Source organism: Cupressus sempervirens, chromosome 3 (assembly GCF_028749045.1).
Source record: "Cupressus sempervirens isolate cs-2001-9-10 chromosome 3, ASM2874904v1, whole genome shotgun sequence".
Taxonomy (NCBI): Eukaryota; Viridiplantae; Streptophyta; class Pinopsida; order Cupressales; family Cupressaceae; genus Cupressus; species Cupressus sempervirens.
In genome coordinates, this window is record NC_143120.1 from 688,740,506 (window position 1) to 689,028,863 (window position 288,358).

The window sequence follows — 288,358 nt, forward strand, 5'->3', positions numbered from 1 at the left end:
GGTCGGGATAAGACCATTGCCATTCTTAGAGAACATTATTTTTGGCCTCAAATTACACAGGATGTGAAGAAGTTTGTACAGAGTTGCCAGGTTTGTCAAGTTGCCAAGGGGTTTAGTCACAATACAGGCCTATATCAGCCATTTCCTGTTCCATCAAGGCCCTGGGAGGACATAAGTATGGATTTTGTTCTTAGATTGCCAAGGGCACAAAGGGGTAATGACTCAGTATTCGTGGTGGTTGATAGGTTCTCCAAAATGGCACATTTCATTCAATGCCACAAAACTCATGATGCTGTCCATATTGCAGACTTGTTTCTCAAAGAGGTGGTAAGACGACATGGTCTTCCAAGGAGTATAGTTTCTGACCGAGATACTAAATTTGTGGGGTATTTCTGGAGGACATTGTGGAAGAAGTTGAGAACAAACTTGAAATTCAGTTCCACGCATCACCCACAGACTGATGGCCAAACAGAAGTGGTAAATAGAAGTTTGGGCAATTTGCTGATTATTTAGTTGGAGATAAACCCAAGGGATGGGATTTGATTCTACCACAGGCAGAGTTTTCTTATAATAACTCTGTAAATAGGAGTACTGGAAAATCACCATTTCAAATTGTATATGGAAATAGCCCAAGGACTGCACTAGAATTGAGGAAGATAGAACAAGGGGAGAGAACAAGTGCTGAAGCTGAGGAATTTGCTGAACACATCAAGCATCTACATGAGGAGGTTCAAGCACACATTATCAAGATGAATCAAGAGTATAAAGCTAGGGCTGATGCAAGGAGAAGACATAAGGAATTCCAAGTAGGGGATCTAGTCATGGTGCACTTACGAAAAGAAAGATTTCCAGTTGGTACTTACAACAAGCTGAAAATGAAGAAATTTGGCCCCTGCAAAATTTTGAAGAAACATAACTCAGGAAATGCATATGAGGTGGAGCTGCCAGATGGTATTCACATTTCTCCCATTTTCAACATTGCAGATTTAATAGAGTATCATGATGATGGTGCAAATGAAGAGTTGGTTTTAAAGCCATGTCCAATGCCTGCTTCTAAGAAGGAGGAGATAGAAGACATTCTAGATCATCGTGTGGGTAGGAGTACCAGAAACAGGCAGTATGAAGAGTATTTGGTCACATGGAAAGGACGACCGATCGAAGGCTCAACTTGGATTTCAGCAGCTGAGGTTTCCCATTTGGGATTTCCTCTACCATCCATAAAGTGACAGGGTCACTTTTTAATCTACCCTGGGTGTCTGATGCAGGAGCATCCAGAGGTATAAGGGCAATCCTGTGTCATCCAAAAAAATGTACTTTGACTTAGTTTCTGTTTCATGTCTTTACATTTTTGGATACCCATTTGGCTCAAATAAAGGATCCAACTCTCATAGTTCAACTATCAGTGCATTTGAAAATCCCGAAAAAATAGGAGCATGCAATTTGGCCATTATTTTAGTGACCTAGAAAGTGTGACTTGGCGAGATGAATGTAATTGAGATTTATAGCATTCCAAAAAAAGAATCAGGCCAAAAGGCCCCACGGTTTGAAAGTTATTGCAGTTTTTTGAGTTTTGGAGACCTCCTAAGAATGCTTCAAAGTCAGGTTTGGGGCATTAAATGATCTCGAAAAGGGTCAAAAAATGGGGGACAAGCAAAGCTGGTGCATAGGGCTATAGAGCGCTTCGAGATCTTTTTGAAAATGTAAACAGTTCGTCAATCAGAGCTACGGTTCAAAAGTTATGCCTCCCAAAAGTTCGGCTACCATTTCTGGATTCTTCTAGATTTGCACCAACTTCTAACACGGCTTCTAGAACCTTCTATTTTGTCGGTGGATGCCTACTAGTACTTTCTAGAATGTACTCCTAGTCCTTAACCCTTCGGGGTCTATTTAAGGAGATTTTTGGCATTGTAAAAGGCAGTTCGGATTGGAGCTTGAGAGGAGGTGCTAAAAGGAGAAATATTCTCCAGATTTATGCTATTGTAAGCCCGTAGGGCATTTTTTGAATTTTATTTTCTCTGCACTGTTTGTACTAGCTTATTTTCTCAGTTAATATAATTCCCCCTTTCTATTGTGTCTATTCTATTGTTGGGTTGTGTCCCCATCAGATCAATATCAAAAAATGTTGCACATCTAAGGAAAAGGAATCTATTAGACAACCTTTTGTAGAATATCAAGATGTATTCACATGGAGTAATGAGTACCTAAAAAGTTATAGAGCCAAGAAAAAGAAACTTTTGAACGTGCCTAACACCATATTTTGATAGGTTGACAAGATGCTGAATGCAAGAATCATTTACCCTATTCATCACACTACCTAGATAGAAAATATAGTATCAATAAGAAAGAAGAATGGAGAAATAAGGATCTGCATAGATTTTAGAAATCTAAACCAGACATCTTTGAAAGATAATTATACCTTCCCCAACATGAACTACCTACTACAAAAAATTAGTTAGAGAAGAAATGATGTCCATACTCAATGGCTTCTTAGGGTACAAGCAAATAGAAGTGGAGGAGAAAGATCAACACAAGATAGTCTTTACCACTCTGTGGGGTACATTCACATGTCATAGAATTTTGTTTGGCCTTATTAATGTTTGTGCTACTTTTTAGAGGTGTATGAATAAATCTTTTGCTAACTTGAAGGATAAAATCATTTTTATATACCTGGATAACCTTACTGTATTCTCAAAGAAGAGAAAAAATCACATAGAATATTTGAGGAAAGTGTTGCAAAGATGTCGAGAGCACAAAATATCTTTAAATCCTAAGAAATTTATTTTTTTGTGTGATTGAAGGAAAGTTTCTCAGTCACATAGTATCACAACAAGGCATAACAATTGATCCTAAACAAATTAAAGCCATCCAAAGACTAAGTCTACCTGTAAGAAAGATAAGAGTTAAATCGTCTTTTGGACAAATGAATTTCCTTAGAAGGATCATACTTGGCCTTTAGGAGACTACTAAATATATTTTAGATATGATGAAAGAGAATTCAAGCTTTAAATGGAATGACTTCAGAAAACAAGATTTCCAAAATATAAAGACTATCATTGCTAATGCCCCAGTTTTATGTCATCCTAATTATAAAATAGATTTTATGACCTATTATTATGCTTCTAAGCACACTTTGTTAGCTATCGTTATGTAGGATAACAAAGAAGGAGTAAAAGCTCCTATCACCTTCATAAGTATACCCTTAAAGAGTCATGAGTTGAAATATTCTTAGATTGAAAATATGCCTTTTTCATGGTTAAAGCTTTGAAAAATATTAGATTCTATATTCTACACTCTCATTCCATGGTTCATGTACCTGATGTGGTAGTAAAAAGCATGTTAACTCAACAAATGTACAATTTAATACCAGAGGAATATGGGTAGCCAAAATGCAGCAATATGACATCAAAATCAAGCCTACCAAGCTAGTGAGAGGTAATGTGTTATGTAAAGCCATAGCAGGAAATGGAAATGCTGAAGAGTTAGAAGAAAAAGAATTGGTTTCGGTTGTGATTCTATAGGATCCTTGGTTTAAAAATATTACATACCTCTTAACATATGGTGAATGCCCTAAAGGGAAGACAAAAAAACAAAGAAGAGATCTCAAGCTAAAAGCATTAAGTATGTGATTTGGGATGAAAAACTTTTCAAAAGATCCTTAGATGGAACTTTCCTCAGGTGCGTAGATAAACAACAAGAAATATTATTGAAAACATTTCATAATGAAGCACGTGGTGGACATTTCTCATCTTCAGTCACTACTTTTAAGACATTGCAATAATGTTATTATTGGCCTAGAATGTTTAAAGGTGCCTACTTATGGGTGTCAAAATGCGAAAAAAGAAAAAAATTTGCAGGTAGGCCCCAGTTAGCCACACTAATCCTTAGACCTATGGTAATTGAATGTCCTCTCCGATAATGGGGTCTCGATTGCATTGGCTCTATTAATCTGGCATCTAGCTCTAATCACACCTACATCATCACTACAACTATTTCACATAATAGGTGGATGCGAAGGAAAAAAAGAGAACCACTTCTAAGTAGTTTGTGAATTCATAAAGGAAAATATAATAGTTAGGTTTGGTGTACCCATTAAACTAGTAATGGATAACACAACATATTTCTCTTTAGCTAAAATAACTAGGTTTTGTTTTTAATATGGTATAATAGTTAGTCACTTATCTAACTATTTTCTAAAAGGGAATGGTCAAGATGAGTCTAGTAATAAGAACATGGTGAACATTATGAAAAATATGGTATCATATAATCGAAAGTCTTGGCACAAGAATATTTATAAGCAAATTTGGGTAGATAGAGTGACCCCAAAGAGGGCGATTGAAATTCTCCCTTTTAAACTAGTCTACAAAACATAAGCTAGCCTTCCCTTACCTCTATAATTGGCTACAAGAAGATTAAAGACAAATATTGAAGATGGTATCTATAAATATGGACTAGAAAAGAGAATCCTATATCTAAGCAAGCTCTAGAAAGAAAGAGAAGAAATTGTAAATCATATTATACAACATCAAATGCATGTGAAAAGATTGTTTGATAAGAAGACCAAGCCATGAAACATTATGATAGGGGATGTTGTACTACAATGTGATAAATGAAGGACACCAAAAGGAATGCATGGAAACTTCAATACTCTATGGAAAGCACCATTCACCACTAATCAAGATTTTAAAAATAAGTCATTTAAATTGTCATATCCAGATGGTGAACTACTGTCTCTAACCTACAATGATGATGACTTGAAGCTAAATTAAATTTCAAATATTGTATCATAGTTACATTTAGTTCCTATTTCTATTTTTCCTTAGTTTAGCTTACTTGATTTTTTTTGGCTTTAGTTTTTGTTGTGTAGCCACTTTTCCCTTTTTTGAAACTAGAGATATTGGACTCCTTGCTTGGACATGGATTGCCCAAGTCCCCAAATAGAGCCAACTATTGCCCCACTTTTTCTTTTCTAACTAATTGTTAAAAGCAAGTTTTTTTAGTAGGAGAAATGATTCTAGTCCTTAGTTGTGTTAGAGTCTAGATCTAAGTACCTAAGGCTAGGTGATATCTATCAGATTTTCCCATTTCAACTTCTCTTTTCTTAGAGCCAAATGTGTGTTTGTTTAACCTTTTGATTAATTAGGTAAGTTAGTACCTAGTTTGATAGAGATAAAATTTTATCATTTGAGGATTAGTCCTGTTTCATATTCACTCATCCCATACCACTTGTTGATAAGTAGACATTTCCAAAAATTTGAAAATCATCTTCTCTTTGACGAGTTTTTGACCCATCAAGGGGATTTCACATAAAAACCACTTGAAGACATGTATGGATTAAAAAAATGCAAAGGGTGAAGGAATCTATAATAAATTGATGTTTGAACCTAAAATAAGACTTACAAGCATTGTTTAGATTCATTGCTACTCAAATATTAGCCCCCAACAAAAAACCTAAAATTGTCTTCTCCTTGGTGGGTTTCTAACCCATGAAGACATTTTTTTGCAAAATATCTTGAGATGAAAAATAAGATGCTTAATTATCCTCAAATAGGTTTTCACACCTTAACCAAGCATTCCCAACTTTTAGAAATGCAATTGTCAAAGATTCAACCTAGAAGGAAGCATTGGCAAAAAATTGGAAACCGTCTTCTCCTCAGCTAGTTTGCAATCCATGAAGATAGTTTTCTAATTTTTCAAGAAAAAATAAGTTAATGATTAAGTTTGACCCCGATACTAGATTTAGTGTATGTAAAAATGATATTAGAATGGATCAAATTATTAAAGAAGAAGAATTATAGCAAGAATCTCATTTAGCAGATTTTCCTCAATCGGGTACCCCAATGGTAACTTTTTGAAACTTAATGGGAAAATGGAAAAGTAAGTAATGGGCATATAGAAATTTACCATTGAGCTCAATAGAATAGTGAAAAAACCCCTAGATTTTCATTGAGCTCTTTCATTTACTATCTAATGGGCATTTCCTTAAATTTCATCCATGTGGCATGAGTTCTGAAGAATAATTAATGAATTGAGGCTCTCATATAAAGATACACAAGCAGTTGAATAAGTGACCACTTTTTCTTTGGTTTTTTTGTTTTACCAATATGCATAGTTTTTGAGAAGCTTTTAATTATTGTACTTGTGGTCTCATTCACTGCCTTGATTCAAATTCTTGTTCAAAAACTCATGGCAACTAAGTTCATGCATTTTGATGGGTTAATAGGGATCAACTCCCAATTGCATAATTTCATGGACACATCCCTTGCTTCTATGACAAGGAATATTTCCAAAGGAGAGTGAAATCTGATTGAATTCACCCCATTACTAAAATACTCTAAGGATCTAGTTTAGTCAAGGCTATTGGATTTTTGGTTGTAGTCCAATCCCCAAAACTAATTTGTACATGTATACATCCCTACAACCTGGAAGCTAGGCAAATTTTTCAACCTAATGATATGATATTGATTTCAATTGATAGGCAAACATTGGTTAACTATTACATGTTCCTTAGTGAGAAGAGTTATCTAACTTGACTATTGGTCAACCACTAGCGATCCTATAGAAATAGAGATTCAAGATATCATCTCCCAACTATAAGAAGACATGTACTTTGGGAAAATTGGTAGGGATTAGAGTGTAAAACTCAAGTCTGATGGACTTGCAATTATAGAACTACTAAAAAATACTGTCTTGAGGCTCGAAATGGAAAAAGATAACATCTTTGTTAATTGAGCTACCTTGTCAATAGAAAAGGCCAAGAGTGAGGATTGTATCTCATTATTGAAGATGATCATCCAAATGAAAGCTAAAGAAGTAGAGGAGGCAAAGACTCTACCAAAGGGAGATGAGCCCTTATTTGAATCACAATAGAGTATGCAATTTAGGTTTGGAATGATTTTAGTAGCCAAAGAAGGACTAAAAGAAATAGAGAACAAGGTTAGGGAGGAATAGGACAAAAATTATAAATTGTTACGAGGCCTACACACTGACTCCTAGACTAGTGGACAAGGGAAGGGGATAGTAGGAGTTTTTGTCATGCAAAATAATTTCTCTAGTTATCTAGATAATCTAACAAAGAAATCAACCAATCATTAGGATAGAGTGTTGGATCTCCAATGGCCTAGTGGATGTATACACAAGGCAATGGAGGAATCACAAGAATGGTTGAATGCTATTAAAGGCTTGGCCCAAGAACATTCTAATCATCATCTTTACCAAGGCCTATAAGGAAAAGTCAAAAAAGGGGAAGAAGGTGCAATGACATCTCTTTGGCTCTTTCATATTTTGATGAGAAATTGCAACTGATAACTGGCTCATTTCTATTTGTTGTTTTTGAGGAGATGAACTAATTTAATTCCTTTTTGTAAAAGTCATCTCAGAATCCTCTTTGTACCTAATCAAAAGATTATTGAAAGGTTACCTAAGTTTTTGTATGAGATACTTATGTTGTAGAGACAAGTTGAATGTGTTTTATATCAATTATTTATTTTTCTATTATTTTAGATGGTTTATGAAATCTCTTTTAGTTGAATTGAATTAAGGAATAAAAAGAGCTTTGTTCACCTATTCAATTTAGTGAATTGAAAATAAAAATAGTGCTATTAAAGGTTGAAAGAGATAATGTCTTGCATAATCCCTAAAGTTAGTTCCTTGCATGTTAGAATCAAAAGTATTTTGTTAAATAGATAATTCTTAGATGGAATTCATTACTATATCGTCAAATTTTGTAGGTTTGTAAGATGTATGTGTTCATAGATTTGATTAGCATTAACACCTAAATCTTTTCTTGAGTTAGTTCCCATTTAGGCCTAATTTGAATTACCTCTTCTCTTCTTGGGTCAAGAGCAAACCCCCTTTTAGGATTAGAGATAAATAGATTCATTGAAAATCATAACCATAAGGGAGTTGTACCTATAAAACTCAAAGGGAAATCAGTTGCTTGGTTATGATTTTTGAACTATTGCAATCAACAATTATTTATAAGTTTTGGGCATTCAAAGAGTTAACAAAAGTGAATAATGTTTTTATGAACACATCATACATTGGAAATTGAAAATCACATTAATGAAGCTATCCATGCTTGGCAGTAGAAACTGTTGGAAATGATTGAAAAGATCACGAGGGAAATTGTATATGGAATAGGTTAAAGAATGTTCTCAATCATTGTTTTGTCATTGATGTCAAACTTGCTACTTGCAGGAATGAAAATTGATTTAATGAGCCAAATACTACCAATTAGTTGATTGACAAGGAGGAGGCAATCAATAAGATGTAACTAGAACACCTAGAGAAAGGTTGAAGTTATGATGTTGTAATGAAGTCCAAGGATCAGCTAAGTCATTGATGAAATAGTTTACTGGTGACATACTCTAAGACATAGAGAAAGGGCACATTGAAACATATCAAAGATGTAAGGTTTTAGCTAAGTCTTTTGTAAAGCCCAACTAAGTTCATTAGAGAGAGGGAGCTGAGCAAGCTACTAGGTGCTGAGTAGATACAAGTGCTGAGCAGATACAAGTGCTGAGAAAATACAAGTGCCAAGAAAATACAAGTGTCGAGCAGAACCAAGTGCCGAGTAACATAGAGGTGTTGAGCATCAATAAACCAATAGTGCCTAGTTGTTGCATTATTTCAAAAATCAAAGATTTGCCAGACCTAAGCCTACAAGGTCTTTATCTAGAAGTTTGTGAATTAAATGGAAGATAAGAATGATGAGCTAGTGGCATAGAAAACCATGTAGAATGTTTTTGAAGATATAACTGGACTCTAGACGAAGTTTTTAGATAAGAGCAAGATATGGGGTAGATACATTCTATCCAACCTAATCCATTTTAAACCCTAAAATTGGAGAGGAAGAATTGAGAAGAAAAGGAAAACCAGATTTCTATTTAAGGAGTCATAAGGTCATGAAGCATATAGAAGGAAAAGGTGGTCAAGCATAAAAGCATGAAGTGCTGAAGAAGGTGCTAAGGAGAAGAAAGCACATAAACTCTATTTGGATAGATGACCACAAGGATGATTGCATTGGCATGATGAGTGAGAAGACTCAAGGAGAAAAAGCTTGAGAGGAAGACAAGTTGTTAGAGCTGAAGTGATTAAAAGCCAAGCATAAGGATTGACCTGAAGTGTGATATGAAATCTACAAGATATGTTGTAAGTTGTATTAGATCAAAAAGCCATTATCGTTACTCTCTAGCAATTGTAACAGTTAGTTTAAATCCTATGGACTTAAGTTGGTTTAATAGCCATTAGGTAAATCCTTTAATAAGGTGACATTCCAAGTGAATGTTTGAAAGTCCTTTGACCAGGCCCATTCCTAATAGTTTGGTGAAATCCTCTAACAAGGTCACATTTAATAGTGTGTTGTAAGCCTTTAACAGGGCATCACTTTAGAAGAGTGAGAATCAAGTAGCATGTTACTTGTGGTTTTTCCCAAATTGGGTTTCCACGTAAATCATTGTGTCATGTGTTGATCTTGCATGTTTTATTGTTGTATGGTTATTTATTGTAATTTGCTAAGGATGATTGTTTTAAGCTTGGATGGATGAAAATTTTATGGGCTGACTATAATTTAAGAATAAGTATTAGGGCATTTGGACCTTGAATAACTGATTCACCACACCCCCCCCCCTTCTTAGTTATTCTAAAGAATTCTAATAGAAACTTTATGGGAGATAATTAGTGCATGGAAAGCATAATCATCCATACACAAGATATTCATGGGAAATTATCAACGATTTGGTGATAGATGTAGAGAAGAGAGAATTTCTTGGAGATAGAGCTAAAAGGATTTTGTTAAGTCTAAATTATGGATTTGTAAGGACTGTCATAGACAATCTTGAACATGAGGAAGATTCAAAGTAATTAGGATATTGGTCAATCTATTTTGGAGATCTATTCAAAGGTGTTGGAGAGCTTGTCTTACAATATTATTGCTGATATTGATGATTTTCTTTATGTCACTTGACAAAGCACTCTAAACCTTATAAATTTTTACCTATCCTCCCTCTATAATTAGTAAAGGTGTTGTTTCCAAGAGGGTTTGCTCACCATTTTTTTCTCCTCTAACCTCAACTACACCATATGGTGCACATTTGCAACACTAGTTTTTCTCCAACACTAAAGTCCTTGCAAGATTGTGGAATCCCCATTAGTTATAAAAAAAACTACTTCCAATAATTTTACTCCTATAAGAGTTCTCTTTGAATACCCTAGTGATGAAAATACTATAGATGGAAATAGAAAAGAGCCTTTTGTAATAGCTATACCAATGTCAAAATAAAAGGGTCAATATTTGTCTTAAACTAAATGGTTGGACAACATGAATGATTTGATTAGTCCTCCTACATGTGACTAATGGAGGTCAAAGAGCTAGGGTAACAAAGAGTTCATTTTAAAAGTACAACATACCCAAGTCTGGTAGGTATGCTTCTTAGCTCGCCATATTAACATACTAATGTTCCCTTCTACTACTATTATTTGTATCTACTGATTAATCTCTTCAAGGGTTATATTTTATCATTCTTGTATGGTAGAGTAAGCATCTTCTTAGAAATAGGTTTCTTCCATTTGAAGATTGTCATGAAAATATTATTTCATCTTAAATAAGATGCAGTGAGAAATCTATAGAAGTGTGGGTTATTAGAGGTTATATATGAAAGAAAAATATATGACAATCTCCTCCAGGAGATAGCTCTATTTTAAGATTCTTTGTTGTGTAGAAGTCAAGAATTTAATAAAATTATTGATATCATGTATTTTCTCTTGGTTCCTATGGTATGTAACCTAAAATGGTCACCTAGACTATGGGCCCCCATTATTCAATTTATCAAATTTCCTAAATCAATTGTTTGCAATATTTTAATAATTAAATTCAAACTAATTTCTTTGACCAAATTTTAATTAATTCAATTATTTTAAAATTTCCTAAGGTTTGATCATTTTATCCTAAGACTTATTTAATTAAAAGAAAACCTCTCTTTTAATTATATAATTAATACACATTTAATTAATTAAGAGAAAAACTCCTCTTTTAATTCAATTATATATTTCCTATTGAAATAAAAGAACTTGATCCCTTTTAATTAAATAAAATGCCACTTGAAAAAAGAAAAAAGAAAAATTAAAATTAATTTAAATCTTTTTTCCTCTACACTTAAAGGCGCATATTTCTAAGTGAGATTCCAATTAATTTTCCTCCTCTTTTCACATTGGTGGAATTTTGTCTCACATGGATCATTCTTTCTTCACCCTTGCTTAAATCTTAATCATCCATTCTTCTTTATAAGAGAGAGCCCTCTCCTCAGTTTTGACATCCATGTTTATGCTATTGTTATGTTGCAGGTTTGGAGAGCAATTTTTGGAGGAGTTTGAGCATTAAAGCTTTTTGTGGAGAACTTATATCTTTTTGTCTTCTTCTCTCATGCATCCACAGCTTCCATTATCATAATCCATCCTTGCATTTTCATATTATCTTAGATCCATATTTTCATTCATAGATTAATATTGCATTGTTATTTCCTTTCATAGATTATATTTCCTTTCTTGCATTGCTTTGTATTATTATCATTTAGATTAGCTTGCATCTTCATTTGCATACATATTTTGATCATTGAACCTCTTATTTGATATTATACTTGCATGGGCACAAACTAGGTCAAACTGAGGTCCTCCATTACAAACCCTTGCACTCTATGAATAGAAAGCTATGATCCACCATTCAATTTCTCATTCTTCAAAAATCTTATATATAATGACTCATAGAAGTGTGTCAACATTTTAGAACACATCTTTGGCACCCACTATGGGGTAACCCACCTTTACTTCCTAGTTTTAGATATCTTTGGAGCTAACCCCCTTATGTAGATTTGTTTGGAGACAAACACCCTAGATCTTCAAGATTTAATTATATCTCCCAAATGACTTGGTGTTTTGGTTTTGCGGTTGGTAGCATATCAGAGAAGTTTCAGTGAAATTTTTTGATTTTTCTAAGATATTTTCTATTTTTTTAAAAAATTTTCTTGATTTTTCATGAAAAATTATTTTAGGGTGGAAATTAGCAATTCTTTTACAAAAGTGTACATTTTTGGAAAAGTCTTTGAATTCTAAATAGGGTTGGTTCTTTGTGCTTTGATTTTAGAGATTATATTAAGGCTCTATAATATGATTTGCAAAAACTGGTATGTTAAAAAAAAATGGTTCCCTATGGCACAAATGAAAAGATCTTTTCAAAATTCTTATATTTTTGGAAATATCTCTATTTTTTATAGGGATCTTTTTTTTGCATTTAGGGTTTTGGACCCAAATTCATATCATATAGTTCTAATCTTATTGACTAGGTCAAAAATCAATTTTAGAAAAAGGGCATTTATTGAATACCTTGCATTTTGTTTTCACATGGATCAATTCATGATGTGAGATTTCATTTGGGTTATTTGTTGGCTATTATCACTCTTAAAATTAGATTTTTAGATCTAACCCTAGTTTCGCATAAGTTGGATATATACTGCATATCTTGTGTTTTCTTATTTTGCTTGTTGCTTTATTTGTTGCGAGCAAGTGTTCAAGCATAAACAAAAGGTACAATAGAGAAAGGACACATTCCAAGGATTAATAGGTATTTTGTTAGATCTTTATATAACATTTGGATTTGGAAATGAAATTAACCTTCTCATATGTTTGGCTTGAGTACTTTTATATGCTTTCATGGATTCACACTTCATTTGGTGCTCTAAAATTGGATCTAGATTTACTTTCATGCATAAGTGTTTCACATAGTAATTAGGCCCTATAAACACTATTTGTGGAGTTCTTGAGAGAATGTGCTTCATTCACTTTCCTTACATGCAAATCTCTTCTAGATGATAGATCCCCTTGTAGGTAGGGAAGGATATTTTTTCTTATCTCACTATTCTTCTTGGGTTTGTCGTCAACATCCATTGGTACTTTATCTTTTGAGATTAGTGGTGTTTTCTATTGAATTTTCCAAACATTTGGTGAGGTGGTTTCAAATTACTATGTTAAAGAATCTTGTTTATTATATTTTGGTAAAGTGAAGAGGTCAGAGGAGTATGCTCTGTTCACTTTTGGGCACATCAAAAACTTGGAACTCTTGAATCCAAACCAAGTCCCCATGTGGTATAACTTTGTGAGTCTTCCTTGATTAGAGAGGGTTAACCATAGTGGAGATTTATTTTATTGGGTTAACCACGTGGATAGAACCTCAAGCAGGAATAGCCATTTTTGATGTGGTAGTAGCATCCACTATATAAATGTCCTTATGGGGGAAATCCTCATGGCTATTGTCTTTTTTTGGGTTGTCAGACCTCCTCATTATCACTATCTGATTAAATTCTTAGAATACATCAAAACCATGGTGCACTGGGATTGGATTTCACTCACTCTAGATTAAAAAAGCTACAGAGTTGAACATTAGTGAGAATCATAGTGCTACCAAATTTTCTTTTCTAGGACTACTATGTGTGATTTGGAAACATTTTGAGAATATACATAGGGTTGGTTCTAGGGACTAGACTAATACTTTTTTGTGTTGCATGTTGCTTTGTCCCTTGCTCATTGTTTGAAGATGTTTTCTTAAAATTTCTAATTGCCATCTTGCATGCTTAGTTCACGATTCAAAATTTATTACACCTAGTTGGATTTTTAAAATAAACAAAATATGAGCTCCTGAGTCGAGACTTTATGATCAAACTACTTTATTATCCTCTTATTTCTAGTCTCCCTGGGTTTATTTGGTTCAGATTAGGATACTTACCCTATTGTTAGAAGCTTCTTTTCACCTTGGATTATTGTGCTTTGACCCATTGAATTAGTGATCTTTGATTTCACAAGAGACCTTGTTTGGAATCAATGAGTTAGAGACCATCCTTGTTGAGAAAGATATACCTTTGGATTCTTTGATATTATGCTTGGAGAGTCTTAGTAATCTCTTGTCCATTCACTTTCATAAAAATTAAATATTAATTATTTATAATTTGGGTAAATCATCCTCCTTCTCCATATGTGCTAGGTTGTTCACCCAAATTTTTGGGCACCTCTGTGGTAGTGTTGGTTCATGCCAATTGCAAAACTTTATCTTATCACATCTCTTTTGGACAAGTAAATGTTTTCACTATCCTAGTTTGGTTCCAATTTTTCTTAGGGTTATCTTATCATCTAGTACCTTTTATTTCATGTTGGTTATAACAAGATATCAAGTAGATCAAGGAAAGAGACCTCAAGTTATGTTTAAAAAATTACCTTTAGTTCAAACTCATCAAAGTCAGAAGGGAAAAGAAGCTATGTTTTTTCAATCACTTGAGAATATTGTAGAAGATTTGTTTGACCCTTAGTGACCTTATTTTGTTGAATATACCCTTAGCATCACCTCACTTTGATATGGATACTCCATGAATTTTACAATGGCTCCACAAAGAAGAATCAAAGTGGTGAATACTATATTGACCTTTTGAGTGGTGGTCCTAGTCATGAAGATAGATCGACCTCACCCCATATTGAGGATAGATTTTGGATGCACACTAAAGGGATGAGAAAGGTAAGAATTATACCTATCAAGAAGAGAAAACCCAATATGATGATCAAATTAGTGAGCCTTCTAGCACTTGTGTGAATACAACATCTACTGATAACCATTTTAGATAGTCAAGACCATGTTTACTGCTCATGGCACCTTTAGGTTATGCAAGTAATAGACTCAAAGTACTTAAGCATGAGAGAAAATCCTCTCTAGAGGAACAAGCTAAGAAGGAAGAACAATTTAGATGCCTAGAGGAAGAAAGGAAAGTTATGATTGAGATAGAAAGGAAAGTCCACCAAAATGCATAAGAACTTCTCATGGCTCTGCAACTTGACAATAAATTTAGCAAGATGCACATTGGTGGTGGAAACAACTCTCCTCCATTCATTCCTCTAGTAACTCCACAAAATGGAAAACATTGGAGAATACCTTCACCATCTCCTAGTCCTAGAGGAAGGAGAGCTTCAAGAGATGATGATTATAGAAGACCAACACTTCCTAGAGTTTCAAAACAAGCTTCAAAACATGCTCATCATGGTTCACAATATGGAGGTGGTAGCTCAAACTTTGACTACAATTCTTATAATTTCATGGCTATGCAACAAGACCCACATATTCAGCAAAATATGGAAGCATATATGGAATAAAACAAAGATGCATGCTTTCAACATTTAATCAACAAGAGTTCTAAGGTCCTTGCAACTTTGATGTCTACAAAAAGATTCAAAAGCATGATCCCTATATGAAAGAAGAAATTGACCAATTGAAGAAAAATATGAAGAAAATATCAGCACCCAAGAGTTAATTTTCACTTGATTCAATTTTTCCTAATCCTTTTGATAAGAGTGTTGACATGAAAGATTTTCCTAGAAAAATTGAGATCCCCCAATATGAAAAATATGATAGAATTTGGGATCTAAATGATCATGTGTGTTAGTTCTATACTATGAGTTTTGAGTTTCATCATGAGGACTCATACCTTATGAGATTATTTCCAAGGAGTTTTAATGGTCAAGCAATGGAATGGTTTACCAATAAAACTCCTCCTATTAAGACATTCCTTGAGTTAATTAAGATATTTTTTCAACACTTTGGATATAATCTTTCACGATCTATCTCGATATTGGACTTATGTCACACAAAGAAAAATCAAGGAGAATCCTTTCTTACTTTCTTTCAAAGATGGAAATGATAGTGCTCTTGCTATTCTAAGACTATTCCTAAGAAAGAAAAGATTGAAATCCTCATTAGTAACATGGCTCATGAGATGAAGTACATAGTTAAGAAGATGATTTTTGAGTCCTTTGATACCATGGTTAAAGTCACATTTAGAATTGAGGATGTTTTGAGAGAGCAAGGTATTTTGACAAAAAATGGAATCAAAATAAAAAATGGTTAGAATAAAGACAACAATAATAAGGATAAAGGAAAGAATGTACATATTGGAATAAGAACAAATAAGTGGTTAATAATGGAGTTGTGGATTCCTCCAAGCCTAAAGACCAAGCTATTCTCCATTTGGCTAGTGCCAATCAACAAAGTAACAAACCAAGGGATCAAGAGTGGCTTAAAGGAGAGAAATATAAATTTACACAATTGGGTGAGTCCTATGAAGAGATATTCATGAAGCTCCTTTCTTGGAATCTTGTGCACCCTTATGATGCTACAAAGTTCCACATGCTTAAAATTAAGCCATGGTGGTGGGATGAGAAGGCTTATTTCAAACTTCACAATGCTGTTGTACATGATATTGAAAACTATGGGAGATTTAAACATATTGTTCAAAGTATTGTTGATAATGGAAAACTTGAAATAGATGGATTAATTACCAATTCTGATCACACAATGTTCAAATAGCCTTTTCCCAAGTATGAGAAATGGGAAGCTTCCTAAACTAAGAATGGCAAGGGTGCAATCAATTACACATATGAAAATGCAAAAAATGTTGTCAATATTCTTGAGGTTGTAGAAGAAAGTGTCAACATGATGAAAGATAAAGATCCTAGTGGTTATGATTTAAATTTGAGCTCTCCCATCCTTGGTGAAAAACCTATTTTGGTGCTAAGGGGTGCTCACTCTAGAGAGTCATCTCATGGTCCCCTTGTCATTAGAGGACCCAATTAAAACCATTCAATTAGACCTAAGAAAGTGTCTTCCCAAAGTCTCAATGTTGTTAGGCGAAGTCAAGGTCTCTTTGTCATAAAAGGACATAGTTCAAATGGACCAAGTAAGCCAAAACAAGTGCAATCCAAGTATGGTCCTTCAAAATTAGTGGTTAATCCTAGGTCAAATTATAATATTATTGATCAATTGCAAAGAACCCCCACTCAAATTTTGATCTTTCAACTTTTAGAGTGGCCTTCAAGATACAAACAAGTCCTTGAGGATGCTTTATGCATGGAAAATGTCCCCAAAAATTTAGATATAAATAAATTATACAACATGGTTAACCATATTTCTAGCCCTCATTACCTTTCCTTTTTGAAGGAAGATAATAAATCTTTCAGTCATCTACACAATCTTGCTCTTCATATTGAGGTCATGGTCCATATGACCCATGTTAGGTGCATGTTGATACATGGGGGTGCTAGGCTTAATATTTTTTCTTTGAGTATTTTAAAGACATTAGGTTAGTCCAAACAAGTTATTGATACTAGAAGGAAGATTACTATCAATACCTATGATGAGGTAGCTCGAGAAGTTCAAAGGGGTTGGCCATCCTTCTCATTAGGATTTGTCTTATTGAAAAGGATATTTTATTTTGAATAGTTGATGCTAGACCCCTTGCATAAAATATTTTACATGGTATACCATGGATTCATGATATACAAGTAGTGTCATCTACCTATCATTAGTGTGTTAAGTTCCCTTAAAAAGGAATAGAGATTTGTATACCTCAAGATAATACTTTGTCTATTAACTCAATTTTAGAAAGTACTCATGTCCCCCTAAATAGAGAAGCTAGTGATTTGATGCAACTTTAGTTGAATGTAAAGTTAAGTTCAAATCCATAGAACTTGGCATGGGGGGATATCAATTCAAATCCCTTGTAGTATTACCAATTTCACCTAGGTCTTATGGTAAACCTTCACAAGAGATGAAACTATCCTCTCCACCTATGACATTATTTGACACATTTGTATATTCATCAATGCTTATTCAAGATGAGAAAGATGTGGCTATTAGGGATTGGATTTATAGAGAAGAGAAGTATATGCACAATAAGAACTTCACTTCCTCTCCTAAATATTATGGAAAAGGGTATACTTTTATCAAGAAGATGAGCTATCCTAGGCATGGCCCTATTTGTAATAGATTGGATGCTAGAGCCGAAACCATTGATAATAGTCTTTTTAGACACAAGTCTAAGGAGCTAGTTGGCATAAGATATGTCAATCACAATAATAATGTTTCTCCTATCCTTGATAAGTTTTATAGTGAAGAAAAACAAGGGTACCTACCTAATTTGGAAAATTAGCAAGATATGTGTGAAGATTGGGTCCCTTCTACTAATCTCCTTTTGGGATATTCAAATAGTCTAGTATCTCATGAGATAGTTACAATTTTAGAACAGGAGAGTGTGACCCTTGATGATATTGAGGCTTCCACATATAGGTGTCCCAAGCCTTCATGGTATAAGCATCGTAGTTGAGATTCAAAAGTACATTCCAATGAGTATGAATAGGAATCCCTCTCGGAGCCTTCTACAGTTGATATGGATATTGATGATGTTTATACATATAGCTCTCAACTTGAGTTGGTCAATGATTCATGTGTAGGATTATATGACTTGAACTCACATGTTACCTTAGTGGACAATTCTTTACTTGTTAGGATGAATCCTAATTTGGGTAGTTTAGGAAGTCACTTGATAGACTTAGAGTCTTCAGTCACCAAAGATATTATTCATATTCATAACCTTGAACTAGTCATTGATTTACCCCTTGTTCATCCTGATTTGATTGATTGGTCTAATGCAATCATGAACCTAAGCTTTTAATGCTTCAAAATGACTATGAGATATCTTGATATTTGAATGCCATTGAGCTTGTAGTGTCTTCTACTACTGAACTAGCTATCAACATGATAGAGGTAGACATCAAGTACCTTAATCAAAAAGAAAAAAAAAAAAAAAAAAGGAGTTCAAATTGTAAAAACCATTATGTGGCAGTGTTAGAACCAAAAAAAGTAAAAAGAAAGGATGTATCCGAGGGTGAAAACCTCTCTAAGGTGTCTAAGGATGATATAGTTAATCATCTCCCTAGTTATTTTCAAGATAGATCTTCAATCCTTATTGATCCACTCAAGTATTTACTAGGAAAAACTGGTAGACTTGCTAAATGGATGATGATCCTTTTAGAGTTTTCCATAGAGTATGTTGAGCATAAAGCAATCAAAGGGCAAGCCGTAGTAGATTAGTAGGTTGATTTCCCACTACAAGATGATGCACCTATTCAAGTTGATTTCCTATATGAGCACCTCATGAATATGACTAAAAGAACATGAAAGATGTTCTTTGATGGATCCTTTATGCAAAATGGTTCTGGAGCTAGTGTGTTATTTGTTTCTCCTCATGGGTACACAATTCCTAAATCCTAGAAGTAATTATTTCCATGTACAAATAACATTGCTGAGTATGAAGCTTTAATAAATGTACTTAAAATGTATATATAATGGAGAATTGTAGAGTTACACATCTAAGGAGGTTCACATCTAACAATCAAGCAAGTTAATGATGATTATTTAACAAAAAATGAGAAATTGGTACATTAAAAGAAAATGATTGATTCCTTGAGGCATTGATTCACATTTGTCTCATTTCAGCAAATCCCTAGAGAGGAAAAAAAAAAGTTAATGATATGGCTACACTTGCTTCACTTCTTCAATTAGAGCAACATGAATCAAGATTTGAATTCCTAGTGGAAGAGCTACATCATTGTATCTATGATTCCCAAGAAAGTCATGCTATTTGTACCCTTATTGGTCATGAGACATCCTTTTATGGTTCCATTTATTCATACATTTGTGATGGAATTATACCTAGAACCTTTGACCAATCTAAACATAGAAACCTTATCTAAAATGCCTCTCTCCATTCTCTTATCTTTGGTGATTTGTATAGAAAGTTTCTAGATGGAACACTTCTTAGATGCTTAGAAAAGGAAGAATTTGATCAAGCATTAGTTGACATCCATGAGGGCATCTATTGGGGAAATTCTAATAGTGTTTCCATGGCTTGAAGGTTTCTTAGGGAGGGGTAGCATTAGCCCACGATGCAGATTGATATAGTAGCTTTTGCAAAGTCATGCGAAATGTGTCAAAAACATGGTAACCTGATACATGCTCTAGGAAAGGAACTCATTCCTTCTATCTCTTATTGGTTGTTTTAGCATTGGGCCTTTGATCTTGTTGGGGAGATTCATCCCAAATCATCATGTGGACACAATTTTATTATCACTACTACTGATTACTTCACTAAATGGGTAGAAGTTGTCCCACTTTCTATTGCCTCAAGTAAGACAATTTCTCTATTTATGCTGAATCATATTATCTGTAGATATAGAGTTCCTTCTAAGATTATCACTAAAAAATGGAGGCCAATTTAAAAATAAGGAACATAAATAACTCTTGAAGAAGTTCAAGATAAAACAAAATTGGTCCTCCATTTACTTGCTCCAAAGAAATGGTAAAGTAGAAGCATCAAATAAAACCATTCTCAAAATCTTACATAGATTAGTTCATAAGAATGGTAGAGATTGGCACTTATAGATAAATTTGGCTTTGTGGGCGTGTAGAATGAGTACTCATACTCCTACTTGGGCTACTCCTTTTGCCCTTACATATGGTGTTGAAGTATTGTTACCTTTAGAGGTTGAGATTCTTTCACTGAGAGTTTCCCTCAAAGGTCTAGTTATAGATGAAGACTACTATGTCATGAGACTTCAAGAGTTAGAGCTTCTAGATGAGAAATGCCAAGCATCATTTGAACATATGATGGTCTATCAAAAGTGCCTATCAAAAAAATACAAAAAAAATGTTCATCCTAGAGAAATCTAGGTGGGAGATCTTGTCCTACATGAAAATCCTAAGAATCACATTTTTTGAACCTAATTGGCTTCGACCTTACATTATCAAAACTACTTTAGGGTCTGGTGCCTAGTCACAATCTACAACAAATGGAGAGTAGCTCTATGATCCTATCAATGTCTTGCACCTTAAGATGTTCTATCCATGATGCATGTTTTTATCTAGGGGCATCTTTGTACAGATTTATTGAACTTAAAAAATACAAAAAATGATATATTTCAAAAATCCAAAAAAATGATATACTATGAAAATTCTAAAAATTTGAAAATGTTTTGAAAAAATGATCATCTTAGTAATAAGTGCTTTGATGTATCTCCAAAATAATTATATGTTCCAAAAAAAACAAAACAATAAAACAATAATAATCCAAGTGGTGAAAATATGGAAATGGATGCTACTTGAGGCCTTTGCACCCCTATTTCTTAGCATGTGTCCTTGACACTTGGTCTTTCTCCATCATGCCTTGTCCTTGTTGCCTTGGTTTGGAATCGGTCTTTGTCTAGCGGTCATAACTATGTTAGCTTTGGTCTCTTGGCTATTTTAGTCTTTAAGACAACTTGCAAATGGTGTTTTCAACACCACCCCAATTATACATTTCAATACAACCCTTGACATTTTGTTTTTCAATACTTATTAGTTTGGTCTTACCCAGTTTTGTCATGTGATCTTACCTCTTGAAAGCATTCAATCCTTATCCTTAGAACCCATTATCAGTTAACACACTTAAATTTTTATACATAAACACTTAATACTTGTCCTATGTCATGACCTTTTCTTTATGTGCTGATTGTTATTGATTTTCGTTGAGTGTCCTTATCTGATAAGTCTCTGTAGGAGGCATAGATAGAGGACTTTGGGCATGGGGCATGTTTTTATTTTCTTTCTACTTGTGGGTGTGGTATTGAAACTCTAGAGTATCGCTTGTTGTCCCCTTGAAACACTTAGGAGATTTGAGGCATCATCCTTTTCTATTTTTGCACAACCATTCTTATGGTCATCCCAACATTTATGCCTTGATGTGAGCATGGTTTCGCTACATTAAATTGGGTAAGCTAACATCGGAGTCATCTTAACCTTTATGTCTTTGATGCTCATGTTAGAATCTTTCCACATTTCAATCCAATATAGATCACATTTATATCTTTATAGTTGCGCTTATAACTAGTTATGATTGCATGATTTTTTGATGTCCATTAATAATGGCCCAACGATGAAAAGAAGTTTTTTTACATTCTCTAATGAATTATGAACACAAAATCCTATGTTATAGTTTCTCTATTGCAAGTACACTTTTTCATTTTCATGTAGCTTTCATTATTAGACTTCATCATTAGTTTGCATTTTTAGGCTGCATTATGAGTTTGAAAGGGTTTTCCCTTCATCTTTCTTGTGGACTTTTAATCAAATATGGTCATGTTTTGATCTTTATTTCTTTATCTTCTTTCATGATCTCAATCAAAATTTCTATCTTAAACAGTTGATTGATTTTGGGGCATTCTATCTCTTATGTAAAATTTTATTTTCTTCTTTTTGTTTCTTTCCATATCTTTGAAATTTCTACCTTCCATTCACTTTGACCTCACTTTTTTTCTTCTAATTCAACTTTGGGGGATAATATTTCATTCTTGATGATATACCTTAGTACTGTGACTCTTATATCTTTCATCTTACATCAAGAACTTTATCTTTTGTTCAATTTGATAGAATTTATAAATTTGTTATTTCTCCTCTATCTCATTTCAATTTTGATCACAAGGGGGTAGTACCCATCAAATTCAATTGTTGAATAAATTTTATGAATTTTATCATCAAATTTTTTAAGTCAAATTATTTTTATTCTTTGTCCTGATGTGTTCCCGAATCAACCACACAACTAGGTTATTTTTTGATCCCAATTTGATCTCACAAATCAATTTCTTTCTTTGACTATAGGTGTTCCCAAATCAACCACACATTATTCAAAGAAGGACAAATGTATGCACCCTAAAATGGTTGCCTACACTATGGTCCCCCATTATTCAATTTATCAAATTTCATGAATCAATGGTTTGCAATATTTTATTAAACCAATTGAAATCAATTTCTTTGATCAAATTGTAATTAATTCAATTATTTCAACATTTTTAAATATTTGATCATTTTACCCTAAGTCTTATTTAATTAAAATAATACATCTTTTCTAATTAATAATTAATCCACATTTAATGAGTTAAGAGAAAAACCTCTCTCTTAATTTAATTAAATATTTCCTATTTTATTAAAAGAACTTGCTCCCTTTTGATTAAATAAAATCCCACTTGAAAAAGGAAATTAAATAAATAAAAATTTAACAATTTTTTTCTCTACACTTAAAGGCACATGTTTCTAAGTCAGATTCCATTTAATTTTCCTCCTCTTTTCTCATTGGTGGAATTTTGTCTCATGCGGATCATTCTTTATCCACCCTTGATTAAATCTCATTGCCTCTTAATCTTAATCATCCATTCTTCCTTATAAGAGAGAGACCTCTACTCATATTTGACATCCATGATTATGCTATTGCTATGTTGTAGGTTTAGAGGGAGATTTTTTGGAGGAGTTTGAGCATTAAAGCTTTTTGTGGAGAACTTCCATCTTCTTGTCTTCTTCTCTCACGCATCCATGGCTTTCATAATCATGATCCATCTTTTCATTTTCATGTTAGCTTAGATCTATATTTGCTTTCATAGATTAATATTGCATTGTTATTTCCTTTTATAGATTTGATTTCCTTTCTTGCATTGCTTTGCATTGTTATCATTTAGATTAGCTTGCATCTTCATTTGCATGCATATTTTGATCTTTGAATCTCTCATTTTATGGTGTACTTGCATGGGCACAAACTAGGTCAAACTAAGGGCCACCGTTACAAACCCTTGCACTCCATAAATAGATAGCTATGAGCCACCATTTTAGACCTCATTCTTGAGCAATCTTGGATATAATGACTCATAAAAGTGTGTCAAAATTTTTGCACACATCTATCTATTAATTTCTAAATGCAAAATCTTACTCTAGAGAGTTGAAGTTATAGTTCTTTTTTGTCTTTGAAGAAAAAATTTATTTTGGTGCAAATGCAATAACACTCATATGACTTAAGTGTAGTAGAGTGAATTTAATGCACTTGTATATTGTACTAGTGATCAATCTAGAGACATTATGCTTGCTCAAGTCAAATATTCATCTACTAGTATCATATTTTGTCATATATGAATTCTCTTAAAATAACTTTAATTAACCAAACTTATACATAGATTCATGAGGAATTTATGCCATGTATGAGATTCTTGATAGTCTTTGAATATGAGACTTCTATTCAGATTTAACTATGTATTTTTTGAGTCAAACTCTCTAACCCATGTTTCATAAGTGATTCACGCATGAATCCATCTCACATGAGATTAAGTGGAATAATTAGCACTCAATGGATCGAGGAGATGCTCACAAAGGTGAGCACCGAGGCTTCCTACTAGGTCACCCATCCCAGTACTATTCCATACTCCATATAATGAGATCTACAAATCTGGACACCAAAAATGTTGAAGTGGAAAATTTGCATTCATCCCAACTCTGGTACAACAAATGTATTTGAAGGAAGAGCATAATTTGATGAAAAATCACCATTTTATTAGCTCTATAACATCATACAAATAAATTATGTAGTGTTTTAGGATTTACAACAAAGGGTTGTCCAATATTTTGGTGCTACTCACTGTTGGACTCCAAATATGCTGATGCCTCACCCTCCTAATGTCAATTTTCCACCAATGATTCACATCCTAGTTGGTAAAAAGGTATTTCCTACTAATGATCTTTCTCACCCACTAGTCTTCCTTTATCATAGATCTACAAAAAACACCCAATACTCATTTCCAAGCTCTACAAAAACTTGAACAATGAATTGTGGTTTTTCTATCCTAATTTTCAATTTAAGGAAATTCTCAGTAATTCACCATTAGAATATTTGATATCCTCCAAATGATGCCTAGACCATCTTAAATATCTCATTTTAGATTTATCTCCTAAGGCCCTAAACTGGGTGCCAAGTTATTTTTATTTCAATTTTTTTGGTTTCTTATTTAATTAAAATTCACTTTTTCGATTATATATATATATATATATATAAAATATATATATATATATATATATATATATATATATATATATATATATATATAATATATATATATATATATAAATATAATATATATATATATATATATATATATATATATATATATATATATATATATATATATATATATATATGTTTTAAAAATCAGTAATTAGTTAGTTAATTATAATCAATAAAATCATGAGGTTGATCTCAATGTGTGTCTAAGAGAGAGAGTGGTGTGAGTGAGTGAGTGAGTGTGTGTGTATGGGTGGGGCAGCTTATATGCATTTTTGTCAACTAAATTGCCATCACTATTAGCACCAAAGAAGAATGCAAAATGGATGATATGTACATATTCTTGGGCTATCAACAAGGTCAAAATCAAGTAAAATATTCATTATCAAGGACAAATGATATTATTTATACTTTAACTTGAGTTATGTCTTTTATAAAGATAGATTAGAAGAAAGGATATCATCTTATTCATATTAGAGAAGGATAAATGGAAGGCTTCTTTCAAGACAAGGGAAGAATTATATAATAGGTTATTCATGACCTATAGGCTAACCAATGAGCTCAAAACATTCATACAACTCTTGAATGAGATATTAATGAAATCTTTCGGTAAGTTTGACATTAATTACCTAGATAATAGTATTTTTTTTAGTGAGATATATAAGGTTCTTATCATGCATTTTCATAACATGTTTGAGAATTTAAGAAAAGATAATTTGTTGACTAATTTGATGAAGTGTAGTCTTGTAAAGAATGATTTAGTGTGTATGGGATATGTAGTTTCAATAGAAGGCCTAAATATTGACCTTCAAAAAGTGAAGGATTTCGTTGAATGAACTACTCCAAGAGGTTCTATAGAGGTAAGATCTTTTCATAATTTGACTAGTTTTTATAGAAACTTTATCAGACATTTTAGCAATTTTTGTGGACCCTTGACTAAAATAATGTGAATTGATAGGAAGGAGTTTAGATGGACTATAAAATAAAATAATATTTCTAATTTTTTGAAGAAAGAAGTTATAAAACTTCCTATTTTAGCACTTCTAAATTTTAAAAAGTGTTTATTGAAAAGGAGCTATTTTTGGCCAAAAAGGTAGACCTATTAGTTATTTGAGTGAGAAGATGAATGATGTGAAAATAAAATATTATGTATATGAAGAGGAATTTAATACTATATTCAATCCATTAAAGAGGTAGAGATACTACCTTCTTTATAAGGAGTTAGTTTTATATAGTGATCATCAAGCATTCCAATATTTCAATGGTCAAGGAAAATACAACCATAGGCATTTGAAGTAGGTTGAGTTTCTCTAGAGTTGCACATTTTTTTGAAACATAGGTGTAAGAAGTCTAAAATGGTTGGAAATTATCCTAGAAGAAGCAAGCTTTTTCTGATAGAGAAGAAGATTGAGTTTGTTGGGCTCAAGGAACTAACAAGTTTATATCGAGAGAATCCTGATTTTGGTGAAGGTTGGAATGTTTCTACAAAGCCTATTACTCTTGATAAGAGAAAGTGGTTGGATTTCATAATACAATATGGTATGTTATTTAGGGGATGTAATATATATATTCCAAGAAGTTTAATGAGGAATAATCTCATCAAGGAGAAACATAGTGGAGGATTGGTTGGACATTTTGTTAGAGATTAAACTATTTCTTGAGTTAATCATAATTATTAATTACCACATATGTAAAAATATGTCAGGAAGTTTGTAAAGAGTTGGAGAGTATGTCAAATGGAAAATGAGTGAATAAAAATACATTTTTATTAGCCATTACCGATACCCAAGAAGCAATGTGATGATATCATATCATTCTTGGTTTACCAAGGACTCATCTAGGGCATGATTTGATTTTTGAGGTGGTTGAGAGGTTTTAAAAAATGATACATTTCATTCCTTGAAACAAGAATAGTGATCCTATTTATGTGGCAAAGTTATTTTTTAGAGAAGTGGTGAATCTACATGGTCTACCAAAGAGTATAGTTTTATATCCATAAATTATGTTTGTTAGGTATTCTTGACACAAATTATGGGAGAATTAGAAGAAAAATTCAAGAAGTTGAGATAAACACATCAGCCATATACTAATGGGAAAATAAAGTTTGTGAATAGGATTTTGGGGAGCTATCTAAGATGTTTTCTTGGAGATAAGTGAAAATAATGTGATTTACTTTTACCAAAGGTAGAAAGTACATATAATGATTTTATAAATAGGAGTACTAGTAATCACAATTTCAAATTTTATATGGGAGAAATCCCAAAAATATTTCTCAATTGGGGAAGTTGGATAAAGATAGGTAAGTAATGTTGAAGTTAAGAATTTTGTAGAGAATTTAAAGAACATTCATTAGAAAGTGAGAAAGAACATCACAAAGATGAACACAGAATACAAGGCTAATAAAGAAAAGAAAAAAAGGTATTATGAATTTTTGGTTGGGGATGAAACCATGGCTTGATTGACGAATGAGTATTTTCTAGTGGGGACATACAATAACTTGAAATGGAAGAAATATGGAGCATGTAAGATATTAAAGGAGAATGGTTGAGGAAATACTTATAAAGTTTAGTTTCCTACTCAATTGAATATTTTACTAGCATTTAGTATTTTAGATCTGACAATGTACCATTAAGAAGGTATTATAAATAAGGTCACAATAGTACAATGGAGTATTTAGAAACTACTTTAGCTAGAAAGAATATTTGGGAGATAGTAGATAGTCATGTTGGAACAAGTAAAAGCTACATAACCTATGAATAATATTTTCTCAAATGGAAGGGTGACCAATAGAGGATTCATTATGGATAATAATGGATCAGGTCAATCATCTTGGTTTTCCTCTAAACACCTAATATGTGAGAGGCTATCTTCTTAAATTACTTCAGGTGTCCAATGCAGAAGAATCTTGTGTTTAATGATAATATAAATTACCTTATAATATATCTATTTATGTTTATGTCTATCAATAAGGGTTATTTTAGTGTAGAAAATACAAGTTTATGTCTATCAATAAGGGTTATAATGATAATAAGCACAAAAGTCACTAATAAATTCTTTCATAGTCAACCATTATAAAATACAAGTTTCCATTTACAAAAAGAGTTTATAATAGCCAATCAGATCAACAATTCATAAGCTAAGGTATCTAAACTTACACCATCAAAAAATTAAAGTTGCAAGATATCCTGATTCATTTCTATATAATAAAATATAATAAATTATATAATATGAGATTGGTCAGCTTCAAAAGTTAGGGATAAGTGTCAAGAACCTTACCAAGAAGGGGAAACTACCTATATAAGGAAGCTATGTTGGTTATCTAGGGAAGCTCTATCTTGTAGATTGGTGTAAGAAAAATGCCCATGTTGGTTTTCATATTGTATTTTAAAATTCTATAATTCAACACTTGTGGAGATAATAAGAGGTGCATATTGTATTCTTTCAAATTGTTGTTATTTTTTATATTTTTGTTCTATGTTTGTGGTATTAAGGGGAGCATCACTCATCATTTACTATTACAATTCATCGAGGTAGAGGGGTTATTTGACAGGGGATCTTATCCCATTTCTTCAATTCTAGTAGAGGGACTGGCCATAGTAGTAGAATCTTTATTAAAACTTAAGTATCTCCCAAACCCTAATTAGTTAGAGAAAACATGCTTATACCAAATGAAAATAATCCCCTAGTGGAGTAGGAAGTTTTCTCCATTTAAAATGTTGTTTTTCAAGGAAGAAAATAGGAAAAATAGAACATTAATCTTATTCATGTGTCTAAGAAGGTTAAGTAGAGGGGAATGGTACCAATGATAAGTGGTAAAATTTTCATGTGACCCTAAATGAACTTTTGTATTTTAGTACAAGAATTATTTTAAGGGAGATAGGAAATATATGGTTACATTACAATGCACATTTCTTTGTCAACTTAGAAAGTTGGTTTTAGAAAGTGGAAAAGGAGTTTGAAATGAAAGAATGAGTAAAATTGAAGGAATAAAATTTAATATAATAGCACATTATGAGGAAGTGGTAGAATAGTCTACAGAAAACCTTTGAATATTATCTCTTTTACACTAAACCCCCCTCCCTATTAGTTTGTAGTTATTAATCAGGAAAGTACTATATATACTTCATAAATTCTTTGGCTAAAATATGTCTAACATGTTGTAACCCTAAAGCGGCATAAAATTACTTGTATAAAAGGGCTTAGGGTTAGCTATTTTTATTAAGTTGTGATGTGAAAATTGGTTCTTGTGGTAGTATTGAGTTGTAAGGGATTACAAATTGTAATCAAGTTGTAATTGTTGTCACTTAGGTTTGTACCCTTGTCCAAGGCCTATGCGTGAGGACAACCTAGTGAAAAATGGAAACAACCTCCAAGCTGTGGGACTTGAACTACGAGGTTGAGTTTTCGGAGAAGACCGGCTTCCTCTTACTATCAGGGTGCACCTAACTACTTGGAGAGGAAAGGGAGAAGAAGAGCACGAAAGCAAATCTACCTTTTCTAATCTAAGGAGGTGATGCACTAGAATAGAGTATTCAGACTCATTTCTGCCCATATATGCACTACAAAACCAAGATAACATTCAAAAGACATACACACCCAGACTTATGTCAATCAATAAACGCATACAGATCAGGAAAACAAACTGAATAACAAAAGGAAAAGGATTTCACTTATATATTATCCAATAGGCCAAAAATGGATATAGTATGCAAGCCATAGATCTCAACAATACACCAATGAGGGGCAAGTTGGATGCACATACACATCGATGGCTGAAGGAGATGATACAGAATGTTATACAGCTTAGAGACAAAGGGAATTTTACACTGCAGACCTGCGAGCAGTAGCAGAGAAATCAGAAAAGAGTCCCTTAAGAAAAGATCACAAAATTTCCTTTATAGCTTAGGCACAACTGAAGATTTTTTGCATTACATTTACTTCTCAACTACTAGCATTAACTTCTCACCCTGAAAATCCAATCAAAGATCTGGTGGTTTTAAGTACCAAAATCTGATATTCCTTTAAGAATGAGCCTAGAGAAGATAGAACGGCACCAAAAAACATCCCCTGACATAGTAGATAGATCTGTAATGGTGGTAGAATGTCCTTGCACTTTGCATTCACTTCTGAGTCAGTGGCATTGATCACAGGATCAAAATCTGGTGGTAAAAAACTTGATTCATTATTTCTGGCTCATGAATCCATGAGGTCAAAGCAAGTCAAACAATTCCTTATGCACCAACTGGGCCACACAGGCCAATTGCCTCTTTTCATTCTGCCACCTAGGAAGTCCTCTGTGGTTGACCTTCCATTATTGAACTAACCGCGCCACCCTTGAACTGTTATCATTAACTGCGGCAATTACAAACCTAACTGCGACATTAACTACCACCTGCTAATCGTCAACACTGGTCTGCCAGTGAGACACGTGTCAGCAAGACCCTATGTCGCTATGGTAAAGATCGTACGACTTCACCATAGCGAGACAATACCTTTCATTGATCTACCTTGATCTAACGGTCGTGAAGACTCGTCATGCTTCGCGCTATCCTTACCCCAGGCCCATCATATCTGGTGCCACCTCAGCAACTGGACCACACCTGAATGACACTTGGCAATACATGATAGACATACCTTGGTGCAACTTGGCCCTGCTGACATATGGCAAAAGGGCACTATGTCGCTATGGTAAAGATCGTGCAACTTCACCATGTTGACATGGTGCCTTTCATCAATTTTTCTTGATTCGACATTAGGCAAGATAGATACTACCCCTGTCCCTTAGTGTATCAATCAATGGGAACCAGCCACGTGCCAACCATTTGTATTTCCTGCACCTACAAACTTGGACCCATCAGAAACGTGTCATCAGGGTGCCATCTTGCTAACGTAAATCTCATGTGGCTTATCCATAGCGTGATGGCACCTGCCGTTGATCTCTGCAGATCCAACAGTGGAGAAGTTAACCTTTTACTGCACTGGCCGCGTTGAAGATCTGGTCCCATGCACTGACTGTATTCTGACCTGGCATACGTGGTTGTTCCCCATTGGACTAACGAAGCACCACCTAGCAGACTCAAGACTTTGACCCCATAGAGTGGCCATGTGTCAACAAGGCACTATGTCGCTATGAGGAAATCGAGGCCAATTCCCCATAGCGCCATAGTGCCCAACTGATGACATGTCTTCTGATTTGCACGTGTCTTCCAATGATTCACCACCATGGCATCGAACTCTGCCAACTGGGTAGATGAGGTACAAAGTAGGACCCAATCACCTTCCTAAAGATCTTGCTATTGATCTCTTCCGTTACCGCGAACCTTGCTGCTGACACTGGGACTCACCATAGAAATAAACTCCGGCCGATCGGGCACTATGTCGCTATGAAAATTTTTCAGCCAAGACATGATAGCGACATAGCACCCACGGTCTTGTGGAACTTTTTCGACCCACCAAAACATGTCTGCCCAGCCCATTGGACCCACCAGACAGGTGGCGAAAGGGTGCCATGTTGCTAACATAAATCTCGTGCATCTTCCAATGGCGAGATAGCGCCAACCGTATATCTTCCTCGGATCCGATGAAGGAGAACTTGTGGGCCACAAAAAATATGTTATAAGGTTTGAAGCTCGGGCATTAAAATAATACTAACTTTGGGAATTAGCCATTGGACAAGTTGAACGTTTGAAATTTGAATCTTTGGCGGGTGAACAAATGATAACATTTATGGTGACTCACTAGGGGCATGAGCCTGCTCGATGCATGACCAGTGCCTGTAACAATCCATTGGGTCATGGAGTCAAAAAGGTATAATCTAAGAACTGAAAAACCCTATCTCATCTGTGAGGAGATCAAAACATTGAAAACCCTAGCTCTGCAACTGCAACTGGAAACAAAAAAAAAACTTCCTCTACAACTTTAGACACCTCAAAATCTGCTACCTCACAAGGAGACGGTTGTGCCCACGCACTTCTTGAAAAGTAGGAAACAATAGAAAAGAAACTAAACTACTTATGTACATGGATCCACAAATTTCCAGAAATAGGGCTTCACATAGATCCCATTGACTAGAATGGGCAAAATCTCTCCATTTGGCCTGCTTAGCTGGAATGCGTTAGCCTGTTTGCAATTGGAAATCAGATAGGGGCCACTCCATAGTGCATCAAATTTGGAATGTCTTCTTGGTTTTACCCTATCTGCATCTAACTTTAGAACTAAATCTCCTTCTTTGAAGGTTCTGACCCTAGTTTTCTTATCAAAACTCCTTTTCATCTGCTGGTGATGTATCTCTAGGGTTTGCATAGCCTTATTTATCTTTTCTTCTAGTTCAATCAACTCTGCCATTCTTATTGACATGGCATTATCTTCAATCAATTCCAGCTGATGAGCCAATTCCAAGGATGGGAATTCCAATGAAATTGGGAGTCTAGCCTCCCTACCATATACCAGCACAAGAGGTGAATTCCCAACAGATCTCTTGGGTGTTATCCTATCAGCCCACAGAGCAGTTCTTAATTTCTTATGCCAGACCCTCTGATTGTCTTCTATTGTCCTCTTCATGATTCTGATTAGATTCTTGTTGAAAGACTCAGCCAAAACATTACCTTGGGGATAGTAATTTGATGATGTGCTCAGGTAAATATTGTGATTCATTGCCCATGCACAAATCTGGGTTCCAACAAAAGACTTAGCATTGTCCAAGATGATAGTAGAAGGAGCACCAAACCTAAATACAATCCCATCAAGGAATTCAACAACTGATGGTTTTGTGGCATCCTTCAAGGCAACTACCTCTGTCCATCTAGTGAAATAATCAGTAGCAGCCAAAATCCATTTATGACCTGCACTAGATGGAGGACTAATGAGGCCTATAAAATCCAACCCCCATTGGGTAAAGGGCTGATCCAGCTGAATAGGATGAAGGGGGAGAGATGCAAGCCTCTATTTTCCTAAGAAGAAAGCACATTTCTCACATTTTCTCACATATCCATAACAATCATGGAATAGATATGGCCAATAATAACTAGCCCTCATGATCTTCATGGTAGTTGTTCTCATAGAGAAATGGCCACCATCAGGGCCATCATGAAGTTCCTTAATCATCCTCTCTGCCTGATCCTCTTTAATGCATCTTAGCAGGGTCCCATTAAAATCCCTCCTAAATAGGATACCATCAATCACAACATAGGGAATGGACTGCAATCTATATTGTCTTTTTTTAGCTCTGTCCAATCCCTAAGGGTATCCATTCCCCGATAAGAAGTTCTTCATGTCATTTATCTAGCTCCTTGGACCATTAACATTTCCTTCCTCCTGCTGCTCTGTTATTACCATAGCAGCCACTTCATCTGAATCCTGGCCTGATAACATTTCTTGCACAACCCTCTCCCTCTTACCAGCTTGGTAATCTGAATATCAACATCATACTCCATTACCTTAGTGATCCATCTAGCTCTCTTTTCACTAATATCTTTGCTTAATAGGAAGTCTTTTACATTGGCATGGGGCACCAAAAAATAGATTTTATTGTGGGATAAGAGGTGCTTGAACTTCTTCAAGGCTCTGATGACCACAAGGGCCTGCTTCTCCACAAAGCTGTACTTAACTTCATATTCCTTAAGCCCTTCACTGAAGAAAGCTATGGGTTGCTCGTCATCCTTGTCATTTGTTTGAGTCAAGATAGAAAAGGTACTTGATTCACCACCTACAGTGTAGAGGATGAAATCTTTTTCAAAATTTGGGTTCATGAGATTAGGGGTTGAGGCTATGGCTGCCTTGATCTCTTCAAAACTCTCCTTCCCTTCCTTGGTCCATGAGAAGATCATGCCTTTCTTAAGCATATTTGTAAGAGGTTTCACCATGGTAGCAAGATTAGGAATAAACCTTCTTACAAAATTTATCCTACCAAAGAAACTTTGCAGCCCCTTCTTGTGTTTAGGAAGAGGAAGGGAAAGTATTGCCTTTGTTCTTTCTGGATAAATGATCAGCCCCTCCTTAGATACAATGTGTCCTAATAATTTTCCTTGGTTTGTAGCAAAGACACACTTGGCTGGGTTAAGGGAAACCCCAAACTCTCTACATATTAGAAATACCTATCTTAGATGATCAAAATGATCTTCTACATTTTTTGAATATACAGTTATGTCATCAAGGTATACTAAGACAAATTTGTCAATTAATTTTTTAAAGGCCATCTCCATTGCCTTCTGAAATGTGGCACCTGCATTTGTTAGTCCAAATTGCATCTTGCAATAAGCATAGGTGCCCCATTTAGTACTGAATACTATCTTATATCTATCATATTATTTAACCAACACTTGGTTATAACCAAAGAATCCATCAAGAAAAGAGAATCTCCTTGACCCGCTAACTCTGGACAGGATTTTCTAAATGGAAGGGAGAGGATGGTGATCTTTAAGAGAAGCTTGATTGAGGTCTCTAAAGTCCACACACAATCTGATTTCTCCATTTTTCTTCCTTACAAGGACAAGGTTAGCTACCCATGATGGGTGTTTGATAGGAAATATTATATTAGCTTCTATCAACTTGGATAGCTCTTTTCAAATTAGAGGTTCAATCTTAGGATTCACTGGCCTCTATTTTTTCCTAACTGGTTCGGCCCTATCAATTAAATCTATGGTATGCTCAAACAAACTAGGGTCAAACCCTTTTAAATAATCATATGTCCAAGCAAATAAATCATTAAATTCTTGACATAACTGAATGAAGTTTTCTTGCTCAGTTTCAGAACATACCTTCCCCATATTCAGAGATTTTCCATCAGCAATTATAACTGGGGTATGATCATCCTTTTCTGCAGCTAGATTCATTCCTTTGCCTCTTGTTTGATCATCAGGATTAAATACACTCTCCAAGGTAATGAGACCCTTGGGAAACTTGTTAGAACTGAGATGAATGATCTAATCACCATACTAGTCTTGTAGTCTTGACTGGTTACTATCTGAGAATTCTACCTCATTCTGCAAGAAACTCAAATTTGCTCATTAGAATCAAAAAATGGCCAATGAGTGTTGTTTTCAAGGATAGAAGGCCTCACTACCACCTTTATTTGTTGCTTCTTTTCTTCCTCAAGATTCCTTGGTACATCATAAGCTGCACCCACTGCTGCAAGTCTATTAGCATGTTTATTTTCTTTCCTTGGAATGCTCTGAATATTAAATGCATTGAAGCCCTCAAGAAAATCCTAGACTCTGTGTTTGTAAGACTTGAGTAGGCCATTTTTGGTCATATTCCGGTTTCTCACTTGGTTAACTACTAACTCACTATGCCCATATACTCTCAAGGCTTGAATTGCTCTCTTTTGGGCAAGTAAGAGACCTTGAATCAAAGATTCGTACTCGGCCACATTATTGGTGCAACTGAATTGGAGCCTAAAGGAGAAGTAGTATCTTATTTGTGCAGGAGAGATCGACATAACACTAGCCCCTGATCCATTTCTATTCCTTGAGCCATCAAAGTACATACTCCATATCCCACTTATATCATCATTAGTCCCAACAAGATCAAGAACTTAAGCATCTTTCTCTATTATGCAATATGTACTAAGGCCTATCTCAAGAGTCTCTAACATAGGTTCAAAGTGATATGCATTTGCCCACTCATCCAAGAAGAAATCACGAATCTCTATTATGGAAGTGACAGGCTCATTTACTATGTCATTTTCATCCATCTCTAGAATAGGACAATTTATATTGATGAAGTTGGGGGCGTAAGATTCAGTGTGATGGAGGGCTTGAGGTTCTTCTCTAATTGAGGCATTGGCTCCATATCTGGTCTTAAATGACATATATGACCAATCAACAGATATGAATCCACCAATTTGAGCAGTGAAGTCTTTTGAAAGACAGATAGCGAAATAGGGCTTGACTTTAGCAATAGATATGTCTTGAATCACAGTGCAACCAGGGCATGCATGTAGGGCCATCTCCACATTCCTAAGGATACCCACAGTTTTGATGGTACTACCATCTAATTGTAATACATCCCTAAAAATGGGCTCATATTTCATTCCTAAAGCATTAGCAACACACCTAGGAATTACTGAGCTACTAGCCCTTGAATCTATCATGCAATTGTGGACTAATTTGCCCCCTATAATAAGAGAAACATAGAATGGAGGAGGTCTAACCATTTTTATTTGTCTCCACATCCCCTGCTGGTTGTACTAGACTTGTGGCACTCTCCATGGTAGATGGCTGATCCTTGGGTTCAATCTTCTCTAACTCTTGCTGCATCATCCTCTTCTGCATTGGTATGGTAGCAACAACATCCCACATAGAAATATTCACATTGGTCTTCTTCATTTTCTCTACCACACTGAATGGTGTATTAGGAACTTTGGTAGAAACTTTGGGAGCTACACTTATAAGAGGTTGAGATGGGGCAACATAAGGATCACTTGCATCTTTCTTTCTAAAATCTTTCTTTTGTTGTTGTGAAGCACTTGTTTTTTCATTTGTTGCTTGTATATGAGGTGTAGCACTTGAAGTTGAGGCCTGCTTTGGAGAAGGAGGGGCAGCATGTTCCATTGCTCTCCTCTTACTTCTTGTGTTATGAGCAACAGAATCCTGGTTTACATTATAATGCTCCCCAATCTGATGATTCATGAAAGAGAAATCATCATGTCCTTGAATATATGAGGCCTCATTGGGATGATCCTCCTTGTATGATTGCTTTGCTGCAGGTTCTTGGTCAGTTAAGGCCAAATAAGATTTTTCCTTCTAGCACACTCAATAGGTATAAGAATAGTTGCAAGAAGGATAGAAGTCTTGATCTTGCACCAAGTTATTTTGAGGGACTATAGCTCTGTTATGATTTGAGCTTGAAGCAGAAGCATGACTATTTTGCCTACCCAGGTGATCAAAAGAGCTATTCCATTGGTTAGGAGGCCTACCACCATTTGGAGCTTGATATTGCAATTGGGGAGGCTTGCCACTTTGAGCTTGCTACCTTTCCAGGGCCACCACCTTGTTACTCATTTTTTGTGATATAGAGAAACTATCCTCTAATCTCTTTCCTTGGTCCTTCAACTCCCTCCCCTGCTCTTGCAAATTTTTATCCAGGGTCTTCTCTCTTTTATCTGTATTTAGTACTAGACCTTGGAGCATCTCTTTGAGTTCATCTATCCCATTTGAGGATGTGGAAGCTTCGGGAACTAGAGTAAGGGCCTGTGATGTAGAAGTTGTAGGAAGAGGGGCCATTGCTAGTTGGTGGTTGGGAACATTAGGAAAGAATGGCATAGGGGGCCTTGGAGCCAACTTTCCTCCTTGTATCAAGATGTTCTCAGCTTTTATGGCTATCTTATAAGCATTAGGCAAGGTATCTCCTCCCATAGTTTGGATTGTAGTGGCAATATCACTGTTAAAAGCTCTAAGGTAATGCAAGAAGGCATTATCGAGGGTAGGTTTCACTGTAGTAGGTATTCTATCCCATGTCTTTTGAAACTTATAATTAAAATCAGTCATACATTCATGGGGGGCCCTATTAATAGCAGTCAACTGCTCTAAAAGTGACAGATGGTCACTCCTATCCTCAAAATGTTTGCATAACCCTACTCCTAGTCCATCCCAATTAGTTATAGAACCATGAGCTAAGCCTCTATACCACTATAATGTTTTTCCTTTTAAAGATGAGGCTAGAAGTCTGACAACAACATCATCCTCTGTGATACCATGAATATTACAGACATTTGCTACTTCTTAGATGTGCTCTAAAGGGGAGATGGAAGTTTCACCAGTAAAATCAAGTATACTTTTTAGTGTAGATACTGGTATATCATATCTTTGGGCTAACAATAGAGGACTTCCACCATCAAAGGTGGCAAAAGCATGAATTCTTGGCTGTGCCATGTAAACAAGTGTTCTATTGATGAGTGTTGATGGTAATCTAGGCTGAGTTCAAGCAACAGGAGGAGTAGAGATAGAACTTACAGGTATATTAACTATTATTTCACCCCTAACTGGTGTTAATGAAGTTCTAGTCCTCCTTCTTCTAAGATTTGAAGAGAAAGCTCTTGATATTGAAATTTACCTCTAGAAGATGCCCTTGTTTCATTTTTGGGCATGAATTGCTGCAACTTTGGCATGGAACTAGATTTGTTGATGTTCAGAGTCGCCAAGTACTTTGAAGGATCAGCCTCTTAAAGGCTTAAATACTGAAGCACACACTATGTCTTCAACATTAATCTCTGGAAATCCTTCTTCTTGACACTAGTAGACTTTAAATCTTTAAAGGATGAGTCCCACCGAACGTGCCAGAAACTGTTGTCACTTAGGTTTGTACCCTTGTCCAAGGCCTATGCGCAAGGACAACCTAGTGAAACATGGAAACAACCTCCAAGCTATGGGACTTGAACTGCGAGGTTGAGTCTCTAGAGAAGGCCGACTTCCTTTTACTATCAGGGTGCACCTAACTACTTCTTGGAGAGGAAAGGGAGAAGAAGAGCATGAAAGCAAATCTACCTAGTCTAATCTAAGGAGGTGATGCACCAGAATAGAGTATTTAGACTCATTTCAGCCCATATATGCACTACAAAACCAAGATAACATTCAAAAGACATATACATCCAGACTTATGTCAATCAATAACCACATACAAATTAGGAAACCAAACTGAATAACACAAGGAAAAGGATTTCATTTATATATTATCCAATAGGCCAAAAATAGATACAGTATGCAAGCCACAGATCTCAACAATACACCAATGAGGGGCAAGCTAGATGCACATACACATCGATGGCTAAAGGAGATGATAAAGAATGTTATACAGCTTAGAGACAAAGGGAATTTTACACTGTAGACGTACGAGCAGTAGTAGAGAAATCAGAAAAGAGTCCCTTAAGAAAAGATCACAAAATTGCCTTTATAGCTCAGGCATAACTGAAGATTTTTTGCATTACATTTACTTCTCAACTACTGGCATTAACTTCTCACCCTGAAAATCCAATCAAAGATCTGGTGGTTTTTAGTACCAAAATCTGATATTCCTCTGAGAAAGAGCTTGGAGAAGACAAAACGGTGCCAGAAAACATCCCCTGACATAATAGATAGATCTGTAATGGTGGTAGAATGTCCTTGCACTTTGCATTCACTTCTGAGTCAGTGGCATTGATCACAGGATCAAAATCTCATGGCAAAAAACTTGATTCATTGTTTCTGGCTCATGAATTCATGAGGTCAAAGCAAGTCAAACTATTCCTTATGCACCAACTGGGCCACGCGGGCCAATCGCCTCTTTTCGTTCTACAACCTGGGAAGTCCTCTGTTGTCGACTTTTCATTATTGAACTAACCACGCCACCCTCGAACTGTTATCATTAACTGCTGTGATTACAAACCTGACTGTGACATTAACTGCCAGCCACTAATCGTCAACCCTAGTCTACCAGTGAGACACATGTTAGCAAGATGCTATGTCGCTATGGTAAAGATCACACAACTTCACCATAGTGAGACAACACCTTCCATTGATCTACCTTGATCTAAAAATTATGAAGACTCGTCATGCTCTACACTATCCTTACCCTGGGCTCATCATATCTGGGGCCACCTCAGCAACCACACCATACCCAAATGACACTTAGCAATACTTGATAGACGTACCTTGGTGCAACTTGGCCCCGCTGACATGTGGTGAAAGGGCGCCATGTCGCTATGGCAAAGATTGCACAACTTCACCATGGTGACATGGTGCCTTCCGTCGATTTTCCTTGACTTGACAGCAAGCAAGATAGATACTGCCCCTTGCCCCTTAGTGTATCAATCAATGGGAACTGACCACGTGCCAACCATCTATATTTCTTGCGCCTCCAAACTTGGACCCACTAGACACGTGTCATCAAGGCACCATCTCGCTAACATAAATCTCATGTGGCTTATCCATAGCGCAATGGCGCCTACCGTTGATCTTTGTAGATCTGATGATGGAGAATTTAACCTTTTACTACACTGGCTGCATTAAAGATCTAGTCCCATGTACTGACTATATTTTGACCTGGCATATGTGGCTATTCCCCATTGGACTAACAAAGCACCACCTGGCAGACTCAAGACTTTGACCCCACAGAGCGGCCACGTGTCAACAAGGCACTATGTCGCTATGAGGAAATCAAGGCCAATTCCCCATAGCGCCATAGCGCCCAACTGATGACATGTATTCTGATTTGCATGTTTCTTCCAATGATTCACCACCACGGCACCAGACTCTGCCAACTGGGCAGATGAGGTACAAAATGGGACCCAACCACCTGCCTAAAGCTCTTGTCGTTGATCTCTTTTGTTATCGTGAACCTTGCCACCGACACTGGGACTCACCGTAGAAACAACCTCTGGCCGGCCGGGCGCTATGTCGCTATGAAGATTTTTCGGCCAACACACGATAGCGACATAGCACCCATGGTGCTGTGGAAATTTTTTGACCCGCTGAAACATGTCTGCCCAACCCGTTGGACCCACCAGACACATGGCAAAAGGGCACCATGTCACTAACATAAATCTCATGCAACTTTCGATGTTAAGATAGCGCCAACCATAGATATTCCTCGGATCTAACGAAGGAGAACTTGCAGGCTGCAAAAAATATGTTATAAGGTTCGCAGCTTGGGCATTAAAATAATACTAACTTTGGGAGTTAGTCGTTGGATGAGCCGAACATTTGAAATTTGAATCTTTGACGGGTGAACAAATGATAATAGTAATCATTGGATCATAATAATATCAGACTTTTTATTTGGTGGATGTAGCCTAGGGATTCGATGAACCATGTTAAATCTTGGTGCCTTGTGTTCTTTTCTGTGCGATCTATTATTTTCTGTTATTGGTTATATTTGCATATAATTCTTATTTATGTTCATGATTTAATCCTAAAAAGTGGTATTAAATCGAGGTTATTTTTTTAGTTATCCTCTGTAGGAAAGTCTCATTGTTGAGTGGGAGTCTCACAGTCAAGTGGGAGCAATGGCAGATGAGGGTAAGCTAAGGGTTGATAGGTTTAATGGGCAGAACTTTCAATTATGGAAGATGCAAATGGAAGACTATCTTTATACGGAGGATTCATGGAAGCCATTGAAAGGAAAAACCAAGAATCAGGGATCTACTTCAAATGATGAATGGGAACTTTTAGACAGAAAGGCACTTGGACGTATGTGATTATGCTTGGCACCATTGGTGGCATTTAATATTACAAAAGTGAAGATGACAGAAGAGTTGATGCATACCCTAGTGAAACTGTATGTAAAGCCCTCTACCTCAAACAAGGTATTGCTAATGAAGCATTTATTTAATATGAAAATGGCAAAAGATGGATCTATTGCAGATCATTTAAATGAGTTTAATACTATTACTAGTCAATTATCTTCTATGGGTATCAATTTTGATGAAGAAATTAGGGCTCTCTTGATTTTTTCTTCTTTTCCTAAAAGCTGGAATGACTTCGTAATGGTTGTGAGTAATTCTATTCCCAAATCTAGTATCCTAAAATATGATGATGTGGTCAGTGTTATTTTGAGTGAGGAAACTCGTAGGAAAACCTCATGTGGATCTACATAAGGAAGTGCTTTGAATGCACAATGTAGAGGCAGAATGACTAAGAGAGGAAGTAATTCAAAAAATCATGGGAAATCAAGAGGAAACTCAAAGGGGAGGTCTCAATCGAGAGGAACAAATGACTGCTGGTACTATGGAAAAGTAGGGCATAAAAAAGAAAGATTGTTTGAATCAAAAGAAAAATGAAGAAAATAAACCAAATGGAGACAAGGAAGCTAATGTGGTAAGTAACAAATTTGAAGAGGACGCTTTGCTTCTATCTTTAGAAAGTTTTGATCATTCATGGGTTTTAGATTATGTTGCTTCATTTCATGCTATACCTCATAGAGGTTATTTCATTGATTATGTCCAAGGGGATTTTGGGCTTGTTTATTTGGGGGACAATGAACCCTATTAGATTGTTGGAAAGGGAAAAGTTAAGATTAAGTTGTAGAATCAGAATCAATTGCTACTACATGAGGTATGACATGTTCCAAGGCTAAGTAGGAATTTAATTTCAGCAGGGAAACTTGGTGATATCTTATATCTTTGTATAGGTCATGTGTGAAAGTAGGCACCTTATATCATTGTACAGGTCATATTGTTCCTTCTAATTTAATTTTTTTAGAGAAAAATGAATGTTCAGGAATAGTTGTTGTAGTCGAGCAGGGAGAACAAATAGCTACTGTAAATTCTGATATAGCATTGTGGCACAACAGACTTGGGTACATGAGTGAGAAATGTATGAAAGTACTTCATTCAAACAAAGTTCTACTAGGTCTAAAATGTGTTGATATCGATATCTGTGAAAGTTGTTTGTATGGAAAACAAAAGAGAGTGATTTTTGTGAAGATTGGTAAGGAAAACAGAAAGGAGAAATTAGAGCTTGTGCATACAGATGTATGGGGATCAACTCAAGTATCTTCCCATGGTGGCTCTCATTATTATGCTACATTTATTGATGACACAACTAGAAAAGTATGGGTTTATTTCCTTAGGTAGAAATCTGATGTATTCAAACTTTTAAGAAATGGAAATGCTTGGTTGAAAATGAGACTAGTAAGAAATTAAAATGTCTTAGATCTGATAATGGTGATGAGTATTATAGTCATGAAATTGAAGATTATTGCTCCACTAATGGTATTCATAGATAGAAAATTGTTCCAAGGACTCCACAGGAAAATGGAGTGGTTGAATACATGAATAGGACTATAATGGAACATGCAAAGAGCATGAGGCTACATGTTGGATTGCCCTTACACATGTGGGTGAAGGCTGTCAATATTGTTGTATATTTTATTAATAGAGGCCTTTTTACTCCTTTGAGTTGTGGTATTCTAGAGGAAGAAAGGATTGGTAAGAAGGTGAGTTATTCTTTTCTCAAAACCTTCGGTTGTGAAGCATTTTCTCACATATATTCTAAAAATAGAACCAAGCTAGAAGCTAAGTCAAAGAAATGTGTATTTTTTGGAAATGGCATTAATGAATTTGGTTATAGGCTTTGGAATTTTGAAAATTAGAGAATTATAAGAAGTAGGGATGTCATATTCAATTAGAAAGTGTTGTACTAAGATTTGTTGCATCAACATGAAAAGAAAGAAAATGATTATGTAGTGCTAGATGATACTCTGATAGATGATGTTTCAACCATTCCTCATAATATGCAACAACTGCAACAAAAAATACCACACACAGTGCATGTTAGATGATCAACAAGGCAAATTAGACCTCTAGAAAGATTTTCTCCCTCTTTGTATTCAATGCTACTTTCTGATGCTACTGAACCTAAATGTTATGATGAAGCTATGTAGGTGGATCCTAAGATTCAATGAAAGTCTACAATGAAAGATGAAATGGACTCTTTGCTGAAGAATAAGACATGGGATTTGTGCAAGTTGTCTATAGGTAAATGATCTTTACAAAATAAGTGGGTTTACATGTTAAAAGAAGAGAATGAAGGTAAGAAAATATTTAAATTCAGGTTAGTTGTAAAAGGATTTGCACAAAAAAAAGGAATTGATTTTGATGAGATATTTTCTCTTATTGTTAAGATGACTTCTATCCATACTATTTTGAGTACGATGGCTACTAAAGATTTTCATTTGGAGTAGCTTGATGTTAAAACAACCTTCCTTCATGGTGATTTGAATGAAGAGATATATATGGCTCAGCCACATGGATTTGAGGTCAAAGGGAAAGAGAACTTAGTGTGCAAATTGAAGAAATGTTTATATAGCTTGAAGCAAGCACCTCGGCAATGGTATCTAAAATTTGAAAGTTTTATGCATGAGCATGGATATCATAGGGGTCATTCAGATCATTGTGTTTACTTTAAGAGGTTGGAAGATGATAGCTACATTATTTTATGTTTATATGTTGATAATATGCTTGTAGCTACATCTAACATGGATTATATTAAGGGACTGAAATGCCAATTAGCACACATATTTGCTATGAAGGATTTTGGGGTAGCAAAAAAAATCCTAGGTATGAAGATTTGTAGAGATAGGAGGAATAGGAAATTGATGCTATCTCAGGTTGATTATGTTGAGAAGGTGTTGCAACATTTCTCTATGGAGAATGCTAAAGCTATTAGCACACCTTTACCTAGTCATTTGATGTTGACTAAGGATATGTGTCCCAAGACACAAGAAGAGGAGGATAAGATGTCCAAGGTACCCTATTCTTCAACTGTAAGAAGCTTGATATATGCTATGGTATGCACTAGCATAGATATTGCACATGCAGTGGGAGTCATTAGTAGGTATATGAGTCATCCAAGAATTGAGCATTGGAATGTAGTCAAATGGATTCTCAGATATTTGAGAGGAACATTCAATAAGTGTTTACACTTTGGGGGCTCTACTATTGATTTACAGGGTTATGTTGACTCAAATTTGGTAGGGGATATTGATACTAGGGAGAGTAGTACAGGTTATGTCTTTACTATTGGTGGGGTAGCCATGAGCTAGGTGTCTAGATTATAGAAGGTTAATCCTTTATCCACTATAGAGGTAGAGTATGTTGTTTCTATAGAGGCAGTCAAGGAGATGATATGGATTCAATTCTTCTTGGAAGAATTGGAACACCCTCAGAAGGATAATTATTTATTTATAGATAGTGAGAGTGCCATTTATCTTGCGAAGAATTCAGCTCTGCATTCAAACAGCAAACACATGTAGTTGCGACACCATTTCATTTGGTCAATTTTGGAGGATGGATAGTTAAAGCTAGATAAGTTACATATAGATGACAATCCAACAGATATATTTACAAAGGTAGTGACAAAGGAGAAGTTGAACTCCTCTTCAGCTTCAGTTGGTCTTCTAGACTACACCTGAATAAAAGAACAATAGAGTGTAGGGTGGTTTGATCTAGTGGGAGCCCCATGTGGTAGCAGTCTTGCTATAGGATCAGTCTCCAAGTGGGAGATTGTTGTCTAGTGTGGAGTCTGATCAGTCCCTAAGTGGGAGATTATTAGTTTGTGGTGACTAATTTGGAACGTAATGTACATACTTCATAAATTCTTTGGCCGACATATGACCAACATGGTCTAACCCTAAAGCGGCATAAAATTACTTGTATAAAAGGGCTTAGGTTTAGGTATTTTAATTAAGTTGTGATGCAAAAATTGGTTCTTGTAGTGGTATTGAGTTGTAAAGAATTATGGATTGTAATTAGGTTGTAATCAGTCGACTGTAATAATATTAGATGTTTTCATTTCGTGGACTTAGCCCAAGGATTGGGTGAACGATGTTAAATTTTGGTGCCTTTTGTTCTTTTCTATGTGATCTATTATTTTCTATTATTGGTTATATTTACATGAAATTTATTATTTCTATTTATGGTTCAATCCTAACACTCCCCCACACCATTTTATAATTTAGAGAAATAATATGTTGCATTAAATCTAAAATAAACCATAAAATTAAATTTATAGTATAAGTATGACATTATTCTTTTTGGATTCTTTAAAAAAAATGACTCCCAAATATTAGTTCACATCCACATTAAATTTCAATTAGCTTGTTTATCTAATAGCATGGCATCCAAATCTACCATTAAAAAATCCTAGAGATAGACCAATGTGTCTACAAAAATAGACCACTATCTCTAAACCTGCATTGAGGTCTAAAAGGAAATCATGTGTACCTTCTACATCTATAAAGCTTAGCCCTCTATGTGATGAAGAGGGTAAGAAATGCACGGTTGTTGGGAGGTGGGTTAGCCAAGTTTGTGAGTAGACAAGAAATCTTCCACCAAATAAATGTATAAGGGCTTTCTTACACCTATGTGTGAGTTCAATATTAGCAATGGCCTACAAATGACTAATGAATTTCTCAAAACAATGATGGGTTCCTAAAAAAAAGGATGGTGGAAAACACCACATAAGGAAATAGGGTAGTTTGTCAAATATGACTTGAAATCTATTATAAATCTATAACAAACTAGACACCTTATAAGCATATTTATCTATCAAGTCACCTAGCTAGGCTTAAAAGACTATGCAAGAACTTACACTTATAAATGTACACTAACAATCTCATTCATTCTCTAATAAGATCAAGTAGATTTCCATTATGTATAAAATAATCTATAAATTATTTCTTTGTGAGTGTTTTTGCATCATGAGAATGAGAATGATAGATTGTGTTTTCTTTTTCTTTCTATCTTTATCATCTTCTTAATGTATTATAGGGGGATATGAAATTGTGTTTACTTTTTCTTTCTATCTTTATTATCTTTTGAATGTATTATAGAGGGATATGAAAATTGAGGCAATATTACTCAAACAATTGAATCAAGAATCAACTTCTAGATTATATAAATTTTAAATTATAGGCATTTATAATAAAATTGTGAAAGAAATCTCATACCTATTTTTTAAAATTATAATCATTCATACTGTATGATTTATACAAAAAAATTCTATATCAAAGAACATATATAGACATAACTTAAAACATTTTTTTAAAAAAATTATATAATTGTCTAAATGTTATAATTTTATGTTTACAATTGATAGAAATAATAACTTTTGGCAATTCAAAAACATGAAATTATTATAATGCACTACAAAATTGTATTTTTCATAGGCTATACTATTGCAATCACTTGTACTTAACTAGTTATTAAACTTTTCTATCTAAATAATTACATTTACATGTAAATATTTTTCATTTTAATTTCAACTTTTAATCTTTATAATGTTTATTTATGATATTTTTATTTTTTAAAAATTAAAAAATTTATTTTACTTGAATTTCTTTTGGGTCTTATAGGATTTTGAGAAGCACTACCCAATATTTTAAATGTAACAATACTTTGTTATGCAAAACTATTATATACAATTATTTTAATAAAATATTTTATTTTATTATAACTTGTGATTGTATTTTATGAATCATATTTTATATAATATTTTTTTATTTTAAATAAAATATTAATACTCTAAAATAAAACTTAATAAGTTACAATAATACAATGTTGATTATATTTAATTATAATTTTTTTTTACTTATAGTATTTTCCTAAATAAAAAATTAAGTTTTTTATGTAAAATTTAATTTAAAAAATTTAAAAATTAATAAAATTTTATAATATTAATTATATATTAATAAAATTATATTAAATTTTACCAAATTTTTAATTTTACTACTCTATTTAATTAAGTTATTCTTGGCAACATTATAAGCACTCTATTTGATTGATTATTTGTTATGTTCTAATAATAAAATTAATATATATATAAAATTCAATTTAAAATTAAGAAATAATATAAATATAAATTTCAATTATGAATTAAATTTATTATAATTTATAAACAATATTTTTTGTTAATTAAACAAATTATATTTTTTCGTATTATTCTATTACTATATATAGCTAAAGGCAAGTACTTGGCCACTCTCAATTTCATACATTTGATAATTAGAACTAATTAAAATGTGGAATAAGAAAACATAATAATAAGATTTCACAATAAATCTATTTATTGAGAAAGCATTCATATAAATTTGATGTCATATATGTAAAATAAATAATGCAGTTCTAATGTATAATATAATTTTAAAAATAAATAGCATATTTCCTAAAATATCCTACGGAGAAATGGATGAAATTTATATAAATATTTTAATATTACAAATAAATTCTACATAAATTTGAAAAAGAACTAACAAATAGAACCCACTAGTTTATTAAATATACATTAAAATAATAATAAAATATTCAGTATTATAAAACTAGGAGAGACTTCTCTCGTGCTATTTCATGTAATTCTAGTAATATTTTATAACAAAATAATTTCCAACTTTTGTTTATTTTTATGTTGAAGAGCTTGTTTGAAACAAGTGTAATTTGTGACATTGGGATTTTGCAAGCCTTACAAGTTGGCTACCATCTATTAGTTAGACAAATTATCGTTGATAAATTCACATGCTCAGAGGGGCAATGCAAAGAAGAGCATATCATGAGCGAGGACGAGGGCATGTTTTTCGCCAATATGGCTGCTACATCAAGGCAATCACTGGTCGCTATCTACATTGTGTTTGGAGGATTTGTTGTGTGCAACATCCTTTCCATTCAGTGCAATGCAAACGCGGAAGGAGATGCACTGACGGATGTGAGGAGCATTTTCCATGACCCACAAAATGTTCTTGCAAGTTGGGATCCAACATTGGTAGATCCTTGTACATGGTTTCATATCACTTGTGACAATAACCAGCGTGTGAAGTGGATGTAAGTCTAATCATATCCTTCTTATATGATATAATTTTTATTTTTATTTTCTTTTTACAGAAGTTTACATAGCACACACATAACATTGACTTGGTCTGAGCAAATTACAGAGATTTGGGAAATACTGGCCTTTCTGGGATTCTCTCACCACGGATCTTCGATCTTCCCAACTTAGAAAATTTGTAAGTTTGTTATCATATGCATTTTTGAAGTATGAAAATATTTTAGCCTATGAACTTTCCTTAACCTTTATGCGTCCTTATTTCAGGAATTTATTCAACAACTCATTGAGCGGAAGCTTGCCACCAATCTTGGGGAAATTGAAACATCTGACTGTCCTTGATCTTTCTGGCAACAAGTTTAGTGGAAAAATACCTGCCTCAATTGTCCAACTCTCCAAACTTCGCCTTTTGTAGGTCTTTATTGTTATAGTTTTTCATTGTTGCATTTTAAATCTACTTAAAGAATGTTTTCATCTTTCTTAATAACAAATATCACAAATGTCTTATTTACATCTCGGTTTCAAGATCCCCTTATTCTTTTTTGTGCGTTTTGGTCTATAATGTATTTTCTGTAAATGATTTCTGATATTCTTCTATGCTCTGCAAATGATGCTGGATGTTATTTTATGGAGGTGGTAAAATTTATCTTGTGGGGTTTTAATGTTGTATAAATTATTGGCACAGGCGTGTTGGATGAAAATGAGCATTGAATCTCACTAACTGTTTAATGGCTTGAAACATTCAGAAATCTCTCAAACAACAAACTCAGTGGCCACGTTCCAACAGGCGGATCTCTCTCAAGATTTGGATATAACAGGTGTTTTAGTTATTTATTTCATAGCTGGTTTGGTTTCTTCTTTTGAGTACGATATAGTGACATCCGTATGACTAAAATCTGAGTTGTTGATGTTGCATGTATGTTGGGCTAAAGTTTTAAAGGAAATCCAGGCCTTTGTGGTGGCGTTGTCCACAAGCGATGTTAAAAATAGGACTGCAATGGAGAGCATTCCAGATGAAATAATTGCCAATATGGCAATAAGGTTTCTGATTACATGCTAAACAATCTGAAATTCAGTTGATTCAATAAAGATGTCATTAATAACCATGGCACAAGGCATGCGTTTAGATAAGTAGGCGATTAAACCAACACATGCTTTTGTATCCCTATGAGATTTATATTTTTCGTTGTTTTTCTATTGTTTGAGATGCCTTAAATAATTAATATTGTTTAAATTAACAGCTAGTCATTTTCTGGTGATCAATAAGTGTCGTGAATAAAATTGCATTGGATATCTCACAATTTTCTAATAATATATATCCTTATTTGGCTTTATATGGTGTTTTCCCTTATAATTTAGAGGTTGAATTTCCGTCTATAGTTGTTTCTTATAGTCTAATAAAGTAAGTGTGTTTGGAATCTCCATTGTGCTGAAATGAACATGTAAAACAAAATAATTATGGTATGACAAAAATATTTAAAAATATTTTATATTTATCAAATTTCAGTTTTATAAATCTACTGATTCTTGCTAATAGAAGTTATAGAAAATTTGGATAATAATTTCTTCCAATTAAATGAGTCAGTTATTCTTAACATCTACAAAAATTAAGAAATCTTCTATTAGATTGATGTTCACTTTAATAATGATGAATAATAAATTATATTTTAAACTTTCCTTATTCCTCATTTTCTAAATGTTTTAAATGAGAAAGGATAGACAAATTATAAAATTCTTATATTCTCATCATTTTAAATGTTTCAAATGAAATATTTAAATGCCTTTTTAGTTTCAAAATTATCCATGACAAGAAGAGATTTAGGTTATTATATAAGATTTATGGGACATTTTTGCATCTCAATATCTGATACTTGCCATAAGAGAATCTCTCCCTCTCTCTCTCTCTCTCTCTCTCTCTCTCTCTCTCTGCCCCCCCCCCCCCCCCCCCCCCACTCTCTCACACACACACAGACTCATTTTGGTTTTGGATTTCTAAAGTTGGATCTTATTCAGAAACAACTTATTTAGAATCTCTATGACCTATTAGATCGCATTTTACTGATTTCAAAAATCCAAATGTATTTATGCTTGAGCTCCCACTTCTTTTTTCCTTTTTTCTTCTTAAAATATCTTCACACATAGAAATAGTCGTGGTGCAATATAGAAGACATTTTATGATATTAAATATTTAAATAAATTACATTAACATTTGCAATGCTATGTGTCTACTTATGGTTAATGTTACTGGTAGTGTTAAGGTTAAGTTTAATGTTAATGTTATGGTTTGAGGGAATGTTAGGATAATATATTAATTTTAATCTACAATTATATAAGGGTAAAGGTTAGATTTTACAAAGAGTTCTAGTACTATGAGTAGTGCTACTATTGAAGTTAAGGTTAGTGTTAAGGTAATAGTTAAGGTCGATGGTGTTAGGATTAGTCTTAAGGCCACTATTAGGGTTAGGCTTAGAATTAAGGTTAGCATAACACTTAACCTTAGAATTTCACCTAGGGTCAATAGTAGAGGTATGGTTATAGTTAGAGTGAATAGTTTAAAGTTACAAGTAGTATATAGTTAATGGTTACAATTAGAGTTACACTTATGAGTAGGATTAGTTGAGATTTTTACTAAAGTGGAAATTAGTATTATTATCAAGTAATAATTAAGATTAAAATTATGATGAAGGTTAGGATTGTAATTAGGATTAGAAATTAGAATTAGTGTTAGTATTAAGATTATAGTTTATTTGGGTTATATTAGGGAACATGTACATATGGTTAAAGTTATTGATATAAAAAGAAGTTGAAAGAAGGGTCTTGGTACTTAGTACATGACCATGGATAAATCATTCAACAACATATTAAGAATAAGCCAATTATAGCATTTTAACTACTCTTACCTAAATATTGAAAATAGAGTACCCAACTCAACAAACCAAAACTAGATGACAACATATAGAGTATCATATCTACCACTAAAAACAAAAAATTCCTTGTAGACACCATAAAACTTGAACTATGACTAACTAAGTATTTGTTATACTACATAATGTTCTTCCAAAATATATAGTCTATTCAACTTAAGAATCTACCAACAGATCTACTGAAGAGTTTAAATATTTAAACAATTTTTAAGGCATGACGACCAAATCATTAAAGTAAAATCTAGACAACACTAAGAACAAAGGCCCATTAGAAAATAGTAAAAAAACATGATGTTAATACTTTTTTCTTTTCTTTTCCTTTCTTGACAAGAAATATTTTGGCCCAATCATCTTAGAAATGCACATGCCTTTGTAGAGTCATCTATGCCAAGACTATCCTCCTCATTCTTCTATTGTAAGAACAAGATTGTAGTGGTAGCCCCATGAGTGACCTTAAGAGAAAATTTGGATAGAGTAGTGAAACTTATCATCTACAAAATATACCTGTATCACCATAGGGTTAGTGGAAACTATATTATGATCATTTTTTCTCCACCCTCAAAGTGGAAGTAGTTCTTATCAGTGAATTATCTATTTCTTTCTAGAGAAGGAACAACTTTAGAGGTGAAATCTACCATATTCATAGTGAAACTTGTAGACACATGGGTTGTGTCTTGGCTAATTGTAATACCTTGTAACCAATTTTTAAGGTATTCTAATCCTCATCTTCATTATTTTCTTGAATTCCTCAAAGTAAGTATCCATGACATTCACAAAATTTTCTCCTAATTGAGTAATGCATTTCCTTATTTGTCTTGTCACTGGTTTTTTTTTCCCAAACAACATCACCAATACTAGGAAATTCTTAAATTATATTCTTCCTCCTTCCCTATTCTTTTATTTTCCTTTTTTCCCTTTTCTCTCACTAGCTTATGACCATATCTCCTCATGTAGCTCCCAATTTCTATAACCTTTTTGTTTAATCCTAGCCTTACCCTTAGCCAACATCCTAGATTTCCTTGTAGCCCCAAAAATCAATGAGGTCAATTTCTTCTATTTTTTCCATTTTTGGCTTTTGCATTTTATGGTCACATTCTTTTTAAAGTTTCTTGAGGGTATGGAAGAGGGCAAAGGTTGACGAGTAGGAGTCATAGTACCCTCACCATTACTAGTTGATAAGGTGGATCATGATTATTAACAACAAAATTGGATGGGGCTAGGGCTAAATGAAACTTATAAAGCCAAAGAATCTAATCCTAATACAAAATAGTATAAATTTTTCCCTTTTTGCTTCTATCTCTTACATCCTCCACAATGGCCTTTGGGTGACATAATAGAAAAAATGGAATGGAAACTTCATCATAGTGCTTAAAGTGACTCAATACTGGGAAATGATAGTAATATAAAACACCAAACCTATCCTTTGAGGTTCAATATTTCATGAGCATAGAGAATACCTCATTCTATGTGGATGAGATACTATCATGACTATACCTATATCTCAATCTCACTAGATACTCATTCTTCCTAAAGAATCTATTCCTACTAGTCTCATCAATGACCTTCTTAACCTTATGGCATTTTCACCTATCCATAGAAAGATTGATAGCCATGGTGATGATTTCCTCATTCACATTGAAGGAAATGTTGTTAATGGTAACTCTCCTCTTAGTCTATGAGTCCACTAATTGAGATCAAATATTATGATCCTACATTACTATGGCTTCCATAAATAGAAATACATAAATTTTGAATTAATCATCATTCTCCTTGTCTAAAATTTAGTTCCCTTTTAATAACACTGCAAACCTCTTTTGGGGTGGACTTTATTTCCCTCCAATAGCTCAAAACTTGAACATGTAGCCCATAGATGGCCATAGCATCTACTACAACATTTCCCTCCCGATAAGTGTGTTGTAGACTATAACTCTCAAGTTTTTTTAGGAGGTTCCAATATCCCCTATAATGAAAATTATTGGCCATCTAGGGTCATAGTTCCCTTTAACCGCCTCTACCACCAACATGGAAAAACTAAATTTAATCCCTAAAAAAGTGTCATTGCATCAGCCACATTATTTAAGGTATTTTCTAAGTTTGTTTCTTAAGTCATTAACTATCAATCAATAGAATCCCTAATAATAGCCCCACCAACAAAACAACCATTTCTAGTAGAACCTTCAAAACTGAGCTTCACCTTTCCAAATATTAGGGGATTCCATTTAATATTCCTCCTCTTTAGATTTTTAGAGTTATGAAACTTATAGAAAGCATCGGGCAGATTCCATCTCATAACATCCTTTTATTCATTTATAGGTGGGGGTCCATGAGGAATCTTTTATTTACTATTTTTCAATTTTTCTTTAGGAGTCTAAATATTATGCTGCATACTATCTCTTCTTTTTGTCCATTTCCCTAAAGATTCTATTATTCCTCTCTTTCCAAATACTCAAGAAAATATGAGGAGGGATCATTTTCCACATGAGTCTCATCAAAGGATGCTAGAAGGAATAATTCCAATTTTAAATGAGTTACTTCAAGTCTATGTGAAAGACCCACTCAACCTGGAATTTCTTTGGAATGGATTATAAAATATTTAGAGAAAAGGGGAAGTGATTAAAAATATGATATCAGTAATATGACATCAAAATGGATAATTTCTTCATCCACTTTGAACAAGTAACTTCTATTAGGAATTTGAAATCCTATTTTTCTCAGTTATCAATGGTAAGAATTTTTCCATGATGAGCAGTTTAGTGGAAGAAATTAAATTTAGGGATTAGCCAACTATTCAAAAAATTTCTCCAATATGTGGTAATATCCCTATCAAACATCATGCAGTAGGGAGAATTAACAATCAAAGATCTCTTAGAGGTTCTTTCCTAAGAAATGTTGTCATCTTCTAGGAAGATAATAATCCTATAACCATCTAGGATTTCCTTAAACTCACCTACTAAGGTTCTTAAATTTTCAAGGACCACCTCTAGAATATTTTTACTCTTCCTCTTATAAAATATTCACTAACCTTTTCACCATAGTTCAATTTTAACACCCCTTCTAGCTGAGAGAATTTACTTTGTAAAAGGGCTTTCCACCTTAACACTTGTCCTCCTATAATCTAAATTTGTTCCCCCTTAAAACCATCTAGTGCAACACATCTCTTAGAGTTTTATATTTTTTCATCACATCATTATTCTAGATTCTTGAACCTTGGGAAAAGTCATTTTCTATAAAGAAATAGACATAAGAAACATCGCCAAGATACCTTGCCTATTTTTTTTTTACTAGCCCACTCGACTCACAAAAAGTATCCAACCTATCTTGGCAAGGTGAGCTGTATTCAAATCCATTATCCTTCTCACACCCAACCCCTTATCCTTTGGTTTACACATTGTTTCCCAATTGACAAGGTTAAGACCATTCCATTTTTTGCTCCTTGTCCATAAGAAATTTTGTTGGAGTTTCTCTATTTTCTTCAATATTATTTTGAGAACATAGAAAGGAAGTACATAGGAATCCCTTATAATGAGGTTTTATGTAATTATAACTTCTCAATACTACTCAACAACTTTCCATTCTATGTAGAATGTTTTTTCTACATTCTTTCCAATACTATATTTCAAAATTAGTTTGAGACTTCCTCCAATATTAGGGGAAGACAAAGGTAGGTATCCAGAAGACCAATTAACTAACACCCTAATATTTTCTTTACATGTAACTAGAGGTTCTAATTAGTGTTAAATAAGTATATTTTACTCTTTTTGAATTTTATATATTGTCCTTAGTAACATGCACATAATCATCAAGTAGATAATGACATATCCTAGCTTCCACAACTTAAGCATAGCCATATAAGATGGTATTATTAATAAACTACTTGATAATCTCTAAGGATATGGAAGTTTTACCCTTAACCTTAACCAATGATCATGTATAGGTAATGCTTGAGAAAGATCCTATAACTTTAGAAATCATTATAAATAGATAAGGTGACATTGGGTCTCTATTCCTAATGGCCCTACCAGCTTGAAATGATCCCCAAAGAGTCCTAGATTGACAATGATTGAGAAATTAACAATTTCCACCATAGTATTAATTAACCCCAAAACTTTTCTATTGAAAGAAATCCTTATAATAAATTTATAAATAAAATATTAATCAATCTTATCATAAGCTTTTGAAATATGAAGTATAACTACCATACCTAGAATTTTACTCTTATTCATTGAGTGGATCACCTCATGCATGGTAACAACTGCATACAAAATCTATCCACCTTGGTAAATTCCCTCACTAATACATTTGGTACCAAATTGAAATGGCAGTGTCATTGTAGTTTTTTCGTCACAACCTTGTCATCATCACAATTGCGACGACGACAAGGTTGTGACGAAAAAACTGCAACGGCACTACCGTTGCAATTTGGTACCAAATATATTAGTGCCTTTTTGAGGGTACCTATAAAATTATCCATAAATGGTTATATTATGTTTACCAATATTTTAGAAAAGACTCTATAAGACATATTGCATAAGTTAATAGTTCTAAAATTAGTAAGACTTTTAACATCCAAAACCATAGGGACCGCGTCAATAAAAATGTTGTTAAACCTACCTAGCAATTTACTCATTCTAAAGAAGTCTATAGTATCTCTAGTCAAATATTTCTTAATGATATCATGGAAATGTTAGAAGAAGGGAGGGGGAAAATCATCTAGCCCAGGAGTTTTATAGGCCTTCATTGAAAAAATTTCCTTCTTTACTTCCTCCTCTATCACTAATTAATGATGATCTCACTATTATCCTCTTCTAGCACACTATAATTTTTTTGGATAATAATATTCCTTTTCAACACATCAACATTCCTATTCAGACCACCACATACCTCAATAAAATAAGTGACACCTCATCTCCTCATATCCTCTTGATCTACTAGAGCATTATTGTTGTTATCCTATAAGGAAGTGATAGTGTTTTTCTTTTTATGCTTTGAGTCTGACCTATGGAAGAAGGTGGTATTTTTTTCTCCCTCTATAAGCCATTGGATCCTATACCCTTTCTTCCAACATATTTCATCCTTTTCTATAGTATCTTTCCATTGTTTCATATAGTCCTCTTCATTCTTTATGGTATCTGCAAAAAAATATCCCATAGCTATGGTATTCTAGAGCTCCTCCAATTTTGACTGGATCTCCTCCTTCTTCTTTAAAATATCCCCAAAAGAGGTTTTACTCCACTTGATAGTACCTTTGACTCTAATATCCTACCATTATTCAACACACTAACCAAATTTAATGTGTGACTATGACATAATATTGTATGTAAATTGTTTAGGAGATAAAAAATTATTAGACCAGTTAAACAAAAGTGGAGCGTGATGTGAGATAGTTCTATGCAGAACTATAGATGCTACCATTCAAATAAATAAAATTTTATCGAATTTGACCTAAATAAGTTCCCATCCCTTGTTATTATTCAACCACATAAATGGTGGTGCTGCCAATTTGGCTAAGTAGGGTAAGTTGGAATTTCATTTATGGAAACATCCAATTTTTATAAAGAAGAAATTATTTACATATGAAGATTCTACAATTAGACATGGAAAATTATCAAAGTACAAATTAGTTATCTACCAAAATAGAGACAACATCCTAGATGTTAACCCTAAGAGAGAAAGAGGTAGTATTGCATTTTGCCAAGCGTGTGGAAGCTTGAAGGCCAACTAGATAGTTTTTGTAAAGTGTAAAGGTATAAAGGAAAGAATGCAATATGAAAAGTTATTTAGAATATGTAAGAAATATGTGTACTTATGTCTAATATATATACAAGATATGTAATCTATATGTGATAAAATTTCTAATGTATGATTAGAGGTATGCAAAGAAGAACAAGTGTTACATCAAATATTGAAGATATCAACAATAAGCAAGAGAAATAATTTTTATCTATCTTTTGTATCAAGGAACTATATTGTATATTGTATGCTTAGTTAGTGGGATCATCTTGCATACATTTTATAATTGTACATAACAAATTCTAACAGGGTTGAGGCTTTTAATAGGTCCTAGTCCTCTAGCAAGGACCAAGACACTATATGTATGTAATAGATTCCTGACAAGGTCAATATCCTTAGCTTGATACTTTTTATTAGTGGATCATTTTGTGGAAACCATCCTCATTGGGGTTTTCTTTTGGCCAATATGGTGTACCTAGTTAACAAAATATGGTGTTATGAGTTCTCTTTGTGTATGATTACTTTTGCTATTGAACATTATTCTAGTTTACTTTCATTTTCAAGTTATAAGGAAATTAATAATATCCAATTTTGGGCTAAATTTTGTAGAATACTCATTGACCCCCATCCTACCCCCTTCTCAATATCACCTATTTATAATAATTGTTATCAGAGCTCAATTACTCATAGGAGGCTTAAGAACTTGAGTAAGATCCTTATGGATATGGAATAGTTGTAGAAGAATATTGAAGTAGCTCTTGAGAATATTGATATTATTATTGAAGAAAGAGATAACCTGAAAGAAAGATATGAAGATGCAAAAGACTACATTGGGAAATTGAAAGATAAGATTGATCATCTCAAATTTAGTAAGGAACCCAAAGATTACACAAAATATAGTGATGAAGAGTCAGGATTGGAGAAACAAAATGAGATTCTAAAACATGAGTTGAAGATTGTTGAATTAACACTAAGTTTGAAGAAAGATGATAGCAAAGTTGAGTCAGATCTGAAATCTAAGAATGCAAATCTAAGATCCCATTTTACAAAAGTGACATCTGAACTTGAATCCATCAAGTTGGAACATGCATAACTTGAGAAATGTAATACTAATTTTAAAGGAGAGTTAACCTAGGCTAAAGAACAATTAGAAAATTTATATTCAAGCATTGAGAAAATTGATGAGAAACTATAGTTTCAAAAGCTTTCTTATGATAAGACTGATCATTGATATTTTATTGGAGAAAAGTTTGCAATGGAATATAAAACAAGAAATGAACTAGATCTAGTTGTTGAACACCTTGAACATAAGAAGGATGACCAAGATAAGATTGAATTTAGTCAATCTAAAGATGCACAAAAAGAGGTAGAGAAAGAAAGTCAACTTGAGAATGTTAATGAACCAAAGGCAATAGAGAAAGTTGAATCACCTAAAGAGCAAGGTATGAATTTTAAGGTAGATACTTTATATGTAATGAAGCTATTCATATGAAGAGAGAATACAAAAATAAGTCATTGAAACCTATTACTAATTTTTATTGTTATAATTGGAATGGTTTTGGTCATAAAGTAGCTAATTGCAAGAAACCTAAATTTGATAGTAATAATAGCAATACTAAAATGTTTAGAGATATTAACCCTATAGGTAATGACAGAAGAAGATCTAGTGAAAGGACATTTTCTAGATCAAATGAAGGAGAAATATAAAATAGAGAAAGGAATCACATTATATACTACAAATATAACAACTTTGGACATATTACCCAAAATTGCAGAGTATCAGTTAAATAGTCTTGACCTAATCAAAGAAGTAGTACACCAATATGTTAGTTATGCAACACCTTTGGTCATAGAGCAAGATTTTTCATAATAGACATGAGAAACATAAACTTGAATGCAAATGTTAGAAAGAATAATAACAGAAGTATCAGAAGAAATGAGAGAAGTAATAACAGTAAAAAAGATGAACTAAGAGAACATGTAGAAGAATTCAAAGTGGTATTTGTCAAAGAAAAAGATCCATCAAGTTTACATGTAATATTAGAAGAACACTATTTTGATACAATTGATGAAATATTGAAGTCTTCAATGGTATATGATTAAACCTATTTGAATTAAGCATTTTTCCATTGAAGACCAAGTACCAAAAAGATAAAACTAAGGTTAAAGATTAAGTTAAGCATTGTGAAGTTAATATGAGGTAGAACAAGACATAAGGAAAATTTGGTTAAGAACACATATCATTTGAACATCACACGTGTATATGTAAATGAAAAACATCTTACTGGTTACCATGAACAACTTTTTACAGATTAAGCAGTTGTACAATTAATGTGAGGATAATTTTGATGAGATATAAGCCATTGGAGAAAGACTATGTGTATCATTCGATCATGTGAAGAGTTAAGGAGAAATTATGTGTGAAGTAAAGGTGATTTAAAAGCTAATTCAGGAAAATTTTCAATGTGAAGAGCAAAAATCCCTAGGTTACATGTTGAAGTGAGGTATTTTACTCTTAAGCAAAGATTTGAGCAAAAAATTATGTTAAGAACTCAAGTATTGAAATGGATAGCTCATTGATTCACAATGTTGAGGAAGTAGAAAGACCTAAGATGAAGATAAACCCTTTGAAAAAAATAGTTGATAACCCTAGCACAATGCTGTAAAACATGCTTGAGAACATCATTCACTTAGTGGATGTCAATAGTTACTTGAGATGTAGATTTGAAACTATAGGAGAAGAACACATTTCTAAGGAATTCAGCTAGATTTAAAACTTAGACATGAGTTACCAATAAGGATTTGAGTACTTAAAGAACAATGACCTAGTTAAAAAAAAAAAATTACTATGATTTTGATAATGAAGAATGGACTAAAGTGATATTGAACAAATCCATGATGGGAAATTTTAGTTAGGAGAAATGTGATTGAAATCTTAGCTAACATTATTTGTTAAGTTACTAGATTGTGCAAGGAAGGTAGTACACCAGTCAATGAAATGAATGTTAAGAAAATTGTTCTAGACAACCCAAAGTTAGTATACAATGGTAGAGGAATAGTTATTAGCAATATCAATAAAGATGATGTTAGATCCTTGAGTAGAATTATCAGACCAAGGATATTCTATAGCTTGAAAAAGGATGATATGGTATTAGGATATATAAAAGAAGCTTACAATATTTGCATTGACAGAGAAAAAGGTCAATTTGTGTGAGATCCATAGAGCATAAATAATAGAAGAATTTGAAAGAATCAAGAGAGTCAAAAACAACTAGTTGAGATTTTAGTCCTTGATCACACATTTATGTTCTTCCACCTGATCAAAAGATTTCCATTTATGCAAGTTTCAACATTACTGAGTAGTGACATATACACCATGGAAAAGATCTTAGAGATATATATTAGATACCTTATTGAGAAATTTTTAGTATTGATTTGATTATGAAGACATTTTAGAATGAGATGAGGGAAAGATTTAGGATCCCATCCTCCATAAGAGAAAAGTATAAGGATGATATATGTTTTATGGTTGATACAAATTATTCATAAATTGCAGTAGTTATACCGAGAATTCTTTATGTTGAGCTATTGAGAATTCTTTATGTTGAGCATATGGTTCCAATGAGAGATATGATAAGATAATCCTTAAATCTGACAAGGATGAAGAATTTTATAGAATTGGAACCTATGAAAAGTTGATTCAATTAGCTAGCCTAGCATAGATAGAGAAGACAAGAAAGGAGAAAGTTGAAACTAATATGAAGTGAACTATGCAACAAGGTAGAATGATGGTAGAAGAAGAAAGTTTTATGAGACAAACCATTGTAGGAATGAAACAAATTGATCAACAAGGGATGTTAAATATTTCACCCTTTACATTGACAATAACATCTAGGGGAGTCCTTATGGAAACTCCAATAACTGCAACACCTATTGCATGATATGTAATAGTTTCACATGAACTAGCACCTATTACACCTACTATTCCACTAACAAAGCAATCAAAAGAAGAAGTGTAAGTAGTTGAAGTAAAGAGGAAGTTTGTAAGATTGGTTGAAGTAAAGGAAGAGTCACCTCACTATCCAAGAAATAAAAGAGTAAAAGCCATAGAAACTAGATACTAGAAAGAGGCATAAATAAATATTATCAAATATATCAAAGAAAAACATGCAAGGTTAGATAGAGCCAAAAAAGAAACCTGAAGTGGCGACCTCAGGAAGGAAGCCATGAAGCCCAAAATAGAAAAGTTGAATAGCATAATCATTTATGAGGGTAAGTTTGTTCAACTAAATAAATATTATCATTTATACACTAGGATTTGTAGATTAGATCTTGAGAATGCTATTACTAAATACATGATATAGTCTAATAAGAAGTTTGAGGGCTTGAAATATGAGATCCCAAAAAATATATATGAAAGATTAATATACATAAGGAAGATAGTAGTTGAGGAGGACAATGGTATTAGAAAAAATCAGATAAGAAATCTATGTCAAGTAGAAAGTGATGAACATATGGAAATCCTGATGACAAGTCTTGAGCCTTATCTTAGGAACATGATAGTCTAGCAATTTTGATAATGGGAGGAAATTATCAGGAAGTAACTGAAGGGATAGAAAAAGCTATAGTTTAAATGATGTCTAATTTATATAAGGCAGAACTATCACCTCAAGTCACTATAGGAAAGGACTCAATACATATTGATAGCATTAGAGTTACAATTGATCTAGTTGAGGATCCTCTTAAGAATTATGATATAAATATTATTTGAAATTTATCTAGCAATAGTAGCTATGAAGAGGAAACAAATGAAGAATATCAGAAAAAGGAGGAAGAAGAGGAGAAAATTAAGATAGAAAAAGAGAAGAAGAGGAAAGAAGATGAAGAAAAGAAGAAGATGGAAGAGGAAGAAAAGAAGAAGAAAGAAGTGGAAGAACAGAAGAATAAATAAAACGAAGAGAGGAAGAGAAAATAAGAGGAAGAGGAGAAGAAGAAAATGGAGGAAGAGGCAAAGAAGGTTAGTTCATCTAGGACACTTCTTATCTTAGCAACATTGGAACTGATGATGATTAAACTAAACTGATCTCATCTCTTAGCAAAATCATTTAGAAGAATAGGAAGGTCAAGAATCTACAAAGATATATTATGGAAATCATAGGAAAAATTGAAAACACCTTGACTATGAGATTGATAGAATCAAATCCAGAAGAAAGAGAAAAAGATGCAGTATAAGCTTTTGATTCTAAGTTCACAAGTAAATCTAATATTGTAGACATCCAAGCTTAGACAAAGCATGATGCATAGATGTTTGACACTATTTTTTAGAACATCAGTTCTAAATGACCTTGAAGCTCTTGATACATGTATCAAGGAGATAAGAAGATAAGAAGGTGTAAACAAGAAGGAAAATTATTGTATGCCAAGTGTGCAGTATCATTCAAATTCACCATGGGTCTAGATGATGAGCTGAAGAGAGAGCATAAAGATTTTCAAACATTGGTAGATCACCTTCAACAACCTCATTGAAAAATTGAAGATGTTTAGGCTTAGATAAAGAAGACTTATGATGAGATAAATATTATAGAGATGAACAAAGAAAGGATAGATTTTCCAGTAAAGATCATCACAATTGAGAAGCAAGTGGAAGAATGTATGAAAGCAAGTACATCCTTTGATAAAATTCTTTATTCAAGTTTGAATGCAGTTGAAATAGCATCCTATGGGTTGTGTGCTCTATTCAATATCTCAAAGTGAGTCAAGGACACATGGGTGAAGAAGTTAAATAATTTGAAGGCAAGTTTTGATGACTAAATTTTATGCCTATATACCTGAATGTAGAGGTAAAGATTAATACTTTTTATTGTATATAGATTTTGACACCTTTGTCATTAATGTCAAAGTGGGAGTAGTATAGGAAATTTTTTTGTATAAAGTATAATGTAAGCAGAATTAAAAACATAATAATATGATGTGAGGTATTATAATGTAATAGGAGATATAAGGAGGGATGGTTATAAATGTAATGATCCACAATTTTGAAGTTTTATGAATTTTGCAAAGGCCAAGTTTTTAAAATGTTTTTAACAACATTTTTGGACTAAAGCATTGTATGCCAAGTCCATAGTATCATTCAAATTCACCAAGGATATAGATGATGAGCTAAAGAGAGAGCATAAATATTTTCAAACATTGGTAGATCACCTTCAACAGCCTCATAGAAAAATTGAAGATATTCAGGTTCAGATAAAGAAGATTTATGATGAGATAAATATTACAAAGTTGAATAGAGAAAGGATAGTAAAGAGGTTCTCACTTCTGAGATAGAGTTTTCCCCTAAAGATAATCACACTTGAGAAGCAAGTGGAAGAATGCATGAAAGCAAGTACATCCTTTGATAAAAAAGTTATTTATATTTGAATGCAATTGAAATAGCATCCTATGGGTTATGTGCTCTATTGAGTATCTAAGATCAAGTCAAGGACACATGGGAGAAGAAGTTAAATAATTTGAAGCAAATTTTTGATGATTTCATTTTATGTCTATCTACCTAAATACAGAGGTAAAGATCAACAATTTTTATTGTATATATAGATTTTGACACCTTTGTTATTGATGTCAAAGGGGGAGTAGTATAGGAAAATTGTATGTATAAAGTATAATGTAAGGAGAAGTAAAAACATAATAATATGATGCAAAGTATTATAATATAATAGGAGATATAAGGAGAGATGGTTATAAATGTAATAATCCATAATTTTGAAGTTTTATTAATTTTGCAAATGCCATGTTTTTAAAAAGTTTTTTAACAACATTTTTGGACTTAGCCAAATTTTCCATATATGTTGCCATCAATGCCAAAGGGGGATATTGTTGGAAATTTTGTTAACTTGAGTAAGTTAGAATAATGTTAGAGTTGTAATTTCAAAAAACATACACTTTTTATAAAGATGACATTATGTACAGATGGAGATTCTACAATTAGACATGGAAAATTGTCTAGGTACAAGTTAGTTATCTAGTAGAACATAGATAGTCTTGATGTGTACATATGACAAAGACATTATTGGAACACACAAAATTGGATACAAATATTATAGAGTGTCAAGATGGTTTATGTAAGTGCATAGGTTATTTTCTATAGTACATAATAAGTTATGAATTAAATACTAGTAAAAGTTGTATACAGACAAAATAGAGTATAATTGAGAAGCGTGAATTTTGTGTTAAGGAATTATTTCATTTACAAAATAATTACTTGACCAATTAGAGGTGACATCCTATATGTTAACCCTAAGAGAGAAAGAGTTAGTATTGCATTTTTCTAAGCATGTAGAAGCTTGAAGGTTGACAAGACATTTTTTGTAAAGTGTAAAGGTATAAAGGAATGAATGCAATATACAAAGTTATGTAGTAGATGTAAGAAATATGAAAACTTATGTGTGAGATATATACATGACATGAAAGCTATATGTTATGAAAATTATAATGTATGATCAAATGTATGTGAAGAATAACAAGTTTTAGATTAGATATTGAAGATATCAACAAGTAAAAAAGGTTTTTTGCATTTATCATTTGTATCAAGGAACTATATTTTATATTGTATGTTTGGATAGTGGTCTCATCTTGCATAAATTTTGTAATTTTACAAAACAATTCCTAATAGGGTTGAGGCTTTTAACAGGACCTAGTCCTCTAACAAGGACCGAGACACTATATATGTATGTATTAGACTCCTCATATGGTCAATATCTTTAACCAAATAATTTTTATTAGTGGGTCATTTTGTGGGTACCATCCCCACCAAAGTTTTCCCTTGGCCAAGGTTTCCATAGTTAAAAAAATATGGATTTGTAAGTTCTCTTTGTGTATGATTATGTTTACTACTCAACATTATTAGTTTACTTTCATATGCAAGTTATAAAGCAATTAATAATATATAGTTTTGGGCTAAAGTTTTTAGAATACTAATAAACCTCCTCTCCCCTCCCCTTCTTAGTATTCCCTATTTTTAACAAAGGGCCCTTGCGATTGAACATAAATGAGCTCATTATGCTTAATAAAGTTAGCCAAATCTTTCATACTCTTTGTGATGTCATTCATCCCTCCAAATATTTCAAAGGGGTAAGAAGGAGAGTTCAAGTCTCTTGTACATAAAAGTTCATGTCCCTATTATTATTCATGAAACTAGAGATTTCATCTCAAGTCTCACATCTTCTAATTCTCAATTTGGGAGTATATTTATTTAAGATGCACTATTTCAAGTTATTGTTAAAAAAATTACTAGCAATAAATATTTTATCTTTCTATGGGATTATCCTAGACACCACTCTAAAATTCTAAATAGTGGTGACACCTCCTGAAACCCCATCAGCCTCACTCTAACTAGCCATATCCCAGAGCCAAATTTTATCGACTAATTTAGAAAAATCCAAAGAATACATATTATTCTTGAATAAGAATAATATCCACCCTCAAAGAATAAATGGAATACTTGAGAGTGAATTTTTTTTAAGGACCATTTGGTCCTCTCAAGTGTTCTGAAAGGAACTTCATTTCTTACCTTTTGTAACATTGTCTAGTGTTGACACATGCCACTAGAAATCTCCCTTGTCATTTATTTAGCCTTTGCACTCCTACTGGCTGGTGTCCCTTTCTTTACCTCTATGCCCACATCCACATTGTTACCTCCTCTAGTCTTTTTCGTCTAAAATTTTCACTTTCAAGATTCAATATCATGCTAAGGAGTGGAGAATATTTCACACACCAAGAGATTTTTCATCTATTTAATTGGTGTTATTTAGACCTTTGACAGAGCCTAATTTTATGGATGAGTGTGACAAATTATATTTCCCCATTTCTATTGTTTTTATCTTGTAAAAGTATTATCTTCCATATTTCCCATTTCATTGTTCGCTTCTTTCATAATTATGAGATTCAGTATTTCTCCTTCTTCCAAGTGGGTAACCCTCTCATTAGATACCTTGTCTATTTTTTTATTTGCAGTCTTCTGTAGGTCATCAATCCCTTTAAAAAATGAATAATCATGTTATATATTTTTCCTTTAACATTCACATTAAATTTAACACTAATCTCTTCTAGTCTAGTCTTCTCTTTAGAGGTATCTTCAAGGACAACACCAATATCCACCTAGCCAACCTTCTTAGAATGAGGTTATTTTTTCCCTCCCCTAACATCATCAGAAGAGAGATGGGAAGGGAGTTCCCCTTTTAGTGAATTTTCCAAGACTATCCTTGGAGAACCTACCTTATCCTTCTCCTTAATTTGGAGATGCCTTGAATGAGTAACCACATGATAAAATTTTGAACAATTTTGGCAGTAGAACCCAAAATTCTCATAGATTAAGAGTTTTTTCCTCTCTCTCCCCATTTTGTGTTAATAGTAAAAAAATAAGTGAGATCTTTGTTAATCACCACATTTACACAGAATTAGGCATACATCAACCTAAAGTTTCGAATAGTAACAATATTAGTTGGGATAAAATGACAAAAGGAATTTCCAATCCATCTAAATGTTTTTTAATCCCAAAAATCCAAAGGTAAACAAAGAATTCTTACCCAAAATAGGGATAATTTTTTTAGTTCTTAAGCTAGATCAAATCGTGGGTGTCATTTAGTAATCACCCAACTGTGCTCCCCATACTACCAAGCTCTAGATAGAGAACCATTAACATGATAGTTACCACCATAAATTTGAAGATAAACAATTCACTAAGCATACTAGAGACACTGATGCTTCCCTGCAATTTCCAATTATGAAGAAGCCATTTTGTGACCATTTCAATCGATAGCCTAAAGGAAATGAAATGCCCCACTAGGCAGAGCTACAAGAAAGAAGAAATGATATCCACAAAACTATTAGGTATGAAAATTTGTGGGCCCTTTTATCCAAGGAAAGCATTTGGGTCCTCTAATGAAGAGGGGCTAGTGGTATTTCCAACAAGGGCCCCTTTCCAATCAACTATCTTGACAAGAACATTATTGTCCTTCTCAATAAGACACCTAGAGGTTTTTCCCAAGAATTCCAAATCATCCTTCAAAGAATCTCTAGTAGGGTCAATCCTTATCTAGTCAATGACCTTAAAGTAGGTTTTGAAACATATTCAACCTTACAAGGAGTCCCCAAGCTAGAGGTCAACACAAGCCATAAATCATAAACAATAGGTGGCTCTTACTCAAAATTTGACTAGCCTTCATAGTCCATGCATGCGCAATAGTTCAAAATTTAAAACTAGAAAAGAGGAGGAAGTTGGAGAGAAAAATTATAGATGGCCATGGTTATAGGGAAGGTTAGGATAAAGTTTAAAATTAGATTATAAGGTTGAGATCAGGGTGAGGGTTAGGGTCTGAGTTAAAACACACACACTCTCTCTCTCTCTCTCTCTCTCTCTCTCTCTCTCTCTCTCTCTCTCTCTCTCTCTCTCTCTCTCTCTCGCTCAATGTTAGCTAAACATGAATTGTAATATATAATATATTAGATAAATAAATAATAATATTTAATTGGGATTAGAGTTAATAATATAATAAAATTTCAACTTGGTTTAGTATTAGAGCCAAGTTTCAATTTAGCTAGGTAAGTATTAATTTATTTACGATAAATTGTGATTTGAAACACAAACATTTATTGTTAGAATTAAGTCTAAGTTTAGGGTGAAGTTGTGATTTGAAATTTTAATTTAGAAATATAACATAATCATATTTTGAAATCAACTAAAATAATTATATATAATAGATTATAAATTAATATTTCCAAAAAAATTATGATTGACTTCTTTAATGAAGCTATAATTAATAATAAAAAGTAAGAAAATATTATTATAAGATGTTTATACATTATTATTTTGACTTTTATAATGTTCTACTTTTCTAACTAAGAATAATTGTACTTGTCAAAGACAAGTTTAAAAAGAATCTAGAAACATGTTAATTGTAAATTGGAAATATGAGGTTTTTTAATGCAACTCTTATTTGACTAGTATTATTCTAATTAAGATTTATAAGATATGGATAAATAATTTAGTTATAAAAATAATCTATTATAATAATTAAATCTTAAAATTACATAAAATTTAATCTACCTATGTACACTTTTGTGAGTATTTGTATTCTTTTTAATGTCTACAAAAAGAAAATTTGTAATTTTTTATTAAAAAAATGCCACATAGCAGTACCATCCTCCTTGTTTAATGTTAATGATTCTTTCCATGCTTTCTTGTCTCTCAAAAAATAAGGGGTATTTTCCCACTTTTCTTTTTTATCAATCCATTCCAGGCAATTCTCTAGTTTGTTGACTAGAATCCTAATAATCTATTCCTAGAGGAGTGAGTTAGGATAGATATTTTAATCTAAACCTCTTACCTCCATTAAAAAGTGCTCTAGGGAAGCCAAGTTCTTGCGAAAGATGGCAAATGCAAAGTTTCTAGGACTAACTATAGTTGAACATAAAGGATGGTGGTGATTGCTATAGAGCTTTCTTCTCTTCTCATGACATATTTGATAGTATCTCTATGTAAGAAGCTAGATCTATTGTATTTAGGAGTTAGTAGAAGGCATAGGAGAATGTCAAGAGAAAGATCAAAAGTGTTAGAATTCCTACTTCTTTAAAATTTTCTGCCTAATATGATTGGTTATGGATAAGTTCTTCATTTAGTGCTTGTCAAAGCTAGCAAGGCTATGATTTTATACATTTTTATTCATTTTATGCCTTGTGTGTTTACCCATCAATATTTTTAAGAGAGTTTCTTACTTTTTTTTTGTTGTCTACCTCATAAAGTGCTTGTTGCAATCAATGAAAAAATTGGTAAGGTACAATTATTATATTTATCCTTGAGTAGTGATGTCCTTCAAAGTTAATTTAGCAAACTGTATAATAATAGCATGCCTAAAATAAAAATATTCCACCAGTAGCAAAAGACATTTTATGGAAACACATTTATTGCCTACTAGAGAGTCATTTATCTATTTTATTTAAATATGATTTTTTGTTGAATATATGTATTAAAAGATGCTCTATGTTAGGCATATGATAGGTAAATTATATAATGTGACTCTTTTTAGCATTAAAAAATGCATTATTTCAATTAAGGAAAGAAAGGGACATATTTGAACTATTGGTGATGGAAAAAATGAATTGTTTCAAAATTAAATTAAGAACCATGAGGAAATGATATGCTTGTGTATAGAGCTATGTAAATCATAGAAGTTGTTGAAACCATGGCATATTTGTAGTTCCTTTGGCAATTTTACTAGTTGGAATACATTTTTTTCATGAAAAATTATAAGGTAGGGTTCTTTGTAGGACTCTCAAATTCAAGGACAATGTCTGTCTGATTGATAAATGACCATGGTGGCTGACTACATTTTAGAGATTGAGCTTCAATAGAATAGGCATATTGACTTACATAAAGGAAATCAACACCATAGGAATAGCTCGAATAGAAATTGTTTACAAGGAAAAGGTTCCCAGTGGTATGATTTTAATAGTGAGAAATATATGAAGAATCCATGAATATGAAAAATATTACAAAGACTCAAGCTTCCTAATAAAGGAAAATTTATGGGGAACATGGAGATAGAAAGGTATAGTGAGATTGTATGGCTAGTGTTACAACAACATAAGACTAATGCTCATCTATGAGTGCATGCCAAATGGAAGCTTGACATAAGCCTTGCATGGAAAGGAGGCTTCACAAAACATGTTGACAGATTAAGTTAAACCTATCTTCAACATGATGGTTTTATCTTTTTTTGTCTAGAGACAAGTCAAATGAAAAATATTCTCCTTCATTATAAAATTTATGTGCATCTTGTTGACTTTGGAGTGGCAAAGCTCGTGGAGAAAAATGAATCAATGTCAATTATTACTAACTCCTATGGTTACATTGCTCTAGGTAAGTATGTACTATGGTAATTTCAACTTTTGAGTTAACTAGTAATTATAACCCATACCTACTCATTTTGGCTATTTTCAAAGTTTCCCATAATTAAAATATTAGCAAGTGAGTCAGATAAGGTTAGCTCCCAATGACTATGGACCCCAGATGATACCAGTAACCCAAGTATTATAGAAAGTTGCTGGAGGAATTATCCCAATCTTGAAAATCAATAAATTATAACAGCCCCACTCTTGTGTGGCTCAATAACCATAGACCTACAAACCACAAAGCCAAAACCCAATAGAACAATTACTATGACAAGTGGTAGATTTAGGAGATGAATAGATGGTTTGGATTCTACATTTTATTAAATAAATAGCAAGCTTAACTCTCTTACTATTTAAGTTTGACCATCAACAAATGAAAGTTAACTTGGTAGCCAGTGGTCATGCCCACTTGGTTATGCTTGTTAGTACCTATTACAATGTTATTTGTTCTACATTACTAGACTTTGTATAGTTAACAAAAACCAAAAAAGAAGTCATGAGGGTGAATTTTTCAAAAAAAAATTAATAGAATGAGTTTGTATATTTAAAACATGCATCAAATAGGGGGCTAACATTGAGACACATTATAAATCATTAGCTTATTTCATTTTTCCATCAAATTTTTGATTAGGCAAATAACTATCATAACAAATTTCATAGCGAGAAGGCCAAAGGATCAACAATATAATTCATATATCCATATAAAGAAAAAAATAATAGGGTATAAGATATATTTATAAAGTAATATTGTAGATGCTTCCATAGAGAAATGAGCTTTTACCACTTTAGCTTATCTTTCACACAAAAAAACATAAGAAACATTTTCTATACTATATTCAATAATGTTTTAACTTCTCCATTATATCTCATTTGTTCTTTTTTTGAGGAATGTTTCTAAAATATATTATTTTATACACAAACTATGAAATGAATAAGAAGAAGTGTATGCCAACACTATACCTCTCTAATTTCTTCAAAGACACAACTTACCCTAGAATGTCTAAAATTTTATGAGCAAATGTTTTGACATTAGTTAAAATTTATGAAATTTTTACAAACCAGAGGATCAACAACTATGAGAGGACTTAGGAAAGTATCATGATACAAGGAAAACAACATGATTTTTCACCAAACCAATAACAAAGATGATTAATTAATTACCTAGTTTTGGCAACAAAATATCTAAGGATCTTACAAATATAAATGACAATAACATAATTAAATAGGGAAACTGAGCCAAATAGGGGAAAAGAAATTAGAATATTAGCTATTAACCAATGTGGATAACACAAATTAGCATGAATGTATGTATAAAAATAAGATTTTGGGAATCACAATTGGTAGAATGCAACAAATAGTGTCACAAGTTTAATCTTACCTATGCTTAGCTGACAACAAAATTGACCCTCAAATTGGGGGTTACTATAGGCTTGGTGTCACTTGACCTTAGCAACTATTCTCTGAAAGATTATTTCAGAGTGGAATGACTACAATAAATTGAAGTTCCTATAGCTAAGGCTTGTGGTCAATATCTCCAAAACCCTAGTAATGCTTGCTAGTCTAGTTTACCTTGACCTTGAAGATAATCTATTTAATTGAAGCATACTAGTAGAATCACAATACTATTACCACGACTTTGTCTATTTTACACAACCATATTGCATGTTTTATCATTTAAATCTTAAATAAACTCCAAAATGTATATGCTCCAAGAAATCTAACAAATTCTAAAGACATCACCAAAAACAAAAAATAGATTTGCAGCCATCACATATGTCTGAGCTATATTTGAAGGAGAGAATTATACAAGCCACAAAAAAAGTCTCCTATGTTAACATTCATGAAAAATAACAAATCGTAAATGTGAGTTGCACACCCCAATACCTCCATTTGGTAGCCTTTTCCTTTGTAATCAGCATTCTTTGGCATTGAATACCAAAATGTATTTGCATCATACTATAACTTTCTAACAATTCAAGATCATGCCTCTATTACTACGCCTTCTCATGCCTTGTTTTGTGTAGAGCCTCTAGAGGAAAAACTAAAAGTATGCAATATCTTTGTAGTGACCAATAGGGACCTACCAAAGCACACATAGTACATGCAAATGTTAAAGTCTAATCAAATTTTAATAGTAAAATTTTAATACTTGTCTTGATATATAAAAATGAAAAGATGTAATTGGTTTTTAGAAAAAAATGGTTAATCATTGTTTAGAGAAGAGCTCTCCACAATAGTTCTCTGCTATAGCATGGTAGGAACTAATAAGACCAAAAGACTAAATTCCCATGATTACTAATTTAAGAAACCCACTACCTCTCCTTAGAATATGTTTAGTTTTAATTATGACTTTTAATATGAAGAAACAACCATTAATGTTGTTCTTATCAAGGAAGGAATATGAAAGACCGTAAGAAATATTCTTAGCTCTTAATATTTTGGTCCAACCTTTTTTCCAATCAAGAAGGGTCTACCACACTTTTTTAATTAGGTCTTTATTCATATCCTTGATTCTTTCTATGTTAGTCCCCTCATTATATTTAGGTTTACAAACTCTTTACCATCCAACTTATGATATATTTATTTTCTCCTCAATTCTCATCTAGGAAAAGGTCATCTAGTTTTTTTATAAGGATTTTGTCACCTTTCTTGGCTTTATATCCATTAACATAAATTAGATAGGGACATTCTATAAGAATACTTTAAGAAGTTGATGTTTCCCTCCCAAACTAAGGAGTTTCCTCTTCCAACCCGTCAACATTTTCGGAACCTTTCAACCAAACTATTCTAGAACAAAGGGGAAGGATTAAGTGAGGAAAATGAAAGTCCCAATTATGTTTTTGGAATAGAATAAATTTCACAATTGATAATGAATGAGATAAAGTATTTATTATTATTTTTTATTATTAGATAAAAATAATTTACTACACTAAAAATTTATGTGCTAACTAGAATGAGAATTATTTGAAAAGAGAAGGGAATTCTATCTTCAACAAATGTGATAAGAGTTTCCCCAAGAAATTTTTCAAAAATGAATTCTAAATGCATCAAGCGAGAAAGGCTAGAAGTTTCTTTCAACCCTCTACGGAAATTTTTAAGTCTTGATTTACTCAAATTCCTTCCTACACCTTGTACCATTAAAATAAATAGGAAAGGGTAGAAGGGATCCCTCTTTCTTGACCAAGTTCATGGATATAAATGATAGAAGGGGTGTTATTCACTCATATAAAATACTTATTTTTCCTAGAAAAACTCATTATAATTTTGAGGAACTTCCTTTTGAAACCAAAATTTGTTATCGTCACTTGAGGAAAAGTCCATTTCACCCTATCATAGGGTTTAGAGATATCCATATTAAGAGCCATAGAAGAAACATATTCAAAATCTATGGAGTTTATTAGCTCATGGGTGGTGATAAAAAAAATGATTATATTTCTACCTCCCACAAAAACCTTTTGAGTTTTGGAGAACGTTACCTTAGAAATAATTTTGTACATTGCATTACATAGGTTTATTGGTATAAATCTAGACATAATATATGGTCTTATTTCTTGAGAATGAGAGGAATATAAAAATAATTTATGTCATCATCCAAGGTACTAGTCCTAAAGAAATTGAATAGTCCACTAAAGATATCTCTTACCACAATGTCTCATTTTTTATGGAAAAATAAGGGTGGAAACTACCCAAGCTCATAGATATTAAGGCCTCTATAGAGAGAATTATCTATTTCACTTCCTCAAAACTAAATTTAGCCTTTAGAAAAATATTATGCTCCTCTAAAACCAACATAGGAATAAAACTAATGAGATCATTTAGATGGTTAATGTCCTACTTGTGCAAAAATCATAATATGATTCCTATGTTTTTTGTTGTTGGCAATATCGATTTCAATGATGTATTATTTCTATTACTCTTGCTATAATAGTAAGAATTATTATGCTAAGGTAGATATCCCAATAATTGGTGAACTGATAAGTGTTCACCCTTATTTGTGCAATCAAAATTTTAGGAGTGAGACTTTGTAAAAATATCTTAATTAATGGAAATAAATGTAGTGTATCTTCTAATAAGAATTATCTTCTCTTTGGTTTTTCCCATCTTGGTTTCCATGTAAATTATGGTCTTCCTAGGTTATGGTCCTTTGTGCTTTCAGGATTATATATGTGTTAAGTTTTATAATGATTTATGTTTATTTTATGTTTAAAATGGTGAAATAAAACATTTTTTTATAATTTATTCATCCCATTTTGTCAATTATCTAGCATGTTAATAAAAAATTATGAGTGCCTCAATTTCTATGGAGGAAGTTAAAAGAGTCACTTTTTCTCTTAGCCCATTAAAGGCTCCAAGACCTAATGGTTTCTCTCTTAGTTTTCGCAAAATTTAGGGTACATTTTTTATATATGGCTTGATGGTTCATGAATCACATAATTTAGAAGTTAAACCTTGAATATATTATTTTAAAATTAGATATACCTAAAGCATGTGATGTGTTCTCTTGAAAAATTCTCTTATTTATTTTAATAAAATAGTATCAATTTAATGGAAGGATTATATCTTATGTGCATTGGTGTAAAATATCCAAAATATTTCTTGAAGGAATACTTAATGATTTAGAAAACTCGTTCTCATATAGTGATTTGGCCTCAACTATTTTTTTATGACTATGATTCTATTAAAATGAATACTCTTTCTAAGGATAAATAATTGATATTGACCTAAAAAATGCTTTTGTTTTAGTAAAAAAATAGTATGTAGAAGTGTGTTACTTTAGCCTTTAGTACTCACAAAAATTTCTAAATATATATTGTGGTCATAAAAAAATTTCATGTTTCCATGCTCCTAAACTAGTTATTTGAGTGTGTCTCTAGTTATCACTAATGTGGAGAAAAAATTGTGACCTTCTCTATTTGAAATAATTCAAGTCAGATTATATTCCTCTAAATGGGGTCGACTAAGTAGTAAAAGTAAAATATTATATGTTAACTGTTTCCATTCAATGTAGCATCATTTACTCTATCTCTTTTGTATATGTTTTCTTACTAAATATTATAAAGTAGATTCAAATTTAAGAAGAGTTTTACATTATGCTATTCGAAGAAGGATTTTTTGTTCTAGAATTGAAGATAATAAGATATTATCTTGTTTATATTAGATGAAAATATACTTGCCTAAAGAAAATGATTGCATTAATGTTATAAATTTTTCCTGTTGAATGTGACTAATTTTCCTAAATTAAGTTGTGATCTCATCAATAGTCACTAGTACATTATAGGTAATTTTCTACCTTTAATTTTGACCAAGTCCTTAATGGGCTTGTTGAATACATTTTTGTTTTATTTTTATGCCCAAGTTGGTTGAAATTTTGACCAAACTAGGTTTTCCTAATTTGGTCAATTTTTTTTACCAAATTAGGTTCATAATTTTTTCTTTTTAAATAAGTTCATAATTTCTTTATTTAGAGTTTCTTTGTGGTGGTCTACGTGGATGCGGGAGCCATTTTAGGTTAGTTCCATTTGCTTTGAATATACTACCCTAGGCCTTATCTAGTGTGCCTCAACGTTACATCAGATTAACTCCAACCTTCACACATGATTTATATATCAAGAATCTTTGAATCTGATCCTTAAGTCGTAGGAATTATTTATATTTTTAATCAGGCATTACGTAATAAATTTTCTTATTTATTTATTTAGTTGTTGTGGGATGTAGTACATATATGCATATTTGATTTTTATGCCATAAAATTCTCACTCTGATTATTTTATAAGGTGATTGTAGATCTATGTTCTAAACTCTTTTGTTCATTGTTCCATATAACTATTACATTTTTCAAACCTTTTATGGACTCAATAGTTAAAAAAAGTATAGTACAATTGAACATCAAACTTAGAAATTAAGCCTACATGTTGTGTACAGATGGAAATAAATTAGTGAATCAAATAAAACACTTATGATACTCAATCAATTTAACAAATGTGATCCATATTAGCCAATCAAATGGATGCATACATATAATGTAATGATTCAATAGTTTGAGTATCACTACATGAACTATCATGTGAATAAACTAGTATTATGGAATTTAACAAAATTAGAGGCATGAAACTAGTAAGTTCAAGTATAGGATGTTGGAAAGTAATTTAAGATAGTTTTGACATTAAAGACATCACTATGAATTAAAAATGGGTTTTAATCCACTCATTGGTTGTTCTCTGTGCAAATTATTGTAATTTGTGGCATCAAAAACCTATTTAAAGTCATCCACGATGTGCGTTTCCCATAAGTATGTTCTTATACCAATTTCTAAATTGCGCCAAACCATTAATGAAAAGTTATGAAATGAAAATGAGAATGTTTAGGATAGTATATGTATCTAAAAAGGTGAGTCCAAAGGTAGTCTTAAGAAAGAAGTTCAAATTCAATAGGGCTTCTAATTTTCTTTAGTATATACTGCCTTAGGTTATATTTTACATTAATATTACATGTTTGTACAACTAATGCATCATAGAGGGTGTCTTAGTTAGCACATACTTCCTTCAGTCTTATTTCTACACTAAATGTTACTAAAAAGGAAAATCTATCTAATGAATTGATGAAGGTGGTGTGTTAGAAGAGAAGGCCAAGTTATGCATGTGCTTTATTTTTGGTATTATTAAGATATGGCAATAATTTTGAAGAAGTGAGGAGTATCTCTAAGTAAATTTCCTTGCAATGGTGGTTTGATTTCATTTTAGACCATGCATAGAATCAGATTCCCTGAATTCATTTGTTCTTTACATCTAGTGCCTATTCCCATGCATATAAAAATAGGTAAAAGGGTGATCCCACAATAATGGGTTCCACTTTTTGACCAATTTTGACACTGAAATCAATATTTTTGCAACAAACGTCACAATCAAGTGACTACATCTCCAAAACTATCAATAATTTGTAGTGATTTTGAGTATTTTGTTCCTACTTTGTAACCATATTTTTTAATCTAAAAAAAAATTATTTATGTCAACTTTTTTTATCTCCTCCGAAAAGTGGTACATAATAAAATTCAATATTTTAAAAAGTGACAGTCTGTTTGACACACATAACTTTTTTTCTAGAAATGATAATGAAGTAATTCTTTCAATGTTAGATTTCTAACATCAATATCCAAAGGATGCATTTGGTTTGATTTATTTTGGTTGAATATTGTATAGTTTATGAAGTTTTGAAGTGACATGAACCGTAATTCAGACATACGTTCTGTTTGACACAGATAATTTGAAGTCAATTTATCATAAACCTTTTTTTCTTTTTTTGAATAGAAAGGTATCTTAATAAGCCAGTGTCTCCATATTTTTCAAAAAAAAATTGACCTAATTTACTAATTTTCCTGAGGTGTCAAAGTCGGTTGATGTTCAATCGGTAATGAACCTATAATGAGCTAAACTCATATTTGAAAGTCTGAATGATTAAAATATGTAATAAAATTATAGTTGTTGGAAAGCTTGCTCCGAGTAGCACATTTTGAAACTTTTTATTTTATAGTAGGAGATCATTCTCCTACAATTATGGCAGTCAAAAGAGCAAAAAAAAATGAAAAAAGGGTTAAAATTTTTGTGATTTTGCATGTTCGTGTGAACATGGCATTCACGTGAACATGTTTACCATGTTCACGTGAACGTATGTTCACATGAACATGTAAATCATGTTTGCGCAAACATATTTATCACATATGTTCGCACGAACATACAAAATATGTTTCCACGAACATGATTTTAAAAAAAGTTCGCGCGAACATATGGTAAACTCAATTTCTCATTTTGCAATTTTTTTCATTTTCCTTTGTCCCACTAAAGTGGAACCCATTATTGTGGGTTCACCCAAAAGGTTATGTTGATATGTAACGAACGTTATATTTGATAAATAATGGCTTATACCTTGATAATGCGATGTTGTTTTCATTTGATCACAAGTATTGATGCAAAAATATAGTTGAGAGATCTTAGATTAAAATTCATTACCTTGAAGTGAATTGGACACTTATAATAATGATGGAGGCACCCTTGTTTATATACCTCTCCTAGCCATTTTGGGATGAAGATCTTAGATGAGACTAAAATAAACATATAATCCCTATTAAAACTAAATAAATATTTACCAATTGAGATTTGATACCAAACATTGAGAGTAGGGGAAAATTTTAGGGAAAGAGCAACCCTAACTTGCCTTTTCCTCCCTAATAATCCTTATTTTACCAAGATGGATATGAATTTGGAACAAAGATCCTACTTGGAGATACGATATTATGAATATGTGTGGAATAAAGATAGGATAAGAAAAAATTGATGTGGAAGGCCTTATGGTTTTAGTGGTACCTAGATAAGAAAGAAATTATATGGGGATACAATTTTGAATGTTTCATATAGCCTTCACTTTAGTAAGAGTATGATCCCATATACAATATCATGAAGTGAGAGAGAGAGAGAGAGAGAGAGAGAGAGAGAGAGAGAGAGAGAGAGTACCCAAATTAATACCTCAATAGATATCTATATATATTAATAATAGTCTATAACTATCTTGTTCATAAGTAATCTATATCACATTAATAAAAATAGCCCATTTTTATAGTGTAAATGAATTAGAGTCAATTGAGGATTTAATATAAAATATTTCCATGTGAAATTTGACATTAAATCTTCACAATGAATACTCAATGTTGAAGTTGATGAAAGATCAAAACCTTAGCTCCCAAGAATCACCTGCATCCAAACACCTATCACAAAAAGATAGAAGAAAATACTATGGAGGCTGGAATTCCCAGATCAATAGATGAGACATTTTAGATGAGCAAAAAGAGACATTGCTATTACCAAAAGTGAATGAATAAAATTACAAAGAGATCAATCCTTATAAAAGGAGATCAAAACCTTAAAAGGGTAAAACCTAGGTTGCATGATAATAATTATTAGAAGAATTGATTATTATATGCATAAAGTTTAGCTTATGTAATCTATAGATAATAAATCACTTAATAATTAAATCAAAATGACTTAATTAATAAGGCAATATCTTATTCCTATAACACCCCCCCTTCAGATAAACTTAGGGAGTAGCTAAAAACCTAGAAACTATTCCTCAAAGCAAATTGGGTCTAACAACAAGGTGTAATAAGGTACACAAGCACAACCAAATATTTCAAAAAAGGAGAAATGGAGAAAACCACATGGGGAAAACCCTAGTCCAAAAAGAGATGGAAAGAATGTTCCAAAAGATGGGAACAAAAGATGATCATGAAGGACACCACTAAAGCATGAAGCTGCAAACACTACCAAACTGCTGATCTAAGGAACCTCCACTATATAGAATATGACCAGCTAGAGAAGATTGAGTCTAAAGAGATGATCAATTGAAGATGAAAGGTATCTTCATGGCCTCAAAAAATAGGAAAGAATGAATGTCTATATGGTAAATGATCCATCTCACCAAAATGCATAAGTATCCAACCACTGGAATTGCCTAGTACATAGGATCAAAGAATAAATACATAGCTTACTCCATTGAACCAAGAAAGAAATAGAATCAACATAACCCCTTCTAATACTGAGAGGCAAGACATAAATACTAAAACTAAATACAATATCTCCTATAGAAAGAAGAACCAGGAACATCAAGAGTGCAAAAGAAGTACAAACACCTATAATGGCATGTGTCATCGACACACCATGAGGCTAATGTCATGGAAGGAAAAATCACTTTAGAAAGGAAGATGGTGAATATAGCCAACATAAAACCCCCCAAGGCACTCTATAATGTAGTTCAAGTAAAACAAAACGCAAAGATGTGCAAGATCCCAAAATGCAACAAAGTGGCACTTTATCTCAGTGCGTTTGCAAAAATACTACAAAAGGATGTCAACAAAGATCAAAAGAGACATAAGGATGATATCTAAAACTACAAAATAAATCTCTAGACCTAAAATAACCAAGATATCCATCAGAATCCAAAAAGAAAAAAACTGAATGGGATGTGCCTGGAGCAAAATCTAGAAAATAGAATATCTCAAAATATGTCTCTTAGAGTGCAAAAAAATAGAACTTCTAAACTTGATAGCCAAAACATGCCACTAAACAACATCAAAAATCCAAATAAACTACACCATCACGACAGTGTTAGAATCATCTTTCTATCTCTCCTTTGGAATCGAAAAATGAAGTCTAGATGGACAAGTTATGGCCAAGAAACCACACGAAAGTCAAAAAAGTGCTAGCAAAGGACCAAAATAAATTATTACTGCCTTGGGATCCATAAAAAAATACCTCAAAAAGTGGGTCCAATAGTACCATAAATTTGTTTGAGAAGTGTGTCAGTTCTGTACAAAAATTGTCTCGTTTTGTGTGCAAAAAAATTTTCAATTTGCATAAAAAATTTCAAAAAATAATTTTTTGTGCCAAAAATTGAGATTTTTTGCACGCAAATCAAGATTTTTTTGCACAAAAAGTGAGGCTATGCCTAAGAAAATGTGCCAAAAATCTCCATTTTTGAGAAAAATGTTGATTTGCATGAAAAAATATGAAAATCATCATCCCAAGAAATGTGCCAAAAGTAAAAAATTGTTGCCTTGAGAAATGTAACCAATCTGGGAGGAAGATTTTCTAGTCTCAAATTCTAACTGTGTCCAAATTGGATAAATTTTATATGAAAATTTTAGATTTTGGGTGCTCTGAGCTCAATGGTGATTTTCGTTTGGGCTCAAAGTGACCTAAAAAATAGTGACCCTCTAGATTAAATAAAAAATAATTCTAATAAAATGAAACCTCTAAATAAAAAAGCATAGATTTGAAATCCAAGCCAAACTTCTCATAAGCAAAACAAGGACATGAATGTTGGAATTACAATAGGAAAGGTAAACTTTTGAGAGGGGGGTGAATTAGCAATTTAAACTTAGATCCATCAAAATTTCAACACACATCCATCTCATACATTCAATGTCTAAACTAAAGTAACATGTAAAGTATGTATATCTAAAATATGTAAGCAAGTAAACATTCAAACACATATAACACTAGATATGATTACCCAAAAACCCTCCAAGTGAGAAGGTAAAATTCGGGTGTGGATGGCACCCACAAGTCTTCACTACTACAGTAATAAAGTGTATCCAATGAAGGTTACAATGTTTTGATCATGAGACATGATCTACCCTATGAATGGTCTACCCTATTAAAGGCCTACAAAGACTATTAGGTCTCACCTTGATAAAGGATTTCAATACCTTATTAGAAGTGTGCCTTGCTAAAGGAATTTATCTCACAATTAAGTAAGACCCTTATTAGAGGATTTCAATACAACACATTAGAACTACTCTGTTAAGAGATTTTGACTAAAATCACCTGTTAAAATGTCTCAGCATTGATTCTATAGTTAGCACTTGATTGCCTAATAATAGATCACCTCTAAACTAATGTCTTCTTGATCCTTCTTGATCAAATGTCTCTTTGTTGTATTACTCTTCTCTTTCCTCTATTTCTTTCCTCTATTTTTCTCTAAGTGGTTTTGCAATGTAATCTCACTCCATAACTCCTTAGGTACAATTAATGGTCTATTTTCACATGAAAACTACTCTCTTCACTCCTTCAACAACTTACACACTTGCTAGAGAGGTTAGGGTTTGTCCTCCTTAAGAAGACTTTGGTGACTTGGGGTAAGGTATGAATCTATGGCTAAAATTCATCCATTTTTCTGCTTAAGCCTTCCCATTTTCTAATTAGCTAAATGTAATTGTATTGGTAATATAACTTAAGATTCATCCTTATCTATAAAATATCATAATTCATCATTAAGTCAGCTAAAAAATGATTTACATAGTTGTTCGTTCAATTACAAACAAATATGTCAAAACTATCTTACTCGGCACCTGAGTCTCTTATGCTCAACATATACTAATCTTTCTACTATGAATTGGCATTTGTATTACTCAACATTCACTATTTTCTCAACTCCTGAATCACTTGGCATGCACTATCTACTTGACACTTGAGTGACTCGACATATGAGTGGCTTGACACTCACTATGGATTTGGTGTGCTCTATAATATACATGTTCTAGTCATGTACTACTTGTTAAGCATGAACTAAGTAAATAAGTTAAGTGTGTTGACACTCACTTGTCAAAATGTTGAAAATATAGATGGAGTAACTGAGAGCGGGGTGAATGAGTTACCACAAAAAAAAATGCACAGATCCCTTAGATGTCTGATAAAACTAGTTACTGCTATCACTTGGTAACCATACAGAAAAATGTTGTGACTTGGTTGATGCAATGTATGTTAACTTTAATAGATGTTAAACATTCACAATGATTAACATGCAACCATAAAAAAAATAACATGAACACATGAGACACCAAATTTAACATGGAAACCAAATATGGGAAAAACCACCTAGTAGCTAGCTATTGATTTTCGTTGTTTTGAAGTGAGCCCTATTAGGATCCAACCTGGTTAAAGGTTAAAAAATACACTATTAGGTGTGACCTTGTTAGAGGATTTAATCACGTTATTAGGAGTGGCCTTGCAAAAGGTCTTTAGAAAAATTCAATGTAAATGTCACCTTGTTAGAGGATTTACAAATGGCTATTGGACAAACTCTGTTAAGAGATTTTGGAATCACTGCTACAATGGTAAGAAAATAACAATGAAATGACCTGCATGAGATGCAACTAAATTGTTGATTATAGATCTATGTTCTACTTCACTAGATCCTCTTTAACCAAATATTACTTTGTTATTCCTCAATGATATCTGACCATACTTCAAAGTTTGCTCACACTTTCCTCTTCAAACAATCAATACACTTGCATACTTGCTCATTACACTTTAGAATTCTCAACTTGACCTTTTATTTATACCTTAAAAATTTTCAAGTTGACCCTATTAAAATTTACAATTACCAATAATCATTACCTTAGTCAGCTGGAATTAATACTTCAAACAATTAAAATTTATTCCTCAAATTAACAAAATCCTTCATTAGCTGACACTGCTTAGTAAACACTGTTTCTAAAAAGATTTCTTATGTTATCAACAGAAGCTTAGTTAACATTGTAATTCTTACAAAATCTTTTAGAGACTGAGTGAACTCGGTAAACACAGACTTTCCTTTGTTAACTATGTGAGCTCGATAGATACTCACTGCCAACTAATATGACATTTGTGTAACATCAAAGACAACACACAATTAGACAATTGTATGCAACAATCTCCCTCTTTGGCATTGATGGCAACACTACATTTCATAGCACAATGAAATTTGAAAACAAGTCTTTCTCTAATAGAAATTTTCTATCTCTTAAATTTTATGCAACAAACTTCTCTAATGCAGTAATCTCTCTCTATGAAGGAATTACATAGTTTCTTCTTCAAATAGTAAACTCTCCCTTAATTAAAATTTGAAAAAGATATGACAGTAAACTCTCCCTCTTTGACAACACATGCCAAAGACAACACATACCAAATGAGTATCAATGTACCTTGAGTACTGATTCATATGCATTGTTCCCATGAGTATCATGCATCAACTAATAGATCTTCAACTTGGTTCCTGTTGATGCATCACTAAAACTTTATTTTAGTCAGCTTTTGATAGGGGAATGACCCCTAACTTACATCTTAGATACAAGAATGCATCCCTAGGTAATGGCTTAGTGAATATGTTTGCAATCTAATTTTTTGTATGGACATATTCCAATCTAATTTCCTTATCCTGCACCAATTCTTTGAAAAAATGATTTTTTTTGCAATGTGCTTGGTTTTGGAATGTATCAATAGATTCTTTGATATGTTAATTGCACTTGTATTATCACAAAACATAACAACTGGTTCTTTGATCTCAACTTTCATGCTTTCCAACAATTGTTTAAGAGAAGCAATATTAGAATATTTCACTACTGCTACAACATTCTCTACTTCTGTTGTAGATTCGGATGTGTAATTTTGTATTTTTCTTGTCCAAGATACCAAACTCTTTCCAAGAAAGAATGCTCCACCACTTGTACTCTTTATGTCATCAATGTTTCCTGCTCAATCAGCATCAATACACACTTTCAAGTCTAGATTTCCTCCAAATTTATACCATTATCCATAATCTTCAATGCCTTTCAAGTATCTCAAGATCCTTTTAATTGCCATCATGTGATTTTCTCTAGGTTCTACTAAAAATCTTGCCATTATACCAACTACAGGAGCAATATCAAGCCTTGTATGAACTACATATTATAATTTTCCAATCTTTGATCTGTATAAGGTCCGTTCTACCTCTTCTGAATCACCATTTTTGGTAAGATTTAGTCTAGTACATATGGGAGTTCCAATTGGTTTTGAATCTTCCATATCAAAATTTTTGAGTATCTCCTTGATATACATAGACTGAGTGATCCAGATACCATTCATGCTCTGCTAAATTTGAAGATCACAAAGAACTTAATCTCACAAAACATAGACATTTCAAATTCTTTGTTCGTTTGCTCTGAAAACCCATTGCATAGATAATCATTCCTTGTAAACAAAGTGTCATCCACAAATATTTTTGCCAAAACAGTCTTGTTATTTGGTCCTTCCTTGATGTACAAGCTATTGTTATCATTAGTTCTCTAGAAACCAATATGAATAAGGTAGTTATGCAATCTTTCATACCATGCTAGAGGGGCTTGTTTTAGACCATACAATGCTTTGTGTAATTTGCAAACCATGTCCTTTTTTTCTGGATCAAAAAAACCTTTAGGTTTCTCAATGTAGACTTCTTCATCTAGAATACCATTGAGAAATTTTGATTTAACATCCATCTAATATACCTCAACATCTGTATATGCTACATATGCAAGTAAGGACCTAACACCTTCCAATCTTGCAATAGGAGCAAAAGTCTCAGCATAATCAATTTCTTCTTCTTGAGAGTAGCCTTTACATACTAGTTTAGCTTTGTTTCTTGATACCTTACCATCTTCATTCAACTTATTCCTAAATACCCATTTTGTTTCAATGACATTTTTATCTTTAGGCCTAGGTACAAGAGCTCATTTTTTTTCTTCTCAATTTTCTCAATTTCTTCATTCATAGCCTCAATCCAACTTTCATTTTCCAATGCATCTTTAACATTTCTAGGTTCAAAATCAGCAAGTAAACAACTATATTTTAGCTTACTTCTTGTCATAGTACCCTCTGATTTGTCTCCAATAATCTAATCTATTGCATGCTGCCTCCTGACATACTTGACCAACATAGGTTACTTGCCTTTTGAATGAACTGCATTATCATCTTCTTGAATTTTAGCTTTAGGTTTTGGCTCCTCAAACTTGATAGGAAATGGCTCAGTAGCATCAAAATGTAACTCAGGTCCTTGTGACTTGGTTTGAACTTCTTGCAACTCAGTGACTAATGAGGACTCAAGAGTAGAAGTTTCCTGATTGACAGATGTGTCTAGCAATGTATCAAGTTCAATGAAAACAAATCTCCTCTAATCTTCCAATTCCTTTTTGCTTTTTTCTTCAGTCCTTTTTGCAAACTTGTTAATTTTCAGATGTGTACTTTCCATGATTTTGTAAGTAGACAATTTCAAACATCTACATGCCTTACTCTTACAAGAATATCCCAAAAATATACCTTCATCACCCTTCACATTAAATTTTCCTTTTCTAGATTCTTTAAGGATGTAACATTTACTGCTAAATAATTTCAAGTAACTTACATTAGGTTTGTAGCCATACCATAACTCATAGGGGGTTTTGAATGAGTCCTTCAGTTGTACTCAGTTCAAGGTATGAACTACAGTGTTGATAGCTTCCTTCTAGTGTTTGATAGGAATGTATTTTTCAATCATTAGGGTCCTTGCAGAATCCATGTAGATCCGTTCCTCCTTTCAGCTATTCCATTATGCTCAAGAGTTCTAGGAGCTGATGCATGTCTTTTGATCCTCTTTCAATGCAGAATTTATTGAATTCATTGGAAATGAACTCACCACCTCTGTCTGATCTTAAGCATTTCAATCTTTTCCCTATTTACTTCTCTACTCTGGCCAAATACCATTTGAACTTCTCAAATGCTTCTAACTTCTCTCTTAGACACATAATACTCAACATTCTAGAGTAGTCATCAACAAAAATAATGAATAACTTTTTCCATATGAGAAATATGTTAGCAAGTAATACTAATCTATTCAAAAACAAAAACATTAACTAGCATAAAATCATAACATATGAGATAGACAAAGTGAAACCCTCAAATGAGAATATGAGCCATGGAATGGCTCTCCCAATGAGGATGGTCACTTGATTTAGGGATGAGTCTATTATGTGGATGTGGGATGTATGCTCAAGATACTCAAACTATGCTTCAATGGAGATGGAAAATGGCAAATTGGTAGCTTTGTGAGCTCTCCATTTGGCATTATAAGGGTATGGTTAAGGGCTTTGGCTTTTCAAACTAGCATTATAACTTTAACTCAAGAATTGTGATGAAATTGCTTGGGAGGGGATCCAATTTATAGGCTAAGGGCTTGAGGGTTTGAGGGCTAAGATGTAAGGATGGGGAAAAGCTTATGGAGGGCTCAGATTGCATGAGAGGAGAGCACATGGATTGTGCTTCCTTATAGCCAATCAAGGAGTGACACATGTCACAGGGTGAGTGGATGGAGGAAAGGGCAAGGATGAGTCAACAAAGGAGGCTCAAGGGATAATATCTTCATAAAAACCCTTCATAATGGCTTGTAAGAGCAATGAATGGGCTTGTAAGAGTCTTTATGGCCTTCTAAGAGCATTGAAGGCTTAGTGGTTGGGATATTTTAGAGGGAGTTGAGATTGTTGACTTTGCTTGGCTTAGAAAAGTCTTAAGCTTGCTTAGGGAATGTGACAAGGTTAGGGGGTGGGATTAAGAGGTGATTTAGGATTAGATTAGGGATGTTAGAGATATGCAAGTGCATGGAATTTAATGAGGGTGGGTGAGTCAGTGGCTAAGCTTGGTTAGGATGACATTAAAAGAACCTAAAAAGATAATTGTTTTGGTTCTCACCCATGCCTTGAGTGCTTGTACAGGCTAGGATGGGAGTAGTGAGATGCATGGTTGCGACCATTGCATTCCATAGTATGCCTCATCAGTATGAGAGGATACTAGTGGCTGCATGAGATCTATATGGACCCATGGAGTTTAGCTAACTACCAGGGTAACTTGTACGAGATAAATGTGATTGCACTTTCCCGCTTCCAGAGTAGGTTTCCTACATGTCATTGTTATGCCTCTAGGAATTAGATGTCAGTTTTGTGTGATTGGAACCTTTGAGTTAGCATACTTTTAGGATTCCTGGACTTAGAGAGTATCTTTGCTATGTGATTTTTGATATCCTGTTTAGGACTTGAGATTATCTCCTCAGCACGGTGGGAGTGGACCACTTAGGTACCACGCGATCGGGTGGTAGTGTTTTATCACTCTTATCATTTGAGATCCATTGAGACACCATGGCTGGAGTATTCTTGGTTGGTATTTATCTTCATTATGTTCTTGGAGCATTATGATAGATGATATACTCTATGATAGATGTATTTACTGGTATGTTTCTTACATTGATGATTTTCTTATGTTAGATTATGGCATCCTATGCTTTACTTTACATATTAGTAGGATGTTTAGGAGTGACATTCCTACTATGATAATGCCGATGATCTCTTTGGTGCTTTGGAATGTTATGCACGGAGGGATGACTAGGATCCATGATGATCTAATGATGCTATTTATGGTTGGGAGGAACCGTGCATTTAGTTAGTTATGCTTGTGATATATGATTATCTTTTATGATGGATGTCTATATCTTTTGTGATGATGTATCATGTATAATATGTGATTTCATTTACTTTTAATTGCATCATGGATTAATATTGGATGATGATGTACTTTATTTACATGGATGTATATTCTTTTAAGCCCTTTCATTCCTTGTGATATATATAGTGGATGATTGAGCAATCTAAAATGTACACTTGTATATGTTTTAAAAACATTGGATGTATCCTTGTTATTTCATTGTTAAGGATGTAATGTTAGATGAATAAGTTATGATTAGAAGTAATTCAACGTTAAGGGATCTTTAAAGAATGTAATCTGTTACGTTATGTTATTTTTCAGTTGGATTTTACTATTGCTTCCGCGTATGTTGTGAATGGTTTATCTTTCATGATTAAAAAAAAAATTGTTTGGCAAAGTTAGTGAAATTCTTTGGATCCCTTGGCGGGGCATTACATTTGGTATCAGAGCCTAGTTTCAACATTGGGATTTCTGGGTATATTTTAATACCACTATTTGTCAACTAGTTAAACAAAACGAAAACCTTGAACTGTCATGTGTATTTCTGTCAAACTGAAAACTTGAAAACTAGTTGAACTGAAAACATAATCTAAACTGTTACTTGCATATTTTTCATACTTCAACACTTAGCTTTCAAAACTGAAAATTCTACTTAAACCTAAACGAAAGGCAAAACTAGAAATTGAAACCCATTCTAGTTGTAAAACGTGTATCATTCTATCTATGTTGTAAGCTAGTATACCTTTGTTTATCTTTGCAAGCATTAAGTTGCTTTTGTTTAGAATATATTAGGGGATATATTTCAGTAGTTGTTAAAGGAATGATGTTGGATCGATATGGTTTTCAATTTAACATTAAACCAGAATCATATTTCTCTAAGGGTGTTGTAATATCTTCAGTGGAATCATGTTTCCCTACAGAGCAAAAGGGTTCAATAGAACTCGCATAGGGAGTATCTTGATTTTGTCATTCTTGTAGGCTTCCAGGAGTAAGCCTAATCCAAGGGGGGGTGGATGTAGTGCCTGCCCCTAGTTCGCATTTTTTTTATCATTGCTGAACTCTTTTGGGGCTAGTTTTATGTTATTGGTTAGCAGCATTGTTATGAGATTATCAGATATTGTGCTATGGATTCAGTTTATTATGTGATGAGATCACTTAGACTTTGTATTTCAGGTATGCATAATGATTACTACATTGCTTTCAGTTATTAATGATGATTAGTTAGATGATTTATTATCATATGTGTTTTATTATGGATACTTACCCCATACTTGCATTTGTATGGTGTGCGTGTTTGCTTTGCATGTTTTCTTTTGTATGGCATGTTTGATGTGGTTAAGGAAGGGAGTCGTAGTCACCTGCTAGTCGGGATCTACACGATGCACCACTTCCTGCCATTGCCTGTTTAGCTTAGTATATATTGTGCTTGTACATGCATGGTTTTTATGCAGGTTGCAAGTACCGGGTATTGACTTCCCTGAATTGCCAGGACGAGCATACCCTATCATATTATCTCAATCATAAGAGAGGGGAGATAAATTCTCAAGTCCAAATCCCAACCCTTTTAAGCCATTTGTTCTAATTGGAAAATTAGGACAGGTATTCGAGTTGAGTACCCTCTGAATATGTCAGATGACATAATTCATGATATTAACCCTTGGTTTGATTTTGTATGTATTTTGGCTATGATGGATTTTCGTATTTTTACTTTGAGAGTCTTTGATGTATTTTCTATTAATTAAGCCTAATTAAAAGATTTAATTAATGGTTTAATTTAATGGAAAATTAATATGATATTTTAATATTTATTTTATTTAATTAATTGGGAAATTAATTAAATAAAATAATTAAATTTGAGAATAAAAAGTTTAAAGTTTAAATTTGGAATGTGACAATATTTATTTTAATAATAATATATTTGGAGTTCATTTTTAAATAAATGACTAAATAATATTATTATTAAAGCTAATAAATATTTTAGCAATTAAGTTTTGGAAAATGAAATTTAAAAGTGGAAAATATATTTAAATTAATAAAAGATTTTAGATCTCATGTGATTAAAATATAAATATATTAAGATTGAAAAGTGGAATTATTAAAGTTTGTGGATGAGATTTAATAAATAAATAAATTAAATTGGAAGGAGTAAAATTAAATTTTATATTAATTATTTTTAATGTTTGCTCACATAGGAGTTTGCAAATTCTCAGGAGTTGTCATGTAGATAACACTAGAGTTTGCACTCTAAGAATGCACTAGTTGTCTACACTTAGAAGTTAGCATTTTTATTTGAGCACATGGTGTCTACAACCTTAAGACTTATCTAGAAGGTTGGAGAAGGCTCATGCTTGGTTGTCATGCTTATCTTCTAGTTGTTTCTAGAGACACTCTAGATGCATCTTAGAGGCCTTTAAATAGAGGCTCCCCTAGTGTGTTTGGACAAGCAAAAACTGAAAGCTTTATGGAAGCTTAATGGAAGCTACAAGCTTCAAGCTAAGATGGAAGCTTCAAGATTATGTGCTCATATTCTTCTTCAGGCCCATATGTTGCTCCATCCTCATACGTTTCTACATGCTCTTATGCTTCTACAAGCACTCCTAGACACTTGGAGGTTCAATTGCTAGAGGAATTGTGAATGTTGAGGGAGGGGACTTATCTATGGACTCAGGAGGCATAGTGGTCTAGCATCAGAGTCTAGCTAAGTACTCATGATCATTCCACATATTTCATTACTCCCTCTCTCTTTCTTTTCTTTATTATGACTGCTATATTGTGAAATGTATACACATGTTGATTCTATTTATTTACGAAGGAAAAACAATAAGATAATTTTAGAGTAAACCCATTTAGGAAACTCTCATCTCTCTAATGGAAGAAAATTAGTCCTAAAATGGGTTTGGGGTTCGAAATGAATTTTTAGATTAATAGGGATTGAATTTGGAAATTGGATAGAAGGTTGAATTGAAGATATAATATCTGACTTCCTTTGACTTCTATCTGATTTATGTGAACTTTTGATAATCATGATATCCTTAAGTTAAAATAGACCTATTATATTCTGATTGAGACCTTGTTAAAAGAAATACAATCAACTAGCTGAATAGGCTACTATACAACAGGGTCGCAAGGGTGGAGATAATACCCACGAGACTATTTTCGTTGCAAACATATTCAGCCATGTCTTTGGCTTCCCATCAGAATTTTGATTGTTGTTGATCCAATTTAGAGATCCGTTCCCTAGGTCCAAGTGATTCTCATCACATCAAGATGGGCACTCCTCCAATTTGTAATAAAAAAAAAAGTAAATTGGGAATGGACGTGTACTCCCCACTTAACCATTATGACTTAGTGTTCCTAATGTCTCTGTGATGGCAGAATCAGTGAGAAGGCAACACGACTGTCATGTGTAAGAGATGGTAATTTAAATAATCCCTTTTGCTATGCCCGAAGGAGATTATGAAATTCGAATTGAGGTATTCGATTATTGTTAAGGATATCCGTGTTCGGAATCAAGTTATATTTTGCCCCACGGGCTACAACTTTCAGTGATGCTGATCGTCGTGGGAAACCCATAGGACCTATGTATCTATGGTGGGGCAGTGATATTGCACCACCACACGATTATTCTCAATAACCTGACGGTTCCTTAGTTGGCGAAGGTAAGCTTTGCAATTTAAAACTCTATTATAACACTTTAGAACTGGTCATAAAGCATAGAATAAGCGGGAGTGGTATCGACCACACCCTCTCGCAATCTTGTTGCCTCTTTCAGTGGCGTTATTGTAGGCCTACACTATGATAATCACAGTGTTAAACTCATACCATGCAATATACTTGCGATGGGGGAGGGCGAGTTACCAAGACCATCATACTTCCACTCACCCTATCCTACCTTTTTCGATGGCCTTCATTGGCATCAGCACGGCAACCACAATATAACCGACTGCAGTAATAAATATGAAGAACCGCACATCTCAATAAACTGGTGGCCATTTGGCATCTCTCGCATCCCTCCTAAATCTTTGCAGATGTAGTGGGACTCATGTTTCTCTCATGTTCTGCATGTTTCATGTGGTTATGGTGGAGATCGCATCTTAAACAAAGGCACTCATGAGTACCATTTAAATTTTCAGACAGGTGCAATATAAATTTAGAATTCATTCATTAACACTCTCTCAAGTGCCACAACTACTCCAAGACATGAGTAGTGATAGTATATGGCTTTGTTCATCTGATTCGCCCTCTGTGCAAAACTTGAGAGGCCATTATTAACAACACCATAGTCAGACTGGATATTAAATCCACTCCACTCTCCATCTTAACTGTCCCATGTCTCATGAGCATATTGTACTTTGCAATTCACTGCACGTGGTATCAAGCCGGCAGTCTCTTTATAGAAACCCGCAAGGCCACACTTTACTTGCTATCGGCTTTATACAAGGTTACAAGGTTGTGCGTTAGAATGTTGTAAATGAACTAGTTTATATTTATTTTAATATAATTTAGGATGGTATTACTATATTAATTATATTGTAGTCACATTATTTTAATAATGTTTAGAGTTTTAGTATTAATTAATTAAGATAAATAATGCTATGAATATTTATTAATGTTTTATAATCGTTGACGTTATAATAGTCATGCTGATAACAATGTTTACTGACAAGCTGACAATATTAATTATTATTAAGTCTTAATAAACTTGTTATTATAATATTTAATCACAAGTCTATTATTCTTTGACAATGTTAACATTCCTAAGTGTGGTTAACCTTTAATTGGTTTTTATATGATCTAATTACATTAGATCGGATTATGGTTGACCTTCAAACTTATACTTTATGGCTAGTTATTAATTAGGTCGTGATATGGTTATGTAAATTATTAATTAAATTAATTAATTAGAGTCAATTATATTTAATTAATAATTAAGATGCTAATATCAATTTTTTAGCAAAGTTGTGAAGTATTTACATCGAAATTGATAAGTCGTACTCTCATGACTTGAATAATAACCTTAGATGATTTAATGGTGAGACTTAGTAATATTGAATTGGAAACTATTAGATGTTAATAGGTCATGAATGGTGTACCTATGTTAATTGATTGATCATATTAGTTAAGTTATAATTCTTCTCATTCGAGGATTGATAACTGATTCTTTTATAAATGAATAATGATCATTTGGTAATCTCAAAAGTTGTAGTAACATTAAAGGAGAATTAATTAATTAGAATATGGATCATGGTTAAAATAGAGAACAATTTAATGAAGGTCAATGATGATCTGTATAGTGAATATTTATCCTTAAGTTATTTTTAGAATGTGATTCTTAATAATGAAAGGATAATGCTATCGGGGAACAATTGGGTTGACTTGTAGGTCAAATGATGAAACTTAGGACATTTGAAGTATACTTGAAAATGGAAACTGAAACCCCTACACTTGTAAATGGAAAATGAAACTCTACACTTGATTCAACCATAAGATATTAGTAAACCAAAATATGTGTTTGCATCGTGTATTCTATATGCTTCTTGTTTTAGGTTGACTAGTGTTGACTAGTCATAAGTTGTTACTAGAGGCTCGAGGGTTATGAGATGTGTTGGCATGTTGATCTTATTTGGTCTCGATCTTTATAAGCCCAACCATGGTTATGTGATCGTATGCTCTATGAAATGTTTGTTATTGTTCATCAATCTTCATGTGTGAAGCTGAGATGTATATGTATCTGAGACACTTGATTTAACCATTATTTTTGAGTCATCGATCAGTTATCCTTGGATTATTTTCTAGTCACCATGATAGGACTATGATGTGGGTTTATTCTTGATGATGTCGTGTTGTGACATGTTTGACTCAACCATTTTGGAGTCTTCGATCAGTATGATTTTGAGATATTATTGGTTGCTTGTTGAAGAACCAATGGATATGGTGATTATTTTGAGATATATTTTGGTTATTGAGAACCAATGGATACTTATGATTATCAGTGATGCCTTCAGTTTCCAATAGAGAATTGTTGTGGTCATGATTTTCTATGGATATTGCTCATGGAGATTTGATGCTTTTATGCATATTTGATGATTTTATCATGGAGATTTTGATGATTCTTCTTATGGATATTTGATGCTTATTTTGTAGATATTTGATGATTCTTTTTATGGATTATCTTTTGGATTTTCTTTACAGTCGCTTGTACAAGACTGTGGCGATTTATGATTCCATGAGCATTAGGGTAGGTAATCTACTTGTAGTGTCGGGAAGTGGCTTGCAATGGGAGCCGGGGCCCTAGGTGGCTGCCAGGGTAACTCATTGTAAGTTTGGTTAATAAGTGATAACATTTACACACTAAATAGGGATTAAATGAACCTAAAAAGATAATTGTTTTGGTTCTCGCCCATGCCTTGAGCACTTGTATAGGCTAGGATGGGAGTAGTGAGACGCATGGTTGCGACCATTGCATTCCATAGTATGCCTCATCAGTATGAGAGGATACTAGTGGCCGCATGAGATCTGTATGGACCCGTGGAGTTTAGCTAACTACCAGGGTAACTTATATGAGATAAATGCGATGACACTTTCCTGCTTGCAGAGTAGGTTTCCTTCATGTCATTGTTGTGCCTCTGGGAATTAGATGTCAGTTTTGTGTGATTGGAACCTTTGAGTTAGCATACTTTTAGGATTCTTGGACTTAGAGAGTATCTTTGCTATGTGATTTTTGATACCCTGTTTAGGACTTGAGATTATCTCCTCAGCACGGTGGGAGTGTACCACTTAGGTACCACGTGGTTGGGTGGTAGTGTTTTATCACTCTTACCATTTGAGATCCATTGAGACACCATGGCTGGAGTATTCTTGGTTGGTATTTATCTTCATTATGTTCTTGGAACATTATGATAGATGATATACTCTATGATAGATGTATTTACTAGTATGTTTCTTACATTGATGATTTGCATATGTTAGATGATGGTATCCTATGCTTTACTTTACATGTTAGTAGGATGTTTAGGAGTGACATTCCTACTATGATAATACCGATGATCTCTTCGGTTCTTTGGAATGTTATGCACGGAGGGATGGCTAGGATCCATGATGATCTAATGATGCTATTTACGGTTGGGAGGAACCGTGCATTTAGTTAGTTATGCTTGTGATATATGATTATCTTTTATGATGGATGTCTATATCTTTTGTGATGATGTATCATGTATAATATGTGATTTCATTTACTTTTAATTGCATCATGGATTACTATTGGATGATGATGTACTTTATTTACATGGATTTATATTCTTTTAATCCCTTTCATACCTTGTGATATATATAGTGGATGATTGAGCAATCTAAAATGTACACTTGTATATGTTTTAAAAACATTGGATGTATCCTTGTTATTTCATTGCTAAGGATGTAATGTTAGATGAATAAGTTATGATTAGAAGTAATTCAACATTAAGGAATCTTTAAAGAATGTAATCTGTTATGTTATGTTATTTTTCAGTTGGATGTTACTATTGCTTCCGCATATGTTGTGAATGGTTTATCTTTCATGATTAAAAAAAAAATTGTTTGGCAAACTTAGTGAAATTCTTTAGATCCCTTGGCGGGGCATTACGTTCAACAACCTCAAGATCGCTATCAGAGCTTTCCATTGATTCTTCTTCATTTTCTAACAGAGAGTCCTTTACTTTCTTGCCTTTTTCTTTGAGTGAGAGTTTGGCTTCAAATGCCGATTCAATATTCTTGGAAGCTAGAATATAATTGTCATAGTTATCTAGTGCAAATGTAGACAATCTTCCTACTATGGCATCCTAATTTATCTTATGATTTTCTTCACATCTTCTTTCTTGAACTGCAGATACCCTAATTACATAAATGTGAAGCAATATTCTAAGAACTTTACCTACAACTATTTCTTCCTTGATATCTCCTCTAGAAGCTTTGATTGCAATGACACTTGCTTTGACCCTTTCAACATATTTGGCAATATTTTCATCCTCTCTCATTCTCATCTGATCAAATTGTCGTCGTGGACTTTCTACTTTGGCTCTCCTTACATTATCATCACCTCCATAGATATCCTTCAGCTTGTTCTACATTTCAAAGGAAATTTTGCAGTCTCTCATATCATCAAATTCTTCATAGCTTAGGGGAGATGCAATGTTTATCATCATGGTGTTATGAGTCTTCTTCTCAACAATTTCATTAACAAATAATGTACCAGAAGGAGTTGTATATTCTTCATCAAGATATTTTAGTCTTGTATCTCCAATGGAAGCCATATGAAGTCGCATGAGACCTTGCCATGTTGAAAAGATATCCCTATTAAGCCTTGCAATTTCCCTCTTGTAAGACATCCTGATCTTTAGCTTAGGTCCTTGAAACCCTTATTGCAAGGACCAAAAGCTCTGATATCAATTGTTTGAAATATAGATGGAGTAACTGACTGGGGGGGTGAATCAGTTACCACAAAAACAAATCCACAAATCTTGTAGATGTTTGATAAAACTAGTTACTATTGTCCCTTACTAACCATAGAGGAAAAAATTGTAACTAGGTAGATGTAGTGTATGTTAACTTTAATAAATGTTAAAAATTCACAGTGATTAACACACAACCATTAAAGAAATAACAAGAACACATGAGATACCAGATTTAATGTGGAAACCAATATGGAAAAAACCACCAAGTAACTAGCTATTGATTTTCAGTCTTCTAAAGTGAGCCCTGTTAGGAGCCAACCTAGTTAAAGGTTACAAAATACACTATCAGGTGTGACCTTGTTAGAGGATTTAATCACCTTGTTAGGAGTGACCTTGCAAAAGGTCTTTAGAACAATTCAATGGAACTGTCACCCTGTTAGAGGATTTACAAATGGTTTTTACACCAACTCTGTTAAGATATTTTGGAATCACTACTACAATGGTAAGAAAGCAACAATGGAATGACCTAAATGAGATGCAATTGAATTGCTGATTACAAATCTCTATTTTGCTTCACTTGATCCTCTCTGACCAAATATCACTTTTATGTTCCTCAAGGATATTTGACCATCCTTCAAAGTTTTCTCACACTTTTCTGTTCAAACAATCAATACACTTGTATACTCTCTCATTACACTTTAGAATTCTCAACTTGACCTTTTATTTATACCTTACAAATTGTCAAGTCAGCCCAATTACAATTTATTATTACCAATAACCATTACCTTAGTCAGTTGGAATTAATACTTGAAAAAATTAAACTTTATTCCTCAAATTAACAATATTCTTCATTAGCTAACCCTACTTGATAAACACTGTTACTGAAAAGATTTCCTGTATTAACCAACAAAAGCTCACTTAACAATGCAATTCCTAAAAAATCCTTTGGAGACTGAGTGAACTTGATAAACAATTAATTTCCTTTGTTAACCATGTGAGCTTGGTCAACACTAACTTCTGCCACATTTTCCTTTGATGCTTGAGTAGACACAAAAAATTTCTTTGTTGATCAACTGAGCTCGCTAGATACTAATTGCCAACTGATATGATATTTGTGTAACATCAAAGACAACACACAATTAGACAATTTTATCCAAAAAAAAACCAATTTGATATCAAAAATCTCCCCCTTTTACATGAGTGTCAAAAACACTTGAGTATGCATTAACATCCTTAATCTCACAAGCATAACATATCTCTAAGTCTGCTTATATACAAAACTTCAAAATTGAAAAAAATTGTAACAACTTAGATACCTCAATATTTGATAAATACCCCTGAGTTAATAAGTCTATTTTGTATCCAAAATCATGTACTCCTACTAATTGAATATTCCTTTATTGATACTCTTTGACTTCACGTTGTTTTATGCTTGCTCCCCCTTAGCTTAATCTATCTTTTCTCTAATAATTTTCTTTCTCTCTCTCTTGTTTTCTTCATGACTCCCTCTTTTCTTACCCTACCCCATTTCTCACTCTCCTTATATCTCCCCCAAATTCTCTCCTTTATTTCTCCCCTTTTTTGACACTTATGTCAATGGGCTATACAATTATAGTGTATTTTTTGTAGAAATATTTATGGACATCTAGGATTATCTTGAGAGTTGCATCCCAATTCTCACATGCTACATCCAAAAATCTGATTTGGATAGCCAGCTCAACACCAAGGTGGACTAGACCATCTAGTGTAGAGAGACTTAGGTCTTTCTTCATTAATATTTCAGCATAGCCTAGTTCCTTGTACAAAATTTCCATATGAGGAGTTAGAGTGGTCTAGCTGCTAATCAGTTTGTCCCTTATATTGGTCTCATCTACTAACAATGTAGCTAACTGACTCTGGGTTTGTAGCAATGTTCTAAAGTGCTTTTCACTTTGAGCTAGATTCATAGGTAGTTTTGCACCTAATGAATTGATCTAACTTTCCAAACACAAAATGTGACTTCTAGTTTCTTGGCTGAAGAGTGTTGGATTACACAGATTAGTATACAATGAGAATGTGTTCTCGAGTACCTTCTTCACACCCTCAACCTTAGTTATCAATGCAATTTGTGTAAGTGTTATGTCACCTAATATCTTTTCATTCACTTTGCTCTAAAATTTATTTTCTAACCATTCTAATAACTTAACATTTGTATCTAGGTCTGCATTACTAACTTTCTCCACTATGATTTTCAGCTATTCAATTAGTGGCTTGGTCTCATCTAGAGTTTGTAGACTAAATGCATCTAAAAATATGTCTTTAATATCTTGTAGTGCATACTTCTACCTATTCTCCCTTCTAAGTATTTCCTTATGCTTCGTCCTTGCTAGGGCTTGTTGGAGTATGCCCATCTATTCTATAGCCATTGTATCATAGTCATACTTGGGTAGAATAATTTCTTCATCAAAAATCACATCGTCATGTTAAATGATTTCTTTTGTCTTTGATGAATTTGGGCTCGACACTAAGATCTATAATGGTGTTGCATCTGTGCTCGGCTTTTGAAGAGTTTGAGTGGAAGAAGTGCCAGATGGTGGTAGGGTTACTAGGGCTTGTATAGTTTCTTGCTCCTTCATCTTTGGTGTTAGCTCTATCTCTTTAAGCTTGCCCTTGACTCCCACAATGACTTGTGATACACCTTGATCTTGTGCAGTAGGTGTAGATAAGTCTATCTAACCTATTTCTTGCTGCTCTTTAGTAGTGACTTGTGTTTCCACTGTATGCTTTGCAATTGCATCCACCTTTTTAGATGTAGCTTCTGGTGTTTTCTCCAAAGGTTGTGCATAAGTGACCTGAGGGATGATAGAAGGTGGTTCTTATGGAATCACCTCTACCCTTGCTATTTCATTCACTGATTTCTACAATTCATCAACACTCACCAATATAGGATTCTCACAAATTTTTGCCTATAGTGTGGATTGATCTAGTATCTTCTTGAGATATTTCTATACAAGGGAATTGCTATTGTAAGTTGTGATATCAAAAACATCCTTAACTATGACTATTTCAATATTTTGACTTGTTACATGTTGGGGGATGACACTAGGCAATTGTGTGTCTTGCATAATCTATTACTCATGCTACTCTACCTCAACTGTTGCCTTGTCATCTATATATATTTCTCTGAACTCAATAGTGTGATAATTTTTATCATCATCATCATCATCCTTCACTTCAATGGGTGTTGGCTCACCTTACTTGACTATAGTCAACCCATAAGTAAGCTTCCACATCTATGTGGACCTCCTAACTACACCCTCAATATTGTTTTGCAAAATGTTAAAGGTTCTATATTTACGTGTAAACCTAAGTACATACTTCTTCATAGACTTAGGAATTTGACCCTTAGTTCAGGAATCACTTGTGCAAGTGAGGTCGCTCTTATTTGTCTCTCCAAGTTTAAACAATAGTGTCATTTTTGCTCAACTCTATCATATAGGCTTTTGGGAATTGATTTGGCAATCTCTAGTGGGGTAATCTTGAACTTTTCCATCATGGAATATATGGTTTCGTCCACTTGATTCTTCTGAATTTTACCAAGATAGTCAACATCAATAGGAGTGAATCCTAATAAATTTGTACTATTCTTAACATTTTCACAAAAATTCTCAAGATTTGATAGGGGATTATCACTCACCACCTTAAATTGGTTTTTGTCATCTAACTCTATTTTCTTCTCATCTAATTCCACTTGTGCCACATATTTCCTTCTTGGTCTTTTCTGCACTTCACCTCCCTGCTCTATAGGTTTTATTTTTTCTTTAGCCTTTTATACAATTTCACATACACTAGCACCTGTAGTAGGTGTTGTTGGTTTGGGTTGACTCAGCTTTGCTACCTTCTTGGCTTTTGTCATTGGTTGGGCTTTATCCTTCCTCTTCTTTTGTTGTATGGGAGTAGGTGCTTCATCGACTTCTTCTCCCTCAACACCTTCGATAAATTTAGTCTCCTCCTCTTCTTTGGTTATCTCACATTCCTTGAGTAAGTGCAAGTGGTACTTGTGCTTGAGAGTCTTCTTCCTCTTCATCATCATCTTCTTCTTCTTCCTCCTACTTGATACCTTCACCAAATTTGGCATTTAATTTCTTCACCAGCCTATCTTTCTTCTTGATAACTGAGGCAGTCTTTAGTTCCATGGTGATTTTGGAATTTTCCATTTCATAGTTTCCAAATGCCTTAGAATTTTTATCTACCTCTTCTACCAATAAAAGTTATTATAGATGTAGAGGCTTTATCTACATTTATTTCATATCCAAGTGGCCTTAGCCATCTCACCCTTGGTGTAGTAGCTTGTACAAAAGTATAATTAGCATGCACTAGAAAGCATACACCATCATAGTGTTTCTCTACTAATGAAACTAGTATTCTCAACCTCTTCTTCATTGAATACTTGAAGTGCTCAAAGTATCTTATCATCACAGATTCTAAATTCTCACCTAATTGCTCTATATATTCACCAATTTGCATTGCTACCAATATGAAAATACTTCAAATATAGGGAATGTTTTTTTCACATAAAAGAATATAAGAATCAAGATAGAAACAAATTTTCATTGTGCACTCTTAGTTCCTCTTATTGCTCCTAAATTCTCTATCGATTGTTGTAGTTGTAACTCTACTAGATCATATGTGTGATCTTTCTTAACAATTTTATATCCCACATCTACAACTATACAGGGAACATCGTTTAATCTACTAGATTGGTAAAACTTGTGTGAAATAATCCTCACAAAAAACTCTATCAAAGAATTAGTGATTGTGTCAATTTTCATGTGTCTCTTTTTCCATGCAGGTCTAATATTTTTCTCAATCACCTCCTTTGAATCACTTCTCAGTGTCTTAGCTTGATCTAGGGTTGGATAACTAGTAACCCTATGGATTATTCTTTTTGTAATTTTGATAGGTCCATTATCTAGCCATAATAAACCATGATGTATCCTACTTAAAACAATTCTTATCCATTTAGTCTTGAACACATTTCAAAAACACTTGGTGGTATCATGGATAACACACTAGAATGGTCTTACTTGTAAGAAATATCAGAAATAGCTTTGAAAATTATTTTTTTAACTTCATTACTAACTAGTTGAACATTCAAAACCTCATTTCCCTCTATATTCTTTGAACTAGAAGTTTACAAAAATATAAACTGCATAGCTCGGCTCTTGATAAATACCTTATAAGATTTGACAAACTATTGTAGAATCACTTCTAAAATCTTCTACAACTACTTTGAATGGATTTTCAAATTTCCTCCTACTCTCCTCACTCTTTCTCAAATTTGAAATGATGTGAAATGAACTAAAATTGATAAAATACCCTTTGAAACTCTGTAATTAATGTTAAGTGCTTACACAGCTATAAGTTCACCATTGACCAAGTTTAGGGTCACTTGGCATCAATTAACATTCCATTCACTCGATAACTACTACGAGCTTGACATCAACTAGCCAATTTGTTAGCTTGACATCTTCTAGCATTTTACTCAACACACATAGGAAATATTTCATACATAGTAGTAACATGAAAAACTTAAAGATTTTTCTTGAATTCCGAATAACATCTTGCATCTTTATTCATGCTAATGTAATCTTTTTAGTAATAAATCCTTTGGCACTTATGAATGATATAACCTTTAATTATTAATGCCACATACCTCTTGATTGACTAGTTTGATGAGGTCTAATCACTTGACCCATTAGGTGAAGTGATTCCTTCTCCATTAGATGTGTTGCAATCATCTTTCTTCTTCCATGTTTTGTTCATTTCATCTATGACATTTTCAACATCTACCTTGCCTTTTCCTTTGTCAAATTCAAAACTTGGTGCCTTTTGACCTTGTTGGGCAATACCTACTGATGTGACTAGTCTTCAAATAGCTAAAACATGTGTTTGACTCAACCACCTTCTGTAGTCACCTCTAAAGTGTGTCCTAATACAATTCTCAGGAACATGTCCATATTTTTGACAATAATGATAGCTATATCTTGTATTATAATCTTAGTTATAAGAGTTGTCATTGCTCCTTACCTTTTTTTGCTTGTTTGATGACCACATGGGTTTGGATCTGCACTCAAAATCTCTATGTCCATACTTTTGATAGTTATAACAATATCCTTCAAATCTTTTTTTATGCATGGTCTTGGTTCTACATTCATGTGCCTGATGACCTTGTTTGTTTCTCTTATTCTTGAGATTTTGATTTGTATTTTTTCTCTTGCACACAATAGTAGTATGTCCTTTCTTAGCACAATTATAAAAAGTAGGTTTGGAGTTCTTACCTTTGTTGTTCCTTTCTTTAGCACTTTTGGGTGACTCTCCTTCTTTAGTGCTTGTGTATTCCAGTCTAGATGTGTCATTATTGGATCTAGGGGATTTCAATAATTGTTTAAATTATCTGATGGTTTCATTAGGCTTATTAAAATTTTTAGCAAACTCATTTTCGCTTTTTAGTTCACTTTCCAATTGTTCATTCTATAGCTTAAACTTAGTTATCTCAATGTCCTTGGAATTCAATTCATAGTTGGCATTCATCATTTGACTTAGAGTATCCAATTGCATGTTGGAGATCTTGGTTAGTTTTGTTGAATTCTCTTCTAGACTATTACCCAAAATTCTTTTATAATCTTCAATCATGGATTTTTCTTCCATGTCTTTCTCTTTCTATTAAGTCACCTCACATAGTAATATGGCTTGTGATTCTTGCTCTAACTTGAGATTTATGATTTTCTTGGCTTGGGATCTATTCTTTTCCATAAGATCTACAACTATTGCATCAAATTCATTGGAGTCTTTATCTACAAATATCTTAGTAGCACCTATCTCTTTGTATTGTGTGTTATTCTCTACAATAGCAATTTCCTTCATTCTCTTCAAGGATTTCTTTAGTTCTTCTCTTGCTTCATTTAGTTGATGTAGAATGAGATGTATTTCAATCTCTTGATTCTCAACAGTCTTTACCAACTTGTAGACTTCTATTTTCATGATCTTTCCTCAAATTTGCAAAGTTTTTCTTTCAGAGAACAAGGCTCTGATACCAATTGGTGGAATTACAATAGGAAAGGTAAACTTTTGGCTGGGGGGGAAAAGTGGGGGGGTGAACAATAGTTTAAACTTGGACCCATAAAAATTTCACCACACATCCATCTCATACATTCAATGTGTAAACTAAAATAACATGTAAAGCATGTATATCTAAAACATGTAAGCAAGTAAACATTCACACACATATAAAACCAAATATGATTACACAAAAACCCTCCAAGTGAGAGGGTAAAATTGGGGTGGGGGTGACACCCACAAATCTTTACTACTGTAGTAATAAAGTGTATCAAATGAAAGTTACAATATTTTGATCATGAGACATTATCTACCCTGTGAAATGTCTACCCTATTAAAGGATTACAAAGATTGTTAGGTCTCACCCTAGTATAGGATTTCAACACCCTATTAGAGGTGTGCCTTGCTAAAGGACTTTAACTCACAATTAAGTAAGCACCTTGTTAGAGGATTTCAATACAACCTATTAGGACTACTCAATTATGAAATTTTGACTTAAATCACATGTTAAAATGTCTCAGCATTGATCCTATAGTTAGAACTTCATTTAATGATAATGGATCAGTTCTAAACTAATGTCTTCTTGATCCTTCTTGATCAGATGTCTCTTTTTTGTATACTCTTTTCTTTCCTCTATTCTACTCTAACAGATTCTACAATGTAATCTCACTTCATAACTCCTTAGCCACCATGAATTCTTTGTTTGTGCATGCAAACTACTCTCTTGGCTCCTTCAACAACATACACACTCGCTAGAGAGTTTGGGGTTTTTCCTCCTTAAGAATATTTTGGTGACTTAGGGTAAGGTATGAATCTATAGTTGAGATTCATCCATTTTTCCACTTAATCCTTCCCATTTTCTAATTGGTTGCATGTAATTGCATTGGGAATCCATAATTCATCGTTAAGTCAGCTCAAAAATGGTTTACATAGTTTTTTATGCCATTACAAACAAATATGTCAAAACTATCTGACTTGGCACTTGAAGTCTTTAATGCTTAGCATCTACTAATATTTCTATTGTGACTTGAAATTTGCATTACTTGGCACCCACTATTTTCTCAGTTCCTGAATCACTTAGCATGCACTATATTCTCAACACTTGTGTGACTTGGCACATGAGTGGCTTGACACTTCACTATGGACTTGGTGTGCTCTATAATATAAATATTGTGCTCAAAATGTACTACTTTTTTGTCATTAACTAAGTAAATAACTTAAGTTTGTTGACAGTCACTTGTCAAAACCAATCTGAGATCAACAATGAAGATTTGGAGCTCTGATAATATGTTGATGTTGATAAAAGCTCAACCTTATAGCTCCCAAGAATCACTTGCATGCAAACACCTATCATAGAAAGAGGGAAGCAAAACTATTGAGGCTAGAATTCTTAGATCCATAGATGAGACATTCTTGATGAGAAAAAAGAGAAATTGCTTTTATCAAAAATGAATTAATAAAATTACAAAGAGATCAATCCTTCTAAAAGGAGATCAAAACCCTAACAAGTTAAAACCTAGGTTGCATGATAATAATTAATAGAATAATTAATTATTATATGCCTAAAGTTTAGCTTAAGTAAACTAGAGATAATTAGTCACTTAATAATTAAATCAAAATGATTTAATTAATAAGGCAATATCTTATTACTCTAACACTAAATACTTTAACCAATTCTAATTCAATCCCTTGACCAAAATACAAATCTATAAAAAATGGGTAATATACTTCAAGTCTAGTCACCACAAGGAACTAAAGTTTGAATTCATTCTTTTCCAGAAATCCTCCCATTTTATTTAAGTTCATTGAAGGTGATGTGTAAGTCAGCAAGTTAGCCTCTTCAAAAAGCTATACAAGAGTGCACTAGTAGCTTGAGAGATGTTTTTTGGAGCAGCACAAAGTAGGAGAAAGGAAATTAATAAAACAAATGGATCTTATCCAAAAAGGTGAGACAATAGGACATGATTGATTTATAAAAGAGTTGGTCTTAAATATTATATACTAGGAAAAACTTAAGCTTGAAAAATAAGTCAACTTAGAGTATTAAATACTTCTAATCTAGAAATAAAATCTTGATATGTGATATTTAAGTGTCTCAATAAAAACCTTCCATTAGTGCCAACTCCCTTTTGAATTTATTTCTAAAATACATTAGCACATGTGTGGTTATACAATTTTTTCTTATCGATAAGATAATACCTTGTAAATTCATATGGCAAACATGATTTAATGGGTCTTACATCTTAACCAATGAAGAAGCCTCAAAAGCCTAGAACAACTTGAATGATATAACATATCTGCATGACATGATCAAGTGAATCAAACAAGTCAAAGATTACTAGCATTAAAATTTGATTTCAAAATCATTGTGGAAGCTATATGAATCAAAATGATAAGGAATTTTAAACTATAATTATCTTCTTCTTTTTTAAGATCACAATCATATTGATGAGGAATTATTTTAATATGAGATTTCATGAACATAACCCCTCTTCAAAGTTTCTATTAGAAACCAATATGTCTGACATAAAAATGTCTTGATGATTTTGTTTAAATAGATTTTATCTTGTTACGTCAAATGGAATTTTTTTATGATCAAATATTGTTGTGAGAGGGTGTTTTACAAGATAACAAATTTCTTGTGATTGTCCTTCTTGGGAATTTATGATGTAGAGATATAAAATAGGTCTTCTTCCTAATCAAAAGTTCAAATGTGGATTAAAGTGTTGGTGCACTATCAACTCAAACTTCTACTTTTCTTCAAGATTCCTAATTCACTTCTTCATTCCTACTTCCCTCCAAGGCACTATTAGTCTTAATATGCTGGCACAAGAGTTAAGGTATCCTTTACTAATTAAAAAGAAGGAACTTGCACTTGTTTTAATCACCCAATCTTCCATCTAAAAGCTGACTACCTACATATAAGATTTGTAGCCTATAGCCTACTTGTAGACTAATTCTCTCCTAGTGACTTCTCCCCAAACAAGGATGAGATTATGGTATCTGTTAGAACTTCCTCCATTGGGTGCATAAAAATGATCTATTGGTTTGGTGACCTCCTATAGACTAGGAATGAGCTATTTTATCCAGAAAATCTAGCCCGCAATCTTCCCTTGCTCATTACATGCTCAAACAATGCACTCTAAGGCTAAATACATAGTCATATTTATCATAGGACATCAATTTGGAAGTGGCTAATGGAATTTTCCTATCCTAAGCCTTTGAAGCCTCAAAATTCATCCTACCTACTTGCATTTCACTAAAGGGCATCAATCCTCAATAGTGAAATTGAAAGTAATGGCCATTTCTTGGCTTGGAACTCTTGATGGGTTTTAGATCCACAGTCAAAACATTTTCTATAACTACTTCAAAACTCAATGAAATTCAACCAAGTCAATTGAAGATTAAAGGTAACATAGGCATCCAACTTTACATGTGCATTATCTATCCTTACCAATTAGTACATAACCACACAAAATAAATTTGCTCCAGAAATTAGGTTTTCTCCTTCATAAAATGTTGATTCTTCTATACAACTTGACAATCATTTATGAAATAGACACAATAAGTCTTAAATACCTACATCCAATTGGTTCAAAATAAATGTTGATGCTTATGAACATTGGGACACTAAAAAGACATTTTTGACAAATTTTCCCAAATTGCATTTTTGCATATTTACAATTTCTTATCAAATATGATAAGTTTTTGCATTTATAATCCTAATGGATGTCAACTGATCCCAAATGTTTAGGAATGGTAAGAAATTGATGTCTAAGGTGAAACAAACATGTTTTCCAATATTGAACACCAAAACACACAAAAACAAAGAATTAGGTGTTTTAGTAATGAAGTTTAGAAACCAGTGAAATAAAAAAATATTTATAAATTTAGATGTCTTCAAGAAGAATTAAGAATTAAGTGACATAGAGGAGGTTTTAACAAAGAGAATTGTAAGAAAAAAACTTTTCATTGATTATAATATGGGTGAATTTGAGCGAGGTGACCAAATTTTTCTTTCAAAACCATATGTGCAGATATAAACATGAAGGAAAACATGTCCAATATTTTTGTAGACATACACATCAATTAGACCAATTTTTTCTTTCAAAACTATATGTTAAAATATAAACATTAAGTACAACATGTCTAATATTTTTTCATATATACACATTAATAACACGAAATTTTTCTTCCAAAACCATATGTGCAGATATAAATATTAAGTACAACATGTCCAATAATTTTGCAGATATATTTTCCTATGAAGAAAGACTACACCTAGAAACATGAATCCAGAATAAAATAACAAGACAATTTCTAGATTGTGGTCTTAGTTCCAAATAAAAGTTTACAAATGTAATTATCCTTGCAAAAAGTGTAAGGGATTAAAGAATCAAAGAATTATAATCACATTTTGAAAGGCAGCGAATAACATAATCAAAGAAATTTACAGTGGGTGGATACTGGATATTCACTGCCTTTTAAATAGAAGCAATGACAAAGGAGACCAAATCATTAGTTTCAACAATCACTCCCTAAATAAGAGAGTTTGCAATGTTGTCAAAGAGAAGGAGATATCGATAATAGGAAGATTAATCTAGGATTCATTTAGCCAAGATTCCCTGACCTTGCTATCATAGATTTGAATGCATTCTTCCTTAAGGGGAGAAAAAATAGGATCTAAACTAAGATACCTATCATTGATCCATATATCATCCTAGAAATTAACCTCTATCCCATCACCAGTATCCCTCTTTCCAAATTTATCATTGTAATACATCTAACCCCAAGACCACACCACTTCTTAGGTTTACAAAAATTCTCTCAAGATATCAAAGCCAACATTTTTCTATCTTCCACCCTAGGCCAGAGAAAGTTCCTCTAAATTCTCTCAATGCCCTCATTAAACTTAGTAGGAATTTGAAAAAGGATTAAAGCATAAATTGATATGTTTGATGAAGTAGCCTTGAGAAGTTGTAACTTATTAGCATGACTGAGCTTGAGATCCCTTTGTAGCTAACCAATTTGTTATTTCATCCCTCCAATATAGATTACCAAAAGGGAGGCTAAGATATGTAGTATGAAGATCACCAATAGAGAAACCAAAAGTCTAATAAATTCTTAATTGCCTATCCTCTAGAGTGTTAATAAAATACAAAGAATGCTTATCTCAATTGATAGGTTGATTGGTAGAAGAAGTGTAAATTTGAAGAGTAACCTTACAAACCTTATCCTAGCAGATTGAAGACTGGCCCATAACAATAGTATTATCCATAATATTTTTATGGGAGCATTAATGATCCACAAAAGAAGGCTTAATAACTTTCAATGACATGTCTCTCACTTTGAAAATACTATCTATTGGCCTTTGAGTAGGTATCCTTTTATAGGCATTCCATTTAGTCAACTCAAGATCATTCCTTATTAATCTAGAAATATTTCATTCATAAACACAATATTATAGTCACATGTCAACCAATAGTATTACTTCACGAGTTTTTAATTAGGAAAAGATAGTTATATAACTTGTTTATCATATTTTTCATGGTAGATGAAATGGATAATTTTCTCATATTATAAATTTTCTATTATATTTGTAATATATTTTTAGGCTTCTTGCCTCTTCCTTGACCCCCTACCACAAACTCTTTATTAATATTTTTGTAAGCATAAAACACAATTTGGTTACCCTCTTTATGATCGCCCCAATCATAACAAAAGTATCACTAACATCACATCACTTAAATATTTCTTATTAAAACACAAAAATTCACTTCTTTGCACATACATGTTCTAAAATAATGATAAATTCATCTTTGTCATTTGCAATCATAGCATCATCTATAGCATTAGAGAGAAAATGACTCCATTACCCCTAATCCTTAAGCTTTCTATTTTTATGCCGATAGACTTATTGTTGGAGTTTTTCTCCCCAATTTTAATATTTTGACAGAAAAGTTGTAAGACTGCTCAGCTTTTACATTTTTTTGAGAAGCACAAAATACATTTTTTTTTATGATATTGAAAAAACAATGATTAATTAGAAAGTTGTAATAAATAATTTGAAATTTCCAAAAATATCCTTCCCAAAATTTCTATCAAATCAATAAATTGTGCTTTATACATTAATCTCTATGCTTGCTTCAATGTTTAGAGCTTTGTAATTTTTGAGATTTGTCCATTATTAGGTAAGTTGGAAATTGTTTCAATTTCATAGAAAATTAAAATATTTGAACATCTTCAATATTTTTATTTTTATTTTGTAGTTCATGAAGATGAAGCCATTATAATGTCATATAATATAGAGAAGTTGAGGAAACAAATGGAAATATGGGAAATATGTGTAGGAGAAACTTAAAAAATATCAAACACAATGAAGTGCAATGAAATATTTTAATATTAAAATATGAAAAATGATGGTTAATTTGATAAAACTAGTATGTTATAAATAAAATAGAAAAACAAAAACCTATGATGTAAAAAGTAAAAAAATAAAAACTTATTTAGTAAAAAAATCCATCTCCAATGTATGAAACATATAAGATAGTTTTTATAGTTTTGTAACTACCAAGAATTGGCTTCTAGCAATTAGAGTTTTTCAATATTGGCAATGGGAAGGACAATGATCTCTAAACTAATCTCAAAATCAAATATGATTTATTGATAGAAGAAAAAATGGTATATAGACAGACTATAATGGATATTCAATATTGAGATTTGAAATAAAATAGATTTTTTAATTTTAGCATTTTCTCATGTGCTTCAAAATGCAAAATGTGTGGTTCTTTACAATTGTGTAGTTGCAATTACCTTTTTTTAATTTTTTCATTAACTAAACTTATCATTACTTTTCTAATGGTTGAGAGTGTATGAGTTTAATCTGAGACTAAGAATTTTTTGGTCAACCAAATTCATTGGTGTAGGAGCAAAATTTTGTTTTGACTAAATTTGAAAATGATCCTTGGTATTGGTTTGCCTAACCAAATCTTTCTTGACTATAAAAATAGATTTTTAATTGCTATGGAAGTACATGTTGAATTTTCAATATTAAACAACCTCATAGTAAATGTTTTTAGCTTGTTATGTATAGGATCAAAGTTAAATTAAGTTAGAAAGAGATTCAAGTTGTTTGTGTATGCTATCACTTTGGACATAGAAATAGGAAGCAAGCTAAGTCTGATTTCAAAGATGACATGACTTAGTTACAAACTATTTGACCAAATGCCTAGAAAGGGAGTTGAAGAAACACGGGGGTTCATAAAAGTTAGTTTGAGTTTGCCAAGTGAAAATAGCAAGAGACTCAATTATATATTGAGTACCAACTTACAAGTAGAACGTAGTTTTGGATCAAGAAAAAAGTAAGTTTGATAGTGAGATGAAAAGGGAAAACATTTTTAAAGTATCTAATTCGAAGACTATGAAATCAAACAATATTAAAAATCTAACCTTTGTGTTGGTGGAAGACTTCTGTTGAATTCTAAAATTGTGAGTAAGACTATTTATTACAATTTAATATATTGAATTTGGTCTCTAATTTAGTCATGATAATTATAACAACTTTCCAAAATGGTATTTGTGATTTATTGACATTGTTTTTGCCGATTTAGTGGCAAATTTTGGTTTATGAGTTCTTCTCCCAATGTAAATGATAGTACGTGAGTGTCAATAAAGAAATGTAAATAACTAAACTATATTAGCTATAATTTTATGCTTGTTTCAATTTTATGGGCACATCATTATAGAATAATAATAATAATCAATTTATATGTAAATTTTGATTTTAGATGTATGATTAAAATATTTATTGCTTCCTCTTAAAATTAAAAATCAAAATATTTTAAATTAGAGTTCTTATGTTTTTTATAAAAATTTCTTTCCTATTAATAAATAATATACTAGTTACATTTCACTAAAAAGGGTTGGGGGATACAAGATCACCCCATGAGAGTTCACATGGCCAAAGTAGTGTGAGCTGAGGGGCATGGTTCATCATGATCATGGAAACCCTAGTCATCCTTGGGATTTGAAGGTGAGTTGGGAACAATCTAGCCATCAGCATCATCATCAAGGGCCTGGTCTCCATCAATTGTATTAGCTTGTTGAGGTGAAATAGCCAACTCTAGGCAAAAAGGCCATTTTCTAGAAACCACACGAGGAACACCAGGAAGGGGAGCCACCAAAATTGGAGACCAACAAGAGCCATGATGAGGTAGAGTAGCTGAGTGGTGATGCTAACCATGATGACCACCACTAGGATAGTAGTGGTGGGAAGCTTATGAGCATAACGTGTAAGAGAGGCAAGAAGATGAGTTACATCCCCGCCGACAAACCCTAAGCAAAGTGTGATCAACTGAGATGTTAGGAGGCACTTTTGCAAGCATATAGGGAGCATTAGCCAAATGATTTAGTAGTTCCTAAAGGTGGACCACCTCCACAGCCACCTTACTGGCTTGTACTTGAATTTGCATCATTACATTGTTACAAATGCATGCTTTAGTGTACATAAGAACATTTATGTCAAGAAAACTATAAGTGAGAAGAAGAACATTCCTATATTTCTACAAAGTAAAAAGAGTCTCCATCCTGAAGGTATGCTAGATTTGGGTAAATTTCCAAGGGAATCTCAAAGAGTCACCCAACAAAACCATATTCTAGGAAAAAGGTTCTAGCCAAAACAAATTAAAGAAATCATCTATCTAGTGTTAATAGTTTTTGGCACATCTACAAAATTTAAAAATATGCAATAAAGACTCTGGCTGGCCATAAAATTGACATCAAGGATCTGGAACCACAATATGCTTGAGCCAAGGCCCAAGGGGAAGACTTTGAAACACTAGGTACCCAAAAAAAATTGGAAATCTTGGGCTTAGTAATGGTACTCTAGATAGTGTTGAAATGCTTTCTCCATTGAGAAAGGGAATATTTTGGATGTCAATGTTGGTTGAGGGTATCCACCATTGGCAAATGGGGAGAAATCCATTGATACCCAAAACTTGGTCTATATCTGGTAAAGGGACTGACAGGATACCACTTCCATTCTATCCACCAAGGTTGAACAAACTAAATACACACCTTGTGAATTAAGCGATCTAGAATTGCAGAAAGTAAAAGATCAAAATTTTGTTGATCTAAACAAGCAAGAAGGAACTAGACTTACATATCTTTAGAAGATCTAAGACCAATAGAGACCCTAGAAAAGAGGTCCTTAGGTTTCTTAATGCCATGTTTGAAGAAACATAGAGCACTAGCACCTTGAGTCTTGGCTAGAGGAACAACTTGGATGGAAAATAGTTGAGACCACCAATTTTTTTGCTAATTCAAATAAAGCCCATCATGGAATCCATCACCAGACTAGCAAATTCAAGTCTTGAAAGCTTCCCAATCTTTTCATATGCTCTTGATAACAAAAAAGCCCTCTATGTGAATAGGTTCTCACATGATGAGAAGGTTTTGAAAGCCAATCCCATTCCACATAGGCCTATTAATAGGAAACCTAGAAGAAATGCAATGTCAAACCAAAAATTTCTAAGATTCATCTCTAGTAATGACACGTATATTCCATTTTGCACCAAGAGCAAGGCCTTTCATCTATGCGGAAGGAAGGCCAAGGCCCCTACACTATTTGGGGTCACAAAAAAAATTTGAAGCCACTCTATGAAAGCCATGATGGTTAGAACTAGAAAACCAAAGAAATTCATGGAGCAATCACTCTAATTTCATATCAAATGGTTTGGAAGGAGCCCAATAGGAAGAATAATAAACATGCATAGCAACCAAGATCTTTGAAAAAATCTTAAATTTCCCCGCAAGAGAAACATGTTTAGTAAGCCAATAATCAAGCTTCTTTTCAATTTTAACAAGCATATCTTTCCACAAATCAACTGGAAAATCTTGAAAGGAAAAGGAAATGCTCAAAAAGTGAAAGATCTCCCCATGAGTGACCCATTTCCATTCAAACTAGTCAAGCCATGGCAGAGCTAGAAGAAAAGATTTGCTATAACATATATGCTTGATAAAAGGTGTCTAGGCATTGCAGGGTATTAGTGATGGTCTCCTCATCCTCCAAAAGAGTGAGAAAGGAATCATTAGAAATATGCCCATTAACCAATGGAGATGAGGAATTTGGCAAGGAGATTCCATGAACCAAACTAGAATAAATAGAGTGAGTAAACAACCAAACCCTTCAATAGCAAGAACATATAAAGCTAGAGCCAGAGGAAAACCCTATAGGATGGAGCAAAATAGCCCAAAGGCTTCAGATTGAGAGCTATTGATAGTAATACAAGCATTAGCATCTCCACAAATTGAAGAAATTTGGGATTGAAACCAAGAGCTTGAAGCATAGCCAAGATGAAAAGCTATTCAATTTGATCATAAGATTTGGAAAAATCAATTTTCAAGAACACAGATGGTTGATTGGATTTATGATCCCACTCCATACCTTCTTAGACAATAATGGTGTTATCAAGAATATACCTCGACTTAATAAAGCCAATTTTCTTGGGCCACACAATTAAAGGTAGGAGATGGAAAATTTTAAGAGAATTATCTTACCAATAATCTTATAAGACACATTAACCAAAGTGATGGGCCACTAGTTATATATATCCTTAGGATCTCTAGCTTTAGACATAAATTTTATGTTTCCTTTGTTGAAAATAGCTCCTAGACTCTTAGAATGATAGGCTTCAAGATAAACTTTGTGCAAGTCAAGTCCAATAGGCTCCTAGACATGTTTGTAAAATTCATAGGGAAACCCATCACACCCAGGGGATTTGTCATCAGCCATGGAAAATATTGCCTCCTTGAGGTCTTAGATGGTGAGAAGCTTCTTATAGAAAGCATGTTGCTTGACCACTAGGTGGTTCAGAGTAATAGAAATACACTTTTTGAGGGCTTCCTCTTGAGAAATTGAATTTTCCCATGAAGAAAAAACATTTTCATAATGGTGAAAAAAAGCTTACATGATGTCAGGGAGATTGGAGAGAACAAAATTGCTCTATTTAATCTTTTTAATCCCAAAATTGTTATGATAGGGTCTAAGATCCTAGAAGAATTCTTTAGAAGCCTAATCACCAACCTCCAACCAATGGAGGGGAGCTTTAATTTGGGCCCCTTGAGAACCATAATTATCTATATTTTGTTTGTCATGATGAGGCTTGGCAAGCTGGATTTGCAAATCAACATCAAAAGGTTTAATGGTGAGAGCTTGAGAAGCTTTCCTGAGATTCATAGTAGTGGATTTATAAGAGCCTCATTTGAAAATTGCCAACTACTACCCATTAATGAGCAAAAATCTAATAGTTCAAGTAACAACATCATTCCACATTGAATCCAACCTATCTAAGAATGTAGATGTGGCTCCAAATTCAAGACATCTAGGATATGAGCAATAGTAGAAGCATTCATCAACACTGACATATTGAGGAAAAACTATCTTAATAGCTCGCTAGATAGCTATGTGCCAAGAAATATTAAAATAAATGGGATAATGGTCTAATAACATCACATCTAGAAGAGGAATGATAGGTAAATATTGATCCTCAAAAAAGGAGAAAAAAGATTGTTACATAATCATGGCATGATCGAGACATTGTAAAATGTGGTCAAAGCCAACTTGAAAGTTAGACCAATTGTGCCATACCCCACTATGTTTGTGGTAGTTAGTATTGGGATCAAAAAGGCCCAATTTATTATTCATGTAGTACCAAGCTTCCCTTTCCCCAACCCTCCAGCGAAAAGGAAATGTCATCTTTGTCAAATACCAACATAACTATATTGAAATCACCATACATAACCTAAGTAATTGGATGCAAGTTGTCATCCATCTAGCCCTACATTTGAGATCTTCCCATAACATCATTGGAAGCATAAAAATTAACTACTCCAAATGAATGATTATTGATAGAAAGAAAAAGCCAAATTATTCTGTGCATGGGGTCAGAACCATGCAAAATAATAAGAAAATGAAGACAAGGTAATAGAAGAGTAACTACACCACCTCTACTAGTTTTGTGTTGAGAGGAAAACATAATACCATTTGACCAAATGACATGACATGCAGAGGAAAGGATGAAATGAGAAATTTTAACCTCTTGGATGCAAAGAAAATTTAAATTACTAAGTCTATGATGGGTGTCCCTGACATAGTATTTTCTGGAGAGGTCTATAAGACCTCACACATTCCATGATAACAAATTCATGAGAAATATTCCATATATTCCTCATCCTCAAGAAAGGAGTAACTATTATGTAAGAAAGTTGAAACTTGGTTGAAGCAATAGGCAAACTCCTTTGAACTAATAGCTGGTCAATTCTCCTTTGGTTTCTCAACATGTCTGGGAGGACTGCAAGAACACCACACATTCTAAGTCACAATGAAGGATGTAACAAACAGTGTGCGAATCACAATAGAAGTGGTAGCCCTTGGGGCCACCTTGATCCCCTGTGAACTACCAAGGTTTGAATCTGAGAAATAATAGGGTTTGATTCTAGAAAAATTGTTGTCAACCCTACAATAGTTGGTGTTTGTGTTCCTATTGAAATAGGAAGAACTAAAACAATAGCTGCATATGACTATTTAGGAGTCAAGGGAGTCTTGCCCTTGTGTCTAACAATAGTCCATTCTTCTTTTTGTTTCCCTTCTACTATTTTGGTGGGGGCCTCCTTAGGAGGGAATTTAACCCTAGACACAACTAAAGGGAAATCCCTAATCTTGTGTTCTACCGACTAAGACCTATAACAAGTGTTGGGTAGGTTCAAATAGAGAACTTTCTAAGAGAAGGTTTGAGAATAAATATATATCTCCATAGAATCCTTGAGATCGTTGGAGAGATCAACCTCAACACACGCATGTTTTTTAGGACAAGCATTGAAAAGCTTTTCATGTTCCTTGGTAATAACTTTGCCAAGATTATTCGCAGTGGACTCAATAAAAGGCCAACATTGTAAGGGTAAATCTAAGAACTCAACCGACATAGGAGCCTTAATATTTTTGCCGTCAGAGGTAGTGAAGTCTCTTGACCATGTTTGAAAAACTAGTAGGGAGGAATGCATTGACCAAGGGCCATTGTTAAAAATTGCATCTACTTGAGATGGGTTGGCAAAAAAAAAAAAAAAGCCTTTTGTAAGGTTTTGCACAACATCAAGGTGGACTCCATGAGGAGTCTAGCTCTTGTTAACCCATTCTTAGAGCATAGCTTGAGGAGTCCTACCCACAAAGTACCCTATCAAGGTATGTTGTTCTAACCAATCACAAAAAGCATTGAATTATTGCAAAGGAAGGATAATATCAAGATTACCTCGTGAAAGACCTTTGGCACAAATTTGCAAGGATGTTTGTTCAATGGAGGCACCATGGCTTTCAGAAGCAACAATTTGAACACCAATGTCAACAACTAGGTTGCCGCTGGTCGAGGCCATTATAAACTAGCCTAAAAACTCCCGCACTATATGTGGTTTGATAGGTGGTGAATACAGAAGGAGAGCTTAGACATATAGTCGTACACAAGGAAACTCAAAGAATACATGAAACCCTAGAAAAGTGAAAAAACCCTCAGCCAAATTAATCTAAATTAGAATTTGAAATACAAACACCAATAGAATAAAATTTTTCTAAAAAATGATTTCACTTATATTCATGCAAATATATAAAATATATATCTTAAATTTTTAGAAGAATATATAAATATATGTTTTGCATATTAAATTCTATTTTTAAAAAAATTTAATAATTATCAAGATAGAAATTAAATGCATGTAAAAAAAAAATTATTTATGTATCTTAATTTCATTTGTATCTAATTTTCAGTTTTAAATTTTTTTTAAATGTTTATTATATATGTAGATTAATTTCTACTTTCTTTATTTTCATAATTACAGAATAGTTCACTTATTTAAATTAATTTAGTTTATAATAATACAAATATAATACATAATATAAGTATCTAGTATTCTATATTATAATAATTTATTCTCATGATCAATCCATTATGTATATCCTAACTTTAGCCAAAAATATAAATCTATCGTTGTATATTAACCATGAACCTAACTTTCAGCTTTACTATTCCTAATTATAATTTCAAGATTAAGCATAATAATTTATTTTTTTGGCATTCAATATAATAATCACTCCTAATCGTTACGCAACTACAAATTTTATGGATCTATACAAAGAACATAAAATAGTTAATCCGTGCACAAAAACTTCTCCCTTTAACATTTTCATTTAAACTATACTTTTCTTCAATTTAAGATCGGAACCTTATATAAAAGAAAATTCTTCTAACATTTAAATATGATACCTTCTTATCTAAATATCTATCATTAGCTGAAAGCAAACATTTATTGAACGTTTACTTTTAATAGCCAACTTAAAAAAACCGTTTTTCTATCATTGGCATTAGGGAAGCCGGAGAAGTTTGTTACCGTCTTCGAGAAATCGATATATGATCAGCGGGGCATTAGAACGGAAACCATATATAGCGGCTGTGAATTGGAGGAGAGGAGGAAAAGAAGAAAGATATTTCGCCATGGCTGCTACATCAATCTCCAGGCTGATGGTTATGTACTTTGTGGTAGGAGGATTTGTTGTGTGCAATCTCCTTTTCATTCAATGCGATGCCAATGCAGAATCGGATGCACTGATAGATGTGAAGAGAAATCTGAATGACCCACAAAATGCTTTATTTAGCTGGGATCAGAACCTGGCCGATCCTTGTACGTGGTTTTATGTCACCTGTAACAGCGATAACCATGTAACAAGGCTGTAAGTCTAATCTTAGCATTCTAATCTCATATCAGATTTTCTAGATCCAGGAGTTTTATATAACAGACATAACATTAACCTTCTTCACAGGGATTTGGGATCACATGGTCTTTCTGGGGAACTATCACCACGGATTGGTGATCTTCCGAACTTGCAATACTTGTATGTTTTTAATTGCTATGCACATTTGAAGAATGAATTATGTGTTGTAGTTGAAGCTGAATTTTCATTTAACCTTATCCCATGTAACTATTTCAGAAGCTTATACAGTAACTCATTGAGCGGAAGCCTACCTGAAAGTTTGGGGAAACTGAAAAATCTGATTGCACTTGATCTTTCTGACAACAAGTTTAGCGGAAAAATACCCACCTCACTTGAACAACTCTCCAACCTCCGCTCCTTGTAAGTCACCATTTTGTCCAGTTTTCATTGTTAAATTTTTTGTAGAAGGATATTTTTTTATCTTTCTTAATGGCAACATTAACTGTCATAAATACCTGAATTACATGTGGGTGTATTGATTGTTTTGAGTTTAACCATCTTTTGGTTGTCTACTTCTTCTTTCTGTGAATGAAATTTTCTCTTAGGTCTTATAATTGGTGTTGGATGTTGTTTTATTGAGTTAGCAGGTTTATACATGTACAATAATGCGTATTAGGTTATTAACAATATCCTAACTAATTCTTGAATGTCTTTGATTTTTAGATTTCTGACAAACAACCAGCTGAGTGGCCCTATCCCTACGGGAGGACAGTTCTCAAGATTTGGATACGATAGGTGTTTATTTATTTATTTAGTTTTTCACTTTTGTTTGTTCATTAAAGTACAATTCAATTCATATACTTATGACGTGGACTTACACTTTCTATTTTTGGTTGCTTCTTGTGTTATGGATAAAGTTTTAAAGGAAATCCAGGCCTTTGCGGTGGTGCCGTGAACAAGCCATGTTGAAAACTTTTAATATAAATGTAACAATAAGGTTACCCGTTGACCCTTGCAGATTGTGCTTACACGCCAGGCAATCTGAAATGGCATTTGACATAATAAAGCTATTATTGTACTGGCCCTACTCTAGTACTATTGCATTCAGTTTGCACAATTAATGAATTAGTTTGAAATCTATCCACCAATTAGAAATAATGATTTTTGAATAATAAAAAAATTTCTAAAGTTTTTTATTTTTAATATTTTGTAGGAGGCAAGGCATGGCAATCTAGATTGATCATGTCTTGGTAGCTCCTAACCAGTAGGTAGCTTAATTTATCTCAAGAACATTTTAATGTCATACCGAGCTTCTTTGAAGTAATTTTGATTTTACCTATGATGAAATTTGATAATGGTATGAGTTGATTTGCATTTATGTTATTGAAGTGTGGGGTTAGGTATTCTTTGTACTAGGCATCTAATGTAGAAGTTAAAAGTTAGAAGTTAAGAGGGTTAGCAATTATGTTTGAAACAAGGAACAAAGCATAGTTATATTGGTTTTCATGTAGAAAAAAGAATCATAATTTTTAATGTATTTATTAATGAAGAGATTTAATATCTTTTTATTGTCTTTCAAATGATAATATAGATGAATATTGCAAGAATTTGATAGATACCGAAATAATTTCAATCTTCATGTGTTCTATATTCTTGCTTTATTATCTTGCTATTGGTATTTTAGAATATAGAGAAGATCATAATTAATGGACAAATTTAAGAAAAGATAGGAGATGATTTGGAATTTTGAAAATGGTTTAACTAGTGGCCATTTCTATGCTTTTCGGCAATGTCATTGTGATTTCGTATGTAACATGTGAAGACAATACAAAATATTTACATGGAATGTGACATTTTGTAGCATTTACCCCTTAGGTGTCCCTCAATAGACAATAATTTTCATAGATATCCTCCATGGCACATGTCATTGTTAACAAGTAATTACATTAGAGTTTTTATAAGTCACTGAATTTTGCTGAAATTCTTGCTATCTTTCATTTTGTATTGGGCAAGGAATTATTATTATATCTGGGATTCATTCAATTGCCCAATTCATATTATATAAATTCCTCAAATGTCCAAACAAACATTATAACACATAAAGAGAATATCATAGTTTTCAATAGAAAAATAAACATATTTTTTTAAAGAGATTTGCAATTTCTATTTTAGCATTTAAGAAGTTTATGTTCAAATTTATGTTTTCTTATCTATGCTTGTATTTACATAGTTATGAAAATGTGACTATAGTTGGACTTGAGTCATGATTCCTATCATTTTTGAAATATTTAGGTATTTTTTATTGGAACATTTTTTTTTCTCTATATATCTTTGCTTCAATATTAGTGATAATAAAAATACTAATAAAAATTGTTGTTGGTAATGTAATTTGAGGTTGCTATGCATTTTCATTTTTCTATTTGTAATCGTCTTGTCCCCATTTATCTACAAGAAAAATGTGAAATTGAAGTACTATATGTGTTGATAGGGGTTGAGGATTATGGAGCTAGTATTTAACCCTATCAAAGGAGTATCCTTATAGCCATATTAGAGGAGTCCCAAATAGATATTGCTATGTTAAATTAGTCCTCAGATAATTTTGATGGGTCTTATATAGCTGAACTTGTAGGCCGATGCGTAGTAGGTGAGAGTTGGTCATAGAAGAATACCAATGCTCTGAGTTGTATTCATATAATCCTGCCCAACCAGCTCTCTACTAATTTGTCTCCATGATAGAATTACTCTATTTTGTCTTTTACTTTTAATTTTCATATCTTCCTTTCCAATAGATATGATACATATTTTAATACATTCTCTTTTAGAATATTTTATTTTGTCTTTGTATTATGCATTGACACTAATTTTAATTTTAATTTTGTTCATGTGGACAAGATGTGAGATCAACACTTTATCCTACACCTGTAAATAAGGTAGGGACTAGAGCTGCAAGTAAGCAACCCTTGTTAATGAATGTTTTACTTATATACTATTTGTTTCTCTTTCAAGATTGAGTACATGAAATTATGTGTGCTATGAAATATAATTAGTATTGATAAATATTAATACCTTCCTACTAGTGATATAAGGTGCAGTAGAAATTTACACTCCCAATATTGAAGGATTGCATGACAAGTCTTTAAAGATAGATACATGTTACTATGGTACTCAATAAGATTACAAAAAACCTCTCACTTGTTGGAATGTGTAACTCACCCTCAAATGAAATATTAGAGGATTCTAGGAATTCTAGATGGATTAACGAATACGGTTAGGTCAAATTAATATTTAGGTTTATAAAGTTCTAGAACTCATTTATGTTTAGATAGTTGTAGAAAAGTCTATTTGGTCTTATGTCGGTTAACTTAGATATTTCTAAAAACAATCAAAGTCCTATATAAAAGAGAGGCACAATATAATTTTTTTTATTATCAACCAATGGAATGATTTAATAATTTCTATAAGTGCCAATAGTATGTATTTTTTGTTTAATTATCATTGTGGATCCAATCGATCCACCCCTATTAGATTGGTATCAAAGTCGGAATGATAGAATTGTTGATTGTGATAAAAGAGCAAGCAATGTTTTGGAGCTGCCAAATTCTAGAGGACTAATTTATGTTATGAAAAATATAGATATTTTGAAGAGTACCACACAAGAAGTGTTGAGCAGCTATGAGAAGAATGAAAGAGGGCAAGTTGGCAAGAAAGCATGTCATTGAGAACAATAAAATTAGTAGAAGACTTTTCCTAATGATGGGGATGCAACCCAAGAATAGAATGGACACAACAGAAAAGGGAAATTGTATTAACTAAAAAATAAGCTAGTACATTCAGTACAGAGAAAATAAACTTCAAAACATGCCCTAAGGGCTTACAATAGCATAAATGTGGAGATAATTTTTCCTTTCAGTACCTCCTCTCAAACTCCACTCCGAACTGCCTTTTACAATGCTAGAAATCTCCTTAAATAGACCCCGAAGGGTTAAGGACTAGGAGTAAATTCTAGAAAGTTCTACTAGGCATCCACCAACCAAATAGAAGGTTCCAGAAGCTACATTAGAAGTTGATGCAAATCTAGAAGAATCCAGAAATGGTAACTGAACTTTCGGGAGGCATAACTTTTGAACCATAGCTCTGATTGACGAACTGTTTACATTTTTGAAAAGCTCTCGAAGCGCTCTATAGCCCTATGGACTAGCTTCACTCATCCCCCATTTTTTGGCCCTTTTCAAGGTCATTTGATGCCCCTAACTTGACTTTGAAGCATTCTTAGGAGGTCTCCAAAACCTGAAAAACTGCAATAACTTTCAAACCATGGGGCCTTTTGATCTGATTCTTTTTTTGGAATGCTCTAAATTACAATTACATTCATCTAGCCAATTTACACCTCCCAGTTCACCAAAATGATGGCACAATTACATAGTCCTATTTTTTCAGGATTTACACGAACACTGATAGTGGAACTGTGAGAGTTGGAACTTTTATTTGGCCCAAATGGGTATCCAAAAATGAAAACACATGAAACAGAAACTAAGTCTAAGTATTTTTTTTTGGGTGACACAGGATTGCACTTATACCTCTGGATGCTCCTGCATCACCTAAAGATTATGAAGGGACCAACATGTTCGTAAAGAATGAAAGAAAGAACAGAGGAGAGAACAAAAGGTATGGTGTGGATTCTTATAATTATTTAATGACATTGAGAAATTTTCCTATTTCCATTAAAAGAAAAGAAGATCATAGTAAAAAATGGCATTTAGAATTTTCTAAAAGAAAGAGTAACATCTATTAATTGTTGATTTCAATGGGAAAAGTTGGCAGAGTTCAGAAAGAGAAGACAAATAAGTTAGAAGAAGAATTGGTGATGGAAAAGAAAGAAAATACAAGATTATCGTGTGAAAAAAATATTTTGCAAAAAGAGTTGGCAAAAGGGAGAAATGAAATGGGAGAAGAAAAGTGTAAATTTTTAAATGAAATTATTATCTATATAGAGGCAATTGAAGAGGTAGAAAACAAGTTAGAATTTTTGGAAGAAGTACAAAATTGGTAGGTGAAGGAAACATGCAAGCTTAGGGAGAAAAGTAAAGAATTAGAAGAAAAGTTAAATTTGTTGGATGATGGTGAGAAAACTAACAAAGTTTTAGAAGAAAATGTGAGGAAATTAGAAGAGGAAAATAGTAAGTTAAAGAAGGAATTGTCTACTATGAAACAAGAGAAAGAATTTTTGAATGTGAAACCATTTGTATGTGATGCATCATGTGACACAAATTATTTGAGTTTCTACATAATTGAGAAATGTGATTTTGTTGAAGCTGAAAGTGTTTATGAAAAGTGTAAGAATGAAAATGACAAGAAGTTTGCAAATTTCATTTCTTATGGTAATAATAGTATTGGTTTGAAGATTATGGAAAGAATGGGTTTCAAAGGTAAAGGGTCTAGGAAAGGATGAGTAGGGATTAAGGAATCCAATTGAGACTATAGTCAAGCCAAAATATGTAGGTCTTGGATATGATGTAGGTAGTGGAAAGATAAATAAAGGTTCAAGTGAACTAAATGAAGGCATACAGATTATGCAATGTTCACACTATAATAGGAAACATCATACAAAAGATACATGTTGGGATTTAAATCCCTATAATGTTTGTGGTTTGAAAAATTAATTTGATAAGACATGTTAGAATAAATAGTGCAATAATTTTTTTATGGAAAGTTGCATCAAAATAGATTGCGGATAGAGCTATGGATCAAATTGGCAGAAAATTGTAGGAATGATTAGAGGTTTATTCAGGTACAAATGTTCAAGTGTAACAACAAAGAAATTTATTTTTCATCATTTGTGATAACAAAGAGATTTGGAGAACCTTTTTCACCATTTGTGACAGATGAAGCAATGAAAGGATTGTTGACATATCAGTCAAGTTTGTTATCAGTGACACACACTTATTCAGATTCTGTATAGCTACCAAGTTCATTGAATATTTTACAATGTTTTCCATGTAATTTAGTAGAAATTGAGCTTCTATAGTTGCTATCGAGTCTTTTGGACTAATCTTAGTTGTTACCAAGTAGATTTAGTTAATTTGAAGTTCAGTAGTTCAAATTGAGCATTTTAGTATATACCAAGTTTATCAGTGGTTACCAAGCTCATAGTTCATGTGATGTGAAGCCTATGTTTACTAAGCTTTATGGTATCTACCGAGTTTGTAGTTCAAGTGATGTGAAACCAATGTTAAAAGAGCTACATCATGGTAACCAAGTGGTTTAGTGTTTACCAAGTTGCACAATATCTATCGAGTCACTAGTGTAGACCAAGTTCAAGACTACGTGAAAGTGATTAGTATGGACCAAGCTTCTATGTCTACCTAGAGCCTGATGATACCAAGAAGTGATAGTGAACACCAAGTATCAAAACCTCACCAAGTCGGTCTTTAAAACCTGAGTATCTTCATGTGGGCCAACTTTGTAATATTTGTGTTAAGTTGTGTCATGGCTGACTTTGTAATTTTGTAAATTTGATTGGTATATATATGTGATGTATTGTATCATATCCAATGTAATGAATGTGTAATGCAGGCACAAGAATGTGAATGTCAAAGAATATGTATTGTGAATGCAAAAAATAAAGAATTGTAAAGGCCATATCAATACAAGGAGCAGCAATGACAAATCTATCACAGAAAGGTTATTATTACATTAAGGAATCTCTATCAGCAAACTCAGTTGCAAATTAGAGATCTACTCCTTCCTCTTCATACGTGAACCAGTCAAAATCCTCTAATAAGGTAGACCTAACAGTCTTTTCTAATTCTCTTTACAGAGTGCATACTTCATTATATGTTTGTAAGTCCTCTCACAAGGTGGACCTAGCATTCCTAATTGCTTCTAACAAAGAAAATCATCAGACGTGATCAATGCAAGCCTTAACAGGCCAACTTTATGTTGCAACACTAAAGTTTGTGTGTATCATTTCCACCCTAGTTTAACTTTCTATTTGCAAGGTTTCTAGGTCACCAAATCTTTATGTTCAAGTGTTGTGGATGCTTTCATGTTTTCATTTTCTCATGCATGCAATTAGATCATATGTGATTAATAAAATGCTAATTGATTTATTGGTTTAAGAATTGAAATTGTTAAAGTTTTAGAAGTTACTGATTCACCCGCCCTCTCAATAAATTAGCATAGTGTTGAATATTTCCAACAATTGGTATTAGAGCTTTGTGGTTCTTAGGAGAAAGTCTAACAACTTGAGCAAAGATCAAAGATATGGAGATTTTTAGACTTGACAAAGCTATTGACAATGAAAAGATAGATCTGGAAATGACCATTGCCCAACTCAAGAAAGCTAAAGAGAAACTTTCCCAATCCCTAAAAAGGAGAAAGAATTTTGCAAATCAAATGAGTGTTCATCTCTACATTGAAGAAAGAATTGAAGACTTTCACCCTTCAAGCAATTTAGATGAAGCAAATGATCCAATCAAATAACTCCTAGAGAAGAATGGTTCCCTACAAGAATATGTAAGAAAGTTGAAAAGAGAACAAGAAATTTAGTCAGTAAGGTTATGTGAATTCTTGGAACATAGAAAAAAGATAAAAGAAGAGATGGATGGAAAGAACAATGAGATCCAAAACCAATCTCTTCCGCATGTAGACCTTATTGACCAGCTCTATAATGCAAATGAGGAAATCACGAGCCAAAGACAAATCAATGAAAGAATAAGGAATGATCTAAATTTTGAAAGAAAAATCAATGAACGAATAAGAAATGAGCTAAGATCAGAAAAAAAATTAGTGAAAGATTGAGAAATGACCTAAACATTGAGAAGCAAATCAATGAATGAATGATGAAATCTCAAGTAGACATGGATCAACTGAATGAGAAAAACCTCTATAGGAAAAAAGCAAAAGCAGGAATTGGATACAAAGAAGAAGGTGAATCTTCCAAACAAGGTGCTCAAAAGAATCAAAGACTTATTTGCAATCAACATGTTCATAAGGCTAATGAATGCAAAGAGAAATCAAAATTTGAAGGCAACTATCATAAATGTAAGAAACATGGATAAAAGGCATCAGAATGCAAACTAAAAATATTGAATCCTACAGATAAAATTGTGAAGGCAATATTTGGTTGGGATTACAATACCTAGTGTAGATGTCATTATTATGGAGAATTTGGACACATTGGTATGAATTGTGTTAAACATCATATGAGGAAAAGAGATACCACTATAAGATGTTTCATTTGTACAAAACTTGGTCATCTTGCCAAAAATTGTATGAATACTGGTAAATTTGAAGATGAGAAGAAGGTAAAGGCTGATAACATTCGAAAATAGATGAGATAACAATAGATTCCTAAGTCTACTAAGGATACTGGTCCAAGTAATGATGGTCAAGTCACTCAAGAGTTTGGTGACTCTACTATTACTAATTAAGATCTCAAGGAAGAATTGGAACCAGGCTATCAAAGAAGACATCAGAATTAGTCTTAGTTGAAAGGTAACAAAGATTCAAATCCATATGCAAGATACAAAGGGATCACTAAGGAAGATCTACATTAGTCATTATTGAGTTATCTTCTCTATTGAGTAAGGTCAGGTCATAGACTCTACCGAGCAAGGTCAAGAGTAACAAAGACACTTATGGTTACTGAGCGATCAATACGTAGTAAGTGATGACAGTCTGTCAAGCATGATATCAACTCATCTACCATCATACTAAACATTAATGGTAAAATTTTAACAAAAGTTATGGAAGCGAATTCATTTCTCACAATCAATTTTTGAGTGCTATTGCAAAGTGCTATTTTTTGTGTGATCAAGCAACTTCAGTGAATTTCTTGCAAGAATTTTCAAAGTTCTCTCAAGCTAGCAAGTGAAAATCGCATCCAACAACAATAAGCTAAAGAAAGTTTCTGACATGTTGGTTCAAGGTATTGAGTGAAAGGCACCAGATTTCAAGCCCATGCCTGTGGTTGCTAAAACCCTAGACCCCTACAAAGCTCAATCTCAAATCCCTCCCAAGGAACTTCTTGTTAATGATATTCGAACTCATTATAAATGTGCTAATTTTATGTGTGAGAGAGAGAATACAAAATACAAATTAGTAGAGACTCCAAAACTCAAAGATTCAAGGACTCAAGACTTAAGCATTCTAGCTCTGAAATGAGATGAAGGGTGTCCATTTTATAATTTTCATCTAGTGTGAGAGCATTGGATTTTTCACCCATAGACATGCGATGTGGCAAGAGATTCCTATGAGGCATATGATAGAATATGCCAAATGTAAGATTCTATGACACATGAGAGTCAAATTTGGCTAAATGTGGAAGAGAATCTATGATGCGTCATAAGATTCCTCAACCCACTTAAAGCCAAGAATCTATGACGAATAAGCCAAATAGGGACATGGGTAAGAGGTAGTAATAATTCCTATGACGCATATGATAGAATATGCCAAAAGTAAGACTTTATGACACACGAGAGTCAAATTTGGAAGAGAATCTATGACGCGTCATAAGATTCCTCAACCCACTTAAAGCCAAGAATCTATGACGAATAAGCCAAATAGGGACATGCGTAAGAGGTAATAATATTTGATTATAACAAATCTCAGCCAAGTGACATGATGATGAAATATTTTATGGAATATTTGAATTAAAAAACCTTTTATTCCACAAAATAAGAATTAGTAGAAAGTGGAATTAATGATGGAAAATAGAACTTAGGAAATTGTAAATTTCCATGATTTGCAGATAATGAATCAATTAATTAATAAAATTAATTAATTGAGGATGATAATCAAGAAAAATAATTAGTGAGAAAAATAGAATTAAATTATGGGTTATTTAATTCTATAGAGAAAATTAGTAGATGATTGGCCAAATTGATTAAATGAATGCGACCGTATCTTTTGATGAAAATGTGACGATGATGGATATCAAATAAGATGATGGAAAGTAGACCAAAGCCATGGTCAAATTGATTGATAGATCAAAATTGATAACATGCCAAGGACACATGACATGAATTAATTGATATGTAACATTTAACTGACCTTGTAAATGCTACAGGATTGAAATTGATTGATAAGGTTTGATCATAATAACACTGATGAACATTGTCAATATTATTAAAATGGTTGATGATGCCATGATTTGACATTGAAAGCCTCAACAATTTCAAAGATTGAATGACATGAATGATATTTTGACCTAGCACTGAGAGCCATGACAGTACTAAGGTCAGATTGATAAGATTGATAAGTTGATAGGTTTCCAAGGCACTAAAAGCCACAACAATACCTAAGAGCAGATAAATGATGATTAGTTCGAGATATTTGATATGTTTTGGGTTGATTAGGACCAATTTTGAGTGATTCTAAGATGATTTAGGGTGATTCTGAGTTGATTTGATATGATTTCGAGTTGATTTGATATGATTCTGAGTTGATATGAAATTGATATGAAAGGGGATACAAATGACAAAATATGGCCAATCTGGCCTAAAGATCGAAGTTAGTAGAATGAGAAAATGGGACAAATTAGCATGAAGAAGTGATGAAGCCATAGATGCGAATTATTTTTGAGTGTCCACATTTTGGCCCTCTTTGATACAATGTGATTTAGAGCGTTGTATCAAAGAATAACTGATGAGAAAGCCACAACATGCCCCAATAGGGATGATATATATGGGTGCTCACTAGAAAAATTGACTAAGATAAGCATATGATAAGTCAATTTATCGACAACAAGAAGACAAAACCATAGCAACTGACGGAATGAAAATCAGAGCTAAAATGTGAAAGTTATGAGGCCTAGAGTGTAGACCCAAAACTGGGCATGCATGCCCAAAATGATGGAAAGATGTCATAACATGTGGGAAATCATAAAAAATGGTTGTATTTGGTCGAAGATGATGAGACAAATGTGAGACTGAGGTTGAACTAGGTGGAAAGCCACAGAAAGGTGATTGATAGCGTAGGATGATGCAAGAATGCATGAATGCAAGATGAAGATGATTTGGTGAATTAGAAGACATGATCATGGTGATGGAGAATGAGATGAAGACAAAAGATGAGATGAGGAGATGTTAGTATGATGGAAAGACTTTTGCTTCTAGAAAGTGCACTATATGTCAAATGGAGCTTTATTTTGATATGGCAAATAGAATGCAACGCATCATGGCATAAAGGACCAGAGCGCAAATGCAATCCTTTTGCGTAAACAAGAACATTGCAAATAGAGAATGACCTTGTCCTTTTTGAGGCATATGTACATGCCCCAGAATCTCAAAAGGTACATTGTAATAGATAGAAATGGAAAAGATGAGCATGAACCATCATGGCCACTCTCATAGATCAATTTATATCATCAAGTAGCATAGGGACATGATCAAAGAAAAAACAAAGAAAAAATAAATCACTCACTAAACAGCGTGAGCCAACAACTATTCTTGTTCATTATTACGTTCTTGTTAATGTTTTAGGTGTGTAGATAGTGTTTGACATGTTGATAATGTGATAGTTGTGGTTGTGGATTCGGTTGATAAGTTCATAGTGACATGTTGGATTGATTGTTGGTTCATGCTGCACACATATTGTGATTGGCATTGAAGCATAGCCCTTTGATTTTCAGTCTGCAAAGTGCAAGGGTGAACGGAAAAGGGATGGTTATCCACAATGAATATTTACAAGGTTTATTGCAAATTTTTGACGAGTTTTGTGATTCTTAGGGTTTTGTGGGGATATTTGATGTTTTTGAGTGACTAGTTTCTTCAAGACATTTTATGATTTTTAGGATTTTTTCAGGACCATATTTGAATTTTTAAGGACTTTTTCAGGACATTATGTGATTTTTAGTGATTTTTTTAGGATCATATTTGAATGTTTAGGATTTTTGCAAGACATTATGTGATTTTTAGTGATTTTTTCAAGATCATATTTGAATTTTAAGGATTTTTTTCAGGACATTATGTGATTTTTATTGATTTTCTGAGGACATTTTATAATTTTTAGGGATTTTTTCAGGATCGTATAAGCATATACAAGTGTTAGCTCCAATTTGTTATGTGATAGATCCAACGGATAAAGAGCACTTAGGGGTGTGTCCCCAGTTCAAATTCAAACTCATGCACCATGTAGGTAATATGCCCCCAGAAAAGACACAAGCTATGTACAAAGGCCAATGATAGAGTGTGTGTGTAGATTGGTAATGTTTGGTAAGATAACAAAGGATATTAACCAGTTCGTGAGCCATGATAAGGAACCAAGGATGTCTTGCAATATGAAGGATATGATCGAGGAATGATAGAGGGGGAAAAGACCAGATGGAATCCTAATAGATGGAGGAGCAATAACTGATTACACATGGTGCCTGTTTGCCAGGTTTTCACCATGGTACTTGCAAAGCGCCTGTTTGCCAGGTTTTCACTTTTGGACGAATTTTTTTTCTTGACTCAAATTTTCGTGCCAAGATGCCTATCTTCCAATTTTTCATCAAGGCATCCTTTTTTTCATGACTTTTTTCACTTTTTTCTTTGCTTTTTTCATGACCTTTTTCACTATTTTTTTGATATTTTTTCAGGACTTTTAGATGAAATCAAGAATGTCACTGACAAATGCTGAGAAGATATCTGTTGTTGACGTTGCTAGCTAATGAGCTCTGGATCCATGACTGACCATAACTACGCAGGATTTGTTCCAAGTCTGTAGCTAAAATCAAACCATTGGAAAGGCCTTGAGATATACCATCGTGTACTGTATGTAAGACAATGTTTGTCTCTCATGAATCAAGGCATATAAGGATAATTGGGTCAATATAAATTTCATGTCGGATATCACTAATGATGATATATGAAAAGGCTTGTTGGATAAAGGACTAATTTTGGTTATTGGACAAATTAGGTAGCTAGATTTGGGGATAAACAAATAGATATAAGGGAGGGTTGGGAGGGTTGAGACCAATGACCTTCTGCATGAATGCCGATTGAGAGAGCTCCAAAAGACTTTGTGGCATGTTGAACACTAGAACACTGATATTCATGGCATCATATTTTTCATTTTGTATCATTGGGAGCTGCTTAGCTTTTGATTTTTTATAGTCTAATGGTGCCTTTTGATTTTCACCAAGAGACCTATGCTTGTTATTTCTTTCTCTTTTTGCTTTGTAACTAGAAGGTGGAGTAGGCTCCCCAAAGTATGCCAATGTGTTCTCTTTAGAAGCAATTGCTTCTTTGTGATCTTCAGTCATAATGCCTTCAACGTCTGTTATGAGAGTGTCATCATTGTCGAATTGATCAAAAATTGGTGGTCCACGTTGGTCCCAATCCAAAGCTTTAGGATAACTTGAGGAGATGCCATCATCAGTATTGAATGGGCTTTGGTTGAAGGTAGATATATGGGTAACTGATTCAATTGGGTCATTGGGGTTATGCTCAATTGCTAGGGGATTGTTGGTTTCAAGTGGGATATCCTCAGATGCCTTTTCATTGTTCAAAACATCCATAGTCTTACACGTAGGTACCATAATACTAGGAGGACCTATTCGTAATAGTTTAAATCCAAGCTCCAAACTAGGAGGTTGTCCTTCTATAGTGATAGGTTCAATGATTCCTTGTTTCTGAGATCCAAGACCACTATAGCCATCATAGCCTTGTTTCTGCATGATGGTAAACCCAAGTCCATACTTGCTAGGAGATATCAAAGTGGGTTATCATTCTTCTTTTTCTTTCTCAATACATACGGATGTATTCTCATTGATAGATGTATCATTCTTTGTACTGATGGGAGAAAGTGGTGACTCCCTAATGTGAGAGACTTGAGACATAAAGTAGTCTCCACACCCTTCAATCTTCATCTTTTTCTTGGCTTTACTTAGTAGTATATCGACATCCACATACTTAGAGGGATTTGTGGGTTGTGCTTCATTGTTTGTTGGGATTTGGAATGCAGTAGCATCTCTTAGATTAACGCAGAATTGGAAAGGATCTGGATCACTAGGGATGGTAACCTCCACAATGTGATAGGAAAATTTCATTCATTGATGATATGTAGAAGGGATTGCTTTCATAGCATGAAGCCAAGGGCATCCTAATATCATGTTGCAATTCATTTCGATGTCTAGGACATGGAACAATGTGTCTTCAGTAGCTGGACCAACTCTGACAGGTCATGTGATGATGCTCCTAGAGAAGCGTTCACCATCATCATAAGCTTTTATTGTGATTCTTCAAGAGGGATCTACATTATCTTCAGAATAACCCAAATTGTTGACAACCCTAAGAGTACAGATGTTCAGTCCTACTCCTCCATCTATTAAGACACATCTGACTTTGGCATTATGGATGAAGACTTCAAGATAAAGGGGATCATTATGGTTAGGTTTCTCCTTAGGAATATCTCAAGGGGAAAAGGTGATATGTTATGACATAGATAGGTTCCCAACCATGGATTGGAACTGGGAAACATCAATGTTATCTGGGACAACTAACTCTTTAAGGGCTTGATCCAAGATCTTCTAATGTTCGGGAGATGCACACAGTAGGTCCAAAATGGATATTTGTGTAGGGGTTTTCTCGAGTTGTTCAACAAGGCTATAATCAGATGAAGTAGGAGTAGTAGGTCTACTTGGGGGTACAGGACTAGTAGAAGCAGTAGGTCTAGATGGTGCTCCAGGTAGAGTGATCTTGCTACGGCATGTAGTGACAGCACAACGAGGGTCTTCAACCTTCAATGCAAATATGGATATGCAGAAATCAGATTCATTAAAGCAATTGATGGTGTAGTCATAGCCAGTGCATGTGTAATTCACATTACCTTATGAGTTTGAGTTTGAACTTGAGGGTTTCTCTTTGTCATGATTACCCAAAGGATCTTTCAAAATAGTGTGATCAAAGTTAGATGCTAACAGTGATGGATCAACTGTGATGACACCATCATCAATAAGGTCTTGTATTGCATGTTTCAGTTGGAAGCATGATGAAGTTTTGTGTCCTTTGGTGTGATGGTAATCACAATACTTTTTGTCATCCCACCAATCAGCTTTAGTCAATGGTTCATCTTTGATTGGGGGTAACTGCAGGAAGTTATTACTTAGTAATTGTTGTAATGCAGTCTCAAGTGGTATCCCCAATGGTGTGAATTTCCTATCTTTGGTTCTAGGATGTCTTTTGTCTTCTGTGGAAGTCTCAATTTTCTATTGTTGAGGTGTCGTTTGATTAGGAGTTTGTGAATTTGTAGGGTTTGCACCTTTCAAAGTCAATTGAGGTTGTGTTGTTCTAATTGTATGGGCATCCACAATGCCATCATTAGTCACATTCTTGTTTTTGGAGAAAAATTTTGCCTTGTCATTAGACGAGTTGGTTTTTGTGTTTTCTTTGTTTATCTTGAGGACTCCCTTACGGATAAGAAAATCTTCAATACTAGCCCCTTTTTTCATTAGTTTAGAAATGGTGCTTGGACTCTTGATTTTGAGTTCATACATTAAGTCCGAGACTAAGTTTTCAATGCACAGGTTTACTTGTTGTTCTTCAAGAATATCTAGTGAGCATTGACTAACTAGGTTTCTCCAATGTAGTAAGAATGTGATGAATGATTCTCCTGCCTTCTATTTAGTTGAGCACAAATCAGAAAGTGTCACCTCATTTGCGATGTTAAAGGCAAAGTGGGAGATAAACTTGTCTGCTAGTTCTGACCAAGATTTGATATTACCAGGAAGTTTGGAGTACCATTCAAGTGTAGGCCCACCTAGAGAATGAGGGAAAAATCTTATAAGGTACGTGGGCTCATCACTGAGTTCGGTGCATGAAGCACAAAATTCTTGGATGTGATCAATAGGATTTCCTTTTCCTCAGTATTTTTCAAAACTTGGAGCTTCAAAGTGTTTTGGGAATGGAGGCATATACAGACTTTTATCGAATGGGTTAGGATGTAGGCCCCTTTCCATAGATAGAGCCTATTTCTTTTGGACTCCCAATGCCTCAACTTCTTTGTAAAGTTGTTTGAATTGTTGTAATAGTTCTTCATTGGGGTTTTTCATGATGGTCTTTCCTTCAAGTCTTTTGTGTCTATGAGTAGACCGTTTGCTGTGGCGAGAACTATGTCTACTTGGTTCTGACATTTCTGTGTCTGATGAGTCTGATAAGTGTCGCTAGGTGGTGGAGGTATGTTGGCACCTCGAAGAAAGAAAGGTCCCTGTTGTTGGGGAACTTGTTGTGGTATTTTTTGTGACACTTGTTGTGGTATTGACTACGATTGTTGTACCATGTGTTGTTGTTGTACCGTGTGTTGTGGTTGTTGTTGGGATACCTTTGTTGGTTGTATGTGAGACCATGTGCGTGCTTGTTGTTGTAGAGGTATTTGTTGAGGTTGTTGTGGCACATGTTGTTGTTGTAACAAATGTTGCTGGTATGTGATTTGTTGCTTAAGGCATCTTTGGTATTCCAACTGTTGCTTGAGTTACTCTTGTTGTTTAGCAAACATCATTTGTTGTTGTTGGAATTGTTTTTGATAAATTGTGTGTAATTCAAGTGGGTCCACATGGGATTGCATGTTAGGAATGTTGGATGTTTTCCCCACTTGTGGTTGTTGTTGTTGTGTTTTATGTTTTTGTTGATATGTGGGATGTGTGTCAAGTGGATGTAGACTTGGTTGTGCCTTGGAAGTGTTGAGTCCTTGTACCATTGTAGGTTTTTGTTGTTTCAGGGGTTGACTAAGTCCTTGAGAATTGAATGTCATGTTTGTATTGTTGTTTTGGTACCTTTGTGTTTTAGATGTTCCTGCTTGCGACATCATATTGACTTGACTATGAGATACATTTCTATTGGGAATGGGTGTAATGTCAATAAGACTTTTCCTTTGTGCATCTATAGGAATGGTTGCACTTGATGTTTCACATGTTGTATTTATGAGAGGCTCCATAGTGTTTGATGTCGTAGCATGGGGTAAAGTTAGAATAAAAGGTGTACTTTGTTGATTTACCTCCAAAGAAGATATGTTTGGCATCCCTAGAGCACAGGTCCCTTTAGGTGCATCTTTTTGTTGCATCATGTGACTAAAATCAAGTCATAATGTCCTTTTGGGGTGTTTAGGGATTGGTGGTATTTCATCAAACAAGGGGTTAACATTGATGTGTTCAAATGTACTTTGGAGGATTTACATTGTTGGTTCTTGATGGTACCTTATAGGTTCCATTATTGTGTTTGAAAACTCCAAAGGTTGTTTTCCCTTGTCTAAGTCCAAATTTATCATGGGTTGGATGTTTTCAATTGTTGTGTTGGTTTGATTTTTGGACTTAGGACCTTCCAAGTTTTGGTTAAATTTGACAATTTCTTGTGCTGCCAAATGTTTGAAGTTCTTGCAAAAACTTTTGTCTTGACATGCCCTAGCCATTTCTTCATCAGTGATGCCATAATTAGTGTCAGATTCATCACTTAGGTGTAGAATACCTTGTTGCATGTTTGATGTGTTAGGTTGGCTGAATTTAAATGCATGTGATTGTTCATCTTCAGGTGAGGTTGGTAGACTTCCTTCTCTTGGTGGCATTGGCACGAATATAGGTTCAAAGTTAGGACTCCATTGAACCATCCCATGTGTGGGGGAAGCGTTTGGAGGAAATCTCATGATAGGTGCATTGTTCAAGGTTTGTTGTGCCATAGCTTGATTATGAGGATCTTGTGGATACATATTCAAAGGGTCTGATAGTAATGGTTGTGATGCCTCGATTTTGTCTTCATCAAAGGTTTGTTGGATTTTGTTGCTCTTTCTTTGTCTTGGATGAGGTTTTGGTTGTGCTTGTGCCTCAGAAAACAAAGGTTGATAGAGTTCCTCTGGTCTCTGAGCTGCTTGTCTCCTAGTAAGTGCTGGCATGATACTAAGAGTGCAAAGAGTGGTGGGTATGCAAGAAATGAGTGTTTTTGGGATTTTTAATTGTTTAAGAATGATATGCAATGTGAGGAAATGCTAAATGAATTAGGGTTTTGATGTGCAAATTGAAAATATCCTAGGGATGTTATGCAAATGAAAATGCAAGGTGATGTTTTGAAGTTTGACTAGAGGGGATGAAAATGACTCTAAGGTATGCAAAATAACAATTACGGTTATGTTTTGGACTTGTTAAGGATGCACTAAAGGTTGATGTATGCAAGGTATATCATGCAAAGGATGATGTTCTAGGGTTTGTAATGATGTTTGGGACATGCAAAATGAGGGTAAATTCTCAAGAAGGTAATCTGGGTGATGGAAAATTTGATAGGGATTAGTAGTGAAAATGATGTTAAGGATTTTGATCAATGCAATATGAAGGGGATATACTACTAGGGTAGGTCAAAATGACATTTGGGGATTCTATAACAAGGGTATATGGAAAGTTTTGAACTTAGATAAAACCTTTTGAAAGTATTTTGCCTAAGAGTTTAACCTTGTGATAAAGGACTTTGGATCTTGACCAAAAACTGATAAAAGACAAAAAGATCAAATTGATAAAAGATGTAAAGGTCAAATATATCAAGACATAGATAAATTTTGACCAAATAAAATGATAAGAAAAGATAAAAGGACTAGTCAAGATCCATTATCCATCAACACTAGGAGATACTCTAAGACTTATACTTTTTCTAGCTTTTTGACTAAATTCAAAGGTTTTGGGGGTTCAAAATGATGTTTTGAGGACTCAAAATGATGGTGATGCTGAGTGGATATGTGATATGGACAATGCCTATGATGTAAGAGGGGATTTTTGGTGCAAGATGCGGTTTTGGGTCAAGTGCAGAACAGGGAGGTCTAGAGGCTCCTAGATGTAGTTTTGGGGGTCCTAAAGTGCAATTCAGAGGCCCAAAATGGTCATGTAGGTACCCAAGTGTGCCCTAATAGTTACAAGTGCACCCTAATAGTACCAACTACGTAATTGATGCACTTGGAACCAACTTGGGCATAGTTGGTAGTTTCCAGGCACAGTTGGTAAGCTAGGAAGAATGTTTGCTAATTCTGAGGGGTATGGTTATCAAACTGACATGCTAGGAAGTCAAGATGCTCGGGTTGATGTTAGGATGGGTTGGAAGATGTAAAATTAAGGCTATGACATATAAAATGATGTATTGTGTGAAGGTGATGACGATTAGGTGCTGTAGAATGCAGATCTGGGCAAGCTAGTGCAAGGGGAGCTAACCAGGTACCTAAGGACATTGTTGAAGCCCCAAAATGTTATTTGGAACCAAAAAATGGATCTCAAGACCACCAAGTGCACCCAGACAGTGTAGACCACATCAATGATGTAGTTGGGGCCTAGTTGGGTGCAGTTGGTAGTTTTTGGGCGCAGTTGGTAAGCTAGGCTAAAACTGAGGCAATTCTAGAAGCTATGGTTTCAGGATTGACGTCACAGAGAGGTAAATGGTAGAGGATAGTGTTAGGGCTAGTTTGGATGCTCAAAATGATGATTAGGACACCCAAAATGATGGATAAAGTGGTCAAGATGATGAATAGGTATGCAAGGATGCAAGGTGGTGAATGTAAAGTGCTGATTTTGATATGGGAATGCAAAAACTAAGGAAAGTAAAATTGAACCTAAATGGATGCAATATGAAAAGTAATAGATAGTAAATGAGGACTAAAAGGTGGAATATGAAGTCTATATGATGCATGAATGAGGCCTATGCTAGGGTGAATGCGAGTGAACTCTATGCAAGTGTGAGATCTATGTTTTGCCAAGCACATTTAAGAGCACAAGCCAACATGTTTTCCAAGGTTTGACTGTGTTGAACCAAAGTTTGCAAAGTTTGATAAAGGTTGAAATGTTTTGGCAATGTGTGAGGTTTTGACAATTTCAAATGATATCCAAGGTGTAAATTTAACAGTTTGGCTTTTATCTTGATTATGTTTTACACACATGCAATACACACTAAGACAAGAATAGTTGTTGTAAAAGTTAACAAACACACCACAACCTAGGCTTTTAGGACTGTATCCACTGAATTCCTACTTGAAACGAAGTTCAGCCATGCTTATCCAGAGTGGACAACCTAGGATCTTGGCACCATAGGCTCCCCCTTACAGTGCAATCACTTCTCGGGGCTACCAAGATCCATTTCCCAAGGGGCATGACTTCCCAATGGACTGTTGCCTCTACTAAGGACCACGAGAATGTAGGATGTCTTCACGGGCATGGGTGACCCCTTGAGCCAGTGGATAGAAAGGATTTTGGCCACTAAAACATGGTTTTTAGTAAGGGCCTTATGTTCGGCAAGTTAATGATAAACTTTCGCAGAAGGTCTCCCAGCCCTGAGAACTGAGGTTTGACACACCACAAGGGTACTGGAGGAGAGCTATCACGCAACAATATTGCCAACACAACTTTCACTGTAATCGAGTTTTATATAGCGGTTGGAATTTTGACCTAGCTTTGGCTTGTTACCGCTCTGAGGTCGTCCTCTGGCATACCCAATATCGAATATCTTGGTCCAAAGCAGGCCTCCTATAGAAGTTACATGGATTTCTCTTACACCCAAGATCCACGAATGGAGAGGGGAGAGGATATGTCCAATGCAACTCCTAGGGATCTAACATCATAGACACGCCAGGAAAAAAAGAAAAAAGGTTCTTTTTAAGTACCAAAAAAAATGTTATCTAATCTAGGAAACCCACACACATAGTTTTGAAAGACACACAAAGCCTTCGACAATGTCCTACAAACAAAGAATTAGTAATTTATGATCATGTCTTCATCCCATGATTGCCACATGCTGCAAATAGACCATCAGTAACACAAAAATCACCTAATCTATGTCCTAGAGAATGATAGGAACTTGAAATGCAGATTTTGATTGGTGCATGTGCTTACTGTGAACCTAGGTGTGCTCCGACGGTGCAAATTTCTCCCCAGAAGGCCAAAATGGCTCTGAACATCCCCAAGTGCACCCAGACAGTGTAGACTACATCAATGATGTAGTTGGGGCCCAGTTGGCTGTAGTTGGTAGTTTTAGGGCACAGTTGGGAAGTCAAGTGCAGGGTGTGGGGAAATGGGTGCCTAGTCAAGACCCAGAAACTAAAATTTTTAGAGCTATAGTCCCAAGTGCGCCCAAATAGTGTAGACTATGTCAATGATGTAGTTGGGGCCTAGATGGGCATAGTTGGTAAGTTGGAAACATTAGAAAGAGGCTTTGGTGTCTTTTGGGCTCCTAAAATTGCTCCTAGGGGTCCCAAGTGTGCCCTGACAGAGCAAAGTGCGCCCTAGGATAGCAAGCTAATAGAATGTATGAAACAACAACATATAAGCATTTTATTGGACCCCCTGATTAACCTATGTGTGAAAAGGAAGAGCAGATAGGCATTGTACCCTTCCAAGTGAGCTCCTTCCTTGCACATACAAGCACAAACAAGAAAACCCAAGTTAGATATGCATGTTCAAGTCGGGTTCATCAAATGTAGGACTAGAAAAATAGGTTAATATGCATAACATACTATGAGAAAATCAAAAACTCAATAATCATACGCTAGCACCCACTAGTCTACCATGAAAGCCAAACTAAATAAAAGATAGCAAACATAATCAAAAACTCCATTTTCTGTTTGTAGCTCCCATGTCCTTCTTTCTTCTCCAAATGATTCTAGATCCAAAGTTGCCTATAGTGCACACAAAATTGAAGCAAAAGCCTATGATAGTGATAATGCCATGAGAATACTTGAAGTGTGATTTTATATGAGAGAGAGAGAGAGAGTGCAAAATGCAAATTAGTAGAGACTCCAAAACTCAAAGATTCAAGGACTCAAGACTTAAGCATTCTAGCTCTGAATTGACAAGAAGAGTGTCCATTTTATAATTTTCATGTAGGGTGAGAGCATTGGATTTTTCACCAATAGACATGCGATGTGGCAAGAGATTCCTATGAGGCATATGATAGAATATGCCAAATGTAAGATTCTATGACACATGAGAGTCAAATTTGGCTAAATGTGGAAGAGAATCTATGACGTGTCATAAGATTCCTAAACCCACTTAAAGCCAAGAATCTATGATGAATAAGCCAAATAGGGACATGCGTAAGAGGTAATAATAATTCCTATGATGCATATGATAGAATATGCCAAAAGTAAGATTCTATGACACACAAGAGTCAAATTTGGAAGAGAATCTATGACATGTCATAAGATTCCTCAACCCACTTAAAGCTAAGAATCTATGACGAATAAGCCAAAGAGGGACATGCGTAAGAGGTAATAATATTTGATTATGACAAATCACAGCCAAGTGACATGATGATGAAATATTTTATGGAATATTTGAATTAAAAATCCTTTTATTCCACAAAATAAGAATTAGTAGAAAATGGAATTAATGATGGAAAATAGAACTTAGGAAATTGTAAATTTCCATGGTTTGCAGATAATGAATCAATTAATTAATAAAATTAATTAATTGAGGATGATAATCAGGAAGAATAATTAGTGAGAAAAATAGAATTAAATTATGGGTTATTTAATCCTATAGAGAAAATTAGTAGATGATTGGCCAAATTGATTAAATGAATGCGACCGTATCTTTTGATGAAAAAGTGACGATGATGGATATTGAATAAGATGATGGAAAGTAGACCAAAGCCATGGTCAAATTGATTGATAGATCAAAATTGATAACATGCCAAGGACACATGACATGAATTAATTGATATGTAACATTTAACTGACATTGTAAATGCTACAGGATTGAAATTGATTGATAAGGTTTGATCATAATAACACTGATGAACATTGTCAATATTATTAAAATGGTTGATGATGCCATGATTTGACATTGAAAGCCTCAACAATTTCAAAGATTGAATGACATGAATGATATTTTGACCTAGCACTGAGAGCCATGACAGTACTAAGGTCAGATTGATAAGATTGATAAGTTGATAGGTTTCCAAGGCACTAAAAGCCACAACAATACCTAAGAGCAGATAAATGATGATTAGTTTGAGATATTTGATATGTTTTGGGTTGATTAGGACCAATTTTGAGTGATTCTAAGATGATTTAGGGTGATTCTGAGTTGATTTGATATGATTCTGAGTTGATATATGAAATTGATACAAAAGGGGATACAAATGACAAAATATGGTCAATCTAACCAAAAGATCAAAGTTAGTAGAATGAGAAAATGGGACAAATTAGCATGAAGAAGTGATGAAGCCATAGATGCAAACCATTTTTGAGCATCTAAAAAAGTGCAACACAATGTTGAAGCCTTGAGGCCCAACTAATGGTAGCCCCAAAAAATATGAAAGCATAACCAGTAGTATACCTACGTTATTTTTGATCTTTGACAAGATCTGAATCATTGAATCCTAACAATTGAGCATGATTTCTACCAAAACACAATGAGTAATTAGAAGTTCCCTTGAGATACCACAATATCCACTTGACTACTTCCTAGTGAGGCTTATTGGGATTGTTGATGAATCTACTAACTACTCCCACCACATGAGAAATGTCAAGATGTGTAGAAACCTTAGCATACATTATGCTACCAACCACTAATTTATAGGGAACATCATTTGTGTTTTGCAACACAATCAAAACTTAGTTGGAAGTGAGGAGCAAGAGGAATAGGAACATATTTTTATTTAGCCATACCAAACCACTATACAACTTTGTCAATGTATGATTATTGTGACAAAGTAAGAACCCTTTTCTATCTATCTCTAGTGATAGTCATCCCAAAAATCTTTTTGGCTGCTCCTAAATCTTTCATGAAAAACTGAGAAGCTAACACTTTCTTTAGCTTGCTAACTATTTTGGGAGAAGTATCAACAACTAACATGTCATCAACATAGAGCAAGAGAATGAAAAACTCACCACTAGGGAATATTTTATTGTAGATGCATAGATCAAATTCACACCGACTGAAGTGGTCTTCAGCCATGAACCAATCAAATGTAACGTACCACTACCTTGGATCTTGCTTAAGCCCATAAAAACATCACTTTAGCCAAAAATAGAGACATTCTTTCCCTTTTTGAACAAAGCCTTAAAGTTGTTCCATGTACAATTCTTCATTGATGTCACCATATAGAAAAGTTGTCTTGACATCAAGATGTTTGATCTCAAGATCCCAAATGACTACCAATCCAAAAATTGTCTTGATTGTAGTCATTTGCAGAATTGTTGAGAATATATCTACAAATCCTAGCCCCTTTTTCTAACCCCTTTAACAACTAGTTAAGCACGATACCTCTTTCTACCACCATCTTCCTCTTTTACCTTATATACCCAATGATTTTTTAGAAATTTACAATTGGGTGGAAGTGGAACTAGATCCCAAGTTTTATTTGTTTTACTTGAGAATTCATCTCATCTACCATCACAATCATCCAATGATTTTTATCAATACCTCTATAAGCATCTCTAAAGTTAGTCGATTCAATATGATCGGAGATTAAAATCTCAGGCTTTGCCTCCTTAGAGTAGAGTAATTCATACTTTGAATATTTTGTAGGCATCCTTCTCTTCCTTGTAGACCACCTTAATTTCATAATGTGTTTCTCATTCTGAGAATGGCTTGTAAACAATTCATAAACACTGCCTTGTGAAAATGTACAACTCACTGAGAAACATCTAAGTCTCATTCCCTATGGCCATGATGTATTTTAGCATTTGAAAAACCAAACACATCACTTCTCAACTCTTCTTCTAACTGTTGTATAGTAGGGTATGTGCTAGGAGGGACAAAATTAATCCCATCATGGACTATTGTAGATGAAGCACCCAAATCCACAGGGTTCTTGGAAGAATCCTTCATTTTATCCACAAATGACCAAGCCACGACAGAGGTACTTCTATTATTAACCTATGAAAGATGACTGGTAGGTGTAGTTCTATCCACTCAATCTCCATGGTGGACATTGCTTCCATCGCGCAAGGATGAATGGAGTTGTTGAGGAACTCTAGCATCATGTTTGGAAGAATTTTGCAATGGTTCTATTGATTTTTTTTGGTGAAGACCCCACAATTATAATTCTCAATATTCATGTCAATGTCATTGTTGTTTTGACCAGACATTGACCAGGGCTGCACTCCCTGTCATTCAGGGTCACAAAGTCTAATGTGTGTCCCAAACTTCCATGCAACTCAATTGCCATGTTCTTTACTAGAAGCATCACCACTATAATACTATTGACTACATTATGGAGGACATGGATATACAGTGTTAGTACCCTATAGATTAGGGTGCTCAAAACTAGGATTCCCAACCCTATGAGCAGAGCACACACTTTCTCATCACCGTGACTTTGTGTATTGCATGTGTGATGGGAGAAATGTGTAGGGGTGTTTGGAAGTAATCTTCCTTCATCCTTTGATGCACAATGACCATCATGAGTTAGAGCATCATTCCTCCAAATGGGAGAGTGGACTTCAACCCAACATGAGTTGTCCTATATGTGTCATCACCATCTATCTCTTCCTATCTTCTTACAACAAAAACATCACTAAAAATCTATGCCAACTACACGACGTGGTCAAAAACTCCCCTTCTTGCATACTTTGTCTATTGTGGTGATGGTAGAGTATGAGAAGGAGACTCTAAATCACTACTAATACCAAGAAATGGAGCTAAAAATGAGGTAGGAGTTGAAAGAATAAGATGAGAGTATGGGTTTAATAAAGAATTATTGTCATTAAAAAAATATATAGGAATATAAATATTCAATAACTCTTGACTATGGTGTTGATTGAAGAGATGGAAACTTTGTCTCATTAAAGACCACATCTCTACTCTGTACAATCTTCTTTGCAATAGGATTCCATAGTGAAAATACAAATTGATCTTCATGATAATCCATGAAAATACACTACTATGACTTTGAATCCAACTTTTTCCTTGTTCCTTTAGGAACTTGAACAAATTCTTGACACTCAAACACTCAAAGATGTGAGTAGAAAATCCTTCTACTCAACCATTCCTCTTTTGGAATTCCAAAGTCCAAATGAGTTGAAGGACTTCAATTAATCAAGTAGACTATTGTATTGCAAGACTCTACTTAGAATACTTTACCTAAGCTAGCATTAGTTTGCATCCATTGAACTTTCTCAAGTGTAGTTCAATTTATTCTTTTTGCTACCCCATTTTCTTGAGGGGTGAATGGCACAAATTTCACTAATCAAATACCTTGATTTGCAAAAAAATTATCAAACTCCAATGAACATCATTCACCTCTGTTATCTAATTTTAAACATTTTATTTTATGCCCATTCTTATTTTCAACAAGATCTTTAAAGTTTTTAAATTTTAAGAAAACTTTAGGTTTTCTAGATATCATATAGCCCTAAACCTTTCTAGTACAGTCATCAAGAAAGGAAAAAAATAAATTTGGGTGTCCATGAGAGATTACCTCTTTCAGACTCAGGATATTTAGGTGCACTAAATCTAATGATGTTGTCTTCTTGTCATGACCATTCTTCAAAAGGCTAACACAGTTTTATTTCCCATGAAGACAATGTTCATAGAACTCTAAATATGTTGATTGGAGGCCCAAAAGTTGATCTCTATTAAGCATAAGTCTCTAGCCCATTTTTTCTCATATGGCCTAATCTTTGATGCCAAGGTGTCGTATCTCTATCTACAATAGTCATCACAGCTCCCACCTCATCACTAGTTTCCACAACATATAGGTTCCCAACTTTATCCTCTTTTGCAATAACCATGGAACCCTTAATAATTTTCCATGTGTCTATGAGGAGTGTAAGAAAACCTTGAGCATATAACTGACTGACAAAAATCAAATTTATTTTCAATTTTGGAACATGCCTAACATTTTGAAGCAATCATTGAGCACCTCCTTCTATTGAAAAAAAAATATCACTATTTCCTACATTTTCAAAAGCTTTATTATCACTCAAATAAGCATTCCCAAATTTACCCTACTTGTAATTTGTGAAGACTTTGCAGCAACAAGATGCATGAAATGAAGCTCTAGAGTCAATAACCCATAAATCTAATGTTGTGTCACTTGTTGCAAGAGCCAAAACACCATCACCATGATCATGAATGATTTTTTCTCTACTATCCAAAACATGTTCTTAAGCCCTTTAAATTTTTTTGCAATCCCTTTTAACATGATCAACCTTTCCACAAAACCAACAACTACTTTTTTACCCTAGGATTGTGATCTTCTAGTTGATGGTGACCTCAAGTTATTGTTATTTTTTCCTCTATGTTGAGTTCTTCCTCTATTTTTCTCTACTAAGTATCATTAGCACATTTCCAGATGAAGACTCTTTACTAGTTATCTTCATGTCTTCACTAAGCAATATAGAAGCCACCTCATCATAGACCAGGTTGTTTTTGCTGATAACAAAAGTGTTGACCATTGTTACCACACCATCCCAATTTTTTGGTAAGGAACATAATAAGATGACCACCTTATTTTCATCATCTTCAGGCACACCAATGGATTTTTCTTGACATAAAAGAGTATTTAACTCATTTATGTGATTCGACATCATTGTTTTATCCTTCATCTTCAACTTGTAAAGCTTCTTCATGATAAATATTTTTATTTTTAGTAGATATCATTCCATACATACCTTGAAGTCTTTCACATACCTCCTTTATATACTTTTCATTGTTCACATTGAACAACACTTTATCAAACAATGAGAGAAAATTTTGCCATTTCCTTTTCATTGGTTTTATTCTAAGTCTCATCTGCCATGGAGGTTGGCTTCTTCACTTTACCTTTGATTGCAATTGCAAAATCATGCTTGACCAGTAATGATCACATCTCTAGCTTCTACAAACTAAATTCTTCCCTAATAATTTCTCCACTCTTGATTCCTCCATTACTTTGAAATTTGATCACCAAAATTGATCGCAAGCTTTGATACCAATTGTAAGTTAATTAAGAATGTAAAAGAATAGTATAGAATAGCAAGACACATAAACATAGATGTTTATCATTGCTCACCAAAAAGTATGGCTATGTCCACACTAAGAGTAGAGGAATTATATTGATAGAATAGAAATGCATTTACAAATAGATGCCATTAGTATTTATAGATCACAAATGATCAGCTAAAGAGACATAATACAAGTAAAGGGAAAACACCCATGTGATTGTTGGCCTATAATATTCAACAAATAAAGAGTTTAGGGAAGTGGGAGATGTTCAAGGGAGATATTAAATAAATAATTCAAGACCAGCGCAAAGAATTTAAATGAAATGCATTATTGATGTTATCAAGATAACTATTGTTAAAAAGGTTATCTTAGCTACCTTTTATTGTTATTTTCACTTTATTGAATCTTTAAAGCTTGGAAACCAATCTAATTTTTATGAGGCATATCAAGGCCAACTCATTATTTAAATGATACAATCAAGGTTGTTAAAAAGAATAAAATTCTATTGGTGACAACTACAAGAAGTGAACACCTTGTGGAGTCTTCTAAGATTCCAAATATATGTTTGGAAGATGTTAGCATGCTAATATACCACACATACAACTAATTCTAAAACAAAGATTCTCTGAATAAGTTTTTCTAAATGATAAAATAATACATATTTCTTTATCATCCGGTAGCTCTTTTTGCTAACCACTTGGATAGAGGGCTTTCTTGATAAGCTCCTTCTAAACATTGAAAATATACCCCCGTTAAAATCTTGTGCTTGCTTCCTTATAATTGCGAAATAATTTTGAAAAAGGAATCAAAAAAATTAGATTAGTCAGAAGATATAGAATTTATTTCTAAAAGTAAGGAATAAACAAATAGAAATTATAGAGTCACAACACAATAAAATAGATGTAACAAAAACATTTTTTATTTTAAAAAAAAGTCATAGAATTTTTAAATCCACTAGAAAACAAAGAAAACAATGGATAATAAAAATATTTTGATTTACTAGTAATCATGTTAATGTTTCATCAAAAAATGAAATACATAAACTCTCATCACAAAGCCTCTCTGCATTATTCTAGCTGTAGATTAGGGCAATTTTAAAAATAAATTCAAATGAACTATTGTAATCTATTAACCAAATATAAAATCTCGAACCAATAAATGAAGCTATAACCACTGTACAAAAACTATAAAGCTTATATAGACTTGAAATACAGAAATAAAATAAGGAAAGACACATAAAATTCTCTGTAACACACCTGCTATGATTCCTTTCTCAAAAGTCTATGCCCTTTCGCTAGTGTGTTACTAATTGAAGGTGCAAGTATACAAAATTTTTGCTTTGTTCTCAAATACGCTACAAACTCTCAAGACAATTAGTAACCAATCAACCAAATTATTTTGATTTAATCTGATCGGAACATATCATATGTCTAAACTAAATTAATTGTTGAAACTTTATTACGAATCAAAAGAAAATTATTTCGCCCACAAAACACCCAATTTTGTTTATGGAAAATGGAAAATGATGAGGCTTTTGAGTGTATTGCTATTGTAGATGTTCTCTAATCAAGAAAAGTGAATGGAAAAAATGTGAAACTTGCATAGGCAAGAACAACAAAATAATTACTCATACCTTTGAATCGTGGATGAAATAATATATTTGTAAGCATATTGACCATAGACTGGATTTTGTTTCAGCATTTGAATCAGTAGAATTGAAGAGAAATAACAAGAAGAAGAAATGCAATAGCGAAGGCCCAGTTGGAATTGATATCTACTTTAAAAAAAGTGACGACGCAGTGGTACTACGCCACAGCCATAGTGGTCATAGGAAAAGGATCATATGCATCTGTGAATATGTCTCTATGAAAAGCCGAACGCATAGCTAGATGTCACGTCTGCATAAATGGAGGAATGCTCTACTTGCCAGCTGTGGTTTTGATCTTCCCTCAATGACAATAGGCCCAAGACCTTGGTACTCCTACCAAAATGCAAGCTACGAAGTCACTCTACAAAAATGCTGACCCCAACAAACTTATTTTGATTTTAGCATCTTCTCTTGCCTTGGAATCTACAAAAGTGACGATCTGCACATACTGCCACTAATTATCAATCAACTTCATTAATTTTAAAATAAGAAATATGAAAAATGAACATTCTAAAAAGGTTAAAAAACATTCTGATTGGTTGTAGAAGAGAATAGTAATCACTAATTAAACTATGCCCTTAGCAATAGTTTTTTGCTACGATAGGAACTAAAAACTTACAATTTAAAAAACTTATCAATATTACGAAGTCAATTACTTGCAAAACAAAGAAGTAAAGAAAACTATATTTTTGACCACTATGCCACTAGACCTCATATAATAAACATGTTCTAGGCTTTTGGTCAATGCATAGTATTTTTCTATAGCATTGAGACAGATTGGAAAGTTTGGCTTCAAAGCTGTCATACCACCTCCAAATCCCCATTTACGAGTGTACAGGAAGAACAGTCCAAGTTAGTGTTGAGCTAAAAAGAAATGCAGAAAATAAAATCAATCAAATGTATGCAAGACAAAAAGGAATATAGATTTATAGTGGTTGATTTAAAGAACTTGAATACATTTACTTTTCAAATAGCGATACTCTATTATTAACAAAACTCAATTTTTACAACCTCTAATAGCATCTTAGCATTCTTCATTTAATCACATTACATACTCTTTGTTTTATCACAATAATAGATAAGGAAGGTGAAATAGTGGAATTTGACAGTTACATAATGATTGGATTTTAGATTAGGGTATGTGTAGGATCATGGTGTGTCAAAAAATGATTTTTTTCCCTCTTATCCTTATGTCAAACCAAAAAATCAATACCTTTAAAAGGTCTAATATATGTTTTGATACCATCCATACATGATCAACTTAAAACATGTCCAAAAACATGTTTTTGCTCTGTTCTTGTGTGTTTTATACTTCAAACATGTACTTGACAACTTTTTCACTAAAATTTGATGAAACAAAAGGGGTTTCTTAAGATGTTCTTAGGATTCCATCAATATAGTATTTGTCAAAATTAAGAGTTTAGTAAGTAATTATTGCTTATTTTCTAATGAAGTTATGTATATATGTTGATTGACATATGATTGAATAATAACTATAACTTTCAAAAGGTACAACATTTTTGAAATCCAAAAAGTGCATCACATTCTATGCTTCTTCGACTATAAAGGAAAACAAATAAATTAAGTTTTGTAGAGTTTTGAACTAGTTAAGGTGGTCAGATATGAGAACTTTTTATTCCAAATAAATTATAGTAGAAAATTCGTAACTAATTATTTACTTAGAAAAAAAAACCAAAAATATGCATCACATCTAGGCATGAGTATACTTCTTATATCAAGAATCTTATTAAAAATATTATCATTCAATTTTGATTAAGGTGGTTAGAAATATGTCTATTTCTTATTTTTATCCTGAAATTTCTGTACTATTGCATTAAAATTCAAAATTTTGACCAAACAATTTTTATTTTATTTTTAGATAAGACCTAGTAGTTTAGAAAATAAATTCAATTTCTTACATACTCTTTTCTCTACACTTTTTGATAGAAAGTTCATAACAAGTTGAAAATTGCATGTCAAATTGACATAACCCTAATTTACTAATTTGTTATTGCCACTTAAGGTTATAGTTTGGTTGAAAATGATCCTACACATACCCACTAACACAACCATTACAATTAGCTACTTGAACTTCATTCAATACTACTACAAGAGATAGACTGAGATATCCCACATGTGAAATCTTATGGCTATATTGGATTAACTTTTGTATAAATCTTCTCTGACTATAATTTATCATCTTAAAGAACATGATGAATGAAATCATATCTAGTCTCTATATTCTTGATGGGACTATGGAAAGCTGAATTTTAAACTAATTGAAAAACTCTTTCTATTGTAAAATAAAGAAAATTTGGATTTGTGAGACCTCAAATCTTTGAACAATCACTATAGCCATATTATTCTTTAACTCCCTCGGTGAGAGAAATTTATTCAACCATGCTATATGAAAGAAAAACAACTTGCTTCTTACAATAAGACCAATTGATAGCTATCACATAAAAATTAAATGTATATCTAGTACTAGATTTTCTCTTTTTTAAATCTCTAGCCATATCAGAATCAACATAATAGTAGCCTTAATTATGAATTATAGAACATGTGTAGAGGTTCCTTTCAAACACTAAAGAATCAATTCAATTGTTTGCTGATGATTTTTTCTTGGATTACTCATAAAGTTTCTCACAACTCCAACTATATAAGCAATATCCCATCATGAAAAACTATTATATGCATCAAACTACAAACTATTGAAGAGTACAAAATAGTTTTCATCATTTGACATATTGAACTTATCCAACACTTCTAAAATATATTATTCTTGACATAATCTAATTTTCTATTTTTATCTATTTCTAAGTATTTCTGTCCCTAGAATCCTCTTCTCTACCCCTAAATATTTTGTGAAAAACTGAAGATCCAAATGTATTTTCAATTCATACACAACTAGCTTGCACTATCCTGAGAAGCCAACATATTATCAAAATAAAGGAGAAGAATCACAAACTCATCATTTGGAAGTGACTTGTTGTAAATACATAGTAGATAAAATTTTATTAACTCATAAAATTATCAAATTTTATATAACATGGTCTTGGAGCTTGGTTCAACCCATACACTCTTCTCTTTAATTTTCAATATAAATGCTCTTGTTCTTATTTAATGAAGCTTGCATACTACTCTAGAAATAGTTTCTGCTCTATATCCATATGTAGAAACGCTATATTAATGTCAAGTTACTCAAGCTCATGATTTAAAGTAGCTATCATACCAAAAAATAAATAATTCTTTTCTATTTTAATGATAGTTGACATAATTTCATTCAAATCAATGCACTTTTCTTGAGCAGAGCCTTTCACCATATATCTAGCTCTATACCTCTTTTTTCTTGCATCTTCTTCATTTATCTAGTAAATCTATCTATTTTTTATAGATTTTTTATTTGGTGGAAGAGGAACCGAATCACAAGTGTTATTGGACCTTTAAGATTCCAATTGGTCATTGATCACATCCATCTGATGAACTTCATTAATATGATTGCATGATTATTTAAATATTTAAGACTCTACCTAATCAAAGAAGAAATTGTTGAGATAATGGGTGTTGCACACATTGCATAATATTTTTATTTTATTATTTTATTTTATTATGTAATGTTGTACCTAGATGGACGTGCAACATGTAAAGATTCCCATGGAATATTCTTGATGAGTTGTATTGTAACATTGTGAAAATATTTCATGTAATTATTTAATATTGGGGAAAAGAATTAAATGCCCAATATTAAATGTGGGGTCAGTGGGTTAGGTAGCACATGGTTTTAGCACATGGTTTATGTAATACCACTTAGTGGTTTTGTGGGACTTGCTACTATATAAGCAGCCACAAGGGTAGTTTTTGTAGAGAGAGGAGAGAGAGTGACAAGGAGAAGACCAAAGGCAAGAGTCGAGCAGGACAAGGCTTGACAGGTTAGCCAAGGGAACATTTGTGAAGGTTGAAAGCATGGCATGGGATGTGCGGATTCATACTTGTTCACATAGTTTGCTCGGTTGTGGCTATGGCCATGAAGGCTTCCATGGTTGTATGACAATGGTATTTTTGCTGAATAATACATGATGATGGATGCTTTTGGAGGCTGGGGTTTTTTCCCTCAATGAGGGTTTCCCAGGGTATATCTTGTATCACATTTTATGGGTATTTTGTCTATTCTCTTGCATGTGGATTTTAATTCCGTGTTTATTTCAGATCTATTATGGGTTATGTGGAAATGGTTATATTCTTTGTTGCCAAGTTTCCTTACAAGTGGTATCAGAGCCTGGGTTTGGCTTGGTCATGGGTTCAAATCTCCCCGGTGCCTTCCCGACCCGCATAGGCGCCTAGTATGCATGTCGAGGGGGAGATTGTTGGGTGATGCAACGTGCTCCCCTGCCCACAGGTGGTTAATTATGTGGTGTTCCATGTTCACTAATAGTCATGGCTTTTGGTGCAACAGTAAATGGGCCCAATAGAAATAATATAATAACTCATAATCATCAAATCTATGTGACCATTTGCATTCTCTTATACATCTCCTCAGGTGCATACTTTGTTCATTTTTTGGACATCAAAATTTTGTAATACCCTTTAAATTTGTAACATAAAAATTAATGTTAGTAGTCCCCTATTTTATATACACATTATGATCATCAAAACTCTCAGATGTCTATGAAATGCCATATTTTTGTTGATTGCTCATGTCAAATAAAAGTTTGAGGTTGGGGGAAATTAAATGTGATGTGAGTACAAAAGGAGGTAGAGGGATCAGAGGCATTGACTGTGCTATTGTTCTACTATATATGGCAAGAGAGGGACACACAACTCACTAGTTCTAGTGACTTGTCCAACATCTTTAAAGCAAGGGGTAGACCTTCTATACCATAGAGAGTATAAAGTAAACATAGTTGATGGGGTAGTTAGGTGGAAGATTCAATCAACATGGGAATAGGTTCAGAGTATGAAGGAAGCAAGGAAAATAGTGGTGTTCTCTATAGGAGGACCACCACCTAGCATGGAAGTATTATGGGAAGGAAGTGGCGACCTTTGCGTGGTATCAAGGAAAGATTGAGGACAAGGTGGAGAAACTAATAGAAGGGAGTTTCCCTCAAAGATAGCATGGCTAGTGTTGTGGGAGGAAATCATATGGACTAATAACTGAAGGTATGTTATGTTGTTGAAGTGTACAAGTTGAGGAGAATGAAACAATGGGGAAAGAAGACAAGGAAAATTTATCCTTGTGAGATAGGAGATGTACCATTGTTAAAAAATCATATTTAAAATAATTATTAGAAGTAGTGACTAGTTTGTGCAAATTTGAGAAAGATTTTGCATTGAATTATAAAACTCAATTGCAATTTCTTTGATATTAGTCAGATCTCACAAGAGAAAATAAAATTGATCTTTTCCATATCCAAGTAATATGCATCAAGAAAATATGACGGGGCATGATTTGTTAGGAATAAGGTGTCTCAACCTTGTATAATTCCTACTCTTATTATTATTTGTTTTGTAAAATGTATTTTTGCAAGTAATATGTAAATGTGAGTGTACATGTCTAGTTGATATGTTGATCACTTACATGTGTCGGCATCTTGAAGTGTGTGAAGGAGATCATGGTTGAAATGGTTATGACAGATTCCTATGACGCATAAGAGCTATTTAAGGAATGAGCTATGACAGGTGTAAGAGCATATTATGACATGAGGCCTATTTGGGCAACAAAGAATGAGTGGTTGGTGTGTGTAAGAGAATATGTCAAAAATAGGTTGGTATGACGGATTCCCTTACACTTCTCTTGTGACCACTATTTTTGGCAGATTCTATGACAAGTTGTCATTGCCTATTCAAGGGATGGATGCCCTTTTCTTGGTATTGAATGTACATGTGGCATTGTGCATGGTTCTTGGTGCTTGAGCCATGAAAAATGCCCAACTCTTTTGTGGGCATTTTGTTGGGCCTTAAGATGTTCATAAAATGGATATTGCATGTTGTAATGCAATAGAGAGTGAAAGAGTGAGATGAGAAGATATTTGCACAGGGTTATGCTGTTAAATTTTCTCTAGAATGGAGCAAGATGTAAATCTCCATGTGAAGACTGAAAATGTATTGTAACATGTTACTGAATAATACATTAGCTTGATGGTTTGGAGGGTGGGGTTTTTTACCTGGAAAGGTTTTCGCCATGTATATCTGTGTTCTCTATTCTGTCTAATTCTTCTAGTTCTATGATTATAGAATAATAATTTGTATCTCGTAATGCTGCTGAATTTTGTTTAAATCAAAAAATTGCAATCACTTTCCTTTAAGGTTTTAATTATGGGAAATCAACTATGACTTTTTCTGCTTTTATGGCATAGTAGTATGCACTTTTATTTGCTGATTAGATGTTGTACAAGGAACTATTACATACATGATCTGCATACTGATCTCAGATGAATTTCTGGGATGCTCTCATTTCCCTTCAATTGGTATCAGAGCCCATTTTTGTGAATTGCATGTTGTTTGCATGGGAGGATTCACAGAGTTTTCTGGTTTTGGGTATTTCTTCTATTAAGATTTCTTAGCTTGTAGAGCTTGAAGAAGTTTTTTTTGAAGAAATTAACTAATAATTAATCCTTTGATGAGTGGAAGTCTTGTAGTTGATTTATTCTTTCAGGAGACAGCAGACATTTCTTGAAGGATGGTGAAGATATAGAAAATAAAGTTGGTCATGTTGAAATGACATTGATCTAGAGCTCTTGTTTGATAGTAGAATAACTCTTGATGCATGGGTATTTGAAGGTGTCTCTTTTGTTACCTAGAATGCATTGAGACTATGGAGTTGATCATTGGATGATCTCAAAACTTCTAGATAGTCTCTCTCTCTCTCAGATGTATGTACTAGTAGTGGTTGTGGGATTGGCCTACAAGTGGGCTTGAAGTTCCAGTACTATGTTTTCCTCTTGGATGTTTATACATGCATGGCTTGGATTCTTGTTCATTGGATTCAAGGGGTTTATAGATTTTCCTAAAAAAATCTATGGTGATGTTCATCTATGATAATCCATTATTCTAGGTTCAGTTGTTTTGTATTTTATTCAGACTTTGAGTCTTCCAGATGAGAAGTGGGTGTGGATGTGCATGGGTGTTCTTAAATACAATGTTTTATGCAAGTTTTACATGCTGAAATAAAAAGCTTGTGGTTTTTTGTAGATCTACTAAAGATCTATTTTCTAGACTCTTGTTCATTTAGAGTGGTACTAGATGAGATGGTTGTAGCTCTACATGCATGCATTCTTTGTACATGGTGAGAGGAGGTGTTTTTCTTTCTTTGCATAGAGATGATGGTACATGATTAGTCACATAGTATTTCTGTGGTGATGCTTTGTTGGATTCCTAGACTATGGTGCTTGATGTGGACATAATTGGCAAATCAGATTTGTGCTTGATCTGGTGTTTGAGTCATGTTGTCTACATGATTATTCTCTTTGATCTCATTTTTATATGTCAATAATGTGATAGTGGGTTTGCATGTTGCAATTATTGGATCTACAAGTTATGCAGTCAGGTGGTAGGTCGTCCATTCAATTGCAGTGGGATAACTTGGATGTGGACTGTCTATATCCACCAGATTTGATTCAGTGTTGGTATAGACTTGTTAGCTAACCTTATTTGTGGTCACTTGTGCATTTGTGTGGTTTATTTGAGATGAGAGGATGGATGATATTTGAGTACTTGGATAGTCAATTATGGAGTCCTAAAGCATGGTGAATTTCCTTAGTGTGGAGATCTTGGTTTCACCCAATGTGATGTGTGGACCTGGATGATTTTTAGTTTTGGAGGATGGTGTGTCATATGCTTGGAGAGCTTGGTATCACACATCAGTGGGAGCTTTAGCAGTGGCTGTATTGTTTCCATCATATGGTGCTGGATGATCTTCTTTAGTGTTACAGATGTTGGAGGGTGCCTTAGATCCTATTGCTGCAGAAGGGTCTTTCATATTTGTTGGTTCACTAGTTGGAGATGGTATCTTCATGCGATTGGAGGTGTTGACATCTTTAGGATTCAAGGGGTCCTTGGTATAGATGTTGTTTATGCTTTTATTTGATATGTTATCATTGTGGCTTTTATGTCATGGTTCTCTCTTTATTACTAGTTTAGAGTTGTGACATGATACAATTATTTGATATGATCACATAAAGCATGTTATCTCTTTGGAGGAGATGGTTTAGATCATGTTGTCATGATTATGTTCCTGATTCCATGGTTGGATCTTTGACATTGATCTTGTTTTAGTTTCTTGGTATTGAGTACTTTGATAATTTGCTTCATACTTCATGACAGTGCTATGTCGTAGTGGAGTTTTGCATGGAGTGATTGATTATAGGTGCTTGTGGCTACTTGGAGACTTAGGTGAGGCTAGATTTCTCTTGAGATGACAGACATGTTGTTGAGATGTATACTCTTGATGAGATTTCAGCAGAAAGTTCAAGGAGCCTACACCTTTTTTGGATGTGAGTTCAATAGAGACCTATGAGGAGTTTGTTCTTTGATAAGTCATAGGGTGACTTGCATATCTTGGAGGAGCGTTCTCATTCTCCGCACTTGGTCTACTTGGCAGTTTATCACTTGAGAGGTATTAACCAATGTTACTTTTAGGTGGTTTATCTTTTCTTTCATATTTGTGGATCTTGAGCTACAGTTAGATGGTTCTGGAGGATTCATTGCGAGAGATGAATAACATGATTATCTCCTTGAGGTGTACTTTCATTTATGATGACAATAGGAGATGGTAGTGGGCTGATTTCCTGAAATGGGAAATGGAGTTGATTGATCTTCTTTGAGAGGCTTACATCCATGTAGATTCATGATATCATGTTATGTTTGATCTCTTGAGGTTGAACAGTTTTGGATGTTGCTGTTGCTTTTCTATTGGGGCTATGAAGGAGATCATACTTGGCACAATTGACATTTAGAAGTGTTTGTAGAAGCACATGGTAAATGCTTATGGTTTGCAACTTCTTTCTTTGGTCCTGGTTATCTTCTTGAATGTTTGGTTTCACATAACATTGTTTTTGAGATTTGTTGGAGCTATGTGGTCACTCTTTTGTGGTCAATTGTTATCACTTGTACTTCATTGTTTTTTGGTGATGAAAATTTGGTTCCTTTATCTCTTGTCTTTGTTGGATGTGGAGAACATAGGAGATTTGTGGAGATTGGATGAGAGAGATGTTTCTTGCAGTGTTTTTGCTATAGGATTTGCATATCTTTGTGGATGGTCCTTGGTACCACATGGTTTCACTTTCTTTGTGTTCTTATCAATAGACTCAGTATGCTTTTGATTTTTCAAATTCAACATTATCCATACAGTGGGAGTTCTTTTATGTGTTTGGTCTCCATCGACTGGTTTGCACATAGAGCTTGAGGTTGCAGTTTATGGGTTGGTTATGTTGCTGGCATGAGTTTTCTGGTGTTTGATACCTTTGAGGTATGGGTGATTGGATGAGTTAGCATTTACTGTGGATGCTATTTTCAATCTCATGGGTTTATCAGTTGGATTGGACAAATCAGTTTCGTTGTTGTTCTAGGTGATGTTTTATCTTGTTTTCTAGAGGATGACTTCACAGTTTTGTTGGGCTAAGAAGTTGATATTTTTTATGCTTCTGTGTAGCTCATGAGCATAGCGGAGTGGTGGCAATGTGTGTAGCCTTTTTATCACATGGATCTTATGCTTGTGTTATTTGGACAGGTGTCTAGTTTGAGCACAAGATCATATGTTATGATTTATGTTGTTTCATAGATGGTTGTGATGATATAGTTTCATCAGTTTTGATGCTTTTAAGGAAGCCATTTGGCTTAAGAAATTGTGTTCTAATGTTGGTGTTGATGTAGAACAGATTACTATTTGGTGTGACAGTCAGAGTGCTATTTTCCTTGCGAAGAATCCAACTTTCCATGCCAGAACGAAGCACATTGATGTGCAATTTCACTTTGTGAGAGATATGGTGGAACATGGAAAGGTAAATTTGGAGAAGGTAGATACTATGAAGAACGTTGTAGATGCATTAACGAAACTAGTGGGCACTGAGAAGTTCAGATGGTGTTCGGAGTCTATGGGCCTTTCGACCTATAGCGGTTAGTTCCTGTTATGTTCCTGTTGCTCTTACAAGGTGTTCGACAAGTGGGAGAATGTTAGGAATAATGTGTCTCAACCTTGTATAATTCCTATTTTTATTATTATTTTTTTTGTAAAATCTATTTTTGCAAATAATATTTAAATGTGAGTGTACATGTCTAGTTGGCATGTTGATCACTTACATGTGTTGGCATCTTGAAGTGTGTGAAGGAGATCATGGCTGAAATGGTTATGATGGATTCCTATGATGTGTAAGAGCTATTTAAGGAATGAGCTATGACATGTGTAAGAGCATCTTATGAAATGAGACCTATTTGGGCAACCAAGAATGAGTGGTTGGTGTGTGTAAGAGAATATGCCAAAAATATGTTGGTATGATGGATTCCCTTACACATCTCTTGTGACCACTATTTTCTGCAGATTCTATGACAAGTTGTCATTGCCTATTCAAGGGATGGATGCCCTTTTCTTGGTATTTCATGTACATGTGGCATTGTGCATGGTTCTTGGTGCTTGAGCCATGAAAAATGCCCAACTCTTTTGTGGACATTTTGTTGGGCCTTAAGATGTTCATAAAATGGGTATTGCATGTTGTAATGCAATAGAGAGTGAAAGAGTGAGATGAGAAGATATTTGCATAGGGTTATGCTACCAAATTTTCTCTAGAATGGAGCAAGATGTAAATCTCCATGTGAAGGCTGAAAATGTATTGTAACTTGTTACAGAATAATACATTAGCTTGATGGTTTGGAGGGTGGGGTTTTTTACCTGGAAAGGTTTTCCCATTGTATATCTATGTTCTCTATTCTGTCTAATTCTTCTAGTTCTATGATTATAGAATAATAATCTATATGTTGTAATGGTGCTGAATTTTGTTTAGATCAAAAAATTGCAATCACTTTCCTTTAAGGTTTTAATTGTGGGAAATCAGCTATGTCTATTTCCGCTTTTATGGCATAGTAGTATGCACTTGTATTTGTTGATTAGATGTTGTACAAGGAACTATTGCATACAGGATGTGCATACTGATCTCAGATGAATTTCTAGGATGCTCTCATTTCCCTTCATGATTAATCAAATAAACAACTATATTGAAAACTTTAGCTTAAAAATCTTTCCCCAAACCAAAATTGAAGAGCATACACCAATTTTTCTCAAGGATAGTTTTATCCAACATCTTAGTTACACCATTTTCTTGAGGTCTAAAGAGGAATATTTTAATCCTTCAAATACCATTATCTACACAAAATTTATCAAATTTTGAAGATAAAACTCACCACCGTTATTATATTAAAGAACATTATAAGAACTCCCACTCTAGAATTCTTGCTTTGCAATTACTCTATATCTGCTACTCATGACCAATGATTTTGAGGAGGGCCCCACTCCGCATCCCCACTAGATCTATCACAAGACTTCTTAGAATTTTTTTGTCCAAGGACTATATTTCATAGATCCTAATCATCTGTTGGGCACTAATTTCTAGGGTTCCCTGTATGGGCCCTCTATGCACTATGATGATATTTCTTTTCTGGGGAGCCAGACCTTTTTTTTATCCTAATGGGTTTAATCCTAGCATGGTTGTGATCCTCAAAATATGATGGAAAAGTGTCCTATTGGGACAAAAAGTTGAGAGATTGATAGATGTGATGCCCAAGTTTTTTGAGGGTAGAGATGGTCCAAGGACAAGTCTTCCTAATTTAGTAGTTGATACTATCACTCTTGGGTTTACACGGGCCTTGGTTGGTCATTTTGAAGCATTCAAACTATATTTTGAGATAATTAGGGAATTGTGTTCTACAAGAAAAATCTTAAAAGTTTGGTTTATGTGTCAACTATGCTAGGGAGCTTATTTTTATTTAGCTTTGCCTCAGAGGATGATAGAAGTCTTGTGTTGGAGGGAACTTTGCACTATGGTAAACACCTATTAGTGCTATCCAAATAGATGCCCAAGTGGAACCCTACTATGGATCTTCTCTGTATGGACCCAACTTGGACTCACTTAAATGAGCTCCCCCTAGAGTTTTGGGAGGATAAGGTTTTAAAATAAATCAAGGCTAGTTTATGATAGGTTATGTGTGAATGTTTCCATTAATAAAACTCTCCCTAATATGGCTACCTTGAAATCCAAAGGCATAAAATGGTGTTTACCCATCATGAATGAGAATGCAACAATATTTTACCAATAATGTGTAGCTTATAGTCATCTTATCACTGGTTGTCCAAAAAAGAACTACAATGGGAAAGAGATAACATTCCCTAGATGCCCTTTCACCCATGCTAAGAGCTCTAATTATCTCCTTGCCAACATTAGAGGGAATGCGAGTACCATGGAGACTATATTCTAACTAAAGGACTCATTATTTATCATGGCAAAAGAGAACACAATCATTTAGTATCCCCCTAATCAGTTCCCTTCAATGGTCAATGGGAAGAAGGAAAATGTCAAAGATAGTTGGGAATAAGGTGAAATCCCCAAAGAGGGATTGGAGGATATCCTGGGAACCCCCTTGGGGAACTCAAAGATGGAGGCTAGAGAACCAAATTGGACCTCTAGTATAGTGGGTACAAGGGACATCTACCTCAATACTAGGGAAAGAACTAATCAACAAATTTTAGAGCCCACCCAGGATATGGTTGCACTTGGGAATACTCATAAGAAAGATGAGAGCCTGATTTCTATTAGTAAGGAAGATATGATGCCTTTGGGTGATCCTGTTGGCTTTCTAGTTGTTTCACCCCCAATGTATTGGGAGACACTCTCTCTTATTCATTAGAACTTGGAGTTTTAATCTTCTCTAGAGAAGCCTTAGGTGGACTGGGATGGGGATTGGGAGATGGTGAAGAGAAAACAAGAGGATCCATCAAATTTTATGTTGGTTTGGATTATAATGTTAGAAGAGCCTTGGAGAAGACCATCAAATTAAAGCTATAGTAGGGGACACTACTCAAGGTACCCAACTCACCTTAGAAGATGTAGAGATGCTAAAATTGAATTTTATCTCCTTGAGTATAAGAGGAATCAATAGCCCTAGAAAATATTATGCTATCAAAAGTAATATTTTGGAGCATAGGATGGACATTATTTTTCTAGAGGAAGTTAAAATGTCTTGGGAAAATTTTGAGCAAACAATAGCCTACATCTTGCTAGGTTCTTGCTTCATGTATAGTGAGGCCACTAGTGCATCAGGTGGTATTGTTTGTACATGGGACCAAAATAAGATTTAAGGTAAGATAATATCCTCTTTTCTACATTTCCTAATCTATGAGGTTATGGAAAAAGACCTTCGAATTTCCTTAACTTCTATGCTCCCAAAATGTAGGTTGAGAGACTAAATTTCTAGGAGGATGCATCTTGTGTAATGAGTGGTAGTTTCTCTACTAACTTGATCTATGCTAGGGACTTCAACACACCTTTGTATCCTTTGGAAAAGCGGGGGGTCTTGAAGATTACTCTAATAGTGTGCATGACTTAAATAATTTAATCAAAGCAAATGATTGACCTATGTGTTACCCCCTTCACTTGGTCTAATAAAAGGTCCAATAATAACCTCATCCAAGTGAGGCTGCATAGAGTGTTGATTTTGGTAGGTTGAAATATCCTCCCATCCACATCCCTAAGTGCATTCTTATGGAATACATAAAACCATGGCACGATTTTATTTTGTTGGGCTAAACGTGATCCTCAAGATATTAAACCTTTTAGATATGAGATCATTTGACACTCCCACCATGACTTTAGGGATGGTATCAAGATTTTCTAGAAGTCTACATTGGAGGGAACAACCATGTTTAGGATTTTTAAGAAATTTGAAATCAAAAGAAGGGAAGTTACCCATTGGAAAAAGACTATGTTTAGGGATATCTTTTAAAAAAAGAAAGACATTGAGAAGAAACTAGATGAATGTCATTTTCTTCTAGCTAATGGAGAGGTGGAGGAGGAGGTCAATAGTCAAGAAAGAGAGATGTGAAAGAAATGGAAAGATATCACCATGAAGGAGGAGATCTTTTGGAAGCCAAAATCACAAATTTAATAACTAACAAAGGGTGATCAAAATATTACTTTCTGCCATAGATTGGCTTCAAAACATAAGAAGAGGAATACAATCACTAGAATGTTGGATGATCAATGTGAGGAGCTTGTTGAGGAGGAGGAAATGGGTAGTTGCGCATCCATGTATTTTTATGATATTTACTATTAGAATTTGGTCCCTTGAGATCTTAGTAAGAGAAATGACCCCCTAAGATGCATGACCCTAGTGATGAATAATTTGATGAATGAGGGATTTATGAAAAGAGTTGAGACTAAAGAAGTGAAAGTAGTAGTTTTCTCCATGTCAGCTTATAAGACTTGAGGCTTTAATCATTTTCCCTTTACAATATTCGAAAAAATTTGGAATCTGGTTAAATATGATCTCACCCATGCTCCTTGGTATTGCATAAATGAAGGGAGATTTCTTAAAGATATGAATAAGATGTACATTTTTGTGGTCTCAATGATTGGTTAACCTAGTAAGATAGGAGATTTTAGACCCATCAACCTATGCAACACTATCTATAAAATCCTATCCCAGATCCTGGTTAATAAGATGAAACCTCTCCTAGAAAACTTTATTAATTCCTCCAAAAATGTATTTGTCCTTGAGAGATAGATTTCGGATGTGCTAATTAATTCCCATGAACTGATGCATTCTATGGAATGAAGTAAGAATGCTGGTATGGCCACGAATCTTGACATTTTGAAAGCCTATGATAAAGTGAGATAGGATTATCTTTGAGACATCCTTTCCTGTCTCAACATCAATGGGAGATTCATCTTGATGGTTAAAGACATATTTAATTCTATATATTTTTCTATTCTTTTTAATGAAATTTCAGGAAAAAAAATCTAAGACCAAGAGGGAGGTGAGATAGGGGGTCCCCTCTCCCCTTATCTATTCATTATTATGGCACAAGTGCTTGGAAGGAACTTCCTGCCCATGGGAGATAGTGAGTATTTAAAAGGCATCAAACTAACCACTACCCTTCCCCTGGAGGTGATACACTAGTTTGTAGATGACAAGGTCCTCTGTGGGATTACATCTATTAGAGAATCTAGGCACTCGAAGAAGGTAGTAGGGGACTATGCTATTTTGTCTAGATAATATATCCACTATCATAAGAGAAAAATACACTTCTTTAATACCATGAGAAGCTTACAGGGTAAAATAGCTATGGAATTACAATTCCAATAGGATGACCTCCCAGATATTTATTTGGGATTACCCCTCTTTGTTATAAAAGTTTCTCCCTAGTTTTCAAATACCATTGTTTAGTGTACTTAGAGGAAGATGGTGAGCTAGAAAGATATGGTCCTTAGTAATGTAGGAAAATTATAACTTCTCACTTCCTCCTTATAAGGTATCCCTATTTACTTTCTTTCCCTTTTTCAAAATATCTAGTAAGGTTAGAGATGCAATAGAGAAAATCCAATGCAATTTCCTTTGGACTAGAACTAGGAGCACTAGAGGATGACTTGAGTTGCATGGAAGAAGTTTTGTAAACTAAAATATTGAGGAGGAATAAACTTGAGGAGATCTTTGAGTTTTACAAAGCCTTAATGACTAAGATTGGGTGGAGCTTGATTAACAAGCAGACTAGGTGTTCCAAGATCATGATGGAAAAATATATGAGGTGAGGAGATTCACTATATAAAATTGGAAATAATGGTCTTATACTAGCATTAAGGATATGAAATATAAAGTTAGAATTCAAAAATTTCTGAGGGAGGGTATTAATTAGATGGGTCATGGGGGGTGCGAGGTTGATTAGACTTTAGGAGGACAACTAGTTGGGCTTCATCTTGGACCAATTACATTTTAGTCCTATGAAGTAGGCGTGCATTTATAGAATTAGATCGAAAGTAAGTAACTATACTGATAATAATGGGTGTAGACACCTAAATATGATTACATCACTTAATTAATCATATTTAGTCATCTCCTAAGGCAATTAATTAAGTATTTAATACTTAATCAATCTATTGTCATACCCTAGTTAATTAGTTAATTTAATTAACTATAGTCCAATTGATAAAATCAAATGATCACCCAAAATCAATTTATCAATTAAATCGCTATTCCTCTATTAAATTGAATAAATCCTGAAATCTATTCAATTTAATTCCATACCCCTATTTTATTAAATAAATCATTTAATAAAATATCTGAAATCCTAAAAGCCTCTCTGAACCCTATCCTAACCCCTCATCCAACCCATTCACACATAGTAACCTCACTTTGCCACTTAACTAACCCATCCCATCAAATCTAAGCCACTTGCCCCCTAATCCCCTTCTAATCCAAGCCTAATACTCACTCTAACCATGTGCACAACCTTAATCCTAGATTAAGAATTCCTAACCCAAGCCAAAGTCAAGACATCCACCCACCTCCCATTTTAATATTCAAACAAAGACTTCATCCTCCATTTTAAAGTCAAAACTTCCAGCCACCAACCATTTTAATATTCAAACAAAGACTTTATCCTCCATTTTATCAGTCAAAGAAAGACTTAACATCCTCTTTTAATATATTCAAATAAAGACTTAACCAACCTCATTCAATCCCAAACCACTTGCCTCTTAATCTCTTCCAAAGCTAAGCCCGATCCCTCCCTTAAGCATGTGCACAACTTTAACCAAGGGTTAAGAAAGTCTTAAATCAAACCAAAGTCAAAGTTCCATCCTTAAGGTCTTGCATTCCTATTCAAGAGCCTTAAAGGCTCTTATATGACTTAAAGGCTCTTTAAAGACTTTTTATACCTATTTTCCACACTCATCTCTCCCTTTTCTTCCCTCATAACTCCCTCTAACCAACTATCTTGACCATCTTCCCTATCCAATCCCTTTGTGACACTTGTCACAAGGCTAGAGCTTTGAAGAAGCACAATCCATGTGCTCTCTTCTCCTTGTATCCTAGCCCTCCTTAACCAATTCCCCTTCCTTGCATCCTAACCCTCCATCTCACTACCCCTTGGCCTATAAATGAAATCCTCTTCCTTCAAAAATATCATCCACTTATATGCTAATGTTATGATGCTATTTTGAGAGCCTAAGGACTAAAAAAAATCATCATATTGAAAAAATTCATCGACAAATCCACTTTGAATCATATCCTCCATCGAAGATTAAGCAATGTCATTGAGCACACATCCCATCTTACAGACACATCTATGCGTTAAAGGGAAGATTGCTTGCTTTAAGAGGTTTGCACATTCTTAGGCTACTTTGGTACTTTAATTCTCTTTTGTCTAATTATATATGTGAGTTAAATCTATTGTTTTGAATATTTTGATTCTTCATTATATTCCTTTAACCACTAGTTTTATAGCTCTACATTTTTATTGCCCCTCTTTGAGATAGTGTTGGAACAATACTATTTCAAAGAAGTTTGAAGATAGATGACATCAAGGAAATTTTGAAAGCAACATGATTCCCCAAATCTTGAATAGAAGAGAAGAGAGTGCACTATGTGATGCCCCCTTAAGAAGATGGTAGGGAGAGAAGGGGAGGCCTAACAGATTCTTGAAAGTTACAAGAATCGAGGCAAGCAGGAGGATTGAGAGTGGTTAAGAGAGGTGGTTCAAGGAAGCACATAATCTCACTATGGGAGAATGATACAAAGGAAAACCTTGTGCACAAGGATAACCAATGGGTAAGAACACTGGCTATAGGGAGATGGGGGGGGAGGGGGGAGTGGTGATTGGTTTTTAAAATTGAACCCAAGGAAGTGATTTGGAAGATGGGAGATTTAGGTAGATTATGATTCGATGATTTATGATTGGTGATGATTAAGATTATGATTGATGCAAGAGCTACGATAATGATTGATGAAGGAACTATTATTATGATTGATGTAGGAGCTATGATTATGATTGATGCAGGAGCTATGATTATGATTGATGAAGGAGCTATGATTATGATTGATGTAGGAACTATGATTATGATTGATGCAGGATTGGATACCATGGGATTGATAGGAGATATAATTGTGATATGGATAAAACTATTAGATCATGATTGTAGGACTGATTGGATGGGATGTTTGGATTCGATGGGATGTTTTGATAGGATGGGATGCTTTGATGGGATGGGATGCTTGGATAAGATGGGAGTGTGAAGTAATCCATGGAAGCCTTAGCATGTGGGTGTTCCAAAGGGGAGCACCACCATGTAGTTGAGCACTTATTTTGATATAGGAATATTGGGGATATTCCAAGGTTACTAAGAACATCAAGGCCATTGTACCAATATTACATAGGACTGATGCGAAACAAACATGCAAGGATTGCCCCAACATCACGCATGAATCCCACAAGAATCAAAATGGAAATGATACTTGGTAACCCACAACCAAAAAATATTTACCAAGTGCACCATGTAACCACAAGTGATCACATGTTTGGACTATGCAAGGGTCATATCCAACTGACTCACAAGTAGAAAGAAAAGAAAATGAAAAAGACTTGATCAAAACCTTGCTCTTGAATTGCCCCATTTGTAGCACACCATGATAGAAAAGATCACGGTGACCTTGAGGAGGGAACAACCCAAATCACTTGGTAGAGATACCATAAGAATCAAACTTGAAATCCCAAAAAGAAAATAAATCAAAAGAAAATGTAAATTCATGAAAAAAGTAACCTTTTTCCAAAGTGATCGGTAGGACTGGATACTGACAGACCAAGATCAGATGAGAGGAAGGATGCATCCTATAAGGATCTATTAGTAATATTGAGGACTAGGATGATCTAGTAAATTAGAACTATTTAGGACAACATTTTGATGACAAGGGATCTTGTACGAGCATTTGCTAAAGCACCTAATCAAGAGAATTGCAATTTTTTTTATAAAGCATGAACTGATGTGAAGAGATGAGAGATATATAATGGTACCTAGGTTAAGGATGAATTTTGGAGGATATAAAATAGATCAAGCATGATATTTACAATGGGGAAAGAAAAATAAAAACTTAGGATGAGAAGATACTGGAAAAAGCTCAGGATGAGGAGATTGCGGATAACCTTGGGATGAGTAGATAGAGGAGATGAAAATTTTTGGATGAGAAGCTAGTGGAAAAAGATAGGATATAACATACTATTACTATAGGGGAGGTTAAGTGTGGGAAGGATGGATGTAGTTTCTGACTTGACTATTATGATGGCGGGTATTGAAACTTGTTGCCAAAGATATTGATAGTGTTAAATGGAAGCTATGGAGAATGTTGTTGGTTATATAAAAGGTGAGTGAATCTAATGAAAACCCAACAACAAGAAGTGTTAGATGAAGCATAAGAAAAGTATGAGTGAAGAATTAAGCTATGAGTGAAATACAAATGGCTGATTTGCAAGAGCAGAGGTAGCAAATGCCAAAGGTGATAGAAGGAGGAACATGAGGATGGAGTGAAGAGGGAAATGAAATCCAAGGAGAAAGGAAGTGGTTGCAGGGGTAGAAGCGGGGTGTAAAATGGACCCAACAAGAAGGAAGAGAAACCTTGTCACATTGAAGCATGTGGCATTGTGATCGGGGAGTGGTGGAGGCTAGCAAAATTAATCTAGCTCAAAATCAGCCAGAAGATGAAGAAGAAGATCTGATGCAACGAATAGAGTTGAGGGAAAAAGAGAAGGAGGCAAACTCACCAAGTGTGGGAGTGTTGTTAAAGGGAGTAGGTGCAGAAGATACACCATCTGTAGAAGAGACTCTTCTAGAAGGGGAACAAAGATTTGTGATGCAACCAGTAATAGTCTTATGGAAGAAGGCAAAAAGCAGTCTAGGGGATATGATGCAAAGATTTGGAGAACAAAAGGGTGACCCAATGTTGTCTGCATTTTGACCATTTCAAGCATTACAATCCAATGCTAAACTACAAGTGGCACATGATGTAGTGGTGGTGATGGAGAAAGCATTGGTTGTGGAAAAAGAACATGTTGACTAGGTAGAGAAAGATGTAAATTTCTTTCAAGGCCTAATTGAAAGAGTGTGAGAGGATGGTGCATGGATGGAAGCTGAGCACTTGGGGATGATGTTAATGATGGAGCGAATGAGAGTGGAGACTGCAAAGGCAACTTTGGTAGCTAAGAGAATGGCTATGGAGAGATGTGAAAATGAATTAGTGCTCCTATGGTCACAAGAAGAAGCATTTAGAGAGTCAGCAGTGTAGACCAATAGTTTAGCACAGAGGTCACAAGAGTAGCTGAATGCAAGCAATGCACGATTTATGTGGTACTAGAATTAGTTGAATATAGTGAAATATGAGAGGGAGTCAATGAAAATGCTAGTGAATAGATAAGAAAGAGAACATGATATTATGTAGAGGACAACAACTATTCCAAGGGTAGAAAGACTATGGGTAGAAATGAAAGATGTCATGGAACAGTTTGTGAAGGTGAAACTAGAGGTGGCATACTACGTCGGATTATATCACTAGGAAGTCCCTTTGGAGCAAAGGAGAGGAATTTTATATTCTAAGAAACATTTTATGGAGCAGAAAAATACTCTCTTGAGGCATGGTAACATCCCAATCCCAATGGATACACTTTGGGTAGGTATGAGGATGACTTCAAGGGCATCATCATCTGGGATTGGGTCTGAAGGAATACCATTGATTGGACACCCTGTCTTGCCACCTCCCCTAAGGAGGCCAGAATAAATAATCTTCCAAACATCATTAGTTAAATGGAATTTTGTTGTTGCTATCGTAGAAAAATAAAAAAAAATTTCTTGTTGTTGTGGCAATCAAAGGGACAATGAATGTTGTTTGTAATGCAATGTCATGTTTTGTTGTTGTGATTTTATGGAATATATATGGATATTTTTGTGTTTTTGTAAAATATTTAAATATTTTTGGGATGTTTGATATAGATTTGAATGTTTTTTTGTTTTTTTTTTGTGTGATAAATAATGAAATGGTTTGACTCTTGTAAAAGTGGGAACAATATAATCTATAGAGTAAGGATAACTGTGACTCATAGGTGAGAATGTCTGTGTGCATATAAACAAGTGTGATAGATAATAATAAGATAAAATGTGGGGATGTTTCTCTAGGTGTGTGATGAGACAAATGATTATGAGGCATGTGAAAAGCCATTGGGACCTACGCAAGGCTTGTGATGGCCAAAAGAGGTCAAGAAGGGCCTTGAAAAGGCTAAAATAAGGCCTTGAAAAAGGCATTTTGACCTAAAAAGATGTCTAGGGGTCAAAAAAAGATGTTTGAGCTTAAAAAGGTGTTTTGGGGGCCTAAAAAAGGCGTTTGGGCCTATAAAGGCATCTCGAGAGCCTAAAAAGGTCAAAATTGGGGCTTAAAAAAGGATTTTTAGCCTAAAAAGGTATTTTGGGGGCCTAAAAAAGGCATTTGAGCCTATAAAGGCATCTTAGGGGCCTGAAAAGGTCAAAATTGGGGCTTTGAAAAAGGCATTTGGGCCTATAAAGGCATCTCAAGATCTTGAAAGGGTCAAAATTAGGGCTTGAAAAAGGTGTTTGGGCCTATAAAGGCATCTCAGGAGCCTAAAAAGGTCAAAATTGGGGCTCTAAAAAGGTGTTTGGGCCTAAAAAGGCATTTTGAGGGCCTAAAAAAGGTGTTTTGGGCCTAAAAAGGTGCTAGAGGGGTCCAAAAAGAACACTTGAGCCTTGGGAAAGGTATTTGAGGAGCCTAAAAAGGCACTTTAGGGGCCAAAAAGGACACTTGTACCTTTAAAAAGGTATTTGAGGGGGCTAATAAGGCACTTTGGGCCTAAAAAGGCAATTTGGGAGCTAAAAAGGACATTTGTACCTTGGAAAAGGTATTTGAGGGGCCTAAAAAGGCACTGGAGGGATCCAAAAAGGACACTTGGGCTTTCAAAAAGGCATTTAAGGCCTAAAAAGGTGCTAGAGTGGTCCAAAAGGGACACTTGGGCCTTGAGAAAGCATTTAAGGCCTAAAAAGGTGCTAGAGTGGTCCAAAAAGGACACTTGGGCCTTGAAAAAGGTATTTAAGGCCTAAAAAGGCGCTAGAGTGGTTTAAAAAGGACGCTTGGGCATTGAAAAAGGCATTTAAGGCCTAAAAAGGTGCTAGAGTGGGGAGCAAAGCTCTCACACTTACGCCTTCTTATTCTATGCCCTGAGCTGTATGAGGATGAAAGAGTCTGACGGATATCTAGGCTTTTGGGATATCATTGATATATTTGTTGAAGGAGGTTAGACTAATCGTGGCCACTACAACTTAAATAAGACTAATGAGCCATGAGGAATTGTTGCTCTTGACAAGAGGAGGTAACTAAGGCACATTTTGTGCTATTCACATTGTGCCAGATTTTCCAAAGTCTTGAGAAATGTTTCACGACATTACTACACTACTTCTTAATATCAGTGAGGCATGTGGGGTTCAAATATCTGATGTCCTATTGTAGGGCCTTATTGGGCTAAAGTGAGGTAGAAATTGAGAGGAATTTTGGGGTGTTGTTAATGTTTCAAGCTTTTACAATCATGTTTGGCAAGTATGACCCCCTTTTGAATGCTTTGGGCTATTTGTGGAAATTTTTTTGATATTTTTAGACACATTTTGAATTTTTTTGATATTTTTGGGTGATTTTTTAATTTTTTAAATATTTTTTTAGCAATTTTTGAATTTTTTTGGTACTTTTGGGTAATTTTTGAATTTTTTTTTGGGGAATATTGGATGATTTTTGGGTCTGTGGGGGTGAAACAGAGGATGTGAGTGAGATTTGGTGGAATACGGGGGTAACCAAGACCACGTGAGGTACCTAAAGAGACAATGAAGGGATATGAATGGATGAAATTAGAGTATATGCGGATAGTAAAGACCTAGATACCAATGACAAGTGATGTACTAGGTGATAGAAAGATGGAGAGATGGTGAGAAGTGCAAGGATAGAAGAAAAGGGGATGACTAGTTTTGGGAATGACAAGAGAAAAATAGGGCTAGAATGGGGGAAACAGAAGGATGGACATGACATGGTCTCCAAGAAATATAGTGCCCCCAGTCTATGTGATTCAAGGGGAGGGTTTATGAGGGAAGTGATAGGATGAAAGATCAATCAACAAGAGGATAAGGGAGATATATGGAAGCCACGATGAGTTTTTTATGAGGGGTGTGATACGATAGAGGGGTAGATGGTGTAGAGGGAAGCTAGGATAGAAAAGGTGAAGGAGTAGGGAAGATATGGGATAATAATATTCAATGGATGAGGATGAGGGAGCATTTATATGGATAAAAGAGGGGGTGGAGAAAGGATAGGTGGAGACAAACTTCAATGGGGAATGGATGTGAAAAAGATGACCAAAAGCATGTATCTAGTGGTGGACTTTATTTTTATCAAGATCTAAAGGAGGATGGCGGATGAAATGGGTAAGAAGTGGTGGGCATGGTGGGATGAGATGGGTATGGTGGGTGATGGAACATGCCACCAAGTGTATAGAGTGTTTGGATAAAGGGATTATGCATGATGCTTGTTTGCCAAGTTTTCATCATGGTACTTATTGATGGCACTTGAATTGCCAAGTTTTCACTAGTGGATGACTTTTTATTTTTTATTTTTTGATGCATTTTGAGCCATAGATGTTGGTAGGAAGGGAGGGAGTTGAAAAGGATTGGATTATATAGGTAGAATGTTAGTTGAGAGTTGGTAGGTAAGGGATGGAAATACATTAGGCTTGTGGGTAAATGAATGAGGAAAATGGAAAGATCATCATCGGCACATACCTTGAAAGGTGATGAATTACTAGGAAAGATGGTATTGAACAAGGTGAAGGAGAAAATGCAAAAAGACAAATATAAGGACTACAAGTAAAGTTGGAAGATGAAGGATGAGAAATTTAGGATAAGAAGCATATGGTCTAATAGTGGATTGATGGGATGAAGGATGTATATATGGAGATTTGGATAAAGGATGAATGGATGAGGCTTTTTGAGTAGCATGAATGGATGCCAATTGAGATTTTTCTTTGAGATGCAATTATTTTATGAGAATCTTAGGTATCCACATGATTTTTGGCTTTTGCAGCTTGGGCCTTTGTGGCCTCTTAACTTTTTCTTTGATTGGGATTAAATATTTCACTTTTGGAACATGTATCTTAGACGGGACATTTAGAAACTTGGATTTTTGTTTATTTTTAGATTTATGCTTTTTAATTCTGGCATCCAATTTTCTTCTATTAGCCATGGTATGAGAACAAGAGCATGGGTAATATGGAGGGATTATGAATGGAATGATAGAATTTGAAGGTTGGAAGGGATTCAAGGATGAGTGCCTTTGATGATCTAGCTTATGGATATGAGGGGATGGAATGATGGATTGGAATACAGGATATGGATGGATATAATTGCCCAAAATGGATGGAGGGAATAAAGGATATGGGCCTAAAATAGATGGAGGAGATAAAGGATTCATATTAGGTATATAAGGACCCAAAATGGATGGAAAGGGTGGGGGATTGAGATAAGGGATATACAGACCCAAAATGGAGGGTTGGAAATATGTAGTAGGAAATGGGTCCAAAATAGATGTAGAACAAGATGGATGGGAACTTTGGGGTAAATATGGAAAGACTTGGGACCATGTAAGGATAGAAGGGATACCAACATCTAGAGATACACTTTTATTTATTTCTTCAAGATGATGTTTTTTATTTGAAGCACAAGATGTGAGTTCATTACTAGCTAAAGGAGTCAAAGCTTCGGATATGATAGTTAGTGTTTCTTCTACAGATCTATCACCAAGAAGTATAGGAGATGTATAATCATGAAGCAAAGGGATGGAAGGAGAGGATCTTGATTTGGATGGGTGGATGGAAATGGATCTTGAGATGAATTAGGTATGATGGTTGGATTTGGATATGGAGGGGATGGTGATTGCTCTTTGGATGGAGTGAATGGTAAAAGTGGATCATGTAGGGGAATAAGTGGGATGGTGGGATCTTCTTTTATGTCATAGGATATTTGAACATGCTTTTGGAAAAGATCATAATAGGAATGGATGGGAGTGGATGGTATGATAGGAGAAGTATGGGTGGTTTCTTTAAGTGAGGTAGATGGATGGGTGGGAAGTTCTTCAATGGAGGTGGGTTGATGGGGGATGGACTCATTAGGTTTATTACATGGTATTTGGATAAAGCTAGGGGGTGGGGATGTGGATGGGATTTGGAGGGATTCAATGGATGGGAGGTAGGAGATGGAAGGGTTTTGATAAGTGGGGTGGATGAAATAGGGATGATAGTGATAGGATGATGTAAGAGGAATGATGGGTGTAGGAGATGGATTTTCTTTGGGTTTCCTTGTAAAATATCTTGGAGATGTGTGTGTTGGACTAGGGGGAGTAAGGGAATTGGGCTGATGTGTTGTATAACTAGGAATGGTTGGAGGATTTAGAAAGTGGTTTGGAAGATATTGAGATGGTGGGCGTGGACTAGGAATTTAGCTACTAGCATTGTTCTACAATGGTGGAGACTAGGATATGAAAGTGGAGGAAGATGGATATATGACTGATGTATAAGAGGAATATGTGGGCACAATATAGGAAGGAGGTGAGGATGAGGTTAATAATGGATTTCCCTTGTCAAAGGCATGATAAGGAGTACTTGTGGCTATGTTTGGAGGAATGATGGAGTAGTTTGGATGAATGTTTGGATTTGGGAGGATGTTGGGAGTAGTATCTCTAAGGCTTTTAATATACTTGTCATAATCAACAAGATCTTCATCATCACTAGAATAAGATGGAGTGGAAGAAAAGGTAGGATGACCAAGCTCATCATAATAGGATTGTGATAACATGTTTTGATGATGAGCTGGATGGGGATGAAGGATGTATATGGATGGATTTAAAAATGTAGATTAGGATAAGTCGATAAGATTAGATTTGGATTTGGATTAAGCTATTGATATAAGGAAAGAATAACTCCAAAGGATACAAAAATGGGGTGGTGAATGACTAAGAAGACTTAGCTATCTTAGGATAGGGAAGACTTGATGGAAGAATAGAATGACGTAAGAAAGGATATGATTAGGATGACAATATTGTGGAAGTTTTGGATGAATCTTGGATGAGGTAGTGACTATGCTAAGTATGCCTTTCATTTGGGTTGAATGATTTATCACTGTATAAAGGGGAGCAAACTAGATGTATAGTTGTTGTGAATGGACTTGCTAACAACCATTACGAATGGTGTATAAGTGATCTCTTTAGCAAAAGGACTTGATTTTTTTTGAAACATGGGGATGATTTTGAACACTCAAGAACGTCAACACATCAATAGCCCTATAAGGTTTCTGCTAGGATATACAAGCTTAGCTAGGGGTGTCCTCGATATATGCAAGGTACATGGGGCCTAATTATGTAGATGAAAGAAAATAATGCCTCTACTAAGAGGAGACGGTAACCCAAATCTCTACCTTCACTTCCCAAAGGTATAAAGTTCTTTGGGGCTTAGCCATGAGTAACAAGATTATGATTCCAAGAGAGGTGTCTTTTGATTCACCTCCCAATATTTATACTCTGTAATAAAATTAGAGTTGATTTCGTCCCAAGGGGTGATGAAATCCCCAAGCAGGCCTCCTAAAAGGTGTAAAACAAGACCACATAAGTGATCTTGGGTTTAAAAGACACTCGTTCATTTCTAATTGATGATTTAGATTTTGTAATCTATGATTGAAGACATTTGTGATTATGGCATACAATATTCTTTCCAACTTGATAGCATCGTCAGCATAATGGAAATTGAGAGTTCATCAACATAAGAAATTTGTACGTGTGAAAGCTTGAAAAGGAGGGAATAAGAATGTTTTAACTTTATAGCATTCGGGATTGAATGAAGTTCATTTTAAGCACCAAAGTTGAAGTGTGTTGAATTTCAATGTTCTTTAATACCCAAAATCAAATTTTCATCAAATTCATTCTTTTTAACCTTTAGCATCCAAGAGTGTGTTGATCACGCATTCCATTGAAAATGTTAGATTTTATTCCATGGCATTTAAGATTTGATTTGAACAACATGCATTCAAAGACAAGTTTTTTAAACATTCAACTTCATTTTCCAGGAGTAATAAACCATGTAAGGAAAACCTACAAGATTCATTGTTAGTGGTTTCTTATAACTCTTCAACCTACAATGCATGAGCTAGAAAATATCCTAACAAAACCTCAAGTTAGGGTATCAAAATTGTATGATAAAAAGTGAAATAACACTACAATGAAAATGTTAAAACAAAGTTCAGTCTTTGATAGCAAAAAAAAAGGATCTAAAATACATTTTACACTTCTTTTTTTAATTTTAATTTTTTTAAATACATATATATATATATATATATATATATATATATATATATATATATATATATATATATATATATATATATATATATATATATATATATATATATATATATATATGCATATTTTTACCAATTTTTCACAAAAGAAAGTGTTACCCAAAAAAAAATAATAATTAATATTTTTAATATAAATATATTAAATATTTGAGGAAGAGAGAAGGTGAATTTTTTTTTTTTTTTTTTAATTTTTAAATAAAAAAATATTAAAGAAACTTTGAGGGAAAGAGAAGGTGAGATTGTTTTTTTAAATTATATATATATATATATATATATATATAAAGAAAATTTGAGGAAAAGAGAGAAGTGAGATTTTTTATTTTTTTTTTACAGACAAAAAATAATAAATAAATAAATTTCACCTTGTGATTGTGGGTGGTCCCACCACTCGTGCCAAAATGTAGAGCTATAAAACTAGTGCTTAAAGGAGTATAATGAAGAATCAAAACATTCAAAACAATAGATTTAACTCACATATATGATTGGAAAAAAGAGAATTAAAGTACCAAAGTAGCCTAAGAACGTGCAAACCTCTTAAACCAAGCAATCTTCCCTTTGATGCATAGATGTGTCTGTAAGATGGGATGTGTGCTCAATGACATTGCTCAATCTTCAATGGAGGATATGATTCAAAATGGATTTGTGATGGATTTTTCCATTATGATGGTATTTTGTTAGTCATTAGGCTCTCAAAATAGCATCATAACATTATCATAGAAGTGGATGATATTTGTGAAGGGAGAGGGTTTCATTTATAGGCCAAGGGGTAGTGAGATGGAGGGTTAGGATGCAAGGAAGGGGAATTGGTTAAGGAGGGCTAGGATGCAAGGAGAAGAGAGCACATGGATTGTTCTTCTTCAAAGCTCTAGCCTTGTGACAAGTGTCACAAAATGATTGGATAGGCAAGATGGTCAAGATAGGTGGTTAGAGGGACTAGTTATGAGGAAAAAGGACGATGAGTACGGAAAATAGGTGTAAAAAGTCTTTAAAGAGCCTTTAAGTCATGGAACTTTGACTTTGGTTTGGTTTAAGACTTTCTTAACCCTTAGTTAAAGTTATGCACATGCTTAAGGAAGGGATTAGGCTTAGCTTAGGAAGAGATTAAGAGGCAAGTGGTTTGGGATTTAATAAGGTACGTTAAGTCTTCATTTGAATATATTAAAAGAGGATGTTAAAACTTTGTATGAATATTAAAATGGAGGATAAAGTCTTTGTTTGAATATTTCAATGGTTGGTGGGTGGAAGTTTTGACTTTAAAATTAAGGATGAAGTCTTTGTTTGAATATTAAAATGGGTGGTGGGTGGAAGTCTTGACTTTGGCTTGGGCTAGGAATTCTTAATCTAGCATTAGGGTTTTGCACATGGTTAGAGTGAGGATTAGGCTTTGATTAGAGGGGGACTAGGGTGCAAGTGGCTTAGATTTGATTGGATGGGTTAGTTAGGTGGCTAAGTGAGGTTAGTATGTGTGAATGGGTTGGATTAGGGGTTAGGATAGGATTTAGGGAGGCTTTTAGGCTTTTGGATATTTTATTAAATGATTTACTTAATAAAATGGGGATATGGAATTAAATTGAATAGATTTGAGAATTTATTCAATTTAATAGAGGAATAGGGATTTAATTGATAAATTGATTTTGGATGATCATTTAATTTCATGAATTGGACTATAGTTAGTTAAATTAACTAATTAACTAGGGGATGACAATAGATTAATTAAATATTAAATACTTAATTAATGATGCCTTAGGAGATGACTAGATAGGATTACTTAAGTGATGTAATCATATTTAGGTGTCTACAGTGGGAAGTGGGTTAATTTACACCAAAGACTTTTAGTTCACCCACTGGCCTAAAACTTGTAGAGATGCATAGATAAATTATATATCCCAACTTTCCCAATGGAGGATGTAGTGGTGTATCAATATTAGTCCTTGAGAAAATTTAGTGTTAAATCAATCTACAATACCCTCATTAGTCCTCGGGGGTGCCTTATCTAGAAGCATGTTTTGGATCCAATGATCATCCCAAAAGTTAATTTTTTTCTTGTGGATATCCTTGCATGGTAGCATACTCACAATTGAAAATCTTAAGAATAGGAGTTTCTAATTAGTTAGTAGATCTATCATATATTAGTCAAAATAAGAAACTACCCCCCATGTTCTTATATAGTGTTCCTATTCTCAAAATGTGTAGTGGGGCATCCTACTTATATTCGGCTTAGAATGGGCCTTTCATGACAACCTATAACAATATGTCTATGGATGGGAGCTCCCAATTCACCAACATCTTATAAGGTTAGTATGGAAGATGATCCCCCCATATGTTTTCTGCCAATTACGAAAGGAAATAAAGAATCAAATATTCATGGAGATATCCTCTCCCACTTCTAGGATTACACATCTGATCACTATCTCTTTATATGAGAATATTCCTCATTAGAAATGGTGGACCCCTCTTATACCTTAATTCCCTATGAGTGGTTTATATTGAATATTTGACATATTAGGGTTTTGGTCTCTAAAATTGAGAATTTTAAATTGATGGTCAGATAAAGATTTAAATAGTAACCCTCCCATCTATGGCTCAAAATCAACATTGATGGTTATGTGAAGATGGGTCAAGATTTTTTTGGGATATTGTAAGAGACCTCCATGGACACCTTGTTTTGGCCTATGCCTACAATTATGGTGAAATTATCAATAATCATGGTGAAGTTATAGGGGATCAAATTAGCCGCCCTTTGAGACATTCAAAGTTTAACTCTCAAGGAAGATTCTTAGTTAATAATTGAACCTTTAAAATGAAGTAACAATGTTGGTTGGAATATTTCCCATATTATTAAAGATAGCGATAATTTTATATCAAAACATTAGGATGTGTCCATTAATAACATGGAGGGAAATGACATGGTGGATGCACTCATTATGGTTGAGCACACAACCCTTGACACATTTACTTGGGGGATTATGAAGGAGCTTCTAGCTAATATTAAAATTTATATAATTATTAAAGATGCCAAATGATGAGGAAATCATTTATAATGGGTTTATTTTTACTCATTTGGTGTGTAATTATTACTACCAAGTGTTCACCAAGTTGGCATGGCATTATGATTTGCTAGTAGAAGGGTGAAAATAATGATAAAACCTAGCAAGGTTGGTGTGCCAATTTTTGCGAGATTTGGTGGGATTGTGTCAGAAGAGAAAGGAAAAAGTTTTTTAAAATTAAAATTACTCATATTGAAAACTATGTAAGTGCATTTTCAAATGAGGTGGAGAGTACCAAGGTTAATAATGAGACTTTCTGGATTCAGCCTTTGGAGTGGTACTATTTTCTTGTTGCATTGGGTTTGGGTACTTGTCATTTAATTTTCTTAAGCCTAAATATTCTAGTTATTATGTCTAGTATTTTTAGTCACCGTCTAGATTGGGCTAGAGATATGTTAGATACTTCTAAAGATTCCATGGAGGATCTAGGTGAGAGTGGAGAAATGGATGGAAACCCTATCCAAATTGAGTTTAGGCATATTGAGAATTATAAGGATGTGGCATGTATGTATTTGAGAGAAGGTAGGTTAGTTCCATTTATGTAGTGCATTGAAGGATATGACAAGGTATTTTCTATGGAGTTCATGAACTCGTACAATAATAGGAGGGTGGCCATCAACATAATCTCTTTTGAGATCAACAAAGAGGTCATAGCTAAATTTAGTGGGCTATCTTTGGAAAGAAGAAAATCAAGAAAAAAAACTTATGTTGCTGATGAAGTGAGCCTTAACCAAATTTTCCAACCTCGTGAGAGCCCTATGCATGATCATGGTGGGTTTATCAAAAAGGAGCTTTCAAAACCCTAGAAGGAGGTATGTTATGCTATCATGAGATATATTACTCTTGAGGGTAGATTTTAGATCTTCTATTTCTACCATTTCTCCATTTTGAGTGATTTACAAAACCAAGACCTCATATCCTTCCCATTCTTTCTTCTGCATTCTACAAAGGGTAATAATTTTAGGGTTGGAGAGAAGATTAAAAAACTAAATCCCTACACTATCCTACACAAGGCCTTTAAGTATAAATTATATGATTTCTATAAGAACCTATGCCCCATAAAACCCACAAATATGCAAGTGGTTCTTCCTAACTTGACCCTTTATACCTCTACCCCTCAAAACTCTAGTGAGGTTATGTCCACTCTAAAAAATGAAACCCCAAAATCCACCATACTTAAACAAATTTAAATGGAAAAAATATCCATATTTTGCAATTAGATTTTGGAATTGAAGGTGGTAGGAGAAGGTCAATGAGGAATAAGAAGAAGAGGGTCAATGTTGACCCTAAACCTAATATTAAAAGTTACCCTAGTTCAAACTCCAGTGATAGTGAAAAATGCAAACCACCACACAAAAATAGAAGAAAAATAGCTCCTAGAGGAAACATGTGAGAGAGGAGGAAACTTAGTGAGAGAAAGGGTGAGGATAGTATCCACCTTAGCCCCCTTCCCTCTAATGTCTTTGATACTAAAATGAATAATTCCCCTAATATGCCAGGGGATGAGAAGGGGGAGACCCTCACCTCTCCCAAATGTACTACAAGAAAAGAGGATCACATTACTAAGAAGGAAATCCATCGGTCCCCATCTACTATTATTTAGAACAATGATCTCGGTAAATTTAACAAGAAGATGAAGATTTTGGAAGAAAGGCAGGAGATCCTAAAGTAGAGGTTTGATGAGAACACTAGGTTTTATATGCGGGTTATGCACTCAGTGGCCTCCACCCTTCAATTGTTGTATGTAGAGAAAGAACACCTCACTTCCACAATGTGGGTGGACACCATGGACTCTCTTTACAAGTTCTTATTAGATTATTTCCTCCAAATTATGCTCTACAAGATAGAGGGAAAGAAGAAGATCAAGGGAAATTACTAACCCCTTTTTATTTCAATTACTATTATAACACTCAACCCATGAGGGTTTTGTTAATTGCATTTTTGTGAACTCTAGTTATTATGAAGTTTGTATATTATTAGTTGTATACTATTTGTAGTTTTTTTTATCATAGTTGGGACATGTTAACATGTGAATTTTGAAAATTGAAAAGGGGGGTTGGTAATTATGGACATGACTATTAATTAGTTGTTTTTCAGCATCTTGTACTTTTGGTTAGCCCCCATTTTTTGGCCTCTTTTAATTTCAAAAACTCCCACAATGATTAGTTATAATTTTGAGTATAACAATAATTTTTTTTTCAAATCATCATCTAAAGATATGTTGACTTAAATCAATTGAGAAATCAGAGTATTAAGCTCAATAAAATGATATGACATAACCCCTCCTACTTTCATTTTCAGATTGTACAACTAAATTTTTATGAATACTTTATTGAATGTTCATGGTATCTTATATGATGAACATAATTTTTCACAAGCCTCTCATTTTTTCTTCTCTACTAAAACATTTAATACCATGTTACAATAAATTGATAGAGGGATCATTGCTCTTTTCTTTAAATCAAGTTGCTTTGACTCCTCACCTAGTAAAGAGTCATTGTCCTTTTTTTACTAAGAAATGGAGGTTGAAAACCTTGATAAGAAATGATTCCATATGCATTTTCCATAACACAAAAAATTTGAAAGAAAATTTTTCTATTTTCTATTTATCTAGCTCATCAATGGCACAAAGAAATCCACACCAATTTCTAGAAAATTAAATTGATCTTAACCATCTCTAATACCAATTGTTGAATTGAAAAGAAATTTTTAAAAAATCTTTAAAAAATATGAAATACTAAAATAACAAAATATTTTTAGTGGTTCATCGATAAAAATAGACTACATCCACTCTTCAAATAACAGATTTGCTATTATTTAGAAAATTGTGTTTTTATCATTTGTGTCAACACCACAACATTATTCTTTTGACCACATTACATTCTCTTTATTTCATCACAATAATAGTGAAGGAAGGTGAAATTCTGAAAAAAAATTTGAGATCCAAGAAATTACAATATGATTGGGATTAGACTAATACAATCATTATAGTTAGAATGTAACATTATTGTTAACACATATACAATTAATTATTTTGAAATCTTACAATTTTTTTTTTTATAGCTTCTAGAGAAAAAGGAAAAAGCATGAGACTGCCTTTCATTTTCAAACTTATATAAAAGCTATCGATAATAAAAAACATGTACCTAATACCAACAGTTTACATATTTCAATCAAATCCTTTCAAAAAGAAACTAAGAGAGGATGTTCTTACACTAATAGGTATGTGGGATCATGATGGACCAAAAAGTGGCAATATGAAAAAATCCACTTTTGATCTATTTTTGATAAAATAAAATAGTTTCTTATGGAAATAATCATCTTTGCATCAATATAATTGTTGTCAAATGATGAGTTCAGTAAGTAATTATTACTTATTTTCTAATAGAGTTACTTATAAAGTGTCAATTTATGTAATAATTAAAAAAATTATAACTTTAAAATGGTATAATCATCTCAATTTATGAAAGACATTTCACATTATATGATTTTCCTACTATGAGGAAAACATAAACATACTTTAATTTTGTATAGTTTAGAATGATTTAAGGTGGTTAGACATGAGGGTTTTTTAATTCTAAAAAATGGTGTAGAAAAAATTAAAAATAAATTATTTCCTTGGAATAAAATTACAAAAAAAATGCACCACATCCAGGTATGAGTCTATTTCTTATATATTGAATCTTTTTAAAAGTATTATCATTCGATTGTGATTTAGGTGGTCAGACATACTCCTACTTATTGTTTCCTAATTTTTTTCATACTTTAGCATTGAAATTCAAAATTGTGACCAATTATATTATTATTTAATTTGAAAAGGGCTAGTATTTTAGAAACTATATTTAAATTATCATAGATTCCATTCTTTTGAAAAAATGATATAAGCTTTATAACTAGTTCAATATTTCACATCAAATTGACTAACATTGATGTCCTTATTGTTTATTGCCACATAAGGCCATAGTTTGGCCCACCATGATCCTGCACATACCCTGACCATAGAATCCTTATACAAGAAAAGGGAAAATAAGAAAAGTATTTGTAATGAGACATCACATGGATATCTTTTCCAAAAACACTCATAAGTTTCAAACCTTAAGGTTAGCCAACCAATGAAGGTTGTTATAACCTACCCTATAAATAAAGGCTAAAAAGAATTGTTGGTAATTAATTCCAAGATTTGAAACACCTCATAGCATGACCTTTTACTCAAAACTTAAGTAATCGAATAAAATTGGTATCATACTTAATAACACTCAAATAGATGATGTGGATAATGTGAGAAGTTCATGAAACTAACAACTTAGCAAGTAATTTGATCTACAACTAACAATCCAAAATTATAGCTTTTGAACAATTAGTATTTCTTTTCTCATTTTGATATTCAATATTTTTTGGTAAGTTTCTATTTCATCTATATTATTTTGAATTTAAAACTTAATAGAATTGTAAGACAAATTTATGAGGTAGTATGCTAACTTGTTACCTTCTATATATGTATGTGATATTAAGGATGTTTGAAAATTATCTAATAGTAACCAGATCTTTTGGAGAATGTATTCCACACCTCTATTTAAAAATATCTCTCTTCTACATGTCACAAAACTACCTTCCATGTGAATTCTAGATGTAAAATTTTATCCTCTTTTATCATATAGAATTTCAACTAATCTTCAACTATTGGATCAAGCTAGAAAAGAATGAACAAAGAGAAAAAAAAATAGAGAAAGAATAAGAGTTGTAGACTTTTTTTAATTCATTTATATAAATATAATTATAATTTATGGGCTAACTCAAAATTAAAAAGTGGAGAAAATATAGAGTAAAATTCAAACACTAGAAATATTCCTTAATTAGTTTAAGAATTAAGTGACGCCAAATTTATCCAAAAAATAAAGGATTAAACAAGGTATAGTATCTTAGAAATTAGGGATAAAAAATCAAGTCTTCTGTATTTATTCCACTAACAATCAACCTTAAAACGAAAAGAGAAACGAGGGAAACTTTTGTAGGAACAAAACATACTTTAAAGTATGCATTAACAACAAATGACACATCAATCTATATGAGTGGCCCAAATGACACTACTCAGTCACATAAGAATACATTTCTAGTTGAAAATATAGGTACCAAATATCTACAAAACTAATCAACTATGGAACCAAAGAAACATCAATGAGAAACATAAAAAACCCCTCCAAAATATTGAAGAGAAAGGCATGATAAGTCTACTGAAATGGTGCATTACTAAGATGAATATGATGGAAAGACCCATGTAAAAAGAGAAAGATCTTGTTCTATATATAATGGAAAAATAGAAATCTGATCAACAATTGGTCTTATTTTTATTCCATGCAAGTTTGTACTTTTGAGTTCAAGCCGAATCTTTAATGTCAATTCAAAATAGTCATACAAAAAAAATCCAATTCTTTACAAAATCCACCTATCTCTAGTACCTATAAAAATAATTTATTCTCCATTCTATCAAGTATGAGTTTGGTGCAATATAAAAGTTTGTGCTCTTTTGATATATAGAAATTTATCTAACCTTCAAATATTGGATGAAGCTTAAAAAGAGAGAATAAATATGTAGTAAAATAGAAAAAATTAGAACAATAAAAAGAGTAAAATATTTCTTATTCATTTACATATGAATACAATTACAATATATAAATTCCCCCCAAGATAATAGTAACAAAAACTAGAAAATTATTAATATTCCTTAGTCAACTTAAAACTTAAGCAACAATAAGGTTTAAAAAAATCAAGGATAAAATATGGTGAAAAACATATATCATTGAAAGTATTCATAAAAGAGAAAAGTTTGCTAATTTTATTGGACTAACACTGGAGATACCTATCTTTAAGTCTTCTTCCAATCCAAATAGAATACTTGAGCTTCTACAACATTATTTTTAACATGTAAAAGGTGTGCAAAGAAATGAGAGTAATAATAGAATCTTTGTGGTCCCTTATTCATACTGATGCTCTTGAAATAGTTGAATTTCCATAAAATACTCTATAAAAATTGAACTTAGAAAACTTTCAGTATGTTGGACTTTGTCTAAATGAGATTTTGAATACACTTTATTTATTATTGTGTAAGCCACCCAACAATAGGAGAATTATATTTTTCCATCTTATGGAAGTGAAAATGTAATGCCCTTACATTTTTTAACATAACTCTTCATTATTTTAGACATTGCCTATTCAATTTGAGTGATTATCAATTGCTTAAGGTATAAACCTTCCTAAAGATGTGAAGGTTCCACTCCAACAAGATATTTCAAATCCTTAGAGTTGGAGTAGGGACTCAATTGATTAGAGCTAAAAATTAATGCAACAAGTTCTATGAAAAAATCAAAATTAGATGATTTTTTTCCTAGAAAAATGATTACCAGATATATATATTTAATATTTAATTAACATGAAAATAAATCTAGAAATATTAGGATAGAAATTTTTTCTAGGCTTGGAATTTGATTTTAATGTTGACCATTTTATTATTATTTTTAACTTTTCAATAGACATTTATACCTACAAACACTATTGTCTAGTTGAGGCATGAAGCCTATGAAAAAGCTAGCACTAGAGACGGCCTCAAAAAAGAATATTTTTCTACATGATATAGGAGCATAAGCATATAGGCTGAAACCTCTTTGACTAAGAGCCTAGGACTAAGGGCTATCTATTTTGACAAATTTTCCATAAGCATGATCCGAACCTTGTATATTTGAATCGTACATGATAGGATAAATAATTTTTACCATACATATTAAAATGATACAATTATATAAAATTATATGTTTGACATTCAAGTTTATTTCTAAAATGTTAAAATATTTTATCGATATAATATTTTATTTAATTTAGTAATATAAGTATGTTATTCTATAAAATATATATGACATATACGTTTATATATGTTTTTATATATATATGCATATGCTAAAGCAATATGCCAAAAAATAAGAAGATATAACAATATTATACAATGTGTGCAACACCCATTATCTCAACATACAGAAAACAAGCCAAGCTATCTATTTCCTTAGAGTTCCCTTCACTAGAATTGACTGACAATTTGATGCTTTTTGAAGAGGATGATCCATTAAAGATGAGGTACACTAGATTGCTAGAACTAGAGGAGGAAAGGAATAAGTCATTATAGAAAATGGAATACCAGTAGATCCAGACTAAGAACATTTTTGATAAGAAGTCTAAGCTTAGAGTTTTTAAAGAGGGAGACTTGGTTCTATGTTAGGATGTCTTGAATAGAAGACCTGGTCATCATAACAAGTTCTATCACATGTGGGTTGGGTTATTCATAATTTCAAAGTACAAAGAGCACAATGCCTACCAATTGTCAACTATAGAAGGGGATGTCATGCCAATTCCATTCAATATGCCAATATATATATATATATATATATATATATATATATATATATATATATATATATATATATATATGCATATCAATGTATCCTAAGAGAATTCAAATAGATGATATGTTGGAAATTTCCTTTTTCTCAATGAATCATGAAAGTATTAATCAAATTTTATAGTAGCATTTTTTTTGTTTATACAATTTTTTTTTTTAGAGCACTCTATCTTTTAGATTTATGAATGTTCCAAATAGAGGGAATACTATATATCACAATATCAACCAACTAATGAATGATAAAGAGATTTTCATTAAGAAAGACACATAATTAGTTGTCTCAATTGATGGTTCTTCTGCAATGGTTGGCTATAAAAATGCATTTATTTCTCTTATAAAATAAAATGATCCAAATCATATTTTAGTACACATCATAGCTTGTCATGATTGGTTATCAATCTTGGATTATTTTAAAAGGATATTAGAGTTACTATTTAAAAAAAAATACCAAATACTAGAGGTACTATTTTAAAACAAATAACAAATAAAGGTACAAATTATCTTTCAAATTTTGTGGTTGATTCTCAATTTAGATTTATTGAAGTAAAAAAAGAAGATATTATAATTGATAAGCATGAATTACTAAATATTCCTATTCTAGTTGAGCAGTTTCATTATGGGGATGTAGAGAAGAATTTCATGAAACATCATGTTAGAGGAACACAAGAAAGTTGTCAACACTTTATAGAAGGTTATATTCAATCTCTCCTTGATTATTTGAATGAAATATTTATAGATCTTCCTCCTTTTAATATAGAATAACACTTTATCTCTTCTTATCATACATCATACTTCAAACTTGAGAGAGTAAGACCATAGTACTTTGGACAACATTTTTTTTTTTCAATCAAAGGAAATTGCCCAATTTTATTAATATAAAATTTATTTACATTCTTTCCCTATTAAAACTACCAATAGTAGGGGAAAAATAATGTGAAAGAAAACCCTTAGTGTAGCCCTAGATCAATGTCCTAAATTAAGCATAAAACTATCCAAATAAGGACTTAATGAAACCTTTCCTCAACCTTTTGTTAATTATTTGAGGAATTTTGGCTACATCATCAATTTTTTTTAAATATTAACATAAACATAAAAGAGAAAGAACACAAAAATAAATATTAAAACCTCAAATTATTCTTTAGTAATCTTCCCAATTCTCTTCCCCCTACAATGAGAAGAAATGCAAATTTAAATACAAATCCAAAATTAGCATTTTTGGTAGTTTTTTCATAAAACTATTTTTTGCCATTTTTGGTAATTTTTAAAATCAACTAAAAAATGCTAAATTTTTTCATGAAGCTTCCTAAAACTAAGTTAAGATGAACTTGCAACTAACATTTGAAATCGGAAGTAATGTTTTGAGGTCATTAATAAATATCAACTTTCGAAAAACTAAGAAGAGCATTAAAAGCTTTTTAAAAAACTAGGAAAAGATCATGCATCAGAAAAGCACTAAAAGCTCCTTCATCATTCTCCTCTAGTTAAAAGAATGCAACTCTTGTAAGTTATTTTTTAATGTGCATCATTTCTTTTTTGGAACTTTTTCTTGCATTGTATCAAACATTGATTTTATTGACTTAGAGGAATGCAAGTTTGTTCCTTCTTCCTGGTTTTCGAACTCTTTTGACATCTTAACATTCAACTTTGCAACTATAATGGGATCCCTCTTCATCTTATTCTTCCTAACCCATAATCTATTCAACATATTCTCAGCCTTTAATATCCAAAATTCCATTTTGTCTATATAAACCTTTGTACCATAATCATTTATGTCTTCAACATATAATATATCAATCAATTTACCATGAACATAGTTAACATAATACCTTTAGGAACATTCATGTATCTCATTAAAAAAATTAGAAAAATCTTCAGTAGAAATCTCATTATAAACAACCACTTTTGTTGGTTCATTCTGAACATAATGCTGAAAATGACAAAAAGACTCTTCTACGGCTATGTTAATATTGGCTTCTTCAATTCTTGATGTCAAAATAGTCATTGATATACTCACCATTTCATTTTTTGGATCTTCTTTATTTTTGTGTCTCTTCTTTCCTTCTTTTCTTCTGAATAATCTTTTGAATAGGCCATGTGATCTTCTTGTTGACTAGTAGGTACCATTTTGGCATTTCTAATTCCATTAGCTTTCTTGATTGTTGCCAACTTTATTGTAATTTTCTTAACATTTCTTTCAAATATAATCACCTCATATCTTCCTCCTTCCCCTTCCTCTTCCTCTTCCCCTTTCTCTCTGTCTCTTTTATTTTATTTTCTTCTGTCCTCTTATGCAAATACTTCACCAATATATCTAGTTCTTCAAATGAGTCAATTAACCTTGCTTCTGCTTTTCCTTTGCCTCAACCTAGGTATTTTATCTTTTATACCTAGTGTTTAGGAAATTAGTTCCTCTTCTTAATGTACATAAACATAAACTCAAAGCCACACAACAACAAAAATCATCTTTTTCCAGTAGTTCTATGCTGTCATACCAGATGATGTAGCCAAAATTCCTCAAATAATTAATAGAAATATAAGAGAGAAAGAACACAAAAATAAATATTAAACCTCCAAATTATTCTTCATTCATCTTCCCAATTCTCTTCCACATACAATGAGAGGAAATACAAATTCAAATACAAATCTAAAATAACCGTTTTTGGCAATTTTTTTCATAAAACTATTTTTTGCAATTTTTTGTAATCTTTAAAAACAACTCAGAAAAAGCTAATTTTTTCATGAAGCTTCCTAAAACTAAGATAATATTAACTGCCACTTATCATTTGACATTGGAAGTAATATTTTGAGGTTATTATAAAAATCAACTTTCCAAAAACTAAGAAAAGTATTGAAAGCTTTTAAGAAACTAATAAAATATCATGCATCAAAAGAAAACTAAAAGTTCTTGCATCACATTAGCTCCACTAATATACCAAAAAGAAAAAAGAAAAAGAAAACAAGGTAAGATAAATAATATTAACTTCTTGTTATTCATGTATTAAAAAATGTGCTTCAACATAAAATTTTAAAAAAATTGAATTGACTGAAAACCTCTTTAGGGATGGAAAATTTGAAAAGTCAAGGTTAAAACTTTAAGAAAAATATTTTATTTTAAAAAAGAAAAAGTTAATTCAAAATCTAAAGAACAACAACCCTTCCTAATAATTTTTCCAACCTCTCATGATATTTTTCTTTGTCATAATGTGATGTACTTGTTGTAGTATTAGTCTGAATCTTCTTGTCATGATGATTAAAAGGTTAGGAAAAGAAACTATTAAATTCACCATGGAGGAAGTTTCTAAAACCTAGGAAAAGCTATACATCTCTATAATAATGCCTAAAAATACTTTCTGGTCATTTAAGACAACATAAGAACCTCTTGTCCCTATCCACTGAGGATAAAAATGCTAGGACATTCCAAAATAGTTATGTGGAAGAAAGGGACATGATATTCTATGTTCACAGACTAAAAGTCCTTGGACCATTCTACACTATGGCTGAATACTAGAATGAATTAGTATTTTCAACCAGTTCCACCTAACCTTCATTTATGTTTTATAAATAAAAGGACTAAAAATATCCGCGACACAAAAATAATTGTTAGATATAAAATAAAAAAGTATATAAATTACAAGATATTATTTACTAAATAAATAAATAAAATCTAAAAAACACAAAATTACCATATCCTGCAACATTATTTGGTATACTTGCAACATTTTTCACAAGACTTGCACCAACATTTTTTAAAATTTTAACTGAACTTGATACTTATTTTTTACATAGTATTTCCATCATTTGTAATTTTAGAGCTCCATATCTCTATTCAATAACCACAATCCAACCCTTCACAAGTCAACAAAATACATAAGAAATATAACACCATACTTAGCATGGATACTTCTAGTCTAACCCTACTAAAAAACACCACTATCATTAAATCACTATTACATTCAATCATGGATTAGCTTAGGTCCTATTGTCACTTGCATGGAATCTAAAAGTTTTTCCACTTATTGCAACATTGTAGATTGGGATTCAACCTTAAATCCAACCTTGTTGTGTACTTTGGAAGAGGCATGTGCAATGCAATAATGTTCATTGTAATCATATTTGAAAAGTCAACATGTACTATTAGCATAACCTCTTCCTAAAATATAAAAACATAAAAAGGAAAAGAAAATCAACTTTAATATTCAAAATACTTTTCCAATGATGCAAGACTAGCAATTTCCGAAGTGCAATCATAGAAAATGCAAGTTAATAGAATAAAGACACCATACTTTCATAAAAAAATGCTTGCGTGCAAGATACTTATGAAGTATAATTTAATAATTCAAACCTTAAATGCACCAACTTCTTTGATCAAAGAATTGACATGAAATGGAGGCTTAAACTCTTGAGCCATACGGTAGTTCATAACTAGAAATTCTCCATCTAGGGGCACTTATACATTAAGTGGTATAATTTAATAAACACACTGTGAAATAAATATTTGAGATAGAACTAAGCTTTGTAGCTAACTTTAATAGAACTAGTATTTCCATCAAAATCATGACAAAACTTAGCATATCTTTCTCACAAGTGTTAATGTTCTTTCCAAATCAAAGTTTTCTACCTGAATAGATTCATGGAAATTACAATCATCTAACACTACCATTTCTACCCCACCTAAGTTGTTGTAATTTGATATACATCCTTAAGTCAGTAAACTAATTACTCTAATAGGAATAAATAATTGATACAACATATAGTTGCAACTATAACTTTAGCACCCTTAAATAGTAAAGTGTAAATTAATTGCCTCTAAATATTTCTATGTAGTCATGTCTATAGAAGGTTTAAATGAGGTTTAAGCTAGTATATTATTAGACTTCAATATCAATTCAAATAAGAAGCTATGATAAGTTTGTCCATTAAACTAAATATTCAAAATATTTTTTTAAAAAAGAAACACTTTTAACCTAAATTGTTGGTTTGGGTAGGGGCTCAACTGTAGGTATGAGAATTGGATACATGGGTATGGGCAAATTTTTCCCTCATGGGTACATGGGTTTCAGGATGTTGTTTATTATTTGACAAAATATATATGATTTTAAAACTAAATTTATTTATAGTATCATGATGGATGTTAGATTTTAGAAATTGTACATTTGAAAAATATATAAGAGAATTAAGCATAATAGGTTTACTATAAAAAAAAAATATATAGATAAAATAAAATTACCCTATGAGAGGATGGGGTGATGAATGATGATGACTGGGTGTGGCTTTGAGTACAATTTGGAAAACTTATTAGACACATTAAAACATATAGGAGGTTTAACCAAGGAAATAATCCAAAGTAATCAAGAACTCAAAAATATCAAACAATAAGAAAGAGAGATTTAATCTAACAAGACAAAAACCTACTTTCTCCATAACTAACATCAAGTGAAGGACTTTCCCTTTTAATGTGACCAAGAAAAAAAATATAAATCATTTCATTGAAAATATTTCTTCTCCTATTTGTATATCAACAAGTGAGAGTAGTGACCCATATGTAGCATATTACATACCTTGTTATAAAATTTTATAGTTTTCCAACTCTCTTCAACACAAATAGTAGGAAGGATTAATCCTAAAAATAACAACACACAAGCATCAAAATATTGTTGGATTCCACAACTCTAAATTCATTCAAAGATCCATGTTTTGACATAGCTTTGCTCAATACAATACAAGTTAGAAAGTTTAAGGTATAGCTTTGATCACATATGCCTAGATGAAATTAATAATTTTATTATTATTCAAATAGAGTGCATAGAAATCACATACTCAAAAAATAGCTTTATTGTTGATTGAATAGCTCCCAAGCACTAATTCCACTCATACTACTTCATTACCAGTCCTTAGTATAGTTGTGCACCCATCAAAACTAATGTAAATGTATTGAAAAATAATAAACCTTTAGATGATGTTTTCCCAAAGGAGGCTAGTTAGCCATATGTCATGGGTAGAACACTTTCACTAGAAGATACATCCAAAAGCTTCAACAAATCACCTGTAACATTGGATAAATTTTTTTTTAAATTATCAATAAAGAGCTTTTAAGAAGTACAAAGAGAAAGTTGTCATTTATTATTCACAAGGGAATTCCTATATTCATTCATAAATAAGACTATCCACATTTACAAATTAACTAAGTCTACCCCTACAGACTGAAGGTGATGATTAACAGATGTCAGCACATCAACCTTGTGCTTTGCAAATCAGTCAGCAGATCAATTAGCTTTCTAGAAAATGTGCCCCTATGTGATTAATTTAATAGGGTGGGTTAGATCTCTTACTTCCTTGAGAATAAAATTGAGCCTTTTATCATAACACTTACCCTTGATTATACAATGAAAGCTAAATAATTATTTGCTAACTGCCTTCCACTGTAAGATATGTAAGGCTGAAAGAGGCTTAAAGCTTGAGATCTTTAATCTAGATTATAAATTAACTAGTTCTTCCAAATTATTTATTTTGATTTTCACATGATGCACCAACAATATTTAACTGAGTTTTCCCTTGAATTGAGGTTGACCAATGAACATTTTTAATGTTTTGCATGGTATTTTTGAGTATACATCAAAAAAAATTTCCCCATCATTACGAAATATCGCAATAGATATTGTTATTGATAAGACCTTATATTTTCCACTACTATATGATTCCATTTCATGAGTGATTCAGGTTTTGTCTTCTATGACAAGCATAAATCCTATTCGCGTTACATATTTCCAGTGTGTATATTAGTTTGTAATAGAGCATAACTTAAGGATATGCTTGGGCATCTCAAATAGTTTAGTCATGGTAAAGACTTAAGCTTTTGATGCTTAATGCTAGTTGGCCTAAAGGGGCCTTAGGCCAAATATATGTTTATTTTTATGATCTTTACACATTCCTTAGATTACTATGAAAATCCTCTCTATTATGGTATCCTAATTCATTTTGGCTCACTTAGGACTTGATGTCTTTGAACATGTGTTTGAAAATACATACATACATACATACATACATACATACATACATACACACGTACAGATATATATATATATATATATATATATATATATATATATATATATATATATATATATATATCATATTTTGTTGAGCAGTGCAACTTTGAGCATGCCATCTTGGCCCAAACCAGAGGTCTAATCATCAATTCCACCTGATTTGAAGAAATGGTGCTCGCAAAAGAGAAGGTATGCTTATTGGGAGGATCAAACCTATCTTAGTTCATTCCTTATTATTCTCCTTATAGTCACTAGGCAAGCTTCCTATTTGTGTAACACAAATTTCCTTCTTATTTTTTAGTGAAGTTATGATATATATACCATTTTAAGTTGTATGCCTTAGATAAAATAGTTATTTATGCTAAGGAGGCAAGTAGAAGGAGAGCATTAGTGTTGGGTGGGAATGTATTTGAATTGTTTGATAGTTTTCATCTTTCAAAAGAGAGGAAAATAAAAAAATAATGTTCTTTCTATATATTTTTAGAATGTCTAATTGCTAGAACTTCCAAAGTATGTCACTTTATGTGCATCTTACATTGCAAATATCTCCTATAGTTGCTAGATTTTAAGACGATATTTGATCTTTTTAATTGTTTTTTTTTGGGTCTTACCTCTTAAATACAAATTGACATCTACTATTTAAAAATCTCACTCAAAATTATTTTCTACTTCATGTTTTCTTATAACATGAATATATTTCAGCCAACATGGAGATAATGTTTTTGGAATGTCACCTTCACGTCCTTGATCTAACAGTTCAATGCCTCAACAAAACTCTATATCAGTACTTAGAAATAGACTAAGCCTATCACATGCTTTCTTTGATGTTCCAATGAAGCTTTTTGAAATTCAAGTTGTAGCAGAGTGTGCCTTACATGAAATAGTCCCTGATGATGCCTTACATAAAGCTCTGTCAATAATTGAGGAGTTGGAGGTATTGATTTAGATGTAAATTTTTGTTTCTTTTCTCTCAAGACAAGGGAAGATTCAATGATCAAAATATAAATGATTCTTTTTTTTTAATGGAACTTCTAAATGTATTCTTTTTCTCCTTAGAGAGAAAATAGTGAATCAATGTGAGTGCATTTTGTATAATCATTTATCTATGTTCATGGGTTAAATCAATAAAAAAATTCTCTTGAATTGCAATATTTCATCGGCACACAAGAATATCCACAAAGAATCATTAATTATGTATTAAAGAATAAATGAACATTAACACCAAAAAGGTAAATCAATTGAATGTTATTTGATTTCAAGGAAATATATTCATTGATCATGGAAAACCAATCACCATGAACACATGATGAATATAGCCACACATGAATGATGTGATTAAAGAATTGAGCCAAATATAACCATATAGGGATGCATCATGAAGAGAATTAAACAAGGGATAAATGTAGATAAGATTTCGTGAAAAACAAGGCCAAAGAGACTAAGAAAGAAATTAGATTGCACAATGAGACCAAAAAGTGTGAAGGGCATCCCCTAGGCCAAAACTAGTAAAGGTTTTCCTTGAATCTGAATGAGTGTATGTTTATTCTTTCTTGACTAGTAGAATAAAAAGAGAGCTAGAGAATGCATACAATGAATGTAATATTTTTGAATTCAATTTCTCAATGATTTTAACTATTTACAATAGTAGTTATTTAACAAAACTCAATTCACTATAAATATAAATGTTTTATGAAACTTCTATAAATATAAACGTTTTAATAGAAAAATCAAAGATACTACATATCAATTGACTTAATATTACTAATATAGTATGATACAATACTTAAAATCAATATATTTATAATATAATATAATCTATTAAAATAATTAGAAAATATAATAATCAAATTATAAAGGAGCTTTAGTTGAGATCTTACCTAAAAACTCATCACCATTGACTATGAGTCAAATACAGATATATGATGCAGCTTATACAAATAGAAAATATCTTTTCGAATGGTGAATATCATAAACCAATGGATGATTGGGACTTCACTAAATTGAAATATTACAACCTAGAAATGAAAAAGTCCTAAATGCCATGTTAGGCATGTTGGAATGTATTTTTTTAAGCTTAAATCCATTGAGAGAAAGAGAATTAGACTTAAGCATCATATATTTGATTAAGTATGATAGTAAATGATGAATATGATATAATTTCATAAGAGAAGGTTTGACAAAGATGAGTTGGAGGTGGTAATAATAAATCTAGTAGTGATTGGATAATTTATAGAAACAATGATCAAGACCAATTATCTAGATCAATAATGTTAGTCAAAAATATCAATTTTTTGAAAGAAAACATAAGTAATCATTTCAGATATAATCTCTTATAATATTGTTATGAACATTAAGTATGAAAAGCACGAGACATGTGGTTTTCCATGTGACTTTCCAATCTAATGACATGATCGATAGTGATATTCATAATTACTCAATTTAGGCATCCTATTTGATCACTAATTAGTGTAGTGGTAAAGCCATTGAAAGGGAGAAGGTGAGGAGAGGCATCCAAAGAAATTAAAAAAGTGCTTCAAAATTTACACCAATCACTTAGAGAGAACCTCAATAACATATGTTATTCAAAAAAAGAAGAGATTATAGGGAGGATAAATAAGACATGAGGTTATTCAATATACCTACTTGGATTAGAGACAATGTGAAATAGAAAACCAAATTTATAAAATTCAGACCAAAATATCATTGGACCTCATTCTTTAGGGATTCAATTGATATCTAGGTATTGGAACCTTATATTTAAAAACAAATCTTATATGTTAGATCATAACTTATCATACATAATATTCACTTACAAACATAAGTGGTGATTCCTAATAGAGTTAGTGTGAGAAATGGGTACAATTTTTCTAGTTCTACCAAGTTCTCAGACATGGGACATAACAACTTTATGTTAACTTGACGGATACATTCCTCCAAGTAGATCCAAATTCAAATGGATGTCAAAATGACTAGGAAAGAAAAATTACTCGAGATTTTATTTATTTAGAAACCAAAAGGGATTAGAAACAAGGAAATGATAATGATAAAAGCAATAAACATGAAAAAGGTACAACTTCACATCGTAAGAAGAATATTATATGTATATAATCACCTAAGCTAATGATTAAGATTGAAGTAAGTACTCTAGGAGATCTAAATAGAGATCAAAACAAGTGTGAGAAAGAATGGTGTGAGTTCAAAGAATACCAAGAACACTACTAAAAAGTAACACAGTGAATCCAATGAAGACAAAATATAGAAGTCTATTGCATATTTGTGAATGCATTTATGGACAAATTTATGAGGAGCATATAGAAGACTATAAAAACTTCCAACATACCATCCATAGTCTTAGAATTTGTAGAAAATATTGGCTTTGGGATATGGTGTCTACCATAAACACTTCCTCCAATTGTTGATGATCACGTTGGATCCAACACATAGATACAAATGGATAAAGAATACGCTAGGGAAGGTATTGATTATGAATCTTTTAAAGAATGGTCAAAAAGCCTTCCCATGAAGCTATACACCAATATAAATATGTCAAAGATAGTACAAAAAAATGTAAAAGGTAATAAAAATAGTACAAAAATCCATGCATGAATTAGGTTCATGACCCATAGAATATAGGTTTTTTTTTTTGTATTTTGTTTAGTAAAGATCCTAACCTAGGATCTAAAAAGGTTCTTGGTCCTTTTATAAGGTTGGAATTTAAGTTTTGCTTCAATTTCATCATTTTGCAAAACTACCAAAGTTGCAAAAAAAAATCCCCATGCAATTTTTAAAGTTTTTATGCAACTTTTGCAAAAGGGTTGCATGTGGTATGGTAAAGAGGTTAAACAACTCCCAATAACAAAAGGTTGGTTATAACCATTGGTTTGGTGTCTATTTAAATTTAATTAATCTCCCTAATGAGAGAGACACTATATTGTACAACTATTACATTTGGACCTAAATAGGGATAGGAGTCCAGCGCAATTACAATGACCACCCATCGCCCAAGCCACAGTACCATGAATTGGCTCCTACTGGATGAATGTCATAATTTTGCTACTAAAAATGGTGACAAAAAGCTCTTCCATTGCAATTTTGATGCCAAAATGCATCACAATTTGAAAGAAGGCAAGGCTGAGAGTTCATCTTCATGTCATCATAATTGAAATAGGAGACCATCACAATTGCCATATCAATTCTCTAGGGTAGATGGTCATCCATTAGAATGGTTTGTTGCAGGTGCTATAGTATATGATATTAGTTTCATGGGTGTGATATCTATCTATTAGATTTATCCATCGTAATTATGATGGGTATGTGATAGCAATGTTGTTGGTTGATGATGTTCCATCAAACCAAGCCATTGTAATTGATGTCTTGCTGAAATATTTTTTTAAATGTTTGTGCAAATGTTGAATAATTTTTTTGATAGCTATTGTTGGTACGCTAGTTGAAGGGCATTCTAAGATGTTATTTCTTTGGTCAGGAAACAATGGATAAATTACAACATAATAGTTGATTATTGTGGTTGGAAAACTTTTCTTGAAGGTACCACTAAATATTTTTTGCAAGTAGACAACTTAAGTGATATCAAAAAAATTGTATGTGCTCTAAAGGATGAAAATTTTATGAAGACATTGTGAAAAAAAAACTATCACCATTTTCATTAGATTTTCTTGCCAAATGTAAATCCATCTTTTGAATGTAATAATTAAATTTTAAAGAGAGTTGCACTATTAGATGAAAATACATTGAGCCAACAAATAAGGTACCATCTATTTTGGAGGCTATAAGAAAAGTCCTTGAAGATCAAGTTCCAAAATGCCCTATAAGGAAATTGTGTATATTAACTACATTGGTTTGCAATAATCCTCCACAAATAAAACAAGCATTGGGAAGAATTAAAAAGTTGAGGTAATTGAAATTTCAACTTAAATGAATCATGGAGGTGGTGCATTTGATATATCAAATCCAAGTTTAGATGAAGATCTAAGATTTTAAATCATCTTCTTTGGTTGTCAAATCCCAAGTCTATATTTGAAGCAACAGTGGGACTGAATGATTTGCATCTTGCTGCCATTATTTTTGTGAGCTCACAGTGTGATCCTAAGGAATTTCTTCCTTTCTTATATTAACATGAATAAATGTCACCTTTGATTATGCGTTATACTATAGATTGCAAGCTACATAAGTATGAGAGTACCTTAAAGAATACTTATACAACAAGAAATTCATAATTTGGTGAATACTTATAGCTAATTAAGAGCAATGCGAAACTTTTCCCTCTTAGAGTTAATATTTGTTAAGATAGTGAAAAGAAATCTGTAAGATTGGAAGCTTGGGGGGATTATTTAGTCATCGAATTTTTTTGAAGAAGTTGCTATGACTTACTATAGCTCTTTTTATTTCAATAAAGTTTTAGGGACATTGTGTACATGTGCTCGATTGAAAGAAGCACAAACAATACAAGTTTTGTTAAATTTTTGATTGATGAGATCTTAAATTTAGCCAAAGACTATTGTGAAGAGCTTCAAGCTCTAGGAAAGGAAACTAACACTACAAAAATTGCATTAGATTACTGCAAAGAAATTAAAAGTTCTATCAACTTTGGTTCTAACTACTTGAAAATGTACAAAGGCTTTAAGGATTAAATTTTTACATGGTACAAGAGAATTGATAGAATCTAAGGTAAAAAGTGTAGTTGTTTAGTGAAGCTATAAAGGATGATAGTTCTAAGGCATAAAAAGGGATATTGGATTTGAAACCATAAATAGATGTGAAAAATAAATCACAAACTCAAAAAAATTTCTCAGCACAAGAAGGTGTTCAGTGACCCTCAATAGGTGTTGAGTGAGCTTGACACATACGAGGGTGCTAGGTGAGATAGGTCATTGAAGGGAAGGTGGATCTTAGATCAATAGTTATTGAGTGAAATGAGTCAATAAGGATACTAAGTGACCTCAATAGGAACAACAGAAGAGAGAACTTAATTAAAGAATGAATCAAGTGAGCTATATAACTGACTTATAGTATGGATATTTCTGCCATTAAAACATAGAGGGTATAACTTCAAGACTTGCAAGTATGATTATCTTAAATGCAAAGCATGTAATGTACAATAGAAGGAAGACAAAAATGAGCCAAGTATGCCTTCTTTCTTGCTTGCTTGTTTCTATTCAGCTAAGTTAAAACTTATTACAAAATTTGGGAGCATTCAGCTAAAACCAGAAAACCCCAAAAACTTCAAATTGATAAAACTTAAACTTCAAACTCAAAACACTAATGGCTGCATATAACAATGCCTAGAGAAATCACTAAATCACAAGACAATCAAATATGAACTTACAAAATAACAAAAAGGATTCAACACGTGCTAGTGCAAACATGGAAACTGAATCTTCCTTCTATCTTCTGAACATTCTGCACTTTCTTTCTCTTCTCTAATAGGCTAATCTACTTTTTTTTCTTCTCTATGCTTTTCTCTACACTTCTCTTCTGCTCTTTCTCTATCTCCAAATTAATCTAACTCTTCGAATGAAGCCAAAATTATTTCTTTTGTCCTTTGGGAAAAATGTTTTTCCCTCTCAATTCAAATTGAAACTCACCTACCAAGTTGAATGATGTTAGATGGGTAGGTGGGCATTTGGTTCCAAGGGGCAACTGACCAAATGCAATAAGTTTCTGACACTCCCCCTTTGTCTAGATCCAAACAAGGAAAGGATCACTACTAATCCAAATCAACTATAACAAGACTCTCTCTTAGGTGCACAAAATTTCCAATGCCTGAAGGCTCAGTAAAAATGTTTGCTAGCTATTGCTTGGATTTGCAAAATTCCATTTTGATATCTCCATTCTCTACAATCTCTCTAATGAAGTAATGCATGATCTCTATTTTCTTTCTTCTCCCATGGAAAATTGGATTCTCAGATAGTTCAGTTGAGGAGATGTTGCCACAATAAATTGTGATTCCATCCTCTTCCCTTTCATTCAAATATATCAAGATTTTCCTTAACCAAATAGCTTGACATGCGGCTATATTTGGTGCTATGTATTCAACCTCTATTATAAATTGAGAAACAATAGGTTGCTTCTTGGATGCCCATGAAATTACACCTCATCCTTTATCAAATATTTATTCAAAATTTCTCTTCCTATCATCTAAACTTAAAGCCCAATCACTATCAGTGTAACCAACCAACTTGAAATCATTATTTGTAGTATACAAAATCCCGAATCCCTTGATATGATTCACATACCTTAGGATCCTCTTTCTCAATTTTCAATGGAAATCCTTTGGTGTTTCAATAAATATAGAAATCAAACTTACTACATGCATCATGTCTGGCAGAGTTGCAGTCAAATACATCAAACTTCTAGCAATACTCTTGTATAGTGTTGGATTCACACTTTTTTTGCAATTTTCCTTACTCAACTTTAGACCTACTACTATTGGTATTAGGGTTTCCTTACTATTCTGTATTTTGAATCTCTTCAAGATCTACCATGCATATTTTCCTTGAAAGATGAAGATGCCATCATGCATTTGTTTTACTTCTATGCCTAGAAACTACTTCAAGTGACCAAGATCTATCATTTCAAATTCATTCTCCATGGCCTCTTTGAACTCACCAATTAGGTAATTGTCATTTCTAATGAAGATTAAGTCATCTACATACAAGAAAATAATCAACACTTTACCATTTGGTGCCTTGATGTACTGAGTGGGCTCACCAGCAGTTTTGCTAAAGTCATTTCTTATTATATATGAGCCAATCCTATTGTACCATGCCTCCCTATCGCCAAGAAAGACTAAAATCCTAAGTGAGATATACCAAGAAGAAAAGTATGAGGAAGATTATGATGAGAGTGTAAATTTTGTTTTATTTTCTCATAGTGATCCAATTTATTTTGAGGAAGTTGTGAATGAAGAAAAATAGTGGAATGCCATGGATGGGGAAATAGATGCTATTGAAAGAAATGAGACATGGGAGTTAACTACATTGCCTACCATGAAGCAAGTAATTGGAGTGAAATAGGTTTACAAGACCAAGTGCAATGCTAAAGGAAAAATAGATAGGAATAAGACATATTTAGTAGTCAAGGGGTACAAGAAACAATATGGTAGAGATTATGATGAGACATATGCCTCAGTTGCAAGAATGAAAACTGTATGTGCTATCATAGCAATTGCATCCCAACACAAATGGAATGTATATCAAATGGATGTGAAGTCTACTAGCGCTCAAAATTGCATTCTCATTTTGAGCATCCATTTCAAATTTTGAATCAAATCAAGCCCTATAAATGCTTTTGATGTGATTGTAGTTGGTTGTACCTTTGAGGCCTTTGAGGTGTTTAATGTTTCTAACACCTTCCATTCAGCCTATCTAAGCTTTCCATAAAGTTAAATAATCAATCCGAGTCATTTCATGAAGTCCCATTTTATGAAATTGTCATATCTACATTTTCACCCGTGCCAAACAGTAACAAGAGGATGTCTTTGCAACTAAATATCTCGCACCCAGAAATTTTTTATCACTTGCCCCTTTGGGAGTATCTAGTGCTCATACTAGAGAACCTATGTTTCAGATTTCAAGTCATTTCAAGTCCGTTTGACTAGGTTTTGAATCTCTCAAAGTTGGTAGTTTACTATTTTCATGCTGATGCACATTACACAATTATGGGAAGCCCTGTTTTACATGTTATAACTTTTGACCAGTTGACAAAAATGTTGAAATTCCTTTTGCGTTGCATTTTAGATGTTAGAGACTTGTTATGTTTCAAGTCTCAGCTTCTAAAGAATCTGTTTGATCAGTTTTCAAACATGATTCCAAATGGAATTTCTAAAGTTTTACTGATGTTAGCATTTGCAAATTGATCGATACCCCTGTTCAGGACTTTATATCTTGAGATCCATGATTTACTAGATCAAATGGATTGTACCACTATATTTTCCATTGAAAATACTCCAACTATGTCAGTTTTTAGGTCTTGACGAATCCATACGCACACTTTTCTAGGTCAATTACATTTACAAAAATCATTATCTTGTCAATGTTTCCAGTCAGCAATTTTGAGTAGCCTACTTTGACCGCTCTCCATTTATGCCCAGTTATTCATCATGAGCCCAAATCCTAGATTCATACTCTCCTCATGATAGTGAACCAATGCCCTAGTCTCTATTCTCCCAAGTGTCAATTTTTCTAGTTTTTGAAGCCAAATCTGAATGGAATTTAGTGTTTTCTGACATGTTTGTCTGTAGTTGATTTTAAGAAGACAACTTTGATGGTGAATACCTTTTGACTGGAAATTTTTCATGAGACAAGATTTGACGGGATGAAAATTTGTGGAACAAGGAATCAGTGTGCCAGTTTTTAGGGCCTAGTCAGAGGTTTGGGTCAATTTTTAAGGCTAGTTAACAGACCTTCTGGCGCTAGATTGTCAATCTGCAAGAAAGTGATAAAATGAGATTAAATTGGTAGTCTCAGTGATCAAGTTTGATTTCAATCAGTCTGATGGGTTCAACAGACTAGTTTAGAATATTCGTTGTTTGAAAACAAAATTTTTTTAGCCGGACCCATTTTGGGCCTGGCTAAATTCATCACATTATTATGAATCATACAATAATACTCAATTTAACAATCAAATTAGATTGCATGACATGTAAAGGATTTGGCCATATTGTGAAGGAACCATGCCATACATGCAAAGGTCATGGAATTTTTAGAGGATTGAAGGTGATTGATGTGACTATCCCAGCAAGAATTGAACCAGTAGATACAATCAGTGTACCAAGGACTGGTGCAATTGGGAATTGAGGAGTTCCACCTCAGAATCTCAATATAAATATTTGGGTTCTTGATGATTCTACCTTTTGAGGAGATGGGGCATATATATACTATAATGCATCCATTAGTCTTACACAGTTGGTTGAAAATATCTGAATATGGAGCTCCAAGTGACTGGTGAAACATTAGATGGAAATGAGTTCCCAAAGCTAGCTTGAGGGAAGAAATTGATGCTAGTCCAGAGCATGTTCTTCAACTTATGGATTTTGGTGAATGTCATCGCCATATTGGAGAGACTAACATGATTATTTAAAATAGCAAGCCTCATACCATTTTTCATATGATGATTGAAAGCAGGGCCTAAACAGAAAAGGGGAATTTTTCTTCTTGTTTGTTCTTTACATTTAGCAAAGTCTACAGCTTTGAAAGAAGCTTCCATAACAAGAGGTGACAACATTGAAAGAAGTCAATCACACACACTTTTTTAAAGGCAGAGCATGCGTAATGAGAGCACTCTCCCACATGAAGAGTAACCTACAAGAAATGACACAGTAGGGATAAAGAATGGAGTAGAGAGCAGAGGTCGTCCATACATATAAAAAGGGGAGTTGGCTTAGGAGGAAGGGTGTCATATAAAGGAGCATTCAACACTAAATAGGGAGCATCCATAATATGATAAAAAATGTAGCAATGAAGGCAGGGAACATCCACGACATCAGAATAAGTAGGATACTCCATGCCAAAAGGAAAATGTACACTAGTAGAAAAAGAGGCATGACTTGTGAATGACAAGATCCATGTGTACAAAAGAGCCTCCATGTCAAGTAGAACACAAGGGATACCCCACTCCTGTAGCATGAAAATATGGAGGTAGGATAGTTTCAATAAAGATCACCATGCAAATAAAAAAGAAAGCCTTCACATCCAGGCATCCAGAGCCATGTTAAACAAGAGATATCCGTAGTCAGCGCCATGAAAGTAGTATTGTGTCGATTTTAATCCCACATTGGGGATATGGTGAAGTTTTTAATAATTTAAATACTGCTATACATATAACAAATAATGTCTTGAGAAAGGCTCCTTTAAAAGCCACAACCCTGGAGAGAGGGACTCACCCGTGCATGGTGAAGATAGTTGGATGTAGGTAGAAGTAAATTTTAAACAAAAAAAAAAGTGCACTGATGTGGTCAAAATGCACTTAGATTGTGCCACATGTCCTGTTCAGAGGGTTGGCGCATGCCCGCAAAATTGAGATGCGTACTGGTTAGATAATGCAGGATTGTGAAAATATGACATGTGGCAAGCAAGTCCCACATATGATGAGGTGGGACCAATGAAGATCAGTTTGAGAGGATGCACAAGTTGCTGCCATGTGGCAGATCCAACAAATGACACAATTCCACATTTCGAAGATGCACACGAGATAAATAATGCGAGATTGCAGGATTGTGACAAGTGGTAAAGGGCCCCACTGAGATGGTGGCATCGCCACTGAGATGGTGGGATGGCGATGATGAGGTAGGCATTGTCTCAGTGATGATGTTGTGATTGAGCAACCAATGTGAGACTACCACATGGTAGTTGGTCAAACATAGGTTGACCCAGATTGTAGGGTGGGGCCAAAAAATTGAGGAATATAAAAAATTATTTTTTAATTATTTTTTCAAAAGAATGATACATGCAAGGTATTTTAAATTCGAAATTTCATTTTCTAAAGTTTAGACTTTAGAATATTTTGAAATTTTTGAAATCTGAAGTTGTAGACCTGAGCTTTGTAATAGAGTGGCATTTTTCAAATTAAGATTTAATGGGTTTCTTGAAGGCAAATATAGCAATGTTATATATTTTCGGAATTGTGAGAAGATGAACTTTTCAATTATGGAATTCATTTTTGCACAGGTGCTCACTAGTTTGAGTTATAGCCAGAAACATAAAATCTCGGGCCTTCTCAATGGAATTGGTAAAAATTGAAAATTCATTTAGGAGATCAGTTAAACTTGGTAAGAATGCAGTTGGAGGTCATTTTTCTCACATTCACTCAATAAAACTCGAATTTTACCAAGCATTTCATGAAGTTTCAGATATTTTGATGACTCAAAAAGTTTTCATCATTTCAACAAAGATATTTGCAAATCAATAACAGAAAAATGACGAAACCAAATCAGATCAAAATGGGAGAAGGGAGAAAGAGGCTATTGAGGTGCAGAAGATTGAATTCCAAGTGGACACATGTTAGGCATAGATCAGATCTAGGAATTCTTTCTCTCCTATATCTTTCATTCTTTCTTTCATTGTGGCGGTTGGAAGTTTTCTCTGGGTAATACTAGTAGGGTTCTAGTGTTTTACTATGAAACCATGGATGTGATTAGTTTTGCTTCCTATTTATTGAGCTGAGCTCTAGCAGTGAAGACCACACACCTGCACCTATGCAGGTTTGCATTTCATTTTCATGCATTGTTTCTAAGATATGATAATGGATGCTAGATTATGTGACATATCTTGAGCTTTATTTTGTGTTGCTAGTTTGTGTATTTTGTCTTTCCAAGGATAAATACAAAAGGGGATTTACATGAATTATCTGAGTTCTCTAATTTTGTCTCCTAATTCTTCATGTGCTATTAACTTTGAGATTAAACGGATAAGGTTCATTTGATTTAAGCCAACTTGGATGAGTTGTATGTCAAATTTGTTGTTTCTTTTGACTCAAGGAGTTAAGTAAATGATTTAGTGTTCTGATAGGGTTTCTGGGTGTATGAAGGGGATATTGCATAAGAATGGGATTTGGGGATTTCAGTTGATAAACTAGATTGTAATGCAAACAAGTTAGGTCATCCTACTAGTAATGACTCTATGTTTTGATGGATAAGGCACTTATCACTAAATCATATGGAAGCTAAAATGAATGTCATTTGCACAAAATATTTTATTTAAAATAAATTCAATATTTCATGTTTTGTAGTGAGCTGAAAAGAATTAACCCTCACTCAACTTATGAGATTCATAGATTTGCATTTAGTTGCTATAGATCTGTGTCATTTCATGAGTTATTAGGAGATATAAGGGTTATCATCTGTAGTAAATAGTTTCAGATTTATGTTTTAAATGCACTGGTACCATATCTTAGAACCTCAAGGTTAACTCACCTAGGTTTCGCAGAGCTTGAAGTGAAGAAGGGTCAAGCCTTATGGTTGGCCCAAGACTGTAATCTAGTGCATTCATCATAGGAATTTGCTAGCCTTGGATGCATTTGTCTGGTTTCTTGGTTTTTTGTAAAACTGCTAAATCATGAGCCAACAAAGTCCACCTTCTTGAATAGTGTATTAAAGGAAGAAGGATATCTAGAGCAGCCACCTGGTTATGAGCTTTGAGGCACCACATCTACAGTGAGTTAGGGCCTTTTTTTTCTTGGTTATTCGACATGGTATCAAAGAAAGGTTTATCAAAAGGAAGATTCCTAAGCTAAACTTTGCAATAGGTTCATTGTCCCTCATCTGAAGGTTCTCAAAACCTCTTCTGATCATTTGTAGCTTCACTACTCTAACCTTATCAGTCCCCTTGAGGTTTGTCTCAAGGATATCCCATGCTTCCTATGCATAATTTGTTGCTAAAATCTTGAGGAAGATTGTCTTAGTGTATGCTACCCTCGCAAGCCCACAAAAGACTTAGTTAAAAGAGTGAACGAGAAAGGATGCAAAGGAATTAAGTTTGATTGAGGAAGCTATGAGAGAGACATTCTTCCCCAAGATTGAAATAGAAAATTATACAAAGGAAACATTGGATATCCTTGAGACAAACTTGAAGGGAACTGATAAGGTTAGAGTAGTGAAGCTATAGATGATTAGAAGAGAGTTTGAGAACCTTTAGATGAGGGAAAATGAACCTATTGTAGAGTTTAGCTCAGGAATCTACAATTTGATAAATCTTGCTCTAATACCATGTCAAAAAATGCAGAAAACAAATTCTCTAACTCACTATGGATGTGGGGACTCAAAGCTTTGATAACATGTGAAAAATAAATCACAAACTCAAAAACATTTCTTAGCATAAGAAGGTGCCTAATGATAGTCAGTAAGTTCCAAGTGAGATCAGCACATGAAGGAGTTGAGTGGCATGATACTAAGGGCCACTCGACATAATAGGGTGTTCAGTAAGCTCAATCAACAAAAGGAAGGTGGAGCACAACTCAGTGGTTGTCGAGTGAACTTGGTCAACAAGGATACCAAGTGAACTCTATTGGAACAACTGAAAAGAGAACTTAGTTAAAGAATAAACTGCATTAGTTGTATAATAGACTTACAGTTTGGATTTTTTTCCATTAAAACACAGAGGAGATAACTTCAAAACTTGCAAGTATGATGGTAAAAGCACAAACTTGTGTCACCCTTTTATAAAGGAAAAGGCTAACAAAAGTATAACTGTTCATCTTTAATGACATAAAAATGGTAGTATTATTTAGAATTTGATAATGAAGTAAACTAAGAAATGTGTAGAAATGGATGAATTTTAGGATTATAATTTTTAATAATTATTTGGAATAAAAATTGATATATTTTGCTAATTTTTAAAGACAAGTTTTTACAAGTTTTTATTTCCCTTTGATCTTAGATTATGTTATAGATAACATATATAGCTAGAACAATAAAAAATAAGAATTGGCTTTAGACCTATATTTTCACTTTTATAACAATTCAAAATTAACTCATCTAAAATTGATAGTTTTCATCTCCCACCACATTTTTGAAAACAAATACTTTCTAACGAAAATAAAAATTATACATTCTTGAAGAGGACTCTCTCCTCTAGAACGTCATGTGATTTTTGAATTTTTTTGATGTGATTTAATATTTTTTCCTATCTCAATCTTGAAACCTTCTAAAGTGTTAAAATATTTACTTGTAGAATTTTTTAATTACAATATACTATATTTAATTAAAACATTATAAAATCTATACAAGAGTATTATTGACCTTGAACTCTATAAAATGATATTTATATGTTATTAAAAAAATATCATAAGAAATACTGAGACTTATTCAAATGTTAGTTTTTTGAAATAATTTTATTTCTTTAGTAATTGGATAAAACTAGTATAAAACATGCATTCAGTAGACATTTCCAATTGGAAAAGGGTGAGAACATATACAACTTAGCTAGAGTTAAATTTTCTAGATCATATCTTTGAACAAAATTGATATTTAGATATAAATACTCAAATTTAGTCATTTTGATAAGTCATCCTAAAAGGTGACACAACTTTCTACTTTTACCCATGAATATCTAAAATGCAAAGCATCTCATGTCAAATAGAAGGGAGACAACAATGAGTGAAGTATGCCTACTTGCTTGTTTTCTTCTTTTCTATTCAACTAGATTAAAACTTATTAAAAAATATGGGAGCATTCAACTTCAACTAGAAAACCCTAAAAACTTCAAACTGATAAAACTTAAACTTCAAACTTACAACACTAATGGATGCATACAACAATGCCTGGAGTAATCATTGGTTCACAAGAAAAACCAATATGAATTTAAAGAATAACAAAAGGATTCAACATGTGCTAATACAAAAAAAAAAAAGAATGTTCCATCTATCTTTTGAACTTTTTGCACTTTCTTCCTCTAATCTGATCTATTGATCTACTTCATTTTCTACTATGTGCTTTTCTATGCACTTCTCTTCTGCTCTCTCTCTCTCTCTCTCTCTCTCTCTCAATCCAACTCTTCAAATGAAACTAGAATCATTCCTTTTGTCTCTTGGAAAAAATATTTTTCCCTCTTATTTCAAATTCAAACTCACCTACTGAGTTTAGTGATATCAAGTGAGTAGGTGGGCATTTGGCTCCAATGGTAAACTGACCAAATACAATAAATTTATGACAATATAGATGTGCAAATTTTATTCCTATGTGGACAAGGATCTTTAGCACAAAAAGTGGATCATCTTCCACATGCACAATGTGAGCCTACCATAAAGAAATGTGCTTCCTATCATGCTACTATTGTCTTATATTTTAGATTAATTTTTTTTAACTTTATAAACATACCGTGTAGGTCTAAACAAAATAGTAAAATTTATCTCTAACATGGAAAATTAGGTTTTTTTTTTTACATCATTCTCTTTATAAAACATATAGGATGCTAATTTTTTTCATTATTCTCATTATAAAACATATAGTATAGGTCTTATCAACATACTAAAATGTATTTCTAACAAAGAATACAATATTTTTTTCCTCATTGTCTTTATAAAACATGAGGTGTAGATCTAAACAACATACAAAAATGTGTAGGACACTTAGTAGTTTTTTTTCATCATTCTCTTTATGGAATATATGTTTTAATTGGTTTCTTAGCCATGGCTATATCCTCAAGAATTCAGTGAAATATTTGTAGTGTAACATGTTCATCAGATGTTTTCCTTGTTTTGTCATTCAATGTTTGTTATATCTCATGACTTGACACATGATGAGATATTGTCTTATATTTACTTATCTACACATCTCCCAAGGGATTTACCACACCTTTTTATTGCTTAACATTTCTTTGGTAAGGTTCTTTCAATGTGGTTTAGCTTCATTCATGTAGCACAAATTACCTCCTTCTAAAGCACACTCCATTCACTCTCGTGCAAGTCTACCTAATATTACAAACATCTTCTGTTGCACAAGGTCTATTTGAACAAAAATAATTTCTAAATATATTTGTCTTTTATTATCTACCTCACTAATAGGCCTTTTCTTCCTAGCACCAATATTCCTCATTTGATTGCATTTTGTTTTGACAATTCAATTTTTAACAATAATAATTATTTTGCATAAATAAGGTTTATACAAATAACTTTTTAAATTACTAAGAATATCTTTTATGACACATTAAAAATTGATCTTGCACAAAAAAATTACAATAGATGTTGAAATCCTTCCATGTTTATATAACTCCAATGTGTTATAAAGAAACTCTAGCCTATAAATGAGACAATGATACCATTTTTCCAATATAAGACTAAATATATCCAAGTTATGGAAAAAATAATGTACTAAGAATCAAATTCAATTGCATTAATAGAAATCCCTAAAATAATGTTAATAAAACATATTTTTCTATCATTATTTTTTCCTTTTTATGTAAGTTTTACTACATTATTCATCATACATGTTTTAATTGAGAATAATTGAATCCAATTTTAAGTCATGACCATTTAAAAAACCATTTTTATAATAGCTGATTTCAATAGAAAATATTTAATACATAGCATTATATAAGTATCCCCTAAAATTAATGAGTAGTGAATGTGGTTTTGTGGAGTGTTTGTCAAGAATCACTTGCCTCTAAATAATTTGTATTAACACATTGTGGGTATGATCTTAAAACAATGCTTAATAACTGACAACATATTAGTGGATATTTAATACTAATTTCATATGTGTCATCTAACAACATGTGCATTCAAGAAAGGAAAATAACTATTAAAATTTTCACCTTTTTTATAAATTGTCCTAGACACTCTTCAATTCCAGCCTAAAAAGACTTCTTCCAATTGTTTGTATCATCATTGAGATTGGAAGCCTTATAAGGACAATGCATGCTCTTATGAAAATGCCTTGCTAAACTAGACATGGCACCAACCATTGCTATAGAAGCTTGTGATTTTGATTATTGTGCAAGGATAACATAAATTTCAATGATATTAATCTACATTTGAGGTTGTTGCACTACATTCTTATGATGAAGATGTTTAATGATCAAGGACAATAGCAAATGAGTAGAATGGCCTAAAAATTGACCTACAAAAAGGCATGATTTATATCATAAAATATTAAAATGAATAGGTGAACTTGGAATTTGTATAGAGTAACTGAGATATTCACATATAAATTATAATTTAACTAAAGTATTTTGAAAGTGAAATTAAAAATTCAAATCCGTAGATATCATATATAAACCTAGCTAGAGATGTAGCTAGTGAAGTTTGACTTTTATGTATTGTAATTAGCAACAAGGATTATGAATTGTGAAATTATAAATGTTACATGCTTTCTCCCTTAAGTTTTGCATGTAATATGGCATATATAGTGCAAGTCCATTCTAAATGGACTAGTGTTTCCCACTATCAAAAGAATGAAACATAGGTTCATGTACATGGTGTATTGTTGAGGCCTTCTTTGCTAATTGGCCATGGTTTGAAGATAAATCGTTGACCAAACTTTAGGATCTTCTACTTCTTCCTTATAATATTATTCAACATATCACCACACTCAAAATAAATAATAAGAATAGTTCATGAATCTATGTATACTTTAGAATGATCTAGTATCGTTTGTTTCCACTATTCAAATTCTTCTTCATGTCTCCCAATTTAGAATAAAAGTTATCAAATGCAATGAAACATGATTGCAAATAAGTAGAAATAATAAAATACCTGAGAGAGGAATAATTTGAGGCAATCCATTAGAAATCCATTTCTTTTGGATACTTCATACACTCTAACTAAATCTCATAAATAAATGAGTTTGACTATGACAATATTTTGCATTGCCTAAAACCAAGAGATTCATATAGTTAGATGTCATGCAATCATAGGTTAATGTTGAGCTTCACTTGGATTTAAGAATAGTTTAATATTAACTACTAATCATGTCCAACCATGTAAAGGAGGAAGCTCATTTGGCCCCACACCTCGCACTCCTATAACATCTAAATTTCATATTAACATCTAAAATTCACTCATTTTATTAATAAAATGTAACATTCATGAATTATCAAGTGATAACATTCATTAACACATTAGTTTTATTGGAATATTAACATTAATATTAAAAAATAAGATTCATTAGAACATTTGCATGAAAATTCTATAGAACATAAATAAAAAATCTATACTTAAACATAAGTCATTATCAAATAAGTTATATAAGTTCACATGAATCATTTTTTTTGTCCTTTCCTATATTGTTGTAGAGGCATATCAATGTTGTTATTGATATTTCTTCTCACCCATGGACATGTACTCATTGTCCTTTGCAAAGGAAAGTGCCCTACAATAACAAAAAAAAGGGTTAAATTAATAAAATTGAGACTTTATGTAATACCTCACTCAGGAACCCAGGAGAAATAAACCTAACATGTTACAATGTTTACTGAACTATTTTCTTTTTTTAAAGTTTAAACAACATCAAGTTAACATTAATGCGGAAGAAACATGAATATACACATCAAATAAACACAATCAATTATAGATATAGTTTCAATTCCTTAAGGGTTCCTTTATGTTGACTGACATTTAGTAATTTTAAATTAATTAGTTTAAGTTTCAAGTACAATGTCACATGATCATAAAGAAATAATAGATACATAATCACACAAGAAAAGCATAACTAATACAATGAAATTACATCCAATTAATAACATCCACTACACATGTCGCAGGGTACGTGAGAATAGATACAATATATCATAATACAAGATAACATATATACATCATCTGAAAGGAAGTCTTTGAGATAAGAAATAAGAATGATAAAGTTACATCTCCTGTAACGAACATCCAACAGCTGGCAATGTGAGGGGAATCCCAAATGGCAAGAAGGCATTACCTCTTGACCTCGTGGTTGCCTAATTAGGTGTCCACTCCCACCATGCAGGGTAGATAATGAACAATCCACATACGGATAACCAAACATAAAACATTCCTAGGCATGGAATTCCTAATAGCCAAAACTACCTCCAAGGTAACACATGCTACTCAAGAAGTTAAGATAATCCAAAAAGAAAGAACACTCAATCCAATACCGACACCACATAACCAGACATCATACAAAAACCAAGTATAAAGCAAATACCGAGATCATAAGATAAAGTCAATGAAAGATAATCACCTCAAGTCAAGAACCACATATCAAGACTACATCATCCATGAATCACCAATCATCATCAATGAAAGTGATAACAAATATAAACACATCCAACAATAAGTACACCACCAGAGGTACACAAAATCGACAGAGGAGACTTAGGCTACATACTAGGGAGTGTCATCACATGGTTGCTTAAGTAACCCTAGACTGGTCTCTCAATAGACCTTGGACCCTCAAGCATTGAGATACCCTAGACTAGTTACTTTGAACCTCAGACCCTCAATGTGACACATGTGGAAACCAAAAAGCCCTCTCAAAAAGATGAGGCAATCATCCCATTCCATCCTTAGTCTATACAAGCACTCAAGGCATGGGTGGAACAAATATCTCTAACTTATCTTTTTAGTCTGTTTCCCCCCAGACAAATTTTTAATTACTAGATTATCACTTATTACATAACTTACAATACGTTACCCTAGCACTGACCAGTTTGGGTTCTAGACCTCTACTGCAAGCCACTCCCAAAGACATGTACCTAGAAAACCTCTCCTAAGAACATAAAACACTATTGTGTCCCATACCACAACACTCATAATGATCAAACTCGGTTCCTTAACAGGAAACCTGATAATAAGATGGTTCTCCCACCCAAGTAAACATAAATTCTCCATAAGTAAAACTCATAAATATAATCTCAATTTGAATCACAAGACATATCATGACATCCAGCCACAAAAAAGTATTGAAGAAATTCCATAAAACCTGTGGTGTACATCCTAGACTAGTCGACATCTAATCACTCCAAAATCCAAAAGCATAGATAGAACAAACAAACAATATAGTTTCATAGTTGGGTTTGATTTGAGAATACATAATAGAGTCAAAGGTAAAGTTTTAGTTTGCATTTCAATGAATGTTTTAAGTGTATAAGATTCTCAATCTATCCCACCCAATAACCCATTCGTTTATTAGATTCAACTATATAAAGTTTTCCATCATTATTAAAGTCAATCAACCTAAAAAAGGTCTTATAATTCACCCTTACAACTAACCCTATTTTGTTTAAAAAGAATTTGCAAAGTTACACCTATTTGTTTTAGGTCAATTTTCCCAAAATAATCAAGGAGTATTAATTTACTCAAATTATTAAACATTACCCATTCATTTCCAACTAAATGATTTCACAATTAATTAAGGTCATTATATAATTAACCCTAGTTAAGTAAGACTTCAACTAAATTAATTAATACACACATATCTTTAAACAAAATCATTTTAATATTATTTAATTATGTATTTATTAAATAATATCAATGATAGTACGTATTAATTAATTACAAAAATTGTAAATTTTAATAATGTTTATTAATCAAATTCATTAATTAAAAATTTGCTAAATTTAATTATAATTAAAATAAAATTATTAATAATTAAATTTAATATTAAATTCAACCTATTTATAAAATTTACTATTAATTTTTTTAAAAAAAAATTTAACTCGCCTACGACCAAACCATTGTTTTTAAAAAAGAAATTATTATATATGAAATTAAGAATTGTTTTATAGTTTTATAATTTTTAATTTTATTAAAAATTTATGATATCCATATCAAACAAGCTCCATGATAATATTATTCTTAATATATATATATATTTACTAACCCTTACATTATTAGTCTAATAGAAAAACTAAGTTTAGCCATTCGTATTTCTAATTCAAAATTTTCTCTTTTTAAATCTCAATCCCTTTTCTAGATTTAACTTCAATTCTTTTATACCTACAAATTGGATTTTTGATTGATTTTTATTTAATCTTATTCATATTAAGATACAATCGTTTAAAGTAAACTCAACGAAGTATCCATCTAAGTCCATGTACAGATATTTCTCAATCAAGAACAAATATTTGCATACCAAAAAACAACACATGCAAAAGACACAGAGAAGATAAAAGTTTGAAAAGTGAAAACTACTATACATTTAAACCATGAGATCCTACATGGATCTGATGCTAAACTCTGGTAGCTAGATAGAGATTCCTACTGCAAGCGAAATCCTTCAAGCTACAAAAAACTTTCCTTCTTTCCAAACCCTATGATTTGCTCTTCAAACCTGTGTGTGCAATAATGACCCAAAAACCCTCTAATATAAACTTCAATTACCTTTTAGGGTTTCTATCTCCACAACTCTAAAATTATAATTATTTTATTTAATTAATTCTTTCATGCAAAATTAATTTTCTTTTTGATTAAAGTATTATTTTATTATTCCTTTCATGCACATCAAATGAATTATTAAATTACTTTATTTAATTTTTCCACTTGACTTTACTTTCCTTTAATTTATAAACTTTTAAATCTCATTCATGCATCATGCAAACTTAAATCTTTTTCATAATTTAATTTCTTTTCACTTCTTAATTTATTTTTGAACGTTTAATTTGATAAATATTTATTAACTTAAATAACAACAATATTTAGCATTTATTTAAAAATGAACTTTAAATATATTATTATTAAATTAAATTAATATTATCACATTCTAAATTTAATCTTATAACTTTTATCTTCGAATTCCATTCTTTTTATTTAATTAATTTCTCAATTAATTAAATATAATTAAATATTAAAATGTCATAATAATTTTCCACTAAATTAAATTATTAATCTAATCTTTTAATTAGTCTTAATTAACAGAAAATTCATCAAGGACTCATAAAATAACATATGCACAAAAGACTCATGGGTTTTGAAAAGGGTAGACAGTCTGTTACGAGTCCTCCTTGTAGGACAAGTATTTTAGGCTATGGCTGGGATTGGCCCTAATCATTATCTTCCCATTCTCACCATTTGAGTATTTGTAATTGGGCATGCTCATCCTAGAAATTCATGGAAGTTGATGCCAAGTACCTGCATCCTGCATAAAAGATGAGCATTTACATGTATATAAATATATCTAAACTAAATAAGAAATGGTAAGGAGTGGTGCATCATGTAGATCCCAACTAGTAGGTGACTACAACTCCCTCCCTTAACCACATCAAACATGTTAGATAGATAGATAAAATAAACACGTGCACCATACACATGCTAGTATGGGGTAAGTATCATAAAAATCACAAGTCTAATATCAAATGCGTACATATAATAATGCATCTCTATCAATAAAAATATAATCCTCATTAAATACATCATGTTAAATAGGGATGTTTTTAGTGGTTATTATTCGCCAATTGGCTAATATGTCCTGATTGGACTATAAAAATTGGCTAAAAAAACATCATATACTAGTTGACCGATTCACCTAGATTTTATAAAATACTCATATAGTGGTCAGAACATTCGCCACTATTGTTATGTAACTTAAGTTTGGTAGTCGAGTTCTTCGCCCATATTTCTCTTTAATGTTTAGTCTTATTCGCCATGGAATTAATTGAGTGTCTCTTTGGACGATCATCATTCGCCAAGTTCACATTTTCCTATGTGAATTTTTTTTTTTATGAGTGACACTATGCTCCATAGACAACTTACCTTGATATGTGTCAACATTCTGGTGACTACCTCGACAATTCTTCTTCCTTCAAGAAATGTTGGCCGAAATTAAACCTCAGCCATTGATCTTGGATCATCAAATGGTCTAAGTTCTCAAATAATACATTTAACATAATTACATTTCAAAACATAATTGGCCATCAATATTAATAATTTTATTTTTTTAAAAATTATAATCGCCATTATTTTATAAAAATTGTCTAAACTATTAAAAAAATTGCCACCAAATATCCATCGATTGACGCATAATTCGCCAACACTATTAATTTTTTTCACCCAAATGACATGTGATTCGCCATAATTTTATAAATTTTGGGAGTGGGGGGGGGGGGGGGGGGGGGGTCCTTAAAGTTATCCCTGATGTTAACATTGTTATGAAAGAAACCACATTTACTGATTAGGAATCATCAAGACATCATTAACATCATGTGAAATGAAATCAACTAAGCTATTATAACAAATATATATGTAATCCAAGACATGAGATAATATCATAATATTGTAAATCTAGTATCTCTAAAACTAATTAGTGCATAAAATCAGCCTAAAAGAATTTGACAAACAAAACATAAAAGAAAACTATGGGTGGTAATTACATCCACACCACCTAAAATTAGGCTTACTCCTAGAAGCCCATTACAAGGAGACATGAATCAAACTCTCAAACACAAAAAAAATATGCAGGTCCTCTTACTCAAAATTGAGGTGCATGCTCAGGGAAATTGGTTGCTCTATGACCATGTTGTCCACAAAAATAGAAATCTCCACTAAAGCCTCCCTGAGCTTGAGGTGCATGTGACTGATCAAAACTACCAACACTAGTATCCTGACTGTAACCTTGAGGAACTCAATCCAACCTATTACACATACTACACTTCTAGTTGCGATAGTTCCCTGACTATGTACTACCACTATTACCATGGAAGAACTTCCTTCCCAACTTCTCCTGATTACCCTTAGAGAAATTAAGAGAATTTTTAGAGCTTCCACGTCCTTGAGACTGGTTATCCCTAGATGCTCTTGAATAAAGTGACCCTCTAGCCTGAACACCTGGTAGGCCACCTTGACCTGAAGTCACACTCATCTCAACCAAAGTAGCTCACAATATTGAATCCTTAAGGGTTTTAGGTTGGAAAACCTTAACACCCCCAATGATGCTAGCATTAAGTCCTCTAATGAAATGTTGGACCATCAATGGTGAACTATCACTAACTCCTGCATAAGACATAAGCTCAAAGAACTTACACTCATACTCCACCACAATCTTGGTACCCTGTCTCAAGTCATGAAACTCATCTACCCTCTGAAGTTGCCACTTCCTTGATAGAAATCTCTCACGAAAGTGTTCAAGGAGCAACTCCCATGTGACAGTTTGCAGATTTATCCCAAGTTTCTTCTCCTCTATATTCCACCAAATCGTTGCAAAGTGCTCTAAGTGGGTGATGGCATATCTTACTTTGATGTTGGAGTCAAAGTCTTACATGGAAAAACATCTATCTAGTGCAATCAACCAATTCTCAACATCATATCCACTACCTTCTCCATTGAAAGGTTTGACCTTGACCTGTAGTAGGTTCTTCATCTGGATGGACTGGCTAGACCACCTTCTGCTCTCTAGGTTCTGGCCTCTAGGACTCATGGACCTATCTCTATCTCCATCCTCTAAATGATGAGCTTTATCCTACAAGGGAAGGCATGCTAGGATCTCCTTGACCAAGTCTCTAGTAACCAATCCTTCTATCTTGGTATGATGCTTAATGCTATCATCCCCTCTAGCCTCTTCTTGAATAGGGTCCCCTGAATGGACGAAGGAAGGAATATGGTGACTAGCTCTCTCACAACTTCTACCACGTCCTGAGCTACGACCCCTAGCAATGGATCTAGAACCAAAAGTCATCTCTCCTACAACACCCAAACACAACAATGGCATCTAAGAATCCATCGTAACCATAGGGTTGTAACTTATCAACATAAAGCAATAATCCAAAAAGTTTTATAAGTTTTCTAGTTCCATGTTCAAAATTTGTATTTTTTCAGAGTTTGTTGTTCAACAATTTGGTTTCAAGTTTGATGTCAATATAAGTTTTTCATTTAAATGAGTTGCAAGTTTACTAATTTCTCAATTGATGGCACACATTATGCCCAAAGTTCCCAATGCTGAAACTCGGGCTCTAATACAAGATGTAACGCCCCACTCAGAAACCCAAGAGAAATAATCCTAACATGTTACAATGTTTACTGAACTATTTTTTATTTTTTAAGTTTAAATAACATCAAGATAACATTAATGTGGAACCAACATGAACATACACATCAAATACACATAATCAATTACAGATATAGTTTCAATTCCTCAAGGGTTCCTTTATGTTGAATCAAATTTAATCATTTTAAATTAATTAGTTTAAGTTTCAAGTACAATATCACATGATCATAAAGAAATAATAGATACAGAATCACACAAGCAAAGCATAACTAATACAATGAGAGTACATCCAATTAATAACATCCACTGCACATGTCGCAGGGTATGTGAGAATAGTTACAATACATCAGAATACATGATAACATACATACATCATCTGAAAGGAAGTCTCTGAGATAAGAAATAAGAATGATAAAGGTACATCTTCTGCAATGAACATCCAATAGCTAGCAATGTGAGGGGAAACCCAAATGGTAAAAAGGCACTACCTCCTGACCCCGTGGTTGCCTAATTAGGCTTCCACTCCCACCATGTAGGGAAGATAATGAATGATCCACATATGGCTAACCAAACATAAAAAATTCCTAGGCATGGAATTCCTAATAGCCAAAACTACCTCCAAGGTAACACATGCTACTCAAGAAGTTAAGATAATCCAAAAAGAAAGAACACTCAATCCAATACCGCCACCACATAACCAAACATCATACACAATGCAAGTATAAACCAAATACCAAAATCATAAGATAAAGTCAATGAAAGATAATCACCTGGAGTTAAGAACCACATATCAAGAGTACATCATCCATGAATCACCAATCATCATAAATGAAAGTGATAACCACAATAAACATATCCAACAATAAGTACACCACCAGAGGTACACAAAATCTACAAAGGAGACATAGGCTACATACTAGGGAGTGTCATCACATGGTTGCTTGGGTTACCCTGGACTAGTTACTCTGAACCCTATACCCTCAACGTGATACATGTGGAAACCAAAAAGCCCTCTCAAAAAGACAAGGCAATCATCCCATTCGATCCTTAGTCTATACAAGCACTCAAGGCATGGGTGGATCAAATATCGCTAACTTATTTTTTTAGTGTGTTTCCCCCCCAAACAAATTTTTAATTACTGGATTATCACTTATTACATAACTTACAATAGGTTAACCTGGCACTCACCACTTTGGGTCCCGAACCCCTACTGCAAGCCACTCCCAAAGAGATGTACCTAGACAACCTCTCCTAAGAACATAAAACAGAGTTGTGTCCCATACCACAATACTCATAATGATCAAACTTGATTCCTTAACAGGCAACCTGATAATTAGATGTTTCTCCCATCCAAGTACACATAAATTCTCCATAAGTAAAACTCATAAATATAATCTCAATTTGAATCACAAGACATATCATGACATCCAACCACAAAATAGTATCAAAAAAATTCCATAAAACCTCTGGTGTACGTCCTAGACTGGTCGACATCTAATCACTCCAAAATCCAAAAGCACAGATAGAACAAACAAACAATACAATTTCATAGTTGGGTTTGATTTGAGAATAAGTCAAAGGTAAAGTTTCAGTTTGCATTTCAGTGAATTTTTTAAGTGTATAAGATTGTCAATTTATCCCACCCAATAACCCATTCGTTTATTTGATTCAACTATATAAAGTTTTCCCTCATTATTAAAGTCAATCAACCTAAAAAATTTCTTATAGTTCACCCTTACAACTAACCCTCTTTTGTTTAAAAGGAATTTGCAAAGTTACACCTAGTTGTTTTAGGTCAATTTTCCCAAAAATAATCAAGGGGTATTAATTTACTCAAATTATTAAACATTACCCATTGATTTCCAACTAAATAATTTCACAATTTATTAAGGTTGTTATTATCAATAATTTAAATAAATTGAATACTTAAACAAATATCTTTCTTTTATTAATTAACCTTATTTAAATAAGACTTTAACTAAATTAATTAATACATACATATCTTTAAACAAAACCATTTTAATATTATTTAATTATTTATTTATTAAATAATATCAATGAAAATACTTATTAATTAATTACAAAAAATTGTAAATTTTAATAATGTTTATTAGTCAAATTCATTAATTAAAAATTTGATGAATTTAATTATAATTAAAATAAAATTATTAATAGTTAAATTTAATATTAAATTGAACCTATTTATAAAATTTATTATTAAAAATTAAAGAAAAACTAAATGAAATCAATATACATGCGTGTTTAAAGGCCCATCGGCTTGGTACCTACAATAGTAGGGTACCCTACTGAGCATAGCAGCAGTACTAATTGTCGCGGTCATTAATGCCGATAGGAGGTATAGGGGGGTGGGGGGTTATATCCCCACCCCATTCAATATTTAAAAAAAATAAAAAATTATAAAATTTAACTCGCCTATGACCATTTCATTGTTTTAAGAAAAAAAGAATTTATTATATATGAAATTAAGAATTGTTTTATAGTTTTATCAAAAAAAAAAATTATTTAAAATTTATGATATTTATATCAAACAATCTCCATTATAATATATATATATATATATATATATATATATATATGTATGTATATGTATATATATATATATGTATGTATGTATGTATATATATATATATATATGTATGTATGTATGTATATATATATATATGTATGTATGTACATATATATATATATGTATATATATATGTGTATGTATGTATGTATATATATATGTATGTATGTATGTATATATGTATATGTATATATATATACGTATATATATATACATATACATATACATATGTATATATATATATGTATATATATATATATACATATACATATATATATATATATGTATATATATATATGTATATATATACATATGTATATATATATATATGTATATATACACATATGTATATATATATATATGTATATGTATATATATACATACATATATATATATATATACATATGTGTGTATATATATATATATATGTATGTATGTATATGTATATATATACATACATATATATATATATATACATATGTGTATATATATATATACATATGTGTATATATATATATACATATGTGTATATATATATATATATGTACATATGTGTATATATGCATATGTGTATATATATATATATACATATGTGTATATATATATATATACATATGTGTATATATATATATATGTGTGTGTGTGTGTGTGTGTGTGTGTGTGTGTAAAATAACCCTTACATTATTAGTCTGATAGAAAAACTAAGTTTAACCATTCATATTTCTAATTCAAAATTTTCTCTTTTTAAATATCAGTCGCTTTTCTAGATTTAACTTTGATTCTTTTATACCTACAAATAGGATTTATGATTGAATTTTTGTTTAATCTTATTCATATTAAGATACAATCCTTTAAAGTAAACTCAACAAAGTATCCATCTAAGTCCATGTATAGATATTTCTCAATCAAGATCAAATATTTGCATACCAGAAAACAACACATGCAAAAGACACGGAGCAGACAGATGTTTGAAAAGTGAAAGCTACTATACATTCAAACCATGAGATCCTACTTGGATTTGATGATAAACTCTTGCAACTAGATAGAGATTCCTACTACAAGCAAAATCCTTCAAGCTATGAAAAACGTCCCTTCTTTTCCAAACCCTCTGATTTTCTCTTCAAACTTGTGTGTGCAATAATGACCTGAAAACCCTCTAATATAAACTCCAATTACCTTTTAGGGTTTCTATCTCCACAATTCGAGAATTATAATTATTTTATTGAATTGATTCTTTCATGCACAATTAATTTTTCGTTTTGATTAAAATATTATTTTATTATTCCTTTCATGCACGTCAAATGAATTATTAAATTACTTATTTAATTTTTCCACTTGACTTCACTTTCCTTTAATTTATAAACTTTTAAATCTCATTCATGCATCATGCAAACTTAAATCTTTTACATAATTTAATTTCTTTTCACTTCTTAATTTATTTTTGAATGTTTAATTTGATAAATATTTATTAACTTAAATAACAATAATATTTACCATTTATTTAAAAATGAACTCTAAATATATTATTATTGAATTAAATAAATATTATCACGTTCTAAATTTAATCTTATGACTTTTATCTTCGAATTCTATTCTTTTTATTTAATTAATTTCTCAATTAATTAAATATAATTAAATATTAAAATGTCATAATAATTTATCATTAAATTAAATCATTAATTTAATATTTTAATTAGACATAATTAACAGAAAATTCATCAAGGACTCACAAAACAACATACGCACAAAAGACTCACAGGTTTTGAAAAGGGTAGACAGTCTATTATGAGTCCTTGTAGGACAAGTATTTTAGGCTATAGTTGGGATTGTACTTGATCATTATCTTCCCATTCTCACCATTTGAGTATTTGTAATTGGGTATGCTCATCCTGGCAATTCAGGGAAGTCAATGCCCAGTACCTGCATCTTGCATAAAAGATGAGCATGTACATGTATATAAATATATCTAAACTAAACAAGCAATAGCAGGGAGTGGTGCATCGTGTAGATCCTGACTAGAAAGTGACTATGACTCCCTCCCTTAACCACATCAAACACGTCAGACAGGAAGATAAAATAAACACACGCACCATACACATGCTAGTATGGGGTATGTATCATAAAAATCACAAGTCTAATATCAAATGCATACATATAATAATGCATCTCTATCAATACAAACATAATCCTCATTAAAGAAATCATCTTAACATTGATATAAAAGAAACCACATTGTCTAATTTGGAATCATCAAGACATCATTAACATCATGTGAAATGAAATCAACTAAGCAATTATAACAAATATATATGTAATCCAAGACATGAGATAATATCATAATACTGTAAATCCAGTATCTCTAAAAATAATCAATGCATAAAATCAGCCTAAAAGAATTTGACAAACAAAACATAAAAGCAAACTATGGGTGGGAATTACACTTTAAATATTTTAAAGAACATTGTAATGCTCTTTACCTTGACCAACCAGATCATCTTGTCCAACCACATTATCAGGAACAACCTATGTATCCCTTGCAACTGCAATACAATATGTTTTCTTAATCCAAACACATATTATAGTTAAGTTTTTATTACTACATAAAATTTTAATTTAAAGTTTTACTTTCATTAAAAATTCATAAATAAAAAATCAAATAGAAAATATATACCTTGAGTACTAGGATCCACATTCAAATCGCCCAATCCACGATACTCAATTGATGTCTCAGGATTGGTAGGCTACAATCCAATGTAATAATTAGTGCATTTATCAACAATATATACATGTAAATACAAGAAAAGTACTGATAAATCTTAATCATTCATTTTAATACATGTAACTATATTCAATTTAAAGTTTTAAACAAATATATAATCATTGTTTCCTTACTTAAAATAAATATCAAAAATTATATTTAGATGGAATTTAATATCAAATCCAATAATTGTTAAAGTATTCTATTTGAATTAAAAATCAATTTAGTTATTTACCTCATTGATATATCTAGTAGAAGAACCTTTTATAATCATTGCTGAAAGTCATTTAGCCAAAGCTATATAGTCTTTTGTGTAGGTTAATTTCCTATCCTCATCAGAGGTTGTTTTTAAAAACTCCATGGCCTATATTTTTACTTCATTATCATGAATTTTTTTGTAAGCAATTTGATGAAGACCAAATTGTTTACAAGTTATAAATATTTTCATATAATTTTTATTTACTTATAGATATAATTCATGTAACAAGTTTTAAATATCCACCCCCAAGCTTGTGTTGCCCGTGCTTCTATTTTCTTGCTTAGGTTGGCTTCGATGTGTCAGGAAACCTATGTGAAGTTTTAAATATGTTAGATCACATAGGTATTAAGTGTAATTATTACATAATTTCATTCTTAATATTATCCTCTTTGATTTTCATTTGGGTCTTGTAGTTGTACCTAATATACTTCAAATCTTGGCCCACTTTCTCAAGGATCCTAAGTCTTTGAAAGACATTGGATCCAAAAAGTGTTGTCATGGCATTTATGAGTTGATCCTCTAACTCTTTTGTTTGCAAATTCCACCTTTTAAGAAAAGAAAAAAATTGTTAGATTTGTAAATGAATTGAAGCTACCTTTTAATATACTTGAAGAAATTGATCAAATTAATGAAACATGATCTAGTAATTAAATCGCAATATGGTACCGTGTGCATATGATCAGCCCAAATATACACAAACATTCATCATTAAGGTTTTCATAAAATATATTATTCCCTATAAAATCATAATAGGATTAGTAGTTATTGCAAGGGACTACATGGGAGGTTGGTGCATTTGATTATGAGTATAAGATTGCATATTAAAAGAGATGATCAATATTTAAAATACCTAGAAGTTGGGCTACTTTTTAGGGTAAGACTATCTTCCTTGGTAATGAGAAATTGATCACAATTCATTATTGTTCTTGTACATCTAACATGGGAACACCTACGAAGGTCTTCATTGCCTCTTGCATAAATGACTCCAATATTACAAAATATCCCTGAAGAAATAATTGTTCAAGTGAAACAAGAACATGAAAAATGAGAGAGAAAAGGAGGAATCTACTTACTAGTAGGTGTTGCCACCTTATCTGTTGCCAAGCTACATATTTATGAATTTGTAGTTGGCAATGCCTCTTTGATTTTGTTCCTTGTAGTAGGTGGTGTAGTGAATAGAGGATCAATGGTAGGAGCTGAAAAACAAGATTGTTAGAGCTATTAAAAAAAATATTGTTCGAGAAAAAAACAAATGTAGTATAGAACATGTGATGTACTTGAACCACCTAAAGTATCATCCTCTGGGAGATTGCCCATGTACATCCTCAGCATCCTCCGAAAAATAACACATATACATTTTATGTAATGACATAAATAAAAGACTATACAATAACAATCATTATTCAACATTTTTTATAATTGGAAACTACACTAATACTTATAGTATATGTGCAAACTAGGTTCATCAAGCTATCCTCCACATTTTTTAGTATAGGAGTCTTAGGTTGAGCTCATGCCAACTATGATATCCTTCTTCCTATATCATGAATAAAATTTTTCAATGCACACATAGGAGCAAGGGTTGAATCATAATCAATAATAAATTCATCTAGCTCATTATGTGGCTCCTCATCCTTGTGAACTACTTTTTCCTTTTGCTTTGTCTAATCAACACTCATTTGTAAGACCACTATTATTAGCTCTATATTAGAAATGAATTAAAAATAGTAGTGAATAATAAAAAAATGCATTAACACATTTCTTGTATCTAATTTGTGCAACAATAGTGACTTGTACCTATCGAGAAGAGGAACCATTACTATCGTGCATATCTCGTGGCTATTGATCCATATTGTAGCCTTTCATTTAAAAATAATAATCATTGAGACATGTTAAAACATGTGTTATTATTTTAAGTTGGAAAATAAAATATACAAATTTAATAGTGTGTTGGATTCATTGATTGGAGTTGATTTTAAATGTGCATAGCATGTACCACCACACCCATGATAGTGCAATTGTTTGTATCTATGCAATTAAATTGTAATCAATAAGAAGTTCTTCATCCCCATGTATTGATTTTATCACACACATAAATATGTGATTTCCCTCACATGCCTCAACTATGTAGTTGGGCCACTTCTTAGTTGATATAGGTCATGTACTATTAATAAAACCTTCAATTCTCCTTGATGATTTTAGCCTTTTGTTAATGTATATAGCTACTATTTTAGTTTTTTCACTAACTTTTTATTGTATAGAATATTTTGTGAGTGCATACCTTCACATACTTTTTCTATATCTAATAATCTGCATCCAACTACTATAATCATAGTAAGGTCTAACATACTCCATCAATTCAACGATCTTTTTGTAAGATACCTTTATTTTATTAATGGAAAATAGGCCCAAACCATGTAATGTGGATGGTGCGATCTGATATATCCTCTTTCCAACAAAAGAATTAGTGTTTATTGGAGGAAGTTCATTGGGACCCATTCTATTTGTAGATATTTGTGCTTAAAGGGCACATTAGATTTTCCTTCACTCTCATCATCATAAGAACATGACCCCCCTTGAGAAAGGAAAAAATTCATACACTTATTGAATTTCTTTCTGATATTTTTACCTTGGGTCTATCTCCTTGATTTAGACATACTAAATTTCTCACTTTCTTCTTCCACTCGTACATTTTCTTTCCTCGAGGAAAACAAATTTGACAAATACCTATTTGTTGGAACTTGTACTCCATGAAATAAGAGAGATAGGTGGCAATGAGAGGGATATTTTACAAATGGTAAAAGACTATAATCTCTACGGGGTGTACTAACTTATACTTGATGATCCATTAGACCATGTGAGATGCTCATAAAAGGGCTTTAGGTTTCTACAATAGTAATTAAATTTCCTTATGTTAGCTCAAAATTCAAGATACATAAGCTCAAAATTACATCAAATATTAGCATAACATATGAATTATAAATAGTAAAAGGTACATGACGAGTTAATCAAATTAATCATTGATGTATCAAGAAATGACTATTGAATAACATAGGATTTGATCACATAACTATACATTTCATTCTTCTCGGTGATAATCAAACCTCCCTCCAATGTTAGCTAATTAGACCCCCCATCATTGATATTATTATTTATCCATCTCATCATTAGGATCATCATCATTGTTGACATCATCATCACCACTATCTTGGTCATCATTGTTGTCATCATCATCATCATCATCATCATCATCATCATCATCATCATTCTGATCAATGGAAACATTAGGAACATCAAGAGCATCATTGAATAACTCTTGATTGTGTTCCACTTCTACCTCTTCCTCATTATCTTTGCCTTCCATCACATTATACTTTATCAAACTAGCCCTTGGATCATGTCTAAAAAGATTAAGTAGCCCAGTTTATGTAGAACCTTTGAGTAAAATATCTAATCACATTGGCTCGGAAGGACATAGGGCTCATCCCCAACTAGCTCAAACAACCTTGTATTAATAATTAGAAATTCATTCTCATGCTCAATAATATTTCTATCAAATTATTTTGATTGAGTCATAGTTTATACTATTTCAAAATTAAGAGAACTAATTTTAAGGAGTTATAGTCATAGTCAAGTATACTAACCAAAATCCCATAGTATAAATTTTTAGATGCTCAAGGATTTAATTCATTTCTAGATGAAATATTGGTCACCTGGAAGGTTGCACTTATCCTAAAATCACAAGTTCTCTTTGTGTTATCTAAATCATTGATGCAAAATTTATAACAATTGCATAATATATCCTTTTCATGTTTCACCTATAATAATGTCAAACATGTATAAATTATTTCATCATGAGTTCAAAAACATATTGTTGATTAATAGACTTAAAAGTACTTGAAGATCTCTTAAACCATATGCTAAATCTAGTTCCTTTTGTGTAACATTGGGATCTCCTTTACCTTGAGATTTTTTGACCAATGAAGACATGCATTCCCATTTTAATCCATTCATAATGTTGACATCATTTAATCTACACTGTCATCCAATATTGATTTCTTTCAATAAAAAAATATATTGCATCCAATGCTTTAGCAACTATACAAAAGTAAATAGATGACTTACAATAGATTTATTTTGAAGATTAAGGATTAATTAGCCATAAGAACATCTCATAATTTTTCACCTTTCACTTTCCTAAATCAATCATTCCCCACCAAGTACTCGCCTTGAAATGTTTTTAATGGAGTTGAGGTCCCAAATACAATCTATATGTGTCTTTGCTACAAGATTAGGACTATATTGAGTAACGTACACCATCATCTAGAATGCCATATATCCCATAACCATAAAACCCTTGGTATGTGCTCTTTTTTGAACCAAACCCTTCAAATATTTCAAGTGCCTCTCAACCATCCACATTGACCAAGGATGTACAGGTCCACACAATTCAATCTCCTAAACATAGTGTATGAGGTAGTGTTCTTGTGCATTGAAAAAATTGAAGGTAAACACTTTTACATTTCACGCATCAATAGTTAAATTATTTTCTTAAAATATTTTATATCTTCTCATTATAAATATAAGAGGAGTAACTAAGAGCAGAGGGGTGAATTATTTAGCACTAAAATAAATCCTAGATCCCCTAGATGTTGAAGTACAAAACATACTTTTAAAAATACTAATGCTTGACAAACACACGGGCACTTAATTAATACTAATAATATGATGTAACTCAGTAACCACTAAAATAGCAATTGTAACTTAGCAAATTCTTAACATGCAAATCTTAGGACATTATATGTGATTAACCTTAATTAATTTAGTTTCATACACATGAAAGAAATATCATAAACATAAGTGACATCAAGATGTAACGTGGAATTTACCAAATTTGGGAAGAAGCACCAATTACAACTGGTTACTATTTTTCACTCTGTTGAAGTGAGCCATGTTAGGAACTAACCCTATTCAAGGTTACATTACACACTATTAGGTGTGAGCTTGTTAGAGAATTTAATCACCCTATTATGAGTGGCCTTGTTAGAGGTTTTTAGACACAACAATCTAGAAATGTAACCTTGTTAGAGGATTTAAAAATAGTTGTTAATCCAACTCTATTTAGATATTTAGATCACTGCTACAATAGATAGAGAATAAGAATGACATGACCTAATTTATGATGCAACTGAATTGCTGATTACAGATCTTAATTATAGCTCAAATACTTGATCCTTCATGATCAAATATATCTTTGCTAATCCTCAAGAATATTCTACTTATCCTTCTAATTCACTTCTTGTTCTCATCTTCTATTCTTCCATACACTTTCACAAATTTAATCTTTAACTTCACCTTATACTTATATCATATTCATTATCAAGTCAACTTGAATATAAACTAGAATAATTATTATGCATCTGCTCAGTTGGCTAGAACAAACAAAAAATTACATTTAACTTAACATGCCAAAAGAAGAAAATCAGTTTTTAGCTAACCCTGCTTGGTACACACCAACTCAGAACTAATTTTTTTATGTTAACCAAGTGAACTTAGTTAATACTTCATCTTCACAAAGTTCCTTTGGTAACTGAGTGAGCTTCATTAATACTACTTCCATCCAACATTTCCTTTGTTACTTGAGTGAACTCAATTAACACTCAACTTCTATGAACTTCCCTTTGACACCTGAGTGAACTTGGTGGACACAAACTTATAAACTTAGAAAATAGTGGTATGCTCAACAAACACAAAAAATAGCCTTAATCAACTGAGTAATCTTAGCATACATTGAATGCTAAAGATATATGACATTTTTGTAACATCAAAGACAATACACAATTAGCTTATTTTTTTCAACAATCTTCCTCTTTGGCATTGATGGAAATACAACATGTCATTATACAATAAAATTTCAGAGAAAAATATCCTTAGTTTCATTATGATTCTCATCCATGATAACTCCCTCTAGCAATGTGAACTCCTTCTACCTTTATTTTTTCCCTCTATCAGCAAACTCCATCTTCAACATCTTCTTCTAATAGAAAACTCTCCTTCTTTGATATCAGACCAAGTTCTTCCACTTTGACATCTCTACAAATTTACCCTCTTTATAGAACTCTCTAACCTTATAAAATTTCTATGAATATGACAAAAAACTCTCCCTCTTTGACATCTAATTCCAAAGAAAACATTTAGTGAATATCAATGTACCTTATGTACCAATTCATATGCAATCTTCCCTTTTCAATACTACATCAACTTGATTGATCTTCAACATGCACTAGTTGATGCATCACTAAACTTCATTTAATGAGCTTTAGATAGCGGAATAACCCCTAACTTACCTCTTAGATACAAAAATACATCCTTAGGTAATGTCTTAGTGAACATGTCTACAATTTGTTGTTTAGTATTCACATATTCCAATCTTACCTCTTCATCTTGCACCAATTCTCTCAAAAAATGATATTTTATAGCAGTGTGATTGGTCTTGGTATGCATCATAATATTTTGGATATACTAATTGCACTTTTGTTATCACAAAAGATAACCACAGGATCCTTGATTTTTATATTCATACCTGCCAATAGTTGCTTGAACCAAACAACATTGGAACAATTAACCACTACTATAACATGCTTTGCCTCTATTCTAGACTGAGAAAAGCAATTCTACTTATTACTAGGCCAAGACATGAGTATTTTACCAAGAAAGAACACTTCATCATTGGTGCTCTTCCTGTCATCAACACTTCCTTCCCAATCAACATTTTTGAAGGCCTTTACATCCAAATTTCCTCCTTTCTTGTACCATAATCCATAGTCTTTAGTACCCTTTAGATACCTCATGATTCTCTTAACTTCCATCATATGATTTTCTTTAGGATTTTATAATAATCTTGCCACCATACCAATTGCTAATTTAATATTAGTCCTTGTATGCACTACATATTGTAATTTATGAATCATTGATTTGTATGTGGTTTGATCTACCTCTTTGGAGTCATCATTCATGGAAATCTTATGTCCAATAGACATAGGTGTTCCCACTAGTCTTGAATCCTCAATTCCAAACTTCTGTAGTATCTCCTTCATATACTTAAATTGAGTAATGTAGGTACCATCTTTCTTCTGTTGAATTTGTAATCCAACAAAGAATTTTAATCTAAACATGGACATCTCAAGTTTTTTACTCATCTCTTCTAATTTTTTTTTGCATAAATCATCATTTCTAGTAAACAATGTGTCATCCACAAAGGTTTTTGCCAACACAATCCTCTTGTGTGGTCATTCTTTGATGTATTTAAACTTTTTTTATGATTTTTCATTTGAAAACCAATCTTTATCAAATAGTTATGAAGTCTTTCATAGCAAGATCTAGGAGCTTTCTTGATTCCATACAATGCCGTTTGCGGTTTAAAGATTTTTACAAATAAGGTGTCTCAACCTTGTATAATTCCTATTCTTATTATTTGTTTTGTAAAATGTATTTGTTTCAAATAATGTTGATGTGTCGACATCTTGAATTTTGTGTGTGTGTGTGTAAGGAGATCATGACTAAAACGGTTATGACAGATTCCTATGACACGTAAGAGCTATGTTAGGAAGATTCAATGATAGGTGAAGACATGTAGCAACTAAGATATTTGAGTACTATACACTCTACCCCTATTTTCTCAAAGAATAGTAAAACCCTAATACGGTTTACCTTTCGGAGTAGCCCTAAAGTGAAACACATGTTATAAGCATTTTTAGGGTTGCGAAGAGAGGTGATGCAAAAAAGGTGTATTGTTGGTACTGCGAGTAGCTACTGGAGTCTTCTGTTGTCGATGTTGAGCTTGCACTGCAAGTGTATTGTAACCTTTTATTGAAGATAATACATTGTGCAAGTTCTGGAGGGGTGGGTTTGTTTTACCGAAAGGTTTTTCCCCACCAGAAAATTCATGTGTTATGTGTTCCTTTCTCTGTCTATTTTCTATATGCATGATTGGCTACAATATTGTTGTTTACATGATATTGAATCTGTAAGTGTAGAAGATTTTAATAGGATTTGCATCATACTTTCCTTATGAGATTACTGTAGGAAGTTGTTTCCACACTTGAGTTTCCTTACAAAGACCATATCCTTTTTTCTAGGATCTACAAAACCTTTAGGTTGTTCTATGTAAACTTCTTCTTCAAGAATTCTTATTTAGGAATGCAAATTTCACACCCATTTGATAAACTTTAAATCCTTCATGTATAGTATAAGAAATTAAAGTCCTAACACCTTCAAGTCTTGCAATATGAGAAAATATTTCACCATAAAAAATACCTTATTGTTGAGAATAACCCTTTCATACTAACCTTTATTTTTTTCTAGAAACTTCTCTATCTCCATTCAGCTTATTTCTAAAAACCCACTTTGTGTCAATTACATTTTTATCCTTGAGTCTATGAAAAAGAGTCTAGGTCTTATTCCTTTCTATTTAATCTATCTCTTCATTCATTATCCAAAGCATATTTAATTGATCTAGCTTCAAATTCTATAAGCAAACATGTACCTTACAATTTGTTTCCTATCATTGTTCCATTTGACTTGTCTCTAATGATCTAATCAGTTGCATGGTTCCTTTTGACATATCTTGCTAACATAGGTACTTTAAATTTAGAACTTGTTCCACTTGCATCACCATGATCTTCTGTATCAAGCTCGGGTCCCACTTTCTGTGACTTGGGTCCTTTAGACTTATTTTTCTTGGCAATAGTATAGTAGCTTCTAACTCTAACTTAGGTCATTCAAACTATGACTTAGGTTGCACTGGAGGCAACTTGGTAGCCTCTGGAGATTTTAAGGACTTGGGAGGTGAAATCTATAAACTTCTAATTAGATTTGGCAATGTATCAGGTTCATAGTAGATAAACTTTCTATAATCCATAGGTTATTTTCTACTCTCTTCTTCACTCTTTTCTACAAACTTATCAATTCTCACATGTGTACTTTCTATGATCTTATGAGTCACTAAATTCAAACATTTATAGGCTTTACTTCTGCAAGAATATCTTAGGAATATGCCTTCATCACCTTTGACATCAAATTTACCTTTCTTAGATATCTTCAAGATATAAAATTTTCTACCAAATACTTTCAAGTAACTTACATTAGGTTTGTAGCCATACCATAGCTCATAAGGAGTTTGATTTGAGTCTTTCTTTAGTTGTATTGTGTTCATGCTATGAGCTATAGTACTAATTGCTTCCTCCCAATATTTTATTGCAGCATTCATTTCTATCATCAAAGTTCTTACATAATCCATGATTGATCTATTCCTTCTTTCAATTATACCATTCTACTGTGGTTTACCAAGGATTGATACTTGTTTTTTAATTCCTTTTACAGTGCATAATTCATTGAATTTATTGGAAATGAATTCACCACCTCTATCTAATCTTAAACATGTTAGCTTCTTTCCACTTTCCTTCTCTAGTCTTTCTAAATACCACTTAGCTTTTAAAATTCTTTAGACTTATCTCTTAGATAAATTATAGTCATCATTCTAGAATAATCATCAACAAATAGAATAAAATATTTATTCAAAATGATAGTTTCTATTGAAACTTGTCTTTCCCATCTTACCAAGGTGACAATTTTTTCATAGAGCCATATCAAGTTTTCTCGAGCTAGGAATACCTATCACTCTTTTATTTTTTCTTATCTCGATCAAATTATCAAAGTTCACATGACATAACCTTTTATGCCATGACTGGCTTTCTTCTACTTGATAAATGAAACATGAACTTTCACTAATATCTAGGTATAATAAGTCACCCTTTGTTTGGTTACTAGACCTAACTAGATTTCCTTTTCCATATAGCAACTTTGCCTTCCCATTAATGAATTCTACCTTGAATTCAATGCTATTATTTTGTGCCACACACAATAGATTAAGTTTTAGTCCTTCAACCCAATAAGCATTATCACATCTAAGTTCATTATTTAGTGAGATACAATCTTTTCCCTTTATGCAACATGGTTCATTGTTTCCAAATCTCACACTTCCACCATCATAGTGTTCTATATGTTTAAACTTTTTTTTGACACTAGTCATATGATATGAACAACCACTTTCAATAATCCATGTTTCATTTTTTCTAACATGAGAAAGAAGGGCCATCTCATCTTCTTCTTCGTCATAATTATCTTTTACAACAATATAGACCATCTCATTGTCATTACTACTATCTCAATCTATAGCCATAAAACAAGTTTTCTTATCTTTATCCTTGTAGTCCTTGAAGTTCTTGAAATCCTACTTTCCTCTAAACTTATTGTGCTTCTTTTCATCTTTTTCTTCTTTGTTTGGACACCTTGGAGCAATGTTACCAACTTCTCCACAAGAAAAGAAAATTAAAGGAATTTTATGTTTATACTTTCCTTTGCCTTTGGGATACCTTCTTGCAAGTAATGCTTCAATAGTTTCAAGATCACTCTTAGAACTATCTTTTTCTTCACTTTTAGATTATTTTCCTTTTAACCTTATAGCTTTCTTCTTGAGCATCAAATTGGCTTCAAATGTAGACTCAAGATTACTAGAACTAGGGACATAATTATCATATTTATCTAGCTCAAATGATGTTAGTCTTCCAATTATTGCATCCAATGTTATATCATTCTTTTGATTGCATCTTATTTCTTGGATTGCTACTACTCTGATTACATACATAGGAAGCAATTTTCTAAGAAAATTACTTACCACTATCTCATCTTCAATATTTCTTCCTAAATCTTTGATTCTATCACAATACTTTGCATTGTTCTCATCTCCTCTTATCTTTATTTGATCAAATTATCCTTTGAGACTTTTAGCTTTATCTCTTCTTATATTATCATCTCCTCCATAGATGGCTTTTAGCTTGATCCAAATCTCATAAGAAGTTCCATAGTCTTTGACTTCATTAAATTTGGCATAGTTGAGAGATGAAGCAATATCAATCATCATAATGTTATGATTCATGTTCTTTACAATTTCTTCAAAAGTCATAGTTCTAGTAGGTGTTATATATTTGGTTTCTAGGTACTTTAGGCCTAAATCTCCAATAGTTGTGAAATGTAGTCTCATGAGTTCTTTTCATGCCTTGAAGTTATCATTGTTTACCTTGACAATCTCCCTTTTGTAGGACATCATGATCTTTATCTTATGTCCTTGAAACCTTTTCTGCAAGCATTAGAACCTCTTATACTAGTTTTTGGAAATATAAGAGGAGTAACTAAGAGGAAAGAGGTGAATCAATTACCACTAAAATAAATCCTAGATCCCTTAGATGTCTGTCAAAAAACATACTTCTAAAAATATTGATGCTCGACAAACATACAGGCACTTGGTTAATACAGATAATATGTTATAACTCGATAACCATGAAAATAAAAACCATAACTTATAGAATGATTAACATAAAAATATTAGGATATTATCTATGATTAACCTTAATTAACTTAGTTGCATACATATAAAAGAAATAATATGAACCCAAGTGACACCAAGATTAAATGTGGAAACCCAATTTGGGAAAAACCACCAATTGCAACTAGTTACTATTTTTCACTCTTTTGAAGTGAGCCCTATTAGGAGCCAACCATATTAATGGTTGCAAAACACATTGTTAGGTGTGAGCCTATTAGAGGATTTAATCACTCTATTAGGAATGTCTTTGTTAGAGGTCTTCAGACATTTCAATCTAGAAATGCCACCTTTTTAAAGGATTTACAAATAGCTATTAAGCCAACTCTGTTAAGAGATTAAGATCATTTCTACAATTGTTAGAGAGTAACAATGAGATGATGTAATTGAATTGCTGATTATATATCTCAATTCTTCTCAAATACTTGATCCTTCTTGATTGAAGATATCTTTGTAGCTCCTCAAGGATATTCTGCTTATCCTTATAATCTACTTCATCTTATATTCTTTTATTCTTTTGTATACTTTCACACATTCAATCCTCAACTTGACATTATACTTATATCATATCCATTGTGAAGTAAGCTTGAATATAACTTACAATAATTAATATTCATCTCCTTAGTTAGCTAAGACCAAAAAAAAACTTATTGAACTCAATATTCCAAAGAAGAAAATCCTTCGTTAGCCAACCCTACTTGGTATACACTAACTCATAAGTGATTTCCCTATGTTAACCAAGTGAACTCAGTTAATGCTACATCTTCACAAAGTTCCTTTGGTAGTTGAGTAAGCTCGATTAGCATTGGTTCCATTCAAAATTTCCTTTGTTACCTAAGAGAACTCAGTTACCACTCAACTTGTGTGAACTTCTCTGCAACGCCCGAGTGAACTTGGTGAACATTGACTTCTAAACTTGGCAAATATTGGAATGCTCAGTAGACACAAAAAATTGTCTTAATCGCCCGAGTGAGATCAGCATACACTGACTGGTAAAGATATGAAATTTTGTGTATCGTCAAAGAAAATAAACAATTAACCAATTGTTTACAACACTTCTTTATAGATTTCTTTAGATATATTGATATATTGAACAAATATCACTACTTACCTCATGTATTTTGCAAGATCATATATGATCACTTGTTTTATATTATCACATACTGCAACAATTGTAACCTAATCATTTCATTATTTTATAATGTAATACAATTAAAGTTTAATGTAGTTTCAAAAATATATTGTAAATACAAAAGACTATGACTTACCTTGATGAAGGTATGCCTATCATGCATTTTTAGCTCTAGGCCAAATTCACTTTTATCTGATATGAGATTGCTTATATTTGAAACAAATCCTATAGGAAATTGAATTTTTCATATGACTTCTTTTATGGCATAACTTTGCTACTCCATTAATAACCAAGGAAGGGCACTTGCATTAATCTGATCTCCATTGTTATTTGATTCAATAATAGCTTTTAATACATGATTGGAATCATGAATGTCACTACAAATTTTGGAAAGTTTTTCTTTGTCACACCTTCCATTCAATATTTTCCATAGCTTCTCTGTTACATTATTTCCAATATGCATCATATCAAATAAATGCACAATTTTTATGTGCTCATAGTAGGGAAGCCTATTAAATTCTCTCAAATAATATTTTAGTCCCTTTGGAAGTTGGTCGTTACAAATGCCTTGAAAAACTTGAATTATATTATATTCAAAATATCATAGGCGAGGTTTAATTATTTGTGGTTTTGATCTAGTCTCTTCTTTTCCATTGAAAAGATCATTTTCAACGTTTTTATACTTTTTTTTTTAATGGAGGAAGTGCCTATTCTCATCAAACACCTACTTTCTTAAACTTTTGGAATGAGGAGATTTCATCTTTCGACCACATTTTGGACATGCAAATTTTCCCTTTGTTTGAAGACCTAAAAGATAACTATATAATTGGATTAAATATTTTCATTTTTGAAATTTTTATTATCAATACAACTAGATTTCAGCATAACATACCACACAAATGTGTCAACCCTAGGGCATCATGAATTGTCCACACAAGCATTGCATGGAATTGATTTTTTTTCCAATTGGTTTAGAGATATCATACATAGTGAAAACATTCCATAATACCAACAACTCCTCAATAAGAGGCACAATATATACATTCATATATTTTACTTGGTACTTACCTAGTTGAATAAACAAAATTAGATAACAATTATGGTCATTTTAGTCCAAGAATTATAATTACATGTAGGTAACAAAAAATTAATAAAAAAATCAAAACAATCATTGCCAACATAATATTCTCCCTATTTATTGACATCCATGGAGGAAGGTTATTATTGATAACAAAAAGAGCCCTCACCAAGTAAATAGATCTCATCTCTCTACATGGATTGACACCATCAGTTGCTAGAGAAAGCTTAATATTTTGAGGTTCTTCTTTAAAGTATGCCCACTTTTCCTCTATTTCCATAAATTTTGAACCATCCATATACATTTAAATAATGTCATCTTGACTTTTATTGTATGCATTGTAATCCCTAAATTGTGCCCAGCGATTGGAATTGAATAAAATTTTAATATGTGGAATAATGGGGATGTAACCAAGAACCTTGTGAGGCACCTTTTTTGTCACTTGATAATATCAATGTCTATTTGTATGGCATTCAAGGTATTATGTTACATTTTTTTGTTCTTTATGATAAATTGCATGGTCTTCATGACAAGCATCTATTGATTGATACTCCATTCCAATATGTTTCATAGTGGTGCATAATTCTTGGTATGAGTGAAGGAGAACATTTGATGGTGGTAATAAATAGTCTACTATCAATCTAAAAATATATATATCAGTTGTTAGTATAAAAAATCTTAATTGTACATATGTCACCTTTTATAGTCTATAATGACATATATCACAAACCTTAGCAGACGTGACATTGTTATGTTGGATGGCCCCAATGTCATCGTCATCATAATCATCATCATTAGTAGCAACACTAGTATAAAATGTGTCATGGATCAATGAATTCATACCATCAACTTCAAATGGTTTTTCTAGCACATGATCATAATCTTGCATGGGATCATGATCTTCTCCTTCAATACTCACACCTTCATGTTGTTGATCTCAGATTGGTTTTGACAATTGAGTGTCAACACACTTAAGCTTTTTATGAAGTTTATGTTGAGATGAGTATAATGTGTATAGATGTTTGCGTTGAAATGAGTGTCAAGTCACTCATGTGCCAAGCAAACAGATAGAGTTGAGCAAGTTTCAAGTGCTAAGATAGAAAGAATTATAGTATGTGTTGAGCATCAATATTAACAAGTGTTGAGTAACACAGAATTGACCTAGCTGTTTGTGATGGCACAAACAACTATGTAAAACCATTTTTGAGCAGATATATGGATAGATCTCAAAGCTTTGAAGATAAGATCAAATCTATTTGGATTCCCTATGAGATCAACATGCAACCAATCAGAAAAATGGAAGAATTGAGTGAGAAAATTGGATGAATCTCAATCATAGATTCATACCTAACCCTAAGCCACCAAAGTCTTTTTAAAGGGAGATGAACCCCCATAATTTAATGTGAGAGAAAGCATTAGAGAAGGTGATGATAGCAATGAGAGGGGTGAATTGATCAAGATACATTCAAGGTGACTTAGAAGAAAGACAAAATTGTAGAATCAATTTTTAGAACAAAGGATAGAGGATATAGTAATTCTATATCAGATCAAAAATGATTAAGAAGGACTAAATTGAGATCTTGAATCAGCAATATCAGATTGTAAGTGTATCAAATCAAACATTCTACTATACTTTCTAACTACTGTATTAGCAGGATGAAATCCTTTATATTAAGATTGATTTAATAGTCATTGTGAAATCCTTTAATAGGGTGACATTTCAAGTGAGTGTTCTAAAGTCCTTTAACCAGACACGCTTTTAATAGGGTGTTAAAATACTTTAATAGGGTAGAATCTAATAATCCTTTGTAAGCCTTTAACTGGGTAGGTCTTTCACAAGGAAGATCATGAGAATGGTCAAATGATGTAACCATAACAGGTGAACTTTATTGCTATAGTAGTGAAGAATTGTGGGGTCATTCCCACCCCAGTTTTACCTTATCATTGGAGGGTTTTTGGGTAATCATATCTAGTGTCAAGTTTTTATGTGGATGCATTTACTTTACATGTTACTTCAATATGTTTATGCATGTATTATTTTAAAGCTAAAAGTTTTATTGGTTAGAGATTAGAACTTCAGATTAACCCCTCCCCCCCTAAAAAGTATATAATTCCCATTTGAAGTTCCAAAAATTGGTATCGGAGCTAAGTTCTCATCAAGAGAAGCCTTACATCTTGGAGAAATTATAAGTTTGAAAAAACCATTGAGAATCAGGAGATTAAGATACATCTCTTACTAGAACAATTGAATGAAGCCAGAGATGCCTTGAGAAGTTTGCTAAAGAGAAGGAAAGAGATTGCGATAGTAGAAAATGACACTCAATACAAAGAGATTGACACCACAAAGTTATTTATAGATGGTAACTCTTATGAATTTGATGCAACAATTACAGATCTCATGGACAAGAATATAGCACAATCTAAGGAAATTAGAAATCTCAAGTTGGAACAAGAATCCCAGGTGACTAAACAAAAGAAGAAAGCTATAGAGGACAAGGCCATGATTGAAGAATACAAAATAATTTTGGCAAACAGATTGGAAGAAAAATCACCAGAGTTTTCTAGGATCTCAAACATTCAATTGGATGCCCTAAGCCAAATGATGAATGTCCATCATGAGATGAATGTCAAGGACATTGAGATAACCACATTAAAGTTGTAGAATTTGCAATTACAGAATGAACTGAAAAGAGAGAGGGAGATTTCAAAAAATTTCAACAAGCTAAATGAAGTCATCAAGTACTTTGAGTAATTACTGAAATCTCCTAGATCTAGTAAAGAGACATCAAAATTAGGCTACACAAGCACTAAAGAAGAAGAATCATCTAGAGCTACTGGAGAAATAAACAATAAAGGTAAGAACTCTAAACTTACTTTTCATAATTGTGGAAAAACAAGACACATAGCTAATGTTTGTAAGAGCAAGAATGGTAGTTAGGAGGCTAAGAAAATTAGCATGACACATTTTTACAAATGAAAAAAACAAGGTCATCAAGCACATGAATCTAGAACAAGGATCATGCATGCACCAAATTTGAAGGACATTGCTACAATTGTTAGAAGTTTGGACACAAAGCCTTTGAATGCAGATTCGAGTCCACATGATCATCAAACAAGGGAAGAAGCCATGAAGGTCCATATGATTGGGATTACAATACAAGACATAGCTATCATTATTGTGAAAAGTATGGAAGCATCCCTGAGAATTGCATAAGAACACATTTCAATGGTAGCTACAACAGATGATTGAGCCAAACTACATCCTTTAGTTGTTTGAAGACTAGTCACATTAGCAAGCACTACCCAACAAGAAAAAAGGCACCTAACTTAGAGTTAAACAAGGGAAAAGGAAAAGTAGATGTTGAGCACATTAGATGAGAGATGAACAAAACATGGAAAAATAAAGATGGATGCAACACATCAAATGAAGAGATCACTTCATCTGAAAGGTCAAGTGATCACATCTCATCAAACTAAGAAAGATGAGGAATGTGGGACTGATTTTCAAGTGCCTCATAATACATTATTTCCAAGATAAAGTTAGTGTTGAAAAGGATAAACTAGAATGAGTAAAGATGCATGTCAGAAAGGAAAAACCAAGGTCAAATCTTTAAGCTTTCATCTCACTACCAAGTGTGAAAAGTTCTCTTAAATTCTCGAGTAAAATTCTAGTGTGTGTTGAATTTTTGGCTAACATCAGTTGAAGCCGAGTTAGTAGTATCTATCGAGTGAAGGTAATTCCTATTGAAGTTGAGTAAGGTTAATTCTAATAGCTATCGAGTGATGGAAAATCAATGGATGTTGAGTGAAACAAAAATTGTATAGAAGTTGAGTTTATAGTTGTACATGCACCATGCATTAAATGCTATATTTTGAAAGGGTATAAGGTGGATTTCCACTCATTTTTCATCATTACAAACATAGAGCAAGAGAGAGTAGAGAGAATAAATGATAGGCAAGAAGGGATTGAAGTATTTGCACAAATTCCAGTAAAGATCAACCATCATTCATTGATCTAATGGTATTCTTCACAAGCTAGGTTACACAGTTGTGTAGTTTAATGTCTATTGAAACCCTAGCTTGTAAAATGGCCTCTAGCTCTAGAAATCCTAAGGCTAAGTAACTCTTTGATGTTTAGTTGGTTAGTAATGAGGTTAGGCAACTAGACTTTGAGGCAATTTTTGAGGTTGCATATAAAAATGACCCAGCAGGTACATTATCAATTATTCCAACCAAGGTTGTGATGGTTTAGGATGTAAGAAAATGTTATAACTGCAAGGTTGGAGGGATAGGATACATGGAAATTTTTTAGGCATATGAAAAACTAGGTTAGAATGGAGTGTTGAAAGAGGAATTCCAAATCATTGAAAGGAAGGGCTTAACATGTGCCCTTGATTTCCCCACTGTCTTTAAGACTGAATGGATATGAATTGTCTTGAGTAGAATTCAGGATGGATGCCTATGGTTGGAAGGACGAACCATCAAATTTTCAAAAAGGATTATGCACAGGGTTATAGGATATCCAACTCTAGAACAATCCAAAACCCTAAGGAGTGACTTTAAAAAAGCAATTGAGAAAAATATTGGGGCAAAGTGGAATAAGAGGGGAATGACCATTGGTACCATCAAGGATCCACTACTTGAAATTGTAGTGAGAGTCATATCTCACAAATTCTATCAGTCAAGCTGAATAAATAATGTGTCATGCATAGCAGTTGATGTAGGATAGAAGATTGTGAAGAAAGATCATACTTATCATCTTACAGAGCTACAATTGCAAAAAATCATGGAGAATTTAGGAGCAATAAGGAGATCCAAATGTTCCCAAGGGAATGTGCAGGATCATGGTGTGCCAAAAAGTGGTGATCTGAAAAATCTGTAGTTCTGAAATATCTCAAACAATTTCAAAATCTATTCCAACTTTTTTCCCACCCACCCTGATACTAAATGAAAACAATTAATATGTTTATAAGGTCTACTATATCTTTTGATACCAAACCTATATGGTTAACTTTAAAAACATCCTTAAAATCTACTTTTGGCTTGTTTCTATGTGATTTTTATTTCAAACATGTAGTTGACGACCTTTTTTTTCACTAAAATTTGATGAAATGAAAAGGGTTTCTTAAGAATGTTTTTATCTTTCCATAAATGGAAGGTTTGTCAAATTATGAGTTTAGTAAGTAATTATTACTTATTTTCTAATGGAGTTACATATAAACTGTAGACTGACACACTACTTGAAAACCAACTATAACTTTCAAATGGTACAACATTTTCTAAATCCAAAAGATGCATCACATTATATGTTTCCTGTATTATAAGAAAAAAATAAAAAAATTGAATTTTGCAAAGTTTTGAATTAGTTAAGGTGGTTAGACATGAGAGTTTTTTAATTCCAAAAATACTAAAGTCAAAAATTAATTAATTATTATTTATATTTAGAATAAAAATACCCAAAAATATTTGTCACATCCAAGCATGAGTCTACTACTTATATCTAGAATATTATTAAAAAAAATTATCATTTGATTTTGATTAAGGTGGTTAGACATACATCTAATTCTTATTTTTGTTCTAAAATTTTTGTAATATTGCATTAAAATTCAAAATTTTGACCAATCAATTTATATTTTTTTGAGATAAGTCCTAGTAGTTTAGAAACTAGATTCAATTTTCTAGAGAGTCTTTTCTCCCAAATTTTTGATATAAAGTTAGTAACAGGTAGAAAATTGCATGTCAAGTTGACATAACTCTGATTTTCTAACTGTTTATTTCCACTTAAGAGCATAGTTTGGTTGACCATGATCCTACACATTCCCCCAATGCAAATTTGGTTCAATTTTGATATGTATATTTTTCTATGTCTAGAACGAGTTTCCCTCTTTTGGTAAAATAGGATAGAAGACCAATAGGGCTATGGTAATAAAAATAAATGAATACATAGAACAAATGGGAGAAAATTTTGAGTCTCTAATGACTAGCTACTTAGATGATTTCAAGAAATCAATAAAATAGAGGCCGAGAATCCTAGATTCCTTGGTGGAGAAGTACTTCAATGAGATATGTTTCTTAGTAGATATTGACTACACTTTTATCCATGCTACAGTACCCAGAGTAAGATGGCCAAGGCTTTTGGGGTATAAAATCAATATAGATGAATCATCAGTAGTCATCATTGCATTACTTGCAAAGGAAGTTGACAAATCAACTAAAATCTTTGAATTATGATGTTGTCAAATCCAAGCTTGAAATGGAGTTGAAAATTGCCTCAACTCTCAAAAGGAAGGATAAAATGGTTAAGAGGATGAAAGAAAAATTTGGTGAGGGAGTTGAAGGAGATGATGATGAAGAAGAAGAAGAAGAGGAACAAAAGTAGGGCCAAGAACCTCTTGCCCTTACCCAAGGCATGGGTGAAGATGAAGAAGAAGGTGCTGATGAGGAATAAGCCAAGGAAGCACAACCAAAACAAAAGTCAAAGAAAAGAAAGGCTAAGACACAGCCTGCAACTCAACCCAAGGGTAAAAAGATTGCAAAACCAAGCCATACAAAGCCTACTACTCTAGCCATGAGAGTAGCTGGGCCACCACTCAAAAGGATAAATAGAAAATGAAAGAGAAGAAGATGGCTACTGAGAAACCCTATCCTCTATAGAAGAAAATAAGCAAGAAATATGTTGCACAACTAGAACCTAATGAAGAGAGGACTAGGTCAAATGACACAAGCTAGTTTAGAGTGGTAAGTCATGCACCCAACTCCAATATTGAAAATGTTTGTGATAATATTAGGGATGATGCAGACTTAATTGGTTTAAAAACTATTGAATTCAATAAATTAAATAGAGAAGATTAAAATAAGGTGAAGGAATTAGTGTATGCCATGATGGAAAAATTCAAGAATACCCCACTTGAATTTGATACCATAATGCCAAAGGATTTATATTCAATTATTGAGAATAAATGGCATTATTGCCTAAACATGGAGAAGGAAATACGAGAGTCCACATTGGCACAAGTGATGCCAGAATTATCAAAAGGCCAAATAACAAAGGCAAACAAGAAACATGGAAGCAAGTTTACACCCAAGTACAAGGCCTTAAACATGCTTCAAAACAAGATTAAAGATGTTGTAAAGAAGTCCACTCAAATGTGGAAGCTAATTTATGGGCTAACTATTGTTAAGGAATGAGAGGAAGATCCCTTTAAGGGAAGGAATAATGGAGAAGAGGAAGAGAATGACAAAGAATTTGAAATAGAGAAAGAAAAGGAATATAACACAGTGGAGGAGGTACAACAAAAAGGAAATGAAATGGTAACTACTAAGGAGCAAAAAACATATCAAAGTGTGTAAGACAATAATTGCCACCATTAAGCCCTCTACATGACTCAAACATATCTATAGAGATAGAAAAATTAAAGGATGTTACTATCAACTTAGCTTAGAACATCAATCCAGTGACTGCAGAGGATCTAAAGGAGATCCTTGACCAATCTACACTACAGGCAAAAATGTGTGACAATCCAATATTGGTCAGTGTAGATGAGTTGCAAAAAGTAGTAGTTGACCTAACTAGGGATAAAGTGAAAACACAAAAATCACCTTCTACCATCCCTATAGCTACTAATGGTCAACCTCAAGAGCAAGCATCAAAAGATACATCAACTAAGGTTTATACTACAATCAAAGTTGTCATGACTAAACAATAGACTCAAACTATCAAGAAGTGGATAAAGGAACAAACAAGATAGACAAAGGTATGTATTCCTACAATGCTAACACAAGGTGAACCAAACATAATTATAATTGATCAAGGAAGAATAGAAGAAGAGAAGGACATTCCAAAAGAAAAGGTGCAGGAAGCAATTCAAACATTGGTCAATTCACCAACTACTAGAACTCCTACAAGAGTTCTTTAGAAGCAAGTTTGAGCTCATCAAAGGTTGCAAGGGTACTTCATTATGGAGACCCAACATTAAATAAAGAAATTGTTATACCAAAGTATGACTATGCAACCATGAAAATTGAACAGATTAATGAGATGCAAGAGGCATTGGAAAGGAAGAAGAACCAAGAAATACTCAGAAAGGAGTATAAACAAAGGAAAAAACTTCATGAGATAAAATACATCTCTTTAGATGCATTCAACTTGCAAACACTTGATGAAACCAAGCCAGTATTGGAACAATTGACAAAAATTGTTGAATAGGTGACAAATGAAGACCAAGAAAACAATGCAAAACTCATGGAATGGTTTGAAAAGAAGTTTGAAAGAAAGGTAAATGAGAAGATATCTAGTGAAATAGCACTATCACAAGTGGAGCTGGCTATAAAGATAGAAAAAGTGAAGAAGGTACTTGAGAACATACTCTCACTATACAATAAATTGTGTGACTCCACACTCTTCACACAAGAAACAAGCCAAATGATTTTGAGTTTGGAGAGAAACTTGATAATATCTAGTATACAGTTACCACAAAATCTAGCTAAATCTAAGAAGAACTTTCATTCCAAACTTCACACACAAAAGGAACTAGTTGTATTAACAATAGAAGAGGCTAATACAAGAGCCGAGTTAGTTCAAATTCAAGCCTCCCTAACTCCTCACATGGAAATTTTATAGAAAAATCTAGTCTATGCTGAAACAATACTAAAGAAAGATCCTAATCTTTCAACATTGGATGGCTTAGTTCACCTTGCAACAGAGACATCCATCCAAATCAAATCACTAGATGTTGCAATAGACAATTGGGATGCTACTCTTAAGATTGTAATGGAAGTTAATAAGAACTTCTTGGATAAATACACACTTAATGTATAGACCCATTGACACAAGTGTCAAAAAGGGGGAGAAATATTAAAGGAGAAGATATATGCAAGGGGGAGACATGTGAAAGGGGGAGTTACAAAATAAATAGAGAGAAGAAAGGGGGAGTAAATAGTGAGAAATAGGGCATATTAGAACATATCAAATAAGGAGTATCAGAATGAAGCCAAAGAGTATTAGATGAGGAAAATCAATCTACTCAAACAAATTTTGGATATAGAAAAGACACATTAACTTAGGGGGAGTTATAAAAGTTTGAGGTATATAGTTCTTTACAGAATTTTAAACAATTTTGAAGTTTTGTATATATGTCAAATTGGATGTATATTATACTTGAGGAAATTATATTCATCATGTATAGTTAAGTGTTTTTACCACTCATGTCAAAGGGGGAGATTGTTGATCTCAGATTGGTCTTGACAATTGAGTGTCAACACACTTAAGCTTTTTACTAAGTTTATCCTGAGCTAGTAACATATGCTAAGTATAATGTAAATAGATGTTGAGTTGTAGTGAGTACCAAGTCACTCATGTTTTGAACAAATAGATAGAGCTTAGAAAGTTTCAAGTATTGAGTAAACAAAAGATGTCAAGCAAGTTCAACTGTCGAGCTAGACATAATTATAGTATGTGTTGAACATCAGTATTAACAAGTGCTGAGTAACACAGAATTGGCCTAGTTTTTCTTTATGGAACAAACAACTATGTAAAACCATTTTTGGGCCAACATATGTATAGATCTCAAAGCTTTGAAGATAGGATTCAATCTATATATATTCCTTAGGATATCAACATGCAATGAATCAAAAAAATGGAAGGAATTGAGTAGAAAAATTGGATGAATCTCAATCATAGATTCATACCTAACTCTAAGCCACCAAAGTCTTTTTAAAGGGAGAAAAAGCCCCATAATTTAGTGTGAGAGAAAGCATTAGAGAATGCATGTGAGAAGGTGATGATAGTGGTGAAAGGGGTGAATTGATCATCATACATTCAAGGTGACTTAGAAGAAGGACAAAATTGTAGAATCAGTTTTCAAAATAGAGGATCAAGGATAGAACAATTCCATATTAGATTAGAAAGAATTAAGAAGGACTAAATTAAGATCTAAAATTAGAAATAAAGGATTGTAAGTGTATCACATAAAGCAGTCTACTTTTCTTTCTAAAAACTATATCTGTAGGATGAAATCCTTTTTATTAAGGTTGATTTAACAGTCATTATGAAATCCTTTAATAGGGTGACATTCCAAGTGAGTGTTATAAAGTCCTATAGCTAGGTACATTTTTAATAGGGTGTTAAAATCCTTTAACAAGGTAGGATCTAATAATCCTTTGTAAGCCTTTAAATTTGGCAGGTCTTTCACATGGTAGATCATGAGAATAGTCAAATGATGTAACCTTGATAGGTGAACTTTATTGTTGTAGTAGTGAAGAATTGTGGGTGTCATCCCCACCCCAGTTTTACCTTCTCATTGGAGGGTTTCTAGATAATCATATCTGGTGTCAAGTTTTTATGTGGATGCATTTACTTTACATGTTACCTCAATTTTTTATGCATGTATTGTTTTAAAGTTAGAAGTTTTATTGGTTAGAGATTAGAACTTCTGATTCACCCCCACCTCTTATAAGTATATATTTCCCATTTGTATTTCCAACACATGTTCCTCCATATTCACACCTAAATGATCCTCCATATATACACCTCCATGTTCCTCCAACATGTGTTTGTCCATATCATGTTCTACCTTGGAGAGATTGACCTATATAAAAATGATGATAATAAAAACCCTATTCTATGGTTCATATGTATATTAAAAGTGAAAACAATATAACAAACAACTTACTAATGGATGATAATCAAACCCCCCTTTACTATGACCATTATACCTACAATGTCTCTTAGTTGTTTTGATTTTGATTCTTTTTGTCTTTACATAATTACAATGCTTGCAATGACATCAACATTTGTCATCACTTCCTTTTTGAATGTTAGAAAACAATATAGTGATTGTCTCCCTATTTTGATCAATATCCCTTGTATTATTTGACATGATTTTTCTTCATGGGAACAAGTTATTGATGTACCCTTATTGAATTGGTTGTACTTAATGTTTATAGCTGTACATATGGTTTTGAAAGAATAAATTAGTATATTTATGCCTTTTCATTTTGATTTTGTTCAAGGGACACCTATCAACAGTAATAGAAAACAAGAATGCATTTTCTAAAAGTTTATAATTGTTCAATAAAAATATAATTTTACAAGAAAATGCATCTAAGGAACTATTAGCTCATATATAAGAACATGGTATTCAAATAGTATAGAAAGTGCTTGACACAAGAGGTATGCAAGTGAGGGTGTTGAGCAATCTTGAAAACTTGAAAGTTGAAATGAAATCTATAGAGGATGAAAATAGGTAGAACAAAATGTGAAGATGGTTTTAGATATGGTAGAGGTAGATATTTAGAAGCTTGATCAAAATTTAAGCCATGAGAGAGAGTCTATGACAATATAGTAGAAGGATACGTAGTGGCTTCACAAAGAGACTAAATGGCACAAACAATAGCTAGACAACATAGAGGATATTTTGGGAGCACTAGATAGAATCTAGGAAAGTGTTGCAATAAATAAGATTGCATGAAGAAAACAAAATCCAAAGTTAAAGATTAGATCTAACTTGCTAAATCCTAATGGGTTGGGCTATTATTTGTTGTCCTCATCACATTCACTTTTATAGCCATGTTAGGGAAGTGATCTTACCTAGTTCATCCTCATAACTTTGAAGTCCTTAATCATGATCTTGGCCACTCAAATTAATGTCCAAGACATTTGCACCTTAGGGCCGTATTTGATCATCATTTGAAAGGACCTCAATGTCGACCAAAAAATGTCTCTCAATATGTTGCTCTTTACTTTCATTAGAAGGGGAATCTATCTCTTTCTAACATGGACATAAGGGTGACCTTTTATTCTTTTGAGGTGGCCCCTTGTCCTCTATTCCCTTCCTCTTCATTCCTCTTGTTTGTAACTCCTTCTAACTCCCTCCATTCTTCTTCTTCTTTTGGCCTTTTTTTTTTCTTGAATACTCAAGGAGTCATTCACATGATTCCTCATTAGTTCACATTTCAATGGAATTCTTTATTGTGTCAAAACTATTGGACTACCTGCCATCCTTCCCCTTCAAAATTCAAAACATGGCTTAACAACCTCTTGTGTTGTATAATTTTAGTGGTTGTATTGAGCATTAATAGGTTGATCTTTTGGTGCAATGACAACTCTAGCTTGTAACAAGTGGTACCTGAGCTTGGTCATAGAATCAAATCTCCTTAGGCAATGCTGAGGGGGGAATTATTGGACTAATTATTAGCCTTCCCCTTCAAGATTCAAGACATGGCTTAACCACCTCATGTGTTCAATGAGTTTAGTGGTTGTATCGAGCATTAACAGGTTGATCTTTTGGTGCAACGAAAACTCTGGCTTGTATCAAAAACCTCATCTTTGTTTGACCAATCTATATCAAGAATTACATTTTTTCTTTTTTTGTCATGATCACCTTGGCATTATCATCTGCATTTTCTTAAGCCAACATATCCCAATATCTTAAATTCAATAAATTGGAGGGTATAGTAGGTCAACTATATGAGTTGCTTCTATAGTTGACTGCTACTTTCACTCATACTTATTGTCAATATACTCTCCAGAAATTTTTGAGCATATATTTTTTCTCTAATTATTTGCAGTAAAACAATGCTCTTTACTAGATTTGGCTTTGCCTTGATCATGTAGGGACAATCTGTGTCTCTTGTTATATCCCATTAAAACATTGTAAGCCTTGTTTCATTTTATATAAATTCTAACCATGATTTCTATAGCTTTCTCATCTAACTAGCATACATATTAGTATTGGTATTTTATTATGTAACAACTTAGGCTTTAGCTCAACAGGTTAATAAATATCATTTAGAGGGTTATCTTATCTATCCACCATTTCAAAATATTAGATAAATATTAGCACACATAGCTGCATAATTTTCTGAAATGTCCTATCATATGCAATCTTTTAAACAAAATAGGACTATCCAAACAGATGCATGACAAGAGAAAAATATGTGTAATATTGGTCTCAAGTCTATAGTTTTATTTTTTGATATTATTCTATTGTAATATGCCCTATCTCCCCTTAGCCATGTCATGAAGTTTTTCTCTAGTCAGAGAGCGATGTGGTCATATTTGTTCATTTGAAATATTTTTCTTCTTTTTATGTACATTCTTTATCTAGTTTCTCCTTTAAAAATTTTCATGCAAAGGATCTTTAAAGAAAACACATACCTTGCAAGATTCTTACCCTTCAATTTATTACATTTAGGATATCAAGATATTAGGATTTTTTCATGATCACATTGGAAATATCATATAATCACCTTGGAATTTGTAATGTATTGCATCTACATTTTCTTTGACCTTTATTATAAGAGAGTTTCAAGGTTTGGAACCACTTCAAAAACTTTTGCATGGTTTAGAGGTAATGTCATTGTTGTGGAGGCTTCTACAAGGGAATGAACCTCATGATTATGGCATTTAAATAGAGAGCTTGCTTCTTCAACTCCTTTCACTCAACTCTTCACTCAAGATATTCTTCTAGCAATGAGAATAGTTTCTACAAATTCCTTGGAGCCAAGGGAACCTAAATCTATGCTACATTTTCTATAGACATGGGAGAACTTACAATTGGATTTAGTACTTCATAACATTCTTGATCATTTAAAGATGCCTAAATTAACAACAACAATAGATACTTGGGATCCTTGCAGGAAGACTGTTCTAATACATGTATGGTTACATCCTTGTCTACCATTTTTGGGCCAGCATATGGAGCCTTTATAGCCAACCATTCATTATAAGTTGGGGAATGGACTTCATGCCTGGCATGCAAGTGATGTATCTATGTATACAATTTTATCACGTTGAATGACTGTATTTGATCCTGCTAGCTATGAACAACTGATTGTTCAAATTATTTTCAATTGAAAAATTATTTCTCCATCTTCAAGTAAACTAAATCCTTGCTTCTTGTTGTTGTATTATTTCTCTATTGTTATATATTCTAGAATAAATTTTCAATTTCTTTCTCCATATTTTTATGATGCATAGAAAAGACCATATCATCTTAGGATACCACTAAGGAAAGTGGTTGTAAATATATGAATAAATAACTAAAAAAAGAGTTCAATTAAATAAATAATTTTTGTCTCCAATGCTATTTAATGAAATACTAAACTAACTAATCATTGTATATTTATAATGATCAAAGTATGCACAAAGTAAGATCTTGGTACATAAAATTTCAGCAAGAAATAGAGAGGAACAAATTTCAAATAGGGAGTCATTAGTATCTAACTATAATTATGAATTAAACATAATATCAAAGACAACCTTGTTGATAATGTAATATCATTCTGTGTATTTTTTAAGTCCACACCAAAATTAATAGCAAGATAATGAAAAAGAGAATATCACACTATTAATTTTAAATATTGTATTAGTTTTATATGTATCTCATTCACTCGGAAGACTGACTTGGAAAACCTATGTCATGCATAAAGTTTTGAAAAAGGAAGGGTCCCAGTAGGCCATATCCAGATACATAATGATATCCAACAACTCTCAAGATATACCCATGTATAAGAACTTAAAAAAAAGAGCCAAGTAAAGAGAGTACCCATGCTTAAGAACATTACCTTCAACCCACATTTCAAAATGAAATCAGTTATATTTAAAATTGGAACTAAATATTTGGGATAATCATAGGGAGACTCCAATACATGCATTGTTAAATCCTTGGTTTCCATTATTGGGCCAGTGTATGGAGCCTTCATATCCAACCATTCGTTATAAGTTGGGGGATGCACTTCATGCCTATCATGCAAGTGATGCATCTATATATGCAATTTTATCACCTTCAAAAATTGCATTTGATCCTACTCGTTGGGAACATTTGATTATATATTTTATTGCACCTAATATGATGATAGTTCTATAGAATTGCATAGTCAACCTAAATAATAAAAAACTGGACCAATTTAACTGGGTTATGGCTTGCTTCTTTCTAAAAATATCTACTATGATATGTTTTTGTAAAATTTCTTGTAAACTCTGACAATTTTTCATGATCTGCATTAATTTTTTGTAGAATCTTGAGGTAATTCAGTTAGCATAGGTTGAGTGAGTTTTATTGTTTTATTATTTGGATTTTGTAATATGTATGCAACTGGATCATTTTTTCTATTGTGAGATAATATGTAATAAGCACATTAAAACTATCTCTTTGAATATATAAAGAGATACATGTTTAGAAGGAAATATAAAGATACACATGTTTAGAAGATAAAGAAAAGAACATTTTCATATATACCTCTTCTCACCCTTGAAGAAAATCATAGAGCAAGGGCACATCATGACAATGGAATTGTAGAGAAAAGGCAAGACAAAAAAATGCAGAGTTTACAAGGGCACATCAACCAAATACATCGATCAAAAGGGCACAAAAATGTTCACAACTCTCCACCTCTTTTGCATGGAACTCCCCATAATCAAAAAAAATGAAAATTTATTCATATCTTGTTTTCCTTCTTTTTTTATGCTCGAGAGGGTTTCACAATTATGATTCCACCATCGGTACTATGATAATGTTTGGGATAATTGCAAAAAAGGCATGAAAATTACCATAAATTATGCCACTAACACAAAATGTCCTTGCAATTTGACCCCAAAATTAATAGTGTAAAAATTCTATTTTCAAATCAATAGAGAAACCCTCTTTTTTGTGCAAATTTTCTAAAATAGTCTTTGGTTTGGATGTGTATAGATGCTCGGACATATGAATCTTAAATAGTTGTTTAGAGGAGTGAACTAGGTTTATTTTTGTTTGGTTTGGGGTTATTTTTCTTAGGGTAATTGGAGTTCTAATTATTTCTTTGAAAATGGTATCATTTTGTTAGAAATACAATAGGAAAGTAAACTCTAATGTGGGTGTGGGGGGTGGTGAATTGGCACTTAAAACTTCCACCATCAAAAACTATTCACCACACATTCATCTTATAATTTATGCATATAAACTGAAAGACCAAATTAAGCATATACATCCATAGCATGAAAGTAAAACATTAAACACTTGTATGACACAAGATATTTGGTTACTCTTAAATCCTCCAAGGAGAAGGTAAAACTAGGGTGGGGATGACACCCACAAATCTTCACTACTATAGTAAAAAAGTGTATCCAAAAAACGTTACAATGTTTGATCATAAAACATGGTCTACCTTGTGAAAGGTCTACCCTATTAAAAGCTTACAAGATTGTTAGATATTACCATGTTAAAGAATTTTGACACCCTACTAAAAGTGTGGCTAATAAAAGAAATTTAACTTACAATGAAGTAAGCACCTTGTTAAAGGATTTACAATAGTCTACGAAGACTACTTTGTTAAGAGATTTAACTGATTCATAGGTATTAGAATGTCTCAGCAATGATCCTTCAGTCATCACTCTGTTGCTTGATGTTCAATCACCTTTTTCCTAATGTGTACTTGATCTTTTCTGATCTGATGCATTCCTACTATCTTCTAATTCCTTTCCTCTATTCTCCTTTAACTAATTCTACATTATAACTCAAATCATAACACCTTAGTCACCATGAATGCTCTATTTATGCATGCAAGCTCTCTTCAATTCTCCCTAAGCATCATTAAAAAATTTAGTGTTTGTCCCCCATAAGAAGACCTAGGTGACTTAGTGTTAGGTATGAATCAACGATTGTGATTCAACCATATTGTTGCTTAATCCTTCCCTTTTTTTGATTTGATGCATGTAATGCATAGAAATTCAGAATTAAGATCCATCCTTATCATATAAGATCATAAAAAAAATCCTTAAGTCAGCCTAAAAAATGGTTTATATACAAGTTTATTCCATTACAAACATTTGTGTCAAAATTGTGTAACTCGACAGTTGGACTCCCTGATGCTTGGCATCAATTGCAACTTTAATGTTGTAACTAAGCTTCTAAATGACTCAAAATCCACTCATCACCCAACATCTAAATAGCTTAGCACATACCATCTACTTGGCATTTGAGTTTTTCAACACTTACTAGTTACTCAACTCATACTAAATATTTGTTGCTTATCATATACTATCTAATAACTTATGCTAGGCATGTATTGCTTGTTTTGCATGAATTAAGTAAATAACTTAAGTATATTGTCACTCATCTATCAAAACCAATTTGTGATTAACAATCTTCCCCTTTGATATGAGTGGAAAAAATACTTGATCATGCATGAATAACTCTAGCCTTTCAAACATAACTAAGATAATATCCACTTACATTTTTTTTTTTCAAAACTTCAAAATTTTTTAAAAGCATATGACTCATCTGTCATACCTCAAAATTCAATAATCCCCCCTAAGTTGATAATGTTGTTTTGTATCTGAACTAAAATCATTCCTCATACTAAGTAGATTTGCATAAGCTGATCTATGTACTATGTTTCTAACATAGCTTAACTTTTCTCCAAAAAATGGTAACAATCCCAAAACTATTATCTCCCCCATACTTCTTCTTTCTCCCATTATCTCTTATTTCTCCCCCATTTTGACACTTATGTCAAAGGGTTATACACTTATAGTCTGTTTATCCAAAAACTAATTTGTGGACCTCAAGCATTATTTTCAAAGCAACATCCCAATTATCACAAGCTACCTCCAATTATTTGATCTAGATGGCTAGCTCAGCAGCAAGGTGATCTAAGCCAACATGAATAGAAAGATGTGGATATTTCTTCATGAATATTTTAGTAAAGGCTAATTCCTTGTGCAATATCTCTATATGTGGAGTTAGAATAGACTACATGTTGATCAGTTTAGGCTTGATGTTTGCTTCATCTATATGTAACACTGCTAATTGACTTTGGGATTTCAGGAGATTCCTGAAATGTTTCTCACTCTAGACTGGAGATTTTGGAAAAGTTATAATAGAGGATTGTATATGACTCTCAAAACATAGAATGTGGCTCCTGATTTCTTATGTGAAGAGTATTGGATTGCACAATTTTGTGTACAAAGAGAAAATGTTCTCTAGTACCTTCTTCACACTATCAATTTTTGTTTCTAACTTAACCCATGATAGTGAAATAGCACTTGATATCTTTTCATCAACATTGTTTTAAAACTTTCTTTCAGACCATTCAAGTAGTTTCACGGGTAGAAGCAAGGAGTTGGGCCTCAATTCCATGGAAGTCTATGAATTGAGATTGCACTCCTTCAGAAATAGGTACCCATTTTAGGCCTAAGCACTTGATCCTAGATTTAAAAATGGGCATCCATTGTTTTAAAAATTGGGTACTCATTTTTTATTTTTAAAAAATAGGTACCCATTTTTGAAAACATAAAAAAAATTGTATTTTATAGAAATGGGAACCTATTTTTAACTTTTAAAAAATGCATAACCATTTCTAAAAATTTAAAATTTTGTTTTTTGGGGGGATTTCATATGCTAATTTGACAATTTCAAAACGGGTACCAATTTTTTGAATTTCAAATAATGGGTACCTATTTCTTACAACATTGGGCAGGATTTTTTTGCCCACCTCGAATTTTGGTTTAGGATAGGCTTGGTGAGACCAAGCCTATGCCTTGACTCTCAAGATTTGGCTAAGGCATTGAATTGACAAATTCATGCCTTGCCATAATTTTTAGAGGGTCTTCTCGATCAATTTTTTTATGAAACAAAAAACTATTAGAGCTCTCACTATCTTGATTTTAGAATTATAAATTTTATAGTGCTATGATTTTATTTACTATTTTTGCATTATTTTTTAATGAAAGGTGGTACCCAAATGTAAAATACTGAAGTTCACTAAAACTTTAATAACTTTTTATTTTATAATTTTTCTTAAATTAATTTATATGTCATCAATCTACATACAATTCTTTTGAGGTAAAAAAAATGAATTTTTGAAAAATGTAAAATTTTGATCAAATTATGGTGTCTGTACATGATTTGTTTTAAAATTTACCTTTATATCCAGTTAATAATTAATAATTAAAAAATATTCAATAAGAAATTAAGGAAAAATATTTTCATCAATCTTAGCTCTATTAGGTAACTCCCTTTAAAAGGATTTATGAAAATTCATTTATTTGTGTCAAATTATAGTGTCCGTACATGAGTGTGGTATGGTTCTGAAACAAGCATTTTGAAAAAGTGGTTTTTAAAGATCTATACCAAAAATAAAATCTATCATATTGTTACACAAATAAATTACATATTCAAAAACTAGATTCCAAACACTAAATTTTTTATTTTTGAAGTTTTTTAATATTCAATGTCTAAATGTCTCAAATTCTGACATCAGTTGACAAAAAAATTTCAAAAATAGGAAAAATACTTTCACTTTTTGCCCAAAAGTGAGACCCAACTTCTTGCACTTGCCCTCACATTTGAATGTAGGTTTGTGTCATTTTTCTTCTCTAGTAAGTTGGTTAGCTACTCTATGATTGGCTTTATTGCTTTTGGTGCTAGCAAACTAAATGCATCAAGAAAAATGTCCTTGATATCTAGCAAAGTTTTCTTTTTCCTATGCTACTATCTGAGCAGTTCTTGGTTCTTCTTCTTTAAAAGAGCATCTTGGAGTATGCTCATCTATTCAATAGTAATGGTTGTAGAATCAACATTGGAAAACTCAATCACTTCATCTGAGTTCACATCAACAAATGATGTAACCTCATCTACCTTTGATGTACTTGGACTTGGCCTTGATGATTGCAGGGGTATAGCTTCTATACTTGGCCCATGAAGAGCTTGAATTAGAGGAGTAGTAGATGTTGGCATAGTCACTAGTGTTTGTATTTCTAGTTGCTCCTCAATTTTTGGTAGTCATACCTAGCTCTTTAGTCTTATCCTTTGCTTTCTCTTCATTCACAGTGCACCTTGATCTTATGTTGTAGGTACACAAGTGTAGCATCTAGACCTGTTTGAGCTTGAGTTCCTTCATTCCTTTCCATTTCATCTTTATGCTCTCCAACTATCTCACCCTTGTCATTTTCATTTTCCTTTAATTGACTAAGACTGGAGTACTTTGTACTAATGTACTAATAGAATTTGTTGTCTCCTTCCTTTGATATACAAAAAGGGGTAATGTATGTTGTATCAAGGTGAATTGAGGAGGGGCTGTAGACATCACTTGTTTCTTTACTTCTTCCTATAAAAATACTTTATTTTCCTTCTCAATCTCATCAAAACTCACCAGTACAAAAATTTCACAAATTTTAGCCTAGGTAGTGGATTCTACTAGTATCTTCTTTTGTTGGAAATATAAGAGGAGTAACTAAAAGGTGAGGGGTGAATCAATTACTACAAAAATAAATCCCAAATCCCTGAGATGTTAGTACAAAATGCAAAGAGATGACTAAATACTACTGAAGCTTAGTAAATACACAGAATGTTGTAACTTAGTAATAACTCAGTAATAACTAGATTAGCTATGTAAACAATTAACATATAATCCATTAGATGTTATGTGTGATTACCATTACTTTAACTTATTTGCAAACACATAAAGAAAATAGCGTGAACACATTTGACAATAGGATTTAACGTGAAAACCCAATTTTGGAGTAACCACCAATACCAACTCGTTACTAATTTTCATTCTTCTAAAGTGAGCCCTATTAGGAGCCAACCTTGTTAAAGGTTACAAAAAGTGTGACCCTATTAAAGGATTTAATCACCCTGTTAGGAGTGGCCTTATTAGATATCTTGAGAACAATTCAATGGAATTGCCACCTTGTTAGAGGATTTGCAAATAATTTTTAAGCCAACTCTGTTAAGAGATTTAGATCACCACTACAATGGTTAGAGAGTAACAATGAGATGACCTAATTTGACTGCAACCAATTTGCTGATTTTAAATCTCTATTTTGGCTTGTACTTGATCCTTTCTGATTGAATATGACTTTGCTACACCACAAGGATATTTTTCTTATCCTTCAAATTGGCTTCATTTTCTCATCAATAGATCTTCAATCACATCACCATAATTCACAGATTCACTTCCACTTTTTCACTTGCACACATTGAAATCACAACTTGACTTTATACTTATCTTCTACTTTTTTGAGTCGGCTCAAATACAACCTAGAATATTTAATATTCATCACCTTAGTCTACTAGAATCTATAGATCAATCAATTAAGCTTAACACAACAAAATTAAAAAAAATCATTTGTTAGCCAACCCTGTTCAATAGAAACTAAGTCTGAAATGATTTTATTTGCTAACCAACAGAAGCTTGGTTAACACTACAAACTTATTAAAATCCTTTCGCAAATGAGTCAGCTCATTTAACCCTAGCTCCATCCAACTTTCCTTCATTACCCAAGTGAACTTGGTAGACACTGCCTTCTAAACTAGGCAAACACAAGAACACTCGATAGACACTAAGAACTATCATCACTGCCCAAGTGAGCTTGACATATATTGAGTGATAATGATTATGCAATTTTTGTAACATCAAAGACAACACACAATTTATCAATTGTATCCAACAATCTCCCTCTTTGGTATTGATGGCAACACAACATGTCATAGCACAATAAAATTTTAGATTTTAGATTTGAGAACTCCCTTTGTCAATATAAGCTCTCCCCTTCACTAAATTCTATCAACGATGGTTAATACCAAGTTCATTCAGAACATCCTCCCTCTTTCAACATACTTATTCTTTAGAAGACTTCTTCCTCTCTGGTTCTAACTTTATTCTGGCTCCAAAAAGTTCTTAGAGATATGACAGTAAACTTCTCCCCCTTTGACAACACATGCCAAAGATAATAACTTTGTAAATACCAATGTAACTTAAGTACTAATTCATCTACAATATGCCCTTGCCAATTTTGCACCAACTGATTAATCTTCAACAGGTTATGGTTGATGCATTCACTAAACTTAATTTAGTGAATTTTAGATAGGGGAAGCCCTAACTTACCTCTTAGATACAAAAATGCATCCTTAGATAATGGCTCGATGAATATGTCTACAATATGTTCCTTTCTATTGACATATTCTAATCTAACTTCTTTATCTTGCACTAACTCTCTTAAGAAGTGATAATTTATAGCAATATGCTTTGTTTTGGAATTCATTACTAGATTCTTTGATATGTTGATTGCACTAGTGTTATCACAGTATATGACAATTGGATCTTTGATTTCTACCTTCATCCCTTCCAATAGTTGTTTGAACCAAACAATGTTAGAACAATTGACTATTGTTGCTACATATTTCTCCTCTACTATGGATCAAGAAATACATTTTTTCTTCTTGCTTATCCAAGATACTAGTCTTTTACCAAGAAAGAATGTTCCACCACTAGTGCTTCTTCTGTCATTAAGACTTTTGCCCAATTAGTATCAGCAAATACTTTCAAGTCCAAATTGTCTCCAAGTTTGTACCACAAACCATAATCTTCAGTACCTTTCAAATACCTCATGATTCTCTTGATTTCCATCATGTTATTTTTCTTGGGATTTTTTGAGAATGTTGCTACTATTCCAATTGCTAGAGCATGATCAAGCCTTGTGTGAACTACATACTGTAGTTTTCCAATCATTGATCTAGAAGTGGTCTTATCTACTTCTTTGGAGTCATCATTTTTGGAAAGCTTATGTCTAGTAGACATAGGTGTTCAAATTGGTCTTGAATCTTCTATTCCAAATTTCATTAGTATCTCCTTTATATACTCAGATAGAGTGATATAGATACCATTTTTGTTCTATTGTATTTGCAATCCAAAAAGAAAATTTATTTCACCAAACATGGACATCTCATATTTTTTACTCATTTCTTCTGATAATTCTTTGCATAAATCATCATTTCTTGTAAATAGAGGATGATCAACAAATATTTCTACTAACACAATCTTCTTATTTGGTCCGTCCTTGATATATAGACTACTGTTATGATTAGTCTTTTGAAAATCAATCTGTACCAAGTAATTATGGAGTCTTTCATACCAAGCTATGTGGTCTTGTTTGAGACCAGATAATGCTTTGTGTAGTTTGCAAACCATTTCTCCTTTTCTAGGCTCTATAAAACCTTCTAGTTGTTCAATGTAGACTTCCTCATCAAGAATTCCATTCAAGAATGCAAATTTAATATCCATTTGATATACTTTAAATCCTCTATGTATTGCATATGCTAGTAAATTTCTAACACCTTTGAGTCTTCCTACAAGAGAAAAAGTATGACCATAGTCAATAGCTTCTTCTTGAGAATAACCTTTGCACATCAATCTTGCTTTGTTCCTTGATACTTTTCCATTTTCATTCAACTTATTTCTGAATACTCATTTTGTACCAATTACATTTTTATCCTTTGGTCTAGGAACAACAGTCCATATTTTTTTCCTTTCTATCTATTCTATCTCTTCATTCATTGCTTCAATCCAACTATCATTTTCTAGAGCATCTTCATTAATTCTAACATGTGCACTCACTGTAATTTTGTGAGCAGAGAAATTCAAACATCTATATGCCTTACTCTTGCAGGAGTATCCTAGAAATATGCCTTCATCACCTTTTACATCAAACTTTCCTTTTCTAGTTTCTTTCAATATATAACATTTGCTGCCAAATATTTTCAAGTAACTTACATTAGGTTTGTAGCCATACCATAGTTGATAAGGTGTTTTTTTTGAATCTTTCTTCAACTAAAATCTTTTCAAGGTATGAACTACAGTGTTGATAGCTTCCTTTCAGTACTTCATAGCAACATTCTTTTCAATCATTAGGGTTCTTTCAAAATCCATGATAGATCTATTTTTTCTCTTTGCTACACCATTTGCTGTGGTGTACTAGGGGCAGATACTTGTCTTTTGATTCCTCTTTCAATGCAAAAAATTATTAAATTCATGGGAGACAAATTAACCGCCAATGTCTAATCTTAGGCATTTCAACTTCTTTCTAGTTTCTTTTTCTACTCTTGCCAGATACCACTTGAATTTTTGAAAGGCTTCTAAGTTTTCTTTTAGATATATTACTATCATCATTCTAGAGTAGTCATCAACAAAAATAATAATAAAAATTCTACACTATAACTTTCTATTCCAATCGGTCGACATAAGTCTATATGAACAATTTTTGAGACTTCTTTTGACTAATAGTCTTTGCTTTGAAGCTTACATTTCTCATCTTACCAATTTGGAAATTATTTCATAGACCCATGTCAAGCTTCTTCAAATTAGGAATGCCTCTTACTCTTCTATGTTTTCTTATCTGAACTAGGTTATCAGAGTTCACATGACATAGCCTTTTGTTCAATAACCAAGTATCCTCTATTTGAGCAATAAAACATGAACAATCATTGAGATCAAGATAAAATAGATTACCTTTTGTTTGCTTGCTAGAACCAACCTAATTTCCTTTCCCATCTAGTAGGTTGGCCCGTCCATTCATGAATTCTACCTTAAATCCTATATTATTTAGCTATGCCACACCTAGTAGATTATTCTTTAGTCCTTTGACCCAATATGCATTATCATACACAAGTTCTTTACTCAACAAGGTACATCCTTTTTCTTTTGTGTTACAAGGTTTATTTTTTCTGAATCTTACATTACCTCCATCATAATATTTCATATGCTCAAATTTTGTTTTTTTAGTAGTCATATGATGAGAGAAGCCACTATCAATTATACATATATCATTTTTTCCAACATGAGAGATAAGTGCCATCCTATCTCCTTCATCATCAAATTCATCTTTCATAGCAATATATACCATTTCATCTTCACTCTTATCAGAATCTTTAGCTATGAAACAAGATTTCTTACCTTTGTCCTTAAAGATCTTGTAGTTCTTGGATTCCTTCTTGCCTTTATTCTTATTACATTTCTTCTCATCCTTAATTTCCTTGTTTGGACACCTAGAAGTAGTGTGATCAATTTCCTCACAAGAAAAATAGATCATAGGAACTTCATCTTTGTACTTTCCTCTTCCTTTCAAATACTTCCTTGCAAGTAGGGCTTCAAAAACTTCAAGATCACTATCTAAACTTTCTTTTGATGATCCATCTTCTTCACTTCTTGATTGACTAGATTTTGAATTTTTACCTTTTTATTTGAGTGAAAGCTTAGTCTTAAATGCAGATTCAACATTTTTTTATAGTAGGAACATAGTTATCATAATTTTTTAACTCAAAAGCTTTTAATCTTCCAACTAGAGCATCCAAACCTATCTTATTATTTGGATCACATCTCATTTCTTGAATAGAAGATACTCTAATTGCATAAATGGGAAGAAGAGTTTTGAGTACTTTACTTACAACATTTTCCTCCTTGATGTCTCCTCTAGATGCTTTCATTACACTTACACTAGCCTTGATCCTTTCCACATATTTTTCAATGTTTTCATCTTCTCTCATTTTCATTTGATCAAATTTTCCTCTAAGGTTTTCTTCTTTGGCTCTTCTTACATTGTCATCTCTTCCATAGATATCTTTCAGTTTGTTCGACATTTCAAAAATAGTTTTGCAATCTCTTACCTCATCAAATTTAGCATAGCTGAGAGTAGATGCAATATCAATCATCATGATATTATGATTCTTCTTTTCAGCAATGTCTTGAACTAATAATGTTCTAGTGGGACTCTTATATTCAGAATCAAGATACTTGCAACCTGAATCACTAATGGTAGCTACATGTAATCTCATAAATCCTTGCCATGCTACAAAATTGTCTCTATTCAACTTGTGAATCTCTCTTTTGTAAGACACCCTAATCTTTAGCTTAGGTCTTTGAAACCTTTTCTACAAGCACCAAAAGATCTAATATCAATTGTTGGAAATATAAGATGAGTAACCAAGAGGGGAGGGGTAAATTAGTTACTACAAAAATAAATCTCAGATCCCTTAGATGCTAGTACAAAATGCAAATGGATAACTAAATATTGTTGAAGCTTGATAAATACATAGAATGTTGTAACACAATAATAACTGGATTAGCTTTGTAAAAGATTAACATATAAACCATCAGATGTTATCTATGAATATCGTAATGTTAACTTAGTTGCAAACACATAAAGACAATAGCATGAACACATTTGATAGTAGGATTTAAAATGGAAACACAATTTGAAAAAAACCACCGATAGCAACTAATTATCAATTTTAACTCTTTTGAATTGAGCCCTATTACTATTAAAGGTTACAAAAGCACACTGTTTGGTGTGACCTTGTTAAAGGATTTAATCACCCTATTAGGAGTGGCCTTGTTAGAGGTCTTGAGAACAATTCAATGGAATTTCCATCTTGTTAGAGGATTTGCAAATAGTTGTTAAGCCAACTCTACTAAGAGATTTAGATCACTGCTACAATGGTTAGAGAGTAACAATAAGATGACCTAATTTGATTGCAACCAATTTGCTCATTTTAAATCTTTGTTCTACCGTGTACTTGATCCTTTCTCACTGAATATGAATTTGTTGCACCATAAGGATATTCTTCTTATCCTTCAAATTTGTAAGGTCACTCCTTGCATATGCTTATTAAATATGAATTTCTATGTTAAATCTATTGTAGGATATTAGAACAGATGTGAAGCAATGTGTTATGTTGTGAATGTCCTAAATAATTTGAGATCAGTAGATATATCTATACATTTTAACACCTAATGATTTGAAAGATACTACATTAACTCAACTATTTAAAACTTTTACTAACAATGATATGAGGCATTTTCACCTGATGATAAGGGTGTTGAGTTCAGTATCTTGATGATTAAGTTTTATGCTTCAGATAGTTCAATAATCTTTAATTGGTGTTGTTATGATGATTAGGTATATGCATGCCTAACAATGATCATTCTAGTACTTTAATATGAGTTAACATATAAGTTATGTTATATTGATTATGTGATTCAGATGATTGAATGTGTGCAATGAGTGTGCGGGATATTTTAGCCAAAAAAAATTTAATAGAGAAAGGAAACTAAACCCTATGTACTGATTGTGGAAACCAAGGTTGAATATGATGAAAGATGCAAACTCTATTTTTCATATTTTATGTGTCGTGGATTGAATGAATGTATCATTTTGTAATCTTTAAATTTTAATGTTTCGTAATAGTGTTTTTATAGTGTCACTTGACACTTGTGAATTGTATATGCATTCCAGCACGATAATTAAGGTTAACCGAATAACCTAAAGTTCTAAGTCAGACTAGGTTAGTGAATTTTTTTTTGCTAATCAGTAAGTAATCGAAGTTAATTACCTTAATCAGGATTAGTCCGTAATCTGCATTTTGAAGGTTGTTAGTAAATCCTAAAATATTCTTAACTTTTGATAGGTCCCTAATTAATCCTAAATGCATAAAATCATGAAATCTAAGTGCCTAAAGGGTATGGGTATGGGTTGGGGGCATTTTCCACCCCCTTAACCCCTTTTGTTGACTTTTTTGGTCACTCAAAAAGTCTATTTTTCGTTTGTTGCGAAAATTGAAGTTCCATCATGAGTTGATAAGATAAGCTCTACCCTGAAGTTTTCTTTAAGTGGTGGTGTTGTGTTAGAAGTTTCTAGAAACCTAAGTTAGTGGGGAAGTTATACCTCTTCTTAGGTGGTTGAGTTTTGATTTTATTTAGAGGCTTTTTGTGAGAGGGTTTGGTTGTTACCCAATCTCTACTTTTAGAGAGAAGTCTTGGAAGATTGAAGGCAAGGAAGGAAAAGCTCTTCTGAACTTGTTCATTTTACCATAACCCTTTGTGAAGGTAGGAGTTCTTCATCTCATTTGTTCATGTTGTTCATGTTGTTCATGTTGCTCATATGGTTTCATGCTTGGTTCATGCTTATGTTATTGTGTTGTTCATTGATATGCTTGTATATATGTTGGGTATGCTTGGTGAGGATTGAAACACGTTTTCTTGAATGCTTTTCTTTCATGTTTTGTTTTCCTTTTGAAGTTTTCTTGTATGGGTATTTTGGCATTACTCACCCTCGGATAGTGCAGAAGTGGCCAATTTTGGGAAAGGTCTTCAGTTGCACTCCAACAGTGTAGAATCTCTTCTCAGGATGAGAAGAGCAAGAGAGGGTAGGGTGTTATGGGCCCCTACTTATCAACACAAACAACATATGAGTTTTAGTATTTAAGAATGAAAGAATAGAAGTTCTTGAGTTATAGCCCCGCTTGGGAACCTATTTTGGTGTTATGTCTAACATCTCCTGTTGGAAAAATCCACCTTCTCCCTAGTTTTGTATCGATTGTGAAAATCCAGTGTGGAAATGAATGTTTTGATTTTGTTCCTTGTTATCCTTGTTGTCACCTGGTCAGTTTTCATTCTCTTCATGATCTCCATGATGTATTGCTGAAAATGAAATGGATCCCTTGTTAAAGGCCATGAAGGAAATTTAAATTGACTGTCGAAATTCTGATATGTTCGGGATTAAAATCTTGTGTACAATTGTATGTAGACTTTTGTTGAAGTGGTAAGGATGCTAGGTTTTCTTACTAGTTCTTTCCCGACAGAGCTTTGAATCAGGTTGATTAATAGAAGAGAAAAAAAAAAAAAAAGAGTAACAAATCTTGCATTTGAATATTATAGTATTTTAGTTATGCATGTGTGTATTAAAAAAAATGGATAAAATGATGGTCACTCTCCCTTAGGCATTCTTATGTTTTGAAATCGTATTCATAAGATTAATATTAATTAGGTAAAATTAAGAAAGGATGTAATGATTGATCTTAAGTATATTTTGAGTGAATGTCTAATAAGAGAATAAGTGTAAATTAAATAAATAAAAAATCTTAGTGTTTGGATAACCTACTTTGGATGTGATTAATTGTTTTTAGACTTGTCGAAAAATCATTAGTTTTGTATATGAGTTGAGATACATATTTCCTACTCTCAAGTTGCCCTTTAAATTATCGAAATTGGATTCAAATATTACCATTAGAAAGTTCAAAACTAAAATCATGTAATTTTGGTTCTTTAAAACTTTCAAAAAAAAAATTCTCAAAAAAAAAAAACTAAAATCCACCTACAGAATGCTGGATTTTGTATGGGAAAAATAATTCATTCCCTTTGAAAAGCAGAGAAACTCTAAGAATCTTTTATTATCTTTTAAACTTATTAAAATTTAAATAAGCAAAAAAAAATAGAGAAAATAGAAAATGTATAAAATAAATATCCTAAACTTCTAACTAAACTTTAACTAATAACTCCTCCTAACAGTCTTCTCTTACTTAGAAGAAGAACAAAACTTTTTAACATCATTATTACCCCACCTTTCCCCATTTTAAGTGCAGGTATGGGATACCAAGTCAACTTAGCATTAATGGAAATTTATTTTTCTAAAACTCTTGTCCTTGCCCATGTAAAATTCTCCATTAAGTATCCTTGGTTCTCGTGCCCTTGTGTCATGTCATAGACAAATCAAGACAACATTTAGTTGGGTAAGTAATGTACTAAAGTCTTGCAACTCTAATCTTTCCTTAATACCTCCATGCGAATGTTTTTGGATAGCTTTTTGTAGGCAGTTTTGGGTCAACGTGTAGCCTTGGGAAGCCGCCCAAGTTTCCTTTATGTAATGGGAGGTACGGTTAGTGGAGGTTAATAGAGTTAGTGGTTAGTTAGGATGTAGGGAGTTAGTGGAATGTTTCTTTTATTGTAGTTAGTATGTTAAGTTAGTGAAGGGTTAGGTTAGTATTGTTTAGGTTAGTTATTTTCTTACTTGTTATTATTAATTGTTAGCATAAGATTTAGTATTAATTTAATGTAGTTGGTTTAATTCTTAGATAGTTAACTTGGTTGTTTAGTTCTTTCTTTAAATATTTTAAATTGTTATAGTTAGAGCTTAGAGTAAATGTTTAAAATTAGTGTAATTAGAAATTTTAAATTTTTTTAAAAGATTTTATTATAGTTAGTTATTAGATAATAAGTTTTCGTTAAAATTATCACTATATTTTAGTTTAGAATATATTGAGTATTAGGATTTAGAAAGGATGTTGTTGTTTAAATGTGTTAGTAAATTTTTTTTTTTTTTAAATGTAAGGTTAGAATTTGTAATGTAATAATAAGTTAGAATGCTCAAGTTAAGTTATTTAGTTGGGTTAAAGTATAGTGATTTAGTTTTATTTAATTTTAATCATATAGTTATTATTAAAAAAAATTTATTGAATATTTAGAAATGATTAGTTAAGAGTAAAGTTAGATAAAGAATAGTTGTTAACATTTTAATTAGTGGGGAGTTTAGCTTATGTATATTTATTTGGTTAACAGGTGCATAGGTTTTAAATTTAGTGTTAACTAATGTTATAATCATTGGATTTAAACATTATCAATTAGTGCTATTAATTTTAGTTTTAATTTACTAGTAGTGCCTTGGATTTTAAATAGGTATGTCATTATGATTTTGGTTTTAGGTTTGTTTAGTGGTGAACTACTATTTGATGTCTTGAGGCTATGTTCTAAAAGATGTGAATGTTGTAACTTTATTAAAGACAAATAGAAATGTTTTAATTAGTTAAAAATAGTTATATCAGGATTTAAAATGAGTAATGGATTCAGAATTGTCTAGATAGCTTGATAGTATAAACCTAAAAATGTAATTTGATTTTTTGGAAGCCGTATCTTGCAAATTTGAACCTAATGCAAATCAATCAACTCATTCAACTAGATTTTAGTATCCCTGTATTGTTAAGACTTGGAGGTTTGAACCTGTTCATTATGTAGAGATGTCAACTCTACGTCTTTCTATTTTGTAATCGAAACTCACTTTAAGGCTATGTCATCTTTACCTAACCTGAGCAGGATAGCACGCATCTATTTAGTGAATTAATTTTTTTAAAAAAATTGTTGGTGTGTTTTTGCCCCAAATTTGTTTTTTAAATTTGTCCATGAAAAAATTCACTTCCTTTGTTGATCAATAGATCTTCAATCACATCACCATAATTCACACATTCACTTCCACTTTTTCACTTACACACTCTAAAATCACAACTTGACCTTATAGTGATATCTTCCACTTTGTCGAGTCAACTCAAATAAAACTTAGAATAATCAATATTCATCACCTTAGTTGGCTGGAATCAATAGATCGGCCAATTAAACTTAATACAAAAAATAAGAAAATTCTCATTAGTTGACCCTGCTCAATAGAAACTAAATTTGAAATGATTTCCTCTTTAAACCAACAGAAGCCTAGTTAACATTGCAAACTTACAAAAATCCTTTGGCAACTAAGTGAGCTCAGTTAACACTAGTTCCATCCAACTTTCCTTTGTTACCTGAGTGAACTGGGTTAACACTTGCTTTCTACAACTTTTCCTTCGATGCCCAAGTGAACTCAGTAGACATTTCCTTCTAAACTTGGTAAAAATAGGAATGCTCGGTAGACACTGAGAATTGTCTACATTGCCTGAGTGAGCTTGGCATATACTAATTGATAATGATTATGACATTTTTGTAACATCAAAGACAACACAAAATAAATCAATTGTATCCAACATCTTCAAGTCTTCCTCTATAAGGCAATTGATGCTCTCAGTGATAGTATCAGAAACATCCTTAATCTTTACATTATCACTTTCTATATTCACCTCATATTATGGACTATCACTCCCCACTAGTGTATGTGGTACACTTTGTTCAATCTACTGCTCATCCTCAACTAGTGTGTGTGTATCTTCATGTGTTTTAGTGCCTTCCTCTTTTATAATTGTCTCAGTATCAACTATGATCACCTTAGTTAGTTGTTGTTGTTAATCTTTGTCCTTACCTACCACAATAGGTGCCTACATTATTGCCTTGGGTGTTGTCAAACCATATAATGATTTCCAAATAAGAGTTCTCTTTTGCAAAACATCCTCAATATTATTTTGTAGTATGTTGAATGCTCTATATTTTGCTACAAATTTCCCTACATTCCTCTTTATTGCCTTGACCATTGTTTCCCTATCCAATTATGGCATCACTTAGGCAAGAGTATTCTCTCTGATTTGTCTTTCTATATTGATACTATATTGCCACTTTTACTCAACTCTATCAGATAATTCCTTTGGTAGATAGTTGGCAATCTCAATGGGAGTTTGTTTGAATGTTGCCATCATGGCATATATTGACTCCTCTACTTGGTTCATCTCAACTATTCCAAGTTTATTGAATTCAATATGTGTGAGACTAGATTAATCAACATTATTCCCTATGCTCTTGCATATATTGTCTAAATCTAAGGAGGGATGGTGACTTGTTATTCTAAATTGGTTGTTGTCATTATATTTAGTCCTCTCTTCATAAAATTTAGATGGATCTTTGTACTTTCTCTTTGGTCTCTTCTCAAGCTCCTTTTCTTTGCTAGTTGATCTAGCCCTCTTCTCTTTTGGCTTATTTTCCTCTTTAGCCTTGTTCACAGTAGCTCTTGTTCTTACTCTTGTACTGTGAATAGTAGGCATAGGTTTTTTGACCTTACTTGGTTTTCTAACTACTATGGTCTTAGCTTTCCTCTTCTTTTTCTTAGGCACTTCATTGGCTTCTTCTCCCTCAGAACCTTCTTCAATTTCTACTTCATCTTCTTTATCTTCTCCTTGACCTTGAGTTAAGGCTAGTGGTGCTTGAATATGTATATCATCTTCTTCTTCATCATCATCATCATCTTTTTATTCTTCTTCATCATCTACTCTTTCACCACATTTTTGCTTCATCTTCTTTACAATCTTGTTCTTCTTTCTAATGACTGAGGTAGTCTTCAAATCCATTGTTATCTTAGATTTTTCCACATCATAGTTCCCAAAGGCAGTAACCTTAGCATCTACATCTTTTGCAAGTAGTGTTGTTATTGTTGTAGAGGATTTATCAACATTTATTTCATACCTTAGTGGTCTTAACCACCTTACCTTTGGAACAACAACTTGAACATATGTAAACTTAGTGTCAACTAGAACGCAAACATCATTGTAATGTTTTGTCACTATTCAAACTAGTATCCTCAATCTTTTCTTCATATATTGTTTGAAATATTAAAAGAACCTAGTCATAATTAACTCAAAATTGTTTCCAAGTTCCTCACTGAATTCACCTATCTATACTACAATAGATCTATTTATTTTCCAAGAAACTTTACCAAATGTTGGGAATGTATTATGTACATAAAAGAATATTCATACAAGAATTGAACCAAATTTACATTGGGCACTTTTGGTCTTCCTTATTGCTCCCAAATTTTCTAATAATTGTTACATCTACAACTTGGCAAGGTCATAGGTATGATCCTTCATAACTATATTATAGTCCACGTCAACAACAATACATTGTACATTATTGATCCTACTGTATTGAGATAATTTATCTGCTCTAATTCTCACTACAAAAGAAATTAGGGGACCTAAGATAGTATTAATTATCATGCCTCATTTTTTCCACACTACCCCTATATTCTTCTTAGTGACCTCTTTAGACTCATTCCTTGTGGTTTTAGGCCATTAAAGTGTTGGATACCCTATTATTGTTGGAAGATTGGAGAGATTTTTGGAAGATTGGTTTGATGATGATATGTTACACTCATGACTAAGTTTTTCATTGATGTCAACACAGTATGTTTGATTTCTTCTGTGGTATCTAACAGAAGAACAATAGAAAGATCAAGTTGATACAAATGACTAGTTGAGCATAGCAACTACCCCAGGTTATGGGAGACACATTTGAGTATTTGGCATATTCAATTAACATTAGAAGTAGAAAGTAAAAGTCTAGAAAAAGCTATATAAGTTTTGGTGATGTTTATTTTGAGATAAAGTTTATTGAGACATATTCAGGTAAACTTGTTATATATCTTAATAGAGTTGATATCTTGAGGATTGAGGTTGAAGACTTGGAAAAGACATGTTAAGAATGACATGGCTAAGATTTCTCATAATAATTTTATGTGTATGAAAAGTTATTCAAGTTGCAAGGTCAAAAATTTGTGTTATTGCTAAGTGTAACATGTTCTTAGTGTGTTCCCATAATAATTAATTATAAAGGACTAATGGACAACTCAAGGAATTTTTTTATGGACTTGGTATAAAGGAAGGATATTTTCCTTTATCATGGTAAGAAAATATGCAAATTATGAATGTTCAGAAAGCAAGAAAAAGTGCAAAATGCCAAGTTGATCAAAATAGTGTGGAAGTAAAGGAATCTTCATTGCCAAGGTTTTACTAAGTGATACAAGATTTGGTATTTGGATCTGAGGTTCGTGACCTAGTCTAAAAGGTCTAGAAATGATTGCTCTAGATGATAGGATAGAGGAAAGAATAAGGAATGAAGACAAATACCAGTAAATTAAATGTTTGAGTAGTGAGCTCTTCTTCTTGTAGAAATTGCATGTTTGAGCAGTGGACTCTTCTTGCATACATTCTACCACAGCTCCTAATAGGGTTTGAATCTCTCAATATGGATTCAAAGTATCCTAATAAGGACTCATTGTACTAAATATTTTAATAGACTCTTAATAGGGTCTATCCTCTGACAAGGAATATTTATATTAGTACATCATGTTGTGGGCATCATTCCCACTAGGGATTTCCCTTTGAGCAAGGGTTTTCTTATTCAACATATATAGTTTAATTATTTATTTGCATCTTTGTATGGGTGTTATTTACTTTGATTGAATGGTTAAGTTTTTTTAAAGAAGATAAGTGTTTAAATTTTTGGATAATTGATTCACCCCCTCCCCTGCTAGTTATCTTGATGGATTATTGTTTCTAACAATTTGTATTAGATCATCAGGTCCTTGAAGATAAAGTTTAAAAACTTTGGGAGATCTATGGTGAACATGTTTAGAAAAGATAGTTTGAAGTTTGATGGAACAAACTATGATAGCTGGAAGGAAAAGATGAAGATATATTTGTTATGTATGGGTCCAAGATATTGGATCTTGATAAAATCAGAAAAGATATTGAAGAAAAAGATTTGAAAATTTGCACTAAGGCAGAAAGAGATCTTTCCATGTGTGACATGAGAGCTAGACAAGCACTATTGATTGCAATTCCTTAAATTTAGTACAATCAGGTAAAACCACTTGCTACTTCACATTTGGTTTGGAAAGCTTTAGAAAATAGTTTTGAAGGTGATGAACACTCTAAGAAGTTGAGGCTACAAAATTGGATTTTTGCATTTCAACATGCTATGATGATGGAAGATGAATTTGTAAGAACATATATAGGAAAAATATAAAAAATTACTACAAACATTAAAGATCAAGGAGTAGCCAAAAGTGATGATGAAGTTATATGGAAGATATTGAAAACTCTAACACCACCATTCAAGCCAATAGTTCAGATTATACAATTGTTAATTAGAAAGGAAACATTACTTGGAAGAATTGAAGCAGTTGAGAATGAACTGAGATAGTCCAAAGAATTGACTAGAACAAGGACAACTTTCAATGCCTTAAGTATTTGATCTAACTTATCAAGAGCACAAGTGTTAGAGGAGATTTCCTTAGCAACAACAGATCTAAAGAAGATAGAAAGATTGATGAAGAAGTAGCCCTTCTAGTAAGAATAGAAAAAGGAGGTAAGGAAATCTTTAGGTGTTAAACTTGTGATGAATATGGTCATTATGCATCTAAGTGTCCTAGAATAGAGAAAATATATAAGAGAAATCATAAGCCTAGAAAAGAGAGAGATTGTTTGTTTGTGTTACCCTACTTTTTTGCACCCACATTCTAAACTCTCAAGCTAATTTTGCAAAGAAAATTTTGGTTGGTTTTTAATTGCTGGTGATGGTTCATGAACTATGATCTATGAAGAAAATAGTATCATAAAGATATGTCAAAGTTGAGTCACCAAGTGCAGAACTTCAAGTTTAGGTTCAACTTAAAGTTTAGATTCAGGAGCCCAGTGATTTAGAGTTCATCACTGCTCAGATCTAGTTCAAGACTAGACACTCAAACTAGTTGAAGAGTAAAATTATCAAAAGAACTAGATTGTGTTCAAATTGGTGATTGATAGGGCTAAGATTCCAAGTTTAAATTTGATAATATATCTTCTTGATGGGTTATGATGTAAGATTATATTACATACTTGAAGCATTAAAAGATTATGATCTTAATGTAATTTCCATGGGGCCTGATATGCTTCACAAATATCCAAAAAGGCATTATGAGGTGTAAGCCCATGAAGGATTCATTCCAATTCAAGTTGGAGATAATACACCATGCTCAAATTGAACACTCATGACCTTAATTTAGAGGTTTGGTCACCAGGAGGATGAAGTTGCAATGTGATTGAGACCTCATAAGTTTTAGAGGAAACATGAATTGAAACCTAGAATTTGGAGAAGGCATTAAATTGCCTAAGTTTTTGAACAAGAAGACTTGAGTCTCATAATATGCAAATGAGGAGCCTGTTGTCATGCCTTTCTTAGCATTTGGACATCTATTTGCACAGGTAAAATCAGAATAGTAGAAGAGGCCAAATATAATCTGTGAATCTCTTGATGAGATGCCTAAGCCGAGAATCATCAAATACATTATAGAGGAGAGATTCAGCACAAAGATTGATAGAAGGTTGAAGACACCTAGCATGCTGAGGAGGCACCATCATCAAATAATCAAGAATGCAAGTTAACCGCTTGATAAAAGGTCGATAATAAAGGAAATGCCCCAATCATTCAAAGGGCTAATACATAAGATGCAAGTTTCATAGAAGAAACAAGCATCGAGTTTTGAGGGATGCCAAAGGTCTGTGCAGAGATCAATTTCTCTTCTTATCAGCAACATCAATGATGAAATTATCACTATTATCAATGGACCACGTTGCCAAAGATAAGATAGTCCCATAGAATTTGACTGGTGAAAGGAGTACCATTTTAGTGTACAAACAACTAATTGTTCACGATGCAAGGATTATCAACAGGCACGAGAACTTGCTAAAAGGGAAAAGTCAAGTATAATCCATGGCAATACAAGATGCCTCATAATCCTTGGTAGTAGCCATTTCTAAGTGTAGAGTTTTCTTACGGGTATACCAAGAATCAAATCTCTCAGTGCCGCATGGAATGATATAGAAATGCATATTAGTTATTGTCACATTCCCAATTTCCAATGACACCCATAGATAGGCTATAGAAAAGATTATCTGTTAGCTGGCCATGGGCCACTATCCCCACAATGATGCATCTTTTGAAGGGCTAGCCTTCTATGATGCATGTCCATATTAAGTGACAGGTGATGAATGATTTGCCCAGAATAGATGAGGGAGTTGCTCAATGGCATAGAGATGCATTTGCTTCTAAGGGTGACTTGTTAGATAAACACAACCCTGCTAATACATTTAGAGAGGAGCTATACCAACCAATGCAATGACAAACCAAACCTCTCTTTGTTGTTATAAGATGGTCTTCCATTTTGGTGAATGGTATCAAAACTTTTGAGGCCTCATTTGACTACTCAGAAAGGTGTCTCTTTGTTACTTTGAAGGATTGTTGTGATTACACTCTTGATGCATATTCTTATAGTTTTCTCTCAATCAAAACACCCAAACACTACCCTTAGTCAATATTGATGAAGGCTAACTTGAAAGAATGGGACAAGGTCATCACATATAACTAGTTTATTGGCAGTACCTGATAACTCTAATGAAGGCTAAGAAACATAGAAAAGACCAATTTTGAATGATGCCTCATCTTATGTAGTGATAGGTGTCCATAAACAAAAATTTGGAGGATAATAAGCATATCATAATGTTTTATTAAACATTATTTTAATCATTAATACATTACTCCTCCTCATAATAGATAGTAAAGATCATATGAGGATAGAACAAAGGGAGTAAATATTTGGAAATGCGAGTAGTTCCAGGAAATAGTTATTCAAAGTGAAATAGAACTGATAGAAAGAGAAGATAAATAGATTACAAACTGATGGGTTAAGGGTTCTTCTCTTCATCGGCAGTTCTATAGCTACAAGAGAGGGAGAATACATTTTTATGTGCAGTGATTGTAACAGGGAGGGGAATAGCAGTGTTATTTCTTTTTTTTTGCAACTTGACTATAATGAGAGACATAAAATAATTTTTTTTTTTTTTTTATGCACCTAAAATAAAAGAGAGTTTCATACATCAGATTCTGAAGTTTGAATACGATTTTCTTGGATTGAAAATAATTTTACAATAATTTATTTCATGTTTTAGGTGTAGTTTTGCATTATCATTCATATTCAGCAAAATAAAATAATGTTTCTTTGTACTTTCCCTATGATATGAGAAACTAGATAGGTAGTCTTGTGGCTATTTGTTCATTTTCTTTCTTCATTGTACAACTTATAAATCTTATAATCGTATTTATCCCATAGTGATGGGTAAGTGCTAGAAAACCTTTATGTTAACCAGTTATTTAAATTCTCTGAATATCTTTCTAAGAGGGAGATGTACCTCTCAATTTAGAGGAAAGCTATCAATCTCATGATAGTATTTCCAATTGCTAGTGGCAATTTTTCTTCTATTTGGGCATCTTGAGTCATTCTTTGTATTTAATTTTGGAACAAAAAAACTGTTTACTAACAGTATGCAAATGAAGATTATGATTTTGATGAACAAGCTATTGGAAATGATTGAAAAGATCATTAATGAAGAATAATGGAACATGTAAAGAATGTTTTCAATCATTATTTTGTCATTGATGTCAAACTTGCTACTTGCAGAATGACAATTGTTTAAGAGATCCAAATACTATCAATTGGTTGATTGATAAAGAGGTGGCAATCAATAGGATGTAACTAGAGTACCTACATAAAGGCTGAAGTTATGATGTTGTAATGAAGTATAAGGATTAGCAAAGCCATTGATGAAATAGTGTATTGATGACATACTCTAAAGGGTTGACACACTAAGACACAATAAAGACGTGAGGTTTAACTAAGTCATTTGTAAAGCCTAACTAAGTTCATTGGAGAGAGTCGAGCAAGCTAGTTAGAGATGAATAGATTCTCAGTTGAAGCTGAGCAAGTTCAACTTTAGTGTGAGCTGAGCAGCTTTCAGCTGGCAAGTGAACATCAAGTGCTGAGTGACTTCAGGTGCTGAGCAATCCTTCAAGTGCCAAGCAAAGAAGAAATGCTATAAGTGCTGAGCACCAGTAAAATAACAATAGAAGCTGAGTAACATAGAAGGAGCCAAGCATTAATAAACCAATGATGTTGAGTTTTTGCATTATTCATTAAGTCAAAGATTCGCTAGATCAGTAGCAATAAGCTTGTTACATCAAATTTTGTGAATTAGTTGGATGATAAGAATGATGAGTAGATGTCACAAAATTTTATGTAAACCATGCAAACCAATTCAAGGTAAATGCTAATGGATTTATCATGAAGTTTCTAGAAGAAAAAAATTGGAGGGAAAACAATATCATTTTCTAAGATCAAATTAAGCTTTGAGCAGGAAATGAAGTACAAAACTTCTTTATAAGGAGTTACAGGTCAGAGATCAAGTGCACATGTATGAGAGGGAGTTGATCATAAGTGTGGTCATGTGAAGAAGCTGTGAGGATTAAGAATAGAGCATCAAGACTCTGAGTTGATCAAGTGACCATAGAGTGCATTGGCATAACGAGTGGAAGAACTCAAGGAGACAAATATTGAAGGATGAACAAGCTATCAACACTGCAAGGAAGAAAAGCTGACAAAAGTAAAGAACTAAAGAGTGATATGAGATCTGCAAGGTTAGGGTTGCAATCTTTATCAGGTCAAAACACTTCTAAAACTCTCTTACCAGTGTATTAGATATTGAAATCCTACATTGCAAGGTTAGCTTAATAGCTAGGTGGGTAAGCCTCAGGAAAAGGATAGAAGATCCATAGGAGAAGGATGGAAGATCCCCAGGAGAAGGATAGGAGATCCTCAGGAGAAGGATAGGAGATCCTTAGAGAGGGATAAAAGATTCTTTTGAGAAGGTGATTGTAAAACCCATGGACTTGGGTGGGCCTAACAACTCTATGTAAATCCCTTAACAGGGTGATATTCTAAGTTGAATGTTCTTAAGGCCTCTAACAAAGCACACTCCTAACAGGGTGTAGAAATCCTTTAACAAGGTCACATTTACCAATGTATTGTAGTCTTTAATAGGGCAGGCCTTTAATAGGACAAACCATCAAAAGTGGTTGAACTCAATTGTGCAATTATTTAGTGGGTATCATCCCCACCCAAGTTTTACCTTCTTATTCCTAGAGGGTTTCTAGGTCATCAAAATCCTTAGTGTTATGGTGTGATGCATGCTTACTTTTCATGATTTTTTAATATTTAATTGCATGCATGATAATTTCAGTTATATGTAATCAAAGATTTGAGGAAAAAGTTTGGATTGGAAATTATTGGACCTTGAATAACTGATTCACCCCCCCTCTCAGTCATTCTAAAGAATTCTAACACAAGCATTGAGTGCTAGGGATGATGAAATTGGATCTGTAGCAATTAAAGAAGAAATTCTAGAGAAGGTAGCTTTGGTACCACAAGTGGAGAAGAAATCTAATTGGGTAAAAGCAAACACCTATGTCACCCTTTTGTAAAGGAAAAGGCTAAAAAAAGTATAACTATTCACCTTCAATGACATAAAACTAGTATTATATATTATTTAGAATTTGACAATGAAATAAACTAATGAAATGTGTAGAAATGGATGAAGTTTAGGATAATAATTTTTAAAAATTACTTAGGATAAGGAGTGATATATATATATATATATATATATTATAGCTTATATTTTAATTGCTAAAAAATGTTGAAAATTAGGTGTTTAGTTCCCACCACAAAATTATATGGAAATAAAATTATTTTCATTTGAACTCAGACTATGTTATAGATAACATATATAGCTAGAAAAATCGATAGGTTTCATCTCCCACCACATTCTTCAAACCAAATATATTCTAACCATAAGAAAAATTATACATTCTAAAAGAGAACTCTCTTCTCTAGAACATCATATAATTTTAAATTTTTTGTAATATGATTTAATACTTTTTTCTTTCTCAAAATTGACATATTTTTGAGGGTTAAGATACATGCTTGTAGATTTTTCTAATTATAATATATTAAATCTAATTAAAAATATATAAATTCTATATGAGAATGTTCTCGACTCTCAGCTCTATAAAATGGTGTTTATACATTACTAAAAATATATCGTGAAAAATAGTAAGAGTTATTGAAATGTGAGTTTTCTCAAATAATTTTATTTATTTAGTAATTAGATACAAACTATTTTTAAAAATGAAATTAATACACATTTCAAATTGGAAAAGTGTGAGACCATATATAGCTTACTTAGAATGAATTTATCTAGATCATATGTTTGAGAAAATTAGATTTTTGGAAAGAAATACTCAAATTTATTCATTTTGGTCAATCAACCTAAAAGGTGACACAACTTTGTTCTTTTACCCAATTGGATAATTGATAGTGGTTGTTCACACCATATGACTAGTTACATGAACAATTTTGTTAATTTCAAAAGTCAAGATGGACGAATTGTTAGAGTTGGAAATAATGTAGCTCGTCAAATAAAAGGTATTGGATCTGTAACTCTTGATGGTAAAACTAATACTAAGGATGTATACTTTGTTCATGGCTTAAAGAACAATCTTTTGAGTGTTGGAAAACTAGAAAACAAAGGTTATCAATTCAATTTTCAAAAAAGACATGCATGATCAGAGATAAAGATGGAAAGGTAATTGAAACAAGAACTAGATCTAGAGGTAATGTATTTTAGTTGAATCCTATTGAAATGACATGTTTGGTTGTAAAGATAGATTATAGTTGGTTGTGGCATAAGAGATTCTATCATATGAACTTTGATAGTATTTTAAGGACAAGTAGAATGTTTGCTATTAGAGATCTATCAAAGATTGTAAAGCCTTCTAACATGATTTGTAGAGAATGTGTTTTGGTAAAACATAACAAAACTAATTTTCCTAGCAAGAAGTTTACCACTGTAGTAAAATTGAAGATTGTACACATAGATCTTAGTTTGGTCCTACAAAGACTAGAGGATTCTATGGTGAAAGGTATTTTATGATTTTAGTTGATAATTTTTCTAGAATGATGTGGGTTGCATTTCTTAAAAAGAAATAGGAGGCTTTTGACAAGTTCAAGATATGAACAAGAATAGAGTTGAGAATGAATCTGTTATGAAAATTAATTGTTTAAGATCAGATAGAAGAGGAGAATTTACTTCAAATGAGTTTAACATGTCTTGTGAAGAAAATGGTATTGAAAGATAGCTATCAGCTCTAAGGACCCCTGAATAGAATTGGGTTGTAGAGAGAAGCAACAAGTTTGGTATAGAAGATGCAAGAGCTATGGTAGTATACAATGATATATCCAAAATATTTTGGAGAGAAGCTATGAATACAATAGTCTACACTATGAGTAGAGTGCAAGTAAAGAAGGACACAATCAAGACATCTTATGAACTGTGGTTTAGTTACTCACCTATAGTTAAGTATTTTAGAATATTTGGAAGTAAGTGTTACATAAGAGAGATGATGATATTGGTAAGTTTGATAATAGAAGTGATGAAGCTATGTTTCTTGGTTGTTCATTAAAAAGAAAGGTTTATAGATGTTATAATTAGAGAACTAAGACTATTATGGAAAGTACAAATGTGAGAATTGATGTGAATTTAGAACACAAGAGAGAATAGTTGATTATAATTTAGATGATGATCCTACTAAGCCACGAAATAATGAGATTTTTCTTGTGATTAACAATGACTTGCAGAATGAAGGAGTGCCTAGGCTAGAACAAATCTTAGAACCTTTAGTCAAACAAAGAGTTGAGATAGAAACTCCTGCATTAGGAAAGAACATGATAAAGAATCGCCCATCTGAACAGATCATCAAAAGGAAAGACAAAGGTGTGATGAAAAGAAGCTGAGTGAATGAAGAACTATTCTTGATATCTCAAGTCAAACCAAAAAATGCAGATGAAGCATGTAAAGATGACTACTGGAAAAAGCTATGAAAGAGGAATTGGATCAGATAGAAAAGAATGGAACATGGGAATTGGTCCATAGACCAGTAGATAAGAATGTGATAGGAACCAAATGGGTATTCAAGAACAAGATGAATCAATGAGGAGAAGTTGTAAGGAACAAAGTAAGAATGGTATGTAAAGGCTACTCACAACAAGAAGGAATAGATAATGAGGAGATTTATGCTCTAGTGGCTAGAATAGAAATAGTAAGATTATTTTTAGCCCATGTAGCACTAAAGAAATTCAAAGTATATTAGATGGATGTCAAGTTACCATTTTTCAATGGAGAACTTGAAGAAGAGATATACATTAAGTAGCCTAAAGGATATCCTTTGATAGATGACAGGGATATTGTATGAAAACTAAGGAAAGCATTGTATGGATTGAAACAAGCACCTAGAACCTGGTATGCAAGGTTAGACAAGCACTTAATAAAGCTCAAATATAGCAAAGGCATGATAGAAAACAATCTATATTGGAAGGAAACTAATAATGGTTTGATAATTTTGGTAATATTTGTTGATGACATTATATTTGGAGGCAATGATGAAGAAGGAAAGGAGCTTGTAGAAGAAATGAAGAAAGAATTTGAAATGAGTATGATAGGAGAAACTAAATATTTTACAAGATTATAGATAGTACAGAATAAAAAAGGAATCTTTATTTCTCATACTAAGTACCTAAATGACTTACTGCAAAGGTTTCATTTGGAAATATGTAAACATGTTGCAACACCTATAGTAACTAGACACAAGTTACCTATAAAGGAGGAGACACCAATTTTTGAAAAGAAAAAGCATAGATCTATGATCAAAGGATTGCGATATCTGACTCATACAAGTCCAGATATAAAAGATAATCCTAGAGAAGCACACTATGTAGTAGTAAAAAGGATATTTAGATATCTAAAAGGAACTTCAAAATTTGGATTATGGTATGATAGATTGAATTATTTTACTCTAAGTGTGTATACTGATGCAAATGGGGTAGGTAGTATGGATAACAGAAAGAGAACCAGTTGAGGAGCCTTCTTTCTTGGAGGAAGATTGGTTTGTTGATTAAGAAAGAAGTAGGATTGTACATCTCAAAGTACAATATAAGTAGAGTATGTTGTAGTAGCAAATAATTGCAATCAAGTTATTTGGATGAAACAAATGCTAAAGGATATAAAGATAGAAATTAATGAACCTATTGTTATACATTGTGACAACACAAGCACAGTAAATATGTCTAAGAATCTAGTGTTGCATTCAAAGACTAAACACATTTCTATGAAGTATCACATGTTGAGAAAGAAAAGTTGCAGAAAAATAAATCAGATTGGAGTATGCAAGCACAAAAGAGTAGATTATAGATATATTCACTAAGCCTCTTCCCAAAGAGACTTTTGAGTATTTATGATGTATGCTTTAGGTTATGCCCCTTAATACATCAAAGTAGAAGATGCAAGAATGCATCAATCCAGGGTAACAGAGCACCATTGTTTATCTAGATTGGATGTTGATGCTTCTTGTATGGGGTAGTATCTGTGCTGGATAGAATAAACTAGGACTCTTGATTGATGTTGTTGTAAACAATGTCTTTTGACACTCAAGCTGAATAAGTATCAGTTGATCATAGAGTTTGATGTAGAGATGTTGGTTGCTAAAACCTTTGACATTGATATCAATGAGGGAGAAGTTTGTCATGAAAAACACCTAACTACAAAGGAGAGTTTGGCATCATACTATGAGGAAGAAGTATTGTAGGAAAGTATTATAGAAGAAGTTTGGAAGTATGCCGAGGAAGATGTCGAACACAAGCACCGTATTTGTAATAATAGTTTAGTACAAAGCACATTGAGGTATACTAATGGGAGAGTATAATTGATAAAGAAGACTATTTATCTTTTATTGGTATTTTTGGAACTAGATGTTTTTCATCTATATTTTGATCATTGCCAAAAGGTGGAGACTATTGGAAGATTGGAGAGATTTTTGGAAGATTGGTTTGATGATGATATGTTACACTCATGACTAAGTTTGTTATTGATTTCAAGATAGTATGTTTGATGTCTTTTATGGTATCTAACATAAGAACAATAGGAAGATAAAGTTGATACATATGACTAGTTGATCATAACAACCACCCAAGGTTATGGGAGACACATCTGAGTTTTTGGCATAATCAGTTAACATCAAAAGTAGAAAGGATAATTCTATGAGAAGTTATGTAAGTTTTGGTGATGTCTTTTTTGAAATAGAGTTTACTGAGGTATGTTTAGGTAAACTTGTTATATCTCTTAACAAAGTTGATGTCTTTAGGATTGAAGTTGATGACTTGGAAAAGACATGTTAAGAATGACATGGCCAAGCTTGCTTTTAATAATATTATGTATAAAAAAGGTTATTCAAGTTGAAAGGTGGAAGATTAGTGTTATTGCTAAGTGTAACATGTTCTTGGTGTGGTCCAATAATAATTAATTGAGAAGGACTAACTGTCAACTCAAGGAATTGTTTTATGGACTTAGTATAAAGGAAGGATATTTTCCTTTATCATGGTAAGGAAATCTACAAATTTTGAATGTTCGTAGGGCAACAGAAAGTGCAGATTGTGAACTTGAGTATAGTAGTGTTGAAGTAAAGGAATCTTCATTGCTAAAGTTTTGCTAAGTGATTTGAGGTTTGGTATTTGGATCTAAGGTTCATGACCTCATGTACAAGGTCTAACAATGATTGGTCCAATTGAAAGGATAGAGGAAAGAAAAAGCAAGGACGAAAAATAACAAAAAATTACTTGTTTGATCACTAAGATCTTCTTGTAGTTGAAATTGCATGTTATGGTAGTGCACTCTTCTTGCATACATTGTACCACAACTCCTAATAGGGTTGGAATCTCCTAATAGGGATTCCAAGTCTCCTAACAAGGACTCATTATACTAAATTTTTTAACATACTCCTAACATGGTCTATCCTCTAACAAGGAATATTTATATTAGTACATCATCTTGTGGGCATTATTCCCACCAAGTTTTTCCCTCTGATCAAGGGTTTTCATAGTCAAAATATCTAATGTAATTTTTTATGTGCATCTTTGTATGGTTTCTATTTACTTTGGTTAAATGGTTAATTTTTTTTAAAGAAGATAAGTGTTTTAATTGTTGGATAATTGATTCACCCCCCCGCCCTCTCAGTTATCTTGGTGGACTATTGTTTCAAAAAATTACTCTATGTACAATTTTCTTTGTGATTTTCACTGGTCCATTATTTTTCACTGGTCCATTATCTAGTGATATAGAATTATTATGAATAATACTCAGAACTATTGTTATCCATTTAGTCTTGAAAACATTGGGGAAATCTAGGACATGGGTTAAGCCTTTTCTCTCTATGATTTTTAATTCATCTTTTAGTGTTTTGTTTTCACATAATTTCCCATAGGTTTACCTAATATCCATTTCTCCTATGCTACCCACCTTGCATGTATAGCAACATCTTAAATCTTGAATCATCAAAACTTGAGGTGGCATCATTGATAATGCACTAGATGGATCTTGCTTGTAAGTAATATCAAGAATGACTTTAAAGTTAGGTTGTATAATCTTATTTCTTATCAATTACACATTCAAAAATTATTTACCCTCTTTAACCCTAGGACTTGAAGAACTAGAGGCCATTATGTAAACTAGGGTTTCTAAAAATTCAAACTGCATAGCTTGGGACATGATAAATACCTTTGTAAATTTGTTGTGATGGTGTCGAGCAACTATTGAATTCTATTGGAAAATACTTGGAATGACTTATTTTAATTATCCTTTCACTCTTCATGCTCTCCTTCAAATTCAAATGATGTTAAATGAGTAGAAATTGATCATATAGACCTTGAAACCTCACATTTAATGCTTAGTTCTTACACAACTGTAAACTTGGCTTCAATAAAGATTTTGACTCACTCGGCTTCCATGATGTTTCATTTTTGCTTAGAAACCACTATGAGCTTGGTCAATGCTATCACCTTTAATATCTTGGCATGAACTAACATTTCACTTGGCAACCATAGTGAAATTTTTCATACTTGGTAGTGACATGAAAAACAACAAAACTTAAATATTTTTTCTAAAATTTGAACAACATTTTATATATTTCGTCATGCAAATATAATATTTTTAGAAATAAATCCTTTGAAATGATGCATAATATATCTCTTAAATATTAGTCTAACAAAAATGTCTTGATTGCTTAATTGAAGGCGGTGTCATCACTTAACCCATTGGGTGAAGTGATCACATCTGAACTTGATGTGCTATAATCTTTCTTTCTCTTCCATGTCTTATTAATCTCATGTTTGACATTTTGAACATCTATCTTTTCTTTTACTTTTTTGAATTCATTGCTTGGTGCCTTTGACCTTGTTGGACAATTCCTACTTATGTGAGTAGTCTTCAAATAACCAAAACACATGGTTTGACTCAACCATCTTTTTTACTCACTTATGAAATATGTTCTTATGCAATTTTCAGCAAAATGTTGATATTCTTGACAATAGTTACAATGATAACTAGTATTATAATCCCAATTATAAGATTTTCCATTATGCTTTACCTTTGTCTACTTGTTTGATCACCATTTAGGCTTCGATCTACACTTGTATGCTCTATGTCCATACTTTTGATAGTTATAGTAGTATTGTTCAAATCTTTGTGTGCTTATGGTCTTGGTTCTACATTCATGTTCCTAATGTCCTTGTTTGTTGCATTTGTGGCAATGACCCATAAAATTCTTCTTAGCATTCTAATTTGCACTCTTGCTCCTACAAACATTAGTAGTATGACCTATCTTACCACTATTATGACAAGTAGGTTTGGAGTTCTTACCTTTGTTACCTCTTTCTTCACCAGTTTTAGATGATTCTCCTTCTTCAGTATTAGTGTAACCCAATCTAGAAGTATAACTATTAGATCTAGGGGATCTCATCAATTGTTCAAAATACTTGATGTCTTCACTAGGTTTGTTGAAACTTTCAGCAAACTCTTTCTCTTTTCAGATCATTTCTCATTTGTTCATTTTGCAACTTCAGTGGTGTGATCTCAACATCTTTTCCATTAAGTTCATGGTTTTCCATCATCATTTGACTTAAAATTTCCAATTGCATGTTATAAATCCTAGTTATTGCTAATGTTTTCTCTTCCAGTCTATTAGTCAAAATTCTTTTGTCATCTTCAATCATGACTTTTTTCTCTTCAACTTTCCTTTTCTGTTTGATCACCTCAGATAGTAATATTGATTGGACTTCTTCAATTAGAGTTCCATTATTTTTCATCAAATCTGTAATTGTTGCATCAAATTTATTGGTGTTTCCATCTATAAATAATTTAGTAGTGTCAATCTCTTGTTATTGTGTGTCATTCTCTCCAATAGAAATTTCTTTCCTCCTTTTCAATGATATATTTAACTCATTTCTTGCTTCATTTAGTTAACATAGGGAAAGTTGTATTTCAATCTTCTAGTTCTTAAAAGTCTTTCCCAACTTGTAGCCTTCCATCTCCAGGATCTTTTCTCAAAGTTGCAAATCTTTACTTTCTAGAGAACTTAGCTCTGATGCCAATTATTGGAAACATAATAGGGAAGTAAAATCTAAGAGTGGGGGGGGGGAGAGGTGGGGGTTGAATAAACACTTAAAATTTTCAACCTAAAAACTATTCACCAAATATCCATTTTACAATTTATGCATATAAAATGCAATACCAAATTAAGCATATACATCCATAACATGCAAGTAAAACATTAAACACATGTATGACCCAAGATATTTGGTTATTTAGAAACCCTCCAAGGAGAAGGTAAAACTCGGGTGGGGATGACACCCACAAATCTTCACTACTGCAGTAATAAAGTATATCTAATGAAGGTTACAATATTTTATCATGAAACATGATCTACCCTATGAAAGGTCTTCCCTGTTAAAGGGTTAAAAGATTGTTAGATCTTACCCTATTAAAGAGTTTCAACACCCTACTAAAAGTGTGCCTAGTAAAAGGACTTTAACTTACAACCAAATAAGAACCTTCTTAAAAGATTAACAATAGCCTATCAAGATTAGTATAATAAGAGATTTAATTGATTCTCTTATTAGAATGTCTCATCAATGATCCTTCAATTAGCACTCTATTTCTTGATATGGTATCACTCCTTTCCTCATGTGTACCTGATCCTTTTTTACCAGATGTATCTCTATTGTCTTCTGATTCCTTTCCTCTATTCTCATTTAACTCATTCTACAATGTAACTCAAATCATAACACCTTAGTCACCATGAATTTTCTATTTTGACATGCAAAATCTCTTCAATTCTCCTTAAGATTTCATTAAAAAGTTAAGGGTTTGTCCTCCTTAAGAAGATCTAGGTGAATCGAGGTTAGGTATGAATCAACAATTATGATTCACCCATATTATCGCTTAATCCTTCCCTTTTTCTATTTGGATTCATTTAATGCATAGGGATTCATAGTTAATATTCATCCTTATCATCTAAGATCTTAAAAAAAATCCTTAAGTTAGCCCAAAAAATGGTTTACATATAGGTTTGTGTCGTTATGAATAGCTATGTCAAAATTGTGTAACTCAGCACTTGAAGTCCCTGATGCTTAACATCAACTACAAGTTTAATCTTTTAACTCAACCTTTAAATGACTCAGCATCCACTAATCACTCGACATTTAAATAGCTTGACACATACCATCTTCTTAGCACTTGAGTGACTTGACACTTACTAGTTTCTTAGTTTAAATACTAAATATTTGTCACTCAACATATACTATTTGACAACTTATGCTCAACATGTATTACTTGTTTGGCATGAATTAAGTAAATGACTTAATTATGCTGTCACTCATATGTCAAAACCAATCTAAGATTAATGAATTTAACACTAAGAACTAGGGATTGACACACCTGGTCAAAACTATTCTTGGTGCTCTGCCAATTACATTTTGGGAAGTTTTCTATTTATTAGTCATGGGTTAATTCTTATGCATGACACTAGATGCACTGGAATCATAAATTTTCTTTATCCTAGCATTTTATTGATTTCAGAGGCATGGTGATTGGCTTGTTGCATTGCATTGTTGGTAAGTTATTCTATTTTGGTGAAAATATGAAGGTAAAGCTCACTAATTTATAGTATTATCTAATTCTACTCTATTTTTTGTGTTGATGATGGTTGTATTCCTTGAAAGAAACTTTAGCTTCTTTTGTGAAAGAGATTTTTTTTTATTGGCCATAGACTCTTATATGGTGCCAAGTGATGTAGAGATGAGTATCCTTTAGCTTGGTACTTGTGTCTATCTTGGAGGAACGGTAATAGGATTGTTCCAATACATTGCTAATGAATAATTTTATCTTAGCATTGATTCAAGGTGAAGTAGATGAATGTACTTTTAGCACTAACCTTAAAAGAAAAAAATTGTTTTCTTCTTTGTAATTTGAGGAAACATAATGTAGTTATGTAATACATTTGTGTAGACTTGCATCTATTGAACCTTGTGTTGTACAACTACTTGAGCATCATGTGTTGATTCAGAGTAAAGTACATAAATTTTCTTTTAGCACTTCCTTTGAAAGAAATTTTTTTTTTTTTTTTGGAAATTTGAAGACACACAAGGTAGACATGTAATACATTGGTATAGACTTGCATCTATTGTATCTTCTGTTGTGCAACTACTTGAACATCACATGCTTATATTGTGTAAAAGGACACTATCTTCATGTACATGGTTGATGGCCTTTCCTCAAACATGTGATAAAATTGTATTCATTTTCATGTCAAGCATTGAAAACTTGTGACCATTTTAGAAGAATATTGCAAAAATTATCTTAATTGGTATGGTCTTAATGTAGTTGTGCTTTTGCTGTCAATCAAGCGATTGATTAAGAAAGCTACCAAATTTATTTGTCTAGTGAAATGGAATCAATCATACTTTGAAGCACAATATTGTTAAAATTTATTTGTACTTTGAATGGTCTATAGTGCTGAAAGTGCATCTTGTTGAGAAATAAAAATGTGTGTCAAAGTGAAGAGACCCAATTGTACTAATGGTACATGTGCTAAATTGCTCCTCAAAACCTTTTTTAATGAGTTTTGGGAGGTCTAGGGAGGGAATCAACAATTCAATTTTTGGGAATCAACCATCTTACTATAGAAAGCTTTACTATGTTCTTTCCTTTTTTGTCATTTATAAGTACTAACAAATATGAATATGCTTACTAGAGAATGGATTTACAGACATGAACTAGGAAAATTCCTTTGATTATAAAAATTCAAATCCTATGGAGTCTCCAATGGAATACACTATATGTCAAAAACCTAGATATCTAGTAAACATTTTTAAAAATTGACAATTAGTTTTAAATAGAAATCATAGAATGATGTGCAAGGAAGGTAATATAATTGAAACAATAGACTATATTAGTTTGTGTTATGTATACATCATACTCTCCTTTGAGATGTATGATAGTTTATTTCCTAGCTGCATGTATTATATTAGTTCTCCTAACAAAAATAAAAATGTATGCAATAC